The sequence below is a fragment of the Schistocerca nitens genome, chromosome 3 (genome assembly GCF_023898315.1).
Source record: "Schistocerca nitens isolate TAMUIC-IGC-003100 chromosome 3, iqSchNite1.1, whole genome shotgun sequence".
Classification (NCBI taxonomy): domain Eukaryota; kingdom Metazoa; phylum Arthropoda; class Insecta; order Orthoptera; family Acrididae; genus Schistocerca; species Schistocerca nitens.
Genome location: NC_064616.1, coordinates 256,445,379 through 256,733,736, shown reverse-complemented (window position 1 = coordinate 256,733,736; position 288,358 = coordinate 256,445,379). Strand labels below are relative to the sequence as shown.

The following is a 288,358-nucleotide window of genomic DNA, read 5'->3' as shown; positions in this document are numbered from 1 at the left end:
TATGAACTCTTCGGAGTTCAATTGAAAGCATCGTACTCCCGCTGAACAGCAAACTGTACGCGAACGTAGTGTATTAAATCCCAAATCTCTCCGCAGTTTCTTCTGAAGTGAACCAATTCTTTCGTCTACTTATGACATTAAGCTCTACGGTCCCGTCAAATCTTTTTATAAAGTGGGAGGTTACTTGCTGGAATGTATCGTGCCTTCTCCCTATATTTCTGTAATTACATCATATCACTACGTCACTCCTGAACGTTACCTACAATGCACAAACAATTGGTGAAATATACTGGGATGATACAAGTTTTCCGAAATGATGGATAGGGGCAAATTTATCAGTTTGAGATAGACTCCCGGTCCCGAAACGACTGATCGACTGGTATAACAGGAAGCGAGAGTATTTCACTTTATCCGTTGAGATGCTGACGATGATTAAATACAAGCTGAAACATACTGTAATCATTTCATTTATAAGCACAACTTACACAAGGTGCTACAGTACAAATATTTATCAAAACTTGCGTCTCCTCCGGCTTCAGTGCAGACATGACGTCCTCACAAAGAGAGCTCGAACTGGCGGTGTTCACACTGCAATGGCCATTCTGGCCGCCTTGCCTTTCAAAGTTAGCACATTTCTGGATTACTTTTGCGGAAACGGGGCCCACGAGAAAAGTGGGCTCCGCAACGAACTTGTGACGTCACACTAATCGCCTTGTCCGCCATACTTAGCAAACGCTCGGCCCACGGGAAATCAATATGCCAATGAAAAGGTACCCACTCAAGGTCTTAACTTTGTCATGCGCTATCGTCAGCTTGCAAGTACTTAAAGGCGCAGTTAAGAATTATTAAACTCGTTGAAACAGTTATACGCTCCCCCGGGAGACGGCTGCTGGTACTCGTAAGACCTGCAGTGTCACGTGCTGTGATGTGCGCGCAACGGTCAGTCATTCTAGGGTGGAGGGGAGGGGGGGGGGGTCGTGCAGAACGTTTCAACGTTAACATTAACAAGCATTACGTAGCCTTTCAAGAGCTTTCAGATGCCGTTAAATTATATCGTTACATTTAAACAACCATAGTTGCATCAACATCTTGGTTAATACAATATTAACAAGGATTAAACACTTTTAGTTTCTATCATTTGCTGGAAATCTGATTTCGATATCTTACAGCTGCTCACGAAATAATACCAGTTCTAGGTCTGACACGACTCATACTGTATAACCAGCGTACGGATCGTGAGAATAAAAAATATTAGGCTACGTACGGACGTACACAGAAGTCATTTCTCTCTTACTTCTTGTACAAGACAAAGTGACAGAAGTTCTCACTGTCCTTCATTTTAGTGTGGGTTTCGAAATAAATACGTAGATGCAGAAGTGGTGGGAGGGTAGTAACACGAAACTTACAAGAATGAAACTTGTGAAGAAACTTAAATCACTTAAAAAAGCAAGTCTTCTGGTCTAGAACGTATACCAGTTAAGTTTCTTTCAGAGTACGCTGATACAATAGCTCCACACTTAACATTCATATACAACCGCTCGCTCCGTTCCAAAAGACTGCAAAGTAGCACAGGTCACACCAACATTCAAGAAAGGTAGTAGGAGTAATCCATTAAATTACAGGCCAATATCATTAACGTCGATATGCCGCAGGATTTTGGAACATACAGGGCTATTACAAATTATTGAAGCGATTTCATAAATTCACTGTAGCTCCATTCATTGACATATGGTCACGACACACTACAGATACGTAGAAAAACTCATAAAGTTTTGTTCGGCTGAAGCCGCACTTCAGGTTTCTGCCGCCAGACCGCTCGAGAGCGCAGTGAGACAAAATGGCGACAGGAGCCGAGAAAGCGTATGTCGTGCTTGAAATGCACTCACATCAGTCAGTCATAAGAGTGCAACGACAATTCAGGACGAAGTTCAACGAAGATACACCAACTGCTAACTCCATTCGGCGATGGTATGCGCAGTTTAAAGCTTCTGGATGCCTCTGTAAGGGGAAATCAACGGGTCGGCCTGCAGTGAGCGAAGAAACGATTGAACGCGTGCATGCAAGTTTCACGCGTAGCCTGCGGACATGCTGGAAAATTGGCTCATGCCACAACCGGAGACCGACAGCGCCGACTTCATCTTTCAACAGGATGGTGCTCCACCGCACTTCCATCATGATGTTCGGCATGTCTTAAACAGGAGATTGGAAAACCGATGGATCGGTCGTGGTGGAGATCATGATCAGCAATTCATGTCATGGCCTCCACGCTCTCCCGACTTAACCCCATGCGATTTCTTTCTGTGGGGTTATGTGAAAGATTCAGTGTTTAAACCTCCTCTGCCAAGAAACGTGCCAGAACTGCGAGCACGCGTCAACGATGCTTTCGAACTCATTGATGGGGACATGCTGCGCCGAGTGTGGGAGGAACTTTATTATCGGCTTGATGTCTGCCGAATCACTAAAGGGGCACATATCGAACATTTGTGAATGCCTAAAAAAACTTTTTTGAGTTTTAGTAGTTGTGTGCAAAGCATTGTGAAAATATCTCAAATAATAAAGTTATTGTAGAGCTGTGAAATCGCTTCATTCATTTGTAATAACCCTGTATATTGTGTTGGAACATTATGAATTACCTCGAAGAGAACGGTCTATTGACACACAGTCAACTTGGATTTAGAAATCCTCTTTCCTGTGAAACACAACTAGCTCTTCACACACACACACACACACACACACACACACACACACACACACACACACACACAAAGTGTTGAGTGCTACTGACAAGTGACTTCAAACTGATTCCGTGTTTCTTCTTGAGTTCCAAAAGGCTTTTGGCACTACATCTCACAAGCGGCTTGTAATGAAATTGCGTGCTTACGGAATATCATCTCAAATACACTCCTGGAAATTGAAATAAGAACACCGTGAATTCATTGTCTCAGGAAGGGGAAACTTTATTGACACATTCCTGGGGTCAGACACATCACATGATCACACTGACAGAACCACAGGCACATAGACACAGGCAACAGAGCATGCACAATGTCGGCACTAGTACAGTGTATATCCACCTTTCGCAGCAATGCAGGCTGCTATTCTCCCATGGAGACGATCGTAGAGATGCTGGATGTAGTCCTGTGGAACGGCTTGCCATGCCATTTCCACCTGGCGCCTCAGTTGGACCAGCGTTCGTGCTGGACGTGCAGACCGCGTGAGACGACGCTTCATCCAGTCCCAAACATGCTCAATGGGGGACAGATCCGGAGATCTTGCTGGCCAGGGTAGTTGACTTACACCTTCTAGAGCACGTTGGGTGGCACGGGATACATGAGGACGTGCATTGTCCTGTTGGAACAGCACGTTCCCTTGCCGGTCTAGGAATGGTAGAACGATGGGTTCGATGACGGTTTTGATGTACCGTGCACTATTCAGTGTCCCCTCGACGATCACCAGTGGTGTACGGCCATGTAGGAGATCGCTCCCCACACCATGATGCCGGGTGTTGGCCCTGTGTGCCTCGGTCGTATGCAGTCCTGATTGTGGCGCTCACCTGCACGGCGCCAAACACGCATACGACCATCATTGGCACCAAGGCAGAAGCGACTCTCATCGCTGAAGACGACACGTCTCCATTCGTCCCTCCATTCACGCCTGTCGCGACACCACTGGAGGCGGGCTGCACGATGTTGGGGCGTGAGCGGAAGACGGCCTAACGGTGGGCGGGACCGTAGCCCAGCTTCATGGAAACGGTTGCGAATGGTCCTCGCCGATACCCCAGGAGCAACAGTGTCCCTAATTTGCTGGGAAGTGGCGGTGCGGTCCCCTACGGCACTGCGTAGGATCCTACGGTCTTGGCGTGCATCCGTGCGTCGCTGCGGTCTGGTCCCAGGTCGACGGGCATGTGCACCTTCCGCCGACCACTGGCGACAACATCGATGTACTGTGGAGACCTCACGCCCCACGTGTTGAGCAATTCGGCGGTACGTCCACCCGGCCTCCCGCATGCCCACTATACGCCCTCGCTCAAAGTCCGTCAACTGCACATACGGTTCACGTCCACGCTGTCGCGGCATGCTACCAGTGTTAAAGACTGCGATAGGGCTCCGTATGCCACGGCAAACTGGCTGACACTGACGGCGGCGGTGCACAAATGCTGCGCAGCTAGCGCCATTCGACGGCCAACTCCGCTGTTCCTGGTGTGTCCGTTGTGCCGTGCGTGTGATCATTGCTTGTACAGCCCTCTCGCAGTGTCCGGAGCAAGTATGGTGGGTCTGACACACCGGTGTCAATGTGTTCTTTTTTCCATTTCCAGGAGTGTATGTGACTGGAGCCGGTTGAGGTGGCCGAGCTGTTCTAGGTGCTACAGTCTGGAACAGCGCGACCGCTACGGTCGCAGGTTCGAATCCTGCCTCGGGCATGGATGTGTGTGATGTCCTTATAAGAGATATCTGAATGGTGCGTAAATTGGCATTTGACCCTAAATAATGAAAAGTGCGAGGTTATCCACATGAGTGCTAAAAGGAATCGGTTAAACTTCGGTTACACGATAAATCAGTCAAATCTAAAGGCATAAATCAAACTAAATGAATAGGAATTACAATTACGAACAATTTAAATCGGAGAGAACCTACAGAAAATGTTGTGGGAAAGGCAAACCTAAGACTGCGTTTTATTGGCCGACCACTTAGAAAATGTAACATATCTATTAAAGAGACTGCCTAACCTACTCTAGTCCGTTCTCTTTTGGAGTACTGCTGCGTGGTCTGCGATGCCTACTAGATAGGCTTAACGGAGTACATCGAGAAAGTTCAAAGAAGAGCAGCATGTTTTGTTAGAAAAAAAATGGTTCAAATGGCTCTGAGCACTATGGGACTTAACATCTGAGGTCATCAGTCCCCTAGAACTTAGAACTACCTAAACCTAACTACCCTAAGGACATCACACACATTCATGCCCGAGACAGGATTCGAACCTGCGACCGTAGCAGTCGCGCGGTCCCGGACTGAAGCGCCTAGAAGCGCTCGTCCACCGCGGCCGGCGCACGTTTTGTATTATCCTGAAATAGGGGAGAGAGTGTCACGGACATGATACACGATTTGGGGTGGACAACATTAAAAGAAAGGCGTCTTTCGTTGCGGCGGTATCTTCTAACAAAATTTCAATCACCTACTTTCTCCTTCGAATGCGAAAATATTTTGTAGGCGCCGATTTACACGGGGAGAAACGACCAGCATAATAATATAAGGGAAATCGGAGTACGCACGAAATGATATAGGTGTTCGTTTTTTCCGTGCGCTGTTCGTGATTGGAATAACACAGAAGTATTGTGAAGATGGTTCGATGAACCCTCTGCCAAGCACTTAATAGTGATTTGCAGAGTGTCGATGTAGATGTAGATGCCGGTTTCGCAGAAAATCTTTTCTGGCAGTGGTTTATCCGTGAAGCACTCACTGTAACTATTAGAACAGAGAAAGCCTAATTGTCAAGCGACATCCAGACGAGTTGTCAGAGCCAATATTAAACTAGAAACTCAGCCCATGTGGCTACGTCAGCTGAGAGCAGTTTTCTTGTGAAGCAGGCAGCGTTCCCGCCGCTCTTGCCTCATCCGCGCGAGATTTAACTATGACGCGCTTGCTCGCACACTCATCAAGCTCTGTTCCCCACTTCTGCTGGAAGACCGCGCCTCACATTAGTCTTCTACAACGATTATCGCATGCAACCTACCTCAGCAAAACAGTACCCCGCTTGTGGCAGCATTTAGCTGATAAGCTACGCTCAAACTTGTTACGGTGGGATAAAATACAACAGTATTAAGTCACGACTTTGATTCAGAATACTGTGTGACAGTAAATTAACGATGAGAATTTTGACGACGTCAAACTTTTGACAGCTTTGTACGAGACTCAACGGCTGTCTCTCGCGTGCTGAACACTATCCGACGCGCTCGCCATTTCTAAGTTTTATTTTATTTTTATTTTTTTTTTTTTGGTGGGGGGAGGAGGTTAGGAGTATTTATTTACATATTTACAATCATGTATGACGTATTTTTATTGCATATATATAAAAACTTGTTTACAGTTATGACATACTCATATATTCTCTCAGAACAGGACTAAAAGAGATTACTTATCCGCTCAAGTTGTTTATGGCACATTTTGAAGCACGGGAAAGCGGGAAGAGTTACACCGCATTCTATACAGCACAACTTAGTTTGTACCCGTACACTATTTTTTGCAACAGACTAGGCACGTCTTGTACTTTTCCCACTGATCTGGTAAATTTGTAGACGCGGCGAGTCCTGTAGGACCACTGCCTTTCTTTCGTTCGACGTGAAAGGTTTTGGTATGTTCTCTAACTACATTTAAATGAGAAATATTTTGTTCATTTATGGGTCCACAGCCACCAAGTTTTTGTGAAAGAAAATGTTATCGATAGTAGGCTCCATAGTTATCCCGCATTTGTTGTGCGACTGGCCAATTTCGACTCTAATTCGTTTTCCAGCACTTATTCGTAAGCAGTACGCTATATGTCCAACGTGATGTGGCGTACAATCGAAAAACCCATTCCATTGTTCATCCGTACGTGGGAAACTACATCTGCATTGCAGTCTGAGATCTGAAACATCGTACTAGAAACATCTCATATGCTAGGAAATGGCTTACAGTCGAAATTGGCAAATCGCGCAACAAATAAAGGATAACTTAACAATTGAGCTTGCTACGGACAATATTTTTTTTTAAATGAAACGTTTCGTATTTCACTTTCGTTACATATTTCCAGAATAAGCAAAATGTGTTGAACGTCGCCGTATCCAAAATACGGAGGAGTAATTTTCTGTACAGATCGTGAACGTTGCGAGTCAGTATCTGCGGATCATAAATCACTTGCAAAAGGAACTACTTCTTCTGCTCCGTTGATGACACCTATGATTCTCCAAAACAATGTTGCCTCAGCATCTAAACTATCGCGTAGGAGGTCAGTAGCTTTTTTCCCGTCATGACGATTCATAAGCCGCGTTGCCATCCATCGACCTACGTATTCCGCTTAGTTAATTGATACACATGCCAATGTATCAAAACTTCTACAGATACCGACCCCACCAAGCGTATGTTCGCCGCTGAACTACTGTGGAAATCGACCTGTGGTATCGATAGCTACGATGCCACAACGTAGGTGCGCTCTCGTAGGTTGGCACTACGAGAGCGGACGAACAACGGCGACCACAGCGCCCTCTAGCCGACGCTGCGGAGCTCGACGAGCGCCGCTCCACATTCAGCCCATTTGATCACGAGTAGACGACCAAGCAACATTGCTTCTACACTCCTGGAAATTGAAATAAGAACACCGTGAATTCATTGTCCCAGGAAGGGGAAACTTTATTGACACATTCCTGGGGTCAGACACATCACATGATCACACTGACAGAACCACAGGCACATAGACACAGGCAACAGAGCATGCACAATGTCGGCACTAGTACAGTGTATATCCACCTTTCGCAGCAATGCAGGCTGCTATTCTCCCATGGAGACGATCGTAGAGATGCTGGATGTAGTCCTGTGGAACGGCTTGCCATGCCATTTCCACCTGGCGCCTCAGTTGGACCAGCGTTCGTGCTGGACGTGCAGACCGCGTGAGACGACTCTTCATCCAGTCCCAAACATGCTCAATGGGGGACTGATCCGGAGATCTTGCTGGCCAGGGTAGTCGACTTACACCTTCTAGAGCACGTTGGGTGGCACGGGATACATGCGGACGTGCATTGTCCTGTTGGAACAGCAAGTTCCCTTGCCGGTCTAGGAATGGTAGAACGATGGGTTCGATGACGGTTTGGATGTACCGTGCACTATTCAGTGTCCCCTCGACGATCACCAGTGGTGTACGGCCAGTGTAGGAGATCGCTCCCCACACCATGATGCCGGGTGTTGGCCCTGTGTGCCTCGGTCGTATGCAGTCCTGATTGTGGCGCTCACCTGCACGGCGCCAAACACGCATACGACTATCATTGGCACCAAGGCAGAAGCGACTCTCATCGCTGAAGACGACACGTCTCCATTCGTCCCTCCATTCACGCCTGTCGCGACACCACTGGAGGCGGGCTGCACGATGTTGGGGCGTGAGCGGAAGACGGCCTAACGGTGTGCGGGACCGTAGCCCAGCTTCATGGAGACGGTTGCGAATGGTCCTCGCCGATACCCCAGGAGCAACAGTGTCCCTAATTTGCTGGGAAGTGGCGGTGCGGTCCCCTACGGCACTGCGTAGGATCCTACGGTCTTGGCGTGCATCCGTGCGTCGCTGCGGTCCGGTCCCAGGTCGACGGGCACGTGCACCTTCCGCCGACCACTGGCGACAACATCGATGTACTGTGGAGACCTCATGCCCCACGTGTTGAGCAATTCGGCGGTACGTCCACCCGGCCTCCCACATGCCCACTATACGCCCTCGCTCAAAGTCCGTCAACTGCACATACGGTTCACGTCCACGCTGTCGCGGCATGCTACCAGTGTTAAAGACTGCGATGGAGCTCCGTATGCCACGGCAAACTGGCTGACACTGACGGCGGCGGTGCACAAATGCTGCGCAGCTAGCGCCATTCGACGGCCAACACCGCGGTTCCTGGTGTGTCCGCTGTGCCGTGCGTGTGATCATTGCTTGTACAGCCCTCTCGCAGTGTCCGGAGCAAGTATGGTGGGTCTGACACACCGGTGTCAATGTGTTCTTTTTTCCATTTCAAGGAGTGTATTTCATAGTGGGCGAGCCACTACCGATTTTGCCTTTGTAACTTCTAGTAGCTGTTAGCTTTGATACCTGTACGGCTTCGCACCTACGTGCTCATCTCAGCCAAAGTTAAGAAACCATATATGTACTCAAATTTTTTTTAGTAAACTTCTAAAATCTACAGGCAGTACCGAAGAACTTGGCCCTTTCCTGCTCCTACTCGCGTTCTTCACTCTCGGCCTATTTTGCAGAAACGGTTCACAGGAGCAGATCCACGCGCCGCCTACCAGGAGGAATACAAAACAACCGCACTCAGGTCACGGCGCGTTCCGACTGCTGTGGCAGTTCTACATACTCATCTACAGGTTGATTTTTTCCACAGTGTACAAATTCTATGGACTGATCGATGAGCGGATACGGAACAAAAAAGGTCCAATTAACTTATGTCCGGAAATGCATGGTTTCCACGCTAGAGACCATTTATTCAGTCATACTTTGTTACAGAGACTGCGGTCTAATACTCGCTGTACCATGCAGCCACAGTTACAGTATGCATGGTTTCCTCGCAGACGTTGGTACTGCTCCTCATACGTCATGCCCTAGCGATCTCTCCTGCCATAGTAGTTGGTAACGTTGTGTCCGATTCAGTTCTCTTGCTGACCCATCTTGTAGTGGATGTGATACAGCGTTGTACACAGTGGTTCCGTATTCGAATCGAGAGCTTGCCGATATGTTGTTTAATAACGGAAAGGCAAATAGCAACGGGCGGCGGGCAGGAAAAGTTGTGTCAGGAGACCTATCCCCGCCGACAACAACCCCAGCATTCAATGTCTGCAACAGTGTTTCGCCGTTTGTCTGAGACAGGGTCGTTTCACGAAGCAGAAAATCATGAATGACGTACCCGAAATGTTCGGACACCAGACTTGGAGGAAAATGTAACACTGTGGAAGGCGACCGCCATGTCAGTACCAGCAGTTGGCCCGCAAGTACAGGGTAAGCCAGACGACCGTGCCGCGCGGGGTAGCCGCGAGGTCTAGGCGTCTTGACACGGTCCGCGCGGCTCCCCCGTCGGAAGTTCGAGTCCTCCCTCGTGTGTGTGTGTGTGTGTGTGTGTGTGTGTGTGTGTGTGTGTGTGTGTGTGTGTGTGTGTGTGTGTGTGTGTCGTCCTTAGCGGAAGTTAGTTTGAGTGTAAGCTTAGGGACCTATGACCTTAGCAGTTTGGTCCCGTAAGACCTTACCACAAATTTCCAAATGGCTCTGAGCACTATGGGACTTAACATCTCAGGTCATCAGTCCCGTAGAACTTAGAACTACTTAAACCTAACTAACCTAAGGACATCACACACACCCAGGCCCGAGACAGGATTCGAATCTGCGACCGTAGCAGTCGCGCGGTTTCGGACTGAAGCGCCAAATTTTCCAGACGACCGTGTGTAACATTCTCCATGACAACTGTTACTACCATTATCACTTACAATATATGCAGGGCTTACTAGCGACAGACTTTCCATATCAGTGGTAGTTTTTGTCAATGGTTTCTTCACCAGGTAACCACGAATCCGGGATTTGTGTCATCCTTCTTATTCGCAGATGAAGCCGCCTTTACGCGGAGTGGCATCTTCAATTTTTATAACGGTCATTTGTGGGATATTATGCAGAACCCCATGATTTGGTGACCGAATCATCAGCACCGGACCGGCCGGGGTGGCCGAGCGGTTCTAGGCGCTACAGTCTGGAACCACGCGACCGCTACGTCGCAGGTTCGAATCCTGCCTCGGGCATGGATGTGTGTGATGTCCTCAGGTTAGTTAGGCTTAAGTAGTTCTAAGTTCTAGGGGACTGATGACCACAGAAGTTGAGTCCCATAGTGCTCAGAGCCATTTGAACCATCAGCACCGGTGTAGCCTGGATGTGTGGACCGGGTTAACTGGCGAGTCTTCGTTCCACGTCGCCTAAAGTCCGGAACTATCCTCGTTTCTTGTAGGTGACTTTGCCTCCCGTGCTGGATGAAGTGCCACTGATGATTCAAAGGGCTATGTGGCTACAACATGGTGGTGCTCCAGCCCACTTCGCCGTTAACGTCCGGACGCATCTCAATTGTGTCTTCCCTGGTCGATGAATCGGACGAGGCGGTCCAGTTGCATGGCCTGCTCGTTAACCAGATCTCAACCTGTACGATTTCTGGTTACGTATCGTTTGGAACGTACCTGTGTAAGAGTTATTGCACAATACTCTTGAACTTTCTCCACTGATGCTCAACGTTTTAAGTCCTGGAGACGAATGTTTCACGGTTAATGCTCAGGTAATCTGAAAACTGTTTCTAGTACTTTTCTTTACATCCCTACCGCCTGTGATACAGCCACCTGCCATACGGTCGTGTACTGCGGGTTGCCGAAGCTCTGACCCAATAGCAACGCTTACAAACACTCTGACACCAACAAAAATACACAGTATTGTTTTCAGTTCTACCTACAGCAGCGGCCACAGCACGGCGCGGCGCCAGCCTCCAGCCAGCACCACTTCAAACAGCACTGCCATCACGAGCACTACCTCGGTTCACCGAGTTAAGTGCTCACCGACTGCCGAAATGGTATCCTTCTGCCGAGCAGGTATTTACGACGCGACCTGGGTGCTCTACAGTCAGTTCGCATGGCCAAGCGGAACGAGAATTCCAGAATGAGATTTTCACTCTGCAGCGGAGTGTGCGCTGATATGAAACTTCCTGGCAGATTAAAACTGTGTGCCCGACCGAGACTCGAACTCGGGACCTTTGCCTTTCGCGGGCAAGTGCTCTACCATCTGAGCTACCGAAGCACGACTCACGCCCGGTACTCACAGCTTTATTTCTGCCAGTATCTCGTCTCCTACCTTCCAAACTTTACAGAAGCTCTCCTGCGAACCTTGCAGAACTAGCACTCCTGAAAGAAAGGATATAGCGGACACATGGCTTAGCCACAGCCTGGGGGATGTTTCCAGAATGAGATTTTTACTCTGCAGAGGAGTGTGCGCTGATATGAGTCGTGCTTCGGTAGCTCAGATGGTAGAGCACTTGCCCGCGAAAGGCAAAGGTCCCGAGTTCGAGTCTCGGTCGGGCACACAGTTTTAATCTGCCAGGAAGTTTCATATCAGCGCACACTCCGCTGCAGAGTGAAAATCTCATTCTGGAAACATCCCCCAGGCTGTGGCTAAGCCATGTCTCCGCAATATCCCTTCTTTCAGGAGTGCTAGTTCTGCAAGGTTCGTAGGAGAGCTTCTGTAAAGTTTGGAAGGTAGGAGACGAGATACTGGCAGAAGTAAAGCAGTGAGTACCGGGCGAGAGTCGTGCTTCGGTAGCTCAGATGGTAGAGCACTTGCCCGCGAAAGGCAAAGGACCCGAGTTCGAGTCTCGGTCGGGCACACAGTTTTAATCTGCCAGGAAGTTTCAGAACGAGAATTACTTAGCTACAGTATCCGAGCATCCAAGCCATTAACAAGCGCATCGTCTGCTCACTGTCTCACTAGTCTTAATCTTCAACAGTCCACAAGCTCACACCTCTCTGAACTCTGTCTTCAACCCATCCTCGAGTTCATCACTTCATTTGACTCTTTCTTCAATACATCCTTGAGCACACCTCACGGACGTCGTCTAGGTAAGAATTGTCAAGTGCAACGTCGATGACTGACTTTCAGCCTGAAATAAGTACAGATTCATATTCCAAGAAACTGTGTTATAGTATTCTGTTCATTAGACTTAAAGTCCTTGTTACCTGGGCACATCAACTGTAGTTCGTTGCTCCCCTCAATCACGGACACTACAATGGCGATGCGGATAATTGGCTTAGGGATTACATCCCAACAATGACTAGCATCCAGACCGTCAGACATTTTGTGTTTTCACGCTTGCCCAGAGTAGCACTTCTATACACGTGCGCTACTTAGGACTGTTGATTTTTTCGCTGCATACGCGTGATCTAAATGTCCAATGTCGCTTTTCAGTATGGCATCACAGCCCTCTGACGTCTTGGCATAACACCTGCTTCACTTAAGCACCTGCTTCACTTAAGCACCTGCTACACGACTCCGAGCTTCTCTTACGGAAGTTAACCCATCCAGACACTCCGCTTACCCAGGCATCGACGACGCATCCACTGCTATTTCAGGAATTCAATGAAGAACTGGAGCCATAGCCCACCCTTCTCACACAGTTGGAACAGTACTTCGTGGCCTATGCGTATCAAGATGACTCTCGACAACTAACTTTCCTCCTTGCTTACTCTGGTGCTCATACCTATCACGTTCTTCAGTTCCATAACCTTGGGATAGACCTTGTTTCCTTGTCCTATGTTCACTTACAGAGCCAGTTCAATGCCTATTACACCAATCTTCTTGCTCCTATGCACACTCAGCATTGCGAGGTGCCTTCCTCGACACTACAGGACTTGTTGCAAGTCCTTCATGTCCTCAAATTCTCAGAGCACATGCGCACAATAAATAAAGTGCGTCATCCTCCACGCCACTCTTCACTTCCCTGGTAGTTCTTAATCCTCATCAACGCAATCACTGCCTTTGGTGCTTCAGCTACCTTCTGCCCCTTCTCTGTCCTCCAGGTGCAACCTCCTAAGTTCCCACCAATCCACACCCTCACAATGATTCCTTAACCTTTTCCGTTTCTCCTGTGGTGCCTTTTACCAGCGCCAGTCACTTTCAGGGCAGTCTTGCGTGCCCCATAACTGCCAGTCCCATCGTCATCATCAATGTTCAACATCTCCAGTGCCCTCACCACTCTCCTGGGACCCTACTCTTCCAGATGTGGGACACACATCATATGGGTGTAGAACATGTGGCACTCCTGCCCCCCTTCATTGAACACATTTCAGGACTTCACAATACAGATAGTGAGGATGAAGTACCTTTGACAGTGCTCCCCAGCCTTGTGGCTGCATTCATGGTAAAGGACGACATACCGTCCCCCACTCCACTGGTTTCCATCCCCAGCATCTCATGGCACACTTTGATTTTTTACTGCTCCACACCACGGTATCCACATTCTTCCAGTCTGGCCCTCACAGGCCATCCACCTCCAGTTACACATGCCGACAACCCAACTTTGCAGAGTCCCTTTCGCTCCATCTGCATAATCTCGCACATTTCTCCCATCTTTCCAATGTCCTCCTTTGTAGAATGGTCACATGCCTCATGCTCTTGCACTGTTTTCAGACAAGCGACTTCAAAAGCCACAACACGTCTCCCAACAGCCCCCGCCCTGTGCCACTCATGTCTGGTTGACTCTACAGGAAAACCCAAGTCGACGGTAATGTGTGTGGTTTGAAGAACTGTATGGTAGTCAATTTCTGTTAGACCTCTTTATTCTTGACACATTGCCGACATACACAACAAACGTGAACTATACCACACAACTCCATATATATTGGTAGCAACGTCCCATTTAGTCAAAACACGACCTTTATGGAAAGTATTTCCGCAGCCAATGTCACTAACGAACACTACTGCGGTGCCCCTCGATTCAGAAGTGGGGGTAGAGGAAATGTGCATCAGCAATATTTGGACGGCAATGGGAGGACATGTGGCGGCTGATATTTCGTGATCACAAAACTGTGCGGCAGTGTTCTGGGATGAAATGCAAGCTATTCACAGCATGTCACAGACACTTGATGTGATCTGTTGCTCGGAGGGGAACGTTGTCGCCCCTTTGGAGCCATTCGAGAGGAATGGGTTGAGTGGCAATAGCGTATTTTATTTTCTGCCTTTGACTACCGCAACCACTTATAACAAAACTAACATAGCACTCTATTGCATAGTCACTCTTCACAGTTGGTCACACGTCGCAAGTACATACGAGGGTTGGAACTTTAATAGCAGCAGCTATTTATTTGCAGCTCGTACAAAATAGATACGTTTCTCAAAGTTTTACTGACCTTAAAATCAGTCCCCAGCATTGTGTATAACCCGTTGCCAGCGATGTGGAAGTCGTAGGATACTCTTAGCAGTGCCAGTTGTGTTGACAGTTCGAGCAGCGCGGTCTATTGCCCGACGAATTTGTAGCAGTTCTGAAGTGAATGCCGTGAAGTGTTTCCTTCAGTTTAGAAATCGAGTTGAAGTCACGAGGACTTCAGTAAGGGGAGTGCAGTAGGTGGTATAGCACTTAGCAGCCCCATCAGTCAAACGTAGGTTGTGTTCCAAAAATGAACAGCATAGAGACAGAAGTGATGACACTTTCTGCAGGACCTGACCATCATTTTGCAGGACAATGTTCAAGCATGTACAGTGCAAGCTGTTACTGATTTGTTTGACTGATGGGGCTGCTAAGTGCTATACAACCTACTGCACTCCCCTGACTTAAGCCTTCGAGAGTTCAACTCAATTTCTAAACTGAAGGAAACACTTCACGGCATTCGCTTCAGAACTGCTACAAATTCGTCGGCCAATAGACCGCGCCGCTCGAACTGTCCACACAACTGGCACTGCTAAGAGTATCCTATGACTTCCACATAACTGGCAACGGGTTATACACAATGCTGGTGACTACTTTGAAGGGCAGTAAAACTTTGAAACACGTATCTATTTTGTACGAGCCGTAAATAAATAGTTGCCACTACTAAAGTTCCAACCCTCGTATTTCGCACGTTGCACGGAGGAAAATAGGGTTCGAGTAAGGCAGACGCTTACGGATATGCTCATGAAAATTAAAATCGCTGAAAGGAAGACAGTGTTCTCCTCACGTAAGCTTGCTAGATAAATTTAGACAATCAGTAATTAATATACGTTGTAAAAACACTGCATCGTAAATATCGGTAATAGACCGGTAGGATAGGATACGAAATTTCGGGCGCGCGCAGTGGCATAAGGCCACATATTTTTCCTACCACTAATCACAAATGTATGAAAGTATTTGTTTGGAATATAGCCTTGTACGGAAGTGAAAGGTGGACAATGAACAGTTCAGATGAAAAGAGACAAAGTTTTTGCCATGTGATGATACAGAAGAAAGTTGAAGATGGATGGGTTGATCGGGGAAATAATGAAGAGATACTGAATCGAACTGTAGAGAAAGGAAACTTATGACACAGCTTGACACAAAGAAGGGATCGATTGATAGGAAACATCTTGAGGCACCAAAGAATCGTCAGTTTGGTAACGGATGGAAGTGTGGGGAACAAAAATTGTGGAGGGTGACCAAGGTTGAAAGTAGGTTGGTTTTATTCAGGATTCCAATACACCGTATTAGTCCTCACTCTTTTGGTTACAGAACCTCTATTTTTCAACATAATCTCCGTTCAGTGCGACGGCCCTGGGCCACCTTACTGGGAGGGCCTGTATGACTGCATGCTACCACTCTTCTGGTCGACGTCGGAGCCAAAGTCTTGCTGCAGCAATAACCCAAGCGTCATCCAGATGCTGCTTCCCAAGGAGTGCACCTTTCATTGGGCCAAACAGATGGTAGTCGGAAGATGTGAGATCCGGGCTGTAGGGTGGATGAAGAAGAAAAGTTCCTGTCGGGTGCGCAGACATGTGTGAGGCCTTGTTTTGTCACGGTAAAGGAGAAATTCGTTTGCATTTTTGCGGCAGCGAACACGATGAAGTGGTTTCTTCAATTTCCTGAAGGTAGCACAATATACTTCAGAACTGATAGTTACACAATGACGGTGGACATGAAACAGAATAACCCCTTCAGCGTCCCAGAAGATAGTCGCCATGACTGACTTACACACACACACACACACACACACACACACACACACACACAGAGAGAGAGAGAGAGAGAGAGAGAGAGAGAGAGAGAGAGAGAGAGAGAGAGAGAGACGCCTCGCCCAACGACTCACCGTGATTTTGTTCACTGCCAGATCTCCGTATACATTCTGCAAGCGCCTATGAGTATCTGCAATGCTCTGATTTTTCGACGAAAGAAACTCAATAAGAGCTGTCTCCTTGGAACGTACCTACGTTACGGACGCCACTCTGAACTGAAGCAGGAATATTCCACGATAGCCCACAACACATTCCGCATTTTTTCAACCGCAATTGGCCGAGAAAAAAATGTGTTGCATTATTTCCTGAACGCCCTTTCTTGTTCACGAGTCCAAGTGGAAATTATAGTGCCGTTGTGCACACAATGTTTCACTTGATAGTGGAACTTAGCCCAGAGTATCTCATGGAAAGCAATTACTGTTAATAATCAACTCTCAGAGCTTTCAACTTGGCACAAGCGCTTACTTAATACTTCAAAATTCTAGCTTGAAGAATCCCATTTGTGACAGGATTAGGAGAACGTCTTCTCCACTAGAAACTGGCAGAGAACCCTTAATAAACGTAACAGTTGATTCTCAATAGACGTAGTATGGTAGGCAAGGATGAGCATAGATACAGCTATACAGGTTTCGTTAAGTTGTTCTAGACACAAGGGGCTTCATGCTGTCTCGAAACTCTAAAACTTCATTTATACTTATCACTCCGAACTGCTCGATTCGTAAGCTCCGATGCATTTCACTCAGAAGGATGCAAGACTTCTCAATATTCACTGTCTCTCCAGTTTCCAAGAATATACACTGAAGCGCCATAGAAACTGCTATAAGCAAGCATATTCACATATAGAGATATGTAAACAGGTAGAACACGGCGCTGCGGTCGGCAACGCCCGTATAAGACAACAAATGTCTGGAGCAGTTGTTATATCAGTTATTGCTGCTACAATGGCAAGCGATCAAGACTTAAGTGAGTTTCAACGTGGTGTTATAGTCGGCGCACGAGCGATGGGACACAGCATCTCCGAGGTAACGATGAAGGGGGGATTTTCCCCTACGACCATTTCACGAGTATACCGTGAATATCAGGAATCCGATAAAACATCAAATCCCCGACATCGCTGCGGCCGGAAAAAGATCCTGCATGAACGGGACCAAAGACGACTGAAGAGAATCGTTCAGCGTTACAGAAGTACACCCCCTCGCACATTGCTGCAGATTTCAATGCTGGGCCATCAATAATGTCAGCGTGCGAACCATTCAACGAAACATCGCCGATATGGAGTTTCGGAGGCGAAGGCCCACTCGTGTACCCTTGATGACTGCACGACACAAAGCTTTATGCCTCGCGTGGGTCCTATCGAAACCGACATTGGACTGTTCATGGTTGGAAACATGCTGCCTGGTCGGACGAGTCTCATGTCAAATTGTATCAAGCCGATGGACGTGTACGGGTATGGAGACAGCATCGTGAAGCAATGGATCCAGTATTTCAGCAAGGGACTTTTCAAGCTGGTAGAGTCTCTCTAATGGTTGGGGCGTGTGCAGTTGGAGTGATATGAGACCCCTGATACGTCTAGATACGACTTTGACAAGTGACACGTACGTAAGCATCCAGTCTGATCACCTGCAATCATTCACGTCCATTGTGCATTCCGACGGACGTGAGCAATTCTAGCAGGACAATGCGACACTCCACACATCCAAAACTGCTACAGAGTGGCTCCAGAAACACTCTTCTGAGTTTAAACACTTCCGCTGGCCACCAAACGCCCCAGACTCGAACATTATTGAGCATATCTGGGATGTCTTGAAATGTGAAGTCTGGTAAAATTAGAGAAACAGTATTCGAGGTAGACCGTGTAAGAGTTCTGTTGCCTTCCATAATAAATCTCATGCGGAGGCATCAGATTATTAATTTTTCTAGTTCCATTCGCAAATGCTGTAGTACGTGAAAGAAGAGATCTCCAACCCCTCGTACTCTTACGGATTTATGGACAGCCCTGCAGGATTCATAGTGTCAAGTCCCTCCAGTACTACTTCAGACATTAGTCGAGCCCATGCCACGTCGTGTTGTGGCGCTTCTGCGTGCTCGCGGGGCCCTACACGATATTAGGCAGCTGGACCAGTTTCTTTGGCTCTTCAGTGTACAGTGTATACACCTGCAAATGCACAACAAGATAATACAGCTATACGACAGCAAACCATTTACATCCTCTTATGCAACAAAATCTGTACCCCGCACGACACTATATACTCGTAGTGCAGGGCGAACAGCACCGGTAAATAGCCATTTCACGTACTAGAGCATTTGTGAATGGAACTAGACAAATTAATAATCTGATGCCTCCGCATGAGATTTATTATGGAAGGCAACAGAACTCTTACACGGTCTACCTCGAATACTGTTTCTCTAATTTTACCAAACACGGAATCGCGAGAAGAGCACCGTCCCTCAATGATTCCCATGTAAGTTCCCGTGCATACTTGTTATATTTTCCTATGAGCTATACCGACTTGTTACGAACCTAGCAGCGCGTCTCTGAATCTCTTCAACGTCTAACGTGGAGCTTCCTTGAGAACAACTTCAACACAGGAACAGTGCTCTTGAACAGGCGTCTAGGCGAGTACGACCGCTGACGCTCGCTTGCCGCCTGAGCGCTCGCGATGAAAGGTGGCTGTCAGACGTCATACTGTAGCGATGGGGAAGTGTAAACCGTGCTGTCTTCAGAGGAAAGACAACACGTGAAATTCCCGTAGTTCTAAACGCAGCGTATATACCGGGTGATCAAAAAGTCAGTATAAATTTGAAAACTGAATAAATCACGGAATAATGTAGATAGAGAGGTATAAATTGACACACATGCTTAGAATGACATGGGGTTTTATTAGAACCAAAAAAATACAAAAGTTCAAAAAAGTCCGACAGATGGCGCTTCATCTGATCAGAATAGCAATAATTATAATAGCTGTAGTCTAGGAATAATGTCGTGAACAGCACTGTAAAGCATGTCCAGAGTTATGGTGAGGCATTGGCGTCGGATGTTGTCTTTCAGTATCCCTAGAAATGTCGATCGATCACGATACACTTGCGACCTCAGATAACCCCAAAGCCAATAATCGCACGGACTGTCTGGGGACCTGGGAGGCCAAGCATGACGAAAGTGGTGGCTGAGCACACGATCATCACCAAACGACGCGCGCAAGTGATCTTTCACTCGTCTAGCAATATGAGGTGGAGCGCCATCCTGCATAAACATCGTACGTTCCAGCAGGTATTTATCAGCCAGGCTGGGGATGATGTAATTCTGTAACATATCGGCGTACCTCTCACCCGTCACGGTAGCAGTTACAAAACCAGAATCACGCATTTCCTCGAAGAAAAAAAGGCCCGATAACGGTAGATGTGGTAAATCCAACCCATACCGTGACTTTCTCGTCGTGCAATGGAGTTTCCACGACAGTTCTAGGATTTTCGGTAGCCCAAATTCTGCAGCTGTGGGCGTTGACAGACCCTCAGAGCGTGAAATGAGCTTCGTCGGTCCACAACACGTTACTCAACCAATCGTCATCTTCCGCCATCTTTTGAAACGCCCACATCGCAAATGCCCTCCGCTTCACTAAATCGCCAGGTAACAGTTCATGATACCGATGGATTTTGTACGGATAGCATCGGAGGGTACGCCTCAGTGCCAACCAAACAGTAGTGTATGGAATGCCGGTGCGACGTGCGACTGCACGAGAGCTGACTTCCCCGTGCATAGACGAACCCGCTACAGTCTCCATTTCTTCCTGAACTGTCTCAGCAGCATTACGCCTTGTGCTCGGTAGGCCACTACGGGGTCTATCGTCTAAACAACCCGTGGCTTCGAACTTCGAAATCATTCTCGCTGCATTTGGCAACGGACCTTTACCCGTTCGAATCCCCTTGCTATGGCGATAGGATCGTAACGCTGAACTAGCACATTCCCCATTCTGATAATACAGCTTCACTAAAAGCGCCTTTTCATGTAACGTCAACATGCTGCGACTGTTGGCGCATCTGATTCTCTCTCTCATTACAGCTCCTTTTATACACGATTGTCATGCGCAGTCACTGACGTTTCGCTGTCCAGCGCCATCTGTTGGACATTTTATGAACTTCGTTTTTTTTTGTTCTAATAAAACCCCATGTCATTCCAAGCATGTGTGTCAATTTTTACCTCTCTATCTACATTATTCCGTGGTATATTAAGTTTTCAAATTTATACTGACTTTTTGATCACCAGGTTCTTAATGGTGCAGTGCTTAAAGTAGGGAGTAGTTCTTTCAAAATGGATGAAAAGCAACATTTTAGACGAGTTAGGAACTTCAAAGTGAACAGACACACCAGTATCAACTCACATGTCAGTGCAGGACGCATTTCTACAGTAAGAACTTATAAAACTACAATGTGACAGGCAGTTGAGTGATAAGTCTCACAAAAAATGTATCTTTAGGACTCACATAAAAATTTTCTTCGACATAAACGTCATTATTATGTAAATTGATGGTGGAGGGGGGAGAAAAGAAAGGAAAGGAAAGGAACTAATGATATCAGCTGCATCGGCAGTTCATGTGGAATTAGCGGCGACTCGAACCCCGGATCTCCTGCTTACTATGCAGTTGCGTTAATCACTGTGCCACACGGACACGGTGTTTAATCGCAAATGTGCGGGCTATCTCGGTCAACTCCCCGTCTCACCCACACTCTCACCTGCACCTGGTGCTGCCTATCCGCAGTCCCACCCCTGTCTTCCATGCTCGCTAATTTTAGATGCTCGCTGGAAGTCGAACGTAAATGGGCACTCGCAATGAAGGTTGTGAATTAACTGCCCATTATAAACAAATTTCCTTACCTTGAAGTTTGTACCTACGATTATGTCGATGTCTGGACTCTTACATATTTGGGCGAGCAATTTTTTCGTAATGAAGAGAACGAAACCAGCCCCCAGAAGCTCAGTGACAGACTTCGATTTAGATATGTACTGCATCTTTTGTTTTTACGAAAGCATGAAAGCCGTCTGATGATTATTTGTGTAAATTCGAAACCGGCGAAGGAACTTTTAGAATAAAGTAACCTAGAACCAATTTGTGGCTGGTTTCTGCACACTCGCTGCTATCCATGTTGCATTCTGGCAAAGGTGATAGTATTTGTAGCTCTTCATTACCGACAGGTGCACGTGGCTCACTTTCAAATGTAATTTTAATATTTTTGAATCATGGCTCCGGTGTTCATTTAATTTGTCAGGAATAAATTCTTATGCTCACTTCCTAGCCGCCGCCGATTGTGCTGCACAAAGACGAATCAATAAAGAAATATGCACAATCAAGGTAAGCCTACCTTGTGTTTCCAGTAGACGACACATGAGCACACCATTGGTTCCTTACCATTGTGGAGGCTTATATACTGGTCGTCTTTTTGGCACGATAGCACCATCCTGTAGTGTCTCGCATTCACCCCAAAATCTTACATTTAGTGTAAAAGCGTTTTGTCAGAATTCTGAAAAACACATATCAGAATCTCGCTCGATTACAACCATGATGACCGCATTAATATTCCAGTGGCTAGTTACCTGGCGCAGCGATGCCACAATTGACTCGTTTACAAGTTACTTTGCAGGAAATGTTTCGGGACATGATCTCACGAAATAATCGCGGGCATTCACTTTATCTTCAATTACTATCTGATTTGCGCGTCCAGATTGCGCCTTTTACAACCCCCCTCCCCCCCCTGCCCCCAAGCTTTACGGTGCCGCAAGTGAAGCTACAGACGTAAAAAGAAATCGCAACACACAAAATTAATGTAGAGAAATGAAATTTCGGGAATACATTTGTCTAGGTAACATAATTAAGTGATTAACATTGCAAGATCACAGGCTAACGTACAAGCCATTGCAAATGTGAAATGCTGGTTAATTAATAACCGGTGTAACCATCAGAATGTTGAATTCAAGCATGCATTGTTTTTTAGTGGTGCCGGATGTCAGTTTGTGAAATGGAGTTCCTTGCCTGTTGTAATTGATCGGACAATACAGGGACGGTTAATGCTGTTTCTGGATGACGCTGGAGTTGTCGTCCGGTGATGTGCCACATGTGCTCGATTGGAGACAGATGTGACCAAGCAGACCGAGGCAACATGTCGACACTCATTAGAACATCACTGAAGTCGCAAATGGCTGTGGTTTGGGATCAGCGGAACGCACGCTACAGGGCGTCTGGCTCGGAGCTGTCCTTAAAGTAAGCGATTTGTAACAGTTCGTTGTGTCACCATGGTGCCAGCTGTTGCTCAAATTGCTGCTGCAGATCCTGTACGATGAGCCAGAGCCATTCGCCGAATACGATGGTCTTCCCTCTCGGCAGTGCCACGTGGCCGACCAGAGACGGGTCTTCTTGAGACCATACATTCTCGTGACCATCGCTGCCAGCAACCACATGCAGTGGCTAAATTTCTGCCAAATCTTTCTGCAGCATTGCAATGGTTCAAATGGCTCTGAACACTATGGGACTTAACATCTATGGTCATCAGTCCCTTAGAACTTAGAACTATTTAAACCTAACCAACCTAAGGACAGCACCCAACACCCATTCATCACGAGGCAGAGAAAATCCCTGACCCCGCCGGGAATCGAACCCGGGAACCTGCAGCATTGCAGAAGGACCGTCCACCTTCTCGTATGATGCCGTAATTCACTGTTTAACTTCCGGTAGTAAAATTTGTGTCATGGTCGTAAATAAGGTGGACTTACTTTCGCTAGTGTGCATAGTGTGCATTATATTCCTTTGAGAAGGTCGTGGTTATCCTTTCCTGCTTAGTCTTTTTTGTTGTTGTTTTTGTCGCCCGTGCCTTGTATCCAGTACTACGGAGTCTATAATGGTATGCACACAAGCGTGACTCTCTCCTGATGGAAATGATCGTATGGCGTCGGTGGCCGGGAGTTCCCAGGCGGGAAGTTCGGCCGCCAAGTGCAAGTCTTACTGAGTGCGACGCCACATTGAGCGACTTGCGCGTCGACAATGGGGATGAAATAATGATGAGGACAGCGCAACACCCAGTCCCTGAGGGGAGAAAACCCTCCCACCCCAGCCGGGAATCGAACCCGGGCCCCCGTGCGTGGCAATCCAACGCGCTGACCGTTCAGTTAGTGGGGCGGACTCTCTCCTGGTGCTGAGAGGTCATCAGCGATGGATTGTAGTACTGGACTTTTCTCACCTGTCTGATGATCTCTCACGCCTTGCAGTAAGAACATACATTCAGACTACGTTAATTTCAGCGCGTTTACATGTTTCCTAGTCTTTATATTCTCTTATGAGTAATACACCACGGAAAACGGTATTACCTGTGATTAACATATTTCTGTAAAAATTTTCCTGCTTTATGGACGGAAATGATTTGTTCTGGGACAGACTTTCAAACGCGCAGCTCCACGATGAACATTTCGAATTATCTTTCTATAGTAAAACGTACCACTCTACATTGATCTCATCATGTAAATAGTGTTCCAAACCATTTGATCATCATTGTCAAAGGAAAAATGAAAAGTAAGGAACGAAGACTAGCATTTAACGTCCCGTGGACAACTCGGTAATTAGAGATAGAACACAAGCTCAAATTAGGGAAGAATGGGCAAGGAAAACCGCCATGCCCATTCAAAGGAACCATTCCGGCATTTACCATATACGATCTAGTAAAATTACGGAAAATCTAAATCTGAATGGCCGGAAGAGAATTTGAACGTTCATTCTGCCGAATGAGAGTCCAGTGTGTAAACCACTCCGCCACTTGCTCCGTCAAAGGATTCAAACTGAGTACTTTGAGAAAAAGAACCAAAGACCAACAACGAATAGGTAGTTTTTTTCTGTTTTAATTGTCACAGGCCCCTTATACATCATAGTAGCATTTTAAAAACCTGCGAACTCTTCAAAGTGACGACCGCCAATCTCAATGCGTGCATTACAAAGGCGCAAAAAAAAAAAAAAAAAAAAAAAAAAAAATTACCATGCTTTTCCAAATACCCCAGTTGGCTGTACAGTGTCAAAGCAGCGAGGAGTTGACGACCAATTGCGCTTCAGTTTATATTGGTATTTAATACGTCAACGAATGCATGTAACTTCATAGCGGCGAGATACGGCGATTACGCAGGCCATGCGACAGGGCCTCACCTTCCGTTCCAGCGATGTGGGTATCAGTTGTTCATGGATATTGGGGTGATACACCTTCGTGTTGAAACTACATTTTCTTGCGGGCAACAATAGATACAGTCTCTTACAAATACGGCAGCACATCTCCAATGAAAAACAGGCAATGTGCATACTTCAAACAGAGTGGCAACAAATATGGTCTCAGATACGTGAGCTACTGGAAGACTTCAGTAATATAACCCACTGCGTTGTACTGGATGGCGAGTTGGCGAGTGTCCATCGGAGACGGAGGTATCGCCAGGAAGCCTCATAGGATCGCTTTTGTTCTCTATGTACATGATGGGTAGGGTGAGCACTAATCTGCGACTGTTTGTTGATGATGCTGTAGTGTCGACTGAGTGACTGCAGGAGAATACAGAATGACTCGGATTGAATTTCTATTTGGAGTGGAAAACGATCTTGTAATGTTAGAATATAGTATTAATTGTGTGCTGTTTGATTAAATATGTGGCCGGCCGAAGTGGCCGTGCGGTTAAAGGCGCTGCAGTCTGGAACCGCAAGACCGCTACGGTCGCAGGTTCGAATCCTGCCTCGGGCATGGATGTTTGTAATGTCCTTAGGTTAGTTAGGTTTAACTAGTTCTAAGTTCTAGGGGACTAATAACCTCAGCAGTTGAGTCCCATAGCGCTCAGAGCCATTTGAACCATTTTTGATTAAATATGTAGGCGTAAATTTGAAAAGCGACACGAAATGTACGGAGCACGTAAGGTCTGTTGTAGAGAAAGCGAATGGTTGACTTCCGGTTTAATGGGAGAAGAAAAGGAAGGTGAGGGTTGAACGTCGACAACAAGGCCATTACAGACGGAGCACAAGTTCAGACTGTTTCAAGGATGGGGTAGGAAATCGGGGGTGCCCTTTCAAAGAAGCTATCCCGGCATTTACCAGGAGCGATTTAGGGTAATCAGGGAAAATCAACGTCAGGGTGGTCGGATTTGAACCTTCGTCCTGCCGAATGCAAGTCCATTGGGCTAACCACTACGCCATCTTCCTAGGTGTTAATTGGAAGGGTTCTAGGAGAGCAGCTAATCCATAAAGGAGCCTGTGTAAACAACAGCGGTGCGGCCCTTTCTTGAGTACTGTTGCACTAGAGTACAGAGTTCTTGACTGCTTGGAATCCCCCCCCCCTCCTCCTCTCCAAGTCGGATTAAAAGAAGCTACGGAAACAGTTCAAAGATGTGCTGCTAGATTTGTTAACAGTTGGTTCGATTAACATACGAGGGTTACGGAAATGCTATGTGAATTCTAATACAAACACTAGAGGGAAAAGGGCGTTCTTTTCGCGAAAAACTATTGTGAAACGAGTTTTTTTGCGTGGCCATCCTCCGCAGCAAGCACAGAAATATTTGTTTTGTAAACGAAGCCCGCCTTCTTATTTGCTGCACAGTATTTTATGTCTCCCAAATGCGTTTCGCCTTTTTCACTTTAAGGTATCATCAGTAGGATCTAAAGTGATACAGTTTTGTTTTGACATACGTTATTTGTAGATTATGAACAGTTCACGTCTCGTTTTTTATGCAAGGAAGTGATTACTTACAGTTCTTCGAATTTTTAGTTGGCATCTTAAGTTTTCTCTCATTTGGCCACTTGCCGGAGGTCGCTCTACAGCTCTGTTTACGAAGCATAAGCATGCTTTTATGTTCCGAACAGTTTTCTTCCAACTTTTCATCTTGTTTGCTCTTATTCTTGTGATGCACTATTAACCTTCTGTCATATAAATATTTGATCGAAAACCGCGATTTCATGACGTAACTACTGTGAGTTCACTATGTGTGTGTCATCCTGCTCGGTTCGTTTACGTCTCACATGTCGCCATCCTAACGAAGTATATGCTGAAAACCAACGTCTATTCATTTCTGTTATGTTTATATCTGTGTGTTTGGGGAGGGGTCTCTCTCTCTCTCTCTCTCTCTCTCTCTCTCTCTCTCTCTCTCCGCTTGCACGCTAAGCGTGTGTGGATGCATTGATAACATGAGACTGGTCGCACCGTTCCTCTTGGATCACACCAAGGTGATTTAGTGACTACGACAGTAGTGAGCAGACTAGCAGTCATGAACAGCTGGGATCAGTTCCTTCTCCAGACACTCCGATTTAGGTCTTCCTTGCTTTTCCCAACTCATTAGAGGCGAAGGTCGGGATGTTTCATCCAACAAGGCCATGATAATTTGCCTTCTGCAACTTTCTCCACACTGAGTTAGCGCACCGCTACTAATGACTTCTAGTCGGCGTGGAAACTAAAACGTAACTTTCTTTCTATTGTGTGCTATAGGGCTCCCACTATGAAGAAAATAGTTCGCTGCTTCAAGCAGACAGCTATCATAAAAACAAAGGTACATTTACACCAAACCTAGGAAAATAACAAACATAAAAATTGTTAATTGATATTTCACAGCAACGGCGCTTCTTCGGAACCATATTTGTTATCTGACCGTGTATTCCCTCACATCTATCTTAATATACAACAATCACGTGTATAATCGTATGAATAGCGACGGAATATGATCCAAATACAACGATGACGTAACAATACAAGCAGGCAGACTCTAACAAGCATAAATGCCGTTTGTTACAAGCATACGGAGGTGGACTTCTTGAACTTCACAACTATTTCAGACACTGGTGATCGAGTCTTGACACAGCATGCACTAAGGTGAGGTAATCCCGTGGATAGGTTAAGCAGTCTCTAACTAGTTTCCGGAAATGGCAACGAATAAGAGTTGACGAAAATCTCTATAAGAAAGTAAGGTCGATACGACACGAGGACTGACATATGTATTGTTTATGCTGTTTTCCACCCCATTGTTATTGTTATTATTATTATTATTATTGGGAATATTTTGTAAATATTTCTTGATATGTATTTTTCCTGCTCTGGTCAACCCGAATAAACAAACTCTAGCGACCTCAAAATTCTGATTGTGTGTCCACGAAAACAGCGTCTTTCACGAAGACCATCAACACGATACAATCAAATTACAGACGCATGTTGAAACTAGCGAAATCGCAAAGCAGGCGCAGGATACATGGCACGGAACGCTTCTACAGAAAAGGAAAACGCAAACGTTGATACAATCCATTAAACGAGATACACTATCTGAACAAAATGCAGAATTGACCACTAGATGTCACGAGAGGCGAGCGCGCCACTATAAAACGACGCGGGGCGTACTGCGTTGTCAATAGAGGAGCAGTAACATCAAAATGAGTCGATCAGGAGAGCTAAGTGACTTCGAAGGAGCACTAGTCACAGGAGGTCACCTCAGTAAAAATTCCATCGGGGATGTTTCAACCCTTCTAGAGCTGCCCATGTCGACTGTTGGTGATGTGATTGTGAAGTGGAAACACGTAGGAACGACCGCAGATAAACAAAGACCAGGCAGACATACAGGGACTTTCGAACATTGCTGACAATGGGTGTTAAAAATAGCATGAAATCAGCGGAATGAATCACTCGTGAGTTCCAAATTGGTACCAGCAATCCACCTAGGGCAATGAATGTGCGTGTGGAGATAAAAAGTATGGGGTACAATGTTCGAGCAACTCCTCGTAAGCCAAGCATTTCTTGTAGTCAATGATAGCGACGTTTAAGGTGATGTAAAGAGAGTCATCACGGGACAGTGGACGACAGGAAACGAGTGTTTTGGAGTGGTGTTGTATCATCACCTTGTCATAAAGGAGAGGCAATGGTTTGTGGATAATAACATTCTTGAAATGGACTAACCTGACAAGAGTGCCGACTTGAACCTAGTGGAATACCTATGGGACGAGTTAGAACGTCGATTTCAGTTCAGGTGTCAGCGTCCAACATCACTACCTTTTCTTGTTTCGACTCTGAGGAAGAATGGACTGCCACTCCTCCACAGACATTCAGGTACCTCATTGAAAGTGTCCCCAGAGGAGTTCAAGCCGTCATAAAGGAGAAGGATACACGCCATATTAATATCCACTAACAGGTGTCCAGGTACTTTTGATTAGATATTGTACAGTAAATTTAAGAATGATTAAAGAGGTTCTGCACATTTTTTTTAAAAATCTAACCTCACTTTGCTTGTAATTTTCGTAACCTTCTGCTTCCTGCAAATTGTAGAAAAATATCGCTGCCGGTGCACTGTGAGTTCATTTTGCAAGGAGTGGAAACATTGTATGTGTCTTACCTTGAACTAGGATTTCTATCGAGTAATATTCAGTTAACGAGACTTGCTAAAACATTAACTGTACAAAAAGATAATTTAATGATGGTGATTTCTACTAAATGTGTGCCCCTAGCAATCACGGCTATGAAAATTAGCCTCGAACTCTGAAACTGTGGTACTGTATTTCCATTCTCTCTAGTTGGGTGATCTGGATACGACACAGTCATTATATACACCAGCTAAAAAGGACTAATTCCGTGTGTTCCTGTGATATGAATGGTATTGATGTTTACACGGATGATTTCTGATATGTCACTTTCGTTCCGGGAAAGAACATGGAAACAGCAGCATAAAAATATTTTGATGAAATTTTAATACACTGAAACGGTCATCGTGTAAAAGGGAAGGATTATTTGGGTAACATGTGTCCTTGTTAAGGAACAAGCGGTAAGACATGCGAAAGGTAGTCACTATTTTTTGTGTACATATAAGCTATTAATTTAATTAGCTGACAAACGGTGCAGAAGCTATCTGATGAAAACAATTGGTAAATGTCATCTAAGATCAGAATTAGTCTTCCATCAAAATATATATTGACCACTTTACAAACTCGCAGTACTAGTTTTTATTCAGAATTTTTTACTATAACTAGTACCTCGAAACAACAGGTAAAATATTTTAAGGGAGTTGCGGTACAAACTGCACGTTTTGCATATTGAGACTTCAGAAGCGTTTGCGAAACTGTCAAACGAGCGTGTGAGCCGCTGGAGAAAAAAAGTGTCACAGCATCCGGAGCAGAGTACTGGCCAAACGTGGAATCACACAAGAATCAAATGATCTGAACTCTCCTCAAGCTATTATTCCGATTGCTTTGGATGAATTCTCAACTGCAGGCATGAAACTTACTAAACAATGCACTGGTTGCCCGCATGCTACACTATTAAAAAAATAAAAAGACTGCAGTTTTAGCTTTTATATTTTCGGGCATCTTCTCACTGTATGAGTCACACATGAGACATACGAGGTGACTGCATTACCCTCTTACAGTTAAACTAATATTTCTTATATTTTTGATAACGATAACCAGTAGTACCATTACGAAGTTCATATTCGGAGTAACAAAGCTCAATTTAAGTTTACGGAAACCTAATATGCAGAAATGTTGTCTTCTTTTTGCAACATAAGTGATTAGTGATTACTGTACGGCATTTTCAGTGCGAAACTGATTAATGAGATCATCTGAAGAGAGATGTACGGTCCGACACATGGGCTCGATTAGCTGTAGACATATCTATCCATACCGGTCAGTATAATTATACTGCCCCTTAACTAAAGTTCGAATACATGGAAAGAAACACTGACAATTTTAAGTAATGATTAATACTTATCTCTCTAAACATTTTCCTTTCTGTTCACGATAACGGAAACATTTTTTACAGAAATTTGTGCAGACCTCTATCTTACCAGGCGAAGGTTAACGGCTTGCACGTTTCCACTAACATAAGCTCTACTGAACGCATAACGAGTATAGTGTAGCAGCAGAAACAATGCTAAATGAAGTAGGAGACGAGCTATTACTAATGTAATACCTCACTATCCTTTAAACTGGCAATTACAGATTACTAATTTTCCTTTCCGTTAGAAACAATAATCAGTGATAAAACACTTACCTCAAGTAGTCAATCACGCATCATTTCGTAGCATACACGTGCGAATACTACAACAAAGTTACCACCATGTACACAAAACACAACGAACAGAAGCGATGTAACTCGCTTACTGGGCTACCGTCATCTGTCTGCTGCGCTCGCAGTCTTTCTCCATGGTGCTGCCATCTGTTACGTGACTGGCGAAACTCTTCTACCGCGAGTTTTCGAAGAGGTTCGGCGCAGAAGGTTCTCTGACAGTTTGTCCGATAACAACTGGAGAGACCTCTCCTGTTTATTTGGCTTTCTTTTAAACAGCCAAAAGAAAAATGGTAAGCTGTTACGGTAACTATAATTTTCTCCCCCTTTGATTTTCGTCATGTAATTGTTTACGTAATACATTGGTATAAAACTAATTCAGGAAAGAAAACCTGTCATTTTCTTATTACGTGAAACTAGCAGAAGTGCTGTGTGATGGTAAACGAAGGGAAAAACTTAAAACGTTTTCATTTAGTACCGATGTTCACTGCAGCTTCTAAAACTACAGCAACATAGAAACAAGTGTCCTGTGTATTGCCGGGTTATTGCAATTTCCGCTGAAGTTGTGGAAGGAAAAGATGTTTAGTGGTGAATTTAGAAGAAGCAAGATGGTAGTGTCTGTCGTGAATGAGTATTGCAAACAAAGAAAAATCAAAAAGTTTATAGTGGCCCTTTAATAGAAATTTCATGTTTTCTGACGTCATCAAATCGAGACGCAGTATCGCATTCTCGTCGTATCCTCAATTTCTTCCGCAAAAGCAATTTAAAATGTTCCCCACCTGTATTTTAAAAGAGAATTTCTTGTAAACTGATCCTAGCAACAGGTAGGGTGATATGCTGCCACTATTTATACTGTTTGTCTTTAATACTGAACTGATATGATTTTTATCAGAGGAGTACGGATATCGAGCGATGTGGCGTCGTTGAAACACTAGAGTCGCATTTGAAGGAACGGAATTTAATTCTCCGTCTAGGCATCAAGATACTCGTTTTTCATGGTTACCTTAAATCATTTATAACGAGTACCAGATCACGGCCGATTCCCTGCGCCCATCATTATTCAGTCAGAGCTTGTTCCCGTGTCGAATTCGACGTGGACACGGTGTAAACCAGTAACTTCTTGTCTTTACGAGTAGGGCCTACAGGTACCCATTTTATAAATAAGATAAAATGGTGTCTACATATCAAAAATAAATGTATCGATGCACGCAATTATCATTCTGTTAGTGTACAGTTGTGGTTACTTATTTAATTCCTGCAGAAGGTTGGCGATAAATAGGTCTTTTTCGAACGTGACGATGAACAGTCATCCATGACGAGCGTCTCATCAACACATCATTGGAGCACTCCGAGGCTACTAAAGAAGATTAACAGCGGAGAAGAGTTGCTCTGCGTACTACAGAGTTCATGAGAGCTTTGACACTGATGTCAACTGTTAGTTATTGCTAGTTAGTTTCACGTTCCATGGATCATTTGCGGGACAAACCGTAATGCTGTGTTAAGAGTCATACGCTATTCACATGACAAATTCTTTCACAAATATGGCTACATACTGATAATTTACAAGGATTTTTTTAAAAAAAAGAAACATACAGAAGTGAGTTAGTAATCCTACCCACCACCTTTCACATATTACAATAACGGAAATTCTTTTACGGAATGACAGGAGCCGTCAGGGAGAAACTTTTTCAGTTTGTTTTAAGATTTTACTTTGGTGTCTGCCAGACATTTTGTATCACCGGATAAGTTATCAAAAATTAGGTTGCAGCATTGTGCACCCCTTTTTGTGCCAAAGGCAACCTTAATGCCGATTAATGAATGTCATTTGGTCTTCTGGTATTGTAATTATGCACGTCATTCTTGCTTTTGGCCGGCCGAAGTGGCCGAGCGGTTCTAGGCGCTACAGTCTGGAGCCGCGCGACCGCTACGGCCGCTGGTTCGAATCCTGCCTCGGGCATGGCTGGGTGTGATGTCCTTAGGTTAGTTAGGTTTAAGTAGTTCTATGTTCTAGGGGACTGATGACCTCAGAAGTTAAGTCCCATAGTGCTCGGAGCGACTTGAACCGTTCTTGCTTTTGAACTGCAGTGGAATATTTGCAACAAACTTCATGAGGTAATAAATATACTGTGAAGCAGTAGTCAAAACGCACAACTCCTAAAACAAAAAAGATGATCGAGGATGACCACCACATATTATTCGTACAGCACGTTTTTGAGCAATGAAGACTTTCTTTATTAATGATGAGTTACTCCGGAACATAATTCCATATGACTTCATTGAATGGAAATATGCAAAATACACTACTGGCCATTAAAATTGCTACACCACGCAGATGACGTGCTACAGACGCGATATTTAACCAACAGGAAGAGGATGCTGTGATATGCAAATGATTAGATTTTCAGAGCATTCACACAAGGTTGGCGCCGGTGGCGACACCTATAACGTGCTGACATGAGGAAAGTTTCCAACCGATTTCTCATACACAAACAGCAGTTGACCAGCGTTGCCTGGTGAAACATTGTTGTGATGCCTCGTGTACGGAGGAGAAATGCGTACCATCATGTTTCCGACTTTGATAAAGGTCGGATTGTAATCTATCGCGATTGCGGTTTATCGTATCGCGACATTGCTGCTCGCGTTGGTCGAGATGCAATGACTGTTAGCAGAATATGGAAACGGTTGGTTGAGGAGGGTAATACGGAACGCCGCGCTGGATCCCAAGGGCCCCGTATCACTAGCCGTCGAGATGACAGGCATCTTATCCGCATGGCTGTAACGGATCTTGCAGCCACGTCTCGGTCCCTGAGTCAACACGTGGGGACGTTTGCAAGACGACAACCATCTGCACGAACAGTCCGACGACGTTTGCAGCAGCATGGACTATCAGCTCGGAGACCATGGCTGCGTTTACCCTTGACGCTGCATCACAGAGAGGAGCGCCTACGATGGTGTAGTCAACGACGAACCTGGGTGCACGAATGGCAAAACGTCATTTTTTCGGATGAATCCAGGTTCTGTTTGCAGCATCATGATGGTCGCATCCGTGTTTGGCGACATCACGGTGAACGCACATTGGAAGCGTGTATTCGTCATCGCCATACTGGCATATCACCCGGCGTGATGGTTTAGGGTGCCATTGGTTACATGTCTCGGTCACCTCTTGTTCGCATTGACTGCTCTTTGAACAGTGGAAGTTACATTTCAGATGTGTTACGACCCGTGGCTGTCCCCTTCATTCGATCCGTGCGAAACCCTACATTTCAGCAGGATAATGCTCGACCGCATGTTGTAGGTCCTGTACGGGTCTTTCTGGATACAGAAAATGTTCGACTGTTGCCCTGGCCAGCACATTCTCCAGATCTCTCACCAACTGAAACCGTCTGGTTAATGGTGGCCGAGCAACTGGTTCGTCACAATACGCCAGTCACTACTCTCGATGAACTGTGGTATCGTGTTGAAGCTGCATGGGCAGCTGTACCTGAACACGCCATCCAAACTCTGTTTGACCCAATGCCCAGGCGTATCAAGGCCGTTATTACGGCCAGAGGTGGTTGTTCTGGGTACTGATTTCTCAGGATCTATGCACCCAAATTGCGTGAAAATGAAATCACATATCAGTTCTAGGATAATATATTTGTCCAATGAATACCCGTTTTTCAAAAAAAAAAAAAAAAAAAAATCAAATGGCTCTGAGCACTATGCGACTTAACTTCTGAGGTCATCAGTCGCCTAGAACTTAGAACTAATTAAACCTAACTAACCTAAGGACATCACACACATCCATGCCCGAGGCAGGATTCGAACCTGCGACAGTAGCGGTCGCTCGGCTCCGGACTGCAGCGCCTAGAACCGCACGTCCACTCCGGCCGGCCCCGTTTTTCATCTGCATTTCTTCTTGGTGTAGCAATTTTAATGGCCAGTAGTGTATATCAACTTTCAGATTTGTCTCTCCCCAAGATTTGAAACGATTGTAACTGCAATTGTGGCCTGACTGGGTTGTTTCAGGAGTTCCCAAATGTGCTTTTTCCAGTTTACATTCTCATCAATGGGGATACCTAAGAATTCAGATGTTTCCACCCTATTTATTAAGTCGTCACCATGCATTATAATTATCATTGGTGTAGTACTTCCTGTTATGCAAAACAGAATATGTTGTGTCTTTTTAAAACTGAGAGTAAGACCATTCACAGAAAACCAGTCAATCATACTTTTAAGGACGTTGTTTACCATTTCTTCTGCTTCTCTATGTATGCTTGGACTGATCTGCACTAAAATAAGTTGGTTTTCGTCACAAACTGATTGGTGACAAGTAATACTTATTCCTGATTTTTCCATTGTTACCTGTTACACTGCTTAGGAAACTCAAATGACGTTAAAATTAGCAAAGAGGAGTTACAAAGACAAATGTACATCTGCATCTACAAGCCTCAAGCCATTCTTTGGCGTGTATAAGATGGTACCTCTGCTACCATTATCATTCCTCCACCATTTCCATTCACGAATGGCGCGCGGGTATAAGGCCTGTCGATATGATCACTGTTGTCTCTGATTTTCTCATCGTAGTTATTTCGCGATGTGTATGTTCGACAAATTCTTAGAATTTTAACATATTCTCGACTGAGTTTAAATCCGGGGAGTTTGGTGGTCACGATAGTACGGCAAACGCATCCTGATGCTCTTCGAACCACACGTACACTGCGAGCGGTGTGACACGTTGCATTGTCCTGCTAGTAGATGCCATCGTGCCGACGAAAAATAAACTTAATTTGAGGGTGGACGTGGTCGCGAAGGATAGATGCATACTTGTGTCGATCCATTATGCTTTCCAGAATGACGAGATCACTCAGGGAATCCCACAAAAACATTCGCCAGATCATAACGCCCCCTCCTCGTTGCAGAGGGTTTGCTGTCAGATGTTTCACGTGTATACCAACAGTGATCTCTCCGATGGAGTATAAATCGTGATTCATCTGAAAATGCCACTTGTCGTCACTCGGTGGACGCCCAACTGCAGTACTGGAATCCAAGTTCCAGCCTTCGTCGCCCATTTACAGCAAGCAGCATGGGTGCATGTACCAGGTGCCTGCTGTGGAAGCTCATAAGCAGCAACGTTAGCTGAACAGTTAGTTAGTTTTGAAACCTTCCCGTCTCCTCTCTACCTCTTTTGTTATTGATAACCTTCCGTTTTACAACAAACTATGTAACCTTTTCTTAGGATTTCTATCTCTTGCTTCATAATAACAAATGAAATCTTCCCTTTGAAATGTATTCTCTTTCTCTATCTTCGCATACAAATTTAATTGCTGCTTATTAAAAGTGATTTTCTGATTATTTCGACGAAACATAGAAAGTGTCGTCGTCGTGGCCCTTAGTCGTTATCTGAAATAACCCAAAACTGTTCCTTACCTTTTTTACTGTTACTGGATCGCCATCTGACTGCTAAATCGAACTGCGACATGAATATACTTACTCTGTTTTACTATATTAGCTGCTGGTGGGCTTTCATAATAAGTGGCTGTATTTATTACCAAAGCTGACGTTATTCTTTAATAGCAAAGCTGACGTTATTCTATAATTAATTTGAGTGAAATTACGTAATTCATAGTTAAACTTTTTCTTGACAACAATAAAATTTTGTAAAGTGTTACGTTGATGGTTTTTGGGATGGATTATAATTAGAAATGCAATATTGCTGGCAAAAGTTAATTATATTCTGAATGAAATGATTTTACAAACGTTCAAATGGGACTTACTTTTTACAATAATCTTACAACTAGCAATGCACAAACATACCTTCAGTAGTCTTGAGTTTCTCAAAAAAAAAATAATTCAATAATATTAGTTCCTCTTATTATAATAGTTAGCTGATGTCTCTGTACATCCGTTTATAATCTCTTGTAAATCATAGCTAGTGGCTGGCAGGCACACCGCTCCTCTCAAACTCTCGCTTCAGACCTGCTACCGACTCGCTTCACTTCTCGCTTACTACTGACTTCCAACGAACGCTGAAGTGCGGTCTCTCCTGCCAACAATGCTTTCTGGTGCAGACAATCCCTGCTACCATTACAAAATGTATCAATGCGCGGTCTTCCCCGCTCTTTTCTTAAAATGTATCCATACGCGGTCCCTCCCGCCCTTTTTAAAATTGTATCAATTTGCAGTCTCTCTTGTCAACAATACTTTGGTGCAGACATTCCCTGCTACCACAATTATTTCCAACATGACAAATATTAATTATTCCTGCTTAATCCTATTAATAAAATATAAACATCTTTCATAAATTGTGATTTGACAATAAACAATAGAAATATACACGTCTTACAGTTTGATGTTCCATTGATCAATCTCGTGGTTATGATATGGAACGTGTCAAGTGCATAAGAAATGCACACATGAATCAAGGGTTTTTTTCTCTTTTTTAAGCTTAAAATTTCATTACACTGAAATGAATACCTCCAGCTACACACAGGCGTTGATATGAGTCAACGGGGAGAGATGAAAATGTGTGCCCCGACCGGGACTCGAACCCGGGATCTCCTGCTTACGTGGCAGACGCACTATCCATCTTTTCTTTTTTCATTTTGTTCGGTATTGTTCGTTGCGTTTGGACTGGGCGGACGTCACAAGATATCCGTTCAAGTTGATCGTTGATTCCTTTACTCAATTTTTTATTACGGCGGGCGAGCAGCCCTCTGACCGAACACGCTGAGCTACCGTGCAATCTCAGCCATCGAGGACACAGAGGACAATGCGACTGCAGGGAATTATCTCTAGCACGCCTGCCGTGAGACCCACATTCGCAACTTATTGTCCCGCACTATATTCATAGTGGACATGTCCTAATATATGTATAGTTAAGGCTCACCGGCCAGTGCCCTAACTCTTACGGGAATCGGCAGTAAAGCCGCGAGTAATGAGTATAATGGGCAGGGGCACTATGAATACAGTGCGGTACAATAAGTTGCGAATTTGGGTCTCACGGGAGGCGTGCCAGAGATAAGTCCCTGCAGTTGCACTATCAGAAAATGGTACAAATGGCTCTGAGCACTATGGGACTTAACTGCTGAGGTCATCAGTCCCCTAGAACTTAGAACTACTTAAACCTAACTAACCTAAGGACGTCACACACATCCATGCCCGACGCAGGATTCGAACCTGCGAGCGTAGCGGGCGCGCGGTTCCAGACTGTAGCGCCTAAACCGCTTGACCACCTCGGCCGGCAGTCGCACTATCCTCTGTGTCCTCGGTGGCTCAGATGGATGCCGGCACGGTAGCTCAGCGTGTTCGGTCAGAGGGCCGGTTGTCCTCTGTAATAAAAAAAACTGAGTAAAGGAATCAACGATCACCTTGAACCGATGTTATATGACGTCCGCCCAGACCAAACGAAAACGAACAATGCCGAACAATATCAAATAAAAAAGATGGATAGAGCGTCTTCCATGTAAGCAGGAGATCCTGTGTTCGAGTCTCGGTCGGGTCACACGTTTTCAATTGTCTCCGTTGACTTATATCAACGCCTATATGCAGCTAGGGATATTCATTTCATTATAATTTCATTCTAACGAGCTGCATGGTCACCGATGGTATGTGCTCTTTCGGACATGTCCGAAAGAACAGATACCATCTTCATATATTAAAATTTTCATTACCTACCGCATTCCCTTAAATGGCACAAAATGCAGATATTGTATCTATAGATTTATTTATTCCTATTCAAGAATTCATCTATGGTATAGATGGAGTTGTCAAGGAGATATGATTTCAATTTGCTTTTGAAATTATTACTGCTGTCTGTCAGACATTTTACTTCATCTGGCAAGTTACCGAAAAGTTTTACAGCAGCATATTTTACCCCTTTCTGTGCCAAAGATAAGTTAAGCACAGGATAGTGTAAGTATTTTTTTCTTCTGGTATTATAATCATGAATGTCTCTGTTATTTTTAAACTGGTCCATGTTGTTGAGAACAAATTTCATTTCTGAGTAAATGTACTGTGAGGCTGTTGTAAGAATTCATAACCTTTTAAACTGATGTCTACAAGGTGTGCTACTATGAGCCCCACACATTATTCTAACCACTTCCTTTTGAGCAATGAATACTTTTTGCCTAAGTGTTGAGTCACCCCAAAATATTATTTCGTATGACATCAGAGAGTGAAGGTACGCAAAGTATGTTAGCTTGCTAATTTCTATATCCTCAGAATTGGCAAGTATTCTGATTGCAAAGGTTGCTGAACCTAGTCGCTTTAGGACATCAAAAATGCGAATATTCCAATTAGTATTCCCATCTATATGTTCACCCAAAAACTTAGTATGATCTACCCTGGCTACTGACTTCTGTTGACGTGTTATATTTATTGAAGCAACTGTACTCCTTGCCGTAGAAATATGGATGTACTGAGTTTTTTCTTAGTTCAGAGCGAGCCCATTCGCAAAAAAACCAAGTCGTTGAGGAGACACTGTTGGTAGTCTCTTGGTTCATCTGGGCGGTTAGTTGCTCAATAGTTGCACGTCTATCCGTCCGTCCACATCTCTGCAGCCGTCGTTAGCCTCTGCGAACTAGCCAGCATCTGTAGCCGAGCGGTTCTAGATGCTTCAGTCCGGAACCGCGCTGCTGCTACGGTCGCGGATTCGAATCCTGCCTCGGGCATGGATGTGTGTGATGTCCTTAGGTTAGTTAGGTTTAAGTGGCTCTACGTCTAGGGGACTGATGACCTCAGATGTTAAGTCCCATAGTGCTTAGAGCCATTTGAACCATTTGAACTCTGCCAACTATGGCCTGTGATGCACCACAGTTGCCTAGACGCCGGTTTTGGATAGCGCCATTCGGCCATGCACGATATATTTTAACCACAGCGGCACGTGAATAGCTTACAGACTTAGCCATTTCGGAAATGTTTCCATTCTTGGCCCGAAAACCAATGCCTTTTGAACGTCAGACAAATAGCTCCGTTTCCGCATTACGACGACGACAGTACTGTTGTCTGCGTCCCCCGACACGCTTCATACACCCTCCACTGCTAGTGCTGCCACATGCCATCTTTGAGTGGTTATTGTACGTTGGCGTCGAACATAGGTGGTGGTCACAGTAACGTGACTGTACGGTGTAAACAAGTCTGTGTGTACTTTGTGCTTGCTTTTTTGCATCTAGCGACAAAATCATATGTAGGGGGTTTCACCAAAGTTTGAAACGTACTTTGGTATGGCCCAAAGGAAAAAAAGGTAGAGAAACGCGTCTCTAGCGCATACTACACGACACAGTGACGAACCTCATCGTCTTCTTAAAAATCTTCTTTATCTTCTCTATTAATTGTACCTAGTAAGGATTCCAGGCTGACGAAGAATACTCAAGAATCAGTCGAACGAATGTTTTCAAGCCACTTCTTTTTACGTTAATCACATTACCTTGGGATTCTTCCACTGTGCCGTCTGCTTCTTCTACAATCAGTTTTGTGTGATCGTTCTACTTTAGGTTGGCCCAGATGGTTACTCCCAGGTATTTTATGGTTACTAGTGTTTCTGGTGATTTATCGCCAACAAAGCAATCGAACGCCGGCCGCTGTGGTCGAGCGGTTCTAGGTGCTTCAGTCTGGATCCGCGCGACCACTACGTTCGCAGGTTCTAATCCTGCCTCGGGCATGGATGTGTGTGATGTCCTTAGGTTAGTTAGGTTTAAGTAGTTCTAAGTTCTGGGAGACTCATGACCTTAGATCTTAAGTGCTCAGAGCCATTTGAACCATTTTGAGCCAAAGCAATCGAACAGTAATGGATCTTTCCATCAGCTTATGCACAGTACGTTACGTCTATTTAGGTTGAGGGACAGCTGTCACTCCCTACACCAAGCGTCGATCCTATGCACGTCCCCCTGAATTTCGCTGCAATTTTCCTATATACAACTGCATCATCTGCGAACACCCTCATGAGACTTCCGATGTTGTCGACCACACAATTTATGTAGAATGTTTGTTTTAACTTGAGACAACTAAATATCTCGAAAACGACGTACCGTACGAAATAAATGCTCTAGGTGAAAAATTAATATTAGTAAACGGCACATCAGTCTGAGCTACAACAGGCCAGCTCGTAACCGCCTCTCCTACATGGACGGGTTGGTTGAAATGGCTCTGAGCACTATGGGACTCAACTGCTGTGGTCATAAGTCCCCTAGAACTTAGAACTTAGAACTACTTAAACCTAACTAACCTAAGGACAGCACACAACACCCAGCCATCACGAGGCAGAGAAAATCCCTGACCCCGCCGGGAATCGAACCCGGGAACCCGGGCGTGGGAAGCGAGAACGCTACCGCACAACCACGAGATGCGGGCCCTACATGGACGGGGCCAGCTTTATATTTTCAAATGGGAACCCACCCCGAATTTTCGTGCCTCTCACCAATGAGGTGCCTGATGTCGCAATAAATGCCCAAACTGGTGACGTTCGATTTCGATGCATTTATTTATTAATTCGGGCGTGGAAAGTATCTACATCTAGATAGATACTCCGCAAGCCACCGTACGGTGCGGTGCGGAGGGTACCCTGTGCCACTACTAGTTATTTTCTTTCCTGTTCCATTCGCAAACAGAGCGAGGGAAAAAGAACTATCTGCTGGGTGGTCCATTGACAGTGACAGGGCCAAATATCTCACGAAATAAGCGTAAAACGGAAAAACTACAAAGAACGAAACTCGTCTAGCTTGAAGGGGGAAACCAGATGGCGCTTTGGTTGGCCCGCTAGATGGCGCTGCCATAGGTCAAACGGATATCAACGGCGTTTTTTTTAACATAGGGATCCCCATTTATTATTACACATTCGTGTAGTACGTACAGAAATATGAATGTTTTAGTTGGACCACTTTTTTCGTTTTGTGATAGAAGGCACTGTAATAGTCACAAACGTATAAGTACGTGGTATCACGTAACATTACTCCAGTGCGGACGGTATTTGCTTCGTGATGCATTACCCGTGTTAAAATGGACCGTTTACCAATTGCGGAAAAGGTTGATATCGTGGTGATGTATGGCTATTATGCCCAACGAGCGTGTGCTATGTATGCTGCTAGGTATCCTGAACATCATCCAAGTGTCCGGCCCGTCGCCTGATAGTTATGTTATTTAAGGAAACAGGAAGTGTTCAGCCACCTGTGAAACGTCAACCACGACCAGAAACAAATGATGATGCCCAAGTAGGTGTCTTAGCTGCTGTCGCGGCTAATCCGCACGTCAGTAGCAGACAAATTGCGCGAGAATCGGGAATGTAAAAAACGTCGGAGTTGAGAATGCTACATCAACATCGATTGCACCCGTACCATATTTCTATGCACCAGGAATTGCATGGCGACGACTTTGAACGTCGTGTACTGTTCTGCCACTGGGCACAAGAGAAATTACGGGACGATGACAGATTTTTTGCACGCGTTCTATTTAGCGACAAAGCGTCATTCACCAACAGCTGTAACGTAAACCGGCATAATATGCTCTATTGGGCAACGGAAAATCCACGATGGCTGCGACAAGTGGAACATCAGCGACCTTGGCTGGTTAATGTATGGTGCGGCATTATTGGAGGTGGGATATTTGGCACCCATTTTATCGATGACAATCTAAATGGTGCAACGTATGCTGATTTCCTACGTAATGTTCTACCGATGTTACTACAAGACGTTTCACTGCATGACAGAATGGCGATGTACTTCCAGCATGATAGATGTCCGGCACATAGCTCGCGTGCGGTTTAAGCGGTATTGAATAGCATATTTCATGACAGGTGGATTGGTCGTCGAAGCACCATACCATGGCCCGCACGTTCACCGGATCTGACGTCCCCGGATTTCTTTCTGTGCGGAAAGTTGAAGGATATTTGCTATCGTGATCCACTGATAACGCCTGACAACATGCGTCAGCTCATTGTCAATGCATGTGCGAACATTACAGAAGGCGAACTACTCGCTGTTGAGAGGAATGTCGTTACACGTATTGCCAAATGCATTGAAGTTGACGGACATCATTTTGAGCATTTATTGCGTTAATGTGGTATTTACAGGTAATCACGCTGTAACAGCATGCGTTCTCAGAAATGACAAGTTCACAAAAGTACATGTATCACATTGGAACAACCGAAATAAAATGTTCAAACGTACCTACGTTCTGTATTTTAATTTAAAAACCTACCTGTTACCAACTGTTCGTCTAAAATAGTGAGCCATATGTTTGTGACTATTACAGCGCCATCTATCACAAAGCGAAAAAGTGGTCCACCTAAAACATTCATATTTCTTTACGTACTACACGAATATGTAATAAATAATGGGGGTTACTATTTAAAAAACGAAGTTGATATCCGTTTGACCTATGGCAGCGACTGATGACCATAGATGTTAAGTCCCATAGTGCTCAGAGCCATTTGAACCTATGGCAGCGCCATCTAGCGCGGGCCAACCATAGCGCCATCTGGTTTCCCCCTTCAAGCTAGACAAGTTTCGTTCTTTGTAGTTTTTTGTTTGACGATATTTGGCCCGGTCACGATCAATGGACCACCCTGTATATGCCTCCGTATGAACCCTAATTTCTCGAATCTTATCTTCGTGGTTCTTACGCGCAATGTATATTGGCAGCAGTAGAATAGTTCGGCGGTCAGCTTCAAATGCCAGTTCTTCAAATTTTCTCAATAGTGTTTCTCGAAAACGACGTAGCCTTCCCTGCTGGCACTCCCATTTGAGTGCATGTGCTCAACTTAAAAGCAATGTGAATTACAATTACGGTGAGAGGCAAGGGGATTCATCGAAACCAAGCAGCTGTAAAGGTCACAGGCTTGGACGCAGCAGCCACGTGCGGGTACGATTTCGAGCTGGCGTTGTTGTAGAATGCTGAGTATACGCCGGCCGCAGAGCGCCTCACATACACAGTAGTCGGGTCGAGTCGCTGGTCACGTACACAAGCGGAACAGTTTCCACCGCGCGTCGTTCCGACGTGGTATTATGTCTTTTTCGACTCACAGTGGGGTATTGACAAATCTGTACTTATATATATACTAAGATGGTATCTGTTCTTTCGGACATGTCCGAAGCAACAGATACCATCTTAGTAAATCTATAGTTAAGGCTCACCGGCCACATGACCAGCTTCTTCTTCTGTGCGAATGCACAAACAGTGCCCGAACTCTTACGGAAATCGGGAACGCGCCGCGAGTAATGAGTATAATGGGCGGGGGCACTACGAATGTAGTGCGGGACAATGCGTTGAGAATGCGGGTTTCGCGGGAGGTTCAAATGGCTCGGAGCACTATGCGACTTAACTTCTGAGGTCATCAGTCGCCTAGAACTTAGAACTAATTAAACCTAACTAACCTAAGGACATCACACACATCCATGCCCGAGGCAGGATTCGAACCTGCGACCGTAGCGGTCGCGCGGTTCCAGACTGTAGCGCCTAGAACCGCTCGGCCACTCCGGCCGGCTATAAATGTCTTCATAGAAATAAAGTGGTGATGGCTAATAACTCGTAGCTCGCGTATCTCTGCACCCCATGGACCCAATGCCCGCAATAATTCTGACAAATACCAAGGGAGACCCTCAGCCGAGGCTACAAACCTCATAAACGTCTTATACACCCCAGTGGTGAGAGGCAAGGGGACTCACCCATATCAAGCATTTCAATAGGAAAACTATTACAGTGTTCCTGGATCATGCTAAATGTAGTTCCTAACCAGACACTGAAACCGCTGACCATATTGTACAGTACAATCAAATTTGCAATACTTAACTAAATTTCGAACATAAATATCAACCGTTAGAACAAAATGGCTCTGAGCACTATGGGACTTAACTTCTGAGGTCATCAGTCCCCTAGAACTTAGAACTACTTAAACCTAACTATCCTAAGGACAACCGTTAAACACAAAGGTTTACATTTATATCGTAAACGAAATGTAGAATAGAATGCATCGGTTCTTAAATGCAAAAACAGGTGCAATTGATGTTTGTCGATTTCAGCGCAGTCTACCACTAATGGAAAACAATGGTTTGAGTAAACCGTGTGTATTTTTTGACATAGAATCCGAATATGCAATAAAATGGGAGGTTCCATTTGAGAGAACAAAGTTGATCCTGTCCACGCAGAAGGACTGATTAAGAGGTGGTCAGTTGTACCACAGACAGATGTACCCTTCATTAATATTAACTTTTCACTTCGAGTCCGCAGCTCGTGGTCTTGCGGTAGCGTTCTCGCTTTCTGAGCACGGGCGCCCGGGTTCGATTCGCGGCGGGGTTAGGGAATTTTCCCTGTCTCGAGACGACTGGGTGTTGTGTTGTCATCATCATCATTCGTCCCAATTACGGTCGGTAGAAGGCAATGGCAAACCACCTCCACTGCGACCTTGCCTAGTCGGCGCTGCGGGTGTCCCACATCGTTCCATATGCTCCTCAGAGTATGGGACCTCATCATTTCACGTCGAACTTTTTTTTCCCTATGAAGTGTCGTTTTCAAGATATTTAGTTGTCTCAAGTTAAAGCAAACACCCTGCATATATCGAGAACAATAATGGCCCTTAAACAATTGCTTATGTTACTCCCTCATTTACTTTCACATCTGACAGTACAGCCCTTTACGAACGACGTGTCGAGTGCAATTGATTATGACTCAAAATACACTACAGGAATTTCACCGAAAGCGATTTCAAATAATTTTCTCATTATTTACTTATTTTTTAAATTAATTCACGAGACGTACAGTTAGTAGACGAATAAAGACAACGGTAGTTCAATATACAGTGGGAAACGTTCGTGTAGTAATCTTCTATGAACATGGGAAGAAAAACGAAAAACAAAATTAACAACAGTAATCGGGTTTCGAACACGGAGCGCAAAAAGTGTGAAGCCGCGATGCTAGCCACCATACTACCTCTTTAGTTACATTGTTTCATCACTAAAACGCACATATAGTACCTCCAGAACTTTGACCGCCGTTTTCTCGGAAACGAAGGAGTATCTACGGATAAGCCAAGACACGTGTTCGCTTGTTTTGACACCTCTTCCACTGAGCGAAGTACTTGGGAAATCGGGTTATGAGACTTTCCGTATTCTGCCACAACAACAACAATGCAGATACCTTAAACCGGCATCTTAATCACATCACAGCACTGTACTGCCCTCACTACCAGGAGACACGTCGCTCGTCCAATCTACATTTTAAGACAAAAGAAAACAACACACCATGAAGGAGTTACGCAAATTGGTCACAAATTGATATTCATACAGGTATCACCGTAAAATGCAAAACTTTAAACTTGTAAAGTGGCTATAATTTCGCACATTACAAGCACCCTTCCACATACTTTGCCGTGACCTACAAACACAATTAGATATCATGTGATAGGTTGTACACCGTATATGTGAAGATATAAAGGAGACTGACATTGTCACGTACGCCTTGTAAATAATTGTTAACGCTTATTGCATGAAAGGTGACGGTGTGTCTTTAATATCGTACTAGTAGAGGTTGGGACGCCAGTGGAGATGAAACGGCAGGCAGAACTCAAGGTCTGGGTGGAAGGCCCGCACAGATGTTGGTCCTGCTAAAACACAGGAAGTAGCTACACGGACGTCGTGACATCTGAGCGCTGGGGCACAATTGCGTCGCTCCCGGCCGGTATTGTAGCCGGACGGGAAGGATTATACTTAGGAAACTACGAGAATCTTGGACGCAGCTGAGAGGAAGGAGGAAGAATCACCTCGGAAACCACGCAGGCTGGGTTATTTCCAAGGATTTTTATTCAGAAGCGTACCATTGTACGAGTATAGGTTTTTCCTCGCAAACTTTCCGCGATGGACGACAAAAGACTAAAATATGGTTCTACATCTACATCTACATCTACATCTACATCTATACTCCGCAAGCCGCCTGACGGTTTGTGGTGGAAGGTACCTTGAGTACCTCTATCGGTTCTCCCTTCTATTCCAGTCTCGTACTGTTCGTGGAAAGAAGGTTGGTCGGCGTTCGGAAGAATCTGTAAAGAGGGAGAGTATTCCGTGGTTTCGGGAATATGATTCGTTTTCGGAATTACGAGGGTGGGGAGCCAAGCCTTGCTGGGAGGCCAGCGGTGGAGAGACGAGGTCTTCCGTTGTGAGCAGCCGCTGTGACGGTCGCTCGATATCAGCTTTGTTGGTACAGACGGACTTGCTGTCTTTGCTCTCAGGAGAGTTCATAGTTAGAACAGTTAGGAACTGCACTGTTGCAAATCTATACGATTCTGGACTTCACCTCCGGGTTGGAAGTCGTCGTTGAGTACGCAGTGTTCACTAATTGAGAGCACTTCCTCTGCCTATATACTTACGTTGAGACGTTAACTGAACTCCGTCCTTGTGGCTGGGAGTTCGAGTTTCTCGTCTGTAGAACACAGAGAGGAGAAGACAGTATTAGAGTATATTAGTCACAGGACCGCCTTCTGCCGTCCTAGTGTTTGAAAGAGTTTATTTGTGGCTGGAGTTCTTCCATCGTCGCAGACGAGTACGAGAACCATCACTTCGACGCACAGGCGCAATACATATGGTGATATCGCAAATTGCTTGGGCTTATTAGGGCTATAAAAGCTAAACAGCTGTGATCACGTTAGTTTATTTCCACTGAGGTTCCACACCACCGTAGATTATCTTTGAAAGTAGTGTCTTCTACTGTTTGGTACGTAGATGATGTCAGTTTTTTTTTTTTTTTTTCCTTTATTGAGTTTCGATTCCCCCTGAAGGGGGCGGGCTGGCAGCAGCTTATTACGCCGCGCTTCAGCTTACAGAATTTGTTTTAAAAAGATGAAGATAATAAAAAATAACAGTTGACGATAAAATCGGTGACTTAAAGGTAAAATGGCAGAAAATTCTGGAACTTAAAACATAAAACACAGGGTTGATGATGCTAAGAAAATACACAGGGAGCAGAAAAATAATAGACAGACAATTAAAAACACGGCGATAGTCTGGTTTCTGTTCGCAAGAGATATAAAATGCATACCCAGCGACAGCATGATTTCTGTTCGCAACACTGTGGAAAGACGCACAACACTGAACACTCACTTAAACATTGCACTAAAAAGTTGGCACAAATATGACATACCACAGCCGAGTGCAGGTGGGGGGGAAACTGGACAGATGATGGGTAAATAAAAAAGAGGGGGGGGAGGCGAGGAAAAGTGAAGGGGGGAGGGGGGGAAGGAGCCAATGGAGAATGAGGACCCATAAGAGGTGTGGGGGGTGCTGAGCAGACGTGCCAGGGAGTGGGATGATGTCAGTCATTTCGCGTTATTGATATTAGATCACACAGTCATAATAAGGAGCAGAGTTGGGCAGTTGATCAGTACTTTTACTTAGGAAACGTAAACTTTGTAATATAAAGGTTTTTTTTTTCAATCTACAATAAATATGCAGGGTGGTCCATTGATAGTGACAGGGCCAAATATCTCACGAAATAAGCATCAAACGAAAAAACTACAATGAACTAAACTCGTCTAGCTTGAAGGAGGAAACCAGATGGCGCTATGTTTGACCCGCTAGATGGCGCTGCCATAGGTCAAACGGATATCAACTGCGTTTTTTAAAATAGGAACCCCCATTTTTTAGTACGTAAAGAAATATGAATGTTTTAGTTGGACCACTTTTTTCGCTTTATGATAGATGGCGCTGTAATAGTCACAAACGTATGGCTCACTATTTTAGACGAACAGTTGGTAACAGGTAGGTTTTTTAAATTAAAATACAGAACTTAGGTACGTTTGAACATATTATTTCGGTTGTTCCTATGTGATACATGTATCTCTGTGAACTTACCATTTCTGAGAACGCATGCCGTTATAGCGTGATTACCTGTAAATACCACACTAATGCAATAAATGCTCAAAATGATGTCCGTAAACCTCAATGCATTTGGCAATACGTGTAACAACATTCCTCTCAACAGCGAGTAGTTCGCCTTCCGTAATGTTCGCACATGGTGGATGACGCTTCGTCGTTAAATAGAACGCGTGCAAAAAATCATTCCGTGATTTCTCTTGCACCCGGTGGCAGAACTGTACACGAAGTTTAAAGTCGTCGCCATGCAATTCCTGGTGCATAGAAATATGGTACGGGTGCAATCGATGTTGATGTAGCATTCTCAACTCCGACGTTTTTTACATTCCCGATTGTCGCGCAATTTGTCTGCTACTGACGTGCGGATTAGCCGCGACAGCAGCTAAAACATCTACATGGGCATCATCATTTGTTTCAGGTCGTGGTTGACGTTTCACAGGTGGCTGAACACTTCCTGTTTCCTTAAATAACATAACTATCAGGCGACGGGCCGGACACTTGGATGATGTCTTCCAGGATACCGAGCAGCATACATAGCACACACCCGTTGGGCATATTGATCACGATAGCCATACATCAACACGATATCGACTTTTTACGCAATTGGTAAACGATCCATTTTAACACGGGTAGTGTATCACAAGGCAAATGCCGTCCGTACTGGCGGAATGTTACGTGATACCACGTACTTATACGTTTGTAACTATTACAGCGCCATCTATTACAAAGCGAAAAAAGTGGTCCAGCTAAAACATTCATATTTCTTTACGTACTACACGAATATGTAATAAAAAATGGGGGTTCCTATTTTAAACAACGCAGTTGATTTCCGTTTGACCTATGGCAGCGCCATCTAGCAGGCCAACCAATGCGCCATCTGGTTTCCCTCTTCAAGCTAGACGAGTTTCGTTGTTTGTAGTTTTTTCGTTTGACGCTTATTTCGTGAGATATTTGGCCCGGTCACGATCAATGGACCACCCTGTATGAGCTGGGACAACGTTTATCATTTAGTAGCATTAGTTGCCTTCATCATTCATCCTAAGATCTGCTTCAGAGGGTAGTCAGACAGCGCCAAATCTTCATTTTAGCGTTTATTCTTTTCCGTCGCGCACATTTATATTACACTCGCCTTGAGTAGCATCTTGGAAACTTCAGCGGACGATGGATGAGTCCGTCACGCTGCAGCGCAGTTTCACCGTACAGCTGCGCAGGATAGTAAACAGGGGACATGTCGATACCATGGCATAAGGTCTTAGCGAATTTCATTCTGTGTACTCAGGTGGACAGTAACGACGCCTCGCAGACAGACGCGTGAGCAGTATACACAGACGTCAGCACTTTGGAGACGACGTGTAGTTGAGCTCAAGAAAGCCGGCTGGAGTAATCGGTGTATCGCTCGACATTTCATTAGGAGAGATGGCACTATTAGACGATGTTGACAGGTGTGGATGAATCATGACCAAACACAGCGTAAAGAAGGAACCGATCTACCAAAGGAGACGACAGAGCTTGAGGACCCAGCAATCGTCAGAGACGAGCTGAGAATCGCAGATTCATGATTATCATCAGACCGACGTGCAAAGAACTTGTGTTTCAGTAACCACGAGGACCATTAATAGGCGGCTCACAGTAGGAGGGGAGGGGGGGGGGGGTGCGCTAACAGCGCCTCCAGTGACGACTATCATGACCACTGTTCACCGACAAGCCCGTCTGCAGTAGTGTCAGGCACATTCTCCCTTGGTTGTCATCCGTGACACCCTTACAGCAAAGCGGTACGTCGACGATATTATGCGCCCTTTTCGTTGCCGTTAATGGCAAGCCATCCTGGGCTTACATTTCAGCACGACAATGCCCGCGCGCACTCGACGAGTTTCTACTGCTTGTTTTCATGCCTGCCAAATCCTATTTTGGAGAGCAAGGTCGCCAGATCTCTCCTCAGTGGAGAACTTTTGGAGATTTATGGGCAGGATCATCCAACCAACTCGTGTTTTGACGATCTAACGCATCAGAGGACAGAATTTGCCACGATATCCCTCAGGCGGATACCTAACAACTATGTCAATCTGTGCAAAGCCGAATAACTTCCTGCATAATTTCTCTCCCATGCGGATAGTTCCTTCGTGGTGTGTCGTTTTTTTATTTTTATTTTTATTTATTTTTATTTATTTTAGAGTGTATATACGGGAACCAGTGTGTATTTCGTAGCACGGATAATTTCTTCGTGGTGCGTCGTTTTCTTTCTTCCTTCGGATGAATATACAGGAACCGTCCGCCCCCAGAGCTGAGTGGTCAGTGTGGCTGTCTGTCACGCCAAGGGGCCCGGAGTCGATTCCCGGCTGGATCGGAGATTCTCTCCGCTCAGGGACTGGGTGTTGTGTTGTCCTCATTATCATTTCATCATCATCAGTGGTAGGCAACGAGAAACCACCACTGGAATCACTTCCCTAGACGCTCATGCGGTGGACCTCTCCGACGAGTCTTCCCCCATGACAAGACCTGCCGTAAGGCAGAACACAGTAGCGAAGTTTCTTCGTATTTCAAAGGTCCGACTTTGTTCTTTGGTTAATGATGCCAGTTTGTCCAGTGACGTCAGATTGGCTGAAGTACTTCTGTGTGTACAGTGGATTATTGTTCCAAAAGCGAGGTGATAATTTTCGATGATATTATTGCTGACTTATTGGTGTAGTCCAGCGGGCACTTTGCAACAAATCTGCTTCAACTGCTGTTACAATCCAAGAGAACTGACAGAGATCCCTGTTATCTACAAGGCAGCTGACGCATGTGTGCATCTCAACGACCGATATAGCGCAGGGGGGCCGCGCGGGATTAGCCGAGCGGTCTGAGGCGCTGCAGTCATGGACTGTGCGGCTGGTCCCGGCGGAGGTTCGAGTCCTCCCTCGGGCATGGGTGTGTGTGTTTGTCCTTAGGATAATTTAGGTTAAGTAGTATGTAAGCTTGGGGACTGATGACCTCAGCAGTTAAGTCCCATAAGATTTCATACACATTTGAACATTTCTGAACATAGCGCAGGGGAAATATACTAGACTCATATTCTGGAGGATGGTGGTTCACATTCCATTCTGGCCATCCAGATTTAGGTTTCCCGTAGTTTCCATAAACTGTTTGAAGCAACTGTTGGAATGCTTCCTTCGTAAAAGGCATAGACGATTTATTCCCCATCCTTCTCCCAATCTCAGTTTGTGCCCCGTTTCTAATGACCTCATCGTGAACAGGACACAAAACTCCTACGTTCCTTCCTTCCATGAAGCAATCAATGGCAATCCCTTGTCAGATGGCCGGCCAGAGTGGCCGAGAGGTTCTAGGCGCTTCAGTCTGGAACCGCGCGACCGCTACAGTCGCAGGTTCGAATCCTGCCTCGGGCATGGATATGTGTATCGTCCTTACGTTAGTTAGGTTTAAGTAGTTAAGTTCTAGGGGACTGATGACCTCGGATGTTGAGTCTCATAGTGCTCAGAACCATTTGAACCTTGTCAGATGTCTTTTGTGTTACCATTCCTGAATGTGCTTATTACTCTGGTGGGCAATGCTAACAAGTAAGTCCAGACGCCTCCACAGCTAGTGTAGTTGCGCCTGACTCTGTCGTGACTAGTTTGAAACCTGGTGGCGCAATATTTTTCACCAATGTTTGGCCAGCAAGGAGAACACGGGAGGTGATGTGCGTGGAAGATCATTGCCGGCACAGGAACAGCAAACTCAGCTTTCCTGGAATCGCTGACGTCAGTATCAGCATTCCCAGAATTCCCTCCCCCGCATCGCGGTAGCACTCGACAATGTCATCACGCTATTTGCCTATGGAGTGCAAGCTAGCGCCCCCTCCCCGTCCCCCCCCCCCCCTCCACCAATCTTTCGAGCAATTTAATTTTTTTAATGATTCGATCGCGTGAGCGTCGCCATTTCTTCGATGTCTGTACATATGTATATTTGTCATGTGTTCAACTGACGAGATGCTTTCGTTGAGCAATGAAGACTTTAACAAGTCTATTTGTTGTAAACATCTACCAAAGGGGTGTACTCACAGCTTTCTGCATCAAGAATGGAGAGTCATGATAACGAAGGAGCATATGACTGTAGACAAGAGGAATATTGTTCAAATTGTTCAACAAATGATGGCAATGCAACAGAATGGCAAAAAGTTGCATTATCTGATTGGGTCAACCAACGCAACATGTTGCATTTACTGTAATTGTATGCCGTTTTTAAAATGTCTGTCCAGTCTCCTACAATGCAAGAGGCGGTTGTGAACTGTGCTGGAAATACCTGTCAGTAAGTATTTCGTCTATCTCTAAATATTATTATTATTACTATTATTGTTATTATTATTATATATGGTTATACTTAGGACTACTATTGCCTGAACTATCACAACAGCCGCAATAGTCCACTGTGCGACGTGCAACATGGAAATGTTCACAGCAGCAACCTTCTACATCAAGTTTATTTCGACCGTCAAGCAATCAGGAGGAATGTATCATGATAAATATTGGCTATTACTGTAATTGTTGCTTGTAAATAAAGGTATCGCAAAAATGTTATATTTTCAGCCCTGTTAACCAATAATAGCACACGCTTGCCGCTTATAAAGTGATGGCAGTTGAACTTGCAACAGCAGTCTTGTAACTGTCAGCTGTATCACAGGATGCACCCACCTACATAAACACACAGTGAAATGAGTTGCAATTTTGGAAGGTAAATGGATAGCACACACGCAATCGTTGTTGCTGTAGGCGATCTTCATACATTGAGATATAAAGGAACAATCAATGTGGTGTAACCACCCGAAGCAAGACAGTCATCATATGAGTATTACAATCGGTTTTCTGACAAACTTCAAACAGACCATGGAGGTGAATTTTACAATACACATTTGAAGACATGTGCAGAAAAGCGGGCTAACCTTCAAATGTGAAAAACAGAGATAAGTGCTGCCATCTGTTGCTGGGTACAGGAACTATCAAAACTGACAATGGTCTCACGCCTAAATATCACATTAGGATGTAATATAACGCAGAGATTTCTTGCGTGTTGCTAGATATGATTTCTGTAATGGCAAAAACGGTCTAAGCTTCCGCAACACACCGGCTTCCCTGCAACAGAAAGAAGCTGATTAGCAGGATACCCAATACTGTGCCAAACGATAAACAAACAGATAATTAACTGTAATTTGAAAATGTTTGAGGACTGAGGTTGATTATATTGGAAGCAATAAAAGTGTAAATATAATCCTTGCGCGATATGTAATATTAATCACTTTATGAAACTAGTTTAGAGTGTTTAAAATGTTCATTTGGCACATTCAGTTCAGAATACAACTAGTGAAAATGACGGATGTAGAAATGTTGACGAAAGTGTGAAGGATCAGTCGAAATTATCGACAGAAGAAGCGTAATCCACAGAACAGGTGCAAAGATGCCGAGAAGAAGAAGTGAAACAGTGGTGAAGATTACAGTAATTATACGGGTGTAATGAAGAAGGCAAAATCAAAAGGTTCAGATTGAATCTATGCGAAAAAATGCTTCGATATTGTACCTGCAGGTACACGCGAAAAGTTGTTTCGTGATTTCCGAAATTTAAGTACCAATTATCTTCAAATATCTTACATATCTGGATGTGTGATTATGAATCCTCTTAAGCGGAGGTATACTGGTGATTCAGAGAGGACTGGGTGGCAGACAACCAACATCTATAAGGTTACTGTAGGTGAAGTACACGTTCAGGTTTGTAAGAAAGCTTATCTAGCATCTTTGGTATGAGCAATGGACGCCTATCCCATGTGAAGCCCGCCCGGTTGGCCGTGAGGTGTAACGCACAGCTTTCCGGGCGGGAAGGAGAGCCTGATCCCCGGCACGAATCCGCCCAGCAGATTTGTGTCGAGGTCCGGTGAACCGGGTAGTCTGTAGATGGTTTTTAGGCGGTTTTCCATCTGCCTCGGCGAAAGCAGGCTGGTTCCCCTTATTCCGCCTCAGTTACGCTATGTCGGCGATTGCTGCGCAAACAAGTTCTCCACGTACGCGTACACCACAATTACTATACCACACAAACATAGGGGTTACACTCGTCTGGTGTGAGACGTTCCATGAGGGATCCACCGGGGGCCGAACCGCACAATAACCCTGGGTTGGGTGTGGGGCGGCAGAGGGGTGAAGTGGACTGCGATAGTCGTCGTGGGGTTGTGGACCACTGCGGCTGCGGCAGGGACGGAGCCTCTCTGTCGTTTCTAGGTCCCCGGTTAATATACAATACAATACATACAATCCCATGTGAATCAATACAAGGAAACATCTGGAGCTCCTGAAGTTAGTTTCTATGTTTCATTAAGCAACGAACGCTAGACGTACATTCACAATGATAGATTTATGTGTAACACGGCATTAAAAGATAGATGTTTTGTTTAAGGTGGATAAGCGGGGGAGACACAGAAATCGCTCAAATAAATGCAGCACGGAGGACCAGGAATTTGCATGGGCTCATGTACGAGTAAATAGTTTTCCTACGCAGTCACGTCACTACACCAGGTTCACAAATGGCTCTGAACACTATGGGGCTTAACTGCTGAGGTTATCAGTCCCCTAGAACTTAGAACTACTTAAACCTAACTAACATAAGGACATCACACACATCCATGCCCGAGGTAGGATTCGAACCTGCGACCGTAGCGGTCGCGCGGTTCCAGACTGTAGAGCCTAGAACCGTTCGGCCACACCGGCCGGCCGTCACTACTCCAGGAAAACGAATCCCAACATGACGTATCTGTGTGCAGATCTAAACATTTGAAAGATGGACAGTCTTTATCAGGATAAGTGTAAAGACAGCAACAAGCAACCCCTTAGCCTTGGCATGTATTGTAAAAATTTCATCAGTTTTTCAATATTGGCTTTGCTAAACCACATAGAGGCATCGGTCAAGTGTTGTCACCTTACGATGCAGTTTTCATGTGAGAAAATTAAACAGGCTTATACTGCCTGTGAAAATGTCAAAACGAACTTAGAATATTCAAGAACTTATAATTCTGTTATCGTCATATGCTTTCATCAATGGATGCACTGTTTTAGGAGATTAGACTATGATAGTGGCCATTGGCTCAATCTACTGGAGCCATACGTGATGTGTCATCGCCAGTTTTCCCTGTTACCGTAATTTTTACTAGAGTTTATGGTAATTTGTGGTTGTGTATGTTTGATAATGCACATATTCTTCTTCTTCTTTATTAATTATCATTTTTCATGTCATGTTCCACTATAAAGGGTATGACAGATCAGAAACAATAACTGGTCCATACTGTATGGATTTCCGTTAAAAAAATAAGAATAAAATAGTTTTATATATTTTTCCCAGCCTCATTTACACAACCCCATTTTTCTCCATTTCTAAATACTGTGGTTTAGCCCGTTTTTCCGCGTATGTCTTCAACTGCCTGTGAAATCTCAAAACTTTCTTAGAATATTCAAGCACTTATAATTCTGTTATCGTCATTGCTTTCATCAATGAACGCAACATGCGCCGAAAATCGCTGCAAATGCAGAAATAAGGAAATATTGTGTAAGTCCAAATGACATAAAAGTTTAACTTGTTGTAATAACTGAATACCGGTTCTATTAAAAAAGATTTAGAAGATGAATAGATTGCATAAGTTTACATTTTTTTTTATAAGCGAGATTGATAAAATAAATAGATTATAGCTTGAAATTATACATAATCATCACTCTTTATCTTCCGATTCTGGCCGATCTGTCTACGCTACTTCGCAAACTGACCAGCCAGATCCCGTACTTAAGGAAAGATCGGACATTGGCCGTCCAATTTAAAGCGACATTGCCCACTTCGCGATTTGACCGGCTAGTTCCCGCTTTGGCCGACTTCGGACTTTGGCCGTAACATATACTGTATATACCGTATAGAAGCAGGTGCCTCCCAAAGATTGGCTAAGACTGTTCATTGTACGGCCTCACAGGCTTATTCGATTGAAGTCTACAAGGAGAATCCGTGCGCCAAATAGTCTTTCGGTCGCGAGGCCATGAGGTGCATACTGCACCGTAACTGACAGCCGGTCTGGCGCGCCATGACGACAAACGCTTCACCTGTGGGGCTAGGATCTGGACGCTCCGTTCTCACATTATACGCTTGAGTTACAGAGTGTGCGTGCGTGCGTGTGTGTGTGTGTGTGTGTGTGTGTGTGTGTGGAACAGATAGATGAAACGTTTGTCATAGTTATTTGTATGTGTGCGACTGACTGTTCAGCATGTGTGTTTGCTAATTCCATTCATTGCCGGCCAGTGTGGCCGAGTGGTTCTAGGTGCTACAGTTTAGAACCGCTCTCGCGGTTCTAGGCGCGCAGTCCGGAACCGTGGGACTGCTACGGTCGCAGGTTCGAATCCTGCCTCGGGCATGGATGTGTGTGATGTCCTTAGGTTAGTTAGGTTTAAGTAGTTCTAAGTTCTAGGGGACTGATAACCACAGCAGTTGAGTCTCATAGTGCTCAGAGCCATTTGAGCCATTTAGAACCGCGCGATCGCTACGGTCGCAGGTTCGAATCCTGCCTCGGGCATGGATGTGTCTGTTGTCCTTATATTAATTAGGTTTAAGGAGTTCTAAGTTCTAGGTGACTGATGACCTCAGAAGTTACGTCACACAGTGCTCAGAGCCATTTGAACCAGCCAATTCCACTTCTTATTACTGTGTGTACTACGTACACATTTTTCTCCCACAGAGATATGTAAACAGAATACGGCGCTGCGGTCGGCAACGCCTATATAACACAGCAAGTGTCTGGCGCAGTTGTTAGGTCAGTTACTGCTGCTACAATGGCAGGTTATCAACATTTAAGTGAGTTTGAACGTGGTGTTACAGTCTCGCACGAGCAATGGGACACAGCATCTCCGAGGTAGCGATGAAGTGAGGATTTTCCCGTACGAACTATTCACGAGAGTACCGCGAATATCAGGACTCCAGTAAAACACTAAATTTCCGACATCGCTGTAGCCGGAAAATGATCCTGCAAAAACAGGACCAACGACAACTGAAGAGAATCGTTTAACATGACTGAAGAGAAACCATTCTGCAAATTGCAGCATATTTCAGTGCTGGGCCATCAACAAGTGTCAGCGTGCGAACCATTCAACGAAACATCATCGATATGAGCTTCCGGAGCCGAAGACCCACTCGTGTACCCTTGACGACTGCCCGACAAAAAGCTTTCCAGTGCCTGTCAACGCCGACATTGGACTGTTGATGACTGGAAACATGTTGCCTGGTCGGACGAGTCTCGTTTCAAATTGCATCAAGTGGATGGACGTGTACAGGTACGGATACAATTTCATGAATCCGCGGTCCCTGCATGTCAGCAGGTCAAGTTGGTGGAGGCTCCGTGATGGCGTGGGGCGTGTGCAATTGGAGTGATATGGGACCTCTGATACGTCTAGATACGATTCTGAGAGGTGACACGTACGTAAGCATCCTGTCTGATCAGCTGCATCCATTCATATCCACTGTGCATCCCGACAGACTTGGGTAATTCCAGCAGGACAATGCGACACCCCATACGCCGAGAATTGGTACAGAGTGGCTCCAGGAACACTGTTCTGAGTACGAACACTTCCGCTGTCCACCAAACTCCCCAGACATGAACATTATTGACCTCATATGGGATGCCTTGCAATATGCTGCTCAGAAGAGATCTCCACCCCTTCGTTCTCTAACGGATTTATGGACAGCTCTGCATGATTCATGGTGTCAGTTCCCTCCAGCACTACTTGAGACATTAGTGAAATACATGCCACGTCATGTTGCAGCACTTCTGCATGCTCGCGGGGGCCCTACACGCTACTTGGCAGGTCTACCAGTTTCATTGACTCTTCAGCGTATATGTGTGTGTGTTTGCATGCGTGCGCGCGCGCGCGTTTGTGTGTGTGTGTGTGTGTGTGTGTGTGTGAATGTATTTATGTGTGGTTCTTTCATCTTCACCTGAAGTCGCCATATAGTGTAATACTGCACATAGAAAATCCATAGAGTCGTAATATTAGTTTGATGTATCTCAGCAATCAGCTGCTGTTAGTTGTGTCAATGCTATATAAAAACAACAAGTTGCGTTAGTATGAAGTATCTGTGCATATAAGAAATCAGATGCTGTTAATAATGTATAAAACAATGAATTGTATATAAGATCATTATCCTCCTCTAGTAGTTTTAGTTAGACATATCTCTGCACACAAACAAATGGATTCTTCTATTCATGTATAAAAACAATGAATGGTATAAGTGTGATGTGTCTCTGCATATAAGCAATCTCTATTCGAAAAAAAAAGAGTAATTTAAAAATTGTAAATATCTTTGAAAAGATATATTGTTGATGACAATAAACCATAAATTAATTTGTCACATCAATGTTATTCTTTATTAAAGACCTTAATCCTTTCAACATAAAAGTTACTGTAGTTACAGACAGAAAAAAAATCGCAACATAAAGGAGTCGTGCGACATAAACGAAAGTTGCAGGCCTGTTTCTACACCTGAAACATGATGTCTATCCAATTTTCGCACCAATCTCATAGGAGTGGCGCTAGTAGTGCCTCTATGAAGATGCAGATCCGGTTTGCTTTAAATATATGCTGTAACGGTCTTGAGCGTTAGTTGCCTTTGAGATTGGACGTGGTGAGTTGATGTTAGTTAAGATTGCCTTTAAGGTGACAAAGACACCATTATCAGCACCTCACTGAGTTTGAACGAGGTCGTGTGATATGGCTACGAGAAGCTGGATGTTCCTTTCGCGATACTGCAGAAATACTTTTCAGGAACGTAGCCACTGCGCATGATTGCTTTCAGTGGAGGTCACGAGAATGTACAGTCGCAAGAAGACCTGGATCTAGACGGCCACATGGCACTACAGAGAGGGAAGACCATTGTGTTTGGCGTATAGCTCTGGCGCATCATCTGCATCTGAAGCAGCAATCTGAGTAGCAGTTTGCACCACAGTGACACAACGAATTTTTGATTCTAGCTGGTTCTGCCTCGGTGCCAGTGATGGCTCTGTGTTGGTTAGAAGCAACCCAACTGAAAGCCATCGAACTACGTATCTGTGTGCCCAACATATTGGCTACTCTTGCAGCTATGGTCTGGGGTGAAATTTCGTATGACAGTGGAAGCACTCTAGTGGTTATCCTATGCACACTGACAGCAAATTTGTCTGTGAGTCTGGTAATCCGACCTGTTGTACTGCCATTCATGAACAGCATTCCTGGGGGTGTTTTTCAACAGGATAACGCTCGCCCACATACCGTTGTTGTAACACAACGTGCTCTACAGAGTGTTGACATGTTTCCTTGGCCTGCTCGATCACCAGATCTTTCTCTAATGAAGCACTTATGGGACGTCATCAGATGACAACCCCAGTGTCATCAACAAACAGCATTAGCCATCCCTGTATTGACCAACCAAGTGCAACAAAGATGGAGCTCCATCCCAAAAACTGACATCCGGCACCTATACGACACAATGCATACATGATTGCATGCTTGCATTTAACGGGCTCTGAGCACTATGGGACTTAACATATATGGTCATCAGTCCCCTAGAACTTAGAACTACTTAAACCTAACTAACCTAAGGACAGCACACAACACCCAGCCATCACGAGGCAGAGAAAATCCCTGACCCCGCCGGGAATCGAACCCGGGAACCCGGGTGTGGGAAGCTAGAACGCTACCGCACGACCACGAGATGCGGGCTTGCATTTAACGTTCTACTGGTTACACAGTTATTAATGTACCAGCATTTCATATTTGCAATGGCTTGTCTCACACTTGCATTATCCTATGATTCTGCAGTGTTAATCACTTAAGTATGTTACCTAGAGAAATGTATTCCCAAAACTTCATCAGTCTATATTATTTATTTTTTGGTGTTGCAATTTCTTTCCAACAGCGTGTATACACATTTACAGTCACTCAGTTTTATAGCATTGTCCACATAATTCTTTTCTATATGGCTTGAATGCGGCCTCAACTGTAGTCTGGTCCATAGGTGCAATTACGTACATAGGCATTCCTTCAGTAAATTCAGCCTCCCTGGATTTTATGGTTATATATGCGTGTTTTGGTTTTGGATGAACACAGGCATTTATACACTGTTCTAATGCAAATAGTCAATAAAATCACAGTATTCAGCTCTAAAATAAGGGTGCCAGCTGCTCAGTTGCACTGCTGCAATCAGTAAACCATTGTACAGGTTGCTTAAGTTCCCCACACTTGGATGTTTATTGTATATGGCTGCACCTTCAGATTTTAACTCAACCATTGCCTCTCGAAACATACTGACGATAGATGTCTCACCCTTAAACGTATTAAAGTCAAGAGGCGTATGCTATGGGCTGTATCCAGTCATTATCTATCTCTCAATGAGCTATCATGCTACACAGATAGACCCATTCACACCATGCATCCTGCACTCTAGTACCAAGACACTGAACGCTCTCTATCTCAGTCACCACATCAAAGTTGCTCTTGGGTACCAGGCCTACATTCACATGCTTAGAGCCACTTACAGTCAAATTGAATGTATTGGTGAATAGCAATATTCTGCTAGCATTTATTGTCCAGTCAAATGGTGATTATTAGTGGAAGGTATTTTAGAAGGTTTTTGACAAGCTTTTTATATATTTTAAAGTGTGATGAACCCAAATTCTTAAAGTTCAAAATTTCGTCCCGTTAATGGGTCAAAAATGGAAAAAACCACAAAAAAATTGACGGTTTTGGGATTGTCGCCAATAACTCGGAAACGTCGCAATCTTCGACAAAGTTGACTATTTAGGGAAATAAAGAGGATAAAGTTTTCCACAAAATAGGGTTAAATGACTTTTTTCATCAGCACATGTTGAAATTAGCGTACTTTCAGGTTCCACGACCAAAACCCAACTCCTTATGTCCCAGTATGGCATGACGTCCTTTCAAACGGTAAAGTGAAAGCTTTCATCACGCTTACGGTTAAAGGTAGCTCAAATAACTTAAGTAAATGAAATAACAGTTTTTCTTCATTTTGCATTTGGAAACAATAATATCAGTTATCATAATGTTAGAGCATCAATATAATAATTTTAAAGAAATCTGAGAGAAGTTTCATCCTCTTCACATTTCGCGAACCACTGCCCTCGCCTATATTTGATTCATCTGCAAAATTAAAACATGTATGAGCACATTACAGCTAAGTAGTAGTCTCATGCCAGATAATAAATAAGTAATTAGTCTTGAAGCCAATGTTCAATATTTATTACAATAATGAGATCGTGAGATTTCACAACGAGAAATTATAACAACAATAATGTGAAATATGGCTTACCTTATCGAAGACAAATTGAAATGTCGTAGATGGATCAAATTCCAGTCCCCTTGCCATCATTGCTGACACCTTAAAACGTACTGTTTCTGTGTAGGAGACACCTTATCCTCAGGTAGACAGTACATCAACTAGTTTCTGAGAGCGACACATCTTGTAAATTAATGCAGCCAGATACTTGCAATGGTGGTAAGAAAGAGCTGGGTCTGGCAGCTGCCACCATGCTACGTGCTATGGCCACACTTCTTGTCTTCCATTTATTCAAGTTTCCTCGCTTCTTCATCACTAGTCGAATAACAAAATTTTGGAAAGCATTAGGGATGAAAACTTCGTTCTCTGCAAAATACTGGTCTGGTGAGGAATATTCCATTGTGTCATAAACCTCCGAGCGAATATCTTCAACAAGAATATCTGCTACTATTTCAACCACACATCGGCTCTCTTCCTCTATAGAAGGCCTTTTAGACTTATACCAACTACAAGTAAGAATTTTGTACCCAGAGTTTTTGAAACAAACAAGAGTTGATTTCTTCACAGATGAGGCAATCAATATACAGCATCTCTTCCATACTTATTCAGCAGTTGAGCTTTCACATTCTTTCATAAGGACTGTAATCCCTCTGGATCTGTTCTTCGAAGGGAAAATTGACGCTCCTCATATTTTCCGTTGAGGTAGTTGAAAATTTGCTTCATAGCACCACCAGTTTCATTGGCGCCATATGGACCTCGTTGTATTGTTTTTTCCTACCTGCTATGCATTGCTGTGCAACCTTCATGCATTTGATGTGGTACTGGACATCTGCTGCAACCAAGCCAGGAGCTGTCCCATTTTGAATTATTATTGAGCTTCCTAATTCACTGTTTTGTCTCTCAGCAAGATTCAGAACAGTCTCCCGCAGCCCCAGCTTATGCACACAGTACAAGTTTCATCGATTATCTGGCAGCCTGTTTTGTTGACACAGAAATCCTGGCGCAATAGCTGACCCACAAAAAAAAAAGTTCATTTTGAAATTAAACTCCGGTTGTGCAGATGAAGTTTCTATTCAGCTGCAAACAGTTGCAACCCTCTTAGCCTACAAAACAATTAATTTTTCGATAGTGTACTTTTTTCGACATGATTCATGAACTTTGCAACGGTTCACTATGAAAGGGTCACTATGAAACCCCATCAATGGGGACCAGCCACTAACTTGAAAAAGCAGAAGAAAACTGAAAGTATGTAATTGTCCATCAGTTATTAATTTTTTTACAGCAGTGCAATGGAACTCAGCTACAATGCAGCAACAGTCTACAGGCAGTTTTCCTAATTTGCCAGATTATTCTGTACCACCACCACAGCAGTAGATACTTCAGGAAATGCAGCTGGTGTATACAGGCCAGCAGCAGTATCACAGTCATACGCCATTTGATACACAGCAACTGTTCCCAGATATTGAATTCTCATTATCACCATCATCAGCACCACTCATCAGACTGCTACCATCGCACACCCCGCCTATTAGGGTGATGTTATTCTGTATAACATACATTCTAAGTGCTTGTGGTTGTAAACGAATGGTTATAAGTTTAGCCTCATTCATGGGTTCAACAAAGTGATAAAAACTGAAAATGTTACCGAGCGAGGTGGCGCAGTGGGTAGACACTGGACTCGCATTCGGGAGGACGACGGTTCAATCCCCCGTCCGGCCATCCTGATTTAGGTTTTCCGTGATTTCCCTAAATCGCTCCAGGCAAATGCCGGGATGGTTCCTTTGAAAGGGCACGGCCGACTTCCTTCCCCATCCTTCCCTAATCCAATGAGACCGATGACCTCGCTGTCTGGTCTCCTTCCCCAAACCAACCAACCAACCAACCAACTGAAAATGTTCAACATAATGGTTTGGATGTAATGCTCTCACACAACGAATGGCATGTATTATGTCAGAATTTCTCTGATATATATGCATTGTTCAATGGTCAAACGTCTCCTGTGTTTCTAGGTAACCACACAGTATGTGCTGACGACTACCTGAGGACAGTTAAGATACATAGCTGCTGTACTACTGAGGAGTGCATTCACATTCAGGAATCAACATTTAGGAACTTGTTGTGTGTTAGCTCGACCACTTGGAGTACTATGAATGGGCATCTTGGGTGGTGTGAGTGTACAGATTTTTACAAAATGTATCATATGCGCTTATGGAATTCACATGCCAGGACACAAAAAAGAAATTTTCAGTAGCCATTACAAAGCATGACATTGCTTTTAAATTCGGTTTGTAAGCTCCAACTTGTCAGGAGTTGTTGAGACGATGAAAAAAAAAAACCACACTCACATATTTCTCTCCCCTCCTCCTTACAATGTAGTCCCATACAGGTTGTGCTTTAAAAACGACCAGTAGGGACCATAATAAATTGGTAAAATGGCTGTAACATTGGTCACACAAACTGGCATGAAATCGATAGAACAGATCAAAATGCAGATGTTTGTAAATAATTAGCTGCCAGATTTTAAGATAACAAATTAATGCCATCACCTCTTTTTGAGAAATTGCAGCAGTCTAGTCACAGTATTGAGACGGGACGACCAATAAGAGTCATCCAACAACCATAATTAATGGCAAATTGGCTGTAAAAATTGGCAAACTGGTCGTAAAATAGGCAGAAAATTGACTGCAAAATTGGCAGATTGGTTGTAAAAATTGGCGTGAAATTGGTAGGACACACAAAAATGCAGATGTGTGTAAATGCAATTATTCTTGTAGAAACTGTAAATAATTAGCTGTTGTACAATAAGATAGCAAATTTATTCCAACTCCTCCTTTTAAGTAATTGCATTTATACGCTGTAGTGAAGGGATTGGGTTTTTCGTAAATAATAACAGTAATACATAAAAAATAAGACACTTTAGCATAGCATGTTGGTGTTGAAGAGCTGGGCGGTAATGTCACATCCAGTCTTTGCTGGTCAGCACAACGTCGATGACGCTGCTATCTCCACCATCGACTGGCCTCGAGTCCACCAATCAGTGTCTAGGTACTCAAGCAACTCAGCACTCTTGGAACTGTGTTGCAGGGGATCCTGCCATCCCCACCTCTGCTGAACTATCAATGAGGGACTTCCTCACCCTGTGACACTGGAGGCGAGATCAAGTCCAACATATTCACGATGGTCATCTTTGCCAGACCGACCACAGCAAGAGCTGGCAGTAACACAACACTTCTCTGACTCAGCGGCGCATGCTTATCACTATAATATACAAGGCCAGGGGCCCTATTCTGAACAAGGCCAGGGGGCCTATTCTGTATCTTTCCGTCATTTTGCCGATCGGTTCGGTACGCGAGGGCAGCGAACAGTCTTGTTTTCGAAGAAGAGCCCCAACATTATTCTGTAAGCATTTTGGAAACGATGCCGAACGGTCCTAGCGAACCGAAACGCTGTTGTCAGTTCTCCTCGCGCCAACCAGTCGAAAGCCATCTACCTCATATCCGCGCATACACACTGCAGCATCACAGTGGCACGAACTCGATGCAGCTAGCAGCCGGCACAGGCATGCTGTTATGCACAGTTCCGAAAAGAGTGATTAGAGTTCAAATTTCGCTGACCACTTGCTTCCATGAATGCATCACAACGATGAATTATATTGACTTTGTTATGGAAACTGTCATAAATGTCACATTATGTCATTCTATTCTCATTCGCATCGACGTCTTTTTTTGGATTTTACATTTTGGAATGTGAGTTAGGAATGGAGTGTAGTACCACATCTATAGAAACACCCGAAAAATTCGTCATTTCTTCTGTTTTCCATCGTTCCTTAGTTGCTTCAAAATTCATGGAGGTACGTTTCATCTATGCAACTAACTGAAGGCAGTTTGTTTATTGCCATACGTGTTTCGCTTCTTTTATTCATAAAGATGCTCCACAAATAAAAGAAGCGAAAGGTGTATAGCAATAAACAAACTGTGTTCAATTAGCTGCATAGACGGAATCCACAAACCCGAAAAATTGTTTAAGAGCGTGTCAAAGAATAAGAAGATGCATAGAATGTGGTTGTAACTCGCTCCTAGAGATCCAAATGATGAAGTAACCTACTTCCCTGTATCACACATCAACGATTTGGTTCATATAAAAAAAAATAAAAAAAAGTGTAAAAAAGCTTGTGGCGATTGCAGCTAGAGAAGTTCGTTGTAATTTGTAATAAGCATCTGATGAATCAAAATGTTTCATATATGATGGTATAGTCTGAAAATATCGTGGCGGGAATCTTTTATCTCTGTCTACTGTTGTTAAGGATTCGATTGCAGATAAATACTTGTGACAAGCTAGAGTATAAAGATGATTGCTGCTAGTTTCATTCGCTGTAATTTAACTTGTGCTCTTAGATTCCTATCTGACCACACTCTTGAAAACTGCTACATATTCATAGAAAAATGGTGAATTGTTTGTGACAAGAAAAAGTATAAATGGCACTGTCAGTTGTTTCATGCACAGCAATTTCATCTTTCATTTCTTGAACATATAGAAGTCACGAAATCGAGATACTCGTTATTGAGAAAGCGCGCTCTTACGTGTAAATAACAACGAATATTTCAGATAAATGCTGAATTTTGACGATTAACGAAGTTACAAACACGAATAGGAAAAAAATATCTTCCTACACAGCAGTCTGCGAATCTACGACCTCTCGCACGGCAGCTCATTACCTAACCAACTCGCATGCCTACACTACTTCATTCCATATAATTCCAGTACAGAGAGATGCAGGCTGTCTTCGTTGCTGAATGATGCAGGCGTAAGCCGTAAATGCATGAAATTTTGGAAGGTTTCCTCTATCAGGCTTCAAAAAATTCCTTTGCACTTTTACTTAAAAGCTTTAAATGCGTTTTGATAATTAATAAGTAAACCATATGTGGAAAAAAGTACGTGAAGTCACTAGTAATTTCAGCTAACACTCATGTGATATACGTAAGCAGAGCCGACCTTTGGAGATTTAATGATTTTTTAAACTCTTAATTACGTAAAAATAACAGGAATTTTGTGAGAATATTGACCAAAACTGGTTTTTTATGTTATAATCATTCACAGTAACAACAACACAAACCATATTTCTAACAAAGGAAAATAGTCTATTATGAACTTACTTTCCACCCAGACACGTTCTGGTGATTCTTCAGTAACACAGTCACTAAATCTGGAGCTGAAGCCGCTCAGTATGTTCAAAATAACAAATTCCAGGCGTAAATAAACCACACTGGACTAAACGAGAGTGCCATCCCGAAATCCAAAACCTCTCGGTACTCTTGTCGAAAAATCGGCAGGAGGACCGATCGATAACAGGTCTCACAAGCTTACTGAATGGGAACTTCGGTTAAAGAACCGAAAATGACGTCACTACAGAGGCTAACCTACTGCACTGTGAACGATACCGAATAGCGCCCCAGGACGGAGTTCAGTGTACTGAGAGACATTAAGACAGCAGGCCAAAGTCTAATAAACGTGAACAAACAGCAGTAAAGGGTTTCCTGTATCCATGAGTTGCCTACTCTGCTGTATCCACACTCATCTTCCAGTAGAGAGTCACCACCCTCACCTACCCATCCTTGATACATCGTTATAAGGAGGGCAGGACAGTGTCACCCCAAACGTGCGGGTAGCCTCTCCTTCAGCGGCAGTATGCGGGTGGCCTACCCTTAAGGGGCAGTGATGTCAGCTGATGACGCGAGTACCGTTATCCAAGATGGCGGCCATGACGTCAGCTGATGACACGAGTACCGTTATCCAAGATGGCTGCTTTTGGCGGGAATTTCGAATTTTGGAGGGAAGATAAGTCAGTCGGGCTACCTAAGAGCTTACTCCTGCAGCTGAGGGGAGTTAGTATGGTGTTGCCTCCACTAGAGGCTGCTCATGATGTCATTCAATTCGAATATAATTTGTTTAAATTTTTATAAATTTCTTTAAATTTGTTTAAATTTCTTGAAATTTTGTTTACATTTATTATCTACTTACAGCATTAGTGTCGTCATACCGCCACAAGAGGCTGAGATATCAGTTGTCGATGTGGAATGAGCATGATGCCGGACAGGAAGTGTTTTAAGGGGCTCCGGAACGCCCTATACTTGCAATGTTAAAATAACGCTTATAAATTACATCTTTCATCACAAAGTATTTGAGGTAGGAAGTTGAACTTTTTACAGATTATTTTTTGGAATATGGGCTACAACTTAACACAGGGATTTTACAAAATTTTAGTTCAGTTATTAAAGATGATTTTTTTTCAATTGTAATGAAAATTCACAACATTTTTTTGCAATTTTTTATTTATATATTCAAAAATATACAGTTTTTTGGAAAAAGGCTGTGTTAAATTATGCAGAAGGTACTGTGTAACATTTACTGAAAGTTTGAAACAAATATGTTTGGAAGATCCTTAGAAAACATGTAATTAGTATGAGAAAATAAAAGTTTTGGGAATCGAGCGACAAAGATTGGATTAACTTTTTAGTGCATTCCAGGTCCATGGGATGGATTATCTTCATCCTCTGCAAACTCTTCCTCCAGCTTCCTCTTCTTCCTCCTCCTGTTTACTCTTGCTTGTATTTCTAGACTCTTTACAGCCCTGTCTGCAGCCCGAAGGCGTTCCTTGTCTAAAGCAAGCATCGCTCGTACCATGTTAGAACCTATCTTCATTCCCATATTTCTAAATACCTTGCACCTTACAATGTTGCCATCATTGAAAGTCGCAACAGCATCATACACACCAAAGTGAAGTGTTTCTATTCCAACAAATACAGTCTTGGGGATTCTCGACCATATAACACTATTTACACTTTCATTGGTGTTTTGAGATTTTCCGTGAATACACTTTTTCAACAGTTCAGGTGCTGCTAAGTCTCTGAAAATAGGTTTTATCACCTCCATTATTGCATGAGGCAGACTATGCTTATGAGTGTACACTTCACCAGTTAGCAATCCTTTGTTATATTTACACCAACTGTCTTCTTCTTTGGGACACAAGCTATGTTGGGGATTTTCATCGTCTTTATTGTTTACAGTAATAACACATACCTTTGGCTTTCCAACATTTCTCCTCTTCTTAAAAGCCTTCAGAGGATTTCTAATAACTTTACTTTTACTCATTATTATACTTCAACAAAACAGAGACTCAAAAAACAGAATTAATTACGAATATTTCTGAGATAACGACGGAGTAAATAAACATGAAACAATCGACAATCACACCAGCGATATATATTGAACCATCACAGGTTAGCCACAACACATACTTTATCTCACATCACTAAAATGTACCTGATGAACACGGACGTTAATAATAACACCATTTGACAGCAGTTTAACAGCGCCACAGTGGGTCACGCCCATGTAGAACACATTTCAAAAAAAATTTAAAAATAGTTATAGTCTTCGGAATTGAATAAATTATATATCTATTAAAAGGTAATAGTCTGCAGATTCAGAAAACGCAAATAAGTAAAAATTGAACTTTTCATGATTTTGAGCCTTTCCGGAGCCCCTTAATAGCTGTATTACATGCACTCATTCAGCTGAGGAATGTAAGCGAGCATTAATGCTTGAACAAATGAAGAGGAAGAGTATGGTCCTGCAAATAAATGTTTCGCACAACGCATGGAAACATCTGCCACAGCTCCCGCCCCACAAGAGACAACTGCCTCCGATCCAGCATGCTGAGAACCTGTGCTAGAGGGTCCTGCATCGTACTGGCGTCCATCGTACGCACCTTCCATTGAGCAACACAGAAGAGACACTCCAGCATCAGTGCAAGAAGAGATGGCTAACTGCACTGGCGTGGATGTTGTTGATAAGAAGATACCAACCTCCAGTGCACCGCCACCTTTACTATTCGCCTCATGCTGTGTGTTAACGGTAAGCCGTTCAAAACGTCTTCATGTAGAAATTGAATTTTCACAAGACGGTAGCTTGTCAACTGTGGTAGTGCTCGAAAATATGCCGAAAAATATTAAAGTATGATTTTCAGACTACGAGTGGTACAAACTCTGTCGCACAAAAACATACATCATAAGCATATGACTACATACTATCCCACTCCTACCACGACATCTACTGCAGCAGTCTGATAGTGAGTATATTATCAATGTATGATGATGCCACACTAAGTGTAAAAAGTGCTGAGGTTCAGGGTATTTACATGCAGCACTTGACTGTTGATAACTTTTTCAATCTGGACTCGACGATAACTACTACAATGGAGAGACTAAATAGATTCCTCCCATATGTTCAAGCCATATACAGTGATCACCAACTGGCTTCACACATGCAGCATTCACATAGAAGATATAGATCATTGTTTTATTACCTGTATAAGTGCAGTGGTGAAGTCTTGTGCTATTTGCCGAACAGGTGTGGAAAATGTTGAACTCAAATTTACTGATGGAATACCACACTATTGCAATGCGCTAATAACATTGCGAGATTCACGTGCAGAAATGGAGGGATATAAGAATCAGCTATTTTCCAAATACTGTACTGCTGTTGCACCGATAAAAAAAGAAGCAAGTGATTTTTTCGAAGTTGATGATAATGGCATGTACAACTATAGATCGTGAATAAACAAATACGAGGGTAATCCGAAAAGTAAGGTCTCCTATTTTTTATAAGTACATAAACCTATTTATTTCTACAATGGTTTACATCAGTTTACAGCTTGAACATTTAGCTATTTTTCGACATAATCACCATTTCTGTCGATGCATTTTTGTAGATGCTGTGGCAGTTTTTGTATGCCCACCTCATACCAGCTCGCCGTCATGCTGTTCAGAATGTTATGAACCTCTTCTTTCACCTCGTCATCAGAGCTGAATCGCTTTCCGGACAAATGTTCTTTTAACCTAGGGAACAGGTGATAGATAGTCACTGGGCGCCAAGTCAGGCCTTTAGGGTGGGTGGATGATTGTGTTCCACTGAAACTGTTGCAGGAGAAAACGGTTTGCCCAGCGATGTATGGGCGAGTGTTGCCATAGAGAATGAGTACGCCCTTGCTCAGCATTCATCTTCTTCAGTTCTGAAGTGCCCGTTTGAGTTTTTTCAGTCTCACAGTACCTGTCAGCATTAATTGTGGTCCCAACGATTTAGCTCCGACGACAAGGTGAAAGAAGAGGTTCATCACTTTCTGAACAGCATGGCGCGCGAGCTGGTATGACATGGTCATACAAAAACTGCCACAGCGTTTACAAAAACGCATTGACAGAAATGGTGATTATGCCGAAAAATAGCTAAATGTCATGCTGTAAACTGAGGTAAACCATTGTAGAAAAAACCAGGTCTCTGTACTTATAAAAAATATGAGACCTTGCTTTGGGTATTACCCTCGTATATTCATAACATCAAATTTGTGTTTGTGTTATTTCTCTTGACAAAATGATCCTACATAGAAATGTCACACACGTTTTTTTTTCTAAACTGTATTGAATTACTGAATTGGTTTTTCTTTTTTAGAAGCAAGAAATGGTTAATAAACAATAGAAGACAGGACCTGCTGCAAAATGATGTCCTTTATTTGCACAATAACGTGACGTTTTGTGCGTTACATTTCGAGTCAAACCAGTTCATGAGCGCGGAAAAGAAGACGTTGGTATGGAATGCAGTTCCTACGTTATTTGACGTGCCGAATAAGCCACAACTAGTGACGATGATGAGAAAATTGCCATACAAACGTGAGAGTGTTACTGCAAAAACAATAAAACTGTTTCCTGACACAGAAGAAACAGCTACCACAAGTGTTACTACACGAGAGACACATATAAAATCACTAACAACGGAATCTGCAACACAGACATCATTTGATGATGAAATGCTTAGATTACGTGAAATTATTCGCGTGTTGGAAAATCGTGTGAAATGTAAAAACGTGCAAATCATTAGACTTCGTACAAAATTACTACGTGACAAGGAAAGTGCCCATCGTAAGAATAAACTGCAACCACAACGTCACAGGACACAAGTACAAAAGGACAAGCCCATTTCAAAAACTATTGGTTCCAAGTACTTGAAAAAAGATGCTCTCGATTTATGAATAAGCCAAATCAGTATACCATTGAATGGGAAACGTGGTGCGAGATGGAAAGATGAAACTAAATTATTTGCACTTAATTTGTCGTATTATAGTACTCAGGCATACATTTTTTTATCACACTGTTTCAGCCTTCCATCAGTACGTACCTTACAAAGGTGTGTGGAAGATATACAATTAAATTGTGGAATAAATAATAACATATTTCATCTTTTAAAGCAGAAAGTGTAGCAGTTACCAGAAACTGATATAATTGTTAATTTGTTTATGGACGAGATATATGACAGCTCTAGGTATCGTGTTATTGGATTTGAAGACATGGGTTTCATTCATACATATGTGGTTGCCAATACTGAATTAGTTATAATGATTAACGGCATCTTCTCAAATTTTAAGCAGCCATTAGTATATCATTTCTCCAAAGGACCAGTAGGAGCCACCCATCTGACAAGCACATTTTTTGAAGTTGTCAAAAAACTCACAGAGATTGGTTTGGTTGTAGAAACATGTGTGACTGACCAAGGCTAGAATTTTGTGGAGTGGAGGCACAGACTGGGTATCACACCAGTTAATCCATGCCTCGTACACGAAGGTAGTAAGATCTACTTTTTTTATGATACCCCACACTTGATAAAAAGCATACGTAATAATTTATTCAGATATAACATTATCCACACAACAGATGAAGGAGGGATTGGCACTGCTTCATGGAAGGACATTTGTCAGTTGTACTCAAGTGATTGTGAAAGAAAGTACAAGTTGGCCCCAAAGCTCACTAAAAGAGCTGTCCAACTGCCAGCATTTTCAAAAATGAAGGTAAGCACTGCAGTTCGTGTGTTGAGTCATACAGTAGCAGCAGGCATTGAGACTCTTGTTACTTGTGGCACCATATCATCATCTGCTACTACTACTGCATATTTTTACCAAAAAGTAAACGATATTTTGGACATATTTAATGCATATAGTGTTAAAGGGCCTGTATCCTTAAGGAACTACATTACAAGTGCCTCAAGACATTTGGAAATATTAAAGACACTGAAGCCATGGATACAGTCATGGAAATTTGTAGATGTTGATGGGAAAGATTTTTCGTCTAGGATTAAGTGTGTTAAAGGACTTCTGGGTAACATAAGCGCTTTGAACATGTTTGTTGATGGTGTTTTGGATGGAACCAAGTTATATTTGTTAACACGCAAAATTAATCAAGATCTACTGGAAAACTTTTTCTCAGTGATAAGGCATAAAGGTGGTTTTTGTAGCAACCCATCACCACGACAGTTTTGTGCTGCATTCAATAATTGTGCTTTAAGCAAATTAATGAACACACACAGTGTAGCTACCTCCAATTGTGAGGGAATCAAGTGGGCTCATATAATAGTGGATATGAAAGCAGCGCCCAAATTACTTGTTTCACCACTGTTGGACATCAGCGACACGAGTTCAGTGATCAGACTACCAAATGTGGAAGTCGAAACAGACCTCGGAGAGGCAAACAGCATGAGATACGTGTTTGGTTACGTATTAAAGAAACTGCTTACAATTCATGACTGTTATAAATGTAGGACAGTACTTGTAGATGGCAGCCAAGACTTAGATGCAAATGACAAAGTTTATTGTCATTTTAAAAGTTACGAAGGCAACTTTGGAAACCTATTTACTTGTACAGAAGATGTCAAAGAATTTTTAACTCATTGTGAGACTAAGATGACTTCTACTTTTGATGAATATGCTCACATAAGTAATTGTGGTGCTTTCTTTGTGAACATGTTGATGGACATTCCCAATTTTCCACCTGAGTCCTGTGCTGAAACCAAGTTGCTGTTAATAAGACTGTTTGTGAAAGTGAGGCTCTTTTACATTGTTAAATTCAGGAATCAAGACTTAGTCTGTAGGAGCAAGAGAAGAAATAAAAAAATGATGAAGCTGGCTCATTTGGGTTGCTAAAGTGTTAGGACTGACTGATTCATTTAATTTTATTTTCGTTAAATATATCAATGGGATATAATAAAGTTTTAAAACAGCCATGCTTTTTCTTGAGATAACCTGATACCACAAAGAATAAGATGGAAATTGTATTTTTGTAAGCAGGCTTCCTGCAAAGCAGAACGTAATGAAAAGTGATGTGTCGCTTCATTTTTTACATAAGGAAGAGTATCTATATACTTAATATGTGGGATACACAGTGTATATTCTCTTACTTTCAGTGGAATAAGTGCGATTGTATGCTACTTCTTAATTATTTCTTCAAGAATATGTTGCATCTTATGTCACTTCATTCAATAGTTCGTGCTCTGTTTAGTTATATTTCACGATCATCGATCGCTGTTCTCCTAACACTTGTGACGCAAAAATATACTAATTATTTTGTAAATTACGAACAAAACGAATTAAAAACAAACATTATTTTTACGTCGCATCTGCCGTCAGAGGAAGGCGAGCTTTCTGGCCGCTAGGGGCGCTAGTGTCACTTGAACTGTCAAATGGTAACAACTTTCACAGCAGTAAGAGTCGGGACTGAACTGTGGTACTGCTCTTTATGGGCGACCTAACGTTGAGGCGACCCGAAGGCTCAGAGCTTGCAGCCTAAGGGTGTCATACCAACCACCACACATTTTTCACGTTCCACTATCTATGTAATAAAGGAATGTAGAGTGGCCGAAACTTCGCTATCCAATCTCTGTCTCTGCACATCTATACTACGCTTCGATGCGTCATTAATCGACGTTTAGTATTATGGTTTTGATAATGTTTTACATAGTTGTTTTGTTTCTGCCATTGGCTATTTTATCCACATTTAGATTAAGTTTGCAAATATCCCGACAGAGTGCACTAGATTACAGTAACATAACGGTACTGCCATCTAGCGAGAGTTTCATAAGTGATTAGAGGACAAAGCGCGCGAAATTTGTCCCGTTACTTTACTTTCCTTGCTTGCTGATGCTGACTGCTTTTGTTGATACCGTGTGATATTTGCAAGTTTCTTTTTCGGAGCGTATTTTGCAAGATTTTAGTGAGTTTTACTTGCTTGTGAATATCTGCGACATACCGCGAGTGTGAAACCAGCGCAATATGAATTCAGTGTGCAATTTAATAGGTAAAAACTTGGAACACGGCCATAGGATGAAAGTGAAAGAACTTGGTGCACCCAGACGCGATCTAACGATCAATCAAGAACAGAAACAGTGCAAATCTAGGCAAGGATACAAACGCAGTTGTAATAGAGCAATGTACGATGCAGCTGGGTGGTTGTGTGGTTGTGAAGTGAAAAATGCATTTTTCTGTTTCACCTGTCTTCTTACAAATAGTATTGATAGTGCCTGGACTGAAACTGGTATCACTGACTTAAAGAATTTTTACGCAAAGGTGAAAAAACATAATTCCAGCGAAAAACATTTAAATGGTTTCATTGAGTTTTCAAAGCTGGGGAAAGTGGACATTATGTGCCAAGTAGACAGTGCTTACCGCCGTAATATAAAGATATATAATGGAAATGTATCAAAAAATCGGTCTGTTCTAGGTAAACTGATAGACTGTATTAAATTTTGCGGCAAATTCGAACTTGCCTTAAGGGGCCACGACGAAACAGAAGATTCCAAAAACCCAGGAATTTTTCGATGATTAGTCAGTCTTACGGCAGAACTGGACTGCGTCTTGAAGCAGCACATTGAGAAATCATAAAACCGTGTTTTCTTAGGCCTATCGAAGACAGTTCAAAATGAACTCCTGGAATCACTTAATGAGGTATGCTTCAATCTCATCAGGAGTGAGCTGTCGAAGGCAAACTTTCTCGCAACAGAAGTTGATGAAACAACTGACTGTGCAAATTTGTCACAACTGGTCCTAATAATTCGCTATGAACTACTGGGACAAATAAATGAAAGATTTATTTCCTTTGTACGCCCAAAAAGTCACAGTGCAGACGATGTAACTGCAGCTGTTCTCTGCGAGCTAGAGAAAATGATTTTATATGAAACACCCGAAAAACTGATAGCTCAGTGTTACGACGATGCTCCTGTTATGAGTGGCCATAAAAGTGGAGTTCAAACTAGAATTAGAGAAATTTACAGGAATGCTCACTTTATTCACTGTTACGCCCATCAGTTAAATTTAATTGTTGAACGTTGTGTGACGGGCAATAAACAAGTGCGGATCTTCTTTAGCAACTTGGAAGGAATTTCCACCTTTTTTTCCCTGTCTTCTAGCCATACAGCCATTCTTGACGAAGTAGTGAAGAAGCGAATTCCTACCCGTCCTCAGTCCATCAGATGGAATTTTAAATCACGGAGCGTAACCACTGTGTACAAATTCCAAAAGGAAATTGTTGAGCGCCTAGAAAGAATTATTGATGATGATGCCAGAGAAGTCAATAAACGAGGCCATGGGACTGAAGGGTTTCCTGCAAGACGAAGATTTCCTCTTCTGGTTAAATTTCTTTAATACAGTCATGCCTCATTGTGACATTCTCTTTAATCAACTGCAGCAGAGGAATATTGATGCAATGTGTGGCCGAGCGGTTCTAGGCGCTTCAGTCTGGAACCGCGCGACTGCTACGATCGCAGGTTCGAATCCTGCCTCGGGCATGGATGTGTGTCATGTCCTTAGGTTAGTTAGGTTTAAGTAGTTCTAAGTTCTAGGAGACTGATGACCTCAGATGTTAAGTCCTATCGTGCTCAGAGCCATTTGAACCATTTTTCTGATGCAGTGAAAACTGTTGAATATGTATCGCACTTTGCAGATTCTGTCTAGCAATTGAAACTGACGATCACTGGGAACAGGTAGAACCAACTGCAAAGCGGGGACGTTTCACAGAATCAAGAATAGTGTGTGCACGAAACGTTTGCGACCTCATCACAACTCAGATCAGAGAAGGATTCAGTTTCAATGATCACTTATCGATTGCACAGCTGTTTGATCCATCGTTGTTTGCAAAACATCAAACTATTTTTCCGGGAAAAGACCTTAAAATAGCTGTTAATTTGTTCAATTTACAGTCTTCAGATCTACGTCATGAGCTGAACGTGTTGTACAGCCGAAAAGATTTTATGAAGGCGTCAGGTGCTGTGATCTTGTTGAACTTTCTTTAAGATAACAATCTGGCTAAAGCTTTTCCTGAAAGTGTAAAACTTCTGCAAATAATAGTAACCTTCCCTATGACGACCGGAGAGGCAGAACGCTGCTTCTCTACGTTAAAGCGAGTGAAAACATTCATGCGCAACACTATGAATAAGGACAGACTTTGTGCGCTTGCAATGTGTTCCCTAGAAAAAGAATTATTGAATCGGCCAAATTTCAATGAAATGGTCATTGACCATTTTGCTGCGCAGAACGGGAGACGAGCTGACTTCGTCTATAAACAAATGAATTGAGGTAAGCAAAAGTGCATTCATAATTCATAAGATGTAATTTCTTTATATTAAGTCCTACTTAGCCTATTAAGTAAAGTGAGTAAAAAAGGGTAGTGTCATGTTTAGCCAGTCATAAACGTGATGACATTTTCCGAAACGAATCACTTTTGGTACCGGTACAGTGTGTTGCGCTACAGTGTCACATTTTGTTTACTTTATCACAACAAACCGTACTAAAAATGACGTATTTTTGAGAGATCTTTAGTGCGTTATTTCACATAAATGCATATGTTCATAATAAGCAATAAATACGAACTGTTCGCTTCTCAAACATGTGAATTAATATGGCAGTTGCACGGATTGCTCATGGCACCCAATCACAGCACAAGATTTGTGACGTCACCAGAACATCACAGTATCATCATGCGAACTCGTAAACTTCGAGCTTTGGAGGTAAACCACAATAAACGCCTTAAGTTTAGAATTGAAAACACTAAAAATATTAAGCAGCCGCAAAGTTAACAAAAAAATGGTTCAAATGGCTCTGAGCACTATGGGACTCAACATCTTAGGTCATAAGTCCCCTAGAACTTAGAACTACTTAAACCTAACTAACCTAAGGACATCACACACACCCATGCCCGAGGCAGGATTCGAACCTGCGACCGTAGCAGTCCCGCGGTTCCGGACTGCAAAGTTAACATTCATCGCATTAAAGATCTCTCCGAAACGCGTCTTTTCATATGATTTGCTGCAAAGTGTCAGAAAATGTAATGATTACGTATAAAAACACTAACCAAAGATTTTAACTCGAAATTAGCTTCTAATGATATGTAATAGCTGATTATAGAAGATACAGCACGTAAACTTATGAGTAGAGTGTGATCTGCCCAAACCCCTCCCCCTGAATTCTTAGTTGTTTATGTCAGACTAATCTGTAGCGTAACCTGAGTTCTATGTTGGCTCCGATCGATAAATGCCGCAGGCTTCCCCAGTATAGAAACCACGAGCCGCGCCTGGTCGCAAGAGACGCGCCCTGTGACCCTGTCTCGTTGTTTGAAACATTGTTTTTTTTCTGCTCTGACACGTTTTGTACACTGCCAAACATTTTGTTTTTCCACTATGACTTCGAGGTCTGAGTCAGGTTGTAAACTGACATTAACACGTTCTGATCCACAGCCTCTCACAGAAAAATAGACGTCGCACGGTGTTACTGCTGTTACCATAACACACCACACACACTGTATGATTTTAAATAAAAGTCAGTTACAACATGAGGAAATTGGAAGAGTTTTGCGGCGTTGTGGGGAGTTTCCAAACTACAGTCCGAAGGTGATTCACGAGCTCTGCACCTGCACTTTGGCCGTGCGGTTAAAGGCGCTGCAGTCTGGAACCGCAAGACCGCTACGGTCGCAGGTTCGAATCCTGCCTCGGGCATGGATGTTTGTGATGTCCTTAGGTTAGTTAGGTTTAACTAGTTCTAAGTTCTAGGGGACTAATGACCTCAGCAGTTGAGTTCCATAGTGCTCAGAGCCATTTTTTTGAACCTGCACTTTGGGTTGTGATTCAATTCGATTTTGTGTTGTTGTGTAAGAGATTTCTGGCATTGTTCATTTGTACTGATTTGGGCACACATTACTCGCAGTCACTGTCCACTCTCTGTGGCGTTTTTGGGCATTCCCTTTACGTTGGTTTTTGTTTCCAAGCGCTACATTGTTTTTGGTAGTAACATGCATACCTAGTGACAAACAACTACTACCAGCCAAAATTTTCGATCAACCATTTAAAACCTATATACTTTCATGATGTCAATGTACAAACACTTCATACAAAGTAAATAGACCAAAAAAGTAAATAGTTTCTCTCTGTGTCATTAGGTATGACACAATGTAGTTTAGATTTTAACATCTTCAAAGTATCCACCCTTTGCCCTCAGAAGAGCTGCACAAACTCTTGACGTTTTATGCTAAGATCGTAACACCTCTTATACTGAAGCTTTAATTCAGGCTAGTGCTATTAGGGAGTCTGATCCAAATGTAAGTGAAGTTCTTCACATATGACAGTCATCTGAAACTGTATCAGAGGCACAACGTGCATCTGATGTTGACTTGTCAGTGTAGAAAATGCATCCGACATTGACTCAAGTATGACAAAATAGCACACTAGACAATACCGTTCCTGATAATCAACTGACAACAGAACAATGCCGTCCCCTGAGGCACTCTGCGGAATCGTAAGACAAAGGTGGTAAAGGATGTTGCCCATAGTTCCCCCTCAGCACTGGCCTAAGCAAAGATACTCATGTGCGACAGTGGTTTGAAAAATACTCATATTCGGCTATAGATTGCAGCACTAGATAGCACTCAGATAGATATCAGTTTACTTTGATTATTTCCCAGTGTAATTAAGTATAACTGAACAACTTGGCGATATTCTGACTCAACAATTGGATAGGTTATTTAAAGAAATTGTGCTGTAGCGTTTTCTTTTACCGCCGAAATCACGACTTAAGCGGATTGTGGACAGACAGTTTTGTGGTGGTGTTTCCCCATCCCAGATGCTTCAGTCATATGTTCTGCTGACGGGAAAAGAATTATTGTCAGAACAGTCATTGAAGCTGTTTCGTCTCCATCCCCTCTCTAATAATGTGCAAGCTGTTCTCTCTACTTTCCCTGAACTCTCTGTGGATGAAATGGCACATAAGGCGGATGCTGTGGCGATTGCCTGTTTAAACAGTAATTCGTGCTCCGCGATGAGTAAGGTTATGGATGATGGCCCCCAATCATGCATGCAAGCAGTGACGACTGCAGTGGTCCCAGACTCGCTCATTTCACAATATGCGTTGAGTGATACAATGAAGGCTTTCACGACCGGATGGTACTGTTGTTGATAATTCTTCCGGGTCATATGGCCGTGATCCATGGAATACTTCTATTCCTAACGTTTCGTCCAATACTACGCTGGACATCCTCAGAGGTATGGCTGATCCTGTTGAGTCCTGAGTATTCCATGGAACACGGCCATATGACCCGGAAGAATTATCAACAACATGCGTTGAGTGGTTTGACAAACTGATCAACGAAATGGCCAGGCTTAATTCACGGCTTTCAAGGAAGGGAGGCTACGACGGTAGTGACAAAAGTGCCTCTCCGACACGCCACAGATGCCGGTGCTGGTACATCGAGCGTTTTGGCAAAGCTACGAGATATTGCACCCGTCCCTGTGTATACGCAAGAAGGCGCACGTGCTCTTCCAAATTTTACAGACCGCCAACCATTCAACAAGGCAGCTACAGTATGGGCAGCTGATGGCTCCGCAAGACTATTAATCACAGACAAAGCGTCAGGAGATCGTTTCCTAGTAGATACTGGTTCGGAAATTAGTGTGGTTCGCCGCGCGGGATTAGCCGAGCAGTCTCAGGCGCTGCAGTCATGGACTATGCAGCTGGTCCCGGCAGAGGTTCGAGTGCTCCCTTCGGCATGGGTGCGTGTGTTTGTCCTTAGGATAATTTAGGTTAAGTAGTGTGTAAGCTTAGGGACTGATGACCTTAGCAGTTAAGTCCCATAAGATTTCACACACATTTGAAAATTTTAGTGTGGTTCCAGAGAGAAAAGGTGAATTTTGCCGATCCACCGGCAACTGCTAACGATTCGTACATTGTGACGTTTCGGAAGAAGGCGCTGAGATTGGTATTTGATGACAGGTTTTATTCTACTTGGACGTTTGTGCTTGCTGACGTTTCAGGATCAATCGCGTGCGTAGATTTTCTCGAGCATTGTCCGATGGTACCTAATTTAGTGTACTGTTGTCTGATAAGAATACTTCTGTCTGTCAGGCTCTTGACCTACCGAGCCTGCGCTGCACAATGCTGCTCATATCGGCTGCGTAAAAATATCCAAGCTTTCCTTGCCTACCGCTCCAGACGATTTGCATCTGTCTCCTTTCTTGTCTGGGCAACGGCCTTGCCGCAGTGGATACACCGGTTCCCATGAGATCACTGAAGTTAAGCACTGTCGGGCGTGGTCGGCACTTGGACAGGTGACCATCCAGGCCGCGATGCGCTGTTGCCATTCTTCGGGGTGCACTCAGCCTCGTGATGCCAATTGAGGAGCTACTCGACCGAATAATAGCGGCTTCGGTCCAGAATATCATCTTACAACCGGGAGAGCGGTGTGCTGACCCCATGCCCCTCCTAACCGCATCGCCGGCCGTGGTGGTCTCGCGGTTCTAGGCGCGCAGTCCAGAACCGTGCGACTGCTACGGTCGCAGGTTCGAATCCTGCCTCAGGCATGGATGTGTGTGATATCCTTAGGTTAGTTAGGTTTAAGTAGTTCTAAGTTCTAGGGGACTGATAACCACAGCAGTTGAGTCCCATAGTGCTCAGAGCCATTTGAACCATTTTCCTAACCGCATCCTCCACTGAGGATGACACGGCGGTCGGATGGTCCCGGTAGGCCACTCGTGGCCTGAAGACAGAGTGGTCCTATCTTGCCTGAATGCGAAATGCACTTCTGTGCATTCATCTACATCTACATTCATACTCCGCAAGCCACCCAACGGTGTGTGGCGGAGGGCACCTTACGTGCCACTGTCATTACCTCCCTTTCCTGTTCCAGTCGCGTATGGTTCGCGGGAAGAACGACTGTCTGAAAGCCTCCGTGCGCGCTCTAATCTCTCTAATTTTACATTCGTGATCTCCTCGGGAGGTATAAGTAGGGGGAAGCAATATACTCGATACCTCATCCAGAAACGCACCCTCTCGAAACCTGGCGAGCAAGCTACACCGCGATGCAGAGCGCCTCTCTTGCAGAGTCTGCCACTTGAGTTTATTAAACATCTCCGTAACGCTATCACGGTTACCAAATAACCCTGTGACGAAACGCGCCGCTCTTCCTTGGATCTTCTCTATCTCCTCCGTCAACCCGACCTGGCACGGATCCCACACTGATGAGCAATACTCAAGTATAGGTCGAACGAGTGTTTTGTAAGCCACCTCCTTTGTTGCTGGACTACATTTTCTAAGCACTCTCCCAATGAATCTCAACCTCGTACCCGCCTTACCAACAATTAATTTTATATGATCATTCCACTTCAAATCGTTCCGCACGCATACTCCCAGATATTTTACAGAAGTAACTGCTACCAGTGTTTGTTCCGCTATCATATAATCATACAATAAAGGATCCTTCTTTCTATGTATTCGCAATACATTACATTTGTCTATGTTAAGGGACAGTTGCCACTCCCTGCACCAAGTGCCTATCCGCTGCAGATCTTCCTGCATTTCGCTACAATTTTCTAATGCTGCAACTTCTCTGTATACTACAGCATCATCCGCGCAAAGCCGCATGGAACTTCCGACACTATCTACTAGGTCATTTATGTATATTGTGAAGCTTACCGAGAAGCTTGCGATTCCTGATCACGTGACAGTCGTGAGCTTGCTGAGTTATGTGAAAAGCGCTTGATGCTTGACGCAAAAATTTGTGAGATAAACGTATTATATGCTAAGAAAGTCGTTGTCGTACTACATGAGAACAATGTTCATTTGAGACTGAATGTGGCAAGCACTGGAAAATGGTTGAAAGAAACAATCAATGTATTATGGCGCCTGCATGACACGGTGGCTGTCTTGGGGCTGAGCTCTTTCCTTTCCCCTTCGTCCCCCTCCAGGGGCACACCACTGACGGAGGACGGCCTTGGTCAGATGCTCCTGTAGGAGATCCCGGCGCTGACGGACTCCATTGTGTCTTAGGGTAAAGTGAGGTTTTCTACTACTCTTCACATAAGAACTATTCCTGAGCAACCTGTGTTTAGTCAGCGTAAAGGTTTGCGTCCCGAGAAACTGCACGCAACTGAAGTTGTATTTGATGAAATGGGGCGGTGTCAAGATCACATAATGCACGGGTATCGCCACTACAGATGGTGAAGAAAAAAGATAGATCATGGTGAATTTGTGTGGATTAAAGGGGTCTCAATGCTTGTACTGTCCCTTATACACATATATAAAAAAAAAACATTTGCATCACCCCAGTTCCCAGAACTCCTAAAGTGAAACGTTGACTGTGGATGTCGTATCACAGACACAGTCCCTTTGATTGTTCAGAGATGTCACTAAACTCGCCCAAAGATGTAAACAACCATGCATGAGCAGAGCCTATTAGACAGAGGGGGTCCGACAGCCGATCAGTTACAGTCATTCCACTAGGAATGAGGTACACGGCTTGTGTTGTAGAGGTGGCAAAAAATAACGTAACTGATAGAAATAACCGGTTACTGAGAAGTAACGCTTACTGCGATAACCGTTCCTCTGATTCTGGCAGTTATTTCAATAACTGTTTAGTGTCAACAGTGCCTCGCGCCATCTGTTGACCGAAGATCGTACTGCGCATTTGGAAGGCGTTCTATAGACCATGGGAATAACTGTGAGACTGCGCGCCATCTGTTGATAAGAACTGTGTACTATTTCGTGATCCTTCGTTACTTTTAGCATAAACAATTAAATAAAGTTAATGTCCGAGCCGTGGCTGATAGGAGCTGCAGTACAGGCATTAACAAGTACGGTCGTTCCCTTAAGCCACCGCCTTACGTGTTAATTTAGCTTGGACGGGTAGTACAAGGAAAGTTACTAAGGAATTCGTGCGACTATGGAAATAACTGTCAGAGACCTGTATTGTCCTCTGGCAGTTATCGTTATTGGCTCGTAGTTCTAGTTCTCTGGTAGTTATCGGGCTACCACCACAGATAACCTGGAAGCTGATAACGGAATAACTGTGTGTCTAGACGTTCCTGACTCAGTGACTCCAGTTAAAGGTCGTAGTTCCAGGTGATATTTCCAGAGAGGATAGTAACTGGAGCGAACAAATATTTTCGTACTGCTACGGAAATAGCCGCTGGCCATCGCGAATGACAAATAACATGTCAGAAAGTATAACATAATACAGTGGAATATAATAATTATTATCCTCATCATTTGTCAGGAGATTGTCAAAATATGTGAATATATCACAGTAACTGCTAATATTTACAGAATTGGTACACTGACAGAATAAAACACAGTTACGTACTTTAAATAAATTTATCGTACACACAATACCCGATCTTGACTGTTGCAACCAAGTGCTGTCAAAACTGAAATATAGCAGAATTTTTACCTAAGCTGGTCTATCAGTCTCTGTTACGATATTCATCTACAGAGTAGAAGGAGGTGTCAATGGAAGCGTCTGATTCCACCCGTCTGCTTCGACGTAAAGGTGTTGTGGTGTGTGAATGTCATTACGGCACGGTGTTTATGAGTTGGTTTTTGTGTGTGTGTGTGGGGGGGGGGGGCTGTCGATCTAGGTTGCAGTGCCGGAATTTGCTGGTGGTAATTAATTTTTTTTTCTAGCTGTGATGTTTTGTGTATTTATGAAGTATTGAATGTGATTTAATTTATGTAGGGATGATTGATTTGTGGACTTTTGGGATTGTGGTTTTATTTTTCGCAGTTGTAGGTGTTGATTTTTTGGCGTCAGTAGCTGTGGTGGACCTATATAGGTCACCGGAAATGACCGATTCCCATTTTCATAGTTGTGTGTGTTGATGTTTTAGTATCGTCATCTGAGGTTGATCTATGTAGGTCAAGGGAAATGTCTGATTCCAATTTTCGTACTTTTAGTTGTGGGTATTGGTGTTTTGGTATGGTCACCTATAGTTGACCTATATTGTTCAAGTGAAGTGTCCGATTCCTGCAGATTTTTGTTGGTGTAGCAGAATGCTGTATTTTTTTTCTTTTTGTTCTTCATTTTGTGTTTTGGGATCATGGTGTGTTTTTTTTACAAGCTTGTCCTCACCCTAAAACCCCCAACTTCCCGCAGTTGCCCCATTGGTTTGATTGTATTTTTGGTGGGAAATTTTATTGTATTATTTATATGTATCTTCGTGTTTGTTGCCATGTGTATGTAGTGACGTCATAGACACACTTAAAATAGCCATTTCCGGCATATTGATGACGGGTGGAATCAGGCACTTCTGTATCAAATAGTCTTTCAAACACACTGTAAACCGTGCCTTATCTGAAACCAAGTTTTTAATGGTTGCTGACTTGCTGGCAGTTTATTGAAAATGCATGTTCCTGAATATTGGACCCCTTTTGGACCAAGGTAAGTAATTTTAGGTCTTTATGTAGATTGCTGTTCCCATTTCTAGTACTGATATTATGTATTAAGCTATTGGTTGGAAATACTTGTAACAAATTTCATTAAGGAATAAATATACTAGGAAGCAGTGGTTAGAATACAAAGTTCCTTGAACAGGTTCCTACATGATGTTCTTGAATTGATACCACAAACGATTTTTATTACACGCTTTTACATGCGAAAAACTTTTGCTACGTTTGATATGTTACCACAGAATATGCTCCCTTATGAAATAATAGAATGAAAAAATGTGGTATGCCCTTCCCAACTGAATTTATTATCGAGTTATAGTCCCAGAAATGTAACACTGTCAACCTTTTCGATCTGCATGTCTTCATATGTTATAAACATGCTGTCGCTGGAGAAATCGAGCAGTTTGCAAATCTGACATAAAACTTGGATTAGCGTACTCACACTTTCCCCAATAGGACTAGCTTTTACAGCACAGGAGTAAACGAATCTGTCACATTACGTATATTTTTTGTTGTATTACAAGGCTGTACACTTTATTCTATTATGTGAGCAGCACAAGAAATTAAGCTTCGAATTTAACCTACAGTACTCAGTTTACATATTACTTCATACTTAAAAACGCACGTTGTTAACATTTTACTTAAACAGTGCTTTGGCGAAGTTCCGCGTACTTTCTGTCGCAGCTGCGGAGATAATATTTCTAATAGCGACCGATAACCTACAAACATATAATATGAAACACTAATAATCGTTCTAACATCAACTAAAATGTGCCCGGAGTTAATAAGCTAAGGTTATGACACGATTCATACGACATTCCAGCTATTTCACACTACTCGCAGCTATACTGATAACTAAACTGATGGATTCCAACTATGTCGTTATTTAACTGTGGGAGTATTCGGTATTCGCTAGCGAAAAATAACTTGGCAGTTATTAATAACGGTTAACGATAACGGTTATCAAAGAATAACTGGAACTGTGATAACGGTTACTCCAGAATAACCGTTTGGCCCACCTCTATTGTGTTGTTTGTAGTTCAACCATGCCTAAAGTGCGCGTCATTTATGTTGGCGGCCGAGTTTAGGTTCGTTCTGCGCATCTGACGTCACAAAACAGTCAGCCAATGAACAGAGAATGACGTTGCCAGATCTCGACTGCAGAACAGAGCACGGACGAGTGTCTTCAGTTTTAGAAACGTTCAGTCATAAATAAAGTAATAGAACAAAAGCAATGTCTTGATAGCAGACTTTCTTTTATAGAAAGTTTGGAAAAAGCATTCTTTATACCAATTGCTTCATATTCTATTAATTCATTAAACCAAACAAGCAATAAGACTCGTAATTCAGGCGATAGCAAGGAAAGGTGTTTGTATCACACGAACCGCTTTTTCACAATAAAGAACAGCGGTAACTGTTTCTTTCCTATTGTACTTCGACGAAGTGTGAGTAATTCATAGTCATACCAACAGTGTTTGTCAGTATTTTGCGTGACCTGTTATAGTTACTCATGGAGTAACATTGTTGGATGAGCTGCGTTAGCGTAACGGTTAAGGCGTTGGGGTAGTAAGTGTAAGGTGAGGAGTTCAAACCTTGTGCGGTACTGAATATTTTCTTTATTTAAAAACAATTTCGAAGTGTCTTACTTCACGAATTTTATTCGTTTGAATGCAATTTACAGCATTTATTTGCTAAAACACTGATCAGCCGACACAAACGTTGAATATTGTGTTACCGCAGCACAAAACTACGAAAGGTGACTTGGCAATGGAGGAGACAAAATACTGTCCACTGAAGATGCTTCAAAAGAGAGAAACGTGTCTGGTCTAAATAAGTCGCTTATTACAGTCGCAGAAGAGGAATATATTTCAATATCATTGGTAAAACTGCGACTGTGGAACAAAAACAAGAAAGAGAACATGAGTACCATTGATTGAAGTGCTTTGAAATAAAGCCAAACGCTCCCGGTGTAAATAAAACTTTTATTACAGTCGCGAAAGACGGAATATTTCTCAATATTACATACGACACCTATGTGGTACTTAAATTAAATGAGATATCGTTATACAGTAAATTTTATATGAAATTTAGGTATCTTGTCCACATTTCATTCTCAACATTGTGGCAACTAAAATCGACCATACGGAAAGTATACGCTATGGACTTTTACCTTTGCAAACTCTTCAAAATATCGTGCAATGGTTTACTACATTTAATGCTGCGCAATAACTGGGTTGAACAGCGAAACAAAAGTAAGTCATTTATGGGGGGAAGGTATCAGTCAAGAAGATGTGTAAAAGTCTAATTTTTGGGCCAAATTGTTTTTGTGAAATCGAATGATAAGAGTGTCAAAGCAGTCGGAATACCATGTGTCAGCACAGGCGAGCAGTGCAGTGACAAAATCGCGCACAGAGCGGAATGCGGGGAGCACGTGTCTGTAGCAGCGAAAGGGTTAATGCGGTCGTGGTGGCTTTACGTCATGAACTGCGCGCTCCCCCCTAAACGTAAGCTTGCGAACTATGCTATACTATGGCGCGAGCGTCGTGTGCAACTGGCAACGCAGCAATCTTCCGCGTCTGGGCGGGCATGCGCGACCCGCCAAGATAAAAGAATTGAACTATAGACGGTCAGTACCGCGGTTCGATCGCGTCCGCATTGTTACTTTGTACCAGGAAGGGCTCTCAACAAGGAAAGTGTCCAGGCGTCTCGGACTGAACCAAAACGATGGTATTCGGACATGGAGGAGATACAGAGAGACAGGAACTGTCGATGACATGCCTCGATCAGGCCGCCCAAGGGCTACTACTGCAGTGTATGACGGCTGCCTGTGGATTATGGCTTGGAGGAACCCTGACAGCAACGCTACCATGTTGAATAATGCTTTTTGTGCAGCCACAGGACATCGTGTTAACGACTCAGACTGTGCACAATAGGCTGCATGATGCGCAACGTCACTCCTGACGTCCATCTTTGCAACCATGACACCATGCAGCGCAGTGCAGAAGGGCCCAACAACATGCCAGATGGACCGCTCAGGATTAGCATCACGTTCTCCTCACCGATGAGTGTCGCCTATGTCTTCAACCAGACAATCGCTTGAGACGCCTTTGGAGGCAACCCGGTCAGGCTGAACGCCTTAGACACACTATCCAGCGAGTGCAGCAAGATGGAGGTTCCCTGTTGTTTTGTGGTCGCATTATGTGGAGCCGACTTATGCCACTGGTGGTCATGGAAGGCGCCGTAACGATTGTACGATAAGTGAACGCCATCCTCCGACCGATAGTGCAACCATATAGGCAGCATATTGGCGAGGCGTTCGCCCCCATCGTACACATCTTGCGAATGACTTCCTTCAGGATAACGACATCGCTCGACTAGAGTGGCCAGCATGTTCTCCAGACATGAACCCTATCGAACATTCCTGGGGTAGATTGAATTTTTTTTCTTTTTTTCCAGCTATTAGCTGAAAAAAAAGAAATTCTTTCATAAGCTTTTGATAATCACCTGGCTGTGGCATTTTTGGACGTGAAATAACCAGTGAATTAATCTCTAATGTCTTGGGCAGTCTGCATTGGATGCCGTCGAATGTTTCTTAATCCTGTAAACATTGCAGGAGGAGTGATCTCATTTCTCCAAGTTCCTGGCGCTAAGTGTTCGTACTCCTCATGATCCACTGCTCCTACAGTTACATAAATTTGTCAGTCAGCAAAAGTGAATGGCTCTGAGCACTATGGGACTCAACTGCTGAGGTCATTAGTCCCATAGAACTTAGAACTAGTTAAACCTAACTAACCTAAGGACATCACAAACATCCATGCCCGAGGCAGGATTCGAACCTGCGACCGTAGCGGTCTTGCGGTTCCAGACTGCAGCGCCTTTAAACGCACGGCCACTTCGGCCGGCTAGTCAGCAAAAGTGTTTCGCAGGAAATTGTGAAGGTGTATACAAGTCATACTACAATTTGGGCTTTCTCAGGCTGTAGTAATATAGGCCTTCTTAGTATCCAGAACATGGAAGAATGTATTTTGAAAGCATTTTCCACAATCCGTCGTGCTCTTGAAAGTCTGTCGTAAAAATTTTTCTTTATTGACCTCCAAGGTTGTTGTTCACAATATGATGCTTCATATGATTGTTGAGGGGAAACGCATCATCTCTGATAGTAATGTTCTCTACCCAGATAGAAATGACTGAAAAGGAAGCATAGCTCCGTTAATAATATCCTCTGTGGCTTTTGCAATACAGTATATAGATCTTACCACTTCATATAATTTTCATGTGGTAGAAACGAAAGTGTCTGCAGCTCGTGGTCTTGTGGTAGTGTTCTCGTTACCCACGCACAGGGTCCCGGTTTCGATTCCCAGTGGGGTCAGAGATTTTTTCTGCCTTGTGATGACTGGGTGTTGTTGTGTCGTCTTCATCAGCATCATTCATCCCCATTACGGTCGGAGGAAGGCAATGGCAAACCACCTCCGCTAGGACGTTGCCTAGTACAACGGTGTGGGCCTCCCACCTCCTCCTCGGAGTATGGGACCTCACCATCATCAGCAACAAAAGTGCATATATCATCACAAGTTTGAACTATAATCCCAATGTATTGTCTGTTGAGATCTAAAGTAACAATAATAAAATGATACTCACTATTTAATCAGTTAAACCCAACAATTTTAATACATGGAGACTTTAATGCTCATAATTCTTTATGGAGCTGCAAAATCAATAACATTTTGAGAGAAGTCATTTTGGAAGCAACGGTTGAATTTAATTTATTCATACTAAACGATGAGTCTCTGACACTGTTTACTATGCCACACAAGAGAAACTCGGCTGTTGTTGATTTATCTACTGGTTTAGCATTCCTGAAAGACACATTTGAGTGGAAAGTTAGCTCATATCCGATAGGTTCCAGTCACTTGCCAATTGAAATATCAGTATATAATTCCCCAAAGATGTTATCTACGAACCAAAATCGAGATGGAATGCAAGGAGAAGCAAACTTTAACATAGGATGTATTACATTTTACCTATACTTAATTTGTAAATGTGGTCAGTGCAGTAGTGTCAACCTCCATTCCTCAGACGAAGGCGGCAAGAAATCTGAAATTTCGAACTGTATTGTGGTGGAATAATGAGTGTTCACGTGTAAATGTAAATTAGCATTTACACAACACAAGCATAATAACGCGTGTGAACATTCTTGCAACTATGAGAAAGTAGGTGTGAAAGCTAAACGATTCCTTAAGCTCCAAAGGGCAGCTTCCTGAAAAAATATTGTGAAAGGTCTGCAAGAAACGCCCCTCTCTCAGAGGTCTAGGCAATGACAACAAGAATAAACAACAAACCTCTACTACCAAAACCTATAAAAAATTGGCTTTGAGACTTCGCAGATATTGTTACGCCTCCATCAGCAGAATGGGAACCATTACAGTTTAAAAAAGCATTTACAAAGAAGCACAGCCATCTGGTGAATCATTTACAAAACCTTTTACAATCCAAGAATTAGAAATGGTACTGGTACTTAAAAGTCCAAATAATACAGCACTGGGAATATTACCCTATGATATCCAAATTACCAGTAGCAGCAAAAGACATACCGTTGTAAGTCTTTAATAGAATATCGGTAGAAAGCGAAATTCCTCGAGAATGGACCACACAAATTATTGCATTTATACTAAAGCCCAGTAAAGATGCTTCAACTGCAGATTCGTATCATTCAATAGCACTGTCATCGTGCTTAGCAAAGATTTTTGAACACCTTCTCAAATCACATTTCGAGAAGTGGTTGCAACATAATAAAATTTTGCGTGTCACAGTATGGCTTTCGGAAAGGTGTTTGGTATCCTAACTGTTGTGTTTGCAGAAGAGCCAACACAGTGTTAAGAATGGAGGCCGAAATACACGCGTTTTAGCTCACGCAGGCTGGCGTGAGGAGGGAAGGACTCTACTGACGTGAGGTCTGGAACATGACAAGGAATTAGAATTCAGAAAGCGGACGTAATTAGTTTCATACTTAACTTTAATCCATTAATGATGAACGTCGCTCTTGACGGTACATGATTCACAATATTATCTGTTCAGAATAGTCACTGAATATGGCACCTTGCTAGGTCGTAGCAAATGACGTAGCTGAAGGCTATGCTAAACTGTCGTCTCGTCAAATGAGAGCGTATGTAGACAGTGAACCATCGTTAGCATAGTCGGCTGTCCAACTGGGGCGAGTGCTAGGGAGTCTCTCTAGACTAGACCTGCCGTGTGGCAGCGCTCGGTCTGCAATCACTGATATTGGTGACACGCGGGTCCGACGTATACTAACAGACCGCGGCCGATTTAAAGGCAACCACCTAGCAAGTGTGGTGTCTGGCGGTGACACCACACTCACAATGGAGACTGAAAAACTTTTCGATGAGAAAGATTACACTCCTGGAAATTGAAATAAGAACACCGTGAATTCATTGTCCCAGGAAGGGGAAACTTTATTGACACATTCCTGGGGTCAGATACATCACATGATCACACTGACAGAACCACAGGCACAGGCAACAGAGCATGCACAATGTCGGCACTAGTACAGTGTATATCCACCTTTCGCAGCAATGCAGGCTGCTATTCTCCCATGGAGACGATCGTAGAGATGCTGGATGTAGTCCTGTGGAACGGCTTGCCATGCCATTTCCACCTGGCGCCTCAGTTGGACCAGCGTTCGTGCTGGACGTGCAGACCGCGTGAGACGACACTTCATCCAGTCCCAAACATGCTCAATGGGGGACAGATCCGGAGATCTTACTGGCCAGGGTAGTTGACTTACACCTTCTAGAGCACGTTGGGTGGCACGGGATACATGCGGACGTGCATTGTCCTGTTGGAACAGCAAGTTCCCTTGCCGGTCTAGGAATGGTAGAACGATGGGTTCGATGACGGTTTGGATGTACCGTGCACTATTCAGTGTCCCCTCGACGATCACCAGTGGTGTACGGCCAGTGTAGGAGATCGCTCCCCACACCATGATGCCGGGTGTTGGCCCTGTGTGCCTCGGTCGTATGCAGTCCTGATTGTGGCGCTCACCTGCACGGCGCCAAACACGCATACGACCATCATTGGCACCAAGGCAGAAGCGACTCTCATCGCTGAAGACGACACGTCTCCATTCGTCCCTCCATTCACGCCTGTCGCGACACCACTGGAGGCGGGCTGCACGATGTTGGGGCGTGAGCGGAAGACGGCCTAACGGTGTGCGGGACCGTAGCCCAGCTTCATGGAGACGGTTGCGAATGGTCCTCGCCGATACCCCAGGAGCAACAGTGTCCCTAATTTGCTGGGAAGTGGCGGTGCGGTCCCCTGCGGCACTGCGTAGGATCCTACGGTCTTGGCGTGCATCCGTGCGTCGCTGCGGTCCGGTCCCAGGTCGACGGGCACGTGCACCTTCCGCCGACCACTGGCGACAACATCGATGTACTGTGGAGACCTCACGCCCCACGTGTTGAGCAATTCGGCGGTACGTCCACCCGGCCTCCCGCATGCCCACTATACGCCCTCGCTCAAAGTCCGTCAACTGCACATACGGTTCACGTCCACGCTGTCGCGGCATGCTACCAGTGTTAAAGACTGCGATGGAGCTGCGTATGCCACGGCAAACTGGCTGACACTGACGGCGGCGGTGCACAAATGCTGCGCAGCTAGCGCCATTCGACGGCCAACACCGCGGTTCCTGGTGTGTCCGCTGTGCCGTGCGTGTGATCATTGCTTGTACAGCCCTCTCGCAGTGTCCGGAGCAAGTATGGTGGGTCTGACACACCGGTGTCAATGTGTTCTTTTTTCCATTTCCAGGAGTGTATATTAAAACTTTATCCTTCGATATATCGAGAGAAAATCACTCTGTTGACCTTTACTTGCTCTTGTAGAAGTAAGACCACTTAGTTGTTCCATACATTTATCTTAATTTTCTTCAAACTTATTTACACCATAGAACCGTTTCTACATCTACATCTATGTATATACTCTGCAAAGTACCATGGTGTGCATGGTTGAGGGCATGTCCCAGTTGTACCAGTTATTAGGGTTTCTTGTTGATCCATCCACGTATGGAATGCAGGAAGAATTATTATTTGAATCCCTCTATGTGTGCAGTAATTATTCTAATATTCTCCATATGAACCCTATGTTAGCGATATGTGGGGGATTTTAGTATATTCTTAGAGTCATCATTTAAAGCTGGTTCTTCAAACTCTGTTAATAGAATTTCTCAGGATAGTTTACATGTATCGTCAAGAATCTTCCAGTTTAATTCCTTGAGTCTCTCTGTCACTCTCTAACACAGATCTAACAAACCTATGATCATTAATGCCGCCCTTCTCTCTTTACGTTCAATATCTCCTGTTAATGGTATTTGGTACAGGTCCCACACACTTCTGCAATATTCTAGAAATGCTCACATGTGTTATTTGTATGCAATCTCCTTTGTTGACTGATTCTACCAATACTACCCATTTTACTCACAAATGAGGCTATGTGATCATTCAGTTTCAGACCCCCACAGAGTGTTAAATCCAGGTATTTGGATGAGTTGGCCGATTCCAATGATTACTCATTGATATTATAGTCATAGGATACTTTGTTTTTCTGTTTTGTGATGTACCCAATTTTACATTGCTGAACGTTTAAAGGAAGTTCCCAATCTTTGCACCACTTCGAAATCTTGTCAAGACCTGACTGAATATTTATGCAGTTCCTGTCAGACAGTACTTCATTTCATATCACTGCGTCGTCTTTTAAAAGCCTGATATTACTATTAATAATGTCTGAAAGGCAATTAATATACAACATGAACAGCAACGGTTCCAAACACTTCCCTGGGGTACACCTGAAGTTACTTCTACTCTTGACAATGACCCTCCACCCAAGGTAACATGCTGTGTCCTCCTTACCAAAAAGTCCTCAATCCAGTCACAAATTTGACGTGATACACCATATGATCGTTCTTTTGACAATAAGCGTAGGTGTTGTACTGAGTCAAAAGCTTTTCACAAATCAAGAATTACCGCACATACCTGACTGCCTTGACCCAATATGTCATGTGAGAAAAGTGTGAGTTGGGTTTCACTGAGTGATGTTTTCGGAATCGATTCTTGTTGCCACTGAGGAGGTCATTCTATCCAAGATAGCTCATTATGTTCGAGCTCAGAATATGTTCCAAGATTCAACTAGAAAACAAAGTCAAGGATAAGGATGGTAGTTTTGTGGATCACTTCGACTACTCTTCTTGTAGACGAGCGTGACCTGTGCTTTTTTCCAAGAAGTAGGTACGGTTTTTTGTTCGAAGGATCTACCATAGATTATAATTAGAAGAGGGGCTTACTCAGCCCCAAATTCAGTATAGAATCTGATAGGGATTCCCTTGGCCTTGGAGCTTTGTTCAGTCTTAATGATTTCAGCTGTTTCTCAACACCACTGACATTAATACTTATTTTATTCACCTTTTCAGTGGTATGAGAATTAAACTGGGGCAATTCTCCTGTGTTTTCCTTTGTAAAGGAATATTTGAAAAAAGAGTTAAGCATTTCAGATTTTTCTTTGTTATCCTCAATTTCAGTTCCTGCCTCATTCGCTAGGGTCCGAACACTAACTTTGGTGCCACTAACAGCCTTTATGTAAGAGTAGAATTTCTTTGGGTTTTGTGAAATATAATTCGTCAATATCCTGCTACAGTAGTCACTGAAAGTATCACAAATTCCTCCCTAAACAGCAAAACGCGTTTCATTCAGCATCTCTCTACAATTTACATATAGCCCTACACTTTATTTTACACCTGTTATGCAGTAGGCTCTGTTTCTTTACATTAGAAAGGAAGACAAGAGTTTATATGCACCTTTCTTAGTTTGGAAAGGAGTACCTCAAGGAGCTATTCTAAGTCTCCTCTTACATGCCTTATTTATAGCAGATTTGGAAAACATATTTGGCCTCACTATTCATGTGCTACAATTGGCAGTGATGTCTGCTTTTTACAGCATCTATCAGTCTGGAATTGTGTTGCTCACGGATGAATAATGCTGCTGATCTACTATTTGTATGGTTGCTGAAGAAAGGTCTCAATTTGTCACCATCAAAATCTGTGTAGTTTTCTTTACATGAAAACACCAAACATACCCAACAAATTCGATAGGCCTGGGAACTTTTAAATTTCGTGTACGAACATCAGCAAAAGTGTTGGTGCTTTTTCTGGATAGCAGGCTGCACAGAACATGTTAATCATGTTGCAATTGTTAAATGTCTCCCCACTGTGGCGCCAATTTAGTTTTATTTGGATTCCTGGCTTCATTTTATAGAACTATTCGTTGACCAGCGTTCAGGTATTCATTTCGTGATCGAACAGTACTGATTCAATCACTGAATAATGATGTACTTTACTTTAGTAAAGTTCCTTATGCATAAACTACGTTGTACCAAAGCTGTTTCGCGTTAACGACAAAACACATACACCCCCATCAATAGTTTATCTTTGATCATATTAGTTGCGTTGCGCATGCTCTGTGTTGTGGCGGGGAATGCTATGAAATTGAAAGGAAATGTGTTTCGAAGAGTTCACATATTATGTTACTGATCATCATCATCGGAAAACGCGAATGTGAGTGGCTGTATATCTGTGCATCCCATTTTTGTTTTTGTTTATAAATCGGAGTTAAGTGTAATGTACGTTCCTCGTACAGACAGGCGAAAAATACGTTATTGAGTACAATACGGAGGCAAAGCATCTATATTTTCTTATAACTGTTCATGTAACTAACGATTTGCGTATTGCATTCTGTTTTACACCCCTATTGTTTCCTAACCAGTGGGATGTTTATGTAACGCCAGAAATGTATATTTACATATTTGGAGACGAACTACATTCCTGATGCACTGGTCTTGGAATACTACTATATTTTTTTATTGTTCGTTGTGGAAGCTATGGATCCTGATGAGCTGCGAGTAGATGAACACTGATGAGAGTCGGCTGTTCCATGTGGACGAATTAGTACAGTGTAGGGAGTCGAAATTTGAGCTGCAATAGTGCTGACGGGCACCATGCTTCGGGTGACACATCAAATGTATATCGCTCATTCAGTTATTTGCTGCGGTTTTGTTTCCTCATCCGAAGATACATATTATTGAGCGTCACTTCGGAAGTTGCTTGAAGTTTTATGGTGAAGGGCAAGGATATCTTTTTTTCTTCACTTGTTTCATCACAAATCTCACAAGTCAATGTTCGCAGTTTTTTTGCTATATGTTAAGGGGGATCTTTGTAGTTATATTGGAAGACATTTTTGCGATACCTTTACGATGGGCCGAGGCGTCTCCCTAATTATGTAAAGATACCAGTTATTTGCAGAAATATAGTTGTTTCAGGGGGATCGGGAGGACCTGTCAGATTATATTCCTACCACAATTCAGACGGGGCATCAGTGGATGCCTTTACAAACGTCTGAGTTTCTGTAGCGTACCCATATAAATTTAATATTCATGATTTGCGTTAGGTACCCATAACTGCTAGTAAAAAAATTACTCTCCTAGTATACTTGTATTAGAAATCAAAACATAGCATTAAACAAATTTTTGAAGGCGTATCAGTGAGACTAAGTAACATGGGGGTATGGGATTGGGAGAATATAGGGAAATGTGGGAATGTTAATCATATTGGTGTGAAAGCTCATGCTACATCTAATGGTTAAAATTTTTCCTAGACAAACAGTGGCACACACTCTCCAGTTTGCATGGTGAAGATTTTCTAAAACTAACTTTGTGGCATGATGTATGTTAGGAAAATTTGTATGCTAATACCACAGTGACACATTCTGGGAACATCTTTCAGCTAATAACCTGATGATGACTGAGCTTAGTGTTTAACACACATCACCACCTACCACCCCCATAATAATATTTATACACTTGCTAGTGTATATTTTAGTTAGTGTAATAGTGGATCACCTGTGACAACTTGGATATGGTGACAGGGAGCTCAGGAGCATAAAAAGACATCTGTCAGTTTGGAAACTGATAATGTGGTTGTGAGTTGGCAAAACTAATGAACGTAAAAGTGAAATAAAGATTGCGGTAACAGACTGATCAATAGCATCTCTTGATGTCTCTGTTTGTGCCATATTTAATACACTTTTTGCAATATAAACTAAAATTGTGAGGTAAATTTAGAAAACATGTTTGATAATGTTGAAGTCTTTGAGTATTTTGATACATATCATATACATAAACTATGAGAAAGTGCAACAGGATTTCACTACATAAATTCCACAAGTAGGCTTATATTTTTCCTTCTGTGAACCATTTGAATTTGGTACTTTGAAATTTTCACCAACCAGTAGTAATGCTATTTGTATCATTTTGATAGGGGACAAAATCTCCTTTTGTTAGGATATCAACATTTTTGCAGATGTGGTACTAAACAGCCTTCTTGAACTTACCACTATAATCTACCTTATTAGTTCCCTCAGACAAAACACCATGCCCAGTTTTTGGAAAAAGGCACAGGTCACACCTGTCTGCAGGAAGGGTAGTAGGAGTGATCTACAAATCTACTGTTAAATATCCTTTGACACTGATTTGTTGTAGAATCTTAGAACGTATTCTGAGCTCAAAGATAATGGGATATCTTGAACAGAATGATCTCCTCCATGCCAATTGGCAAGATTTTCGAAAACATCGCTCATGTGAAACCCAACTCACACTTTTCTCTCATGACATACTGAAAGCTTGGAATCAGGGCCACCAGGTAGATGCAGTGTTTCTTGATTTCCAAAAAGCATTTGACTCCATATTGTACGTATGTGTATTGTCAAAAGAACAATCATATGGCGTATCCGGTCAAATTTGTGACTGGATTTAGGATATTTTAGTAGGGAGGACACAGCATGTTATCTTGGATGGAGAGTTATCGTCAAATGTAGAAGTAACTTCAGGTGTAACCCAGGGAAGTGTTTGGAGCCCTTGCTGTTCATGTTGTATATTAATGGCCTTTCAGACAATATTAATAGTAATATCAGGCTTTTCAAAGATGATGCAGTGATATGAAATTAAGTACTGTCTGACAGGAGCAGCATAAATATTCAGTCAGGTCTTGGCAAGATTTCGAAGTGGTGCAAACATTGGGAACTTGCTTTAAACGTTCAACAGTGTAAAAGTGTGTACATCACAAAACAGAAAATGAAGTATTCTATGACTATAATATCAATAAGTCACTATTGGAATCGGCCAACTCATCCAAATACCTGGATGTAACACTCTGTAGGGATACAAAATAGAATGATCACATAGGCTTAGTCATGGGTAGAGCTGGTGGTAGACTTTGGTTTCTTGATAGAATACAGGGGAAGTGCAATCAGTCTACAAAGGAGATTGCTTACAAATCACTCATGCAACCCATGCGAGAATATTAAAGTGTGTGGGACCCATGCCAAATAGGACTAACAGGCAATATGGAACATGTACAGAGAAGGGCAGTACAAATGGTCACAGGTTTGTTTAATCCATGGGCGAGTGTCACAGAGACACTGAAGGAAATGAAGTGTCAGACTCATGAATTCTTGCAGACAGACATTAACTATCCCGAGACAGTCTATTAACAATGTTTCAAGAACCGGCTTTAAATGATTTCTGTAGGGATACACTACAACCCCCTACGTATCACTCACATGGATTGTGGGGATACAATTAGAGTAATTAGTGCACGCACAGAGGCATTCAATCAATTGTTCTTCCCGTGCTGCATATGTGAATGGAACAGGAAGAAACCCTAATAACTGGTACAGTGGGATGTACCATCTACTATGCACATCATGGTGGTTTGCAGAGTATAGATGTAGATATAGATATGTTATGGAACTTGTTATGCATTATTTTCGACAAATTCAGTACCAACTGAAGAAGAACCATCTAAGAACATTTTCAGGAGTGAAAGTATTCATATTCCCACTAACCCCCATTACCAAATTGGACCAAGGATCTTCATGGCATGGCTTCCGTGTATCAGTGGTAGAGAATGAATAAGTGCAACATTGTCAAGTGAGTATATATGAAAATACCATACTAACATATGCATCCTGAAGAGGAACAGCAACATTTTTAGTTGTTGACAAGCAACAATCTGGATGTTTTTCTGATCTGGCCCTATAACATTGACACGAGCTTGTCTTGCTGGTACTGGGAATGACTGAAAGTAGGGGAAAATGCAGCTTTTATGTTTCCCAAGGACATGCAGCTGTTCTGTATAGCTTCATGTTGATAATGTCCTCTTGGGTCAGATATCCTGGAGGTAAAATAATCCCCATCCACTTCTCTGTGTGGGACCTAATCAGGATGATGATATAAAAAAAAGCAAAACTGACATTCAATGAATAAGTATGTGGATCGCTTAATGGAGTAGATACAGCAGAGAATTTAGGAAGTGTAAGTGGCTGGGTTGAAGTTATTGTGGGAAATAGTGAAGTGCAGTTTCAGGGAGAACAGGACTTCTGGTCAGGTGAGTGCTGGGCTATAAACACTAAATCAGATAGGGATAATGCAGGAGTAGGTCTAATAATGAATAAGAGAATTGGAATTTAGGTAAGCTGTGACACCATACTAACATTATCATAGTCAGGTTACACATGAAGCAAATTCCCATCATAGCAGCGTGCTAACTATGCAGGTGAAGAAGAGATTGAAATACTGTGAAGTGAAAGTGAAGGGAGACAAAAATTTTTGATGGTTGATCGGAATTTGAAAGTAAGCCAATAAAGAAGAGTAAACATAGGGAAGCAACATGTGCTAGAGTGTAAGCAATGAAAGAGGCAGCTGGTAGAATTTTGTACAGAGCACAGTTTAGTTATTACTAATATTTGATTTAAGAATAACGAAAGAAGATTGTATACGTGGAAGAAACGTAGAGAACAGGAAGGTTTCTGATATATATTTATTAGGTTTGTAATATGAAACAACAGCTAGCTGCAAGTATGGTGTAAACAAGTTTATTTGAATCTCTAACAAATCCGTTTTCAAATGGCTCTTACAGACTCTTTTTGCTTTCCTATTGGGGCCTTGTTTTGTAATAATTATTTGTTTTATGCAGTAGTTTACATTTCTGTGTGGCAAATTTGTCATGTATTTGTTATAGACCTACATTTTAAAATTTCCATGTTTTGGTACTTGCAGTGTTTCAGTGCTGTTAAATTTTTGCAGAACTTGTCAATGCACTCTGTCCCAAGTTTTATGGCAGTGCACATGTTCAACATAAAAAAAGTGTGCCTGAGCTTCACATAGCTAACAAGAGCATTAGTTTCCAAGAAGCTTTAGTATTATTAGAACGTGTAACAGAAACACATGGCAAATGGACTGAACTGAAATATGCACCACTCCACACAAGCAATAAAGCCTACAAAACAAAGTTGCAGCAGGAAGGCAAGAAACTCTAACTGGTAATGATTAAATTTGAATAAACTTGTTTAAACTATATATGTGTGGGGTTACTGTTTCAGTGTACAAGAATTATAATGCAACTATGGCTCTCAGCTTTGTTCTCAACAAGACGGGTTTCTGAAATGTGTAGTGGTTAGACAGAGATTACAAAACATTTCTCTGGGGAAAGATGTGAACTGACCAAATCTATTAAATGGGTCGACCGAAGCGTCTGATCCCACCCGTCGGCTTTGACCCGTGACATAAGGCTGTTGTGGTGTGTGACGTCACGACGGCGCGGAATTTAGTTTGTGAGAGTGGTGTGTTTGTAGGTGTCGTTTTGATGCGATCGGTGGTGCTCTCTGGTGGTGTGTTAGGTGATGTTTTTGGTTTAGTTTGCAAGTGTGGCATTGTGTGTGAATTTTGGGACATTTCTTTTTTTATTTCTTTGGTAGGTATGGATATGACTGACAGGGTCAACAGTTTTCGGATGTTGGCTATGATGGGGGACAGTGCGTTGTCTCTAATAAAATTTCTTCAACTATTCGGATTTTTTGATGAAGTCGTGAAGTGTTCAGTATGTCGTGAAGAAATGAGGCTTACTTAAAGTTCCGGTGTCTCGGACCAGGGACAGCTGTATGTGGAAATGTCGTAAGGATAACAGGTCAAGGGAAGTGTTCGATCCCAATGTGTGGCTGTTGGTATTGGTATCTGGAGATGTTTTTGAGCTATATAGGTCAAGGGAAGATGGGTAGATCACATAACTAATGAGGAGGTATTGAACAGAATTGGGGAGGAGTTTGTGGCACAACTACCGGTTGGTAGGACATGTTCTGAGGCATCAAGGGATCACAAATTTAGCATTGGAGGGCAGCGTGGAGGTTAAAAATTGTAGAGGGAGACCAAGAGATGAATACACTATGCAGATTCAGAAGGATGTAGGTTGCAGTAAGTACTGGGAGATGAAGAAACTTGCACAGGATAGGGTAGCATGGAGAGCTGCATCAAACCAGTCTCAGGACTGAAGACCACAACAACAACAGGTCAAAGGAAGTGTTAGGTCCTAATTTATGGGATCGGAAGCTGCTGTTGAGCTATATAGGTCAAGGGAAGTGTTCGATCCCAATTTATGGGATCGGGAGCTGTGGTTGAGCTATATAGGTCAAGGGAAGTGTCCGATTCCAGATGATATTGTGTTTAGTGGTATTTGGGGAGTTTTGTGATGTCGGTTTTTTCGTCGTTTTGCGTGGTTTTGTATGGAGGTGGGTGTCTAAATTTGTTTATATTTAGTTTGTCCCCACTCAAAAACCGCCTATTTCCCACGCATGCCCCGTTAGTGTCATTAGGCTTTTTGTGGAACGTGTGTGTCTTTGTTTTTCGATGTATTTTCGTCCTCATAATGTGTACGTAACGACTTTATATGCGCCATATTGGAATCGTGGTTTATGGTCGTTTCCACCATATTTGTGACGTCATGGGTCAAAGCAGACGGGCGGAATCGGACATTTCCGTATTACCCTATTAAATTACATTAGAATAAAATAGAAGACAAACATGTAGCTTTTATAGATGATGTTGTTGTTGTTGTGGTCTTCAGTCCTGAGACTGGTTTGATGCAGCTCTCCATGCTACTCTATCCTGTGCAAGCTTCTTCATCTCCCAGTACCTACTGCAACCTACATCCTTCTGAATCTGCTTAGTGTATTCATCTCTTGGTCTCCCCCTACGATTTTTACCCTCCACGATGCCCTCCAATACTAAATTGGTGATCCCTTGATGCCTCAGAACATGTCCTACCAAATGATCCCCTCTTCTGGTCAAGTTGTGCCACAAACTCCTCTTCTCCCCAATCCTATTCAGTACCTCCTCATTAGTTATGTGATCTACCCATCTAATCTTCAGCATTCTTCTGTAGCACCACATTTCGAAAGCTTCTATTCTCTTCTTGTCCAAACTATTTACTGTCCATGTTTCACTTCCATACATGGCTACAATACATACAAATACTTTCACAAATGACTTCCTGACACTTAAATCTATACTCGATGTTAACAAATTTCTCTTCTTGAGAAACGCTTTCCTTCCCATTGCCAGTGTACATTTTATATTATCTCTACTTCGACCATCATCAGTTATTTTGCTCCCTAAATAGCAAAACTCCTTTACTACTTTAAGTGTCTCATTTCCTAATCTAATACCCTCAACATCACCCGACTTAATTTGACTACATTCCATTATCCTCGTTTTGCTTTTTTTGATGTTCATCTTATATCCTCCCTTCAAAACACCATCCATTCCGTTCAACTGCTCTTCCAAGTCCTTTGCTGTCTCTGACAGAATTACAATGTCATCGGCGAACCTCAAAGTTTTTATTTCTTCTCCATGGATTTTAATACCTACTCCGAATTTTTCTTTTGTTTCCTTTACTGCTTGCTCAATATACAGATTGAATAACATCGGGGAGAGGCTACAACCCTGTCTTACTCCCTTCCCAACCGCTGCTTCCCTTTCATGTCCCTCGACTCTTATAACTGCCATCTGGTTTCTGTACAAATTGTAAATAGCCTTTCGCTCCCAGTATTTTACCCCTGCCACCTTTAGAATTTGAAAGAGAGTATTCCAGTTAACATTGTCAAAAGCTCTCTCTAAGTCTACAAATGCTAGAAACGTAGGTTTGCCTTTCCTTAATCTTTCTTCTAAGGTAAGTCGTAAGGTCAGTATTGTTTCAAGTGTTCCAGTATTTCTACGGAATCCAAACTGATCTTCCCCGTGGTCGGCTTCTACTAGTTTTTTCCATATATAGATGATATAGTAAGGCAGTAGAGTTTCAAACAAGCAAAATGCCGGGGCCCAATATATTCTGTTCAGTTAGCACGAGTTCAGAATACAAAAATGAAAGAGGCAAAGGGCTGTGAAGAAGTCAAAATAATGAGATTGACAGAAAGTACAAAATAGAAAAGCAGGAATGGATAGAGGATAAATGTGAAGCTGTAAAAGCATGTATGACTGGGAAATGTAGAAGCTGTATGTAGGAAAATTTCACATTTTGGAGAAAGAAGAGGTACGTGTATGCTCAGGTGGCAAGCATGTACTAAGCAAAGGGGAAAAGGCTAAAAGATGGAAGGAATGTACAGACCGGCTGTACAAGGAAAACAAACATGAAGACAGTATTACAGAAAGGGAAGAGAAAGTAGATGAAGATCAGATGTGAGACGTGATACTGTGAGAATTCCTCAACATTTTTGAGATCCTTGGGAGACTAAGGTACGTAAGATGGAAAATATTTGATCAGGTGAACATATGTAGCTGAGGAATGTATTTATAGAATAAATAATAATTCAGTTGCTAGTGATTTTTCAAATTTATTCCAAGACTAATGGTGTAAAATACTTGTACATTTATAAATTGGGGCAAATGCCCAGGATAAATACCCAGGCATTTTAAAGATTAATTGATAAGGGGCACCTATAAAAAAATTTAAAGGTAATATTGTGTATTGGAAAAGGTTTTTTGCAACACTGCTTCTTTAGTTGTTGGGTAACCTTGTTGAAAAAGTTGCTAGAAAGTTAGGGGAGAGTTATTAGGGGAAATAAATTGTACTATAAATGTAACTTTTTACAGCTTCAATGAGGTCAAGTCTTGTGGTACTGCTTCATAAAAAAGAAAATAATATTCAGGTTTAAAATTAATTTAGCCTGTAGATAGTATTTCTACTTATACTGTACTACTGCAAAAAAAATTAAAAAATTGGTCTCAATCAGTATCTTGATCTTCACTCTGAATCATAGTCTCCTGTGTCTGATTTCTTGTGGACTACTGGGTTCCTTTCCATGTTGTCTTTCCTTTGGCTGTTCAGTGTTGCTTTTTTCTTGGGATCAACAGGCTTATGTTGTGTTCCTGCTCCCTTCATCAACTTCCAGTTCGGTTAGTTTTGCAACTCTCTCTGCTTTGAGTATGTTCCTTTTTTTTTACTGTGGATCCATCCAGAAGTAATGAAGGCTCACTCTTTAGCAGCAGATGTAACTGGTGTGCTCAGAATTTTTATGCCAACTTCTGCCAATTTCTTAAACATAAACACCACAAATGATTTACACAATGATTATCTTCATGTCGGGGAGGACTCGCCCTGTCCCACATACTGTGTCTGGACCAAATTCCTTGTTTGTCTATATAACCAACCAGGTTCTCTCTAACCTAAATACCATTTATTCCATTGTTCTTTGTTGTGCCACAAACAAAGCTTATTGCATCAAGCGTCTCAATAGGCTTCAGGTTACTACTTCATACTGTAGGGTCAAGATGGTTAGCTTCAAGGTGGGCATTGATTCTTTTTTGTTAAATCCTTTTTATGTTAGTGTTATCTTTACAGTAGTGCGGCCATAAGAAAATAAATAAAAGAAGGAGCAGAGTGGAAAACTATAGTTTGTCTCAAATGTTGCTACATCTGACAGTAAAGCATTTTTTTTACTGAAAATACTTTAACATTTAAGAATGAATTTATCATCAAATGACACATGCAAGCTGTTTAATACATTCAGTAATAATTTTGCCATCGATAATCATTCTTCAGTAATATTCAGAGATTTGACACGGATTATAAAGTGTTACATTAAAAAGTGGTGACTTATGGACGATGTTTTTTTATTTTTTTATTTATTTTTTTACCAGCTTATCAGTGCACAGCTGTTCAGTGTGCGTGCATGCGCGTGTACGTGCGTGCGATAGAGAACGACTGAGAGTGAAGAGTAGAACTGGTAACATTATAAATGACAAGCAACTCCCAACAACACATGGCCTTTCTCGGTACAAAACACATGCTTGCCCCCTCTCCCTCCCCCCTCTCCCTCCCCCCTCTCCCTCCCCCCTCTCCCTCCCCCCTCTCCCTCCCCCCTCTCCCTCCCCCCTCTCCCTCCCCCCTCTCCCTCCCCCCTCTCCCTCCCCCCTCTCCCTCCCCCCTCTCCCTCCCCCCTCTCCATCCCCCCTCTCCATCCCCCCTCTCCATCCCCCCTCTCCATCCCCCCTCTCCATCCCCCCTCTCCATCCCCCCTCTCCATCCCCCCTCTCCATCCCCCCTCTCCATCCCCCCTCTCCATCCCCCCTCCCCCTCCTCCCCTCCCCCCTCCCCCCTCCCTTCCCCTTTCCTTTTATTCTTAATAATGAAGTCAATGAATGATACATGTAAGTTTAAATGTAACACTTAGTAACTTTTAATTTTGGGAGTATCGTCTCGTCCCTTATTTTAATTGGTAAATTTAACATTCTTGCTGTAAAAATGTTAAAAAGTACTTTTATAAATGCCCAGATTTTGGGCATTTAAAACTGCTTTGGACAAATTCCCAGACAAGTGCCCATTTGTAAATGTCCTGCCCTCTGGGCATTTGCCCAGCCTACATCACTATCCAAGACTGGATTCGAAGCATAAAGCCTCATCCTCAGTTGCTACAAAAGAATTATGAAAACATAAATGTATAACTGACTTTCCCAACTGCTACGCATTTGTGTGTTCATAATTATTTAGTAGCTCCTGAAGAAGGAGCTTTGAGCTTCGAAACTGGTCTTGGAATAAATTTAAAAATTACTAGCAACTGAAGCAGATTTTTATTCTCTAAATACGTAAAATAGACTTAACATAAGAAGCGGTACTGACTATGACATTTTAGAATATTAGTTAAAGAAAGGCAAACCTTTGTTTTTAGGGTTGGTAGACTTAGAGGAGACGTTTTTGAGTGTGTTGAGCGATGCAATAATGTTTGAAATTCTGAAGGTAGCAGGGATAAAACTCAAGATGAAAAGGGTGTCTGCAACTTGTACAGAATATGGACAAGTGTTACAAGAACTGAAAGACAAGAAAGGGACACAATGGTTGAGAGGAAAGTGAGACATACTTGTAGCCTATCCCTGATGATATTTGATCTGCACATTGAGTGCGCTTGAGGAAACTAAGTAGAAAAGTAGAATGGCAATAACAAGGAAAGCTTATTTAATAAACACAGTTGTGATTGCATTTAAGTTGTTAAATTTTATTTCTTGGGTGTCTGGTATTGATCTTCTGAGAGACCATCATCAGATCTATACTCCTTGACCACCGTAGGAACCTGCAGTGTTCTCCATGCCTGTGCAGATGAACCCACTTGATGCCAGCAGTTCCTCCTGTCTTCAAGGAATATAGAGCTGATGGTCTCATAGAAGATCAAAGCCGGTCATCTAAAAAATAAAAATTAGCTGCTGAAATCCAATCACGACTTTGTTTATTAAGTCAGTCATAATATTAATAGATCACTGTTTGTCCTGAAACAATGCTCCAAGAAAAGCATCTCTGGATGTTCATTGTGTGACCTTGTATACTAGTGAAAGTGGATGATAAACAGACAAAAAGTGAACAGAAACTTTATAAGAAATGTGAAAATTAGGTGGGTAGATTGGATAACTAATGAAGAGTTGCTGGACTGAACAGAGAAGGAAACTTTTCTAAAAGAAGGAATTGGTTGCTCAAACACAACATGAAGCATAAAGGAATTTTGTGTGTGTGTGTGTGTGTGTGTGTGTGTGTGTGTGTGTGTGTGTGTTGGGGGAGGGGTCATGACCCCCTATAAATTCCCCCGCTATCCTCCCCATCCATCCACCTTGTATCCAATGTAAACATGTACTAAGCAAACTAGTGAAATTGTTATGATACTGGATTTTTACTTGGGAGCAATGTGACTCATAATGCTGTAAGGCAGTATTAATTTAGGCATTTCCCAGGAAGGAATAAATGGCTCGGGTGAACTTCTCTTGAATCATGCTGTAGGTCCTGTTCAGCAGCTGGGTACTGGATGTCCTTAAGGTGGACAGTTCTCTTGTTTCCATTTCTGTTTACTGCCAGTTTAACGGTAGGCACTTTTGCTCTTCATATTTCTTAATTACCTTATTCTTTTTATTTTCCATGTATCTTTTTTTTAAATGATGCTTCTTAGTAAGACCCTTCCATCATCTCTGAGCAGGAACTGCACAGTGTGTACCAATGCACGATCTTTGACCTATTCTGGCATATTCTCCCTCTTCACATCTCCTTCCTTGTTATTACAACAGGTGTGTCCATCCGAATCTTAGAGTGGTAATGACATGTCTCTGTCTCCTTCATTCTAATCTTCTCCAACTAACCCTGCTTTCTTCTGTGAAATTAAGGTTACTTTCTGCTTGTAGGACTGGGAATTGGGCCTCCTGGAGGTAAGCTTCTATCCCTCTGATGAGATTAGACCAGCTTAGATTAGATATACATTTTGTTCCAAAGGATCGATAGTGAAAAGAGTCTCCAAGATGTGGATGTCAGTAAAACAAGAATATGCAGTAAATATTAAAAAAAAAACAAATATTGTAATGTACATCCCACAGATCCCAAGTGAAATGATCCTCATGAATGTGGGAAAAAAATTGTAATCATATTGTTGTTTAAAAGGTAATAACTTGTCACTACAAAGGTAAATGCTCATTACATTGAGGTGCATACGATAATTCTTTTGCTTTTGTAGCCATGCATCATCAAATTGAAAAATCATTTTACAGCACTTATTTACAATGATCCCATTAATTCATTGAATTTGTGCAGAAGCCAAAATGCTATGGTCATTTGATATTATCAGTAAAATTCACACTAGTTTGTTTAACCAATAAATTCATCAAAGGAGTGAAAGGAGTTAGCCACCAATAAACCCTTTAATCTTGTCTTAAACTGAACTTGATTACTAGTTAAACTTCTTATGACTGCTGGCAAGTTTTTTAAAAATCTGTGTTCCTGAGTAATGGACACCTTTCTGGACCAAATTGGCTTTATCAAAGGTTTTTATTTCTAGTACTGATTCCATGAACTGAGCTGTTGGTTTGAGAAAGATATATCTGTAATGACAAATTTCATTAAGGAAGAAATATCTGGGAAAGCAGTAATTAGTATCCATAGTTGCCTAAACAGACATCTGCAGGATGTTCTTGAGTTCACGTTACAAATAATTGTTATTGCACATTTTTTTACCCGGAAAACTTGAGCTTGGCTTGATGAGTTACCCCAGAATATAATCCCTTATTGACATTCCTGTCAGAGGCAGGTGATTTGAACCATTTTGCTGCATACCCTGTTCCACCATAATGTCTAATTTACTTAAAAGGATAGTGTGATTTTTCATAGTCAAATGTCTTCGACTATTACAAAATACACCAGCAGCGTATAATTTATTGTCTAATGAAATGAGTAAATTCTTACTGTGTGTGTAAATAATCTTCTCAGTATCAGAAATCTTTAGCAATCCTAACTGTGACTTTGACAATATATTGTTTGCTGTCAGGTGCTAAGAAGCTTAGTGTATATTACCTTAACGAAATTTTTTGAGAATGTTGGCAAAAGTGAAACTGGTTGGCAATTTTGATGGTAGTTCTGTATTGTCTTTCTTAAACAAAGTTGTACCTTCAGCCTATTTCAGTCATTCAGGAAATGTTTGTGATAAATGACTGGTTGCACAGATAGCTCAATACGTTGTTAAACCCAGAAGAACAGTTTTTAATTAACTTTGTTGATGTGTTATAATAACCAGTAGATTTTTGATTTTGAAGATTTTTTTGGACATTTATTGTATTGGTTTTGTAAGGTTCACTTTTATTTTACTGAAGATATTTGTAAAGAATTGCCAGAGATATTCCATGGCAGCACCAATTGAATCTGATAACCCCAACTTTTCAGGAACAGTTATGAAATGCTCGTTAAAGTTTTGCAACAAAGCACACATCTGTTACAAATGTGTTGTTTACTGTAAATGCTTTCTGCTCCTCTTCACACCTGGTTCTGCCAGTCTCCTTCTTCACTATTCCCATATTATCTTTATTTTGCTTTCTGATCTGATTATCTTTCCCTCGTAATATTTTTGCTTTGATGTCTGTATTACTATCGTCAGTATTTGGCAGTGTAATGAGCTATAGCACCATCAGAGCTCTTTCTGACTGATGGAAATTGTTTCCTTTTTGGTTTACAAGATACCTTTATTCATTGAGTAATATGTGGTTTCTTTGTAGACTGTAGTCGAATCAGTGTTAGTTTTAGGGGAAAACCGTATTCTAGCAAAGGAAGGACATTATTACTAGTGTCATATTTTTCATTCATTCCATGAGCACTTTATACATCACTCTCGTTCATGTCTTCGAGGAGTGTCCTAAAGTAATAGCATTTTGGCTTACTAACTTCCCATTTGAATAAGAATTAGTATATTTTATATCATATTCAGTATTAACATTTAACAAAGGGAACTGCATGTCATGGTCTGAGATACCATTGACCATTACTTTCGTAATGTAATTTTGTTCATTAGACCTTTCCATAAAGATGTTATGGTTGTTTATGAGCAGTTGACAACCCTAGTTGGGAAGTTTGCAGTAGGAATTAAGTTGAATGGTTGTGTTCCTGACTAGTAAACTCTTCCAGTAAGAGTTGTTAAGAAAATGTACATTAAAATCTCCAGGAACCATGTCCGCAGCTCGTGGTACATCTACATCTACATCTATACACCGCAAGCCACCTGACGGTTTGTGGTGGAGGGTATATTGAGTACCTCTATTGGTTCTCCCTTCTATTCCAGTCTCGTATTGTTCGTGGAAAGAAAAATTGTCGGTATGCCTTTGTGTGGGCTCTGATGTGTCTAATTTTATCCTCATGGTCTGTTTGCGAGATATATGTAGGAGGGAGCAATATACTGATTGACTCCTCGGTGAAGGTACGTTCTCTTACTTCAACAAAAGCCTGTACCGAGCTACTGAGCATCTCTCTTGCAGAGTCTTCCACTGGAGTCTGTCGATCATCTCCGTAACGCTTTTGCGATTACTAAATGATCCTGTAATGAAGCGCGCTGCTCTCCGTTGGATCTTCTCTCTCTCTCTCTTCTATCAACCCTATCTGGTACGGATCCCACTTTGCTGAGCAGTATTCAAGCAGTGGGCGAACAAATGTACTGTAACCTACTTCCTTTGTTTTCGGACTGCATGTCCTTAGGATTCTTCCAATGAATCTCAGTCTGGCATCTGCTTTACCGATGATTAATTTTATATAGTAATTCCATTTTAAATCACTCCTAATGCCTACTCCCAGATAATTTATGGAATTAACTGCTTCCAGTTGCTGACCTGCTATATTATAGTTAAATGATAAAGGATCCTTCTTTCCATGTATTCACAGCACATTACACTTGTCTACATTGAGATTCAATTGCCATTCCCTGCACCATGCGTCAATTCGCTGCAGATCCTCCTGCATTTCAGTACAATTTTCGATTGTTACAACCTCTCGATATGTTACAGCATCATCCGCAAAAAGCCTCAGTGAACTTTCTGTGTTATCCACAAGGTCATTTATATATATTGTGAATAGCAACGTTCCTACGACACTCCCCTGTGGCACACCTGAAATCACTCTTACTTCGGAAGACTTCTCTCTATTCAGAATGACATGCTGCGTTCTGTTATCTAGGAACTCTTCAATCCAATCACACAATTGGTCTGATAGTCCATATTCTCTTACTTTGTTCATTAAACGACTGTGGGGAACTGTATCAAACAACTTGCGGAAGTCAAGAAACACGGCATCTACCTGAGAACCCAATGTCTATGGCCCTCTGAGTCTCGTGGATGAATAGCGCGAGCTGGGTTTCACAAGATCATCTTTTTCGAAACCCATGCTGATTTCTACAGAGTAGATTTTTAGCCTCCAGATAAGTCATTATACTTGAACGTAATAAGTGTTTCAAAATTCTACAACTGATTGACGTTAGAGATATAAGTCTATAGTTTTGCACATCTGTTCAATGTCCCTTCTTGAAAACGGGGATGACGTGTGCCCTTTTCCAATCTTTTGGAATGCTACGCTCTTCTAGAGACCTACAGTAGTGACTAGTGTTGCTGCCTCTAGATCACAGGGTCCTGGGGGCAATTACCGGCCGGGTTGGGGATTTTCTCTGCCCGGGGAATGGGTGTTTGTGTTATCATCATCATCATCATAATCATCATCATCATCATTTGTGACAGTGGCTAGATTGGATTGTGTAAAAATTGGACTGTGTAAACATTGGGACATTGTATGGGCGCCAATGGCTGCACAGTTGAGTGCCCCACAAACCAAATATCACCACCACCAGCAACCACAATTTCTTTGTATTTTTCTGTTAAATAGAATGGCATTGCACATTGACTGAAATAGAATTGGGTGTAAATAAAATTTCTACTAATTGCTGAAAATGTTCAACCAACAGATGTTTGTGCTGATGCAATATGCCAAAATTAAGTTGTTTGGTTTCTTTCTCTAACTGAAAGTTTGTTAATCCCTCTTAACTCTTGGTCCCTTTTTATTCATCGTACGCAGAAAAGTCGCATTTCTGAGCTTTGTAACGACTGGTGTTTTATTATTAGTAACAGTGCCTACTCCCCCTTAAGTTTTTTGCTATTAGCCCAGTCAGTTTACCCATCCCACTCCTGTTGAGGTGAAGGTCATATCTTTTATAATCCCATCTACTAGCAGAATCAATGGAAACATTTCAGTATGTGACTTTGTAACTGACATAAGCAGGCACACAGCTCCAGATTAACTCTCCTGGCCAAGGTCAGATGAGGTCGGTCATGGCATCAACAACAATGGCATGTCATGATGCTGATGCAGTTATCCAGGTCACATTCTATATTATACCCAGGACCTCTGTCAACCTATTACCTGGGCCATCCACTATAAGCATGGGTCTTCCTTGGTGAAGTCTTTGCCAAGTGATCCTAAATCCTCTTGTCACCTGCTCCAGACCAGCACTAGGTTTAAAAAGTTGGTGACCTGATATTGTGATTGTAGTTTATCCTGAAAAATTGTCCAACACCTCTAGCATGAGGACTACCTAACAACAAAACTTTTTTTTATTTACTGATTCCACCACATTCTTACTCCCCAATTTACTACTGAAAGTATGTTGTGCCCTGTCTTCACCTACCTCTGTCCAAGACTTGACAGTTTCTAACTGGTGTAACAGGTCAAACTTATTTATCACTTTCACCACAAAGCTGTCATTACCTTTTGCCTCTTCACAGCTCCTTTTACCCTTCTTCGTTCTTAACTCGACCGTATCTTTCCTTGCCTTCTTAATTTAGCCTGAAGAGCTGCATTTTCCCCTCCTGTTTCATCTTCCTGTGTCAGCTACATATCCTGCAAAACCACTGAAAAACCTCATTTACTTCTCCAATTCCCAAAGCACTACAGTCTCCACAGTGGAAAAGAAAACTACAGCACCCATCACACCAGACCCCGGAACAAACAGTTCTACAGCAAGTCGGGCACTTTTTGCTTGTAATAAAAATCATACTTCAGTAAGAATAAGCCAGTTAAATTACCAAAAAAAAAAAGAGAAAAAGGCCTATTTGTAAGTATATGTAAACTAACTACTGTTGCAAATATCTGACTCAACTTAAAATGTATTCTACTATGCTCTACTTAAATTGCTGGAAAGAAAAATTAATAGTTAAATGAGTTTAAGTTACTGTGCCAAAAATCATAATGGACTGAATGAGTCTTTCAAACTGAAATAAAATTTAAGATGTAATATGTTATAAAAAAAAAAAAAATCATATGATTAGGTTGAAGGAATTGACAGTGACACTCTGTACAATAGTAAGGTATTACTCATAACCAATTTAGAAAACTGTTGAAAATTTTAATTATTGTGGCCTGAGATTGGATCAGTTAACATCTTGAGAATGAATCTAAATTTGACTGCTGCACTGTTCCTTTCATAGATACAGGTCTCCATGATTGGCTATAAGCACAGGGAATGAGAGCAAAAGTGCCCACTGTGCTTCAGTAACTGACTAGAGCAGGTATTTCAGTATTAGCTTCCTGTAGCTTTTTTAATTAGTTCTGGTACTGAAATGAGAAATGGAATACACGCCACACTCTTACAAAGAGTGAATGCTACGCCTGAGCCATGTATGTGGTGCTGTATTTCAAAAGGTAAAGAATTACACATAATGGCTAAAATTATTCTGAATGCATTGACCCACACTGCTTGGAATTTTCACCAGTAAAGTTTTTTTGGTATTTGGGATGTTGCTCTAACTCAGTTTTAAAATGTGTGCGTCATTCTCTGTTGCAATGTTCCCACCACTCCTCCTTACAAGCTATAATGTTAGAATTTCTACGTAGTTTTAAGTTTCAGCATTGTCAATTGTGTTGAAAATACTTTCCAGTTTGAATGTAAAGCATGAAGTAAAGGATTAGTAGAACATACGTTTAAGTGATAAATATTAAAAGTTGAACAAAATAAAACTGAGGAAATAATTGGTGTTAGGTTGCAGAACTATACAGACAGACAAAAGGTGACCGAACTATTGTTTATTAGGGATTCCTTCATCCTGCAAATGAAAAGGCTGCAGGAAATGAAACTGTTCTTGGATTAACTATGAAAGTTAACAGTTAAGGGCAGGCACAGCAGAAATGATAAAAAAGGAAATTGGGCAAGAAATTAATAAAATTAGTTGGTGTATACCTGTATAGAAAAAAAGTCGCCATGTGTCCACTTTCTTTGTGTATGTGTGATGGTGTGAAAAATAAATGTTGGACTATTTATTCTTGGCATTATTCACTGATGGGCCAAAGCATGACTACTACCTGTTTAATAATGTGTTAGTCTACTTTCGAAATGTAATACAGGACTGATTCTGTGTGGCATGAATTTTACAAGTCCAGAGATATGTAGCAACAGATTGGTATACACAGGTCACAAAAATCCCATAAATTATCGGCTTCTTGTTTGTGTATGTGGAGTTCGTGCCTGATAGCATCCCCAATGTGTTCCATTGGGCTAAGATCAGATGAATTTGGTGGTAAAGACGTCAAAATGAGTTCACTATTGTGCTCCTCAAACCACTGTAGTATATTTCTGGCCCTGTGATGCAGACTTTTATCCTGCTGGAAAATGTCATTGTCATTGGAGAAGACGTCAAGCATGAAGCGATGCAGGTGTGCAGTAGTGTTCACTTATTCGCCAGCTGCCATGGTGCCTTTAATCAGTACCACAAGCCCATGGAAGCTTAAATAAATGTCCTCTATTGCATAAAACTATCTCTAATGACTGGTGTCCGTGTGGCTTTGTATGTTGAAACCAGTTGTACACTTGGATGATTGTGTACCTGGACATGATCATTGACATGGTGTAACAAGAAACATGTTGCACCTGATGAGGTAACAAGTTTCCATTACTCCACAGTTCATTCTCTAAGATCTCATGCCCACTGATATTGAAACTGATTATGCCATTGGGTCAACATGGGAACATGTAAGGGTTGTACTGTGGGCCTCATGTCCAACAGTGTGCACCGAATTGTATGCTCCAGAACATTTGTGCATGCACTGGCATTATACTGGCACCAGATCTGTCACAAATTGTCCCCTATCCTGCTTTACAGAATGAGCAAGACTCCACTTTCTGTGATGAGACTTGGACACCCAAAACCTTATCACCTATTTGTGGTTTCACCGTCCTTCACCCACTTTCCATAAACGCTTGAGATAGTAGCATGCGAACAGCTAACCAGTTCGCTGTTTCAGAGATAACTCATTCCCAAGTGCTGAGCCATAACAATCTGCCATTTATTGAAGTCACTTACATAATTGAATTCCCTTATTTGCATCCCATATCATTGGTAGAATGAATGCCCCAACCATCCCTGCTGCACTTACATACTTTCCTTACTATGTCATATGCCTGCAATGCTACCATGTGGCATTGAATCTTGTGGTGTACAGTGGTCATGATGTTTTGGCTCATCAGTGCCATTGAAAAATGATTATTGTTTCTTTATGTGTACTTTCAATATACTCAACAGTGCCAATTGAGTTAGTTGCAACTTGGTTGCTCAGGATGTAAGAATGTTGGGAGATAGGTTAATTGATGTGTAAAAGTAAAGCAAACCGATGAGCTTGTTTTAAAATAGTTGGGCTATGTGGTAATTTATGGTTGTTTTCCATTGTGTTTCTTTGATCTGGTTTTGAGGGGCTTATTATTGAAATGAAGATTTGTTTGAGATGGTATATTTAATGTGTGCATATTATTGCTGAATTTGAATGTTGGGTTAAAGTTAGATAAAAAATCTAGTAGTCTGGTGACTGAACCCAGAGCTAGTGGGTGACTGAGGTGATGTTTCAGTAAGGGAGTTACCAAGCCACTGTAAATAAAATGTCTTAGGATAATTAAAATGTTTGTGGCTTTTTTTAACTTTAAGCAGTGATTGTGAAAATTGAGAGACAAGCCTGTCACAAGATGATATTGCCTTAATTTGTTTCACATACTGCATTCTAGACCCAGTTTCCCCCCTGTGGGTCTGAGGGTTAGAATAGGTCCTAGGTATTCCTGCGTGTCATAAGAGGTGACTAAAAGAAGTCTCACATGTTTCGGCTTTTATGTGATGGTCCTCTGACGGGTTTGACCTCCATCTTTCTAAATTTTCCCGAAGAGTGAGCCAATTCGGGAAGGGTGCCTTACATGATGCAACATGTCCATCGTGCATTGAGATCTTTAGCCCACTTTCTCGTTGTCGCATTTCAGTCCCACTCATTCTCCATCTCTTGGGCAAGGACACCTTCCTGGGTGCGTTTTCCACCTTACACTATGCAGTGACACTTTCTGCACCGACAATGACCATGGACTTCTTAGCACCTCATATCCAGCATGGTAGCCAGTCCGTTGTGGGTTGTGGTGAGGCCGCCATGTACCCTGTTGGTTGTAGCCCCCTGAAAACACAGGGATCACTCTGCTGATGCCTGCACTGTTAACTTCCCATGTATGCCATGGAGTAGATGCCCTTCTTTCTGTTGCTGCCGCACCGCCTACTTAGGGGCAACACCGACCCCCCTTCCCCCCCCCTCCTTCCCTCCCCCTCCGCCCCCCCCTTCTCCCCAACTATCGGGGATATCAGTCCCCACTTCTGAGCCGGAGAAGCGTAGTCCCGGAAACTGAATCGGTGAAGTCCTCCCACCCAGGGAAACCCAAGGAGCAGCGAGAGAAATCAAAAAAGACCAAGGGAATTGCTGTGGCACCCACTCCACCACTACTTACAAGCTCTGCATCTGCGGATGAGGTGAAGATTCTGGCGTCCGCTGGGGACCTACATCTTGCCGGACCCTCAGCCAAATTGGATATAGACTGCTCAGGCAAAAAGCGTGTGGCAGCAGGTGACCCTGAGGCGTAAACTGCCTCATTGAATTTTACATGCCTTCCCAATCTCATGATGAGATCATCCTCCAGTGAAATTGCGGCGGTTTTTTCCACTGCCTGGCTGAGCTACAGTAACTGTTAAGCTTAACACCTGCTTTCTGCATTGCCTTCCAGGAAACCCGGTTCCCAGTAATGCGGACCCCTGCCCTCTGCGGCTATAAGGGATACTGCAGGAACCGTTGCGACGATAATCGAGTGTCAGGTGGAGTTTGCGTTTATGTCCTAAACTGTCTGTAGTGAACCTATGCCCCCCTTCAAACCCCTCTTGAACCTGTGGCTGTCAGAATAAGGACGACACAGAAAATAACTGTCTGCAAAGTATATCTTTCTCCAGATGGTGCAGTATCCCTGAATGTATTAGCTGCACTGATTGGTAAACTCCTTAAACCTTTCCTATTTTTTGGGAGATATTAGTGCCCATAACCCCTTGTGGGGTGGCACTGTGCTTACTGGCCAGGGCAGAGATGTCGAAACTTTACTGTCTCAGTTCAACCTTTACCTCTTAAATACTGTGGCTGCCACACATTTCATTGTGGCTCATGGTAGTTACTCGGCCATTGATTTATCAATTTACAGCCCAGGACTTCTTCCATCTATCCACTGGAGAGCACATGACAACCTGTGTGGTAGTGACGACTTCCCCATCTTCCTGTCACTGCCCCAGCGTTACTCCCCACAGGCGCTTGCCCAGGTGGGCTTTAGACAAGGTGGACTGGGAAACTTTCACATCTGCTGTCACCGTTGAATCTCCCCCACGCGATAACATTGATGTGATGATTGAGTAGGTGACAACAACAATCATTTCTGTGGCAGAAAACACGGATACCCTGCGAAAGGCAATCCCTTCATGGTCGCCGGAAGTCTATGAAGCAATTGAAGAGTGTTGGCAAGCTCTACAGTGGCACCCTTCCCTGGAGCACCTCATAGCCTTTAGACAGCTCTCTGCCCACGTTCGCTAACTTAACAAACGACGGAAGCAGGAGTGTTGGGAGAGAGATGTCTTGACTATTGGGTGCCATCCGTCACCTTCCCAAGTCTGGGCAAATGTCAAACGTGTTTTCGGGTACCAGGCCCCAACAGGTGTTCCCAGTCTTAACATAAATGGTGTGTTATCTACAGACACAAACACAATTGCCGAGCACTTTGCTGAGCACTGTGCTCGAGCCTCTGCGTGGGAGAATTATCCCCCAACCTTTTGCACTCTCAAACGGCGGCTTCAGGGGAAAGTCCTCTCATTCACTACATGCCACAGTGAATCCTATAACACCCCACTCCCCAGTGCCCTTGAACATTGTCCCAACACACCTCCTGGGCCAGATCGGATCCACAGTCAGATGTTTAAACATCTCTCATCTGACTACATGCGACATCTCCTCATCGTCTTCAACCGGATCAGATGCGATGGCATCTTTCCATTGCAATGGCGGTAGGGCACCATCATCCCGGTGCTCAAACGCTGTAAAAACCTGCTTGATGTGGATAGCTATCAGCCCATCAGCATCACCAACGTTCTTTGTTAGCTGATGGAACGTATGGTGTGTTGGCTGGTGGGTAGGGTCATGGAGTCACTTGGCCTACTGGCTCCATGTCAGGGCAGCTTCTGCCAGGGTCACTCTAACACTGGTAATCTTGTGTCCCTCGAGTCTGCCATCTGAACAGCCTTTTACAAATGCCAACACCTGGTTGCCGTCTCCTTTGATTTACGAAAAGAGTGTGACACCACCTGGCGACATCGTATCCTTGCAGCATTATAGGAGTGGGGTCTCAAAGGCCCGCTCCCGATTTTTATCCATAATTCCCTGTCCCTTCGTACTTCGCATATCCAAGATGATGCCTGCCGTAGTTCCCCTAATACCCAGGGGACTGGGGTTCCGCAGGGCTCTGTATTGAGTGTTGATTCATGCTCCATCGCCAGAGGGCGTCACGGTGCTTAGCGTGCGAACGCTGGCGGCTTTTGTAGAGAGGACATACTAGTGTTTGGGCAGTTGGTGGTAGGTGGCCTGCGTGGATGGCTGTTTTTCGCGATTGGGATTGTATCATTCGATGAGCTGTTTTGATGTGGGAAGCCATGCCTCGTCGCAGTTTGTTTTGCGACTCATCCAGAAGGGTGGTGAGGCGGTGTGTTTTGAGGCATGAGGCATGATGTTCTGCCATTTGTATTATCGAGTTCCCGGCTTCTTGTGTTAAGACTGCTCTTTCCTCATGCATTGTACCCCCCCCCCCCTCCCCCCCGCCCTGTTGAAGAGGATGTGGTGGTTTAACTGTGGCCTTTGGTCTGTGAAACTGTGGCCATTGGTGTTCGAAGCTGCCTCACGCAGACTAGACTCATGGTTGCTAGTATGTGCCAGTTGTTTGCTATTTATTTTGCTGTCCTCAAGGTTGCATCGGCGAGATTGCCTCCTGGTAGAGCGACACTCACTGTTGGACAATTTGACTCTGCCTGTGGTCGCATGTGTGTGTTCACCGTTAAATGGTAGATTGTCAGCTTGATCTGCAAGTTTGCATCTTGCAGATTAGTGTTGTTTCTTTCTGGTAGTGTTCCCCGATTTTCCTGTTGTCATTAATGTGCGCCGTTGAATGACAATTTGTTTAACGGCAAGCACTAAGAAGAGCCCTTCGACAGAATGCCGTTGAGTGTTCAGTGAGCTTACAGTCGAAATTACTGTTACAACCAAATACGTCATTGTTCTGTGATTATTAAATACTGTTGGTAAGATTACTACTTTTCAACAGAGTGCTGTTGATATTCCTGTTGTTGTTAATGTTTACTGTTGAATGGCAATTTGTTTAATGGCAAGCAACAAGAAGAGCCTTTCGACAGGGTGCCGTTGAGTGTTCAATCAGCATACAGTTGAAAATACTATTATTACCAAATGTTTTACAGCCACTAGCAGTTGTACTCTGGGTTTGTGACTTGGTTGATTACTTTTTTCTAGTTTTATGTACATACGTACTGTTTAAATATTTGTATAAAAGTCTGAGAATTAAGGTATCATTATTGAGAATTGTGCCCTGGTTGTTGGTGTGATTGCGTAGTGGCCATAATTTTGTTATATCCTATTATATACATTCTTCCGACTTAAGGTTTGAGAAGACAAGGAAAGTCTGTATTATGATCATTGCAGGGCCTACAGTGGTTTCCGATGTTCTGCACCCAACCGTGATCCTGTATCTTGGGGGCGTATTTGGGTTGAGAGAGTTCCCTATTCTGAAGCGCGCCACTCACTATCTCTGTCAGAGCCTGTATTGCTCGATCCCCCAGAACTGGGCCTAGCCCTCCCACTCCCACTCATACTTAATGATAAATCCAGACTCGAGTAGGACCTTATCAAGTGTCTATTTTTAGTTGTCATTAATGTTCTAGCAGCAGCTGTAGGGCTGTCCATTTCACCTTCTCCGTATGAAGATGACTTCTGCATTTCGTACTGTTCCACCAGTACTTATGTTGCTGAGCGGCGCCTACAGGGAGCCATCCACAAGGTGCAGTCATGGGCTCTAGCCCGCGGTTTCCTGTTTTCAGCCGCAAAGTAATGGGTTGTGCACTTTTGTCAGCATCGTACCGTTCATCCAGAACCAGAACTTTACCTTAATAACGATCCACTCATGGTAGTGGAGACATATCGATTCTTAGGACTGGTTTTCGACACCCGATTGACTTGGCTTCCTCACCTTTGTAAGCTTAAGTGGAAGTGCTGGCAGCACCTCAATGCCCACTGCAGCCTGAGTAACACCAATTGGGGTGCAGATCGGTCTATGCTGTTGCAGCTCTACAGAGCCCTTGTTCAATCACACCTTGAGTATGGGAGTCTGGTTTATGGTTCGGCGGCCCCATCAGCATTGCGTTCACTTGACCCAGTGCACCACTGTCGCGTTCGCCTAGCAACAGGAGCTTTTAGGACAAGTCAGGTGACCAGTGTCCTTGGGGAGGCTGGAGTCCCTCCATTGCAGGTTAGGCATCCACAAATTCTAGCCAGTTATGTTGCACATGTTCATAGTTTTCCTGCGCATCTGAATCACTGTCTCATTTTCCCACCCATGGTGGTTAATCTCCCGCATTGGCGGAGCAGGTCAGGGCTTCCAATTGCTGTTGGTGTCCTTGCCTTTACCACCTATACTTGAGGACATTCACCTACACCTCCAGGGTGTAGTCTTAGGCCGCGGCTTCATCTGGACCTTTTTCATGGCCCTAAGGACCCCGTTAACCCCACCGCTTTCCGCTTTCACTTCCTCTCGATTCTTGACGTGTTCCGGGGCTCTGAAGTGGTTTACACTGACGGCTCAGTTGCTGATGGTCACGTGGCTTTGCATATGTTCATGGAGAGGACATACTGAGCAGCACTCGTTGCTAGTTGGCTGCAGTGTTTTCACTGCAAAGCTGGTGGCCATATCTTGTGCCCTTGAGTACATCCACTCATGCATTGGTGAGTCATTTCTTCTGTGTTCTGACTCATTGAGCGGCCTACAAGCTATCGACCAGTGTTACCCTCGTCACCCTCTGGTAGCGTCCATTCAGGAGTCCATATATGCCCTGGACCAGTCCTTTAGTTTTACGTTTTATCTGTGAGAGTGGGTTTTATACTTGTATCTAAGTTTTAGCGCATGTCTTTGTCCCTCTGTGTCCTCCACCCTAGTGCTTTTAGGGTGGAGGTTTTATTGTACTGCAGAGTGGCTGGCTTTCCCTTTTTATCCTCGTGGTTGGCTAGCCACTCTAATCTGCTTTCATGTTTTACTCTCTTCTGTTGCTAGTGCCTTTCTGTTGTTTTCTTGTCCTCTTTTGTTGCTTTTAGTGTTTGTTGCCTTCCCTTCATTTTTGTGGCTTTTCCTTTCTTTCCGTTTTGTGTTATATGTTTCGTCTGTTTTATTCTCACACTTGTGGCATTGTTTTTTTAGGACGAAGGGACTGATGACCTCATAGTTTCGTCCCTTCTCCCGCCTCTAAACCAACCAACCAACCAACCAACCAACCAACCATCCATCCATCCTCTCGATTCTTGGCATGTACCAAGGCCACGAAGTGGTTTCCACCGATGGCTCGATGGCTGATGCTCGTGTTGGCTTCATGGATGTCCATGGAGGACATATTGAACAGCATTCCTTGCCCGATGGCTGCAGAGTTTTCACTGCTGAGCTGGAGGCTATATATCGTGTTGTTGAGCACATCCGTTCATGCCCTGGGGAGTCGTTTCTTCTGTGTACTGACTCCTTGAGCAGCCTACAAGCTATCGACCAGTGCTACCCTCATCGTTTGGTAGCGACCATCCAGGAGTCCATCTATGCCCTGGAATGGTCCAGTCATTCAGTGGTGTTTGTCTGGACCCCTGGTCACGTCGGAAGCCCAGGCAACGAACTTGCAGACAGGCTGGCCAAGCATGCTACGCGGAAACCGCTTATGGACATGGGGTGCTCTGCAACTGACCTGCGTTCAGTACCACGCCGTAAGGATTTGCGGATTTGGGAGATGAAATGGCATCACCTCAGCGCACACAACAAACTGCATGCCATTAAAGAGACGATTAATGTGTGGTAGTCCTCCATGCAGGCCTCTCGCAGGGACTCGGTGGTTTTCTGCCGGCTCTGCATAGGCCACGCTTGGGTGACACAAGACTACCTCCTGCGCCGTGATGAGCCACCTCAGTGTCAGTGTGGTGCCCGGCTGACAGTGGGCCATATCTTGTTGACCTGTCCTTTTGCTGCCCTGCGATGGACTCTTCAGTGCCATTAATTTTAGCTGACATCCTCTCATTGGCTAATTTAGTTCTATGTTTATACTTGCCGGTGGGTTTCTCGTCACTCTATATATATTTGCAGAGACCTTTGTTAGTATGGGATGCGAACATTGTTGCCCAGGTCTTTGCTGATGTATGTCGGCAGGTGAGCCATTCATTACATGAATGCTTAAGGTAGATGCTTGATGCGTCGGCCACTAACTCCACCTGCTGTTGTATCATTTCACCATATTGGAATTGATTCTTAAAGTTTTCTCAGCGTGACGGGTATTCCATGACGTTCTGGGATTACAGCCAGATGACGCGGACATTTTATTACTGTAACACGAATCTGGATGAATGGAGTGTGTGAATAGCTCACTGGTGACGAGTGGAGATGCCTGCACTGTTTGCAGCCAATTTGTTGTTAAAGCTTTTTACTTTCAATCACAAAAAAATAGTGCACCGTGTCTGCAATCCAAACCAGCCCAGTGGAAGACAGCTGAACTGTCCAGGTGGGTACTCTTGTGTTGGTAGTGGCAGAGCACTGGCCACCAGGTGGCAAGACTGTCAGGCAGTGGTTGTTGGTTAGCAGCTCAGCTACGTTGATGGTAACTGCGTAGGGAAAATTTCATCAACCCTGCAGCAAAGACTGACATGCAGTGGGTGTTGTGTATGGCCTTGTCACGCCAAAGACCTGATCTGCTAGCATGGAGTTATATGTATGGCGAGAGTGGATTTGTTAATGCGGAAGACAAGGGCTGCCGCATATTTTCAGTCCAACGAAGTCATTGCTAATGTGGGGGATGAGAGCTGCCATTTACTTAAAGTATATTGACACTTGCTGAAGTTTGGTCACTATCAGGAAAACTGGGTCGTTTTCCAGGAAGCAGCCAGTACAATCCTATGTTAAGAAAACACAAGTATAGAGATGTCATCTGTTTCATTTGTATTAAGCCCTGTTAGTCCTGAGGAGTAGGTTGCTTATGAAGACTTCCCATGTAATTGTCTTTAAAACAAACAAGGTGATTATGAAACCTCAGTGGGAGGCTCTAAATTTCGAGCATCGTAGTGGCGATGTGGATGTGTCAACATGACCAGAGTGGGAGAATTCTCAAATGCACCATACACAGTGGTACTTTGACAAGATTCAGGGCCAGAATTCAGTACTGAATTCAGAAAAATCTTCTGAAGCAGTAGGTTGCTATTTTTTCAGGAGGAACAATATACCACAGCTAGCGCTTCATCCAGCTTGATTTGGCAGTGTTCAAGTTCTAATTTGGGTTCTTATCTGTTTCCAGTATTTGTCATTTTATATTTATGCGCTCTGCAAGATTTTTGAACATTAACAGTGACAGACATTTGGTTGTTTGAGGAAATTCAGTTTTTCTCTTAAAAAGGAACAATCTTTGTGTATGTGGTAGTTTAGATCTGTTAATGAGCCTATCATATTTTGTGCACTAAACCTGCTTTCAGTATTGAGTGCTGGCATTCATTGACAACCATACTCTCCTGCTTGTTACATGATTCTGATGACTACATGACAATAATTGCTGGATTGTTAGCATATTTAAAGTAGTCTCAAGTAACATGAAATTGTGAATGAGTGGGCAGTGCTAATGTAACACTTGAAATACATCTAGGTAAATAATTTCTGGCAAAGAGTGTTGCGCATTTTGTGATTTATGCACTATATTGTTATAAATGAAGTGTAATAAATGTAATCATGATGGGTTTTTTGAATTGCTTATTTTGTTTAAATGATTTTTGTTTATTCCAGGTCCTTGGTGATGGTTCAGTGAAACATAATTCTTATTAGCAACAACCATATATTACATAAAGTAATGATAGTTTGCCACAAGGGAAATCTTCATTTGCTTGCATTTCTGAAGATAAGAAAGAAGCAAGGTAGTACAGTAGTTTTAGTATCTACTTGTTGAAAATTCATTACTACTTGTAAAGTTGAAAATGTGCTAAACTTAAAAATTCACAAACACAGTTGATGCTACATATTGAGACATTGACTTACAAACATGGTATGTCCTATTTTTACTGCCAAAGAAAGAAAAAGCTTATTGTAGATTAACAGTTTAAATTGAAAATCTGTCGTCGTCTGATGAGAAGTTTTGAATTGTTGCAGTAAAAATGGTTCATTACCATAACATGCAAAATATAATGAAATATTTAGCAGTTCTCAAATTGAATTATTAGATTTCTCAAGACGTTAAACAATTATTTCAGATCTCCTCCACAAATATTAATGGACATTTGTTACTGTTGTGTTTAATCTGTTTCTGCCTATGGTTTTTCATAAGATTTGTACTTGTAACATAACTGACTGATTGCAGAATCTGAAAAGTGTTTGATAGGCAGAGACTACACTGTTACCCCCTCTGCTTATTTGGCAGAAGGGTGCTTTTCAGGCTTTTGTGACATATTATTTGTTTGCAGAATACTATCCTCGAGCAGTTACATGAGCAGTGAAGACCAGATGATGAACAAACTTAATTTTGAATAAAAAATGGCAGCTCTTCTTCATGACTGCAAAATTGTAGGATGTTACTGAAGTTGCTAATTTAAGTCACTCAGTTTTTTGTGTCTTGCAGTTTTGGTGATTGTGAAGCAGTGGGCCTGACAAACAATATATTTATGTTTGTGCCTATGCTTTCATTTAAGTATGGTTTTATTTAGAAATTCCTCACCTCACACAGCTACATGCTCCATGTTGGGACCCTGATGATGGATGCCAAAGTGTACTCTTTGTTAGAGAATGGCACCCTCTGCATTTGAACAGTGTTTAAAAATGGCTGATGTTTTCCTTGTATTCCATTTGATTGGTAATACTACTATGTCAGTAGGTCTCACATTTCTTTGTGGTGTTTGACTGTGTTTGATAACACACTGTGTATATCACTCATTTCCCTCTCTTGTGATATGTCATACTAGAAGATGCTTTCGCTGGTACATCAACTTTTTATCTTTCACTAGTTAGTATTCCTCATCAGTGAATACTTCTGTAGTGTTTGTGTTGTGTGGGTTGTTTTATTGTGTGTGTGTGTGTGTAGCTTATTCAGGACAGAAACAAACTCCCTTTTGAAATAATTTAAATCAGAACTAATCTATAGTTGACATAAATGGACCTGAAACAAATTTGCCCATACATTATTTACTTCTATGGCTACGAGCGCTGTTTATTAATAATTCAGCTCCCAGGATAGGCACATAAATTAGTCACCCAGTGTCATCTCTCCCTGGTGCTACTTGGTCCTTTGACTCATTTGCGATTAAAATTGCACTGGGGCTCCAGGTTGCTAAAGTGCTGTAATAATACTCAAATACTAAATATTCAGAAGCTTGAATTTACTACTGGGTGTCTAACAAGAAAATTATCACATGTGCTTGATAGGTACACCTTACCATAAGCTCTTTCTTGTTGCTATTAATAACACCAAACATCAGGATTACTGTTCCATGTCGCTCCACATTAGAAGGAAGATAATGATTATGTGAAACTGAAGGAACATAAATGTGGTCCTTCTGTGGCCAGTCACTTAATGCTGTTGGATAACAGCAGTTCAATACCCGCTGTTTCTTTAATGACTCTAATGTAGATGTACCAAACACAAATTTGCCAGTTGGCACAGCAGACTTCTATGGTTGTGTGACATTAAGTATGAATAGCATTGAGTGCTGACCTTGCAAAATTTCTTGGAGTTAAGAGAAATATAGGTAGAATCTCTAATCCGTAATAAGCTACGGAGGTGTATACCATAAAAGCCAGATTTTCTCAAAGCTGTGTATAGTGGTGAAGTTGAACACAAATTTTATCTGGATGTATGTCATTTAGAGATACTTATCTTGACTTTCTGTGTTTCTTCTCAACTCTCATGTACTTGGTGCAATGTTTCACTATCTACATATACTGCTTTAACTTAGCCATCAACACACAACTGGTTTTCTCGATGACTACTATGACTTACATTTAACAGCAGATAGTTAGTTGATAATTTCATAAATCAGGAACTTAGTATTGCCTATGTTAATGTGGAGAGTTTTAACTTTGGATTCCAGAATTAGTTAACTTTTGAATATTGTTTAAATTAAAACATCAGTTAATCTAGTTAAAAGACGCCACTGCATTAAAAGATGCCACTGCTGAAGAGGTTGGGGGAACTTTACAGACTGCAGGATTAAATGAGTCTCTCACACTATACATTATACAGGGTGATTCAAAGAAACGTTTACAAACTGAGATGGCATGTCAAGCATACAACAAAAATCAGTTGTCACATAGGAACTGAATGTTGTAAAGGCCATCTGGGACTGCCAAATTACATTGCGGTTATTTTGTCACAGCCTTCAAATGGATGCCCATTACAGGAAATGCTAAAAAGTTTTGTCCAGATGCACAGACACTCGCCTGATGATGATGCTGCATTGAACAGTGCACCCTCTCAAAGATACGTGGTGTAGCCCGAAGACATCCTACTGCTGCAACAATCCTGCCCACTAGGTCCTCCAGCGATGTAAAAGGCTTTTCAAGCAAAGGTCCCTCAGATATCCTCACAAGAAAAAATATGTTGGGGACAGATAGAGTGATCGTAGTGGCCATGTGACAGACCCACTGCGACCAATCTAGTTGCCAGGAAAGGTTGTCTGCAGATGTGCCCTCACTTATTTGCTGAAATGCACTCGGGCTCTGTTGTGCTGAAATCAAATGCGGTAATGAATAGTAATGTGGACATCATTCAGTGTGTCCAGTGGAACCTCTCGCAGGAATAAGACATAGCCGTGACCATAAAGTCAATCTGGGAGAATGTACGGCCCTGTCAAACAGTCTGACTATGCCAGACCACACATTAAGGGTAAATTAGCATTGTGAGGCTTTTGTACATGTAGCGTCCGGTGAAGCTCTTGTTTGCAGTGGATTCCTGCAGAAACCATTGTGCAAACCCTCTGTGCTTGTCGTAGTCCCCCAGGCCCCCAGTTACATTGCCTGGGTGCACAGAAAATGAAACGGATGCTGTCCTTCGCTATGTACAGTGCACCAGATGAAGGGTTGGGGGATATTTGTAGCACAGGATACGTCTCGTGTCCTTATTGATGGATTATGCTGCACCCTTTAGAGAACGATACCTTCTGCTGCCAACGAGCATCCAGGTTTGCACATGGAATCAGCCGGTTTTGCACAGTCGGCGATGCACAATGGTGAATAATTGTGGCACGGCACCTTTCTGTTGAGACATTTTGCACGGTACAATTGCACAACTTCTAATCCATTGCACTTGGCTGCGCCATAAATTGAATGCATCTCAATCATTTCACAGTACATGTATGTAGCTATGTTACTCTACGGTGTGAACAGAATGGTCTCTGTGCACTCCGCCCATATTTATACAGGAGTGCCCTCATGTGACCATAGCGCCCCCTTGTGTGGCTTTTGCGATCCCCCCCCCCCCCTTTCCTGTGTGATCCTGGCTGTGTCCCTGATGTGCCATGTCAGTTCATCATCATCATCATCATTATCATCATCATCATCATCATCATCATTTAAGACTGATTATGCCTTTCAACGTTCAGTCTGGAGCATAGCCCCCCTTATAAAATTCCTCCATGATCACCTATTCAGTGCTAACATTGGTGCCTCTTCTGATGTTAAACCTATTACTTCAAAATCATTCTTAACCGAATCCAGGTACCATCTCCTTGGTCTGCCCCGATTCCTCCTACCCTCTACTGCTGAACCCATGAGTCTCTTGGGTAACCTTGCTTCTCCCATGCGTGTAACATGACCCCACCATCTAAGCCTGTTCGCCCTGACTGCTACATCTATAGAGTTCATTCCCAGTTTTTCTTTGATTTCCTCATTGTGGACACCCTCCTGCCATTGTTCCCATCTACTAGTACCTGCAATCCTCCTAGCTACTTTCATATCCGTAACCTCAACCTTGTTGATAAGGTAACCTGAATCAACCCAGCTTTCGCTCCCATACAACAAAGTTGGTCGAAAGATTGAACGGTGCACAGATAACTTAGTCTTGGTACTGACCTCCTTCTTGCAGAAGAGAGTAGATCGTAGCTGGGCGCTCACTGCATTAGGTTTGCTACACCTCGCTTCCAGTTCTTTCACTATGTTGCCATCCTGTGAGAATATGCATCCTAAGTACTTGAAACCGTCCACCTGTTCTAACTTTGTTCCTCCTATTTGGCACTCAATCCGTTTATATTTCTTTCCCACTGACATTACTTTCGTTTTGGAGATGCTAATCTTCATACCATAGTCCTTACATTTCTGATCTAGCTCTGAAATATTACTTTGCAAACTTTCAATCGAATCTGCCATCACAACTAAGTCATCTGCATATGCAAGACTGCTTATTTTGTGTTCACATATCTTAATCTCACCCAGCCAGTGTATTGTTTTCAACATATGATTCATAAATAATATAAACAACAGTGGAGACAGGTTGCAGCCTTGTCTTACCCCTGAAACTACTCTGAACCATGAATTCAATTTACCGTCAACTCTAACTGCTGCCTGACTATCCATGTAAAGACCTTTAATTGCTTGCAAAAGTTTGCCTCCTATTCCATAATCTCGTAGAACAGACAATAACTTCCTCCTAGGAACCCAGTCATATGCCTTTTCTAGATCTATAAAGCATAGATACAATTCCCTGTTCCACTCATAACACTTCTCCATTATTTGCCGTAAGCTAAAGATCTGTTCATGACAACCTCCAAGAGGCCTAAACCCACACTGATTTTCATCCAATTGGTCCTCAGCTAATACTCGCACTTTCCTTTCAACAATACCTGAGAAGATTTTGCCCACAACACTGATTAAAGAGATACCTCTGTAGTTGTTACAGTCTTTTCTGTTTCCATGTTTAAAGATTGGTGTGATTACTGCTTTTGTCCAGTCTGATGGAACCTGTCCCGACTCCCAGGCCATTTCAATTATCCTGTGTAGCCATTTAAGACCTGACATTCCACTGTATTTGATGAGTTCTGACTTAATTTCATCCAACCCAGCTGCTTTATTGCACTGCAATCTATTGACCATTTTCTCCACTTCCTCAAATGTGATCCTATTTCCATCATCATTCCTATCCCATTCTACCTCGAAATCTGAAACATTACTGATCGCATTTTCACTTACATTGAGCAACTCTTCAAAATATTCCCTCCATCTGCCCAAGGCATCCACAGGATTCACCATCAGTTTTCCTGACCTGTCCAAAATACTTGTCATTTCCTTCTTACCTCCCTTTCGAAGACTGCTAATTACACTCCAGAATGGTTTTCCAGCAGCTTGACCCATAGTCTCCAACCTGTTTCCGAAGTCGTCCCAAGATTTCTTCTTGGATGCTGCAATTATCTGTTTGGCTTTGTTTCTTTCTTCAACATAACTTTCTCTGTCTACCTGAGTTCTAGTATGTAGCCATTTTTGATAGGCTTTCTTTTTCCTTTTACAGGCTGCCTTGACTGTGTCATTCCACCAAGCTGTTTGCTTCATCCTACTTTTGCACACTACTGTTCCAAGACATTCTTTAGCCACTTCTAGTACTGTGTTCCTGTACCTTATGCATTCCTTTTCCAATGACTGTAATTGACTACATTCAACTAACTGGTACCTTTCTGAGATCGCTGTTATGTACTTGTGCCTGATTTCCTTATCCTGAAGTTTCTCCACTCTTATCCTCCTACATATGGACCTGACCTCCTGCACTTTCGGCCTCACAATCCCAATTTCACTGCAGATTAAATAATGATCAGTGTCATCAAAGAATCACCTGAATACACGTGTGTCCCTCACAGCCTTCCTGAATTCCTGATCTGTTTTTATATAGTCAATGACAGATCTGGTTCCCCTGCCTTCCCAAGTATACCGGTGAATGTTCTTATGTTTAAAAAAGGAGTTTGTGATTACTAAGCCCATACTGGCACAGAAATCCAAGAGTTGTTTCCTGTTCCTGTTGGCCTCCATATCCTCTCCAAATTTACCCATAACCTTTTCATACCCTTCTGTTTGATTTCCAATCCTGGCGTTAAAATCACCCATGAGCGGAACACTGTCCTTGTCCTTTACTCTAACAACTACATCACTGAGTGCCTCATAAAAACTATCCATCTTATCTTGATCTGTCCCTTCACAATGCGAATATACTGACACAATCCTAATTTTCTTGCTAGACACTGTCAAATCTATCCACATCAGTTGTTCGTTTACATACCTTATTGCAACTACGCTGGGTTCCATTTCTTTCCTGATGTAAATCCCTACACCCCATTGTGCTATTCCTGCTTTGATTCCTGACAGGTAGACCTTGTATTCTCCCACTTCCTCTTCTTTCTCACCCCTTACCCGAATGTCACTAACAGCTAAAACGTCCAGCCCCATCTTACTTGCAGCCTCTGCCAGCTCTACCTTCTTCCCAGAGTAGCCCCCATTGATATTAATAGCTCCCCATCTCCTTACCATTTGTTTGCCAAGTCGTATCTTAGGAGTCCCTGGTTTGTCAGTTAGAGGTGGGACTCCGTCACCTCCAAAGGTCCGAGGCATTTTGCTCTGATTGTTGCCAGCATCATATTTAATGTACCAGGGAAGCAGGTTGCTAGCCTTACTTGCCCCGAGTCCCTTTGGGTTTTACCCTTAACGGCTGAGGGACTAACCAGTGGATTTGGTAGTCTTTGCCGTATGAGCACAAAGGTGACGACAACTCAGAATATGTCTGAGATGCCCAGCCTTATTCCAAAGTAACTGGTATCCCGACTGTCGGGACCACTTACTTGGCCATTCATACGTTGCCCATGGTTCATGAACTTGGACATGACTACAGGAACCCACACCATGAACCACTGCCATGTCAGTTTCTAAATATTTTTTGAATTGCCCTGTATTTTATGTAAGTCGTCTTGGAAAAGTGTAAGCTAGATGTAGTGATGTAATTAAAATTGTGTGATGTAGTAATTGTGTGTACTTATGAAAGTCCTCGTATCAATTATTCTTTTTTAAGCAGCAGGTAGATTTCAGAATACATCGTGCATATGTTGGGAACAGTTGTGAGATTCGGCATCAGTGTAGTGCCCTTATTAGTCAATTTTATTGGAAGCTAATGTGGAAAGATTGTATTATGAGACAATGGATGTAATTTTTTTTCTTATTAGAATGACAGGAATTTTCTGAAAATAGATGCATATGGTGATGTAAATTGACTGTCAGTTTGTGAAACTGGAGGTGCTGATTTTTAAACATTTTACTAGTCCAAGGTTTGATGGCAGCCGTATAAAGGAGTGCAATACAAATGGGTGTCGTGACATCAGTGTAACTTTAAGAAATGTCTGTTACATTCCTACTTCATTCATCCATGTGAGTGGTCTGTGTGTGATATTGAATTGTTATTTATGTCCGATATTATATGCTCAAAGGGAATTACATTAATTAAAGGGCCTACTGCCTTTGTCAGTGTAATAAAGTGTGAACATATACATCAGGGAGAAAATCCAAAATGAATGGTCAGAACCACAGTCTTCATTGGTATTGCAGAATGTTGTATTTTTGGATTTGACTTTCACTTATCCAAGGAAAGAGTGCAATGAAGATGCAGGTGACTGTACTGAACTTCATTAAAAGTTACTGTTTCTATTCATTATAAATTGATAATGCCTAGTAGCACATCCTTGTGCATTGGTGCATGCCTGTATTCGTCGTGGCATACTATCTACGAGTTCATCAAGGCACTGTTGGTCCAGATTGTCCCACTCCTCAACGGCGATTTGGTGTAGATCCCTCCGAGTGGTAGGTGGGTCACGTCATCCATAAACAGCCCTTTCCAATCTATCCCAGGCATGTTCGATAGGGTTCATGTCTGGAGAACATGCTGACCATTCCAGTTGAGCAATGTCGTTATCCTGAAGGAAGTCATTCACAAGATGTGCACGATGGGGACGCAAATTGTCGTCCATGAAAACAATTGCCTCACCAATATGCTGCTGAAATGGTTGCACTATCAGTTGGAGGACAGCATTAACGTATCATACAGCTGTTAAAGCGCCTCCCATGACCACCAGTGGCATACGTCAGCCCCACATAATGCCACCCCAAAACATCAGATAATCTCCACCTTTCTGCACTCGCTGGACAGTTTGTCTAAGGCATTTAGCCTGACCAGGTGGCCTCCAAACACATCTCCGACTATTGTCTGGTTGAAGGCATATGCGACACTCATCTTTGAAGAGAACGTGATACTTTAAGTGTTGGAAATTCGGCCATATCTCCCCGCTGCACTTGCAGTGTCACAGGCCGAAATTGTGGAAGTCTATCACATCCCAATACTCCATGTGCCCCATCTCCCATCTGTGTCAACTGTGGAGAGCATCATTTGCCTTGCTCGCCAGACTGCAGGATTTTACAGAGAGGAAAATCATGGAATATAAGACCATGGACCGACTAACCTACACTGAGGCTAAGAGGAAATTTGAGCATCATGTGGCTATGACCTCCTTTACGCTGCCGCTACAAGAACAGTTGTCGCTCCATCAGTTCCTCGCATTCCTGTCACCTCTCAGAACCAGAAGACTACACCTGCCCCCTTGATGGTGAGGGGCACTTCTCTACCTGTCACTCCCGCACCACCTACTTCGGCAGCAACAGCCCCCCCAACCATTGGGGGTATCAATCCCCACTTCTGAGGCGGAGAAGTGCAAGTCGTAGTCTCCTCTCGCTAGGAAGGGGTCCGCTGGGTCACTCCCTTCCCAGGTTTTTGCTAGTGGGAAAGATGACACCCGCCAGTGGCTGAAGAGCCCAAAAGCAGCTGGTTGTAGGGCTTCATGCTCATCCTCAGTCCCGGAGACTGAATCAGTGAAGTCCTCCCACCCAGGGAAACCCAAGGAGCAGGGAGAGAAATTTAAAAAGAAGGTCCCCAAGACCAAGGGAATTGTGGTGGCACCCACACCACCGCTATCCACAAGCTCTGCATCAGCGGGTGAGGTGGAGATTCTGGCATCCACTGAGGACCTAGGTCTCGCCGAACCCTCAGCCAAAATGGGTATAGACTGGTCAGGGAAAAAGTTGGTGGCAGCAGGTGACCCTGAGGCGTAAACTGCCTCATTGAATTCTGCATGCCTTCCCAATCTCATGATGACATCGTCCAGTGAAATTGCGGCAGTTTTTTTCCACTGCCTGGCTGCGCTATGGTAACTGTTAAGCTTTACACCTGATTTCTGCATTGCCTTCCAGGAAACCTGGTTCCCAGCTCTGCCCTGCTCTCCCCAGCTATAAGGGATACTACAGGAACCATAGCGACTGTAATAGTGTGTCAGGTGGAGTTTGCGTTCATGTCTTAAACTTTCTGTAGTGAACCTGTGCCCCCTTCAAACTTATCTTGAACCTGTGGCTGTCAGAATAAGGGTGGCACAGGAAGTAACTGTCTGCAATGTATATCTTCCTCCAGATGGTGCAGTATCCCTGAATGTATTAGCTGCACTGGTTGATAAACTCCCTAAACCTTTCCTACTTTTGGGAGATATTAATGCCCATAACCCCTTGTGGGGTGGAGCTGTGCTTACTGGCCGAGGCAGAGATGTCGAAACTTTACTGTCTCAATTCAACTTCTGCCTCTTAAGTACTGTGGCCACCACACATTTCAGTGTGGCTCATGGTAGTTATTCAGCCGTTGATTTATCAATTTTTAGCCCAGGACTTCTTCCATCTATCCACTGGAGAGCACATGACAACCTGTGTGGTAGTCATCTTCCTGTCACTGCCCTAGTGTCAGGCCCAAGTATGCCTGCCCAGGTGGGCTTTAGACAAGGCCCACACAATGTTAACATAAATTGTGTGTTATCTACGGACGCAAACGCAATTGCCGAGCACTAAGCTCGAGTCTCTGCGTTCGAGAATTACCCGCCAGCCTTTCACACTCTCAAAGACCAGCTAGAAGGGAAAGTCCTCTCGTTCACTACATGCCACAGTGAATCCTATAACACCCCATTTACTGAGTGGGAACTCCTCAGTGCCTTGCATATTGCCCCGACACAGCTCCTGGACCAGATTGAATCCACAGTCAGATGATTAAACATATCTCATCTGACTACATGCGACATCTCCTTGTCATCTTCAACCGGATCTGGTGCGATGGCGTCCTTCCATCGCAATGGCAGGACAGCACCATCATTCCGGTGCTCAAACCCGGTGAAAACCTGCTTGATGTGGATAGCTGTTGGCCCATCAGCCTCACCGACGTTCTTTGTAAGCTGCTGGAAGATATGGTGTGTTGGCAGTTGGGTTGGGTCCTGGAGTCATTTGGCCCACTGGTTCCATGTCAGGGCGGCTTCCGCAAGGGTTGCTCTACCGCTGATAATCTTGTGTCGCTCGAGTTTGCCATCCAAACACCCTTTTCCCTACGCCAATCCGTGGTTGCCGTCTTTTTTGATTTAGAAAAAGCGTATGTCACCACCTGGCAACATCATATCCTTGCCACATTATAGGAGTGGGGTTTCCGAGGCCCATTCCCAATTTTTATCCAAAACTCCCTGTCGCTTCGTACTTTCTGTGTCCAAGTTGGTGCCTCCCTTAGTTCCCTCCATATCCAGGAGAATGGGGTCCCTCAGGGCTCTGTATTGAGTGTTTATTTTTAGTGGCCATTGACAGTCTAGCAACAGCTGTCAGGCCATCCATCTCATCTTCTCTTTATGCAGACAACTTCTGCATTTCGTATTTCTCCACCAGTACTGGTGTTGCTGAGCGGCGCCTACAGGGAGCCATCCACAAGGCGCAGTCATGGGCTCTAGCTCACGGGTTCCAGTTTTCGGCTGCAAAGACGTGTGTTACGCACTTCTGTCGGCGTCATACCACTCATCCAGAATCAGAATTTTGCCTTAATGACGGTCTACTCACTGTAGTGGAGACGTATCGATTCTTGCTACTGGTTTTTGACCCCCGATTGACTTGCCTTCCTCACCTTCGTCAGCTTAAGCAGAAGTGCTGGCAGCATCTCAATGCCCTCGCCTTTACTATGGGAGTCTGTTTGGTGGCGCCCTCAGTGTTGCGTTTACTCGACCCAGTGCACCACTGTAGCGTTTGCCTAGTCACAGGAGCTTTTAGGACGAGTCTGGTGACCAGCGTCCTTGTGGAGGTCGGAGTCCCTCCATTGCAGGGTTGGCAGCACAACTGCTGGCCACTTACTTTGCACACGTTCGTAGTTCTCCTGCACATCTGAATCACCATCTCATTTGCCCACCTACAGTGGTTCATCTCCCACATCGGCGGCCCAGGCCAGGGTTTCCAATTGGTGTCCGATCCCTTCTTTCCAAACTGGAGTCCTTTACCACCTATACCTGAGGTCCATTCATGTGCACCTCCATGGTGTACACCTTGGCTATTTGCTTTATGTGGACCTTTCACATGGCCCTAAGGACTCAGTTAAGGCCACGGTTCTCCGCTGCCACTTCCTCTCGATTCTTGAGATGTACTGAGGCACAAAGTGGTTTACACTGACGGCTCAATGGCTGATGCTCATGTCGGATTCGCATATGTCCATGGAGGACATATTGAACAGCATTCCTTGCCCAATGGCTGCAGTGTTTTCACTGCTGAGTTGGTGGCTGTATCTCGTGCTCTTGAGCACATCCGTTCATGCCCTGGGGAGTCGTTTCTTTTGTGTACTGACTCCTTGAGCAGCCTACAAGCTGTCTACCAGTGCTACCCTCGTCATCCATCGGTAGTGACCACCCAGGTGTTCATTCATGCCCTGGAATGGTCCAGTCATTCAGTGGTGTTTGTCTGGACCCCAGGTCACGTTGGAATCCCAGGCAACGAACTTGCTGACAAGCTGGGCAAACAGGCTATGCATAAACCGCTTACGGAGATTGGCTTCTCTGCAACTGAAGTGTGTCAGTACTATGCTGCAAGGTTTTGCAGTTTTGGGAGACGAAATGGTATCACCTCACCACGCACAACAAACCGCTTGCCATTAAGGAGACTACGAATGTATGATAGTCCTCCATGCAGGCCTCTCACAGGGACTCTGTGCTTCTTTGCAGGCTCTGCATTGACCACGCTTGGGTGACACACGGCTACCTCCTGTGCCATGATGACCCACCTCAGTGTTGGTGCTGCACCCAGCTGACAGTGGCCCGTATCTTGGTGAGCTGTCCTTCTTTGGCTGTCCTACGACAGACTCTTCAGTTACCGGACCAATTGCCATTAATTTTAGCTGACAAAGCCTCAGTGGCTAATTTAGTCTTATATTTTGTATGTGATGGTGGGTTTTATCATTCTGTATAAGTTTTGGCACATGTCCTTTATCTCTTTGTGTTCTCCATTCTAATGTTTTTAGGGCAGATGTTTTAATGTGTCGCAGAGTGGCTGGCATTTCCTTTTTATTCTCGTGGTCGGCCAGCCACGGTCGCTGCTATCTTGTTTTTACCCCTTGTACCTGTTTCTTGCTTCTCTGTGTTTTTTTCCCTGTTTTGTCCATAGTAGTGTTGGTTGTCCTTTTGTCGTTTTCTGGTTTTTCCTTTCTTCTGTTATTGTGCTGTGTGTCTCCTTTCTTTTCTTTTTTCCCTTGTGTAATTATTTTACTTTACCAAGGGACCCATGACCTCACTGTTTGGTCCCTTCCCTCCCCCCTTCTTTTAAACCAACCAACCTCTTCATGAGACGTGACCGCAGGCCCGGATTCCATTCACAACCAGATTATCGAACACTTTGACGTTCCCCAGAGGCAACTCCTCCTCAGGGTCTTCAACTGCATTTGGCTCAGGGGTGCTTTTCCGTCACAATGGTGAGACAGTATACTTATCCCCACCCTTAAGCCCAGGAAGAACCCAGTCTCTCGACAGCTACTGTCCAGTTATCCTATGTAAACTGCTCGAGAGAATGGCCAGCTTCAGATTATGTTGGATACTTGAATCTCGAGGCCTTTTGCCCCGTATCACTGTAGCTTCCAGTCAGGACAATCTCAAACTGACCATTTACTCAGATAGGAATCAGCTATCCGGCAGGCTTTTACTCACTGTTGGCACCTTGTCATGCTCTTTTTTCGACCTACATAAGGCGTACGACATGGCTTGGCGCCATCACATTTCACTTACTCGCCACGACTGGGGGTTCCTTGGTCCCCTTCCGACTTTTATCCGTGAGCTTCTATTTCACCGGCTCTTCCGGGTTCTAGTGGCACTATACTCAGCACCCCTAGGATTCAAGAGAACGGTATCCCACAGGGTTGTGTGCTAAGTGTCACTCTCCTCCTCATTGCCATCAATAGACTTGTGACCTCTGTTGGGCCTCTGGTTACCCGGCGTTGTACATCGACATTTTTGCATCTGGTGCAGCTCCCACTCAATAGCATCTGCTGTGCGCCGGATCAAGGTGCCATCCAATGGGCCTGTGTGTGGGCCACCTCCCATGGTTTCCAGTTTTCTCCCTCCAAAACGCAGGTTATGCATTTTTGTCGTCAACCCACCATACACCCCAATCCAGAACTTCATTTAGTCGACCAGCTCTTCTGTGTTATAGCAATCCAGTTTCTTGGGCCTTATTTTTGATAACAAGCTGACATGGGTGCCCAGCATTTGCCACCTAAAGACTGCATGTATGCGGAAGCTTAATGCTCTCTGCCTCCTGGCCCACACATCTTGGGGTGCAGACTGTTCCACTGTTCTCCATCTTTGCTGTGGTCTGGTCTTGTCCAGACTAGATTATGGTAGTCACGTTTATGGGTGCTAGTTTTGTTGATAGTCTCCTTACAGAAGAGGGGATTCCCCCCCCCTCCCCCCCTCCCCCCCTCCCTTCCCCATACAACGGAGCCAACTCCTGGTTTCTTAAGCAATCGCCGATCACCATTTCCCTGACCATCCTGTGTACCCTGTGCTCTTTGCGAACGAGGGATGTCTCCCTCCTGACACCCGCCAATGGGTAGGATTGCCGGTTGGCATGCGTCTCACTTCTCTCTGTTGGAATCTCCATCTCCACTCACTGTAATGCACTCCATGTCTTTCCTCCCATACACCCCCCCCCCCCTCCTCCCTCCCTCCTTGTTTGGTGCCTAGACCACGGATTAGGACTGTTCTCTGTTGCTTCTAGGGTTTTCCGGCGTCTTGTGTGTGCCATCCTTGCAGAGTTCCAGGATGCCATCATCTTTTACACTGATGGTTCTAAGACAATGGATAAGGTGGGATATGATTTCAAATTTCCTACTGGCTTAGAACACCATTTATTGCTGGGATCATGTAGTGTGTTCACAGTGGAGCTTCTAGCCATTTACAGAGCCCTCGTTTTTGTTTCTCAGGCCTCTTTCCACTGTGTTTTAATTTGTTCAGACTCAGTGAGAAGTCTGCAGGCTATCAACCGATGCTGCTCTCATCACTCTTTGGTATGTGCTATCCATGACCTCCTGTCTACCCTTGGCTATGCCGCCTGTTCTGTTGTCTTTCTGTGGATCCCAAGTCATGTGAGCATACCAGGCAATTAATTGGGTGACTGTTTGGCTAGAAGAGCAGGTACTTACCTCCCTCCTCCCCCCCCCCCCCCCCCCCATTTCTTTCATGATTTTCGCTGCAGATATGCGGATCTACATGAAATCTCTCTTTGCTCAAAAATATTATGACATCTGGTGCACTACTTCTTATAGTAATAAACTCCGCACAGTCAAGGAGTCTACTGCAATTTGGCGCTCTTCCTTCCACTCCTCTCTGAAGGAGTCCACTGTTTTATGCTGTTTATGCATTGGTCATACCACACTCACCCATTATTTCCTCCTGCATAACGACCCACCCCCACATTGTGTTTTTGGAACCAGACTGACGATATCTCGCATATTGATGGAATGTCCCCTTCTTTTGGCCCTTCGTGCTAAGTATAGTCTTCCTGATTCCTTAAATTTAATATTAGCAAATGATTCTCGGTTGACTGAACTGGTCCTCAGTTTCCTCCATGAAAGTGGCTTTTATTTCCACTTGTAAGTTTCTACTTTAGCCTTTGAGCAGAGGCAGGTTGATTGTGGTTGAGACTTCTTTTCCAGTCTTCTCTGTCTATGACCCTTTTAAATTTGGTCTCACCTTTTATACCTTTTACTGTGTGTGTTTAATCATGGTTGCCATAGGCTCTGGAAATCAGGGAATAGCAGGGAATTTCAAATGCATCAGGGGAATATAAGGGAAATTTGAAAAAAAAAAAGAACAATGGAAAAATCTCACTTTTGTTTCAGTAGGTGAAATGGTTGTTTACTGAGGTGTCATGCATTGTCACTGGCTGGGTGCTGCTGAGCACGTGTGCCACTTCCCTACTCCCTCATTACTACTGCTTCTCTCCTCCCTACCACTCCCTTCAGCTTGCAGTCAGTGCTGCCACCACTTCTTGCCGCTAGCTTAGCAGCTGCTGACGAGATGCAGGGGAGCATGAGTGGTGTTTGTTTGGATCTGATTCTCAGAGACTGTGGACACAGTGGCCGGAGATGGCGGTCACATGTGAATGAGTTGTCTGAGTGAATGTGTGAATGTGTGTGCGCTCTCATTTTCTGACTAAAGCCATGGCTGAAAATTTGGTTGTGAGATTGTGATTGTCTTTTCTACATGCCTATGTGCAGCTCAGCAATCATCTTTATAGTGAGTTGCTACCTATCCTCATTATTATTGATTCTCAGAGTATTTGAACGAGTTACATGTTGCATGATTGATCACCGTGGTCTCATTTCATCAACATGTCATCTGTGGCTCATGAATAGCTGGCCACTTGAATGGATTTCTGTGACAGGCCAAAACTACAGGCCGTTTCTGCAGGTATCTGTAATGGATCTGGTGTGCTGATCTGAAGCCATTCAGTTTCCATTAATGTGCAGGCCTTGCCCGCGGTGTCTAGTATCACCAACCTGCCCACAGGCCAGGTCTGTCTGTGTGTGGTGTAATGCAGCGGATGTTCATGATTTATCCTTGCAGCCAGGACTGCAGTGACCCTCAGCAGGCCAGAGGCCATGGGTGATGGATTTCAGGAATAGCGACTGTCTCACCACAAGTAAATTGTACAGTGTGGCATTCTTAGACAATTTATTTGTTCTAGTACCTTTTGGCACTTCAGAAGTCGTTCATATGTTAAAAAGTATGGACGATAACAAGAAGAAAATTGTCAGTCGCTGGTGGTTTGTACGCTATGTACTTATGTATTTCTCGATAGAAAAATCGCAAAATACATGTAAAATAATATATATACCACAGTGGGTAATAACCGACAGTAACGAGCATAGCAGAACCGACACTTTACAGGCAGTCACCTACAGTGTTGGTTTACACAATTCTTCCCTGCCTTATACTCTTGAAAGAAGAGACATACTTGTTCCTGAGGTTATTTCTGAAGTCAGTGAAGGTATTTTAAATCTGTCTTGCGACTCCAAGGAAATGCGTATTTTTGTCATCAAATGTGTTTTGTTTTATTGAAATAAAATAACATCATTGGTCTTAATGAAACACACATACCATTTGGCTTGCTTTCTCCATCTAAAAACAGTTCATTATGAAAGATATTGATGTTAGTACTGAAGATTATTGGTCGCATCAGGAAACGCCATGTACTTGCAAGTTTTTTAATTATTTCCTTGCTTGCACTATTGTTTCTTGTATCGTAGCTGTACAAGACAGATTGTCAACTTATGTCTTAACTTACCCTTGAGATCTCAAAGTTTGTCAGGGAAAAATGCTAAAACTTCTCTGGAAATCAGGGAATTTCACTTGGAGAAACTTGAGGCAACCCTGTTAATGTTTATTATGTTATAATTGATGCCCCTGACTGGATCCGTCCACTTTTGGCGGACCGTCTTTCTTCTGTGACTAACTTTGAAATCGCGGAACTGATGACCTCGCTGTTTGGTCCGATAACCTCTCACAATGAATCAGTCGAGCAAATTAATTCATTTGATACAGTACTGAATTTCTTCTCATTATTCAACATTCATACTGCGCTGCATCAAATTAAGTGAAACATTGTACCCAGTTTTAAAGAGTTTGGAGAGGTAGATACACACTGTGTAAACTTTGTGTATGGTTGATTGTAGCTCATACATTGCAGGGAATGAAATGTAGATAAGATATCAAAACTTAATTTTAAATTGAGAGCGAATGATATCTCGTTTTATTTTAAAGTTATTGGGTTTCATATCCAACGGATGGTCACTTGCAGTGCAGCCTTTCACGTCATTGCACATCACAGATCACATGGTAATAACAATCCTCATATCTCATAAATGATTCAAGATATCAAAACAAAGTTTTTTGCAAATGATAGCATCTAGTGAGGCACAGGTGTTGAATGATAAATACTCAAAACTTTTTTGTTCACAGATACATGGATGTCACTCATTCATAGCAGTGAGAGGTCAGTGGTTCAGGAAGCATACAGAAGTCCATAGCACTGTAGGAAAATCCAAGTGACAAATGTACACTAACCACAGCACATGGGGAAATGGCGTAGCAGTATGTGTATACACACCCACAACTGCAAAAGGGTTAATTCACTTTGTTGATGTTTTATCATAACCACTAGAATGCTCAAATTTTAAAGATTTTAGTATGGATGCTATTTCTTTTGGCGAAGAAAATGTAACTGAATTTATTAGTAAAGACTAATCTCAGGTATTGTAGGGCATTATTTACTGACCCTGCCAATCCTTTGCTTTTAGCATCAGAGATTTACTTGCTAAAGAGATTTGCCACACTACACACACCTGTTTGCAGTGTATGATCTATGCTTAAAGCTATTGGCTCCTGTTCCATTATAGTTTTACCCGTCTCCTCCTCCACTATATACCATACTGTTTTTATTTAGTTGCCTAATGTTGCTATCTTCTTCTCATAGTGCATTTGCTTAGATATCTGAATTACTTTGCTTATTATTCTGCAGTATTTCCTGTAATGAGCTACATCATAAACATTAGAGCTGTTTCTGGCTGAAATGTAGTGTTCCTTTTTTTTCGTACAAGATACAATTATTCTTTGGGTAATCCATGGTTTTATTGTAGACTTCTGTTAAAAATGTGTTACTTTCAGAGGAAAACTTTTTTCAAACATGGTTTTCATTGCTTGCCAAGTGGCTGGAGACATGTACACAATGTATGAAATAAGTGATAGTCCAACATGAAACTTAGTCTTGATTGTTTATTTTCATTTACTTATGACACATGGTATTGTATTCTGGGGTTACTCTTCCATTCACAAAAAGTATTTTTGTCTAAGAAATAGGTAGTTTGAGGAGTATGTAGTATAAGTTAACGAACCTCTTGTCGACTCCTGTTTCAGAATCTGGGCATTCTGACATTGATCTCCCAATAATATATCACTCCTTATAATCTGTCAGAGCTGTTGCAAAAATGAAGCCAATCCCTGTGTTGTACTGTTGATACGGTAGTATAGACATGCAGCTTGTCATATGTATATGATTTCTCTACGTTTCATTTTTTTATTTATTTTACACATCTAGTTCTGTAGGACCAAATTGAGGAGCAAATCTCAAAGGTCATGGAATGTGTCAGTACGTGAAATTACAACATAAAAGTAATAACAGATAAAATAAAATGTTTATGAACCCAAAAAAGACAAGCCATAAGTTTATGTAAATACAATCAACAATATAACACAGGAATCGGCTTAATTTTTTGAGAAACTCCTCGACAAAATAGGAGAAGTGACCCACGAGGAAACTCTTCAGTTAGGATTTGAAAGCGCGTGTATTACTTCTAAGACTTTTGAATTCTTGTGGTAGCTTATTGGAAATAGATGCAGCAGTATGCTGCGCACCTTTCTGCCCAAGAGTTGAGGGAGTGTGATTCAAATGCAGATTGGATTTCTGCTGTTTCTCAGCCAAAAATATTCTTTGAGAAGGGGAAGAGTTACCCCAAAAAATAATACTGTACGCCATAAGCAAATGAAAATAAGCAAAGTAGACTACTTCTTGTGTGAATCTATCACTTGCTTCAGATACCATTCGATTTGTAAAAATGGCAGCAGTAAGTCTTTGAACGAGATCCTGAATGTGGGCTTTCCATGACAGTTTGCTATCTGTCTGAACACCAAGGAATTTGAACTGTTCAGTTTCACTAATCATATGCCCATTCTGTGAAATTAAAACTTCGGGTTTTGTTGAATTATATATTAGAAACTGTAAAAACTGAGTCTTACTGTGATTTAGTGTTAGTTTATTTTCTACAAGCCATGAACTTGTGTCATGAACTGCACTATTTGAAACAGTGCCAGTGCTGCACACAACATCCTTCACTACCAAGCTAGTGTCGTCAACTAACAGAAACATTTTAGAATTACCTGTAAGACTAGAGGGCATATCATTTATTTAAATAAGGAATAGGAGTGGCACTAGCACTGATCCCTGGGGCATCCCCACCCCCAGTTGACTGTGCCCCACTCACAAGGGAACCTCCCCATCGCACCCCCCTCAGATTTAGTTGTAAGTTGGCACAGTGGATAGGCCTTGGAAAAACTGAATACAGATCAATCGAGAAAACAGGAAGAAGTTGTGTGGAACTATGAAAAAAATAAGCAAAATATATAAACAGAGTGGTCCATGCGCAGGGTAGGCAACATCAAGGATAATGTGAGCTCAGGAGTGCCGTGGTCCCGTGGTTAGCGTGAGCAGCTGCGGAACGAGAGGTCATTGGTTCAAGTCTTCCCTCGAGCGAAAATTTTAATTTCTTTATTTTCACAAAGTTATGATCTGTCCGTTTCGTTCATTGACGTCTCTGTCCACTGTAATAAGTTTAGTGTCTGTGTTTTGCGACCGCACCGCAAAACCGTGCGATTAGTAGACGAAAGGCCGTGCCTCTCCAATGGGAACCGAAAAGATTTAATTGCAAGGTCATAGGTCAACCGATTCCTCCACAGGAAAACATGTCTGATATATTCTATACGACACTGGTGACTGCATGTGCTTCACCTGACAGGAATATGTTGTCAACCCACCTAACTTGTACACTTGGCGAATGGGTAAAAAGATTCTTGTACCTTGACCGATTTAGGTTTTCTTGTGGATGTGATAATCACTCCCAAAAAAGTGATGAAAACATAAGAGTTTGTCACATAAACTGCAACAAATGAATACAACAGTTTCACAGTCACACATTTTTCCCTGTGCTCTGTCAAAACATTTGTTTTTAACGTTTTCAAATTTTTCCATGTGTAGACCGTCAAATCCTGCATATGTCCAAGCAAATCTGAACATGTCCTGGAATTTTGGAGAGCGAAGTTGATTATGTGTGAGTGCCTGAACTTTGATAATTGTCTGAAAACAAAAAATTAAACTTTTCACTCAAGGGTAGACTTGACCTCTCCTTCCGCAGGTGCTCACTCTAACCACGGGACCACGACACTCCTGAGCTCACATTATCCTTGATGTTGCTTATCCTGCGCATGGACTACTCAGTTTGTATATTTTGCTTATTTTTTTCATAGTTCCACACAACTTCTTCCTGTTTTCTCGATTTTCAAGGCCTATCCACTGTGCCAACTTATAACTCAATCTGAGGGGGGTGCGATGGGGAGGTTCCCTTGTCAGACCCCACATCATAGCCATTCTGAACTCTGTAGAGAATGACCTTTTGCTGTCTGTTGTTAAAGTAAGAGGTAAACTAATTGTGAACGATTCCTCGTATTTCATAATGGCCCAACTTCTGGAGCAATATTTTGTGATCAGCACAAACAAACACCTTAATTAAATAAAAAAAGGTGCCTAGCATTTGAAACGTTTTGTTTAATCCATCCAGTACCTCACAGAGAAAAGAGAATATAGCATTTTCAGTTGTTGAACTACTTCTAAATCAGAACTGTGTAGTTGATAGCAAATTACGTGAAATAAAATGATCAATTATCCTTACATACAGTCTTTTCGATAACTCTAGCAAACAATAATGGCGCAGAAATAGGTCTAAAATTGTCTGCATTATCCCTTTCTTCCTTTTTATGAAGCAGCTTTACTACTGAATACTTTAATCGTTAAGGAAACTGGCCATTATTAACCCAAATAGTTCTGAATTATTTGTTCTTCAAAATTGATGTATATCTTATCTACAATGATTCACAAGGTTGTAAGGAAGAAAGTACAAACAATTTTGAGTATTTATTTTTATTTAGTATTTCCAAAAATGGGTGTCCTTCCAGAAGGACGTCAGGACAATAAGGGAACATGTTTTAAAAGTATATGACATTGCACAATTAACTTGTTTTGGTTTTTATGCTTTCAAATAAACATAAATAAATTTGAATTATGGGCTAAAACAGCTAATAAATACAAAAAACAAAGAAAATAACCTATACACATATTTTATGCACTAGTATGATAAGACAAAAAGCAACAAACATGAAGTGGTTCGTCACATTTTACGCACATAGTAGTAGGTGTTTTTTTTTTTTTTTTTTTTTTTTTTTTTTTTTTTTTTTTTTTGTGGCAACTTCGACATTTCAGCTGCTTCTTCTTTTTTGTTATCTCGACCGTTGGTAATTCAGCAACCTAATGTTCTCTTCCATCAAATCTAGAATCTAGTTTTGCCCTCTTACTAGGACGTCCTCTGCTGGTAGTGACTCTTCTGTTACTTTCAAGAATTGCAGTGACAATTTGACGACAAAATGTCAGATGATCTATGGGTTCTTCGTTGTGCGTGTAAAGATCCCAGGCATTTTGCTCTGCAATAACTATAAAATGTGCAATGATCGGGAAATACCACTTTTTCCCTCTTATAGAGCATCTATATAGGGATACATTTTGGTCAGCTCGATCTATGCCTCCCATATGAATATTCTAGGAGTGTAATAAATTAGGTTGAGGCATGCTAATCCTTTTCTTTTGTTCTCTGGAAAATCTTGCTACAGAGCATAGTAGTTGCACTCTGTCAAAGTTGGTGGCTACAGTAACAACATTGTTGTCATTCCAACGTACAATGGAAATCCTGGATGCTGAGTCAGAACAAACTTCATATGATCCTCTATTTTCTTTTATCATTTTATCTACAAATGATAGAGTACAATTCTTAGCTCTGTTTCCTCTTATTGTTCCTGTTGCTTCCACGCCCCTCTCTTTTAGGTCATGTAGTAGTTCAACGCTGGTAAAGAGGTTATCAAAGCATATTTGATATAGAACATGTGGAAGTAACTAGTCAACATAAGTCATTACCACCCCATACCTTTCGTTTCATAATCCTTACTACACGTGCCAGCGTTAGGTATTTCCTCATCTTTTGATTCTAACATGTCCAAAAGTTCCATCAGTGTACATAATTTTCTGTGAATACAAAATGACAACATATTACCCTGATGTCCTTCTGGAAGGACAGTTGAAAACATTATTGAATTACAACTAACAAAAACTTTTAATCGTAATATGAACCCGAATATGAACCCGTAAATAATATAGGTTAATTCTTGAAGATATTATATGACAAGTTTCAGAATTATTGATGCAATATGAAAGAAAATATACATACACATCGATGACAAGGTTGGTCAGTTCTTCCATGGTAAAATAGGCTCTATTTTCAAGACACAGTTTCTCACTCAGTATGAACGACAGCATCAAACTGACTATCGCAGCGCGCAACTGACTCGGCCTACTTCATATAACAATGCGTCACAGTCTGTTGCAACAATGCGTTATTCGCAATAATAAATAATTTCAACAGTGAGTGACGCCGTCCTTCCAGAAGGACGTCAGGGTTATCTGGGTTAAAGGAAAAATTACAAATATGCCTAAGTACAGGGCTAACATGTGTAGCACAATACTTCAATATTCTTCTAGGTACGCCATCATATCCATGAGAGTCCTTACTCTTCAGTGATTTAATTATTGACTCAATCACACCCTTGTTAGTATCACAGAGGAGTATTTCAGACATCAGCCTCGGAAAGGCATTTTCCAAGAGGTATATGATTCCCTGTAGAAACTATGTTTTTATTTAATTCACCAGCAATTCTCAGAAAGTGAGTGTTAAATACTGTACATATATCTGATATACAGAAATAATTTTACTATGAACTGACTTTATATTGTTGACCTTGTGCTGTTGACCAGACACTTCCTTCACAACTGACCATATGGTTTTAATTTTATCCTGTGAATTAACTATTCTATTTGCCTACCACATACTCTTTGCCTTCCTGGTAACATTTTTTAAGCACCTTACTATGCTGTTTGTAATAGGCTGCTGTAGCTCGATTTTGACTACTTAAACATTTTGATATAATTCCCACTTTGTGCCACATGATATCATTATCCCAGTAGTCAGCCACCCCAGCTGCCTTTTACTGCTAGTACCCTGTTTAGAATGTTAAAATAGAAAGCAACTTTCAAAGAGCATGAGAAATGTGTAAGGAAAGCATTAAATTTGTCGTGTATGTTATCGGTGCTATAAACATCTGCTACTCTTGTCCCTTAAATAAGTTTAAAAACTCTGTTGCTATTGTATTAGCTTTTCTACATAGTTTGTAATTATATATAATATTTGTTTGTGTAAAAAAAAAAAAGTTTAGTGTTAAAATTTGTGTATCATGGTCTGAAAGGCCATTCACCCTTTTACTAACATAATGTGCATCTAGTAATGAAGAATGAATAAAAATATTGTCTGTGGCTGTGCTACTGTTCCCTGCACCCTGGTTGCAAAAACCACAGTGTGTGTCAGATCATATGAATTAAGGAGATCTTCCAGCATCCTTTTTCTTGCACAATCACATACAAAATTCATATGGAAGTCACCACACGTAACTAATTTTTTGTACTTCCTATAAAGTGAACCAAGAACCCTCTGTAGTATGAGCAGAAATGATCTGAAGTCAGAGTTAGCGGCCTATTAACAACAACAATTAGAAGTCCAGTTTCACTAAATTCAACTGCTCCTGCACAACATTAAAATATCTATTCAGTGCAGTGCCATGACACGTCTATGGACTGAAATGGAATACTGTTTTTTATGTACATGGACACTCCCTCACTCCTTGAAAAACAGCCAGCCAATATGTATTCTGGTAAAGGAAGCCTCTGAATTGTCAAATTATTTAAGTGGTGCTCCGATATACCAATATTGTCAAAGTCAACATCTATAAGCAGTTCACTAACTTTATCGCTAATACCTCTTATATTTCGATGAAATAAGCTAATTCCACCACTACCTGGCCCCCCTTTGAAGATGATTCGTTTGTTAGAGATACTTCCTTTAAACATAGATAACTATCAGCTGACTTCAGTCTAAAAAGGGTGCAGCTATAACACCAAACTACTGCAGGAATTTTCCCGTGAGTGATCCCACCACTGCCCATTACACTGTCACCTATAAGCTTTGCCAGCCTCCCTGTCTCATACCTATCGAGGTGCAGGCCATGCCTAGCAAAACTGATCTGTTAATAGACTCAGCTGGCACCACTGCAATGTGAGCCATTCCCTCTGCCATCAGTGCCTTCTCCAGCCCCATGTTAACATGCCTAACAGCAGCGTTAAGATGAGGCCGACCAGGACGCTGAAACAGTTGCACGAAGTGCAATTTCATGCATGGACTCATTCCATGATCACGAAGATTTGCCTCGACTCAGTTGGGTCCTATGGAACTAGACAGGTAAAATAAAAATAAATCTTCTTCTTCTTCTTAGCATTCATCCCGTGCTAGCAGGGTCCACTTGTTGACACACATGCCTCCATTTGGGTCTGCTAAGGCTATCTTCATAGGTGGCATTGATGAATTCCATATCCTTCTTGGGTCTGCCACGAGGTCATCGGTCATTTACAACCTGGGGCATAGCTGTTCTTGCCACAGAGTCTCCTTTACTGTGCGTGATATGTCCGTACCATCTTAACCTGCTTTCCTGTAGTTTGTCTGAGATGGGTGCAACTGCAAGTCACCAAAAGAACGTAGACGTTTGTTGCATTGTCAAATCGGGTAAGCCCAAGGGACCACTGAAGCATACGCGTTTCCATCACGTGGAGAGTGTGCTCATGCTTAGCTGTCATTGGCCAACACTCCGACCTGTAAAGTGTGATTGGGTGTAGTATAGCCCTATAAGCCTTTGACTTCAGAAAGGCATACGGCGATCCCACATGATGCCAGTCACACGTCGCCATTTCATCCAGGTTGTCTTAACATGGGCACAAACGTCTGGGAGACTTTTATCATCGCTGTGTATGAGTGAGCCAAGATATTTGAATTGCTCCTCTTTCTTCAGGTCGTCTCCACCGATTTTGATGGTCCCATCAGTTGAACACCATACTCCATATATTCTGTCTTCTTGATATTCAGCCGAAGACCAAATTTACCAATTCATTGATTCCATTGCTGCATCTGTTCCTGGAGGTCTTCATGGTGTTTGCTTGCCAGTAAAACCAAGGGTGGGGTGACTGTAGGTCATATGTCACAGTGTCCATACAAAAGCTAAGCAGTTGAGGTGACAGTGCTGAACCTTGATGTACTCAGACATTGATAGTAAAAGGGAGTGATGTTCCCACTGCACATCAGACGTTGCTGGAGACATTTTGATACAGCAATTGGACCCATCGGACATAAGCTTCAGAGACATGGAGATCTTAAAGCATGCTACATAAGGTGATATGGGACGTGGTCAAAAGCCTCTCCAGATCTAGGAATGCTGTATGAATATCTTCTCAAGGAGTTTCTCAATAAGTAACTGAGTGGCATTCATGGCATCTGTGGTTCCGCTTTGATAAATGTGCATTTATTTGGGGTCATAGAAACAATTGCCTGTAGCCTGGTGCCTGTAACTTGCTCAATGATCATCATGATGTCACAAAGCAGTTGAATTGGTCGATACTGTGAGCATTCTGTCACATCACCTTTTCTCTTCCAGATTGCTAGTTGTCCAGACTGCTGGGATTGTATCATCATCAATGATTCTGTTGAAGAAGGTAGTAATAATTGAGGCACATTTATGGCCAAGGATCTTCTATACTTTAGCTGGTATGTCATGAGGGCCAATAATCTTCCCATTCTTCATCTTCTTGACCACTTCCTTGACCTCCTGGATGGTGATTGGTAGTACAGATCCACCAAACGGTTCAGCACTTAGTATTGGAGGATGGTCAAATTCCTCATTGCTTAATTTGGAGAAGTGATCACTCCATCTGCAGAGAATGTTGAGATGGCCTTGAAGGAGTTAATGGTTTTCGTCCTTTGTGTTTGGCATGACCACTGTCCTGGGTTGCTTGGTGGCATGCTTTAACGAGGTAATAAATTTTATTTACTCCTTCAGGTTTATCTAGTTCATCGTGCACACGATAGTAGTAAGATGATTTGGCTGCTGCAACTGCTCTCTTGGCAGCCAGTTTTTGCATCTTGTAGCGTTGCAGATCTTCATTAGTGTGGGACTGGAACAGTACTTTAAAAGTCTTCTCCCTCACAGCTGTTCGCCCATCTTAATTCCACCACCAGACTTCTTTACTGATTGCATGTTTGCCTGGTTTCGTCCTGCTAAGAATGTTATTTACTGCACAGTGAGCTTGGCTGGTAATGCTGTCCCATGTGCCCGACACTGGCTGGTCTGTGTCTATGTTGATGGCCGTAAGAGCAGTGGTGAGGTGAGCTTTGATTCTCTGCACTCCAGTGATTTGAGGATGATTTTCGTTGCGGATATTCAACTTGAGGTCCATGGCAAGAGGCTGATGCTGCGGCAATTGATTCTAAGTCGATGACTTTTTATGTCATTTACTAGCTTCAGGTTGCATCTTGTAAGCAGATGGTCAAATTGAGTCTTGTGCACACCACTTGTATAGGTTATCAGATGTGTATGGTTCTTCTTGAAGAACGTGTTGGCCACCATAAGCTCATGTGCTTGAGCAAAATCCAGAATCTGTATCCCATCCTCATTGACAGTGCCATATCTGTTTCCACCATGGTATTGGTGGTTCCCTTTTCTTACTCATCCTACATGACCATTGAGGTTGCCTCCTATTATTATGTGGGGTTGTTCAGAAAATAAGTTCTGATTGGTCGCGAAATAGACACCACAGTGAAAACGTGATGAAGCTTTGCACAGATGTGTTGCGTAGTGCCTCTAGTATGACCGTTGATCGCATCAAGATGCTCTTTTTCTAGATTTGACCTTAATTTCCCAAATTTTTCTATAGTACGAACCAACTGCATAGGCTGTTATTTGCACCTCAAAGCCAACATGATAGCCAATCTGACATGTTAGGGGTCGTTATGTATCCTTTTGGTTTAGCCACCTGACAATACAGGGATCACACAGTTGATGCCTGATCTGGTAGGTTGCTACACATGTAAAGGAGTAAATGCCCGTCTTCCTGCAGAATCGGGACTTCCAGCAATGTGTATCATGCCAGATGGCCTTTGCTGTGGCTGGGTGGCACCCGCAGGAAGAGCCCTCGATAGGGATAGCATGAGGATGGATGTTTCACACATGAAACCTATCAAATTACAGCAGAACAATGAACATTCGGATCCATCCATATTTTCAGACAGGAATTGAAACTTTATGGTGGACAGTCACAACCCTGCTGCTTATCTTCCCCCCCCCCCCCCCCCCCCCGGCCCCCCCCAGCTACCACATGGAAAGAGAGCAAGAGCCAGACATCGAGGAGTGAAACAGTTCATCCAATACTTAGTATGTACTTGAACTGTTTGAGATATGTATGCTGTGACAAAGCCATTATTTTTGTGGAATGTGTTGAAGATAAATTTGGAGAAGTTGAGTCATTAAGAAAAGTTGAGTCATTAAGATAAGTGTGCAGTGGAGTACTATTGATTAAAGCCTCTTCTCCTACATGATCTACAGCTTTGAGCATGTGGACTGTGTACCCCGCACTGTGGTCCAAGAAATCATCTTCCACTGAGACCTTACGCTCCAAATAGATGAGGAGCTACCATGGACTGATCGTGAGTCGTAAGGTATACTTTTTGTCAAACGTCTCCAAGGCTAACAGAAAGGATATAGGTGCCTCTATCATAGCCTATGAATCAAAATGCAATAATGGCTCCTGATCATGCCACAGAGGTCTCATTCCAGCTGGGCTATGGTTGCCAGATTTATGGCTCGGTGGGGCCTTTGGCTTAGAAATTTTTGGGCCCAGTCCATCGTAATAGAGTTCGTCTGGCCACTGGCACCTTCTGGACTTGTTGACCACCAGAAACCCACCCTCGGGTGGGATTGCTTGTTGGAATGCGCCTCGCAGCCCATCTGCCAGAATCTTTGCCCATCCTTCCTGGCATGGGTTCCCCAAGTTTTGTGTGCAAATCCCCCCCCCCTCCCCCCACCCTCCCCTCTCCCCCTATTGGCTGGTGCCCAAACACTGAATTAAGACTGATCTGTTTCAAGGTCCTGAAATCTGTCGCCCCCATGACCTTTTGGCATCTGTTATTGAGTAGTTTCAGGGTGCTACCATCTTTTAGACTGATGGCTCTAAAATCATGGATAAGATGGGATACACTTGCACATCTCCTGCTGGTCAGGAACACCATTCATTGCCAAGAACATTTACTGTTTTTTACAGTGGAGCTGATAGTCATTAACAGAGCCCTTCATTTTATAAAACTGTCCTCCCATGACCGTGTTTTAATATATAGTGACTCAGTGAGCAGTCATCAGGCCATTGACCATTGTTACTCATGCACTCTGTGGTCTCTTGTTATCCACAGCATTCGTGAAGAACTTAGTCATACTGATTGCTCAGTTGTCCTTCTCTGAATCCCAAGTCTTGGGGGTACACCAGTGAATGAACTGGCAACTGTTTGGTTAGAGTAGCGATTACCCCCATCCATCCTTGTCTCCCACCCCGTTTCCCCTTCACTTTGCTAATCCCAGGTGAGAATTTGCAGGTGCAAGAAAAACCTTTGCTCACTTGGAGATGGAACGACGTCTGGTTGGCTACTGCCCTGCCTAATAAACTCTGCACAAACAAGGAGACTGCTGGTGCATGGTGCTCTTCCTCTCGGAAAGAATGTGCTGTCCTATGTCGCCTCTGTATTTGGTCGTACCAGGCCAAATCATAATTTTATTTTACATAATGAGCTGCCGCCGCCCCCCCCCCCCCCCCTTACATTCTAGTTGTGGAGCATGACAGACAGTAGCTGATATCCTGGTGGAGTGCTCCCTTCTTGTGGCCCTTCATGGTAAGCATGACCTTTTGTATTCTTTACCTCTAATATTGGCAGACGATTCATGGACAGTTGAGCTGGTCATCTGTTTTACCCATGAAAGTGGTTTTCATTTTCTAATGTAAGGTTTTAAACTACAAGCAGGGCAGGGGCTGGGTGGTTGGGGTTGGGATGTCTCCAGCTACATGCTGGGTCTGGGGCTCACAACCCTACCCTACCTTCTTGACCAGCTTACTTTTTCACCCCTCTTAGTCTGTTTTAATTGCTTTTAGATGTGGTTTGTCTCATCCTCTGCCACATCCTATTTTCAGTGTTAATGGTAGCATTCTTTGGAGCAGTGGATGCTCTTTAATGCCTTGACTACAGTGGAGCAGGTGTGGGACTGTTGTGGTTGGGGCGACACCTTTCGCATGCAGAGCCCTACGGACACCCACCTGCTGCCTTAGGTGTTTCTCTTCTCTTGTTTTTGTTACTGATGGTCCAACGTATTTTCATTACATATTTAGCCTTCTTTTGTTGTGTTCTGAATCTACTGACTAGAAGACATTGCACTTCAACTGTTCATCAGGCTTGTGGGGATTGGATGCGGGGTAGGGCATTTCTCACAATTGGATGAGCCCTGGAAGATCCCTCGTCTGCTCAGAGCTTTGTAACAGCCCTTTCCATACACTTCTCTGTGAATTCCTTTTTAGCTCTTGGCATCAGTATTACCTTCAGTGTCTCAGTCTGAGTGCTCAGACATACTTTCATAATCAGAACATGTACTTAGCAAGTGTCAGTAGTTCCTGATGAATTACCCCTGGATTGAGGTACACATGAACTTCCTATTGAGCCTCTTAACCCCCAATCAATCAACAAACCAGCCCAAATTAACTGTCCTGATGAAAGAGTTAAAGTAATGTTGATTGTTGTGTCCCAAAACAGACGCAAATTGCACTGTGTTATGCTTCATTGCTGACTCGAATTTAATCAGCTCACTCTCCATAGAGTAATTAAGAATCTCTGTCAATACTATTACATGGTTCTCCTGCAGTGACATGGTATCTTCCTTTGTAAAGTGTACATGTAATGGTCCTGTATCCTCTATCACTTGACAAGATCAGCACTAGGTTTAAAAACGTTTGTGGCCTGATACTTCGGACTTACAGCATCGTGTAACAGTTGGCCAACATCTGTACTAAGTAAACTATGTAACAACACTTTCTTTTGCTTTACAAATTTTTCTCCCTTTTTATATCTCAAATGCTTTATGGAAGTTCATTGTGCCCGTATGACAGCTTCATCTACGTGAGGCACCTGATATCCAGCACGGTAGCCAGTCCATTGAGGCGGGGCCACCATGTATCCTGTTGGTTGTAGCCCCCTGACCACACAGGGATTGCTCTGCTGATGCCTTCACCGTTAACTCCTAACATATGCCAATGGGTAGATGCCCATCCCCCTGGGGCATTGGGACTCTCGGCAATGGCCATCCTGCCACGTGGCCATTGCTGTGGCTGGGTAGCGCCTGTGGGGAGGGTCCCTGGTCGAAGTGGGTGGCATCAGGGTGGATGACAGGCAATGAAGTGTAGTCCATCATCTCTTGCTGGTGGTGCAACATCAGCAGTCTCTAAGTGATCACGAGCTCAATTCAATGCACAGAAGTAAAACCCCAAATCATTCGCTTCCCTGACCACACCATGGGAGGAACGTCAGGCTAAGTATGGCAGCAGATCTTATTCACCCCGTACCTTGTATGTTCGAGAGCTGATGGGAATCTTTCATGGTGATGAAGCCTCAGTTTTTTGTTGAGCATTTAGAGGACAAGTTCGGGGAGGTGGAGGGCTTGTCCAAAATGAGATCTTGATCAGTCTTGGTCGAAACAGCATCTTCTGCCCAGTCACAGGAGTTACTCGCTTGTGACAAGCTGGGGGATGTTTCTGTAACCATGACGCCCCATAAGAGCTTAAATATGGTCCAGGGTATCATATTACACAGAGACTTTCTTTTGCAGTCCAAGGATGAGCTGTGCGCCAATTTAGGGTGGCGAGGTGTACCTTTCATCCTGCACCTCCACCGGGGTGCAAAGGATAATCAGGTTGCCACTGGTGCTGTCATCTTGGCCTTTGAGGGTGATAGATTGCCCGAGAAGGTAAAAGTGATGGTCTACTGTTGTGATGTAAAGTCCTATATTGCTCCCTCGATGTGGTGCTTTAAGTGCTGGAAGTTTGGCCATATGTCTTCCCACTCTTCTTCCAGCGTCACATGCCGAGATTGCAGATGCCCATCACATCCCAATACTCCATGTGCCCTGCCTCCCATCTGTGTCAACTGTGGAGAGCACCATTCGCCTTGCTTGCCTGACTGCAGGATTCTTCAGAAAGAAAGGAAAATCATGAAGTACAAGATCCTGAACAGACTGACCTACACTGAGGCTAAGAGAAAAATTGAAAGCGTGTATCCTGTGTGTATGACATCATCTTGCACCGCTGCTACAACAGTTCTGGCACCATCAGCTCTGCCAACACAGGTCACCTCTCAGAGCCGGAGGACTACACCTGCCCCCCCCCCCTTCCCTCCCCCCCCCACCCAACCATGGCAGACGTCTGCCCCCACTTCTAAGCCGCAGAAGCATAAGTTTTCTTTGGCTTCTCTCGCTAGGAAGGAGTCCCTTGGGTTACTCCCTTTCCAGGTTTCTTCTAGTGGGAAAGACGACACCTGCCAGTTGCTGAAGAGCCCAAAAGCAGCTGGTCGTAGGGCTTCATGCTCATCCTCAGTCCCGGAGACTGAGCCAGTGAAGTCCTACCAGTCAGGGAAATCCAAGGAGCAGTGGGAGAGATCCAAAAAGAAAACCCCTAAGATCAGGGAAATTGCAGTGGCACCCACACCACCGCTACCTACAAGCTCTGCGGCTGAGGATAGGGTGGAGATTTTGGCGTCCTCTGAGGACCTAGATCTTGCCAAACCCCCACACACACTGGATGTAGACTGCTCAGGCAATAAAACGGTGGCAGCAGGTGACTCTGAGGCGTAAACTGCCTCACGTAATGTTCCATGCCTTCCCAGTCTCACGATTTCATCCTCCAGTGGAATTGCGACCGTTTTTTCCACCGCCTGGCTGAGCTATGGCAACTGTTAAGCTTTACACCTGCTATCTGAATTGCCCTCCAGGAAACTTGGTTCCCAGCAATGCGGACCCCTGCCCTCCGTGGCTGTAAGGGATATTACAGGAACCGTAGTGACTATAATTGAGTGTCAGGTGGAGTTTGCGTTCATGTCCTAAACTCGGTCTGTAGTGAACCTGTGCTCCTTCAAACCCCTCTTGAAGCTGTGGCTGTCAGAATAAGGGCAGCGCAGGAAATAACTATCTGCAATGTATATCTTCATCCAGAGGGTGCAATAACCCTGAATGTATTAGCTGCACTGATTGATCAGTTCCCTAAACCTTTTCTACTTTTGGGAGATATTAATGCCCATAACCCCTTGTGGGGGAGTACCATGCTTACTGGACGAGGCAGAGATGTCGAAACTTTACTGTCGCAATTCGACCTCTGTCTCTTGATTACTGGGGACGCCACATTGAATTATCAATTTGCAGCCCAGGACTTCCCCCATCTATCCAGTGGAGATGCACATGATGACCTGTGTGGTAGTGACGACTTCCGCATCTTCCTGTCACTGCCCCAGCGTCAGGCACATGGACGCATGCCCAGATGGGCTTTGAACAAGGCAGACTGGAGAACTTTCACCTCTGCTGTCACCGCTGAATCTCCCCAACACAGTGACATTGATGTGATGGTTAAGCAGGTGACAACAATTATTTCTGTGGCAGAAAACGCGATACCTCGCTCTTTAGGGTGCCAGAGGCGTAAGGCAGTCCCTTGGTGGTCGCCGGAAGTCGCTGAAGCAATTAAGGAGCGTCGGCGAGCTCTACAGTGGCATAAGCGGCAACCTTCCCTGGAGCACCTCATAGCATTTAAACGGCTCTGTGACCGTGTTCGCCACCTTATCAAACAATGGAAGGAGTGTTGGGAGAGATATGTCTCCACCATTGGGTGCCACATGCCACCTTCCCCAGACCCCAACAGCTGTCCCCGGTGTTACTATAAATGGCGAGTTATGTACCGACGCAAACGTGATTGCCGAGCAATTTGCTCGAGCCTCTGCATTGAAGAATTAACCTCCAGCCTTTCGCACACTCAAACGGCAGCTGGAAGGGAACATCCTTTCATTCACTACACGCTGCAGTGAATCCTATAACGCCCCATTTACAGAGTGGGAGCTGCTCAGTGCCCTTGCACATTGCCCCAACACAGCTCCTGGGCCTGACCACATCCACAGCCAGATGATTAAACATCTCTCATCTGACTACAAGTGACATCTTCTCATCATCTTTCCATCACAATGATGGAAGAACACCATCATTGCGGTGCTCAAACTTGGTAAAAACCTGCTTGATGTGGATAGCTATCGGCCCATCAGCCTCACCAATGTTCTTTAGAAGCTGCTGGAATGTATGGTATGTCGGCGGTTGGGTTGGGTCCTGGAGTCACGTGGCTTGTTGGCTCCATGTCAGGGCAGCTTCCGCCAGGGTCGCTCTACCACTTGTGTCCATCGATTCTGCCATCCGAACAGCCTTTTCCAGACGGCAACACCTGATTGCTGTCTTTTTTGGCTTATGTAAAGCATACGACACGACTTGGCGACGTCATATCCTTGCCCCATTGTATGAGTGGGGTCTCCGAGGACCATTCCCGATTTTTATCCAAAACTTCCTGTCGCTCCGTACTTTCTGTGTCCAAGTTGGTGACTCCCATAGTTCCATCCATACCCACGAGAATGGAGTCCTGCAGGGCTTTGTATTGAGTGTCTCTCTATTTTTAGTGGGCATTAACGGTCTAACAGCAGCTGCCGGGCCCTCCGTCTCACCTTTTCTATATGTAGATGACTTCTGCTTTTCGTACTGCTGCTCCAGTACTGTTGTTGCTGAGCGGCGCCTCCAGGGAGCCATCCACAAGGCGCAGTCATGGGCTGTAGCACACGGCTTCCAGTTTTCAGCCACAAAGTTGTGTGTCATGCACTTCTGCCGGCGTCGTACCATTCATCCGAAACCCACACTTTACCTTAATGACGATCCACTCACTGTAGTAGAGACATATCAATTCCTAGGACTGGTTTTCGTCACTTGATTGACTTGGTTCCCTCATCTTCATCAGCTTAAGCAGAGGTGCTGGCAGCATCTCAGTGCCCTCCGTTTCCTGAGCAACACCAATTGGGGTGCAGGTCGATGCACACTGCTGCAGCGCTACAGAGCCCTTGTCCGATCCCAAGTTGACTATGGGAGTCTGGTTTGTGTTTCGGCAGGGCCTTCAGCATTGCATTTACTCGACCCTGTGCACCACTGTGGGGTTAGATTAGAGTCCAGTGACCAGCGTATTGGTGGAGGCTGGTGTCCCTCCACTGCAGATCAGACATGCGCAACTGCTCACCAGTTATGCAGCACACATTCCTAGTTCCCCTGAGTATCTGAATTACCGTCTCTTTTTCCCGCCCGCAGCAGTCCATCTCCCTCATCGGCGGCCCAGCCGGGGCTAACGATTGCGGTTTGTGTGCGGTCCCTTCTCTCTTGTCTGGAGTCCTTCCCTTTACCACCTCTACTTGCGGTCTGTTCACATATGCTTCCATGGTGTACGCCTCAGCCGCAGCTTCGTCTGGACCTTTGCGTGGCCCTAAGGACTCCGTTAACCCCGCCACTCTCCACTATTACTTCCTCTTGATTCTTGACGTGTTCCGGGGCTCTGAAGCGGTTTACAGTGACAGCTCAATGGCTGATGGTCATGTAGGCTTCGCATATATTCGTGGAGGACATATTGAGCTGCACTCCTTGCCAGTTGGCTGAAGTGTTTTCACTCCAGAGCTGGTGGCCATACCTCGTGCTCTTGAGTACGTCCACTCATGCCCCGGCGAGTCATTTCTCCTGTGTACTGACTCATTGAGCAGCCTACAAGCTATCAACCAGTGCTACCCTCGACCCTCGCCACCCTCTGGTAGCGTCCATTCAGGAGTCCATCTATGCCCTGGAACAGTCCCGCCGTTCCGTGGTGTTTGTGTGGACCCCAGGACACGTCGGAATCCCCGGCAACGAACTTGCTGACAGGCATGGCCAAACAGGCAATGCAGAAACCGCTTCTGGAGATAGGCATCTCCAAAGCTGACCTGCATTCTGTCTTACACCGCAGGGTTTTCCGGCTTTGGGAGACGGAATGGCATAATAGCACACACAACAAACTGCGTGTCATTATGGAGACTGTGAATGTGTGGAAGTCTTCCATGCAGGCCTCTCGCAGGGAATAAGTTGTTCTCTGGCGACTCCGCATTGGCCATACGTGGCTAATGCATGGTTACGTACTCCATCGCGAGGTCCCACCTCAGTGTCGCTATAGCTCCCAAATGACAGTCATCCACCTCTTGCTGGACTGCCCACTTTTAGCCGCTCTGCGGCAGACTTTTAACTTTCTCAGCACCCTGCCTTCGGTGTTGGGCGACAGTGCCTCCACAGAAGCTTCAGTTTTACGTTTTATCCATGTGAGTAGGTTTTATACTTCTATGTAGGTTTTAGCACATGTCCTTTGTCCCTCTTTGTCCTCCACCTTACTGCTTTTAGGGTGGAGGTTTTAATGTGTTGCAGAGTGACTTGCTTTCCCTTTTTATTCTCGTGGTTGGCCAGCCACTGTAATCTGCTTTCATGTTTTACTCTCTTCTGTTTCTAGTGTCTCTCTTGTTTTCTTGGCCTCTTTCGTTCCTTGTAGTGTTTGTTGCCTTCCCTTCATTCTTGTGGCTTTTCCTTTCCTTCCGTTTTGTGTTATATGTTTCGTCCATTTTATTCTCACACTTGTAGCATTGTTTTATTAGGAACCAGGGACCAATGACCTCGTAGTTTGGTCCCTTCTCCCGCCTTTAAACCAACCAACCAACCAACCAGTCTTTTCAGTTCATTCCCTTTCAGCTACCTCCCCCCGCCCATTCCCCCCCCCCCCCCCGACCTCTCCCTCTCCCCTGCCCTCAGTCTAACCTGCAGCATTTTGCTGTCCACCGCGCCCACCGTACTATCCCTCCCCCTCCCTGCTGCAGCCTCCTCCTTACCGCCACTTAATTGCCACTTCCATAATGCACTGGTGCTGCTGCTCACAGCGTGGTTTCAGTTGCCTTAGACTGTAGTCGTGTGTGTGTGTGTGTGTGTGTGTGTGTGTGTGTGTGTGTGTGTGTGTTTTTGAAGGTCTTAATGGCCGAAAGCTATAATTGTGAGTGTCTTTTTGTTGTGCCTATCTGTGACTCAGTGTCTCCGCTATATGGTGAGTGGCAACTTTCCTTCTCATAATATTGGCAGAATTAAAGACTTGATAGTTCATATGACAACTTAATGAAGATGGATGCAGCAGAATGCTGCATGCGTTTCTACAAAAGACTCATGGAGGTGTGATCCAAATGCAGATTGCATTCCTGCCTAGTATTAACTGTGTGAAAGCTACTAATTCTTGGGAACAAGCTAATATTATTAACAACAAATGACATTAAAGAAAATACATATTGAGAGGCCAATGACAGAATTCCCAGACTTCTGAACAGTAGCCGACAAGAGGCCCACGAGCTTACACCACATATTGCTCAAACTACCTGTTTCTGAGCCAAAAATACCCTTTGTGAATGGAAGAGCTATCCCAGAATATAATACCATATGTCATAATCAAATGAAAACAAGCAAAGAGATTAATTTTTGTATTGGACTACCATTTATTTCAGACACAGTTCTAACAGTAAATATAGAGTAGCATTAAGTTATTGAATAATATTCTGAACTTTGGCTCTCTACAACAGCTTACTGTCTATTTGCAACATGGAAATTTGAGTTTTTCAGACTCACTGATCATATGCCCATTCTATGTAACCAAATTTCAGTTTTAGTTGAATTGTGTCTTAGAAACTGTAAAAACTGAGTCTTCGTGTGATGTAGTATAAGTTTATTTTCTATAAGTCACGAACTTGTGTCTTGAACTGTGGTATTTGATATGTTGCCTATGTTCCACACAACTGGTTCCTCCTGCCTTCTTAGCCTTTAATGAATATAATGACAGCAAATTTGGTGGCGTAAAAGCATACACGCTTGCCCACCCTCATACTTCGTTAACTATGACTCAGTAGGGAGGATCATTAGCTTGAAGAGCTGAAATAGAATTAAAATGATTAAGTATGTGGATGTATTTGTTGTACCATCCATCGTGTTCATATATCTGTAAAACCTGCCATTTGTGTACAGTAGATGTTTGTAAGTAAATGACTCTACGTACAACAGAGGCAGAAGTTGCAAGAACAACAAATGAGATATTAATTGGCCAGAACTGAACATTTGCTTGAAACAATGTATTAACGCATGTAATACTTACAAAGTCATACTTATCAAGATAGCTGTTGACATATTGTCATACATTTCCCTGGAAGTATCATTGTGGATACTGTTAAAAGCATCTTGCATTGAGTTTTGCGCTAAATTTTGTGCTTGATTTATTGAGTGGTTGCTTGAGGGTGGGGTTATGGGACATACATTTCCCTTATTCATCATTGCAGATGAAATGTAAAGTTTCTATGAAGTCATTAAAATGCAGTGGTATGGAACAGCTCATAGCAAAGCTCCAGATACTGTGATTATTGTCGCTTTTGGTTCTGGACTACTACTGTGCTGATACACTGAAAAGGATGCATATCCACATGTTACACATGGCAAGTGTGCATATTTTTCCATTCCACAATGTTTCAATCAGCTCATTGTGGTGCCACATTAATAATGAGGAAGGGAAGAGCGTAGCCCAAACCAGCAGTATCTGTTCTGGAAGGATGATTTTGTGGGTATTTAATGTACTAACATATTGTTTCAAGTAAATGTTTAGCTTTTGGTCAATTAATATCTCTTAAGACTTGTATGACATACGCTTTTATATTCCCTAGATTCATTAACCTTCAGACATTCACTGTACACATAAGCATGACTGTGGGTTCAAAAACATAAACTCTTTCTTTATCTTAAAATCAGTTACATTCAGTTTTAGCTGCTCGAGCTTGTTTGTTGTTTTTAAATGTAGATGAAATTACACTTCTTTTTTTGATAGGCTCTGCTCCTTCCCTGTATCAATGTGAAGTCCGATTGCTACCCCAACAATTATTTGCATATTATTATGAGATGTTTATATTTTCCCATCTCCGCGTTGCAAATGTTTTGAGTGAAATGCCCAGTCGATGCGCTGTTGTTTTCATGTCAATTCTACCAACATTAAGAGTTGTTTAGTTCTCGGGGTTTTGTAAAATTCCTGGATTCATGTCTCGTCACTGTGCAGCCTATGAAAAGGATTGCGGAAGACTCCCAAATAAATTCCAAAATACAGTGCAGTTTTAATACCAATATATTTCCAGGACTATGGTGTCCGGGCCTGGTGAACTGTACCGGTTACATCACATGAACCCAAAGTTGACATCAAACAACACAGAGTTCACAACAATCAACAAACGAGTGAGCCTACAATACATTTGCTCGCAACCCTAGCCAAAAAACGAGTACCCCAAGGCGCCTGTGTGACCTCTATTTATACTTTTGTTAACAATTACCTACAATGAAAATTACAATTTTATGTAAAATTACAATTAAAAGTTAAACCGAATATGAGCTACACATTGCTAAAAATTTACAATCTCAGTGCTGAACAAGGTGAACCTATTTTCAACTTAGTTAAGAGTTAATATAACATTTTCTGACTAATTATGTTACAGGTAACAATTACATTTCTAAATTTGTTTATAACAAATCAACTATTGCCTGAATTTTAGTGCTAACATATATCGGAGATTCAATTAACATGCTTTATTTATATGTTCTATTTAATTTGCTGTAGTAATTTTATACTGATAGGTTTACTGGTACATCCTGACCATGTGCTACAGTTATTTCGATTAGTTACAGTATTAATTTCACATTTACATTATGTTTCTCACATAAGAACAATGTTAATCAGCAAAGCATCGTTTTCGAACTATATGTATACTGAAATAGTGTTTATTTTTGTATGTAATTTGGAAACAGTTTCATTTATGACAGCTTGAATTTGATTGTGATAGATGAATTATGTCTTGCAGTCACTTACAAAGTATCAAAGATGCATTAGCTTAATATCAAATTTCGGTCTCTCTTTCATTCTTCTTACATTGAAAAATCTATCTTACTTATTCGTAAATCAATTGAAACTGTCTGTGAAGGCAAAGTATTGCCTTCCAGTATGAAATAAGGTATTTAGAATTTCTCATTGCCACTGTGATACGTGTGTGTAATGAAGCAAATGGTTATTGTGTCAGTGGCATCAGATATGCAATGTGTTGACATCTGCAGCTTCTTCATTATAAATAAGCATTTTATTGGCATCCCTTTCTCATATTGTTTTTCAAAGCTCCTGTTGTCCACATCCCGGTAAATAGTTTATTAGTAAATATGAAAAAATATGTATATCAAAGATATCACTTTGAATTTGTGTTTCCCAATTAAGAATGACAGTTATTCTTTTTATTTATTTTTATTTTGTTTTAGTGTATGTTGTCTTAACTGACAAGACTCCTGAAATATTATGGAATGTTATGAAGAATGCCAATGGTTGATTACTTTTAGGTTTGGCATGGTCCAAGAGATGAATAAATATTCACAAACTAAAGACCTGAGCAGTCCCTCAGAAGACAGTGGATGTGCAGAAGTTACTGGTTGTTCCTCAGAGGATTTTTCAAGAACCTCATTTGATCGTTCCATTAGAAACCCATTCTATATCAGCTATGTGGACAGACTGAGATATCCATTATGCAGTCCTTCTCTTTTCAAAAGCACTGTGAGTCATAGAATTCATATAGAGTAAGTTAATGAAAGCATACAAGAAAATTAGCTAACTAACTAAATTAACTTTTTCAGGGAAAAACGAGAGCTGATGTCAACAGAGAAACTGGTATATCATCATTGATATCCTGTGATTTTGATGAAAGTGAGAGCGTAATTTTTGATGAAACATTGGATCCTGAGACTGAAAAAGCAGCTCAAGAAGCCATTTCAAAGTATTAACTTCGTGTTTTGTCTTGCCTTATCAAAGTTTAATGGTTTCTTTCAAGAACCAGTTCTCCCTCCCGTCCTCTCCAGTCCCCTCCCATGCGTGTGAGAGAGAACAAGTAGCCATCTCTAGAAACAAAGAAGCTACTACACATACTGAAAGGCACTTCTAACATCTTTGACAGTGTGGTGGTAATGCAATGAAAAAGTAAAAATTGAACAGTACATAAATAACAATGGAATAGACAGGAAAACCTTTAATGCAAAATAGGAATAGCATGCCTACATACTAAGTGTAAATATTTAGTAGCCTGAGACTGAACCACTACTTCAAAATAGTCAGTGATGTTGCATAAATAGATAGGAATAACAGTGTAAGACAGGGCCAGCCACAGCTTGCCGAACTTAATGCGGACTGAATGTGCAGGCCTTGGGTGGGCCAGGGTCTGGCCTGCCACTTGGTTTTGCGCGGTCCTTCTTGGAAATACCCAGAACAGCGCGAAATTTCATGTAACATTGCAGTACGATAGTTTTTGGTCAGCAAAAATCTCAGTGTTTGGCAGAATCGAGGTCTCAGTGCTGTTTACCCTTCGCTATTGTTTGTGGTATGAGGACGTTCACACGTCCAGTGGCTGTTTGCACAAAAAGAGAGAGTCTAGTCATTTGTCATCACAGTCCTTTAAAAATGAATAACAGTGACAGAAGAGAGGGATGAGAATTCTCAATTTTCATAAGCGATGGATGTCGTAATAGACACTACATTACAATCAATATTGTGCAGAAAGAATTTAAAGATTTAGTTGACAATGAAACAACCAAAAATTGCAATGGTATTCATTGTTCTCTACATCAAGAAACACTTTGTGCTAAATTTGCAGGTATGAAGCACGTAAAGAAATTGGTGATACAAATAATAAAATTTCGGAATTCGCACATAGTATTCCATTGTCAGTTGCAGTCGTTTTAAGTGAAACTGAACAAAAAGCATGGAGGCTTCATATATCACTGCACTGTACATTTGTCAAGTCAAGAGGCATGTTTGGAATAATTTTTCAATTTAAAGCTTACTATTGTTGAATTTATGAATGACAAAAGAGTGCAGTAACGAAAATTAGAACATATGGAATGGATTGCAGACCTCGCATTTTAAGTCAGCTTGACTGAACACTGCTTACAGAAGACATGGCAAGGTAACTTCTTTCTGATTTGATGGGGATGCATTTAAAAAGAAAATACTTTTGTAGAAGAGATAAGATTTGACAAAGGCAGTCCAGTTCCCTAAGCTCACTGGCATTAAAGAAGATGCGAGGTTTGAATAATTTATTGCGGCCTTGAAAGAATTACAAAGATAGTTTCCTAAACGTTTTGAGGACACTGCCAATCTTACATTTTCAAACCGTTTGCGGGACCATTTACCATGTCATTTGAAAGTGGGGCTGTGCATGTGCAGAAGTAACTGTTTGATCTCAAAGGCAATTACTGTTTCAAAGACAAATACCTTTAATGTCAAAACAATTTAGGACATACAAATTGCTTTCCTAAGGTAGAGTTTCCACGTCTCCATGATGGGGTTCCAAAAGTGCTACAATATTTCAATCAACATCTGTATGGAAAGAAGTTTTTTCAATTACAAAACTAAATATGTCCTGATTATATGGCAACCTGAGTTCGAAAATCTGTGAAATTGTCTGCATCTGTCCATATACCTACAGTTTGAGCCAGATAAAAATTAGAACATGTCTTCAGTGCTTCAAAAACAATCAAGTAATTGTGAAGATTTGTTTTGTTTTTGGTCTGTGTTATTGAGAAGTATGAAATATAAAATTAAGTCGTATGTTGTGCAACTGCACTACCATTCAAATGCGGCATGTTTGCAGTTGCCCCTTCTTCCCCCTCCACACTGCCAGACAGCGTAGTGTGGTGGTGGGGGAAATATGCCAGCCTGGTTCAGCTCTGTGGCACTCGTGCCAGGGCATGGCTCGGGAGCCAAATCCTTGGCCACCCCTGATGTAAGATGAAATGAATTGAAACCATTACGTAGCTTCAGACATTTGTAAACGATGTGATGGGCTGAAGCCCTTTCCTAAAGTTACTAGGAAACTGTAGTTTGATTGTGGAGAGATTCCGTTCAAAATGGTAGTGACATGTATAGGAATTCTTGCTTGAATGTGTGGAAATGATGAGACACATCAGGGAACTGAAGCATACTCAATGATAAGAAATAGAAAGTCACCGCATAGAAACAATTCAGAGTTCAGTAAATAAATATCTCCCAGTTTCCTAGATAGTGCTGTATTAGAGAATGTATGAGAACAGGAGAACATATTATATTACTTACAGCTTCCACAGAGCCCTAAAAATAGTTCTCGGGCACCATCTGTGTATGAAATGGAGAGAAGACTTTATAGTGGTGTATTAAGAAGTACCATGTGCAATGTAGATTAAAACCTTATAAAGAAAATTAAATCTCTTTTTGTGAAAAATGCGTTGTTAAAATATGATTTCAGTGACAGTATCCATGTGAACGAAATCCTTCAAGCCTAAAACCTACATGCTGGAGACATAAGGGAGCTACTCGGAGGAAAAACAGAGTAACGAATGTGATTAATTTGTTAATTTCAGTACTAATTAAAGTGGGGTTGCTGAGTGTTTCAGGATAGTGTGCTGAAGTTGCGGTGATGTATAAGAAAAACTAATTCTGAAGGAAAGGTACAAGTAACTGTAATTTGTAATCCTCCCTTGGATTTGCAGTATTGGATTTTTGTGATTTCCGTAAATTGCCAGGCAAATGCTGTGATGGTTGCTTTGAAATGGAAGTAGATGATTTCTTCCCCCATCCTTCCCCAATTAAAACGTGTGCTCAGTCTCTATTGACTCTGTCAGTGGGCTGTTAAATCCTAATCTTCTTTCAAATGCCAATAGTTTTGCTTCTGCATTTGTTTTGTTTCAAAGGACATGACTGATTTCCTTCTCCATCCTTGCCCTATCTGAATTTATGCTTTGTGTTTAATAACCTCAGCAGGACGTTAAACCATAATTTTCAGTTTCTTTAGCTTAGCAGTAAAATCTTTAGTACAGAGATGGTACAGGTACCATCAGAAGATCTTTTTATAAATATAATTTGCACATATGTCAAAGTTGTTTCAACATAGTCATTATTGGAAATTTGTGGTAAGTTCCTATGGGACTAAACTGCTGAGGCCGTCGGTATAGTAATTATTATCCCATATTTTAAATACCAGTTGATACAAAAAAGATTTCAATTGTTTATTACAGACAAACTATAAAAGATAGAAATACATTGTGCATGTTACTGGATAGGGGAATGTTCAAAGTTTTGACACAGCTGTGCTGTTATTTTTTTGTAGCGACATGGTGAATACACCACAAGAAGAATCATTTTATGCATTTGAATTTGTATGAAGTCATGCCATATCCCAATTGCGACAAGCGTTCCGCCATCAATTCAGCAAGATGCCGCCTCTGTACAAGTAGATTTATGACTGGCATACAAAATTGTTAGAAGTTGGCTGCATCTGCAAAGGGAAGAGGACTGGTCGGCCACACATGTTTGGTGAAAATGCCCAGCGTATCTGAGATGTGTTTACACACAGCTGTCCACAAGGTATGCAAGCCAGGAGCTGCAACTCCCTCAAACAACGATGTGGTGTGAATTGAAATGATGCCTGCATATGAAGCCTTACAAGTTGCAGTTACTGCAGCAATTGGGTCCTGTTGACCTTAACAGAAAGTGCAAATTTTGAATTTCAGTTAGCCAGAATATGGCAGGGACACTTTTTCCGAATGACTCATCTTTATGTACAAATAGACTTTTCATCTAACGGGTAAAGTAAACTGTCATAATGTAAGAATTTGGAGGTCAGAAAATCCTGGCATCATCGCTGAAACTGAATGTGTTTTGTGTCATTTCTGTCCACAGAGTTTCTGAACTTCTTTCTTTTTGTGGAGGAAACTGTAACATTAATTTCATACCTGGACATATTGCAAAATTGGTACTTTCCACAACTTCATGAAGATTTCAGTGATACCATTTTTGTGTAAAACAATGCCCTCCCTCACTTTCACCTTGAGGTGCAGCAATATCTTAACACCACCACCCCACAATGTTGGATTGGAAGAGGTAGACAACAAGATCTTGTTCATTGCTTTTGGCTTCCCAGGTCAGTAGACTTCACACTTTCTGATATTATTTTATTTTTTTTCTGTAGGGTTTCATAAGTGTCTTTGTCCCACCCATGGCAGCTACTCTTAAGGAGCTGAGAAATTGAATTGTTGAAGTTAAGTTTTTAAACATGGACGTGTTGATTGGCATGTGGAATGAAATGGACTACCATTTCAATGTTTCTTGAGCAAGGCATGATGCTGATGTTGAGTGTACAATATATTGTCTGTGCAAACACAAAAGTTTGAACCTTCCTCTATCCAGTGACAGGTGCAATGTGTTTCTATCTTTCATAGTTTGTCAGGAATAAACAATTGAAATCTGTTCATTCTTTTTGAATCATCCAGTACAATAAATAGTGTTGTTACTGTAATCTCATTGCATACTACATAATAGTGAAATTAGCTTCTAAAAAATTAATCAAACAAAAAGCAGGGCATCTGTGGATAAACAAGGAGAAAAGTTATATAAAGTAAGACACATGTGAAACAAACAACTGCTAATCTTATATTTAACAGTAGCCAGTATGTGGATTGTAGTCGAAATAATTACATTATTTACTAGATTTTTAAGACGTGTAACACATATAGCAAGAAACTAATTCATTGAAATGCAAACAAAGTAAACAGAACACTGTATAACAAATAATAGAAGCTACAGAGAAATATATCTGATGTAGCAAGACTTCATACAAATGCAAAAATTGTGGTGGGCCATGATAGGAATAAGTTGTTAGAAATGGAATGTTAAAAAACAGTAAATTACCTCAAGATCAGCATAGGGAAGATATGAATAGGAAGCAGCAGCCAAGCAATAAGGCCTAAAGCAGATGGAAAGGCAATGTTTTAGTGACAATGCAAGCATATGGCTACATACACAAAAGTGAGGAATTCTTCAAAGAAAATAATATTACGTAGTTGGAAACCTTTTTCAGAAGATTTGAAGTGATATGCCCATGTATATTTTGTCTATTGGGAAGGAAGACACCTCTTCTACATGAATCACAAATGTGCATTGTTACAAAGTCGACAACAAAATCAAACTGAAGTTGGTTAAGCAAAAGGCTACCTCTGAAAGCACATCAGCAGACAAACTTTATCATAAGCTCAATGAAATATCCAGAAAGTCCCCATTTAGAGAAATTTAGTTTACAAAAGACAGTGTTCCATAGGTTAGAGACTTGAAGGGTATGCCCATTCTTTTCATTGCACATTTTGTATCTTTAAAAACAAGAAGCTTAAACTCCTGCATGTAATTAGTACAAGGTATATATGTCATTAAGAACAATTTGCTAAATATGAAAGACCCCTTCTACAATATTAAGAATTGCGCAGTCTAATTTTATGTTACTAATATTTCAAATTCAACAATGTGTTGTACATGTAGCTATATGTACTGGAATTGAACCACCTCTTATTTATACTGTTGCTGATACATACATAAACCATTATTGCTGATACCTCCAAGAACCACCATAAGCAGTAAATATTTCACAGCAGTGGACCATGCATGAAGAAATAATCTACCACAGATATGAAGATGACTGTTAATAAAAAGAGAAACAGGGTCACTGGAAAACCTAGATTTTTGGATAATTTATGGTACAAAATAAAACACACAATAGAACCCAAGGAAAAGTGTAATGTAAATTCCTGTGACCTGTGTATATAAAACCACAATTACAGACTCAGTGTTACAATTCACAGAAAGGAATCATCTCATTATTTCCCTGTATCTACGTATATTTTTATGGACCTGACTATTAGCATACAAACATATATGCCTTCTCTGTATATTTTTCTTTTTTCCAGCCTTGCACCAAATTTCAGCAAGACTTTGTCATTTCTCATAGCCTCAGGCCTTTGACAAGACTTCCCTTCGGCATCTTCCTCCCCACTCACTCCCACCACTCTACAGATGCCCAATTCATAGACACTTCCAAGATCTAGAAGATAAGCCATCCTGATTCTGCCTGATTACTATATCTCTACTGAATTAATCTCTGTTGTTCTAGATAAACAATGGATGAACACTGTAAACTTACTGCCCTCAGTCTACCCTCCCATGTCCAAGACACTAACCATTTCCCTCTTATGTCACCACCTCCCATGGGGGGGGGGGGGGGGAGGAGGTGGTACTGCATTATCATTGGCACCTTCAGTGCCAGATGGGAGTGTTTGTGCACCTCAGTGAAGCTAAGTGTTATGCCGGCAGTAGCATAGCTACTGGCAAGCTACCCAAGCCAGACAGATCTGAACAGAGGGGCCTGATACAGTGTGTCCCACAACATAGGGAAGAGAGGGCTGTGTGTTCCCAGGGAGCTCCACAAGCTGTGGTTGGATATGGGTATGGCGACGCTGGGGACTTGCCAGCAGTGCCAGGCGTCTTCTACTGAAAACTCTGGGCATATTTCGGGGACTGCTGTTAAGCACGATGATGGAATTTTGTGTGTTTCGGAGAGTTGGGCCCTTGGCTTCAGCACCTGAAGTGTGGGTAAGGTACACACTTCCATAAAAAACAAAAACCCTCAACCTCAAGGTGTGCAACGTGCTGATGAGATGAATGGCTCTTCAGGCAAGACAGTCTCTAGTGGGCAACTTCCCTTGAAGACACACATTTCGTATGGTGAAGCTATAAAAGCTTTCAGATGTATTCAGCCTCTGGTATTTGCTACTTCTTTTGCATTGGCACTTAGGAAACCAGTCACTCAGTGTGATGCCTCCACTCTGCCCAGACCACAGATTCAGTCACTTGTCATTGTATCTGTCATTTGTCATTGTACCTAGAGGGGATAAGCCACATTTTAAACCAAAATCATTCAGAAGCCGTCAACACCAGATGTGAGACCTCAGCCGCATGCAGCTGCACACCATCAGAAGCCCACTAAGCAGTCGTCTCTACCCATGCAAGAAACTTCTCCTATAAGTAGGGGGGGGGGGGGGGGATCACACAAAAAGTTCTTCGAAATCGAAGAAAGTAGCAGCTAAACTTTTGGATTGATGAGCACTCTCCCTATTTGATTGTGATTTTACTTTCGAGGATATTGATATCCAAATGGATGAACTGGAGAGCCGAGCACCATTTAATGTTCCCTCTGACCTCTTGGGACAACCATCGCTAGCCTTTGCGTCCATAGGGCCTTCTTTGTTGCAGTGGAACTTAAACTGATCGTTACTTGATTCACATTCTCCTTGAGTCACTAAAAAGCCTTAACTATACATACACTGTCATATGCAACCCAAACTGATCATTACACCCAGAAAATGTTGGCCATGATAGCCCACTGTTTTGGAAAAAAAAAAAGAAAGAAAGGAACATATCCATTGTATTTAAAGTCTGACTGTTCATTAAGCAAGTTATCGAGCCCCTTTATCTTGTTCTTATAAATCCCAAGTTCCTCTAAAATTTCAATCTTTAATGGCAACTTGCAGTATCTTCATCTTCTCTATGCTACTGTCGAAGTGACCCTCATTACCCAAATGTTGACTAAAAACCATCCTGTTAGCAGAATCAATATGCTCTTTGATCTTGGCTTTTGAAACATATACCCATCTGGCTGATGTAAATTTTATCGCAGATTCCACATTTCAATTAATAGAAGCGATAAATTGTAATCCAGCCAGACAGGTAGATACTTCACAGCCAGGTTCAAGGAGCATGTCAATTTTGCTAACAGGATTGCTTTTGTCCAGCATTTACATAATGAGAATAACGTAGCTGGTAGCATAAAGAAGACAATGAAGATATAGAATATTGCCCCTAAATGCTTAAAGTTTGAAATTTTAGAGGAACTTGACATGTATGAGAGCAAGAATAAGAGCCAGATAAGCTGCTTAATGAACAGTCGGACTTTAAAATATGATGGATATTTTGCTGGTTTCAAAAAAGGAGTCCAATATGGCCAAGGTCTTACGGGTCTAGTGATCAGTTTTAGTTTCAAGACTTCCATATGTGACAGTGTGTCAATAATAGCTTTTTAGTGACTTACTGATTAGACTGTGTGACTCAAATAAGAATAGTCAGCCATTGCACTTTTATATGTGAAAAAGAAAAGAAAATTTTATATTCATTTTCATTCGGTCAGTGTTGTGTGGCCACTGTTATTTGATACCAGACTAATTTTAAAAAAGTAGTAATGCTGTATAAAAGTGGTCGGAAGCTTTATCATTGTAATTTTATTCTGGGTTTTACATTTAGACAACGAAGTCATTTAAGGTATATAAATAAATCGACTGGCGATAGGGAATGTTCCGTCAATAATGTAAATTTGTACACATCAAAAACTGACACCTAATGCTGATGCCAGGTGTTATGCTACCGATGCGTCAGTTTTCAGTAGTAAACTATGAATGACAGTCAACTGTGATTTGACAATAGCTTTTAATCTGGATAAGAGGTTTCTTTTGGGAGTACAATTTATGTGGTAATGTGGCATTCCATAGTCACTGACTTTTTTTTACTACAGGAGACTTATTTGGTATGTTTTAAGCATTCTGTTACTTGATTACAGGTGCACAGTAGTATGGTTCTGTATATTTAATCTAGATATTGTTTTATGCCACTGTATGTGATGAGCATTTTATGCTCTATTCAACAATATTATGAAAAGGATAGTTGCTACTCACCATATAGTGAAGGTGTTGAGTTGCAGATAGGCACTACAGTTTTATGTTTTATTTGTAGACTGTAATTAGAGGTAGGTTTTAAGAACTAAATTGATTATTTGGTTAATGCTAGCTAACAATACCATTTTAAGGCAGCTTTCAGATCGTACCTTAGAGGGTGCATAGGTTCTCATCCTGTCATATATACTTCTAAGTTGCTGCAATGTCATGTATCAGTTGTACTAGTGCTGTTTGGCGAGAAGCACTGATAATATGTTGTAGGTAAGTTTGTACATGTTCATGATTGCAGATTGTGGCTATTTCCAAGTACAATGGTTGTTAATGTTCTTATAATGAAATTAGCTGTCTGTGTATAAAAGCAAGATATATGTTCTCCACATGTGAAATTGTTCATTATAAAAGTAGTTGGTCACAACTGCTGTAATTTGTTTATAAATGATGGTTTGATAATGGAAGTAATGTCTGAAACTAATCAGTGCAAATGAAGGATTGTTCTTGCCACAAAGTTGACAGAATTACTAATAATTGTTTCAATAAAAAAAAAGGTTGGTTACATGTTTCCTGCATCATACTATAGGTTCACAAACTCCTGCATTCCAGATGTTCTGTAGGACTGTGGGATAACGAGCCTTCACTACTTGTATAATGAGGTGGTTTAGAATTTTCCATTCTATACATGGGAATTGTAATCAGCTCTGCCAGTGCCCAGGGACACTGCTCCCATACATGATCAGATTCATTATCTCATGCTCCGTTATCTGTGCCCAGCTTCATGAGTGGGGACTACATGAATATCTGCCTCTTTTTATCCAATCCTTCCTGCAGGACTGGTGCCTTTGGTATCATGTTGGTGATGCCATGTCAGATTGCTGCGTTCGGGAGAATGGGGTCCTCAAAGGCAATGTACTCAGTCATATGGCTTGCAATTGCTATTAATGAAATATCCTCTGTTTTCAGAAGCCCTGTTAAATGCTGTTTGTTTGTGGATGACTTAGCAATCTTCTACCCTTCCTCCAGTCTTACGAAGACAATGAGGTAACTACAGACGACCATCAGGAGGCTGGAAGCTTGGGCAAATAAAACAGGTTTTAGATTTTCACCAGAGAAGTTAATTTTAACCACACTCGTTGAAGTTTTAAGCAACCAGAGCTCATAATATTTTACATTTTTAGGTAATTGTGTCCCGCCACCTGAAACACCTACTTCAAATCATTGAATATTTTGAAATGCCGTAGTGGAAAGGCAAAGTGAGCTGACAGGTCTTGTCTCCTGCAGCTTCATAGGGGATTTCTCAGATCACATTTTGGTTTTGGCAGTGTGGTCTGTGGGTCAGCCTGTGTTTCCTACCTCAAGATTTTAGACACTGTCCATCATGAGGCCATTCGAATATCGTGTGGACCCTATCGGACCAGCACAGTTCAGAGTCTGTGTGCAGAGGCAGGTGAACCACCGTTCTGGATTTCACCATGCCTCTATCTGACTCAACAGGCCCTGAAAATCTCAACATGGTCTGTCATTGGCATTCAGTGCATCAATCCAACACCTTTGAGTGGCTCTCTAGGAATCAGTCCCATGCAACCAAACACATTCACGATATGTGCTACTTGATAGTTTCAAGGAATTGCTTATATCAGTCCTCTGAATGCATTGCCAAGGATGGAACAAATTGGTGCCTTTAGAGGCCCAAAGTGATTTTGAGCTTGATGCTGTGGAAGAGAAATTGTACTCAATATTACGTTTTTACAACTCTTGTTTACTTCAATTTTAAGTACATACTTTGTCATTGTTTTTATGTATGGATCCCAGCAACAGAATGCCCTCAGTTGTTTTCGATGAGGTGTTTTCAAAGTGCACCTTCCAGAACAGTCTACATACTATGATGCTGGTATTATGGCGGCATTTGAATGGATTCACAGACATTACTATACAAGGCTTCTAGTCTATTCTGACTCGCTCAGTGCGCTACAAGTGGTCCACCAGATGTATCCGGTAGACCAGTTAATTCAGCTCGTCCATGACCCCTTACCTCATCTACAATACACTGACGAGGTGTTGGTCTTTTGCTGGGACCTAGACACATCAGGGTACAGAGAAATGACATATCCAACAAAGCAGCCAAAGAAGTATGTAGGGATGGTGTTGTCTGTCAATATGCCATACCCTTGCAGGCCATCATCTCATTATCTGACAGTTGATCATGCATCATTGGGAAACTGAATGTTTGGAGGTGGTGGAGAGCAAATTGCAGTCACTCAAATTGACCACGCAGGCATGACGACGGATGTCATGCCAATCTCACCAATGGAAGGAAGTGCTGCTCACCAGACTGCACATAGGACAAAGCCTTTTAACAGTTCCCTCCTCCAGCAGGATGATCCGCCACTCTGTGAAATTTGTGATGTGCCACTTTTGATTCAGCATATTTTGGCTACATGTGTGGTACATAAACAGCCATTGGTTTGGCTGGAGATCTGTCCACAGTCCTGTCTGACAATGATGCCAGTGTTAGATGGGTTCTGAAATTTTGTGTACTTTTTGGTCTTCTCTTTAAAGTGCTGTGGAGAGGAGGCAGACTTCAATGCATTGTAAACTATTCCATCTGTGGGTACAGCCTTCACCTTTCTTTCAAACTGTGTGGCCACCCATGGCAGACATATTGCAAAATAACCTGAAGAGCTGGGTCACAAGCAGTTGCTCCAACATTATGCTGAAAGTCGAGAGGAAAATTTTGAAGAATTTCAAAATTCTGAGTGTCAGTTTGCTAACATGACTCCTCAGGAGATGCAAATGCCATGTTGGTACCGACTAGTAATGAAGACGAGCAATCACTGTATGTTGTGCAGTGGGCATTTATAACAACTTGTATTGATAATTACACAGTAACAGAGCCCAATGTTGCAGTTTTTGTACTGTCTATGGTGGGAGAGGCTTGCAAGGATTGAACAAAGTTGTTAAAGGCTGATTATATGCAATCAGTTAGAACGTCTGTCCATACAAATATTGGTGAAACTTGGTAACAACATAAATAATGGAGAGAACCTCTTGTTCAAATTAACTATAATTTCACTATACTTTGTTGAGAGTTTTCGAGGCAAAAGCAATAGGTTTATCAGATGAACCAATTCTACGGGAGAGCACAGCTCCAGTCCTGTAAGGTGATGCATGCATAGCTAACACAACAGGCTTAACTAGATCAAAATGAATAAGACGACAATGATGACATAGACTTAACAATTCATCCTTTAACTGCTGAATGGGTCCCAAAGTTGTTGGGGCCACAAAAGAACACCTTTCCATTGCAGCCGGTTTAGCAAAGCTGCAATTTGCCCAGCATTTGCAATAAACTTAATGTAATATATAATCTTCTGTATAAAAGAGTGGAGCTCCTTCACATTACAGGGCACCGGGAGATCTTTATTCACAGACAAGTGTGAATTAGCAGGTGAATGCCATGTGCATTTATAACATGTTCTAAGTATTAAAGTTCTTCATTTCCTTGTTACACTTTTGCCAGCTACAGAAAGAACTTAAAACAAACAGTCTAAATTTGTGACATGTTCAGGAGGCATGTAATCTGGTGACAACAATGTTGTCCAGATAGTTTGTACATGAAGGGACTTTGGCTATTAATTGGTCTGTGAACCACTGAAATGCAGTAGCAGCTTGAGGTGCTTCCAAACAGTAGTCTTTCAAACTGGAACAAACTCAGGTGAGTGTTGATCACAAAATATTGCTTGGACTGCTTGTCTGTAAGTATGCCTCGCGTAAATCAGTCTTGAAAAAGAATCTAATCTGTCCATTGATTCCTCCAGTAGTGGAAGAGGAAGTGAATCCACAGCAGTTTGTGGGTTTTCTGTGGCTTTGAAATCAGTACACAGGTATAAATCTCATGATGGCTTTTTGAGAATGACCAATGGGGATGCCCATTGACTCGCAGAAACAGGTTATATCATCCCGTTGTCTTCCCATCATTGCAGTTTGTGAGAAGCCTGCTCACATATTGCATGGGAGACAGGTCTAGCATGAAGAAATCATGGCTGTGGAATGTTTTTTAACAGTAGTGTGTGCATCAAAATCCTTAACTCTTCCTAATCCTGGTTCAAACTGTTCACTGTACTTTCTACACAAGTCAGAAACAGTGTGAGGCACTGAAATATTGAGTTGTAACACAGTCTTGTACACACATATTGAACAAGTCAGACAAGTCTAAACAAAAAATGTTTGCACTGTTTCTAGAACATAGTACATGAAATGAAACATATTTTGTAACTTCACCGAAACTTATGGCGAACTACAAATGTCAAGTACTGGTATTTCATATCCGTTATATGCAGACAAAACAAAAGTCAGTTTCTGTAAATATGGGCTACCAATTATTTCATAAGTGTCCTTATTGATGAGGGAAACTGATGCCCCTGTGCCTTATTGAAACCTTATCTTTTGAGCCACCATTGACTGGAAAAACAACTTGTTCATCTGTCTGTGGACTACAGCAGGAGTCTTCTACAGAGCGGAAATATTCTGCCTGAGTAGGTGCCATCCATGGTTGTCTGGACTCAACGACATGTACTTGCTGAGAGCTACACTGTTGCCTCACGATAGACTGACACTGTGAATTGCAATGCAGTAAACATATGGCCTGTATATGATCACGCTTACCACTCTGGAGACACTTTGAATTATGACAAGAATGACGTCGTTTATCATGCCTAGAAAAACAGCGAGGACAAAATTTCCTCATATGGTTCTGATGTTTCTGATCCTTGTTTTTATTCACTTTTACATTCACTTTAGATTGTGTCACTTGTACACTCTGAACAAGAGAAATAGATGAAGACTCAGAATTAACTTCAGTTGTGTACACCAATCTTAGAAATTCTACAGTAGACAAAACTGTTTTCAGATCTGGATCTAGTAATTTGAGAATAGCAGCATGAATGTATGCGTGCAACACATTTTGCATGATTGTGCGGTATCAGCCATTGTCTGGTCGACTGCAATTTCAAATATGCCCTCCGCTAGTTATGCCGCAGTTTTTCCCACAGCTGCCACCATGGCACGAGGGCACTGCCATGAATGATTACACAGCTGTTAATGAGATGCAAGCATCCCTTCTGCAGAGTTCCAGCAGAGGGTGTACTAAAGTTCGGACATTCATGCACTGACCACATTTTGTGTGTTTACCAGTTGAATAACATTTACAGACTTTCATAGTGATCAGGGCTTGACATCTGAATAAACATTGTATTGAAAAGTGACAGATTTAAAATCCTTTGTATCTGTATGTATTTCTACGTTCAAATCTACTGTTAGCAACTGATACTGCAACAAGGTTATGTTCTTCCTTACTTTTTGATATTAGGTGTAGAATAACTTAATATCTGAATTCTCTGCTAATGAACAGCATCTGTTCCTGGTCCTGCATCCACTAAAGAACCACACAACAGACAAAGGAAGACGTAACAGATTGCACCATATAAAACCATCACTACAGCTTAATCCACAAGAACACTGGAACTTGCTATGTCTTGTTAGCCCTTTAAGTTAGCAATCCAATGTTTTAAAGATTGTTGCTTCTTTAGATGAAAGCACAATCTGTACACATCGGCTCCTGCCATTGACAGAAAAAAATCGATGTGTGCCATACCTTTAATGTTGTAAGCTGTGAAGTGGGCCTCCAGCTGTGTCCAATATTCAATCCAGTCCTACTCATTACTGTTAAAGTGGCATAACTTTGGAGCAACAACCGGTTGTGGAGCTGCTCGGTACGGCAGCAGTGTAATTAGTTGTTGGACTGAGCAGCAGGCATTCAGTCTGCTGCACCTAAAACTGAAGAACTTTATTTGGAGGTTAAACACTGTTACACTGAAAGAGAGAGAGAGAGAGAGAGAGAGAGAGAGTTGAAAATGTGCATGGCACCAGAATTAGCTATTCCTGATGAGCCACAAGGCAGGTGCAGGAAGTCTGTTCACTGAAGAAATGTGATCCCTTCAGTGTCACCATTATGCTGTATTGTAGCAATATAAATCTCTTCAGGAGGTGGTCCAGCAGATACACCACCACCACCACACAAATTATTAGTAATTTATTAAAACTTTGTCACGGTAAATACTTAACTTTGAAACAATTAGTGTCCATACAGATGACATACACTCCTGGAAATGGAAAAAAGAACACATTGACACCGGTGTGTCAGACCCACCATACTTGCTCCGGACACTGCGAGAGGGCTGTACAAGCAATGATCACACGCACGGCGCAGCGGACACACCAGGAACTACGGTGTTGGCCGTCGAATGGCGCTAGCTGCGCAGCATTTGTGCACCGCCGCCGTCAGTGTCAGCCAGTTTGCCGTGGCATACGGAGCTCCATCGCAGTATTTAACACTGGTAGCATGCCGCGACAGCGTGGACGTGAACCGTATGTGCAGTTGACAGACTTTGAGCGAGGGCGTATAGTGGGCATGCGGGAGGCCGGGTGGACGTACCGCCGAATTGCTCAACACGTGGGGCGTGAGGTCTCCACAGTACATCGATGTTGTTGCCGGTGGTCGGCGGAAGGTGCATGTGCCCGTCGACCTGGGACCGGACCGCAGCGACGCACGGATGCACGCCAAGACCGTAGGACCCTACGCAGTGCCGTAGGGGACCGCACCGCCACTTCCCAGCAAATTAGGGACACTGTTGCTCCTGGGGTATCGGCGAGGACCATTCGCAACCGTCTCCATGACGCTGGGCTACGGTCCCGCACACCGTTAGGCCGTCTTCCGCTCACGCCCCAACATCGTGCAGCCCGCCTCCAGTGGTGTCGCGACAGGCGTGAATGGAGGGACGAATGGAGACGTGTCGTCTTCAGCGATGAGAGTCGCTTCTGCCTTGGTGCCAATGATGGTCGTATGCGTGTTTGGCGCCGTGCAGGTGAGCGCCACAATCAGGACTGCATACGACCGAGGCACACAGGGCCAACACCCGGCATCATGGTGTGGGGAGCGATCTCCTACACTGGCCGTACACCACTGGTGATCGTCGAGGGGACACTGAATAGTGCACGGTACATCCAAACCGTCATCGAACCCATCGTTCTACCATTCCTAGACCGGCAAGGGAACGTGCTGTTCCAACAGGACAATGCACGTCCGCATGTATCCCGTGCCACCCAACGTGCTCTAGAAGGTGTACGTCAACTATCGTGGCCAGCAAGATCTCTGGATCTGTCCCCCGTTGAGCATGTTTGGGACTGGATGAAGCGTCGTCTCACGCGGTCTGCACGTCCAGCACGAACGCTGGCCCAACTGAGGCGCCAGGTGGAAATGGCATGGCAAGCCGTTCCACAGGACTACATCCAGCATCTCTACGATCGTCTCCATGGGAGAATAGCAGCCTGCATTGCTGCGAAAGGTGGATATACACTGTACTAGTGCTGACATTGTGCATGCTCTGTTGCCTGTATCTATGTGCCTGTGGTTCTGTCAGTGTGATCATGTGATGTACCTGACCCCAGGAATGTGTCAATAAAGTTTCCCCTTCCTGGGACAATGAATTCACGGTGTTCTTATTTCAATTTCCAGGAGTGTATATTAGATAATTTCACTGATACATATCACATTTAAAACTTTGTCATTGTAGAATGGAAGTGTCACATCAGGGTACAATTGTCTTTAACTGGACATAAATTCAAAATAAGTCTTATATTGGCACGGAGCGAGATCTATTCTCTGACAATACTGTCATTGTTAATGATGACTACAAGCAATTGCTGATTACATTGGTTACATAGAGACTGGAAGGAGTGGCACTTTGCTTGAACAAACTTTCTGACTGCAGTGGCATGAGGAAACAGTTGGGGGGGGGGGTGTCTGCACTGATGTCTCCAATCCATTGCTAAGTTTGTCAGTGAATGTCTTTACTTGTGGTGATGTCGTGAGGTACCAATTTTTGCATGAGACCTTGTTCTGCAGATAAAGCCACACTAAGCACCTAGCATTTTTAAGCCTCTCAATAGCCCAGGTTCATTCATGACATCCTTAAGGCATCGGTCCAAGGTTCAGACACTAACCTCATTCTTCCAGAACATCAACACTTTCTGTCCCACTAATTTCACCATGTCCTCCATGGTTCAGTGAGCTACTTTTGTGTGTGTTGCCTTCACTTCATTGATCTTCGTAAAACATATTGACGTTCAACCTACCAATAAACAACAGTATCTCTACTACAACTACTGTCGTCTAGTCCGCTCTAAAAAGTCCCTCATATCCAGCCTGGCCAAATGTGGGCGCGACATTTTTAGTCGGAAGCAGCCCGTGTCCCAGGAAGCTGCAAGTCTTGCCAAGGTTTTGCAGATGCTTGAGCTGCTTCACTTTACACAGAATCATATATGTTCTGTTCTTTATCTCCACATTCCTCACATACATGATCAGCCATGAAGGAATACCAGCCAGTAACATACAGGACTGTAACAGCAGTCTCGTTTGTTGCTCTGAAATGAGGTATACAGGATGACCGAGTCATCTAAGCAGTTCAAGTCAAGTTTATTTTTCCTTCTGGAAGAGAGAGTGGGTGCAGGGGTGCAGATACAGTGTGTGAAGATACAGATCATTCTTATAGTGAAACCATATTTTATGTGGATACGACATTTTAAATTGCATGAATGGCACAGGGCATGGTAAATTAAATGTGTTGTTGTTGTTGTATCATAGATAAAGATAATTTATAACTGATATCAAATTGCTGAGTCCACCACAGGCAGGTCCTTGTTACCTCACAAAGTTACTCAGTGCTCTCGGCTAAGCTGTCAGAAAATGTTTGCTGCAAAAAATATTTGCTCATTATTTACATTAAACAGCCCTAATGAAGACTAATTCGCTTTTCAGGTTTTTTGAAGATGAATCTAAAGATCTCTTTGTCACACCTGACAAAGTGGTAAATTCATTTTTATTAAATCCAGAAGAGGAGCGGAATGATGATGATATTTCTTTGCCATATACCTGTGACCCATCAACTCTTCAGCATGATATTAATCTTAGTACCAGTAAGCATATCTTCATTTCTTATTCACAGAACAAGCCTGTCTCAGTTTTTAAATGTTGTTTATCTGTTTATTGTGGATACCTTGAGAAAACAAAAATCTGAATAGGAAGAGAATTAGAAAAATTCATACATTACAATCAGCAATTTTAAAAAGTTTCAGTTTCAAGTAGAAATCGGGTAAGTGGTTCAGTGAGAGTTTTGAGCTAACATGTTTATTTTAGTATAATAATGAGTTTTATATTGGTGAGTATCAGAGATTCTTGTTTGTATGCCTAGTTGTTTAAACAGTTGTCTACAGGCTACATGAGCATGTGGACTGCATGTTACCGCTACTGCACATTTATATGCAGTTAATATTTTTTGCCCAAGTGTTTGTTTTCATTAATTATAGAGAATAATAGTCAACAATCTTACAGAAGAAGATAATGTGGACACTATCACCAAAATAAGAAAAATTACAGCAGCCTTGCATGTGTGCATTTTGCTTTTCCTCAACCTGCTCAACAGTTATTGATGAAGATGCATCATTTATTGTAATATCTTGAAAAGTGATCAGAAATTTTATTGCAAATTTAATTAGTTGTGCTTTTTATTGATGTGTCACTGGATTGTGATTGTGATCCATAGTAACAAAGTGACTAACCTTGTATTTCTTCAGATCAATATAATCAGATGCTTATTTGTACTTGTTCAGATCAATACAATCAGTTGCTTTTGCAAGGTCATATGAACTGTTTTATATCTCCCGTGCAGAGGGATTTACCTGAATGGTTCTGGAGCATCTCCAGCCAGGCTGCTTTGGTATGAATCCACAGTTCATAGATACTGAGAAAGGGGTCATCAGTGGGGCTTTTACTGTGTGACAGAATGCCTATATCTTACGGTGGGTAGGATGTCAAACGGGCCGACTTGGAGCAGGAGAGACACCACAGAACATTTTAAATTCCACTGTCTATACTTTTACAAATAAATTCATAAAACTGTGTCAGCATGACCAGGAAGGATTCAGGATTCAAACTCGTAGCAGTAAAAGCTCAAAAATATAAGGAAATAATTTTTTTTTTTTTTACATTTGAAATTTCATAATTTTTTCACTTACTATTCGCTTAATTTGTTGCTATAGGTACACTTTTCTTCATAAGTAAGAGAGATTCTTCCACGAATTTTGCACTGCTTGTTAAACACAAACTCCTTAATGCAAAACTCTAGAATTTTCCAAATATATTAAAATCTGTGGTAAAAGTTGAGATAAATAATTATAAAATTTGAATTTCTTCTAAACATGAAGTTAAAAATGTAACAGCTCATTCGTTTTTCCATAAATTAAATAAATTCTAGAGTTTCATACACCTGTAAGTATGGTTTGTTTGCTGTGCAAAATTCATCGAAGAATCTCTCTTACTTATGAAGAAAAGTGTACCTACAGCAACAAATGCAGCCAATAGTAAGTGAAAAAAATTATGAAATTTCACTTTTTTAAAAAATTATTTGATTATGTTTTTGAACTTTCATTGCTATGAATGTGAATCTTGAATCCTTCTTGGTCATGCTGACAAAGTTGTAAGAATTTATTTGTGAAAGGATACACAGTGGAAATTAAAATACCCTGTGGTGCCTCTCCTGCTCCAAGTCGACCTGTTTCACGTCCTGCCCCCTTAAATAAATCGGTATGCCTAGTAAATGTGCAATACTATGTGACATGTATAAACTAAAATAGTGAATTTTGTGGATGTGGTCAGGCATTGGTTTTTGGAGTATAATGGAAAGTGTGTGCCTTTGACTTCTGCAATTACCATGGCATAACCTTACATGCTGAGATTGCCCTAACTCAGTAGTTGCAAAACTCATTGAATCCACCTTGAGATCCAAAGGATTATTGATAGCTACCTTTTTGTAGTCCACTAAGTAAGTCTGTATCTGGTGTATAGTTCAGGTAGTACACAACAGTGTTTTACTAGGCTTTAGAGACCCCTCAGACGAACAATTTTAACAATGAAACTGAGTGAGACATATCTTCATTTGTGCCTGACTGTGAGTTGAACTGTAACATTCAGGTACGTAGAGAGAAGTTTAGGTACAAGTTCTTATCTGTGTGTAACACAGCATGCAAGAGTGACACCTGGAAGAGCCATATGTAAATGGTGCAACTCGCACCCAAGTATGTGCAACTGTGTGTAGTTCCATCACTTCCAAAATTGTGCATTGTGTATGGATTAGTTGCTGTCATTTTCCATGAACTGAACACACTTTATAACCACTACTGCAGCAGTAGGTACTGCAGTTACCAGTATGAACATAAATAAAAGATAATGTGGTTCTGTGGGTATAAGTACAGGTATTGTCACAATCTTATCCCTTTGATTAGTTATGAGACAGTTACCAAAGTAACTATTGAAACTATTAAAGAATGAACAATGTGATATGATATTGGATATCATCAAAGACTACCCCACCATCAGTTGTATATTCATTGACTTCATCAATTCCTTTTTGGTCAATACCATATTCATCATTCTCACTCAGCAAGAGATTTACCCTCACCCACAGAAGCATACATGTTACAATACCTCACACTGGCAGCTCTTGATCGATGGTAAAGAAAAGCAAATCGTAGTACAACAAAGATGGTACAAAAATATAAGAGAGAGACCTTCCACTTAACTTTCTGTCACAAATTTTCTTCAGTTTCTTTCTTAATCCAGCATTGGGAATCTCATGATCATGTCACATACTACAGGTTCCTGGCAAGAATCTGTGTGAGAGTGCACAACAATCATTTCATGTACTGTAGACAACTGAGAAGATCCTGTGTGAGAATGTCACATGCCATGCATTGCTGCATTTCTGTTGCATGCACGTTATCAAAATGTACTGGCATGCAGCTACAGGATGCATCTGACCAGCATCTTAAATACACATGTGTCTGGTTCATGAGATGGCATCTGCATGGACCCTAAATGGCATAGTTATGAGTGTCTGTGTGAGGGGCCCCTATTGGATGATCCGGGTCTTCCATCATGTGGAATTGAAACTAGGCAGCTAGTTAGCATTTTTCACATACACAATGCATTGTCAAAGGTGAAAGCAGTGACAGGAAAGGTGTAAGACTTGACATGGGATTGAACCCAAATCTTTGGATTTGTTGCCTGTACCATATCTACTCAGTCACAGAGCTACAGTCAATCCATAATGACAAAGCAAAATCTTGCTGTACACAGTGGTCTCCAGAATCCAGATCTCCAGATTACTAGATAAAAAAAAAATGCATCTCCTATCTCATGTTTATATCGTAGTCTGAAAGGTAGATGACTTTATTGGATGTCTTAGACAATATTGGCAACAGTGCTAAGGAACAGTGAAAGTGATGGCTGTAGTGCAAATAACTGTTCTCCCACTCTTTCCCTCTTCTATTACAGGTGGTGAGAAGCCTTTAGTTTAACTGATGACTTAATACTGTGCAGCCACAGTGTATTTTCTGCTGCAACCATTCTGAGTAGCATTGTAGGGAAGTGATGACTACCATATTCCTTTGTACATGGTGTGCAAGTGCCTGATTCACACACATGCCATCAGTACAACTGTGATGCTGTTGTGAATGATTGTCTTTTGTGTGTCTACTGTTTGGTACAGTTGATTTTTCTCATATTTGTTCACTGCATTCTGTTCAGTTTGTGTTTGGTTTAATATCGCCCATTTCCAAGATACTGGGACTCAAATGAAGGGTATTGTGTATAAAGTGTAAGAATTTTTGTTTGTGACAGAGAATCCCTGTTGAATCTGCAGAACTGTGACAGAAGCAGCATGCAGTATTGTACAGATTTGTCCCAGAGGGAAAATAGTGGAAGAAATGTTAGCATTCATTTGATGTCCATGAGGATGATACTAAAAATAGGAAGGTTCAACAGTAATTCTAAGACTGAAATTCTGCTACAGTATTGTCTGATGACTAAGATCAGTGGGTGTCGAATAACATGTATGTTACTGGAATGAAACGCGATTTGTTTGCTTTTCACCCATAAATAAAATATGCTACATATCTTGAAAGCCCATCTTCTTTCCATTGTTTGGATTACTGGACCCTTCTCATATGCAGGATTTGTGAAGTTTTAGCACAAGTAGGCCGGCTTTTTCCCAAGTTAGTTATTGGGTTTAGTATTCTGCATTGTAGACCCTTTTGTTCTGCTATCAACTTTAAATATGTAGTATTTCAACAGTAGCATTGGGCACTTATACAATGTATCTTATATGTCAGCTCGTAAGACTCTCGGGATTCATTCCTGTGGGCATAGGCTGCGTCTTGTGAAATGAGCACATGCCAGGAGGAAGCACACAGAAAAGACAGTGTGGAGATCTCAGTTATTTGACTCTACAGTTCTCACTTTCACTGCTCCCTTGTGTAAGAATTTTGAGTGCTTGTAACAGAAGGTAAAGAGGCTTAAATTATCCACTTTTTTCAGTATGTTCATGTTACTATATTATCAAAGCTGCTCCCCAAACATTTTATGTGGCATGTCCTAGCCTTTCTTGCAACACAGTGGATGTGCATTCTTCGTTGCCCATTCTGGTTACCAGGAATGTCTGGAACACTGCCAGCTAGGAAATGCTTCAGCATTGTTTTTCAGTTCTTATTATCTTTAAATTTTGAGTTTTGATCAAAGTAGCTTAGTTGGCAACACCCTGGAACATACTCAGCGAATCCTTGATTTGATTGCTTATAATGCAAAGTTTCATGGGTCCAGAATGAGTCATTCACTCTGCAGCGGAATGTGCTCTGTTTTGAAACATTCTGACAGATCAAAACTGAGCAGGACACTTCCTTGGCAGGCAGGGTTCCAGATTAGAAGTCTGGTTGGTACACAGCTTTTATGTTTCACGAAAGGTTTTTATTGCAACTGATGGTTCTTCATGAAATTCTGATTTTGGTACTTGTACTGTATTCGACTGAAACTTTGTAAAACCTGTATTTTATGTGAGATACATTTTGTCTTTTTATGGTTTGTTAATGGTACTGTGTTCTCTTGTTTTGAGGAACACTGAATGAAAAACTTCAAGGGGAAAACCTTAGCATAAGGCTACGATCGTATATTTTGGCTGTGTTGAATGTTGTGGATTGCTGATAGTGGAACGCTTTTATGTGGTAACAAAAATTAAGATTACAGAGCTATTCTTTGTGCTGAGTGAGGTGTCCTATTCTCATTACACACGTGTAAATTCGTATGTCTGTTCCTTGTATGAAGCTCCTGTGTCATTGTAAAATAATCCTTGGGGAAATAAATTACTGTACTGTTGAAGTCCCCAGACTCACAGATCGACCTTTCGTATGGAAGGACTGAAACTGAAATATCTATCTGACCATCCATATTGTTTCACATGGTTTGCCCAAATCACTTTAGGAAAATGCTAGAATGGTATATTTTAAAAGGGCACAGATAATATCCTGCTTCCCAATCCTATTCCTGCTTGTGCATTGGAAGACCTTGTTGTCAGTGGGGCATTAAGTCCCCAATCTTCCAGCTTTCCTTTTTGTTCTTCACTGAGAAATCAGTGAATGAAACAATATTACTGTAAAGAAAAACAAATGTCCAGACGTATTTTCTTCCTGTCTTCCCCTTGCAGTAATCCATGAGAGATGTTTTTGTAGAGCTGTTTTTGTAGAGCTGTTTTTTGGGAAGCAATTGTTTATGAAAGGGACATAATTTCTCTTAGTGCAGTGCTATGATATGTTTATCTGTCATTTTCTGATTTGAAGTTTTTATTGTGCTGTTACACATTGGATTTTGCACACTCGAAACTTCTGAATGTTTTTCAGGAGTTATAAAATAGAGCTGCAAGTGGAAAAAAATCGTAACATTTGATATATATTGTTTGCTCTGGGTGAAGACAGCAAGGCAGTTCGGAACACTTGCATCCGTGGTTGTTGTGGTCGGGCAGGGAGGGAGGGGTGTGAGTTATGGTGTGTTAGACTCTAACAGTTGTTTATCACTTCCAAACTGAGGTGACAGTCTACTGCAAAAGAAGGAAAAAAGAAAAAAAAGACACTGCCAGAAAGACACGGGCGTATGGCGTTTCACTGCAATGAACTAGTTTATTATGGGTCTGTGTTTTGTGTAGGTTACCAGGGTGTGGATGCTATTCACCCACTGCTGAGCAACTCTTTTATGAGCAGAAAATAAGCCTGAGCTACAGTTCGACGTAGTGGGAGTTTAGCATCGTGGATTAGCAGCATGTAGAGATAGTCTCTGCAAGTACTTCATCTGTGCTGTCATATTACAACCTGCTGATTCTCATCTGAGTACTGTGGCAAGATAGAGGCGTGTTTGCTTTTGAAGAGAGGGCTGCTTTGGGTCACGGTTCCAGTCTCGCTGAAGACGAGAATTTGTAGCCTTTTCGTTACAGAGCAAAGGCATTCAGATCCATAGTCAGTAAATAAATTATAACTATGAAATGCCAAATTTGTGTACTGTTTCTGTTTGACATATGACAGCAAACAAAAACATACTGTTTTGAAGTTAAGAATGAGTAATATCTTATTCATTCGTGCTGTTATGGACATGCTAGTGTTACAGTACTTTCTGTTCTGTAAAAATAGATTTTCGTCGTAAGGTTACCATGGTAAGCTGAATTACACTTAGTTGTTGGCAACAAACACCAGCTGCGATAGATGCGACCCGGGAGAGGGTTTTGTAGTGCATGACATCCTTATTGAGACACCTGCTGAAAAATGTTATGTCACACTGTCCTTTCCTCAAGGTGATTTCTTTTCTTATGGCCCAACCATCAATTTCACTTATGAAGTTAACATAAAGACATCATAACTAGACACCAGTAACAATACTGCTTAGGAATTCTCAATGAGGAAATGACGACGTTCGATCTAAAATGCATTAATAGTCCCACCTTTTATTTTTCCTGTTGTACTACAGTTAAATGGTCACGGTTCATCATGTATGTTTGTTAATGAGACTTCCTGAATGTAGAAAATGAGTCATGACAATGAACGACATTTCTTGAAGCAGTAAAATCCTTTGCTGACATGTTTTGCCCAAAAGCACAGGCTCCACCCACAGTGAAACTATACTTGAGCTGCCTTGCTGCCCTCACACCTCTGTTAAACCCAGAGCAAACTATGCGTTTCAGATGTTAAGACTTTTTCCACTTCGAACTCTATTTCACAACTCTTGAACAACGCGCTTGCAAAATCCAATATGTAACTGCAAGATGAAAGAACTTCAAATCAGAAAATGACAGATAAACACAATCATAGCACTGCATCCACCTGGTCGTACCACGTCTGATGATGTTGACAAGCGGAGTGCGGCTGGTCGCCAGCTACGGAGGGCTGCTGTAGGGTGAAGAAACTCCCACATGTAAACTTCGCTTTGAAACGTCTGTGACCTGTGTGGTGGAATTGTTGTGGAGATTTCTAGTATTGCATGTGAGTTAGAGTGTGAAGGGAATTACTTTTGAGCTCCATCAGACTGACTACTTCCGCAGACAATCAAAATGTGACTAACGCAAAAAAATGGAGTGGACTGGATTCGATCTCATGACTTCATAGCTACAGTGCACGACATTTACCACCATGAGCAGTTACAGCCTTTCAGCTTCTCAAGGAAAGGACAAGATTTCCTCCAGACACTTCCACATTCTACAGTGTTGTGAGATCATGCATATTGCTGTAATTAGAATTCTGAGGGGTGATTAACTGCATTGGCCACCTTAAGGGGCTCTAGAACGACTATACTTGCAATGTTAAAATAACGCTTATAAATTACATCTTTCCTCACAAAGTATTTGAGGTAGGAAGTTGAACTTTTTACAGATTATTTATTGGAATATGGGCTACAACTTAACACAGGGATTTTACCAAGTTTTAGTTCAGTTATTAAAGATGATTTTTTTTTCAATTGTAATGAAAATTCACAACATTTTTTTGCAATTTCTTATTTATATATTCAAAAATATACAGTTTTTTGGAAAAAGGCTGTGTTAAATTATGCAGAAGGTACTGTGTAACATTTACTGAAAGTTTGAAATAAATATGTTTGGAAGATCCTTAGAAAACATGTAATTAGTATGAGAAAATAAAAGTTTTGGGAATCGAGCGACAAAGATGGGATTAACTTTTTAGTGCATTCCAGGTCCATAGGATGGATTATCTTCATCCTCTGCAAACTCCTCCTCCAGCTTCCTCTTGTTCCTCCTCCTGTTTACTCTTGCTTGTATTTCTAGACTCTTTACAGCCCTGTCTGCAGCCAGAAGGCGTTCCTTGTCTAAAGCAAGCATCGCTCGTACCATGTTAGAACCTATCTTCATTCCCATATTTCTAAATACCTTTGGCTTTCCAACATTTCTCCTTTTCTTAAAAGCCTTCAGAGGATTTCTAATAACTTTACTTTTACTCATTATTATACTTCAACAAAACAGAGACTCAAGAAACAGAATTACTTACGAATATTTTCGAGATAACGACAGAGTAAATAAACATGAAACAATCGACAATCACACCAGCGATATATATTGAACCATCACAGGTTAGCCACAACACATACTTTATCTCACATCACTAAAATGTACCTGATGAACACGGACGTTAATAATAACACCATTTGACAGCAGTTTAACAGCGCCACAGTGGGTCACGCCCATGTAGAACACATTTCAAAAAAAATTTAAAAATAGTTGTAGTCTTCGGAATTGAATAAATTATATATCTACTGAAAGGTAATAGTCTGCAGATTCAGAAAATGCAAAAAAGTAAAAATTGAACTTTTCATGATTTTGAGCCTTTCCGGAGCCCCTTAAGTGAACGACTTGGACTTAGCCTCTGCAGCAGCTGGCCAGTTATCAGTTTTTTTGTCAAAGACTGTACGTGCTGACGATTAAATGATAACATTGACCAACAGTGAGAAACTTTATCAGTGAAAGGTGCTTATTATCGTAACTATGGCCTATTTCAAAAGGATTCATCTGATTTCCCCAAGACCATATCTTCAATGGAATGAAGGTCTTTGTCTCTGATGTGGTGAATATTTAGGTTATGCAGATATTTTATTCTTTGGACTCCTGTTATAAATTTATGTATACAAGAGCCTTTACCAGTGAGCAAATACATTTATGCATTTATTCTGACATAAGCTGAATGTAAGCTGGCTGCTGTTTTAATTCATGGCATGTGGGTTTTTTGACTTTTATATCACTTTTATATATGACAACAGCCGCTCAGCTTCAGCTAATGCAATTTACCACCATGTGATATAACAAGGCCCACTTGTTCTGAAGATATGTTTAGAAATATTGAAACCTAGGTCAAGGACTAAATAAACCTTTAGTTTGCAACTGATTGGCTGGTTTTTTCTTTTTCTTTTTCTTTTTTTTTCCAAATTTGTACAGTTCCTGAATGGCAGCCATGTTTAAGATTTTGAATTAAAACGACTAAGTGAGAGTGAAGCTACAAAGCTGTGATATTATTCAAGGATGGTGTTATTAAATTCTTCAGAAACAAAAAGGATGTAACCACCATGCTGGAAAAATTCAGCTAATTATGTTGCTTGACGAGCAGTCACCTCAGTTTTTTTCCCTTAAAATTTGGGCATTGTCAGTGGGGAATGAAATCAACACTTCAGAATCGTCAGACTAATGGAAAGAGAGTTCAGGGCTTATGAAATACCAGTATGATGGGACAGTCCTGTTGAGACAGTCCTGTTGATTGCTTCACCGACTCACACAACAGGCAGTTCTTGGTGAAAAAGCTAATTAGATGCTTTAATGAGAAGTAAGAAAGGGTATATAATCCAGTGGACGCAAAATTCCAGAGTAATAAGGTTGTGTAAAAACACTTAAATAAAATCCTGTTCGTGTTTAAAAGTTAAATTACCTTTTGTTTCAGATACACGTTTTGCTAATTTCCTGGTTCATTGAAGTCATGTTGCGACAAAACTGTATGTGATTTTTACGCCATGTAGATGCTTTCATATCTTCAATGAATAATGGATATTTTTTTGTCTTGCTTTAAGCTTGGGCACAAACAAACATCACATTCCCTCCAAATCTACCTGAGGAAGTTGAGGCAGCCTTAGCTTCATACAGAAAGCAAGATGAAAATGAGGTAGGTCTACACAGAAAACTGCTAACTTTCGTAATTTGTGGACAGTTTTTTGCTCCTCTATTATTTTGCTGCTGTAGTACATGTACAATGAATCTGCATGCAAGCATTGTGGTTATTTTTAAAATACATGTTCGAATTGGAATTAACTATGCCTTGATTGTAGATTTGCCTGGTCATATATATGTACAAAGGCAAATACACATAAAATAATACTGAAGACCTCTGTAAATGTAAGTGACAACTTAAATGATTTGTTTGTACTAGATGTGTATTACTAATAATACACTCCTATGTCATTTTTCTTTTTCTACTGGTGCATGTAACTAAACAGTGGTTAGATTCTGTAGCATAAAATGTAAATGTGGGGAAACAGTTATCCCTTGTGTATTAGGTTGGAACCAGACCGAACAACTGAGGTTGTGACAAAACCATTGCCTTGCTTATCACTTTTCACAGGGGTCCAATCATGAATTGGGCCTGAACAGTTTAGCAAGAGCATTGCCCACAAATCGCCAGTCTCTAGGTTAGAGTCTTAGTCTGGCAGACAGTTTTAATCTGTCAGGAAATTTGACCTGTATGAGAGATCCATAAGTAATAGGTGTTTGCAGCTGATTTCCCATTTTCATATGTTTCCTGTGCAAAAGTGTATTCTGATACACACTTGGTTAGGGGGTGTCGTCAAACGTGTAAGAAGACTGTGTCCTGCTTGTCTGTTTTTAGTAGGACTGTAATTGCAATTACCTTAGGACTGTATTTGCAATTATCTCTAAGTGATAAATTGTGTATGAGGAGGAACCCTGTAGAAAGACACTTCTTTGTGAAATGTGTTTGTATTTTACAACCCTTGTCTAGTAGTGTAAGTGAAATGTGTTATTTTGATTGACAGTGAATAGATTGGTTGTATTATTTAGAATCTTTCCTGCAGAAATCTCTGATTTTGATTATTAAATCTTTAATCTACCTGAATTTTGAATGATAAGTGTACTCAATTTGGAACAGTTAGTAAAATTTGTGGGTATCCCATTTGATAGTGAGATTACTGTTACAGGATTTCAAATGAATAACTTTAAAACTTCTAAAATTTTAGCCACAGAGTATGGAGATATGACAGAGTACATCTTTATCAGATTTGCATTGCTTTGAGTGATCTAGCTTGGCTATAGTTGCACTCTTGTGTGTTTCCAGAAGCTTATCCTACCTGAAAATAATGAGGGGAGGATGGTTTAGTCTGGAGAACGGCATTTTAACATGTTTTTGTTACATCATTTTCATGTATGTTGGTATGTTCAGAACAAATTTTGCAATTTATTTCTAACTAACTTCCTGATGACCTAGAGATTCCAAATGTTCTACACAGCTCAGAACTAGATGACAGTGTAATACTAAATCACTTTCCTGTCTGGTGCGTGGCAAAGGGTATTTTGTATTCCACTGCTATTTTCTCCTTTTTCTGTTCATTACAAATGGTTCATGGTAAGAATGAGCTCGATTGTCTAATTTTTTTACCTTCATGGTTTTCCTGTGAGATACACATAGGAAGAAGCAATATATTGGTTGGCTCAGCTGTCAGGAAACTGAAATAAACTTGAAGTTTCTCTCTCTCTTTTAATCTTGTGAAAATTTTTTAAATCAGTTGAAAAATTTCTCACACACAACAGTAAAAAGCAGAAAATAATTATTAAAATAAAAACTTTAATAAAGCATATTTTTAAAACAGACTGAAAAGTATAAAATGTTTTCTCTTGGCCCCAAACAGGTTGTTGTTGTTGTTGTTGTTGTTGTTGTGGTCTTCAGTCCTGAGACTGGTTTGATGCAGCTCTCCATGCTACTCTATCCTGTGCAAGCTTCTTCATCTCCCAGTACCTACTGCAACCTACATCCTTCTGAATCTGCTTAGTGTATTGATCTCTTGGTCTCCCTCTACGATTTTTACCCTCCACGCTGCCCTCCAATACTAAATTGGTGATCCCTTGATGCCTCAGAACATGTCCTACCAACCGATCCCTTCTTCTAGTCAAGTTGTGCCACGCACTTCTCTTCTTCCCAATCCTATTCAACACCTCCTCATTAGTTATGTGATCTACCCATCTAATCTTCAGCATTCTTCTGTAGCACCATATTTTGAAATCTTCTATTCTCTTCTTGTCTAAACTATTTATCGTCCATGTTTCACTTCCATACATGGCTACACTCCATACAAATACTTTCGGAAACGACTTCCTGACACTTAAATCTATACTCAATGTTAACAAATTTCTCTTCTTCAGAAACGCTTTCCTTCCCATTGCGAGTCTACATTTTATATTATCTCTACTTCGACCATCATCAGTTATTTTGCTCCCCAAATAGCAAAACTCCATTACTAATTTAAGTGTCTCATTTCCTAATCTAATACCCTCAGCATCACCTGACTTGATTCGACTACATTCCATTATCCTCGTTTTGCTTTTGTTGATGTTCATCTTATATCCTCCTTTCAAGACACTATCCATTCCTTTCAACTGCTCTTCCAAGTCATTTGCTGTGTCTGACAGAATTACAATGTCATCTGTGAACCTCAAAGTTTTTATTTCTTCTCCATGGATTTTAATACCTACTCCGAATTTTTCTTTTGTTTCCTTCACTGCTTGCTCAATATACAGATTGAATAACATCAGGGAGAGGCTACAACCCTGTCTTACTCCCTTCCCAACCACTGCTTCCCCTTCATGTCCTTCGACTGTTATAACTGCCATTTGGTTTCTATACAAATTGTAAATAGCCTTTTGCTCCCTGTGTTTTACCCCTGCCACCTTCAGAATTTGAAAGAGAGTATTCCAATCAACATTGTCAAAAGCTTTCTCTAAGTCTACAAATGCTAGAAACGTAGGTTTGCCTTTTCTTAATCTTTCTTCTAAGATAAGTCGTAAGGTTAGTATTGCCTCACGTGTTCCAACATTTCTACGAAATCCAAACTGATTTTTCCCTAGGTCAGCTTCTACCAGTTTTTCCATTCGTCTGTAAAGAATTCGCGTTAGTATTTTGCAGCCGTGACTTATTAAACTGATAGTTCGGTAATTTTCACATCTGTCAACACCTGCTTTCTTTGGGATTGGAATTATTACATTCTTCTTGAAGTCTGTGGGTATTTCGCCTGTCTCATACATCTTGCTCACCAGATGGTAGAGTTTTGTCATGACTGGCTCTCCCAAGGCCATCAGTAGTTCTAATGGAATGTTGTCTACTCCCGGGGCCTTGTTTCGACTCAGGTCTTTCAGTGCTCCGTCAAACTCTTCACGCAGTATCGTATCTCCCATTTCATCTTCATTACATCCTCTTCTATTTCCATAATATTGTCCTCAAGTACATCGCCCTTGTATAGACACTCTATATACTCTTTCCACCTTTCTGCTTTCCCTTCTTTGCTTAGAACTGGGTTTCCATCTGAGCTCTTGATATTCATACAAGTGGTTCTCTTCTCTCCAAAGGTCTCTTTAATTTTCCTGTAGGCAGTATCTGATAATTTTTGCTTCGATATTTTTGATAGCTTAGGCAATAGTTGTAAAGTTTAAAATGAAAAATGTGGTGCACATAAAATAGGTAATAATAAGAGTAGAGTAGCTGTTAAGAAAAACCACACATCAGTTCATGTCATTTGCAGTGGAATGAAATTGATTTTCAGTAATTAATAATATGTATCTACTATGAGTGATTAGTGCCTGCGGTTAAAGTGCGATAATCATGACAGTAGCTAATTTTGGTGGTCTTGTCAAGCCTCATTTGTGCTGATTGAGGTAAATTTTGAACTTTGTGAAGTGAATTCATGTTTAGGTTACATAACAGAACAGATTCCTGAAGAGAGTTCAATTTCTGAACTAGGGCTAAATATCATCTCCAGTCAGCAATGTTCATACAATTGACCGTAAGACTTTTTTATAGCATCATACATTGATGAGAGGTTAGTAACTGTAGCTGAAAGAAAGATGTGATTGTTGAAATATGTCACTGAATTGGGACATAAGTCTCAAAATTAATGAAATATTATTAACTTGTCTTCAAATAGATGATATATTTGTTTAAGAATATCAGTGGAAAAAATTCAAATATATTATCTTCTCTGTACAGTAATAAGGCATAACAGTTAGATTATTCAGAATGTGGGAACTATTTTAGATGGCAACTGAAGTTTCAGGTTTTCTATCGTGCCTGGAAGGCGGTGCGTGAGTCTGTTCCTGTGATCTGCAAAATAGGGCGAAAGAAGGAAGCAAGTAGGAGCAGCGAAACTGCTGGGGCGCGTTGCCCACCTGCATCTCCGAATTGCTCGCGAGGGCGGCGAGGAAAATTTTCCGTTCAAACCTGCCCGTGGCCCACACCGCCACTGGGTATGCTCGGATGAGGAGGCGGAGCAACAACCTCCATGGGTGGCGGTGGTGTGACGGCAGCCGTAGCGTCCTTTGGCTCCGGCGCTGCGGAGGAACACGGCAGTGACGGCGGTCAGAGGTGGGGCCGCGGCGGTGGCGAGAGGTGCCTGCCCGATGCTGCAGACTGGACTGGCGGCGCAGACAATGGTGCCCGCGCCACAGATGCCGTCAGTGGAGTCATGGGCTGTGGCAGTGGAAGCCGCAAAAGAACCAGCGGCAGAAAACCTAGGACGGCACAACGGATCTGGTTCCGTTGTTGCTTGACAGTTCCAGAGGGGCCAGAAATGACAAATGAGGCGCGGCCAAGCTGGCGAAGAATGCACCCTTGCTTCCAGTGTTGCCTGCCACAGAGAACGCGACAGAACACCAAAGCATGCGGTGTCAACCCAGAACGAGGCAGAGTAGTGGGAGTGCGCAGCAGCCGGTGGGCACGGCCATGTAGCAGTTCTGCTGGGGAACGGGCGCCGTGCGGCTGGGAGCAATAGGAAGCAAGGAAATCTCTTATGTGAGTGCGTGGCTTGCAACTTGCTCATCTGAGACTTAAACGTACGCACAAAGCGCCAGCCTCGCCATTCGACTGGGGGTGGAACGGGGCTTAGGTCAGATGGTGAATGCCATTAGCAGCACAGAACGCTTCAAAGGAGTACACGAATTGGCAGCCATTGTCGGAGACAATAACTTCAGGAAGGCCCTCAATACAAAACAGATATTTCAAAGCCCGAACAGTACTGGCAGATGTAGTAGAAGACATAGGTACAACAAAAGGGAAGTTGCTGTATGCATCAATAACTATCAACCAGCAGGTGTCCCAGAAAGGTCCCGCAAAATCAATATGAACGCGCTGCCAAGGCCCAGGAGGAGTCAGACACGCAAAGAAGTGCTGACGGGGAGCAGATTGATGCTCCGCGCAAGAGTAACAGTTAGCAAGCAAATTCTCAATTTGTTTATCAATGCCGACCCAAGTGCACTGACGACACGTTAATTGCTTTGTCCGCGCTATACCTCGATGACTAGCGTGCAGTAAGTGGAGGATTTCCAGCTGCAATGAATGAGGTACGAGAGTGAGTCAAATGAAAACCTAAAATATTTTTTAAATGTTATTTATTGTGCAGAAGTGGTACAAAGCTGTATCACTTATCAACATAATCTCCCCCACACTCAATGCAAGTTCTCCAGCGCTTACAAAGTGCATGAATTCCTTTAGAAAAAAATTCTTTTGGTAGACTGCGCAATCACTCGTGCATCGCGTCGTGTACCTCTTCATCACAACGGAACTTCTTTCCTCCCATTACGTGTTTGAGTGGTCCAAACATATGGAAATCACTTGGGGGGCAAGGTCTGGTGAGTATGGTAGATGAGGAAGACACTCAAAAAGCAGGTCTGTGATTGTTGCAACTGTTGTACGGGCAGTGTGGGGCCTTGCATTGTCATGTTGCAAAAGGACACCTGCTGACAGCAATCCACGTCGCTTTGATTTGATTGCAGACTGCAGATGATTTTTTAGGAGATCTGTGTATGATGCACTGGTGACAGTGGTCCCTCAAGGCATGTAATTCTCCAAAATGACGCCTTTTTCGTCCCAAAAGAGAGTCAGCATAACCTTCGCTGCTGATGGTTCTGTTCGAAACTACTTTGGTTTTGGTGATGAGGAATGGCGCCATTCTTTGCTCGCTCTTTTCGTTTCTGGTTGGTGGACGTGAACCCAGGTTTCGTCCCCAGTAACGATTCTTGCAAGAAAGCCATCACCTTCTCGTTCAAAGTGCTGAAGTTCCTCACAAGCATCAACACATCGTTCTGTCATTTCAGGAGTCAGCTGCCGTGGCACCCATCTTGCAGGCACTTTGTGAAACTGGAGCACGTCGTGCACAATGTGGTGTGCTGACCCATGACTAATGTGTAAACATGCTGCAATGTCATTCAGTGTCACTTGGTGGTTTTCCTTCACTATGGCTTCAACTGCTGCAATGTTCTGTGGAGTCACAACTCATTGTGCCTGACTTGGACAAGCAGCATCTTCCACTTACGTCACACCATTTGCGAACTTCCTACTTCATTCGTAGACTTGCTGCTGTGACAAACATGCATCACCGTACTGAACCTTCATTCGCAAAAACCAAATAACGGAACGCTGTTCTTCCCTAGTGCAAGCCGCAAGTGGGGCGGCCATCTTTATACTGATACTGCTACGGTATGTGTGCATCTGCATTATGCTGCCACCTACAGGTCATTTTGCACGCTGTTTGTAGCATGCTTAACAGCGTACAGGATAACTGCGCGAAATTTCGATTTGTTATTACAAGTTTAAGGTTTTGATTTGACACACCCTCGTACAACCACATGAGACTCATTATTGTCAGTTTGTAACAAAATAACACCATGGTGTACAGCAAAGTTGTGACTTTGCGCAAAGTAACATCAAACAAGGGGATCACTAATCTACATAGCAGATGGAGTCCATTGAGTACAAATATACTGCAAAAGAATCTGCAAAGAAGCATTGACAGCTGTCGCAGAAGCAATGCGACGAAAATCCACTGGAAAACAATCAATTAATTCCTTATCTTGCGAATCAATGAACGTGCATGACAGTTAGGAAGAATCAAACTCGTGAGGACAGATAGGGAGGCGAGACAAAGCATTGGCATTACCATGCTGGGCCTCAGGCCGAAACAAAATTTCATAATTGTAGTTAGACAAAAACAAAGACCAACATTGCAACTTTTTTGCAGTACGGGTTAGAACTGGCTTTGATGGGTGAAACGACGATGTCAGAGGATTATGGTTGGTGACCAAATAGAACTTACGACCGTACAAAAAATCATGAAAGTTTGTCACTCCATATACAATAGCTAAACCTTCTTTCTCGATTTGAGAATAGTTTTGCCGGGCAGAATTGAGCAACTTAGACCCAAAAGCGATCGAGAGAATTAATGCAGTGCGAGAGAACTGCTCCGATGCCATGAGAAGATGCATCGACAGCCAAAACAACTGATTTGGAGGGATGGAAAGGAATCGCACAGAGATCACTCAACAAAGAAGATTTGAGCTTGTGGAAAGCAGCATCACATTCCAAAGACCAAACAAAAGGAACATTCTTATGCCTAAGGCGATGCAAAGGCACTGCAATCTGCGCTGCATTTGGTATAAACCAAATGTAAACATAATATGTAATTTTGCCAAACACAGACTGAAGTTCTTTCAAGTTCCTGGGTGCTGGCAAGTCCCTAATCGCACAGAGATGTGATGGTGAGGGGTGGATACCCTGTCCGTTAATCATATGTCCTAAATACTGAATCTCAGTTGGAAAAAAATTGTACTTGTCTGTTACACTTGAGTCCTGCCTGCTAAAGTACAGTAAATAAGGCACGCCAATTCTGCAAGTGTTCGTCAGGGATTCAACCTGACATAACAACATCGTCCAGATAATTGGAACAACCAGGGACAGTGGCACACAACTGCTGCAAGTTAGCTTGAAAAGTAGCAGGAGCCGAAGGACTAGCAAACGGAAGTCGGTGAAACTTGAACAATCCAAGGTGGGTGTTGACCACAAAATAACGCTGCGACTGTTCGTTGAACAGAATTTGAAAGTATGCATCCCGCAAGTCAATCATGGAAAAGAATTTTCCCGCACCAAGCTTATCAAAAATGTCTTCAGGACACGGTAAGGAAAACATAGCGACCACTGTCTGGGGATTTACTGTAGACTTATTCAGCACAAATACGGAGACGACTGTTTGGTTTCATCACTCACACTATAGGTGAAGCCCATTGCGAAGCAGAAACAGGTTCAATGACACCACTGTCTTGCAAATGCTTAAGTTCAGCAGCAACGATGTCGCGCAGTGCGTGCGGTACTGGGCGTGCGTGCCGCAAAATAGGCATGGCATTGTCTTTAACTACAACATGTGCTGCAAAGTCTGTGCCACAACCAAGGCCATCAGAAAAGAGTTCAGCAAAATCATTGCATAGTGCGGCAACACTGTCTTCATGGTCACTAGCGTTGATGCAAAGTACATTGTCCTGGATTGCGAGGCCAAAAAGTTCAAACGCGTCCATGCCAAAAATGTTCGTAGCATCACTAGAGTGGATCTCATGGAAAGACACTGTTTTCATCATTGCACTATATGTGACTTGCAAACGACGAGGCCGAGCATTGAGATTTCCTGTCCAGTAAACGCAGTCAGTGTGGAATGTGAACGACAACGCGCGCGCGAACAAAGCAAGTCATATGTTGACCTGTTCAGTAAAGAAACAGACGCACTAGTGTCCATCTGCATCCGAACAGAACGTCCACAAATGTTCAAAGTCACAAAAAGTTTCCTCGCATCACGCTGAATGTGAGAGGAAGCATCTGGCAAAACTGGTTTATTCACACGACGAGCTGTAGAAGAACGTGAAGCAGAAGGCCTTGAAAAAATGTCATTAACATCCATAGGCTGATGATGTGAATCATTATCACGGCAGTTTCCATTGAGGTGACGACCACACAAATCACGTGTATGGGAAACAGGTAGTGAATTTGGTTATCTTACTACACACAGCTTGCATAAGTCCTTTCTTATCACAAAAATAACACTGTGCTTGACGAGATGGGCAACTGTCCTCTGGGTGGGCACGAAAACAGTTCGGACAAGATTTCAGTTTCTTAGTGGGTTCCTGGTTGGAAACTTGTTTACTTGCACGCGAGCAGCGCAGCGCGGTGTGACACTCTTGCCGGGGCCGGGTGGGAGGGCCATGCCGTGCTAACAGTACACACACCCCAGGTCACGTCGAACGCTTAAGTAGCCGTATCTAATGTATCTTGTCTGTCTAGCAAGTCCACTACTTCCTGCAAAGACGGGGTTTTAAATCGTAAGATTTGCTTGTGGATGTAGTGGTCCACCACATTCTGTGCAATAGCGCCTCTAATCATGATATCTGCATAAGAGTGTCGACTAACCAAGATTTATTAGACTGAGTAGGACCTTGCCAGAGATGAAAGAATTTGTAGCGTGCGGCTACCACATTTACACTGTCACGGAAGTGGGAGTTCAGTGCATCAGTCACTTCTGCGTAAGTTTTAGTCTCTGGGCGGATAAGTTTTATGAGCACACGGTATAACGCTATACCCGCGTTGGCAATGAAAAAGGCAAGCCGCTCTGTACCTGGTATGTTGTATGCGGCGAAGTGTGCCTCAAGCTGGGCAATGTATTCTGGCCAGTGTTCAACGTCAGGATTGAAGGCATTAAATGACGGCACCATAGGAGACGTCTGTGGTACAGGTGGGGGTGTCGGAGGCGCCATAGGAGCTGCAGTTTGTAGTGAGACCAATCCATTTACAGCAGCAAGCAGCTGCATCATTTGCTGAGCCTGAAACCGTACAAGATTGGACAGCGGAGGCTGTTCCTGTGGCGAAGCCATCGTTGACACAAAATAATGTCTTATAGCGAAGGGTGAAAGCAAACACTCACACAGTCACATGAGGATATCACAAAAAAGCTAATGCAGTACTGAGCAAAAAACATAGGTAAGAGGAGAAAAAATGATCCTCATTGCCAATTATTTTGTATACCGGCTGGAAGGCGACACGTGGGTCTGCTCCTGTGACCTGCAAAATAGGCCGAATGAAGGAAGCGAGTAGGAGCAGGAGAGGTAAAGCACTTCAGTACTGTGTTTAAAATTAAATATGTTTACTATAGGCAAAAAACAAGTAAATAAATGGTTACATAACTTTGCGATGATGAGCACGTAGGTTCGAAGCCGTATTCCAGTTGTAAGTAGTACAAAGTCTCAATAGCAAGCAAACACTCAGAAGTTGAAGTGATGTATCCAGGCTGTCTGCTTTTGATTAAATGGGGCAGAAAGCAGAGCGGTGCTTGTTGAGCTGCACAGCATCGGCTAGAGGGAGCTGTGGTTGGCGTAGGAGCTGTGGTTGGCGTAGTTCATCCGCTCTTGGTAGTGCCAACCTACGAGCATGCACCTACGCTGTGGCATCGGAAGTATCAATACCACAACAGGCTTTCCTTGACCACTCATTGTTTCTTCAGAATGGTAAATAGGGATGAAGGAATGCTTCCAATTTTTAGTAGTTAGTTACTATTTTGCTAATACGTGCTGTAGGCAATGTGGTTCAGAGAGACTCACAAAGGTAGTGTTTAAATGTGGCATGCACATTGAACAGTGGGAGCTTTGTAGGTTATCATAAACCACTCATTATAACAGTCTTTCATTTTAATCATGTTATTATGTAATTGGTCTTGAAAATCAGACAAATAAAAATGGAGCAGGTGGTAGGGCAGACAAGCTATTAGAAATAAATTTATGTAATAATAAGCTTCTGTAAGAAGTTAATGATTTTTGTAACATATTTGGAGTAACAGCAAACTAAATTTAATTATAATTGAAACAATCAGTCTTTATCACGAAATAGAACATAATTTATTAGTGTTGACCAGTTTGTCTGTACAGATTATCTTCAGAGCCTAAGGTATCTCAGAAAATTTAACGTAAATTTTCTTAGAGGGAGATCAGGAACAATTAAACATATGAGGGCAGTTTGTGTATTAAAGTCTGATCAGTTGCAAAATGGAAACCACAGTGAAAGTATGATGAAGCTTTGTACAGATCTGCTGGGCAGTGTCTCTAGTAGGTCTGCTGATTGCGTAACAATGCTCCTACGTCCTGAGTGCGCAGTGAGCGTGTAAAGATGCCTAGAAAATAGTCTCTTGCCAAGTATGAGTGCCTGCTGAGAGATTGTGCCTGATTTTATGCAGACCACATAATGTAACTGTGTCCTTGTTGTTGAGAAATTCTCAGCTGCAGATGCAGTGAAGACACTCCCGTAGCGTTTTGTCTCTGCTCACATGAGCTGCTGGTTGTGAAGACAACATTTTGACATAGATAATGAGCTGCAGACCAACATAGAAAATTTGTGAAAAGCGCAGGTGACCGCCTTGTATGACAAGGGTATTGGAAAGTTGGTACAACGCTATGTCAAATGTCTAACAAGGGAATGGTCCAATAAGACATGTCGAAACCTACCCTGAAATTTTTGATGCAGGAAGAAGACAACGAAAGAAATGCACCGTCAAAATTTTAGCTGCTAAGAGACACTCCAAGTATTAAAAAATACCTGAAAATTGCCAGATTTGTAGTGTGCCAGCCGGCGGTAGAATTGTAAACCTCTACTGGTGCTGTAGCAACTGAGCATGCACAACTAGGCACACAGATAGCCGAGGTAGGTGCTATGTTTGTAAACAGGAAACATGACACATCCCGATCGTAATTTGTAAAGGGCATTTCAGGTTACTTTTTGTTGATAGTTTCTCTGACATTACATCACACAGTTACTATTCTCTCGAATTAGCCACTCAAGTAACATCTATTACAATTTATCAGTTGCTTTTTGCGGTATTCATAAGTATTGACAATAGAGATAAAGCTGAATTAATATTTATTGTGCTTTCATAAGGCATGCCTGCTAATAGTACCTTTTTTTTCTTCTTTGTTTCACAGTAATGTGGAATTCAGGTGATGTTCTCAATTTAGCAATGATGGAATATGCAGGACGTGATTTCCAACCGAAATCACCTGTCTCTCCTGAGGATGTACATATGTGTCATTTTTTAGTTGATTTCCTAGACATTTATTCGAATGATATTGACAGTTCGTTCAAAATTGTGGATATGATAGAAGGAATAGGAAAGGACTGTGATGATTCTATGAATTGTGGTTCGGACAATGTCAGTTGTGCCAATAATAGTTCTGAAGAATAATACCTTCCACGTGTAAAAAAACACATGTACTGCAACAGCTTTCAGTGACAAATGAAAGGCAGTGAAATATTGGGTAAATGAAGGAGGGAAAAAACACGGAGTTATGCAGTGTGCAGAGGCATTTTCATTTCGTAAAATCATAGTGTGAACTGTACAAATGATAGAATGGATTACATAAAGTAAAAAATATGTGCCAACCAGAAACCCGAAACCATCTGAATGAAAAACTGTTTGAAAGATTTAGAACTGCTCATGGGAGGCTATGCACCATTGCCGATGGAGTTCTATGAGACTGAGCCCTCCAAATTGCATCTGACATGAACGTTGTAATTTCCACACTTCGTTGACCTGGCTATGCAGGTTCAAGAAGTTGTACAGAGTAAGAAGTCGCAAAATTACCAAGTTCACATTACATAAATGTGAAGAGCAGCTGCCAGTGATACCTAATGCTATAGAGAAATTCATGGCTGACGTAAAGATGAAACTTGCTTTATCCCCACAACTGCTGTTTATAGTGCTGATGAGTCAGATTTCCTGAAAGAACTGCATGCGTGCACACTGCACTTCATCATTTCGGGGGGGGGGGGGGTGGGGGGGGGGAAGGCCGAGTCGGTTGCCCAATCAACGAATGCAGTGACAAATTATATACGATAATGCCAGTGATAAGTATGAGTGGTTTACTGTTTCTACAGATGTATGTCTGTCTTCAAGAACCACAAGGCAAATTAGTACCAAAAATTACACTACACTGCTAGATTTATTCCAGAAAGTGACCAGAACTATTAACTAGACATATATAACCTTTAATGTAGGCATTACAAGGTATTGTAGTAAATAATACAATAATAAAACACAAGGACCAGTACATAAGTTCCTTAAAGGGTACTGAGGCAGATTATACGCGCAGAAGACGTGGACTGAAGGAGCGTTACACTGAACTACTGGCCATCAGACCTCTTTTTAGAACACACATCTTACAAGAACCAAGGGGCAAAAATCTTGTAATCGGCGTATCAAAATCTGGAAAAATTGGAAAGAAATATTTTCAACATTTCATTCGAAAGGTATTCCTACCAGCCACAGAAACTAATTCATTGGTTTTGTTGGATTCATGGTCTGGACAGAACAATGCCTCTGTTTTTGTGGATGACGACGAAAAGTCTGTAGATGTAATGTGGATTCTGCCTGGAACTACTAGTGTGATTTGACCTCTTGATAAAGAATTTTTTTGGCAGTGGAAAGCATTTTTCAGGAAATTATCAGACAGCATAATTTCTGATACCTCTCTCTCATTTCAGGTTTATCAGCAGAAGAGTATTCTTAAGTTTCAGTCATTTGTGCATTACCAGTTTTCTTCACCATGCTTTTCGAATTTGACAAAGTATGCCTGGTATGCAGCGCAATATGCAGAACAATGGCCAGGACCATTTCTGACACCATCCCAGTTCTATCTAAATAAAACTAGTGGTTACTGTGAAGTGCCTGGCTGCATCAATTTTTCCTTTGTCCGGTGTGCCTGGTGCAAGAAAAATGTTTGTTTCTGTCATTCAATAGACACTTTACATTTTTGTGACGACTACAGGCTATAAACAAAGAACTGTTTCACTGATAGTCAAATGTACAACATTCAAACATTATTGTAAGAATGGCCTACAGGAATTGTTATAAAATGTAGTACTGCATGACACATTTGATTTCGACAAATTACAAGTCCTCATTGATGGACATGAAAAACAGCCATAATTTTTTTTTCTCTACTAGCCACTTTTATTAGAATTACATGTGCAGGAATTGAACTGTGGATATTAAGTTATTCCAAAAGAATGTTTGTATAGTTTAAGCCAGGTTTTCACTGGAGCAAATAAGCTAACAAGCACGAGCAAGAGGATTCTGTCTGGTCTACCCGGTAGGCCTCTTGCAGGTTTTTCAACTGGATGCCACTGCAGTTACTTACATGTCCCTAAGCTTCCCCAGTTACCTAATCAGAAAATGGAGACCTGCAGGTAATGTGGAATTCGAACCACATGTCTTTCATGGCCACTACAACATCTGTGAAAAGTTAATGGTTGGTTCAAAATCATAGTGAAAAAGTTGTGGGCTGAATGGGATTTAATCCCGCGCTCTCTGCATCAGAAGCATGCAGTTTGCCACTAGACCATTTTTGTTTTAAGGAGGAATAAAAAAAAGAATATGACCATTAGACCTTACACGCATAGTGGAAACGTTAGCTGTGTCACCTCTTGAGATGATGCTCAACATCAGTAATTAGTGTTCTGTTTATAAATTTCCCCTCAATGGTAATGAGAAGCCAGGGAAAAATGGCAGCCTACATATGAGGAAAATTTTGGACCAGTGCTAAGGAGAGATGGAGATGCAATTCTGTGTAAAGTGCACACTCTCCACGCATGTCACGCTTTCATACAAATTGAGACATTTAAATTCTTGTTTCCCTGCGCCATTTTGCATACTCTGTCAAGAACACTATACTCGCCATACAAAATAATCCTCACTGAATAGCAACATTTCACATTGTGGCTCTTACAAGATAGAGTTGTATCCTGTATGCCGAATATTAGCTCCGTAAACTAAAAACTAATAACACAGCATTCATAGGCAATGTTCGCTACCTCGTGTTCTCTTCCATTTCCTGTAGTATAAACAATTTTACCCATATACAAGTGAATGGCAGTGAATTTTCTGCAAATGCTCATTCACTCGTGTTCCCTTCCATTTGCTCCATTGTAAACCAGGCTTTAGGTGCTTAAAATTGGTGTCTGTGAACTCTGGATAATTCTGCTATGCGGCGCTGTGTTAGTGATTCGCAGAGTCGCATGCTAGCTGGGCAGGGCTGTACAAACCGCTGTTATAAGTTGTTCTTCACCTGGCAAAAGTGTGTAACTTCAACATTTTTTACAAAATACTTGCAGTACCCCTTAGCAGTTAAAATTTTGGCAATGCATTTCTTTCATTGTCTTCTTCCTGGGTAAACAATTTCAGGGTAGGTTTCAACATGTCTTATTGGACCATTCACTTGTAAGTTGGAACGGTGACTTAGTGTAGGTGAGGAGCTGGAAGGTGTAGTTAACTGGTACAAATGAAACATTTTTGATTTTCAGTATGGTTTCCATTTTGCGACCAATCATACCGTACTTGTATAATAACCCTTGTACTAACAGTATACAGAAAAGGCAATATACATTAAAATAAAATTGAAGACATTTATACTCTTCCGTGATCTGCAGAGGTGCAGAGCAGAGCTGAACTGTATTCCAGGAGGCACATTTATCGACTGCTGAATAGAGTAAAAAGGTGAAGCTCCACCCACCATTTAGCCCATGATCACAGAAGATCCTAGTGAGAAGAAAATATGATGGTATCATACAGAATTACACTGATAAATAATAATGAGTAAATTAAAAGGCTGGGAAATATAATTGGGGTGAAACACATCACTATTCATTGTGTTATGCATTAAACACATTTAAATAATAAAGTGGAAGGAATAAATTGGACAACCAATAGAAAATGGTTACAGTGACCAGAACTGCCATGTGTGGGCAATATGTGAAAATAATAGACCGTAGCCTTGATCAGTGACTGTAGGAAACTGGAAATTAATGCAAAGATGTATCCAAACAATTCCACCAGTCATCGTGGAGATGAGTGGTTTCAACTTCAATGATGAAATGTGCCTGTGACAGTGCAGAAATCAGTCCAGAGATGCAGTGATAGGGACACCACCAGTCACCATGGAGGCGAAAGCATCGATGTATGCCGATACAGCAAACGTTGCCATGAAAATAGCCGGCTCGAAGTTAAACAAGAAATGTATGTCTTTGGGTATGATATTTTGGCACTAGATGCCATCTGTCACAATGGGGATCAAATTTTGGCACTAGATGCCATCTGTCGCAATGGGGATGAAAGATGTAAATTAATGACATATCGTACCTATGTGGGTCCATTTCTAGTAAAATATTATACCTTATGGCCAGCTGTAAGCTGGTAACATTTTATATTATTATTTAATAACTGATGAAAAAGGAAAATTAAATTTAAAAGTTAATTGACAAAAGCCAGTAATATAATTGACAAAAAGTGCAATAAAAAGAAGGATGAGACTTAAAAAATCTGTAACCTCGTAGCATAAAAGAGGAAATAATGAAATATTTTAGTTCCTATACTATGCTTTGAAATTGAATATTTTTTCTAGTCTTATATATCTTCTATTTTAAATTTTGCCAATTATATTACTGGCATTGCCAATGAATTTTTAAATTTAATTTTCCTTTCTCACGAGTTTTTAAACATTTATATGCAATATTGCTGTTTATAGCTGGCCCTTTGGTATGGTATTTCACTATAAATGGATCTATATTACCATGCCATGTCAATAATTTGATACCTTTCATCCCTATGGTGACCGATGTCATCTAGAGGCAAAATATCTTCTCTTGTTAAGCTTCAGGCTGGCCATCTCCGTGGCAATGGGCATTATATTGCCATATATTGATGCTTTGATCTCCTTGACAACTGACAGCTCCTGTTGTCACTGTGTATGTGGATGTGTGACTGCTCCGCCATAGACAGGTTTCATCGGTGGTCTGAGGCCATTTGTCTGGTGACTGCTGCCATTGTTTCGTTACATCTTTGTATTGATGTCTCGTTTCCTTTACAAAGACTCCAGTGTTCATTATTTTCATGCATTGGCCACAGGTGGTAGTTGTGGTTACAGTAACCTTTTTCTATTGGTTGTCCTTTTTGTTAATTATGTTATATTGTTAAAATGTGTTTAATGTATAACAACACAATTAGTATTGATGTGTTTTGTCTTACTTAAAAATGTTCAACTTTTTAATTTACTCAGTGTTATTTCTTGATGTAACTATATATGATACCATTGTAATTTATTCTCATTGGGGCCTTTTTTTAGTCATGTGTTAGGTGGTGGATGAATATTCTGTAGCACTTTTACAGTATTCAGTAGTTGATGAATGTGCCTTGCAGCATACAGTGCGGTTCTGTTCAGTGCCTCTAGTGCCTCTGTGGATCCCTGAAGGGTATAAGTACTTCGAATTTTATTGTAATGTATGTCTCTTTCCTGTATACCGTTGACATATGATCTCTCTCTAAGAAAACCAAAGCTAAATTTTCAGTTATGTTATGGTCTGCAACTCTGTATAGATTGAAACTTGTCACTGCTAATAAATTATATTATATTCTGTTTTACAATCAAGACTTGATTTTTTTATTATATAATAAGTTCGATACTTGATGGGCTTTTTGGTACCTACTGTTAATGGCATTCTAATTCTTGTTGACTACGTAATTTAGTGTCATATTTGTTGGCCGCCCTAACACAGTATTATTTTTTCCCCAGGAATTACTAACTGAATAGTCTTCAGATAAGTGCAACAGTTCTGACCCCTTTTTTCTGACTGATATGTCTATCAATTTAGAAGAAAAGAAGAAATGATTTAAAACTTGAGTGTTACTGTTTATATTTTGTGCATATTAACTGTATTGACCTGGTACTGACTTGAAGATCTGCACCAGTAGTGTAGTATTTTACTCTTTTTTTAGATGCATGTTTCTGCTCTGCAAATTATGCCGTTCAGGTAAGTTAACTCGTGTGCAACTTTGCAGTCAACTCCATTTTCACATTGTTGCAAAGTCTTACATAAACTATGAGCAATGTATGTAAAAAGTAATAGGGTAGTAACTGTAGAATGCACCATTCTTTACTGTTCTGTTAACAGTGGTGTTTGATTTTCAGCTTCTGAAGTTAGCTACATGCAGAGTATGTGATACAGAATGTGGGAGACACTCACAAGGTACTCAGACTGATGACCAGGAAATGAATCTCAGAAGTGTTAAAACACTTGAAAGTAAGTGAAGAAATGTCAAATTATTCCTACTGTAATGTATAAGATGCTTTTGTTTTAAAATTACAGTTAATTTTAGAAGTGTGAACTTCCTGTTGTCAGTTGTTTCTGCTGAAATCAGTTGTAGACATTTTGATAGAATATATTGTGCATTGCAATCTGATCAGACTGTAATGTACACAGGCTAGCACTAGAAACTACCATTTAGCTATAGAACTGTAACTACAAAAGAAGGAAAATCAGAAAGTGTAATTTTTCTCTTTTTGCACTTGTCAAAAGTGAACGTCACTGTAGCTTCTGTATTTGTCAATAAGACAGAATGCGGCTTTGCATGGTGGCCCATGGCATGGTTTTCTTTTAGTTTTATTAGAATAATTTTCCCCCCTATGAACCATGGACCTTGCCGTTGGTGGGGAGGCTTGCGTGCCTCAGCGATACAGATGGCCGTACCGTAGGTGCAACCACAACGGAGGGGTATCTGTTGAGAGGCCAGACAAACATGTGGTTCCTGAAGAGGGGCAGCAGCCTTTTCAGTAGTTGAAGGGGCAACAGTCTGGATGATTGACTGATCTGGCCTTGCAACATTAACCAAAACGGCCTTGCTGTGCTGGTACTGCGAACGGCTGAAAGCAAGGGGAAACTACAGCCGTAATTTTTCCCGAGGACATGCAGCTCTACTGTATGATAAAATGATGATGGCGTCCTCTTGGGTAAAATATTCCGGAGGTAAAATAGTCCCCCATTCGGATCTCCGGGCGGGGACTACTCAAGAGGACGTCGTTATCAGGAGAAAGAAAACTGGCGTTCTACGGATCGGAGCGTGGAATGTCAGATCACTTAATCGGGCAGGTAGGTTAGAAAATTTAAAAAGGGAAATGGATAGGTTAAAGTTAGATATAGTGGGAATTAGTGAAGTTCGGTGGCAGGAGGAACAAGACTTTTGGTCAGGTGATTACAGGGTTATAAGTACAAAATCAAATAGGGGTAATGCAGGAATAGGTTTAATAATGAATAAAAAAAATAGGAGTGCGGGTTAGCTACTACAAACAGCATAGTGAACGCATTATTGTGGCCAAGATAGACACAAAGCCCATGCCTACTACAGTAGTACAAGTTTATATGCCAACTAGCTCTGCAGATGATGAAGAAATTGATGAAATGTATGACGAGATAAAAGAAATTATTCAGGTAGTGAAGGGAGACGAAAATTTAATAGTCATGGGTGACTGGAATTCGTCAGTAGGAAAAGGGAGAGAAGGAAACATAGTAGGTGAATATGGATTGGGGGGAAGGAATGAAAGAGGAAGCCGCCTTGTAGAATTTTGCACAGAGCATAACTTAATCATAGCTAACACTTGGTTCAAGAATCATGAAAGGAGGCTGTATACATGGAAGAAGCCAGGAGATACTGACAGGTCTCAGATAGATTATATAATGGTAAGACAGAGATTTAGGAACCAGGTTTTAAATTGTAAGACATTTCCAGGGGCAGATGTGGATTCTGACCACAATCTATTGGTTATGAACTGCAGATTGAAACTGAAGAAACTGCAAAAAGGTGGGAATTTAAGGAGATGGGACCTGGATAAACTGAAAGAACCAGAGGTTGTAGAGAGTTTCAGGGAGAGCATAAGGGAACAATTGACAGGAATGGGGGAAAGAAATACAGTAGAAGAAGAATGGGTAGCTCTGAGGGATGAAGTGGTGAAGGCAGCAGACGATCAAGTAGGTAAAAAGACGAGGGCTAATAGAAATCCTTGGGTAACAGAAGAAATATTGAATTTAATTGATGAAAGGAGAAAATATAAAAATGCAGTAAATGAAGCAGGCAAAAAGGAATACAAACGTCTCAAAAATGAGATCGACAGGAAGTGCAAAATGGCTAAGCAGGGATGGCTAGAGGACAAATGTAAGGATGTAGAGGCTTGTCTCACTAGGGGTAAGATAGATACTGCCTACAGGAAAATTAAAGAGACCTTTGGAGAGAAGAGAACCACTTCTATGAATATCAAGAGCTCAGATGGAAACCCAGTTCTAAGCAAAGAAGGGAAGGTAGAAAGGTGGAAGGAGTATATAGAGGGTTTATACAAGGGAGATGTACTTGAGGACAATATTATGGAAATGGAAGAGGATGTAGATGAAGACGAAATGGGAGATAAGATACTGCGTGAAGAGTTTGACAGAGCACTGAAAGACCTGAGTCGAAACAAGGCCCCGGGAGTAGACAACATTCCATTAGAACTACTGATGGCCTCGGGAGAGCCAGTCGTGACAAAACTCTACCATCTGGTGAGCACGATGTATGAGACAGGCGAAATACCCACAGACTTCAAGAAGAATATAATAATTCCAATCCCAAAGAAAGCAGGTGTTGACAGATGTGAAAATTACCGAACTATCAGTTTAATAAGTCACAGCTGCAAAATACTAACGCGAATTCTTTACAGACGAATGGAAAAACTGGTAGAAGCTGACCTCGGGGAAGATCAGTTTGGATTTCGTAGGAATGTTGGAACACGTGAGGCAATACTGACCTTACGACTTATCTTGGAAGAAAGATTAAGAAAAGGCAAACCTACGTTTCTAGCATTTGTAGACTTAGAGAAAGCTTTTGACAATGTTGACTGGAATACTCTTTCAAATTCTGAAGGTGGCAGGGGTAAAATACAGGGAGCGAAAGGCTATTTACAATTTGTACAGAAACCAGATGGCAGTTATAAGAGTCGAGGGGCATGAAAGGGAAGCAGTGGTTGGGAAAGGAGTGAGACAGGGTTGTAGCCTCTCCCCGATGTTATTCAATCTGTATATTGAGCAAGCAGTAAAGGAAACAAAAGAAAAATTCGGAGTAGGTATTAAAATTCATGGAGAAGAAGTAAAAACTTCGAGGTTCGCCGATGACATTGTAATTCTGTCAGAGACAGCAAAGGACTTGGAAGAGCAGTTGAACGGAATGGACAGTGTCTTGAAAGGAGGATATAAGATGAACATCAACAAAAGCAAAATGAGGATAATGGAATGTAGTCAAATTAAGTCGGGTGATGCTGAGGGAATTAGATTAGGAAATGAGACACTTAAAGTAGTAAAGGAGTTTTGCTATTTAGGGAGTAAAATAACCGATGATGGTCGAAGTAGAGAGGATATAAAATGTAGACTGGCAATGGCAAGGAAAGCGTTTCTGAAGAAGAGAAATTTGTTAACATCGAGTATAGATTTAGGTGTCAGGAAGTCGTTTCTGAAAGTATTTGTATGGAGTGTAGCCATGTATGGAAGTGAGACATGGACGATAACTAGTTTGGACAAGAAGAGAATAGAAGCTTTCGAAATGTGGTGCTACAGAAGAATGCTGAAGATAAGGTGGGTAGATCACGTAACTAATGAGGAGATATTGAATAGGATTGGAGAGAAGAGAAGTTTGTGGCACAACTTGACTAGAAGAAGGGATCGGTTGGTAGGACATGTTTTGAGGCATCAAGGGATCACAAATTTAGCATTGGAGGGCAGCGTGGAGGGTAAAAATCGTAGAGGGAGACCAAGAGATCAATACACTAAGCAGATTCAGAAGGATGTAGGTTGCAGTAGGTACTGGGAGATGAAGAAGCTTGCACAGGATAGAGTAGCATGGAGAGCTGCATCAAACCAGTCTCAGGACTGAAGACCACAACAACAACAACAACAGAATAATTTTATGTTTTTTTTCCAGGTGGCAGTCACAAGACAATAGTTTTTCTTATTGATTTGTACGTTGGAATCTCTCTGAAATTGTGAAACAAATAGGCTTGGCAATTTTTAATGTTCTACAGCCAAAGCCTTTATCCACTCTTATAACAGAAGTGAACAACTCCTCTTAAGAGTTTCAGAGTGTTGAGGATATCTGAACTGTCTCGTATATATAGGAGGAAAACACTTCATCATAGTACCGTAATAAAACTGATTTGCTTTCTATTTTTTCCCCCTGCTCATTCTTATAAGGGTAGTTGGTATAGGATGTTATTTGCATCCCAGTTAAAGTGCTATTTTTTGTGAGTTCATCATTTTATTAATGAATTCATTGATGTAAAAGTAATCTGCATTTGAAGCCATTGCCTAGTACAGGCATCCCTGTTTCATATTTTGGTAGATGAGACAAGGTTTGTGCTGCAAACTTACTTAAATGAGGCATTACCCAGAACTTGAAATAGTCAGCAATGCAAAAAGAAACAATTCAGTGCACAGCTTTGTTGAGCATATTATTTAGTTGATAATGCATTCCACATACTGGTTATGATATGGTATGTATTCTTCAGGATCAGTGAAACAGATGTTGAGATTACTGAATGTATTGCAGAAGCAATTTAATGTTTGCACTGTTTATGTACTAGTGCACAGTAAAATCAAAAGAACCCACAGCTGCTGAAACTAAAAGACAGTCAGCCCATACATGCATTCGTGGTAACTGGATTAACCAATCAAAGGTTTTTTGATGCTGCAATTCAAATTCATGAACATTTTGCACATTACTGTTGCAGAAGATGAACTGCACAACAAAAACATAAACTGAGTCACTTCCAGTTCTAATTTTACATTGTCTAAATCTAAACCATTTCCTTATAGTGGAGATGCTGAGTCGCGGAAAGGCAGAAGAAAAAAGACTGTCGTAAGGTTAGCTTTTGGCCAACAAGGCCTTTGTCAAAAATAGACAACATACACACAAGCACACGCACACGAACGCACTCCCGCATACGCAATTTGCACATACGTGACCACAGTGGCAAAGGTCTTGTTGGCAGAAAGATAATTCTCTGACAGTCTTTTTGTTATGCCTTTCTGTGACTCAGCCTCTTCACTATATGGTGAATAGCAACTATCCTTTTCATTATATTGTTACATTCCATCCTGGATTTTCCATTGTTTGATTTAAACTATTTGCGTGGTAGTAATAAAAGTATATTTATCTCTAATCTTGAGGTCTGTTGTTTTCTCATTTCGTCCATGAGATTTGACGTTTTTTCAGTATATATATTAAACCCAAAAATGAAACAATCTTCACTTTGAACCTGGAATATAGGTAATGGTTTTATCCATATTTTTGCATAACAAGTTGCTCCAGAAAGGCACAGTTTCGGAAGTTCATTAATGTGGTGCATCAGTTAAACTGCACATTTTTGTAGGGTGCAATATACATCAGAAACTCATCAAATACGGCACTTAAACTTTAAAAGTACGGACATTAATATGACACCTCTTAGTTTGCATCTATGCCAATCAGAGCACAGAACACGTGACGTCATGCAAACGTGTTTCTGGTGTAGAAACTGAGAATGTTTATTTCAGTATTTATTAAATATTAGTTTTTCTATTTTATGACTGATGCTTGTGGTGATGGTGACCGATTGCGTACACTGGGATCTGGGTTAGGTTGAAAGGCAATCAGACACTGTTGATTTATGTGTTTACATGACTAAAGGGCTGTGTTTGATACTTCTCATAAATATGCTTTTGTGCTACAAAAATATGTAGGTTGAGGCACTGCATTAAATGTTTTTTACCATACGTTGTGCGAAAGTGTCAGAAAATAAGTCGGTGACAAATTGTTACTGGAACAGAGATCACTGCAAGTAGGGTATTCTCATTTGATGTTGCATTTAGAGCCATAGTTCTTTGTGCAAGAAACCAATCCAGATTCTACAAAGTTGAGAAGAATAGTCAGTCAAATGTTGTTGTTGTTGTTGTTGTTGTTGTTGTGGTGGTCTTCAGTCCTGAGACTGGTTTGATGCAGCTCTCCATGCTACTCTATCCTGTGCAAGCTTCTTCATCTCCCAGTACCTACTGCAACCTACATCCTTCTGAATCTGCTTAGTGTATTGATCTCTTGGTCTCCCTCTACGATTTTTACCCTCCACGCTGCCCTCCAATGCTAAATTTGTGATCCCTTGATGCCTCAAAACATGTCCTACCAACCGATCCCTTCTTCTAGTCAAGTTGTGCCACAAACTTCTCTTCTCCCCAATCCTATTCAATACCTCCTCATTAGTTATGTGATCTACCCACCTTATCTTCAGCATTCTTCTGTAGCACCACATTTCGAAAGCTTCTATTCTCTTCTTGTCCAAACTGGTTATCGTCCATGTTTCACTTCCATACATGGCTACACTCCATACAAATACTTTCAGAAACGACTTCCTGACACTTAAATCTATAGCCGATGTTAACAAACTTCTCTTCTTCAGAAACGATTTCCTAGCCATTGCCAGTCTACATTTTATATCCTCTCTACTTCGACCATCATCAGTTATTTTGCTCCCTAAATAGCAAAACTCCTTTACTACTTTAAGTGTCTCATTTCCTAAACTAATCCCCTCAGCATCACCCGATTTAATTTGACTACATTCCATTATCCTCGTTTTGCTTTTGTTGATGTTCATCTTATATCCTCCTATCAAGACACTGTCCATTCCGTTCAACTGCTCTTCCAAGTCCTTTGCTGTCTCTGACAGAATTACAATGTCATCGGCGAACCTCAAAGTTTTTACTTCTTCTCCATGAATTTTAATACCTACTCCGAATTTTTCTTTTGTTTCCTTTACTGCTTGCTCAATATACAGATTGAATAACATCGGGGAGAGGCTACAACCCTCTCTCACTCCTTTCCCAACCACTGCTTCCCTTTCATGCCCCTCGACTCTTATAACTGCCATCTGGTTTCTGTACAAATTGTAAATAGCCTTTCGCTCCCTGTATTTTACCCCTGCCACCTTCAGAATTTGAAAGAGAGTATTCCAGTTAACATTGTCAAAAGCTTTCTCTAAGTCTACAAATGCTAGAAACGTAGGTTTGCCTTTTCTTAATCTTTCTTCTAAGATAAGTCGTAAGGTTAGTATTGCCTCACGTGTTCCAACATTTCTACGGAATCCAAACTGATCTTCCCCGAGGTCCGCTTCTACCAGTTTTTCCATTCGTCTGTAAAGAATTCGCGTTAGTATTTTGCAGCTGTGACTTATTAAACTGATAGTTCGGTAATTTTCACATCTGTCAACACCTGCTTTCTTTGGGTATTTCGCCTGTCTCATACATCTTGCTCACCAGATGGTAGAGTTTTGTCATGACTGGCTCTCCCAAGGCCATCAGTAGTTCTAATGGAATGTTGTCTACTCCGAGGGCCTTGTTTTGACTCAGGTCTTTCAGTGCTCTGTCAAACTCTTCACGCAGTATCTTATCTCCCATTTCATCTTCATCTACATCCTCTTCCATTTCCATAATATTGTCCTCAAGCACATCGCCCTTGTATAAACCCTCTATATACTCCTTCCACCTTTCTGCCTTCCCTTCTTTGCTTAGAACTGGGTTGCCATCTGAGCTCTTGATATTCATACAAGTGGTTCTCTTCTCTCCAAAGGTCTCTTTAATTTTCCTGTAGGCAGTATCTATCTTAACCCTAGTGAGACAAGCCTCTACATCCTTACATTTGTGCTCTAGCCATCCCTGCTTAGCCATTTTGCACTTTCTGTCGATCTCATTTCTGAGACGTTTGTATTCCCTTTTGCCTGCTTCATTTACTGCATTTTTATATTTTCTCCTTTCATCAATTAAATTCAATATTTCTTCTGTCACCCAAGGATTTCTATTAGCCCTCGTCTTTTTACCTACTTGATCCTCTGCTGCCTTCACTACTTCATCCCTCAGAGCTAACCATTCTTCTTCTACTGTATTTCTTTCCCCCATTCCTGTCAATTGTTCCCTTATGCTCTCCCTGAAACTCTCTACAACCTCTGGTTCTTTCAGTTTATCCAGGTCCCATCTCCTTAAATTCCCACCTTTTTGCAGTTTCTTCAGTTTCAATCTGCAGTTCATAACCAATAGATTGTGGTCAGAATCCACATCTGCCCCTGGAAATGTCTTACAATTTAAAACCTGGTTCCTAAATCTCTGTCTTACCATTTTATAATCTATCTGATACCTTTTAGTATCTCCAGGATTCTTCCAGGTATACAACCTTCTTTTATGATTCTTGAACCAAGTGTTAGCTATGATTAAGTTATGCTCTGTGCAAAATTCTACAAGGCGGCTTCCTCTTTCATTTCTTCCCCCCAATCCATATTCACCTACTATGTTTTCTTCTCTCCCTTTTCCTACTGACGAATTCCAGTCACCCATGACTATTAAATTTTCGTCTCCCTTCACTACCTGAATAATTTCTTTTATCTCGTCATACATTTCATCAATTTCTTCATCATCTGCAGAGCTAGTGGGCATATAAACTTGTACTACTGTAGTAGGCATGGGCTTTGTGTCTATCTTGGCCACAATAATGCGTTCACTATGCTGTTTGTAGTAGCTAACCCGCACTCCTATTTTTTTATTCATTATTAAACCTACTCCTGCATTACCCCTATTTGATTTTGTATTTATAACCCTGTAATCACCTGACCAAAAGTCTTGTTCCTCCTGCCACCGAACTTCACTAATTCCCACTATATCTAACTTTAACCTATCCATTTCCCTTTTTAAATTTTCTAACCTACCTGCCCGATTAAGGGATCTGACATTCCACGCTCCGATCTGTAGAATGCCAGTTTTCTTTCTCCTGATAACGACGTCCTCTTGAGTAGAGTCTGCCCGGAGATCCGAATGGGGGACTATTTTACCTCCGGAATATTTTACCCAAGAGGACGCCATCATCATTTAATCATACAGTAAAGCTGCATGTCCTCGGGAAAAATTACGGCTGTAGTTTCCCCTTGCTTTCAGCCGTTCGCAGTACCAGCACAGCAAGGCCGTTTTGGTTAATGTTACAAGGCCAGATCAGTCAATCATCCAGACTGTTGCCCCTGCAACTACTGAAAAGGCTGCTGCCCCTCTTCAGGAACCACATGTTTGTCTGGCCTCTCAACAGATACCCCTCCGTTGTGGTAGCACCTACGGTACGGCCATCTGTATCGCTGAGGCACGCAAGCCTCCCCACCAACGGCAAGGTCCATGGTTCATGGGGGAAGGTCAGTCAAATATGAGTATAAAAAAACTATCAGTTACCAATATTAATAAACTGTGCCCCCTCCCCCCATCCCATCCCCACCCCCTTCCAGTTTTACCATATTTTTACACAGGTACAGGGAAATATGCAAAATTTTGTGACACTTCATAAAAATACTGCTTTCACATTATGTAGGTAAATATCACAGATTACATGTTATTTTTTACTTCATCATTTGTGCAGAATTTTCCTGTCCCGTCCCAAGTTAACAGTTTTGATGGCATTGTTGTGTAGGCACTTGCGGCATATGTTACTTTCATCCTAACACTTTGTATCTTCTTGATAGTTTGTTGTAATACCCATTAGTTCAGTACCATATGCCACATAACATTTTGATGTGCTGCCTATAATGCAGTTAGACTTAAAAAAGTCAACATTTTGCAACTACAGGCACTACAGTTGCTTGAATTTGTCTCATTCTTCACAAAATGTAAAGACAGAAGCTACATAAGAATACAGCTGGGTTCATGAGCATGTCGGGGTGAATATACTGTGGTGACTAGCTCTTCTCCGCAATAAAATAAAAAATAAATAAAAAAAGCAGAATTCATTGCTTCAGGATCCTACAATGAGAGTTTGTTGTGCATTGCTGCAACAAACATGATATCACCTTGATACAATGCCACTTGCCTCGCCAAAAAATAAAAAAAAATCAATTGTTAGTTCTGCAAAGGTTGCATGTTATTTTGTTCTGCTTGCCACTTCCACACAGCCATCTCATCCCTTTCCAGGTGTTACATTTTTATGATGTTCAATTTGAAGTTATGACCAATTTCATATAGAAAGGAAATGTAAAGACATGGTCCTGCCACATTAACGTGACCACCGCGTATGTTCGACATCAACTTGTAATAATCATTTACTGGTGGCGGGCGGCAGCGCTAGCAGTGTACGATATGTAGTGTGTGTAGGGGGATGCAAAAACGAGTGCAGTTGTAGTCGTAATGCCGAAACATTGTGATTTATCTGCCATCCAAAAGGGCATGATCATAGGCTTTCAGACCAAGGGTGGAAGCATTTCTGAAATGACTAGTTGTGAATTGTTCACATGCTGCCATGGTTAAAAGGATACCGCAAATGGCAAAATGGCGCTATCCAAATCTGGCAGTGAGGTAGCTGTGGTGCACCATAGACCATAAGTGATATGGGTGAATGATTGTTGCAGAGATGTGTACAGGCGAATAGAGGGGCAACTGTTGAGCAACTGACCACCCAGATGATCTGACGGGCTACCGACTGTGTGTCCTAAACGACTGTTCAGCGAAATGACTATTCAGTGATTGTTACTGTGTGTGGGCCTCTGCAGCAGGCACCTGGTTCATGCACCTGTGCTGGCTACTGTTCATTGGCGACAAATTCTGGAGTTTGCTCGCCAATACCAACTGGATGTCCCCTCAGTGACAACAGGTGCCTTCTCAGATGAATCACAATCTATGCTGTATTGGACAGATGCCGTTGCTGTGTATGGTGTGAAATGTTGAAAGCAAACACCCTGATATCCGGAGGGAGCTTAATGGCCTGGACAATGTTTTTGTAGCATTCCATGGTTGAGCTCATCATTCTGGAAGGCACAGTGGATCAGCAGAATATGCATCTATCCTTATTGACAATGTTCACCCCCTACATGCAGTTTGTGATCCCCATGATGACCTTTACCAGCAGGACAATGTAATGTGTCACACAGCTCACAGTGAACATGCATGGTTCAAAGAGCATCAGGATGAGTTTACTGTACTCCCCTGGCCACCAAACTCTCCGGATTTAAACCAATTCAAGAATCTGTGGGACTGCCTCGATCAGGTTGTTTGCATCTTGGATCCTCAACCGAGAAACCTAGTGCAGCTGGCCACAGCACTGGAGTTGGTGTGGCTTGACATGCCTGTTGGTAACTCTCTCCCTACATGTCTCGCGGCAGTCAGCTCTGCAAAAGGGGGTTATTCTGTCTTTTGACAGGTAGTCACATTAATGTGACTGGACAGTGTAGACTTAGTGATTTCACAAACAGCTGATCCCGAGGTGGGATATGGAGTGCAGCTGCCGTTCCATGTAATGTCACACCCTGTCTGGCTCCTTCACTTGTACAGTTGCTCGCCACATCATTGTCCCCATACAATAAAAGACAATACAACCACAGTCCACCATTGAGAGGTGGTGCCCCACGGGCAGGTGGGTGCTCCCAAGCTCATATTCGAACAGACAGGCTGGACCAGGCTGAATTTGGGGGGAAAAAAAAAACCACTCCTCCATGAGCTCTGGTCTGCGAACAGAGTGTGAACCCCGTAATATTAAAGCTGAAAAAATGCAGGAAGCTGACAGTGGTCACTTACTTCATTCTTCAAGGCTTAAAATTGAAGCATTGCAATATGCTTATCAAGTGCAATGAATATGAGCAACAGCGAGGGTACAGCAGCATCATAATAAAATTTCTTGAGAGGCAGACTCTTTTCTGCATAGAACTGCATCAACACCTACTTACGCTTCATCAATGTACTATTTTTACATCTAAGGAGTTAAAAAATTATTTTGCTGTTGAGAAACAGTATTACAAATATATTTATCTATAAAGTTCAGTATAACAAGATATTATCCTCTTTGTATAATATCATTCGCCAAAGACGTTGTTTTGACTTTCCTTGCTATATTGTGCATGGTACAAGAATATTTTCAGGCTCTGCAGAAGACTGGACGTCGTGACATTATGCTGCAAAAATTGTGGCCTCTGCATCAATTTTATCTTGAAAATACATCTGGCTGCTCACTGCAGAAGCATGCAGCTGGCTGTGTATATAATGTGCATCTTGTGCCACTGACAAAATACAGTCCTCTGCATTTAACACCCACAGCCTGGCACAAGAGTACTTAGCTGTGATGGCAGGCTGCACAGTCTCTGGCTAGATCTTCAATCCTCGGAGACCTGCTGAACGTTGTTCATTTGTTATAGTTCATCTTATAACTGCTGCAGTATGTACAAAAAATGTTTTATGGTGGATGGCATGGTGTAGTCACATCTGGTAAAAAGATAACCAATCTGAATGCAATGATACTACACAGATACTGCAGAGTTTTATTATCTTGCACAATTTTGATGAGAACCACCAGTACCAGCTAATATTCTTTATTAGTCATCTTAAAAATATCTTGTGCTTTTCATATAAGTAGGTTTGGATGCTAATCCATAAAAATTTTGATACTTTCCTTCTGTCCAACTTCTGTGTTACACTTTTACTATTACACAATCTGTGGGTTTCATTGCAGTGAACATTGCGTACCAATGCTGTAGAGGGTTTTTGAGATGTAATGTATGATAGACTTTGATATGTAGACCTTACATGAAATAAAAGCTGTGGATTGAGCTTCGTTAGATTAAATTACTGGATTGTTGGACTTGACTTGACCAGTCAAAATTTGGAGAAATGATTTTGGTGTGTAAAATCAGAAATTCTGAGTCTAACTTAAAATGTGTGCTTTTACATAAATTGTACATCTTTGTGTAACACTTACCAGTCCTATCAACTGCTAATTTTTTTGAAATTCCAGAATTTGCAGTGTTTTCCATCCATTAGTGTGGAGTTGTTTAGAAGCAGCTATCCTCTTAGTACAGCATTTCCTCTAATACGTTTCTCATTTTTGTTTTCGTTTATCAAGGTTTTTGTGATATTAAATCACAATAAGGACTTGTATAAGTGTTGTAGGAAGGTTCTAGTAGATTGTAAATACTCTTGGATTAAAGGAGACATCTCACCAAGAAGCATAAGAGCAGAGTTGTCAACAGGCATTTACAAAAACAAAGAAAAACTCCATAGCTTCTGGAGTAATCGTTTCTTGAGCTAGAGTTAAATACAGACATGAAGGCTTGTAAAGGAGAGAACCACAGTGCACTTTGACATGTGAAAGGTAACAGGTCAAAGGTCTTGGATGTACCATACTTTAATGGATATTATTTTTAACAGTTAATAAAGTCTTGAATATCTTTTATTTTATAGTGTTGTTCTTATCGAAGCATAAGACATGAGTCTGCTAATATTCCATTTATTGTGCATGCATATTTCTACTCTTTCTGTTCCTTGTTAGATAAGTTTTATTCAACAAGGAATATGGAGAAACAGATATTGATGAGTTTCATGAATTTGTATACAGATTAGCCCAAAGGTCATGGGTTCATTTTGCACTCACTCTTAGGATTTTACTCTGTCCCTTATCACTTTTTTACCTTTGGCACTGTTTGTCAGTGTGAAAAATGCTGAGTTGACCAGTGGTTTGGAGTTACTCTTAAACTGTAGGTGCTCCTGTCACTGGCTGGGTGAGCCAGTTCAAAGGTTGGAGGAAGGCAACGGCATCCCACCTCAAAAAGGACCGTGCCTTGTAAAGCAGCGTAGCATTCAAACCAACCTTCAGATTCATGTTTACTTTTTCATACAAATTAATAACTGTTGTATGGCTCTAGAACAATTTCATTTTATGGCGTAAACATGATTTTCATACAATTATCAGAAAGATAAACTTCAGTCGTGAAGCAAATTGCCTCTTTCTACTTGTAACATACTCGCAGCACTATGTTGTTTGATGTTTCAATGGGTACAAGTTGTGAATTGTGCCTCTGGTCTACTAGCATCCCTCTTCAAACAATACAATGTGCTTGAGGTATTTAAATTCTGTGTGAATGATCAGTTTCATTTAAGATTTCCTGGCCGAACAAAATGTTAAGTTTTAAAGAAAATGTTTCACACAGATGGTTTACTGAGGAAACAGCTGTTTAAATGGGGGACTAAAAGTAAAGATACCAATTCATCGCACGGTGAAGGCATGGAGTAGTAGCAATGGTTGTGGTTATAATATGGATTCAGAGCCAAGACACACGTTCTTCTTTCTTCTTCGCCTCAAATGAGCCACCACCCTTGGCATTGATATCTGCTTCAGTTAGATATGTATATATCAAACCCACCAGCAACCAACAATACCATATCTTCAATAACTACCATTACTTCCACATCAAAAGATGTATTCTGTACAGTCCTGCGAACTTAGAATGATGCATCTGCTGTGATGAACAGTCCCTCACATAGTGCGCTGAAAGCCTTCCCATATCTTTCACAGAATTACTACACCCTGTTGTAACTTTCTTTGTGTGCTGTGTGGTTCTTTAATGGATACAGGAGTGAGGCTATTTGTGAACAGATAAGCCAGATATTAATTTGTTCTATATCTGATATCAAATAGTAAAAATAATACATAACTTCATTGCTGTAATGGCAGCATCAGCTGCTAACAGGAGATTTGTATGTAGAAATCTATAGAGATGCAAAAGATTCATAAATCTGTCGCTCTTCAATAGAATGTCTATTCAGATGATGTTGAATCCTGGCCACTTTGAAAGTTTGTAAATGGTGTTCAGCTGGCAAACACACACAGTGGGGTCAGTGCATGAATGTTCAAACTAGAGTATACCTGCTGCTGGAGCTTTGGAGAGGGATGCTTGCATCTCATTGGCAGCAGCATTCATTTGTGACAGTGACTTCGTGCCACAGCGGCAGCTGTAGGCAACGGGGTGGCACAACTGGCATCGTGTGTATTCGATAGCGTGGTTGTCGAGATAGTGGCTGGTACCACACACCCAAAAAGATAGTGTGTGCTGTATTCTGCCATGTGATTATGGAATCAGAGGGTTCAGTAGAGGAATACTTAGTGTCATGCAGGGTCTCATCTGCCCCACACGACTAGTGCCATAAAGTACAAACATACTGTTCATTCGATTGTGTAGAATCATACAGGCATGTCTTACATCTTGAGTCAGGTAATCGCTTGTTTGCAGCAAGACAGGTATCCACAGGGACAGTGTAATAGCATCTGGAGCATCACAAACTGTCTGCACAGTGACTATTATTGTGGCTTCCTTTGATGCAGCAACAAAGAGAGACAGGCCATTGCTGGTGCGTCCAATGACAACACTGAACACAGGAGTGGCACAATATATTTTCAAATGAGTCCCAGGTCTACGTACAGCAGGAGAATGAATGTTGCCAGCACGCAATCATTATCATAATATTGGCCCAGCACCTGGGGTGATGGTACAGGGTGCCATTAGGTAGGCAACATTGTCATCTTTTGTTTGCAAACCTGTTAATTTGGACAGTAACCAAAAAATCTATGATCTGTTGAGGCAGGGATTGTGATTTAGCTTTGAAGTCTCCATGATCTTTCACCAAGATAACATAAGACCACATGTTGCTGGTGCTGCCCTGATATGAGGGTGAAGTTTGACTTGATGCACAGCTGGATTAGAGCAATATTATTGCTGCAGGTCGTCTCAGCTCTGTGTACTGAATTTCACACCCTGTTAACCCCCAAATCACTTACAGACTAAATTATGTGTTCTCCCTACTATACTGCGCGCACACACACACACACACACACACACACACACACACACACACAAGTAAAATTTCATTATTTGGTATTCTTCATTGTTTCACAATTTTATTGCTCCGCAATATAAATAGTACTTCTATGCATGATGAACTATCATATTAATGGCAATAATTTTCGATTCATTGTATGTTTAAATTCATTCTTGTTATGTATACTTTGTTTTCTCTGATTTTTCTGAAACATTCCTGTAACACACTGTAGTATAAACATTTATTCTGAGTATTGTTTTTCACAGGTAGTTCTCAGACAGTTCTGAGCCTCTCGAAAAGACTGCCAGAAGCAATGGAAGCCCTATTATCTACGTATGAAACGTTCATTGAGGTAAGTTGTTTTAACAGTTACAAGCCCCTTGGTTTCTGTTTGACTGCTTTCATAAAACATCTGTGTAGAATGCTCAGCGAAACCCAAGGTTGCATGATATAAATAATAATTGTTGTAAGACAAAGTATGTAATCCACATGAGTAATTTTCTAACATACAGGAGCAGCAGAAGGGTCCAGACCCCTGCTGTTCATGTTGTATATTATTGACCATGCAGACTGTGTTAATCGTAACATCAGGCTTTTTGCAGATTATACAGTTATTTATGATGAAGTACTATCTGAAAGAAGCGGCATCAGTATTTAATCAGATCTTAATACCATTTCAAAATGGTGGGTTGGAAACTTGCTTTAAATGTTCATAAATGTAAAATTTTGCAGTTCACAAAACAAAAAAAGAGTAAAAAAACATAGTATCATATGACTATGATACTACTGAGTCATGAATATAATAAGTCTCTATAAGAATTGACCAATTGGTAGTAACACTTCGAAGGGATATGAAATCAATGATCACATATGCTAAGTCGTGGGTAAAGCAGGTGGTAGACTTAGGTTTACTGGTAGAATACTGGGAAAATGCAATATGTCTGCAAAGGAAATGGCTTACAAATCACTCATGTAATAGTTCAGAGCCTATTGCTCAAATGTGTGGGAGACCTGTACCAAATACAAGTAACAGGGGATAGTGAATGTATACAGAGAAGCCACAACAAATGGCCATAGGTTTGTTTGATCCATGGGAGAGTGTCACAGAGATTCTCAAGGAACTGAACTGGAAGACTCTTCAAAATAGACGAAAACTACCCAGAGAAAATTTATTAAAGTTTCAGGAACCGGCTTTAAATGATAACTCTAGTGATATACTACGATCCCGTACGTATCACTCACATAGGGTTTTGAGGATAAGATTAGAATAATTACTGCAGTCACAGAAGCATTCAATCAATCATTCTTCCAGTGCTCCACATGGGAATGGAACGGGAAGAAATCCTAATAATTTGTATAATGGGATGTACCCTCTGCCATGCACCTCGAAAAAGGTGGTCTGCAGAATATAGCTTTAGATGGAGATAAATTCCTTAAGAGTTTAATTTGGAATGAGTTTAAAAGTGTCACTGCTAAATGAAGTGTTTAAGCAGGTGTCGATAATGGTATTGAAGAAAATGAGTGCTATAAGAAAATAGTGTTATTCATCTGTAAGTCTAATGGAAAAGATTATCATCTGTGGTGGTAATGTGGCCATAAATGAGAGGCATTAATTAGGATACATTCCTGACAGTCTGCCAGAATGGTGATGATCAGCAGTGTAATAAACTCAGAATAAAAACTTCAAAAAGCCAAGATCACTAGTAAATGATTTATTTGATTAATTAGGATTTCATTTATAGGTAGTTCATGAAATATATCATGTGATAAACTGATAGGCAAAGAAATAAAATGTCACTAGGTTTCTGAAGAAAGAGCTAGCACACATCTACCAGAATAGTTGTAGATGGTGTATGGGACTTTGGCTTCACCCTCACATTAACATTCTCAAAAAGTCTTTCAGAGGATAACTTGGGGGAATTATGAGAAGGGCATTATGAAAGATGAATGAGTTTTAGAACACGTTGAGCATGAATTTATTACTGAATTTACATTATGGCAGCAGAAATTGTTATTTTAGAGCAACTAAATCAGTCATAAAATAAAAGCTTTAATGTGTATATCGGGATTGTGCTTTTTTAAAAAAATCTGAATGTCACTAAAAATTAGTGTAAATAACCTGGTTTATTATAGTATTTTAACTTACATCTCACCTCTTTAAACTATCAAAGCCTTCTAATTGTATCGCACATTTCATGTGTGTTGCAAACTTTGAGTGCATATTATTCCCAGTCCCAGCTTGAAAACTTTCTAATTAGGCTGTTAAGCCACTAGACCTTATGCTCTTAAATTATGACTAACATTAAATAAAGTGAAATTATTGTCAACCAAAGATTCATGCAACCATCACAGTCCTTTACAAGGCATGGTCCTGTTGGAGGTGGTATGCCTTTGCCTTTCTTGATCTTTGAATTGAATTACTCAGCCAGTCATAGAGGGAGTTACAATTTAATATTGATACAATGGTGCAACTCGGTATTTTCCACATCAACAATCATTGCTTGAGGTGAAAAAAGTGATAAGTGACGGATTAAAATTGTAGGAATGGCCAGGGATCCAAATTGTGATGATGCAATTTGTAGTTTGACACTTTCCCAACAAGCCACTGAGATCCACTAAGCGTATTACAAATACTTCATCTCTAATCTTAAAAGTAACATGAGTTATATCCTGGCTTCAGTGAACTATGATTAGGAGTGTTCACCCAGTTACTGTCTTCATTTTATGGTTGCTTAATGGATGAATGTAAAAACTGCAAATCCAATAATTTTGAATTTTTTAACAAACTTTGACTCCAGCCAGTGGTTTTTATACATAAAAAAATGACAAATTGTTGTCTAGTTATGTTCCACATTAAGCTCTAAAAATCCTCATCCTGGCATATGGAAATTGTTCTTGGGTTTTAGGAAGTCAAAGGCATACAATTAATTCCATTGGACAATGCCTTCTAAATCACTTTCATGTGACGGAAACAAGTAAGAATCGCCCCCGCCCCCTGCACTACTTACGTAAAATAGAATTAGAAACTGATTTTATTCTCTTCTTTCTTCGGGAATCTGTTAAATGTTGTAATTACATCCATGAAATCATGTTTAAAGGTAGTAGATTTAATACATCACTATTATTGTTAATCAGATAAATTTGATAGGAACTGACAGTTAATGTGAGGTTTATTAATTAATGATTTTAATTTCAGTTGCTAGTGAACAGGGCTTGTGTTATTCAAACCTGTACAGTGCTCTTTTTTTTATCAAGATGTCTGCTGACTGTAGATATAAAAACATAAATTTTTATTCCAGATGTTGTTGTTTTTAAGCTTACAACCTTGTATTTGAAACCCAGAGTACTTGTGTGCCTCACATGGCATAGACAATGTATTTTAATGCCATTCAGAGGTCTAACATGTTTTAACTATAAAAATAAAGATGTTAAATCTGTCATATGTAGAGAGATGCCATATTTAAGACAGATCTTTTTATGTTATGGACACCATAACAGGGTAGGGGAACAAGAGAGGCAGTTCTGGCACTGAGACTTCTTATCAAAAAGGAAATAGGGAGAACTAAACCAACTTATTCTTTGTAGACATGGAAAAGTAAATTGATAATGTTATGGAGCCGTGCGCGACGGGTCCTGACGTTTCATCTCGGTGTGGCCTGTTCATTCCATCTGCCGCCACCAACCTGCCTCCATCATTGTGCTCGTCTCATTCTTGATAATGTTGTGTTCCACGCCCTGCTGAGTTGGAAGCCACTATCCCAATTGACCAGGTTATCACTGTGACCCGTATCTCCACTGCCGAAACTCAAATTAGATGTGCTCTCAAGATGGGAAAGAAGAAGAAGAAGAAGAAGAAGAAGAAGAGGAGAAGGACCGTCAGGAAGAAGAGAACAACAAAGGTCTGCTGTTCCTCCCATATGCAGGGCCGCCCACGGCCAAGATTGCCAGGATACTGGAGAAGAACAAGATAAAAACCATCATCCATCCTCCAGCAAAAATTGGAAATATGCTGGGCTCAATGAAGGACAAATTGGGTCTAAGAACACCGGGTGTTTACAGTATTTCCTGTGAATGTGGGAAACAATATATCGGACAGACACAGTGTTGCATAACACAATGCATCTCAGAACATCTGAGAAGCATCCGCCTCGGACAAACAGAAAAATCCGTGGTAGCGGAGCACAGTCTCAGTGAAGAACACACGTTTCAGTTTGAAGAAACCAAGAGACTGTGTAGAGTGAAAGGTTTCTGGGACTCTATTATTAAAGAGGCAGTGGAGATAAGAGTCAATGATAACATGGTCAATCGAGATAGTGGCTTCCAACTCAGCAGTGCATGGAACACATTATCAAGAATGAGCCGAGAGCGCACCGATGGAGGCAGGTTGGTGGCGGCGGATGGAATAAACAGGCTGCACTGAGACAAAATGTCAGAACCCGTCACGCGCGGCTGCTCCCCACCACGTGCCACTGCGCCAATTGGCCCGACCGGCACCGAGGATGCAGAGATGCCCGTGGTCCAGCGGCTATAAAGATCCGGACAAGACATGAACCTGACACTTTGCCTGAAGATGGCAAGTAAGAAACTTCCTGAAATGTTGCTGCAAAACAACACATTGACTCGGCTGTCAACCCGAGAAGATTTTATCATCAAAGCAGAACTTAGGTCACCGGAGGTTAGTGTATTCGTGTTGGGGAAAGCATTGTCACCCTCCAACAGTGCTTCCATCAAAGACCCTTGTCGTGTGGTTTTGTGTAAGCAGAACTGACACAGGGCCCTTGGGGGTGACAATTGCTTCTGTATTTGTGCAAGTCACAATTGAGCTTGTGATGCACCAGAAGTACTCTATTCATTTCAGAATAAGAAAACAAACAGTGCAAAGCATATTGGAGTACCAAACCATTTGGTAATGGCTACTGCCCAGTTTCTTGCTGAGGATTGGTAGTGTCATAAAGCTGCTAATTGAAGCCCAACTTCTACTAGTATTTTATGCAACCATAGTTCAAAGCACATCACGTAAAACTGCCATGTTCCCGCATAAAATGACATGCTCAGTAACAAGTTTTGCAGCACAAGTTTTTTCTTTGTTTCTACCTTGTAATATAATGAGTGTTTATCCTCAAAAGGTTTATTCTTGCAGCAAATATAGCTGTGTATAACAACTGCTATCACAAGGGACCATTAGTTGAATCGTTACTCATAAAATGCCATCACGAAGGTGAAGGCTCTATTAATAAATGTGTGTGTGTGTGTGTGTGTGTGTGTGTGTGTGTGTGTGTGTGTGTGTAGCTGAAAACATAAATCTAATCTGAGAGGAAGGAGAAAACTCTTTAATGTTGAAAAGGTGACTTTTCCAGAATTGTTCTCTTCTTAGGACATGGTTTTTCTTCTAAATGATAAATTCTCAAAGTTACATTGGGGATCCTGTTGACTAGTTAATATTGTGACTGGGAACAGTGCACATAAAAAGAAAAAGCTCCCAAGTAGGCAAGTAACACACCCTTTATTAGGAATAGTGGAAATAAAGATACTGCGATAGCCACATGGGTTGTCATTGAATTGGTCATAGAACAACACAAAAAGCAACTTCTGAATGTAATTTGCTGTACTACAGTCTGATGATAGTTTTGTTAATTGATGACTATTTCTAAGTATGCATCTGCTATGAGAGTCATAGTCTAATGCCTACGTGCTGTCAGGCTACAGGCTGGGCTGCTATCAGATGTTCACAGTAATAAAGTTTACAATAATTCGATTCCACGTCCGAAGCTCTGAGTCATCAGAGACCATGGTTGATGAGGCTAAGGCTTGAGTAGAGTGGCTGGTAGCTCAGGAGAATGGTGCAGGTGAAGACTGAGAAAAAGTCCAAGGCCAGAGTCCCCAGAGGCCCAGCTCAATAAGGTGAAGGCTCGTGGTTGACTAGGTGGCTGCTCTAGAGGATGGTGCAGGTGAAGTGGTCCTAGATTGGCAGCTGGACTCAGTCCAGAGTTGGCAGCTGCACTGTCTGGGACCTGTTGCTGAATACAACTGTTTCAGTGGCTGTGACTGATCTGGCTGGCTGTGGACATGCATTGTCATAAATACTGTAGCAGTGGAGTTAAATGGCACAGCCTACTTACAGACATGACCTTGCAGATGCGGGTAGTGCTGCGATTGTCATGCCTTCTCCTGGTGCTGAAAAGCATGCCTGTTGATGACACAGAGACAGCTGGTCACTACAGCATCTGCCATAGTTTCTCATGATGACTACCTGTTGCCACTGATGTTTTCATCCTGGACTGTTGTTTGGTTCTCAATGATGTGATCCCAGGAGGCCTGCGTTGTTGCTGTTGCCATCTGGACTGTTGTGATCATTCATTCCTCAATGATGCATCACCAACAGGCATGTGATTCAGCAACCTACAAAAATGGTCTGTATTGCTGGCAGACGACCTCTCTGTATTCAGCAGTTAGCACATTACAAATTTGTTACAAATTCTATCGTTCATATAATTGCAACTTTTTTCATTCTTAAGTGTTAATCTTTGTAGTTTTAGAATTTATTGTTAATAGTGATCACTTTTTACTACTGTAAGATTAGAAAATAAAATTTAGTAAGAGTGCCTTCTAAACCATTGTGAGATAAATAGCTGCACTGTCTTTGATTCCTCTGTCTTCTTGTTCTTTGAAGTATTAACATGAAACTGGAAATTTCTGCATAATACAGAGATAACCACACAGTAATGCTGCAGCCTGACTGAGTTGAAAGCTTAGTTTGAAATTTGAAAGTTTAGTGTAGTATATGTTTCGTGCTGTTTAATACCTCAACTATATGGTGAGAATACATTCCATACCTGTGAGTAATAGGTTATATTTACAGTTTATGCTGTGTAATAACCACACACTGCTTCATGTGCATAAAAACCATCAGTCCTGCTCCAGTCCATGGCTGATTTAGGCAATGTTAAAAGGGTGCATGTCATTTAATCCTTCGTAAGTCAGCTGTTGGTTGTAGCATGACTGAAACACTTACTCTACAAATGAAGCAGTATGTTTATATGACAAATACAGTCAAAACTGCGGTAACTGGACTTCCCTTTTTGCCTCTTTGGCTACAGCAGTGTTTCATTCTTTCAAGAATGATTGTGTAATTTCCCTTTGACAATCATTTCTGGATCAGATCTATGCAAGCATGTGACCAAGCTCTATTTCATGATAAACAAGACCCTTTTCGTAGTAAATTATTTCTAGAAATGTTTTATCTATTAAAGTCATTTTTATATTAAATTAGAATTACATACTTATGAATTATTTGCACACATTAGAGTACAATGAAGGAAGAGACATGTGTCCAAAACACATCTGAAAATAAATTTTGACAGTGACTAGTAGCTTATTCATTTTACAATAGGTTGCAATGTTGCTGAATACAGGTAATGTAATGCAGTTGTTGTCGCTGTTAATTTATCTTTGTTACTTTTCCTGTCATTAATACCAGAAGCCCTTCAGTGGTACCACCAAGATTTGAAAAAATAATTTTAAAATTCTGTACCATTTACCATTACATTTCTGATGTGCCCTTCATTCTGTTTGTCAGCTTGCTAATTAAATTTTTATCAGTTAATTTATTAGCACTCAGTTTGTGTTTCGAAAAGTTTGGTGAAGGAGCAGAATTAGGTAGTTGACATGAATTACCGTTGTGTAATGTTTCCATCCCTTGAAAAGAAATGTGACTGAATATTTAATATACTGCGAGAGTAAATTCACAATTATGATATAAACATAAATTTTCATATTTTTCCCCACAGGAAATCTGCACTGATATAAGGATGTCTATGATGAAACGTCAACTGTTCAGTGAACATTGTGCTTCATCTCCGCAGTTACATAGTAGCAGTCCTCTGTCAATGTTAAATGATACTAGTCCTCCACAGAGTGGGTCATCATTTACACCTCAGGTTGGTATCTTATTGAAGTGTAAGAATAATTTCATTTTGTTACAAATAAGACACTCCAACTTTACCAAAACTAAGCATTGAGAATTAGGTCAAAATTGCAGTAGTGTAATAAAAACTTATAACAGTCACTGACGTAAAGATGATGTCCTAAAAAGGTTGGCTTAGAGTTCAAAAGATTTCTAAAGGAATTTGGACCACATTCATGTGCTCAGTTCACAGCTCACATGAAACTCGAGTTTGGAAAAGGGGGAGGGAGTGTGTAGCTGGAAGATCAGAAAGCGGTCAGATCCAGTGAATGGTGCGCGCAGAGAGAGAGAGAGAGAGAGAGAGAGAGAGAGAGAGAGAGAGAGAGAGAGAGAGATCTACATCTACATCTACATGGATACTTTGCAAATCACACTTCAGTGGATGGCAGAGGGTCTGTCCGTGTGTGCTCCGATTTTCCTTATTTTATTATGGTGATAGTTTCTCCCTATGTAGGTTGGTGTCAACAAAATATTTTTGTATTTGGAGGAGAAAGATGGTGACTGAAATTTCATGAGAAGATTCTGCCTCAACGAAAAGCACCTTTGTTTTAATGACGCCCACCACAAATCCTGTATCATGTCAGTGACACAGTCTCCCCTATTTCACGATAATACAAAATGTGCTGCTCTTCTTTGAACTTCCTCGATGCACTCTGTTAATCCTATTTGATAAGGATCCCAGACCGCATAGCAGCACTTCAAAAGAGTATGGATAAGTGTAACATTGGCAATCTCTAGTAGATCTAAGTATTCTGCCAATAACACGCAGTATTTATGTGTGTTCTTTCCAATTTAAGATGTTTGTAATTGTAATTCGTAGGTATTTAGTTGAATTTATGGCCTTTAGATTTGACTGATTTACTGTGCAAGGATTCCTTTTAGCACACATGTGGATGACCTCAAACTTTGCATTATTTAGGGTCATTTCCCCATTTTTTCACCATTCAGATATCTTTTCTGAATAGTTCAGTGATTTGTATTGATTTTCTGATGACTTTACTAGATGATAAACGACAGCATCATCTGCAAACAACCTAAGGCAGCTGGTCAGATTGTTTCTGGTCAGATTGTTTCTAAATCGTTTATATAGATAAGGAACGGCTGAGTGCCCCTAACACTACCTTGTGGAACACCAGAAATCACTTGCATTTTACCGAATGACTTTCTATCAGTTACTACAGTGTGTGACCCTTGTGACAGGAAATCGTGGATCCAGTCACATATCTGAGACGATATTAGGATTCAATTTTACTACAAGCCGCTTGTGTGGTGCAGTGTCAAAAGCCTTCTGGAAACATAGAAATATGGAATCAATTTCAAATACCTTGTCAGTAGCACTCAACACTTCATGATAGAAAAGAGCTAGCTGTGTTACACAAGAACATTTTTTTTCTAAATGCGTGTTAACTGTATGTCAATAGAGCATTCTCTTCAGGATGATTCATAATGTTCAAACACAATATATGTTCCGAAATTATGCCGCATGTCAATATTAATGATATTGGCCAGTAATTTAGTGGATTATTTCAAGAAAGGCATTGAATATTGGTTTGTAATTGTAATTCCTAGGTATTTAGTTGAATTTATGGCCTTTAGATTTGACTGATTTACTGTGCAAGGATTCCAGTCTTTGGGTACAGATCTTTTGTCTAGTGAGCAGTTGTATATGATTAGTAAGTATGGAGCTACTGTAACAGCATCCTCTGAAAGGAACCTAATTGGTATACAGTATGGACTGGAAGACTTGGTTTTATTAAGTGATATAATTTGCTTCACTACTCCGAGCGTGTCTGCTTTTGAGTTACTCATGGTTGCAGCTGTTCTTGATTCGATATATGGGGAGCTTTTGTGTGACACTCTGTATTTTACCTTATTTGATCTTCCTGTGTGGTACACGTAGGAGGATGCAGTATATTGAGTGACTCTTCGGGGAATGTACGCTCCAGAAATTTTAACAGTAAATCACATCATGATTCATAATGCATCTCTAGTTGCATCTGTCACAGGAATTGGATGAGCATCTCTGTGACTATCTCACATTTACTTGACAAATGTATGATGAAATGCACTGCTATCCTTTGGATGTTCTTTATTTGTTGTGGATCCCAGATTGATTAGCAATATTAAAGTATTCATTGAACAAGGATTTTGTAAATTATCACCTTTGTGGGTAGACCAAACTTCTTGAGAATTCTTCCAGTGAATCTGTCTTGCATTTGCCTTCACTGTGTTTAATTTTATGTCATGATTCCATTTGAGAATTGCTCTATACTCAAAAGTCCCAAATATTGAATGGATGTAACTTCTTCCAGAGATTGTTCAGCCATCATGTAACCATACAAGAAAGGATCTTTTTGCCTATTTATGTGCAATACATTACATTCATGTTGAGGGTCAACTACTGATCTCTGCAGTAACTGTTGAGCCTAAGGAGGTATTCCTACATTTTGTTATAGTTTCATAGAGGTGTAACTTACCTGCATACAACAGAATCATCTGTGAACAGTAATGGTGCTATATCATTCCCATGATGTATATTTGAATCTACTTTCAGGTCTGTAGGTTTCTCTTTGTTAAAAATGACATGCTGTGCTATATTTAACAGGAGCACTTCAATCCAATCACAAAGCAGTTCTGATATTCCATATGCTTGTATTTTGTTCATTAGGTGACAGTGTGGAATTGTATCGGACACCTTCTGGAAGTCAAGGACCATGTTGTCCTGGAGGCAAATATTTTACTGCTTTCTGGATCTCTTGGATGAACAGGATGAGCTGGACTTCACATAATTGATTGTAGGATCCATGTTTATTGCTACAGAGGACACTTCGGTCTACAGAAAGGTCATAACATGTGAGCGTAAAATCTGTTCCAAATTATGTAACTGACTGACATCAGTGATACAGACTTGTAGATGTTGGTTCAATGGCCCTTCTAGAAAATGTGAATGTTTTCCACATTTTTCCAATCACTAGTAACATTTTGTTTCTGAAGCAACCTATTATATATTCCTTCTAGAAGAGGAAAAAGGCCTTTCCCATACTCTGTGCAGAATGGTGTAGGTGTCCCATCAGATCCAGTCCTCTTTCCTCTTTTGAGTGAGTGATTTTAGTTGATTTCTGGGTGAAGATTGTTTGCAATGTCTACAAATAAGATCATTTTGCATGAGAGAATAATTCAAAATGCTACCCAAGTGAGTTGAATATTGCATATGGGTGAGTGTCCATTGCAAAACAAATCCAATATAGCTGTAGCTGAATATAAAATCTATTTGGATGTAAGTAGGGAGAGTGGAGCAGTAGTGTATTCATATAATTTAAGTTGGTGAACTTCACTCATGAACCATGGACCTTTCCGTTGGTGGGGAGGCTTGCATGCCTCAGCGATGCAGATAGCCGTACTGTAGGTGCAACCACAACGGAGGGGTATCTGTTGAGAGGCCAGACAAACGTGTTGTTCCTGAAGAGGGGCAGCAGCCTTTTCAGTAGTTGCAGGAGCAACAGTCTGGATGATTGACTCATCTGGCCTTGTAACACTAACCAAAACAGCCTTGTTGTGCTGGTACTGCGAACAGCTGAAAACAAGGGGAAGCTACAGCCGTAATTTTTCCCGAGGCCATGCAGCTTTACTGTATGGTTAAATGATGATAGCGTCCTCTTGGATAAAATATCTTTGAGGTAAAATAGTCCCCCATTCGGATCTCCGGGCAGGGACTACTCAGGAGGACGTTGTTATCAGGAGAAAGAAAACTGGCGTTCTACGGATCGGAGCATGGAATGTCAGATCCCTTAATCCAGCAGGTAGGTTAGAAAATCTAAAAAGGGAAATGGGTAGGTTAAAGTTAGATATATTGGGAATTATAAATACAAAATCAAATAGGGGTAATGCAGGAGTAGGTTTAATAATGAATAGGAAAGTAGGAATGCGGGTAAGCTACTACAAACAGCATGGTGAATGCATTATTGTGGCAAAGATACATACGAAGCCCACGCCTACCACAGTAGTGCAAGTTTATATGCCAACTAGCTCTGCAGATGACAAAGAGATTGATGAAATGTATGAGGAGATGAAATAAATTATTCAGATATTAAAGGGCCCCCTGGTAGAATTTTTCACAGAGCATAACTTAATCATAGCTAACACTTGGTTCAACAATCATAAAAGAAGGTTGTATACATGGAAGAAGTGTGGAGATACTGGAAGGTCTCAGATAGATTATATAATGGTAAGACAGAGATTCAGGAACCAGATTTTAAATTGTAAGACATTTCCAGGGGTCGTATGTGTGGACTCTGACCACAATCTGTTGGTTATGAACTGTAGGTTAAAACTGAAGAAACTGCAAAAAGGTGGGAATTTGAGGAGATGGGACCTGGATAAACTGAAAGAACCAGAGGTTATAGAGAGCTTCAGGGAGAGCATTAGGGATCAAGTAGGTAAAAAGATGAGGGCTAGTAGAAATCCATGGGTAGCAGAAGAGATATTGAATTTAATTGATGAAAGGAGAAAATATAAAAATGCAGTATATGAAGCAGGCGAAAAGGAATACAAACGTCTCAAAAATGAGATCGACAGGAAGTGCAGAATGGCTAAGCAGGGATGGCTAGAGGACAAATGTACGGATGTAGAGGCGCATATCACTAGGGTCAAGATAGATATTGCCTACAGGAATATTAAAGAGACCTTTTGGAGGAAAGAGAACCACTTGCATGAATATCAAGAGCTCAGATGAAAACCCAGTTCTGAGCAAAGAAGGGAAAGCAGAAAGGTGGAAGGAGTATATAGAGGGTCTATACACGGGCGATGTTCTTGAGGACAATATTATAGAAATGGAAGAGGATGTAGATGAAGATGAAATGGGAGATATGATACTGCGTGAAGGGTTTGACAGAGCACTGAAAGACCTGAGTCGAAACAAGGCCCCGGGAGTAGACAACATTCCATTAGAACTACTGACAGCCTTGGGAGAGCCAGGCCTAACAAAACTCTACCATCTAGTGAGCAAGATGTATGAGACAGGTGAAATACCCTCAGACTTCAAGAAGAATGTAATAATTCCAATCCCAAAGAAAGCAGGTGTTGACAGATGTGAAAATTACCGAACTATCAGTTTAATAAGTCACAGCTGCAAAATACTAACGCGAATTCTTTACAGACAAATGGAAAAACTGGTAGAAGCTGACCTAGGGAAAGATCAGTTTCGATTTCGTAGAAATGTTGGAACACGTGAGGCAATACTAACCTTACGACTTATCTTAGAAGAAAGATTAAGAAAAGGCAAACCTACGTTTCTAGCATTTGTAGACTTAGAGAAAGCTTTTGACAATGTTAACTGGAATACTCTCTTTCAAATTCTGAAGGTGGCAGGGGTAAAATACAGGAAGCGAAAGGCTATTTACAATTTGTACGGAAACCAGATGGCAGTTATAAGAGTTGAGGGGCATGAAAGGGAGGCAGTGGTTGGGAGGGGAGTGAGACAAGGTTGTAGCCTATCCCTGATGTTGTTCAATTTGTATATTTAGCAAGCAGTAAAGGAAACAAAAGAAAAATTCGGAATAGAAATTAAAATCCATGGAGAAGAAATAAAAATTTTGAGGTTCGCCGATGACGTAATTCTGTCAGAGACAGCAAAGGACCTGGAAGAGCAGCTGAATGGAATGTACAGTGTCTTGAAAGGAGGATAGAAGATGAACATCAACAAAAGCAAAACGAGGATAATGGAATGTAGTCGAATCAAGTCAGGTGATGCTGAGGGTATTAGATTAGGAAATGAGACACTTAAATTAGTAATGGAGTTTTGCTATTTGGGGAGCAAAATAACTGATGATGGTCGAAGTAGAGATGATATAAAATGTAGACTGGCAATGGCAAGGAAATCGTTTCTGAAGAAGAGAAATTTGATAACATCGAGTATAGATTTGAGTGTCAGGAAGTCGTTTCTGAAAGTATATGTATGGAGTGTAGCCATTTATGGAAGTGAAACGTGGACGATAAATAGTTTAGACAAGAAGATAATAGAAGCTTTCGAAGTGTGGTGCTACAGAAGAATACTGAAGATTAGATGGGTAGATCACGTAACTAATGAGGAGGTATTGAATAGAATTAGAGAAAAGAGAAATTTATGGCTCAACTTGACTAAAGAAGGGATCGGTTGGTAGGACCTATTTTGAGGCATCAAGGGATCACGGATTTAGTATTGGAGGGCATCGTGGAGGGTAAAAATTGTAGAGGGAGACCAAGAGATGAATACACTAAACAGATTCAGAAGGATGTAGGCTGCAGTAGGTACTGGGAGATGAAGAATCTTGCACATAATAGAGTAGCACGGAGAGCTACAACAAACCAGTCTCTGGACTGAAGACCATAACAACAACAACAACAACAACAAGAAGTTGATGAATGCTGATTCTCTTGTTGAATTTTACGCATCGCATTGGTTTATATTAGGTCTGTTTAGGAGGTGTTCAGGCAATCGAGAGTGCTCACACACTCTGCCTGAGAAGTGCAGTTAAACGGGGCTGTTGGATGACATTACTTAGTGCAGGGGAACTGCAAATAATACCCTGTGTTCAAAGCGGTGCCCATTGTTATGTTCCTGGACTTGCATACTTACGGCGCAGTGCATAAAGTAAAGAGTAGCACATTTCAAATTGATGAAATGTAGCATGATGGCTGGGTGAGGAATTTCAAAGTGATAGTCAGACATACCAACATTGTGTGAAGATGGACTTTGCCACCGAGCAATGTAGCTGGACTCCTCGCATTTGGGAGGATGACGGTTCAAACCTTCATCTGTTCATCCTGATGTAGAGTTTCTGTGATTTCCTCAAATTGCTTCGGACAAGTGCTGGGATGGTTTCTTTGAAAGGGCACAGCCAATTTCCTTCCCCATCCTTTCCTCATCTGATGAGACCGATGACCTCGCTGTTTGGTTCCCTCCCTCACAAATCAGCTAACCAACCATAAACTTTGCTAGAAGATGACGAGTATGACACTCTTTGAAACATCATGATATTGTAACACTGCTATCTGGCTGGAAACTTCAGATACTTTCCTCAACACAAGCACTAATTTACAACATGTTAATGCAGGATACTTATACATTTAAGCTTCGCAAGACACCATTGCATACCATAGTGTGTTTCAAAGCTCTGAGCGCAATGACAAAAATTTAATGTACAATGACATTACAATACATTGTATGCAAAAGATTATAGACACTTGGAAGGCAAAGAGCGAGAAGGGGAAATGCAAAAATTAAAGCACTGTTCAACAATGTGACTAAAGTAACTATTCATCATGTGCGAGCAGAGGAATTAGTGATTTTTTTCCCCGTAATATTTCCACTATGAAAATGCACCTCAGTTGTAGCAGTTTGAGCAAGTTACCATACTGCTGTTTATATTGTCCAAGCACTGATCAGTTTCACTGAAGGAGAATTTACAGAGACATGTTTAGGACCTCCAGGTGGACAAATAGCTCGTGAGAGACTTGGAAGAGTTCAGACTCATTCAACCATTTGATGCAGACTCAAGAAATAGCTGATAATGTTTCAGATAACTAATTAGTTTTTGCAAAAAAATATTATCACCTTTTATTAGTGCTCGATGAGTGCGTAGGTGTTTCTGATGCTACTCAGTTGACAGTTTGCATTCATGGAGTAGATTGCATTATCATTGACACAGAACAGCTGATGGACTTAGTTCCAGTGCAAGACACAAGAACAAAGGCAGATATTCTTGAGTGTGCAAGAGAGTGATCGAGTATGGGTCTGCAGTGGAAGAATCTCTTTTCTGTGGCTACAGACGACTCAGTGGCTGTGGTTGTGTGAAATTCTAGTTTCCTGTCATATATATATATATATATATATATATATATATATATATATATATATATATATATGAGAGATGCTAAAATTTACCCGTTCCACATGAGATTTTTGCAGTACATAACATTCTCCATCAAGAGAATTTATATACAGAATTAATGGTGATGTGCCGTATCACTGTGAAATGTGTGGGCTGAGTTGAGAAACATTTTTTATTGAGATTTTTTTAATTTGAGTGAAATATATATTTTTATCAGGGTGTATACGACCCGGGACAACCGGGAGATCCGGGAAAAACCCGGGAGTTTTTTCATCCAGGAGAAAAACGGGAATTTTTTATTGTTTTAGTTTTCAGTTAAATTTTTGTAATTTTGACTGGTAAGAACCGATACTCTAACAAAGGCTATTACTGTATCCCCCTACTGCAGAATAATACTTCAACAATAAAACATAAACGAGAGAAAAAAAATGAAAATAACTTAAATTGCAAAGGAAATGCGCCAAACACAACAATGACACACAGTGCTTACGTTACATTCATTTTAGCAGTTCGAACTCGTGCGCATGCGCAGTTGAGTCACGTTTGAGTAGTAGGTTCTCCCGCTTCTGACTACAGGAATGTGGCTGTTAGCTGTGCAGGCAGACGCAGCAAGCAGCTAGATGCTACCGGGAAAAGGGTGCGCTGAATTCATTTCTTGAGGGGAAAAAAAACTTGTTTCACAAAGAGCCTAGCATCCAGCGCACTCTTGTCTATCAATTATTCATATGATTTTGAAACGGTTCCCTGTTGGTTTTTGAACATTTTTGAACACATTTTAAGTTTCACTCTGCAGCGGAGTGTGCGCTGATATGAAACTTCCTGGCTAATTAAAACTGTGTGCCCGACCGAGACTCGAACTCGGGACCTTTGCCTTTCGCGGGCAAGTGCTCTACCATCTGAGCTACCGAAGCACGACTCACGCCCGGTACTCACAGCTTTACTTTCATATCAGCGGCCACTCCGCTGCAGAGTGAAAATCTCATTCTGGAAACATCCCCCAGGCTGTGGCTAAGCCATGTCTCCGCTACATCCTTTCTTTCAGGAGTGCTAGTTCTGCAAGGTTCGCAGGAGAGCTTCTGTAAAGTTTGGAAGGTAGGAGACGAGATACTGGCAGAAGTAAAGCTGTGAGTACCGGGCGTGAGTCGTGCTTCGGTAGCTCAGATGGTAGAGCACTTGCCCGTGAAAGGCAAAGGTCCCGAGTTCGAGTCTCGGTCGGGCACACAGTTTTAATCTGCCAGGAAGTTTCACATTTTAAGTTTATTTCTGAATTAATCATAAGATGATTTTTGAAAGCGTATGTGATGTCTATGTCAGGAGAATCCTTGTCACATCTAGAAATAAACTTTCCGCAGACGAAAGGGGACAGGGCTATACGAGCTGAGCGGACTAAAGCCGAACAGATGAATGCCAATCGCTGTTTGATTATGTGGTTGATTGGGTTTGCGAATGATCAGTGTTGTTATAATTACTAGCGATATCCATAGATTCAAACTACTAGAACAGAAATAAACGACTGACAGGAATAACAGGTGAGAAAGATTACGTACTATCTTCTTGGTGTACCCAAGAAAATGAAATTTTGACACAAAATTTTTGGCACAAAATTTTTGGCCAGGTCGCTACACTAGTAAGGACCAGTTGTACAGTCCCCGGCTAGCAGCTGCTTAAGTTCTGTTCTGGAAGTAACGCGGAAAATGTGTTGTACAAACACGTAATAACGCCTAACCAGAAAACAACTGTGGGATAACTAAACTTGTGATTCTGGCAGGGTTAGTGAAATTAATCGGTGAACAAATTTTGACAATGGCAGGAATAGCTGCAGAATTGGTGATGACAAGATTGTTTGTTAGAACGAGGAAGGAGAAGAAACGGGGACATCACACAAATTATGGAAGAATAAGACAATTCCAAATTTATATAAAAATTTCTTAATACTACTTTTCCATCTAATGCTTGAGAAGCTGGTGCGTATGAATGAAATGTGAAACTGTTTCCTAACATAAAGCTTTTTGCTTGTAGTAGGCCTAATAGGCATTTGATATTGGCACTTCGTAAATTATATTCTGTCGTGTTATAAATATGGCCATTTGTGCCGAAACAGTCTCGTTTGTTTGGTGTGTCTTACAAAATCGCTCCAATATGACAAAGGCCTTTTTTGTTTTATCTAGCAGATAGTGTCAAAATAGACGTAATCAGATTGAGAAACCACACCAGTCTTGGGTATTATTTGTGTTAACAGCTTTTTCAGTATTAGATAACGACATTTAGATTTTTCATGTAGCAAATCGTTTGACGAGCTTTGATGAGGTAATAGATTCTTTTGCAGAAAGGGAAGCATGTCATGTAAAGCTGTAGCAAGATTGGAGAGAACAAAAAAAATGCTAGGAACTAAAGATTGAAGAAATGTGTACTTTCTTGCTTGTCTCTTTTCTTTATTGGTTTTATGTATCCTATATTTAATTTTATGTCACACAAAGCAGCAAGTTATTAGCTAATAGGCAATAAAGAGTGCAAATCTTCTGGAGAGTTCTTGTTCTCCCGATTACAAATAATCCCATCCGCTATTGCAGGCTGTCAAATTGGCCAACTGGGAGTAGGAGAGGCACCACAGGACATCTCAATTTCCACTGTCCTGAATATAGTTTGATGGCATCCAGTACAAAATATAAACGTTTCAATTCCGCAGAGTGAACTTCAGTGACCTGTGATAGAAGAATGCTTAATGGAGAGGCGTGGCACTGCACTTTGGCACACTTAAGACCAAATAATGTATTACATTTCCTCGAAAACATATGTTTTATGTTTCAGACTGTTCAGAAAGTTGTTCGCTACAAGATGAACATATTTTTGAAAATTCAATTTTTTTTGTAGTATTTACCCGGTTCGCAATTATCGTAGATCCGAGGCTGATGTGCAGAGCAGTCTGTTATAGGGGGTAGTCTCCACGTGACCCATGTTTACATTTAGTGATTTTGCAGTTTCCCCTTCGTTTACTCTCACGTCAAATGAAAACAAAACGGATGTCTGTGGCCGGGAGCTATCAAGTGAATTAAAATACATTCTCGTAATTACGGAAGGCTAAAATATGTCACTAGTTTCAGACTTTATTTTATTTCCACCTTTATGTCAAGCATTAATCGCCATGCAGTGCATGAAGTTATTTTTGTCTGTTTGCTAAAGAAATTTGACTTTTATTAACATTTTCCGTAGAGGCAGTCAATGTATTTGAAACTAAATGTATTTGAAACAAAATGTTTAATTCCACAGTAATGGCTAGTTTCAACTGTTCGCTGCGTTTCAGGTGCACGTTTTCATCTTCTAGCACGTATGGCATTATGCCATAATAAAGAACCAAACATGATATAATACAGTACTGGTGCTCCAAGAAAATTTACATCCTGAAAACCACTCTGAAAAGTTTAATATGAGGTCGAGGTCTTCTTCATTGGGAATCTGGACATATGAATGTGCACTTTTAAGTATGCACTTTAAGTGTGCACATTTTAGCATGGTTCACGAAATTCCGATGCTCTTGGAGTATCCTCTGATGTCTTGTTTCTTTTATGACATAATGTATGATCTTTTAATGTTTTACACATACGCTCTTCCTACGTCATGGTAGCTGCACAAGCGCGGTGACGCCTGTTATCTGCGCTCTCTGGCAACTGCTGAAACGAACCTATTTCTAATAGCTCGCGGGAAAATATTGCGAATGGTAGTTTCAAAAGCGTTACTTTCAAAGTAAATATCCTTTTACGTAAGTTGAACTATGTGCAAGAATGTACCGTGAATTTATTAACTCACAGAGTGTTTGCCTCTCATTTAAGTGTCAACTCTTCAATGACGAGCCAGTTAGAAGAATTTTGAACCCTGAAGTGATATATCTTAAAGTGTAACACACGCAAAAAAGATCAACATTATATTCGAAAGCTTAACTTCTCTTGCTGCTTATTAACCTTAGAGACCAATATTATATGTAAAAGCTTTGCTTTTGTTGTAGCAACGCTATGTATATCAATTTAAACTATTAACTTTCCCTGTTTATGTGTTCCTGCTACATAGCAGTGATGTTGCTGTTGGCTGACTGCATCATGTGTCCTATGCTCTGAACATCCGCTGTAATCGGCTGCTGAGATCACATGACATGCGCTATGACTGGCTTACAGAAACGCACCGCAATATTGATTTTCAATGATTCGGGAAGTAACATACGGTGTTTGGTGGAATACCAATGTATACTTTCGTAATATGAAAATACGCAACGTACATGTTGCTGCACATAAAAGGTATTTCCAAAACGTGTCTTTTTCTCTGAGTTTCGTTTTCTGAAGTGCCGGGAAATTCTATGCCCATGTATAAACCCTTAACCATTCAAAGCATTGATAAGGGAAAATATACTGTCACTTAACACGGATAAAGCGTGTTTTCACCCCGGAGAAAGTGTATTTGGAAATTTTTCTTCCTTGTCCACATATACACCCTGATTTATGGACATGAGTGGTAAGCCTATTGCAGAACCAAATACTGAACAGTGGATATCCGATTTGGCCATCTAATATATCGTCATACTTAGGAATGATCGAATGCATGTCTGAAAGAATAACTTTATTAACAAAACCAAAACTCAGTTATAATGTCCTTGGATGATTATGCGCACAACACAGTTCAACAGAAATGTGTCTTATGATGTTGTCTGTGATGATGTGCCTATACGGCGAACCTTAGAGTTATGGTAGATGGCGGCATCAAGACCTGGGATGTTACTGGGCCTGTTTTGCCAGCATGTTATGGCTGATGTGCTGCTAGTGCAGACCTGGATGAAGTGGGCTGGATCTGTCAGCATGGGGCACTGAAATGAAAATGCTGGTACTGCTGACTGGTTGCACTGGGACTGAACTGCTGATTCGGCTGGACGGAACTGCTGGTACTGCCAACTTGAGGAGTACCGTGTGACTGACATCGCAGGGGCCAGCAGTGGTCTAAGTAGTAGGGAACAGGTGGAGGTCCACATGGTGCCACAATGGAATGTGACCTGGTGTAGCAAAGTAGTGCCCTCCTAATGGTGCTCTCTACTGGACAGGCATGGTGCTGCCTGTCAGTGAGGTTGGCACCCCCAGATGCTGTTGAGGTGGTGCGTAACTATCTGGTAAGCAGTCCAGTCCATATAAGGAAAACATCTTGGTGTTCATGAGAGCTGTTTATGTACATCCTCCTGGCAGGGCGGCTATGTGCACCGCCTGCCTTGGGTGTGGAGGAAATGAGTGCCAGGCGGATACAGCACTATCCTCTGTGACTTTATTTACCATCTGAATGTTCTGAATTTAGCATTCCAGGGTTGAAAAAAGTTTCAGAAACAGATGACTGCATTCAGGGGTTCAAAATAAAACACTCTTTGTGGAATAGACAGGTAGGAAATAGGCACACTGTTCATTTATCCAAATTGTTACGTTTAACAATGGGAGCAGAGTGGAATTTTGAGTTGTCCTTGAATTTGAGACTTATTTCCAGGATTTTGAAAAGTTTAATGTCTTTTCACTTACTTTTTCATTTGACTAGCTCTACAGCTATTGGTGAGCATTGGAATTTGGAAATGTGTGTGCAGTATGTTGGCATTACCAGCAGTTCCATCCAGCCACATCAACAGTTCAGTTCCAGAAAAACCAGTCGATAGTACCAGCAGTTTCATTTTAGCAGTCCATACCGACAGACCCATCTCAGTTCATCCTTGTCTGCACTATATTCAAAAGTGGGCCCAAGATGTGTTCCATGAATGTTCATGGCAGACCACAGTATTCAAAGAAAAAACTATTTTATCAGAACTGTGGGAGCAGTTTGAGACATGGAGACGCCTTTCTGTCACGGATTGTGATGACTGACAAAACTTGGGTACATTACTTTGAACTGGAAACAAAAAGGCAGGCACTGGACTGGCATCACCTGCAGTCATCAATAAAGAATAATTTGAAAGCAGCTCCATCTGCTGTCAAAGTCACATTGACAGTCATTTGGAGTCATTGGATTGGATCATTCGTGTCAGCATGTGCCCAAAAGGGTTGGCCATTATTGAGAGGCATATGGGAAGACGCTGAACTAACTCAAGAACTGTTTGCAATGTGTTCCGTCTTACAAGAACATAAAAGAAATGTTGCTTCAATGTGAAAATGCATGCTCACGTACAGTTCTCAGTACGTGGTAACACACAACCAAATTTTGTTGGATTTATTGAGTCATATACTCCATAGCCCAGACCTGGTGCCATAGGACTTTCACCTGTCTGGGCCACTTACGGACTCTCTGTGTGTTATTTATTTTGAAGATGATCAAAGCATAATTAATGCAGTGAAAACATGGCTATGCACTGGTCAACAGCTTCTACAACGGGGAATACATGCTCTTACACAATGCTAGAATAAGGCCATAAATGTGATGGAGACTATGTAGAAAAATAATACATGTAAAAGAAATTTTAATTGATGTTATCACCAAATTCTAACTGTTAAGACTAAATATGTTCAGAGAAAAAAATTTGGTGTTATTTATTGATTGACCTTTGTATATCAGAATATAAAGTGCAAAAGTTAATGTGTAAGCTTTCAGGTCCATGTTCTGTAATAATTCCTTAACAAAGCCTTGGTTAATTTTTCTAAAAGTTTTGTCATAGCTGAGGCAGTGCTCTGCCTGAGGTCTTCTCATTGATAACTTTGATCACTAACAAAAGAACTAAATATGGTTTTAGGCTTTTCAATGTCACTGTTTTGAAATTCAAATAAATTACTGTGACACAATGTCCACTAATGGAGAAAGACAAGATTTTTTGTGAAGAATTATGACACAATGTTCCTTTGGACATGCGTTGTGCTTCTTCACAACACAGGCACTGCAATTTCATATTTATCTTCCGATTGTGGGCCTACAGCTTACAAATAAAATGTCTCCCCTCTACTGGATTAACTTTAATGGGATGTTTGAGTACAGATATGACACATGGACGATGATATATGGAAGTATGGGTCTGGCTGTGGGTCATGTCTGGATAGCAAGAGTGATTAATGCAGCCGCTTGCATAAAATGGGGAAATCCGTGTTCAGTTCCCAGTCCAGCACAAATTTTCATAGTTGTTACTCCAATATACAGCTGGAGGTGGTTTGTATTCACAACTGCAAATACATTTCAAGATTTTTGGGAGATTGAAAATTGTATTTATTACATGTTCAGAAGGTTTTTCTTTTATTCTTGTTCCCTTATGTTAGTTGTACACACAAATGAATGAGAACTTTTTATGAGTCTGTTACTAATAAGCCCTACTTTTAGTGGCATCTGGATAATAGAATGTGAAGAAACAGTCCATTGACTGATAGTGGCAGAGTTCGCTAAACCACTACTTATTTGGTAGCAAACTCTCTTGGTATGTGCTGAAATGATTTCACCCAATTAGTACAGTTTTCAGTGGTCTGACATCGTACTGTAGTCAAATGACTATTGTTTTATGTTTGTAAACAATGAAATAAAAGTTCTGTACTTAAAATACTCATACTGTTTGTTTTGGAGAGTGCTTTTTTTCTTTGTGCTGTTTTTATCTACTACTATAAATTTCCACTGAAAAGACGTCAGTATGTTTATTCTGTTGTTATGCACATTGTGTGTCTTGAACATAATTTCAATTTCAAGTGTTAGTGTTTATGGTATTGGGAGTTGTGCCTCTTAAAGGATGTCTTTCTGCCGCTCTGTAATTTTAACTATGCAGATTAGTATGTTAATTGTGGTGCGCGTACTGTAAGACCTTCGGTAATCACACCATCAGATTATTTGACTTGTCGCTGTAACGAAGTAGGCGAGTGTCAGCAATATGTCTCGTGGTCTTATCGTGGAGTGTTTATCTTCTGCTGTTAGGTCAGATGATAGAAATGCCACTTGCACGCTTAGAGTAGCAGATTGACGGTGACCAACTTTAAACAGAACTTGATTAATTTTCACACACATGTATTTAAATTATAATAAACATAGACATTACGTAACTTGATTCTGGATGCTGTTTACAATTGACAGTCTGAAGTTCCTTTGGTCTTGGTACGTTAATCTTATTCTCACATATCTCTGATACTTGACAAAGTGTCTATACATTTCTCTTCATGGCTATGTACAGGAATATGATAATCTTATTAGGTGCAGACTGAAACTTGACTATAGACTAATGCAGACTGACTAATTGGAGGTCTGTACACTCGTTATAATACTCGAGCGTTCAGGTATCACTGCGCGAGTGTGATCCGCGAGGTGAAAAGGTTCTACGTTAGCAGCAGTCTCACTGGCTGCGTTGCGTATTAATACGCGGATCGGTGGAAGCAGAATTTGGTCCGTCTCTAAGACAGCGCCATCTCGTGGTGCGGAGATGGACGAGCGCTGCGCCTGCGCTGTTGTGCTTAGCGGGGCGCGCTCTAGTGGGAAAGTTGTGCACGCGCTGACTACGCGGAACTATGCACACAACATTAATACAACTGATCCTCCTGCTTGTGTTGACTGTTCAGTCATTTCCCAAAATTGTATTTCATGGTAGGGATGGCTCCATATTTATAAATGTTAATCTCTGAACATTCATGGGCACCTATAGGCATTTCAGTGTACTTAGCAAATGCAGTCATTGCCTTCAGGGTACACAGTGACCATTGAGAAATAATATGAAGTTAAACCACACAGTTTGCATATTATTTGCTGTATTACTAGGAGAGCATCTCCCCTATTGATTGCCCTGATAACAACATGTTGAGCTTCACTTATCGTCATCATCATCATCATCATCATCATCATCCTCAACACATGATGCAAAGTGGAAATTTGAACCTGCACAGTGATACCATCAGGCAAATGATGTTCTTTCTTTGACCCAGAAGGCATTGATTTAAATCAATGCCCATTCACAGCTCTAGTGTTCTTAGTTTCTTCGTGTCTTAACATTAAATGGTTTTATGTGAACATTATTGGATTCTTTGTTAAGATAAAGAACTAGGCATTTTTTCCTTACCAGAGTTTGAACAAATACAAAATGTTTAGCATTAAGTGAGTCACTTTTCCCAAAAAATTATGTAAAGCAATGTAATGTTTACTATATGATATGGTGTTAATTCTGTTAACAGTGTGCTGCTGTCAGGTTAAGACACCATGGGTCCCCAATGGGTGACATTTTATCACCCACAGGTGTGTCACCTATTGCAAGACCTTCAAGGGCAAACAGATTTCTATCAAAATTGGATTTTGTTAATTGTCAGTTTGAGAGAGCATCGTCAATGTCTCCTCCAGCATTCTTGCGACTGAAAGGTAAGGTGTGTGTGTGTGTGTGTGTGTGTGTGTGTGTGTGTCCTATAGAGCATAAGACTTATCTGATGCATACCATTACTTTATAAGGAATTGAGTAGTTGGCTCAAACAGCTATTAAATTTATTTGAACTGTTGTTCTGTGTCCTAGTACAAATAAGATATGCTTATGCTGTTCCTTTGCTGGCTCATTTGTTGATTTGTTGTTATTACATAGATAATTCGCAGAGGGCTCATTATTATTGTTGTTGTGCTGTAATTTAACAATTGCAACTCACTAATTCAGCAGCCGAGTTGTGTGTGTTTGATACTTTAACTCTTCCTTGCACTCTGTTACAGTTAATTGATTCTAAAGGGTATATTTCTTTATTGTTGAAAAGTAGTCAGTTTCCTTTCAAATGTTTTCCACTAACCAAGGATTTTAGTGCTGACTTAACTGTGGGTCAGTCTAAGTTTTAAAGTAGTTAACAGTTTGGGGTTGCCATTAGGTGCGTGCTATTCACTATTCAAAGTGTGTGCTTTGCATTGTGTATGTAATCTGCAATCATCTGCATCTACATACATATTCCACAAGCCACCATGAGGTACATCATTAGTGGTCATTTCCTTTCAGAACTGCTTTGATGTCTTCCTTTAATCTGACCTGGTCAAGATCTCAAACACTTGAGCATTACTCAAGAAAAGATCACGTTAGTGTTCTGTGTGCGTTCTCCCTAATAAACTAGTAATAAATAAAGCCTACTATTCGCCTTCGTTACTACTAATCTGACTAGCTCGTTCCATTTCTGTTCACTTGGTACTGTTGCACTGAGATATCTGTATGAGATTTATGTGACAGTGTTAACCAGCACTCTACCAATACTGCACTTGTACATTATGGAACTGTTTTTCCTACTCATCTCCATTAACTTACATTTTTCTACATTTAGAACACACAACCTAGAAATTTTTAGTAAGTCATCTTGTATCCTCTGAAAGTCCCTTAATGACAACAACTTCCTGTACATCCACTTGTTGCTGTTCACACTGTTCATCAGATCGTTTATGTAGGGCTGTATAGAGAATAAGGGTGGTTTTAGCACACTTCCCTAGTGTACTACTCATGAAACCCTTGTCTCCCATGAGACAAGGGTGTTCACGAGGACAGTGTATTGTGTTCTGTTACTCATGAACTCTTAAAGCTTATTCCATATGATTGGACCTTCATTAAGTCTACGGTGGGGCACCATTAAAATGCTTTCCAGAAATGTAGGAATATGGAATATGCCTGTTGTCCTTAATTCATGGTTTGGAGGATATTGTGAAAAAAAGGGCAAGCTGTTTCACTTGAGTAATGCTTTCTAAATAAATGCTGATTTGTGGACATAAAATTTCCCATCTCAAGGAAATTTATTATATTCAAACTGAGGATATGTTCAAGAATTCTGCAGCAAACTCATGTTAAGGATATTGGTCTGTAATTATGTGGGTTCATTCTTTTACCCTTATTGTACAGGGTGTATCGGAAAGAATCATCCGATTAAATAAAAAAAAATGTATATCATAGCTATTATGTTGTTGGAAATATGTGCGTGAACAACGTACTGTTGAAAAGACCAAACTATCAAGTTTCACATAGTTCCCACTAGGTAGCAGCAGTGTGCGCCCACTTCAGTTCTTGTAAAAATGGTGTTGGGACAACAAAAGGTTTTTTGGGTTCTACGTTTTGCGCAGTGCGGGTCATAGTAACTGTTCAGCATGACTTTTGTACTACGAGGGTTGCCCAGTAAATAATGCCCCATATTTTTTTTCTCCGAAATAAAAAATATTAGAAATGTGAAACTTTAGGTGCGAGTTATTTGAAGTTTCCCGCGTGTGTACGCAAAGTTTCACTTTCCTCCGACAGAGAGCGGTGGTGTAGGAATGTTCTAAAATGGCGTCTGCAAGTGACATCCGTCAGAAACAACGTGCAGTGATTGAATTTCTCGTAGCAGAGGAAGAAACCGTGGGCAATATCCATAAACGCTTGTGCAACGTCTACGGAACATCTGCAGTCGATAGGAGTACTGTTGGTCGCTGGGCACAGAGGGTGAAAGCATCAGAGGGCGGTGCTGCGGAGCTCCGAGATTTGCCGCGGTCGGGAAGGCCTCCCACGGCTGTCACGCCTGACATGTTGCAGCGGGCTGATGTTCTCATTCGACGGGATCGACGCATTACGACTCGACAATTGGCACTGGAGTTTTCAGTAAGCAAAGGAAGTGTGGATGTGATTATCAATCAGCTTGGATACTCAAAAGTGTGTGCAAGATGGGTTCCTCGGTGTCTTACTGTCGATCACAAATCCCAAAGAAAAGACATTTCTTTCGATTTGTTGCGACGCTTTCACGTTGACGGGGAGGCCTTTTTGTCACGGATTGTGACAGGTGATGAAACTTGGGTGCATCATTTTGAGCCCGAAACAAAAAGACAATCGATGGAATGGCGTCATGCTTATTCTCCACAGAAGAAAAAATTCAAAACAGGTCCTTCAGCCGGAAAAGTCATGATGACTGTGTTTTGGGATTGCGAGGGCGTAATTCTCATTGATGTGATGCCAAAAGGCAGTACCATTAATTCAGAGGCTTATGTCAAAACATTAGACAAACTTAAGCAGCGCTTCCGGCGCCTTGGGCGTCATGTTAACCCACAGGATGTTTTGATTCAGCATGATAACGCTCGTCCTCACACAAGTTTGAGGACTTGTGAACACATCGCGAAACTGGGTTGGATAGTGTTACCCCATCCACCCTACAGCCCCGATTTGGCTCCTTCAGACTTTCACTTGTTTGGGCCAATGAAGAATTTCATTCGTGGAAGACGTTTTGCCGATGACGAAGAAGTGATTCACGAAGTGACAACCTGGCTCCGTAGGCAGAGTAAAGATTTTTACCGGCAGGGAATACACGCTCTTGTGTCTCGCTGGAAAAAGGCCGTCCAACTTGAAGGAGATTATGTGGAAAAATAAAGCAAGTAGACAAAACATCAGTCTTTCACATATGTAAATTTGATTGTTGTGGAATAAATACTTCTGGAGAAAAAAATATGGGGCATTATTTACTGGGCAACCCTCGTAGGTATGGTGTGGATCCTCCTACAGGACAGAGCATTAGATGATGGGATGAACAATTGCAAGAAACAGGTTGTATGTGTAACAGCAAATCGCTGGGACATCCCTGAGTGTCCGACACAGACGTTGAATACTTCTGCCATAGTTTCACAAGGACTCCGCAGAAATCCGTTCACCGTGTGGCTTAACATGCCTCCAATGTCAGTCGGGCATGTGTTGCGTCGATGTTTACACATGAAACCATACAAAATTCAGCTACTGTGAGCTCTTCATGAAGGTGACAAACATCATGTGCAGTTCTGTAATTTCGTTCTTGGCAAAGATGGAGGATGACAGTTATCTTCGACGCTTAGTGTTTAATGACGAGGCAACATTCCATTTAAGTGGAAAGGTGAAGTTTCATAATGCAAGAATGTGGGGTACAGAACAACCACATGAAGTTGTACAACATGAGAGGGACTTTCCAAAATTCAATGTTTTTTGTGCAGTTTCATGGGAAAAGGTGTACGGTCCATTTTTCTTTACCAAAAGCACTGTTACAGGAAGCACTTACCTTGAAATGCGTGAGAAGTTTCTTTTCCCACAGTTGGAGACTGATTCAAATGACTTCATTTACCAACAGGATGGGGCACCGTCACACTGGTATCTGGAAGTGCGGGAATTTTTAAATCAAAGGATACTAAACGGTGGATCAGTCGCACTGGACCAAATGATTCAGCCTTATATTACTGGCCTCTAAGAGCATCAGACCTAGGTGTATGTGATTATTTCTTGTGGGGGTTTATAAAAGACTTTGTGCCTCCATTACCAACAACAATGAGTGAACTGAGACATCGCATAACAGCAGCTGTGGAAGCTGTAACTCAAGACATGCTTGCTGCAGTGTGGGAACAGTTTGAATACTGCATTGACATATGCTGTGTATCTCAAGGGGGGCATATTGAACACACATGAAAAGGTATGGGGGGAAAAAATTAAGTTTCCCATTCATCAAAAACCAAAATTTGTTGTACATGCTTATTAGTTTCAGAAATAGATACTTGCCAAATCGGATGATTCGTTTTGATACACCCTATACACTGCTCGACACTTGCAAAGGAACAACTGACACTTGCTAAGGAAAAATTGCTAATTGCTACGAAACAAGTGACAGTTGCTCTGGAACACCTGACCAATCATAGTAAAATGAAATCTAGAGGGCGGGATGTGTTAACTGCATCAAAGTCTGGGCATGAACACTCTGTATGCATTGGACAGTTCACGCAGTAAGGTGTTTGACAAAGGTGGTTGTGGAAAAGATCAGCTGGATGACTTGAAGACGGTAAGAATGTCACTACTGTTCCCAAAGCAGTGGGTGTGTCCAAAAGTGTCATCTTGTGATTAAAAAATGCTGCTGAAGGTGGAAATGCTATGCGCAAGTATGCCGGTGGTCGTATACAGACCATCACACTGCAAGAGGATTGACATATACCCTAGTGGGGAAAAGGAACACACATTTCACTCCTGGGCAGATCACTGCAGGACTGGAACCAGTAGACAAGTGTTTGCCAGAACCATATTGTGGTGATTAAATCAGGCTGGTTGATATGCTCGGAAGCCTGCTAAATGTGTCTCATTTCAGCCACGTCATTGTCGAGAAAGAGTTCATTGGCATAGGAAGCATGTTGGTTGGGGTCAGCAGCAATAATCCAGAGTGAAGTTCTCCAACAAATTCCGTTTCACTGTTGCTAATGACTCTGGCCATCAGTTAATGTGGAGAGAGGTGGGAACACATTACACACCACAGAATGCTCATGAACATGATCGGTATGACCTAGGCTTTATATTGTGGGCAGGCATTATGCATAACAGCCGAACATTTCGGCATATCATTGTGCGAGGTACCATTACAGCACAGTGGTATTGCAGGGAGATTATTCTGGATCATGTGCATCTCTTTAGGGTGTGGTAAGTCTCATCTTTGTTTATGGATGACAATGCCTGCCCACACAGGACCACTGTGGTGTCAAACACATCGGAAAGTGAGGATATTGAATATATGGAATGGCCCCTGTAGAACATGTCTGGGATGTTCTTGGCAGACACATTCCTCAATGGACATCCCCTCCCTGAACAGTGTAAGAACTGAAAACTGCCTTGAGAGTGGAGTGGGACAATATCCCCAATGATGTCTCAGCTGTTTGGTAGTCAGTGTGCAAAATGTACATTAGTGCCAGAGGAGGTCATATTCCTTACTGAGAAATCAGTATCAACCTTCATGTTGGGAATCTGACCTGTGTCAAAAATGAACATTATTTATGCCTTTTATCCTGCTTTCCCCTGTTGTGAAATAAGTACCCATTTTTTATAGTAAATGTACCACTCCAACTCTGTTATATACTTACTGTGTTCACTGCCATCTGTCATTGCCTGTGATTATTCCTATACAACAATGTCTCTGTTCCATAGCAGTTGTCAAGCATTGTGTACAGCAGTCATCTGCACTTTTTTCCCGTTAGCTTGGGTCATTGCAGTGGGCAAGAAATTGGCAATAAGTAAGGGGTCGTAGCCATAGGGTGCCCTCTCTAAAACCAAATTGGGATTCAGTTTGGACCTAGTGACTTAGTTGTCTTGTAGTTACTTCTCTGCACCGGGAATACCTATTACTGTGTCCTCCATAAGGAAGTCTGTGCGATGGTCAAACAATAGTATGTTTGTATTATCTACTTGTGTGAATGATTTCTTAAATGCAAAATTTAAAACCTTAGCTTACCATTTGCTGTCATCTGTTGGGGCACCAGACTGGATAGAAGCCTTCAACCTACTTAGTGATTTTACGTAGAACCAGAATTTGCTTAGGTTCTTGGCAATATTTTTTGCTAAGATATGATAGTGGATGTTGCTGTATGCTTCACGCATTGTTGTTTTACAGATGCACTTAATTTCCATTAAGTTTTGCCTGTTTTCATTAGTGTGTTCTTTCAGAACAAAGTTTGCAATAGTCTGCTGCTGCATCAGCATTTTCTGAATTCTGTTACTAACCCTTCCAGTACCACAGAGGTCAATGTGATCCCATAAGCACATTCATAATATATGTCTCCCTTGTTTCCAAAACTATTGTTTTCAAGATATGACAGTCTTCCTCCGAGTCAGTTGTATCCAATGATTTTATGTCCAGTTTTATATTTACAACTGATAAAAATGTATTTATTTTTTCCGCTGAATTATGTGACCCCAATCTAATTTCTTTTTGTTTCTTAAATGTAACTGTTATAACCTTTAATCACCAATAATTGCGTGGATATTCAAACATACTCACTTAGAAACAATAGCTGGTTACATGATAACAACGCAGTATCTCTTATTCGACTGCCGTGCCGTGACGTGCGGCCGGCGCCGTTCGTAGCTAGGTGGCGCTCCCGCGCTCAGCCGAGTTGCGGAGCACCTCTATCGCCGTTTGCGCGTACTGTCGTGGCGGCACTGTAAATGTTGTGGCACTGTCACAACAGTAACATTTATGAAATCAGAATTATGACTGTTACATAGAAGAGCTGTAATAATGTTTTTATGTTAGTTGATTAAAATACTGCCAATTTCTCCCATGTAAACTGCTTGGAGTCTTTACGACACCAGTGGTACTCTGTGAAACAAAAACCTGGTAATATCAGGATTAAACCACAGTAGGTCTTTAGTCATCCTTAATCCACTTGCTCGACACATACTTCTTCAGAATGCAATTTAAAATCAGTTCAAACTTCGTCCATAATTCCTCTACATTCATCGTACTGGAACTAAATGATGTCCACTCATTGTCCTAGTGGTGTGCTGACAACTTCCTAACTGCTGTTTCTAGGAGAAATACTCACATAGCCTTCTTGACGGTTTTATTAACTTCAGTACTGATAATAAGATATCATAATCACATGATCTTTGTACTAACTGTTGATGAGCTTCAGGCCTGTTTGTAGCTACATGGTTTAAAATATTTCCATCGCGTGTGGACTGCCCAACCAGCTACTCAAAACAGTTTTTGGAAAACATCTTCAAAATGACTTTACAAAATTGTCTCTACCACCTGCAATGAATCCATAGAGGTCCCAGTCTATACGTGGTAGGTTAAAGTTGTCTCCAACAAATATTGCACGCGCTAGGTATTTCTGCACTGCTGAGTGTAGACTTCCTTTGAATGATTCTAAAACTGGTGGAATTGAGTGGCTAGTAAAAGCATTCAATAATTAACTTAAGTTCATGTAGGCCTGTTACTTGCATTCAGATAGCTGCACAGTTAGACTCAGCTTCGACCTCAATAGACAATGTTTTTTGTCAACTGCAATGAACACTGCTCTTCCTGTGGTGTCTGTTTGTATGTTATATGTTCAATGCCTTACTAAACGTTTTGGAGCTTTTTACTTTGGGTTTCAACCAGCTCTCTGTTCCGAGAATAATTTGAGTGTAACTTCCTGGAGGGCAGTAAATTCAAGAACTGCGTTACGAATACTTAGACAGTGTACTATTAAAATTTTGGTAATCAATGTGTCTTTACTGTGTTGCTATCTGATTTCACTCACTGCGTACTGAGTGGCAAGGGTTCATCAGAAGACTTCAAAATATCACCTAGCTGAAAAAACCCCCATGTGCACTCCACAAGTACTCTGTACCTGAGTAGCCGCTTCCTTTGTGTTGTGTACCCCTGAGTTATCAATTATCCACCCCATAACACAGGTCCAGAAATCTGCACCTGAGATCATCATAGAATCGACAAAGCCTTTGGTTTGATACTCCACTCTGTTCCAACCCAGAGGACCACAATCAACTGTGGTAATGTTGCTGCAGATTGTGCACTCAGTTTGCACCCTGTGTGTGAGGCTAGCAATCTTCACCACTTTCATGTCAAGTATCTGAAATATGGTAGCCTCCTGACCATGCAGTGATCACATTGTTGGTGCGTGCACTACATACTCCCCATGTGTGCCAAGGAGTATGTGCCTATTGTGAGTGCAGCATGGAGACTCCTGGCTATGGCTTACTGGCCAGGTTACTGTTACTGTTGCTGGGTGCTGCCCATGGGGAGAGCCCCCTGTTTGGAGTGGGTGCCACCGTAGCGGATAGTTTGCATGTGAATTGACTGAAACTTTCTCCCACTGGTGGTCACATGGCCCCAGCAGCCTCTTCATATGGAAAGGTCTAATGTGTTCCCTTCCCTGGCCACATTGTGGGAGGAATTTAGGACTAAACAATAAGGAGCAAAATCCTCCCCCAAATACCTGGTCTGTACTGGGACCAACAGGGACACGTTTTTGGGCTAAAGCCTATATTTTTTGTTTGAACACACTGAGGACAAATATGGGGAAGTTGCAGCTATCTCTAAGATGCAGAGTGGTTCCCTCCTGATAAAAAGTCATCTCCTGACTAGTTACAGACGCTGCTGTCTTGTGAAAATGTGAGTGACATAGCTTTGACTGTCACTCCCCACGTGAGTCTCAGTATGGTCCAGGATGTTATCTTTCACCATGATCATCTTTCACAATCTAACGATGAGCTGCGGGGCAACTTACGGCAAAGGGGTGTGCACTTCATATGTCGTGTCCGTAGGGGACCAAGGGAAAACAGAGTTGCTACTGGGGCCTTCATCGTGGCTTTCTAGGGTGATACAGTGCTTGATAAGGTCAAGGTGATGGTCTGCCACTGTGACATGAAACCCTATGTTCCTCCTCCTCCTATGAGATGCTTCAGGTATATGTCTTATGTCTTCCTGTTGCACTGCTTCCCCATTTCTGCAGGGATTGTGGATGTCCTCTGCACGTGAACATCCTTGTGCCCCTCTCCCCACTTGTGTAAACTGTGGCAACTTCCACTCTCCCTGCTCACCAGATGGCTCCATTTTCAAGTGTGACAAGAAAATCCAGGAGTATAAGACCCTGGACAAGTTCACATTTCATGAGGCAAGAAGAAAGTATAAGCTTCATAATCACGTACAAATGACGCAACATTATGCTACAGCCGCAACGTCGTCCCCATCTTTGTTGACGTGAGCTCTGAGTCCCCCGCTAACATCAACCCCCCCCCCTCCCCCCTCCCCCGCCTGTTGGTGTTCCTTCTGGTGCTTCACTGCACCCACTTCAGGGAGCATTGGCTCCCCATCTGCCGAGTACAGTGGTCTACATCTCCCAGTCGTAGGTGCCTCCTCATCCTCCTCTCTTTTATAGCTAGGAAGAGGTCCCTCGGGACTCTTCCTTCCTTGGTTCTTGCTGATCCACTGCCAGATGCCAACAAGTGGCTGAAGGAGCCACAGGCTGCTGGCTGTCAGACTCCTTGTTCTTCCTCTTCTCCTGAAACCAATTCAGGGAAACCTTCTCAGTCCTCATCTTCTAAGGAGGAGGACAACAAGAAGGATAAAAAAAAGTCTTCTAAGATGAAGGAAACTCCAGTGGTCCCCACACCACTGGACTCTACATGTACTCTGCACAAGTTGGAGATCCCGGTGGCCTCTGAGGCACTGGATCTCCCCAGGCAGTTTGTTGCAGAACCTGTGTCAGTGGATCCCCTGATGGCTCAACTGGTGCAGCACATGACCGTGGGTCATAATCTGCCTCCCTGTCTCCCACAGGGCTCTGTACTGAGAGTCCCCATCTTCCTGGCTGTCATCAATGATCTTGCACCGACTGTGGGGTCTTTGGTATTGCCCTCCTTGTATGTCTATGATGTTTGCTTTTATAATTGCTCCTCTAGTATGGGTGTCACTGATCATTGCCTTCAGGGTGCTATACAAATGGTGCAGTCATGAGCTGTCACCCATGGCTTTCAATTTTCAGCTATCAAGACTCGTGTCATGCACACACCCAGAGCTTTACTTAGACGATCAATTACTACTTTTAGTTTATATGCACCACTTTCTGTGACTGGTCTTAGATTCCTGGCTGACGTCGCTTCCCCACCTTTGCCAACATAAGTGAAAGAGCTGGCGACACCTCAATTCCCTTCGCTGTCTCAGTAATACTGACTGGAGTGCAGATCGCTCTACCCCTTTGTGGCTCTACAAAGCCCTGATTCTGCCCCATATTGACTGTGGGAGTCTTCCATATGGTTCAGCATCATCCTTGGTACTGTGGATACTGGACATCATTCGTCATAATGGAGTCCAACTTGTGACAGGAGCCTTGCAAACTAGCCCTGTGAACAGCCTACTAATCGAGGCCAGAGTCTCTCCAGGTGCCAACAACAGCTGCTGAATTACACTACACATGTTCATAGCTTCCCTGAACATCCCAGTTACTGTTTCCTTTTCCATGGAAGGGAGTTCCACCTCCCAGAACAGCGACCCAGAACTGGGTTTACAATTGCTGTGCACGCCTCCAGTGTCTATGTTTAGAACTGCAACTTCCTCCATTGTCGCCTCTGGTCAGGGAGACATCACATCTACCCCCCTAGTGTGTACCATGATCTCGGATTTGCCTCAAAGTCATCTTTGGTGCTGAAGATTCCGTTGACACCACATTTTTTTGCTGCCTGTTCTTGGCTGTCCTTGGGACACATCTGGTTTCAGAAGAGGTATTCAGCGACAAATAGGCCAGACGTCTGCAGTGTGTTCACTGCTGAATTGATCGCCATTAAATTAGCCCTCAGCCATTTTGTCCTTGCATCGGCAAGAGTATCCCAGTCTGTACTGACTTCCTCAGTAACCTTCAGGCTATAGCCCAATGCTACTCTACTCACCTACTGGTTATGGATATCCAGGATCTTGTCTCTGGCCTCCATCAAGCTGTGGGACCAGTTGTTTTTGTTTGGACCAATGGTCATGTTGGGATTTCGGGGCAAATGAACAAGCTGACTGGTTGGCCAAGCTGGACACCAGGATACTGATTCTGGAAATGGGGCTCGCAGAACCGGACCTTCAGTCATTTATACGTCATCAATTGCTGGAAGTCTGGATCTCGGAATGGTCAACTCTGATCTTTCCAAACTGAGGGCAATTACAGAGACCATGACCATATGGCAGTCTTCCCTTTGTGCTTCTTGGACGGAATCCACTGTCCTCAGTTGACTCTGCATTAGCCACACTTAACCGACCCATGGCCACATTCACAGATATGTGGACCCCCCCCAATGCCGATGTGAAGCCCACCTGACCATGGCCCACTTACTCATCGGCTGCCCTAATTTGGCTGCTTTGAGGCAGCATCTTAATGTTCCTGACACGCTCCCTCTGTTACTAACAGATGACCACCCACTGATCTGGTGGTTTCTGTTCCTCCCTGTAAGGTAGGGCTTTTTGGCCTCATTTACCACCTGAGGGGTTGGTGGGGCAAACCACATACCCCCCGCCGCCCTCCAGGGTTCCCTTGGCAACCCTGTCTCACTTTTTGGTTTTAATGCCTTGTCTTGACAGATTTTTTAATAACTTGTCTGCACTGTTGTTTCCTGGGCTTTTATCTCTGTTTTTTATTGTGTTAGTTACACTTTGGCATTCCAGAATTTGCTTTACGCCTCCTTCCTTCGACAACCACTTCCGATTTGCCACTTAAAGGGTTAAGGGGCTCATGACCTTGCAGTTCAGTCCCTTGCATTCCAAACCAGCTATCCCACTGGCGCCCTCCTAATTGAGACATGACCATCACTGGCACTGAGGCAAAACCAGTTTCTTTCAGAAAACACAGCAATCCTCCACCCTGCCATCCAATGAGCTCTCGCTGGTCACCGCTGGAGTTGTCCTTGAAGTAAATGATTTGAAGCAGATTATCGAGTCTCTGGGGTGCCAGCTGTTACTCAAACTGCTGCTGCAGATGCAGTACAATGTGCCAGAGCCATACACAACACAATGATCTCTCTTGGTAGTGCCCAGTGGCCTTCTGGAGCCTGGTCTTCTTGCAATCGTACATTCTCAAGACCATCAACTCAGTCATGTACAGTGGCTACATTCTTGCCAAGTCTTCCTACAGCAGGCTGTTCCAGCTTGTCGGCTCCGTTGTAAGCCGCGGAGCGCTCCCTGCTCCAGGGAGCCGTGTCACTCGCTGTGACCATTCAAGTGGGCCGGCACACCGACAAGTGGCACAGCTGGCTGAGGCAGGCGGCAAGGCAAGTGTATTGATGTGCCAGCTGCGTCTTACAAGATCGACAACCTCATAATCTTAGCTGCTAAGACGTGGTGACATGCTACACCAGGAAATACGATATTCAGGAAATAAATAAGAAACAACTGTTTTACAAGAAATTGCATACTAAATTTACTGGGCCTCTGTAGCTTGACATTTTCTTTTCATTACAAGATCGGAAATATCAGGCGTCAAAGTGTTCGCAGCGTTAATGCGGAGGATGCCCTTCATTGTTGCATCCTGAAGAAATGATCGTTCCTTACTTTTTACTCTTTTCATTGCTGAGAAAAGCTGCTCACAACAATACGTAGATCCAAACATGCACATGATCCGAGCGGCATTGTTCTGAAGCCTGGGAAATGATTTTTGCTGTAATGAACGATACCATCGTGACAAATCCAACGTGTTGTAGTACCTCTCTTTCAACAAAGTTGAATTTTGCAGATCAATAATCTCCAATTGAAGTGACGATGGCAAGTCATCGCAGGAAACTGAAAAAAGAGTGCTGAACACCTTAAGTTCCATTTCCAAACTAGTGAGGTCTCGGAATCGTGTTTCAAAGCACGTGATGAGCTGCTTTAACTTTGCTTGGTAAACGCCGAAAGTAGTACCTTCAGGTAGTTTTAAAGAAGCAAGAGAATTGAAGAACGTTAGATGTCCATTACTCATATGCTTCTCAAATAAACATTACTTTTCCATGAATGCTTTGATCTGGTCGTGCATGTCAACAATTAGCTGCCCTTTGCCCTGCAATGACAGATTTATATTATTCAGATGCATAGTTATGTCAGCTAGGAACGCAACAAAGCTCTCCGGCTTTTTCCTGAGCTGTGTCTCTAAATCCGCTGCCATGTCCAGGATTCGACGAGACATTGTGTGCTTAGACAGGCAAACCCCTTCAATTGCCTGCACTCCCCTTGGAAACAAACATTCTGCAACTGCTACCACGCACGATTTTACGAGTGGTCCAACCGGAAACGGCTTGCCACTCATCGCAATGATGTGAGCGACCCTGTAGCTTACTCGAACTGCAGATTCAGTAGTGTTTTCTCCCCTCTCATTCACCTGAAAATTATAAACGCATTACAGAACACAAACTATGTTGCATGTTTTGATACTCTCTGTATTACGAAACCGTTTTTAAATTTTCGTCTCCTCGTACCTATGTAGTTCTTAAGCCTGGCTACTAGTTCTCTGCATGCAACGCCTTCTACCTGATCGTAGTGCGCTGCATGAAGATGAGTATAATGTCGTTGTATACTGTACCTCTTCGCAGAATTAGATACTTTATGACATACAAGACGCTGCGGACGACCATCCCTCTCAATGAATAGAAAGGTATCCTTCAATAGAGGTACAGGGCTCCCGCGGCTAGTCATAGCTGTCATTGAACACGGATTATTGCGTCAGTTGCGGCTGCATGCAGCCAGGGGGCAGTGAGTTCGCTTTCCCTCACCACGCGGGCTCCGAGCTGCCGGCTCCCTGGAGCTCGGTTGGAACAGCCTGTCCTACAGTATCGCAGAAGGAACACCAAGCTTCTTGCAGCCGTACTACAGGACCTTGTTCAAACTGAGTGAGGTGTTGCTAGTGATATCTTTGTCATCTTGAAGACATTCTTGACTAACATCAACTCGGCACGTCCAATCTTGGCGGTAACTAATGCTTATGACTGTTGCAGTGTATGGTTAGAGCAAACCTGATTGCAACCTCATAGTGGCACTACTAACACCACTCTTATGTGATTGGCACAAATTTGAACAGACATCATCTTCCAGATGTAGAAATATGCATACCACATTTTGTTCATATCTCTCAACTCCTTTTTGGTTTGTGATTTTTTTTTTTTTTTTTTTTTTATACGTGCATATTCTCAGTTAGTTTTCATAATGGACGGCTCCAGTAATGTGAAATATTAATGAAACATTTTTTTCCCCATCAGTGTATTTTGAATTCATCAAAGCTACATGTACTTACAGAATTGATGTTCTTTGCTCTATATTTACTGTAACTTTTTGTGATATAGTTCAATAAAGCAATAATGTTTTAGCAAGTTGTTGATGTTCCTTTTTCAGGTTCAGTTTTTCCTATGTCAGAAGAAGATGAAAACTCACAAAGGAACTAAGAAGCCACTTGTAATGCATGTTGTGAAAATAGGAATTGATCTATTTTTGCTGTTCATTGTAATGCATTTTTAATCATGTGCCATCTTTGTGGAGTGTTTATGGAATTAGTATTTAATGGTGTACACTAGTTTTAAAATTTTAAACTTGCCTAACAATTGGGTTGTAATAGAAAATGGCATTGAAACTGTTATATGTGGGGTACTCTGCAGCTTGTAAGTATTTGTTAAAAGGTATCATGCTGTGCACTATGAGCTCCATAAAAAAAAGCCAGACCAGTATTAATGCACCATCACCAGTGGCATCCACCCAAATTCCAGTCTGACAATTAAGTATTTGTAAATGCAGTTGATGATGCACAGCAAAATGTCTTTTAACAGAAACTTACAGTATATTACAATCGGCAATTATTTTTAAATCAAGTTATACAAGAAATTCTAGAATGACTGATACATGAATTTCAAAGGAAATGTGGTGAATATTGTGAAATGACTATTTCCATTTATTGGAACTGCTACTGTGCATTGAGTTGGAATATCAAGAAGTTCTAGCTATATTTGATATTTGGAACTGAAACAATGCTTGTTGAATATTGGCACTATTTATATTTGCGAGAATTGTTGTAATAATATAGTTCACAGTTCAGTGTCGGAAGCATTTTACACTTTGGATGCAGTGCCAGTTTATATTTTAAAGTTCTGATTTAGTAAATCATGTAATGAATTTTATAGTACTGAAAATGAATGTGGAGCTATGTTTATATTTTTTTAAATAAAAATGTTTTTCAGCATTGATTTAATGTTAGTGACAGTGTTTATTGTTTTATTACGTGTCATTATAGATCTATGTCCAGTAAAGTGAATTAAAGGTAGTATTCAAACAATCCAGGCATCATACCCAGAAGATGTGCATATGATGTATGTGACCATCTAAGTGTACTGCAAATGTACTGAAGACGTCAGGATATATGTTTACCTTTTTGAAATAGGAATAAGATGGAATCCAGTTATTGTAGAGTCCTCTGGAAGGGAAAATACAAGGGTTAGTGTTAATTTTGGGTGGGGAGGGCAGCTTCCATCAGTTCAGAGTTACAGCAGGTTTCACTGACTTCACCAGCTTGTTAACTAGAGCCGTTTGGCCCCAGTGTGTTCATGACACTACCTCCAACAACACAGTAGTGCTTACTAATGAAATTAGTGTCAGTAGACAGGGGGCATTTGCATATGATAATGAAATGAAAAGGGTTGTCAGCATTTATACTAAACCTTATCATGCAACTACTATGTTAATTTCAAAATGTTTCTGAACATTGTATAGTAACTTAATTGTACAGTTAACTATATAACAGAAAGGGTATTCTAACTTGCAATGATCTTATGCACCTGAGAAAGAATGGACAAATAGCAAGGAAACAGAGGGAAAAAGTGCTATAACTCGGTATGTAATACTTGGATACACACAGCAGCATTAGGCCACTGGCACACTACACTTCAAATATTCTGCCAACAGCATCTGTGCATGCTGTCCACCAGAAGCTGTCTGTAGTGAGCCACATGACATGTGCACGCAGCATGGCATGGCATCCACCTTGATGTCTACCAAAGCCCTTCTTTATAAGTGCAATGCAGCAGGCACTTGCCTTCATATTGTGTTCATACTTATTGTCAGCAACTGCTTGTGTCAGTACCTGTATTGTTCCTGTGTTGGAGTTTTCAACCTGGTTTGCTTGTACATGCAAAAATAATAAACTTTAGTTCATGGTGACCGTGCTGGTGTTTGTGTCCTACAATATGATACAAATGGTGACAAGTGTTGTGTTCACTTCTGTGTACTCAGTCGATTTGGTTGTTCCTTCAGTCCTCTTGTCCATGGGGGCAGTGCTCCAATCTCTCCTCGAGCAGTGCAAGCTCGTGCAGTTGTTATCGTAAACTTGTCACCTGCATTGACTATGCAGGCTTCCATGCTGTTGTCGTACCCACTGCCCTTTCCCCCATAAGGCAATGTGGTTGAAGACTGGGAACTGACTTTGGCAACACTTCCCACTTCCTCACTTGTGGTGTCACTGCTGCAATCATGTTTAGGGCTTTGTTCCTTTATTGAACTTCTCCTCAGATCTACTAGTTGTTGTGCTAGTTAGCCCCACTCCAGGAACCCGCACTGCTTTTGTTCAGCAAAATGTGTAAGTTGTTGTCCAGTTATCACAGTAAATGCATGCATGTCACTGCAATGCGTGTAGAGTGCTATCATTGTCATTAACAGCCCCACCAGTGCTACCAGGCTTGAGAAGCTGAACTTCACAAACTCGGTCATCATGGTGTCTGTGCTAAATCTATGGTCTGTGATACCATAATTTGGTTGGCTCCTGACTAGGTATATCAACATGCGCTACAGTATGAGAGTCCCTCTTTGTCTGAAGTATTAAATATTGTTCAATCTTTCGATGTATCTCGTGCTATTAGTGATCAGTTTTAGGCTTAGTGTGACATCGTCGCATTGTGTTCTGTTTCTGGTGGTCGGGTGTTAGTCAGTTTTGGGGAGTCGGCGATGTGGCAGTCATAAATGCAGCCTCCCCACAGCTGTGTGTCAAACCACCACCACCACCACCACCACCACCACCACCATAGCAACAGCAGCGCTCCATGCTCCCAACTTTGCCCATTCCGTTCCGTGCAACTTGACAGGACTGTGTGCCATAAGTGCTGGGCGACTAGCAACAACTGTAGGAAAAAGAGCATATGGCATCTGTGTCTCTTCCCAGTCACCTCTTGCAGATGTGGACATGGATGTTAATTTTTTGTTTCCAGTGCTTACGAATCATAACAAACTGTTTATCAATATGTGAATGACGGACAAAGTGGTCATATTACAAATGGTTGTGGCTGCAGCTGCAACTTCACTGAACTCACAAACTTATGGGGAGTTGGGATATCAGGTGTTGTCTCCAGGTGGTGAGGTACAACAAGCAACATTGTCCAATTGTGGGGAAAATGATGGCTCCCAATATGTATAAATGTGTGGTTCGTACCTTGGCTTTTTTGGTCATGGATGATGCAGGTACCGCGAATTTGTTCGGTCATGATGCATTCAGTGCTTTTGGTTTTTCCGTTTCGGATACTGTGCCCCTCATTTCTGACCAGGCCACTTACTAGCAGTTAGATTCTGTGTGTTCTGAGTTCTCGTCTCTCTTCTTGGATGACTATATGCATGCGCAAGTGCAATGCCCTCCACCTCCTGGTCCACGTATCTTTGGGTGCAGACAATGCTACTCTTCTGCAACTTTACCGCACTCTGGTCTTGTCCAGACTAGATTATGTTAGTTTAGGTTTATGGCTCAGCAGCTCCTTCCACTCGGAAAATACTGACCCTGTTCACCATTGTGGAGTGTGTATGGCTGTTAGTGCCTTTCGCACTAGTCCTGTTGACAGTCTCTTCGCAGAAGTGGGGATTCCCCTTCTACAAATACCACGGAGCCAACTCCTAGTTTCTTAGGCAATATCACCATTCGCTGATTCCCTGACCATCCTGTGTACCCTCTCCTCTTTGCAAACAAGGCATGTCTCCCTCCTGATAACCACCCACAAGTAGGATTGGCAACTGGAATGTGTCTTACTTCCCCCTATCAGGATTTCCAACTCCACTCACTGGAATGCGTCCTTTGTATTTCCTCCCACATCCCCCTCCCCCCCTCTTGGATGGTGCCTAGACCACAGGTTAGGGTGGATCTATTCCCGAGGCCTAAGGTCTCTGTAACCCTTATGGTCTTCGGGCATCTTGTATGTTTCAGGGTGCCACCATTTTCTACACTGATGGTTCTAAGACGATAGATAAGACGGGATATGCTTTCATGTCTCCTACTGGTTTAGAATACCATTTATTGCCAGGATCATGTAGTGTATTCACAGCAGAGCTGCTAGCCATTCACAGGAGCCTCCTTTTTGCTACTAAGGGCGATCCACAGTGATTTAATATCTACTGACTCAGTGAGCAGCATGCAGGCTATCAACCAATGCTACTCTTGCCACCCTTTGGTCTCTACTACCATGACCACCTCTCTGCCCATGGTCATGCCGCCTGCTCAGTTGTTTTTCTCTGGGTCCCACATCATGTGGGTGTCCCAGTGAATGAATTGGCTGACCGTTTAGCTAGAGAAGCAGATACTTACCCCATTGCCTTTCTTGATTCCAGCTGTGGATATGTGGATCTACATCAAATCTCTCTCTTCGCCCAAAAGTGGAACGACATCAGGTGCACTATTGCCCTCAGTAATAAACAATGCACAATCAAGGTGCCTACTGTGGTTTGGCACTCTTCCTTCCGCTCCTCTCGGAAGGAGTCCTCTGTCTTATGCCATCTACATATTGGCCATACGAGGTTCACTCATTGTTTCCTCTTGCCTAACAAACCACCCCCACAATGTGGTTGTGGAGAAGGGCTGACGGTATCTCCTATATTGGCCCTTTGTACGTAGTATAGTCTTCCAGGTTCCCTAATTTTAATGTTAGCAGACAATTCATGGATGGGTGAAGTGGTCCTCAGTTTCCTCCATGAAAGTGGTTTTTTGTTTACAGATCTAAGGTTTTGCCTTACTCCTGGAGCAGGGGCAGGGTGGTTGTGGTTAGGGCCTCCCTTTGTGTTTCCTTGGTCTGGGACCCATGACCACTTCCCCATGCAAAGACTGCTCTTTTATCCCACTGTTTTCTCAGTTTTAAATTTGGGCTATCCCTTTTATATCTTCTACTGTGTGTGGTTTAACTTCCTCATTTTATAGTTTGACTATTCTAACTGCACCCATCCACTTTTAGTAGACCCTCTCTCTTCTGCATGTAACTTTGGAATCAAGGGACTGATGACCTTGCTGTTTAGTCACATAATCCCCATCAATCAGTCAATCAATCACTCAGTCACTTCTTGGATGATTTAGTTTGTGCCATTATATTTACGGCCCACATTACCCTGAAACCTACAGTGTGTCCATGCTTTTTCCGTGTGCGCCCTGTTGCAGTCGCTTTGCATGATCAAGTGAAATCAAAATTGGACAGGTTGATATCATTGGGGGTCATACAGCCTACTAAATCGAGCAAGTGGTCTACCCATCTCTTGATTAAAAAAACGACTGTTCAGTTTTGCCTCTGTGGAGACTTTAAAGTTTCAGTTAATGCTCAGTCTATCATTGTCACCAACCCTTCATCCCGTGTGGACAAGTTATTGGCTAAACTCATTGGGGGCAAGTTTTTCTCCAGAACTCATTTATTTGAAGCCTGATTACAGGTTCTGTTCAATGAGGATTCTAAATGGCTCCTTATGATTAACATGCTCTTTGGGTTGTACCCATATCAGTGCCTCCTGTTTGGTGTGGCAAGTGCTCTGGCAATTTCTCAGCATTTTTTGGAACAATTAAAAATGTCCATTCCAGGGTACATCAACTATGCCGATGACCTTGTCTTTACAGGTGCATCCACAGAAGAGCGTTTACATAACTTAAGCCCCTTGTTCATGCTCTTACATACCGCAGGGTTGAAATGCAGCTCGGTCAACTCTCACTTTTTTCAGCCATCAATTGTGTGTTTGGAGTTAGAGGTTTCTTGGGATGGTGTTAAGTTTTTATGTCATCATGTCACTGCTGTAACAACTATGCCTCACCTTACAAAAGTCAAAGAACTCAAAGCATTTTTAGGTAAAATTGCTTACTATCACAGATTTATTCTGGGTGTGGCCATGTTGGCCCATCCCCTCCATGAGTTACACTACATGAAGGTTCCTTTTCAGTGGACTTGGTCCTGCAAGTGCACGTTCATGCTTTTGAAATCTAAATTACATTCTGCTTCTTGTTTGGCTACTTCGTTCCTAGCCGCTGCCTGGTTTTAGGCTATGGACACATCTCAGTATGGACTTGGAGCTGTTCTCACACATGGATATGAGGATGGTTCTGAACTAACCTAACCTAACGATAGTTTATGCAACTCTGCTCAGTAGCACTACTCTCAAGTTGAAAAGGAAGTGCTTGCTATCGTTTATGCCCTCAAAACGTTGAGTGTTTTTTGGTATCTCTCTTACGTTCCACCACATTATTTACCAAAAGCACTTGATTTTGTTGTTTAATTCTTCTGCTTTGTTGCTCAATAAGGCACCACATCCACTCAAATGTTGGCCGTTGTTTCTGTCTCACTAAAACTGTGAAATACATTTTCAGCTTCCCACGCAATGTGCCAATGCCGATGTGTTGTCCTGGCTTCCAATGGGGACAGATCCTACTTTTAATCAGAATGAACTCCTTTGTTTTCACTTGACATTCAATATACAGTGGAAGCATTTCCTATTACAGGATTCTGGATCACAGCTGCTGTCGCTGCCAATCCAGTTTTGTGTCAAGCTGGTCACCTCATTCTGCATGGTTGACCAGGCAGGCCTCTGAGCAGGGCTTCTGACCTTTGCGTAAGTATTTTTCACTCTGTCACCGCCTTTCTGTGTCTGGTGGTGGTCTCCTAGCTACGCATGAGCTGTCTCCTAAGGTTGTGATCCCAACTGCCGTACGATGGGGCATTCCTTAGCTCCTACATCAGGGATATTAGGGGTCTCACATACCAAATTACTGGCCCGTCAGCATGTGTTCTGGCCTGGCACTGATGGTGACATTGTACATCTTGTCACAGCCTGCTCTGTCTGCTACCAAACGAGTGATGTTGTGGGCAAAGCCCTTTCCGTGGTCTGCACCACGGGGTCTTGCACAAAGCATCCATGTTGATTTAATGGGTCCTTTCTGAAATTATTCTTGGTTGTAGATGTTCTCTCTAAATTACCATACGATATCTGCTGTCCTCGATTTTCAATTGTGGTTATGAGTCAGGCCCTCTCCAAAATATTTCTGTTGGATTATGTAATGAGCTTGTGATAGCTAACAGTCCACACTTGGTGTCTCAGGTTTTCCACTGTTTTTGTGCTTGTAAAGGCATTTGCCATTTGACCGCTCTTCCATATCACCCCCAATGTAAGGGCAGGGTGGAACATCTCATCTGCACATTTAAGGTTCAAATGAAGTAGTATGTCATGGAATCTTCTGTGGGTGATGCCTTACCATGCTTCTTGAGTTTACAGGTTTATGCCAGTGGACAATTGGAGTCGGGCCCAGATGCTCCATGGTCACCGTTCACAAACCCTCCTGAATCTGTTCTGCTCATGTTGCCCCACCAACGCCCATCGGCATGGCCCTCATTGCAGTTCACTCCCAGCTGCCGTCCAAAGTGGATTCCGGCCAAGGTTCACAGCTGCTGAGGCCACCACCTCTGTATGATGTGCACCAGTGATGAGTCGGTGGTGCGCCACTATGCCTAGCTGCGTCCTCATGCTACAATGATGGCTGTGGGTCAGGCACTGCTGCCTTTACCTCCTCCCTCAGTGCCTGCCTCTCTCTGTTGGGGCATCTCTTCTGTGGGGATGGATCCGCCCACCTTGTGCATGTTGTCATCTCCTACCTCTGTTGTGGAGGTGCCGCCCTGCCCGGCACCTGTTGCCGGGCCTTCCTGTGATGCTTTGCTGCCACTGGCGATTCAGCTGCCAGCTGGGCCAGTGCCTTCGGGCCCTTCAACCTCAGCACTCCTGACGAGTGGTTGTGTAAAGATATTTTACTACTTTGTGATGCAATATTTGGGCAACATAGAGGAAATTTTATTCAGGTGCACAAGAACCAAAAATAGAATTATTGAACTCACATGTTTAAATATATTAACAGTTCAATCATTTAATTCTTTGTTTCCCCCAACCTTAATAATTGTTAGAAAAGTCAGTGTAGCAGCATTCAGAACAAATTTGTGCACTTGTCTGTGGAAATAGTTTTCCCTAAGCATGTAAAGGTGAATAAATAATGAAACATATCAGTGTCAACTGGAAACAACTACTCAACATTTACCCTTTCCAGTGGACCCTTCAACATAAATGGAGAAGGGATTAAAGAATCAACAAAGTAAGAAAAGAAGAAGAGAGGGTATCAGATGCACAACCACAGTAACTTAAAATAGCTAAGGCTTTGGCATGATGTGTGGATTGGTGTAAGGAACATTGGAATATCCTGTTAACTTCTCCTGTCAGTACAAAAGTTTTCTGTGTGGAATGGAACAGTGGTAGGGGTAAGTTAGGCAATACAAGTGTCCCATACTCATTTTAAATATGACTGGATTCAGGAGCCATTTGGAGGAATAGAATTTCTGAACAACACATAATTATGCACATGTATGCAAGAAAAGCATTTTGAAGAAAGTGGGTCTCGTGAACTAAATGGTTACTTTATCGAAGAAAGGACACTCTCTCTGTGGTAACACTACTGATGGTAGCGTGACAGTAACTGTGAAGAGACTATTACCACTCTGTACTTCATCTAACCTGTGATCTCCAAGCAACGTGGGATTTCTCTTTGCTTGGTCCATCGGCCTTCAGTCCTGAGCAAGGAACTGTACGATCAATTTCTCCTCCTAGCAGACTTATGGAGCACATTTGCTCTAATTTTATTGTAACATCTGGTCCAGCTGTTGAATCAGAAGGAAGTAAGATTAGAGTTTAATTTCCTGTTGACAGTGCAGTCATTAGAATGGAGCACAAGCTCAGATTATGAAAGGATGGGGAAGGAAATTCGCTGTGCATTTTCCAGAGGAACTATTCTGCTGTTTGCCTGCCTGGAGTGAGAGAGAGAGGGAGAGAGAGAGAGAGAGAGAGAGAGAGAGAGAGAGAGAGAGATTGCTGTTGTATTGGAAGACATATTTAGTTATTGAAGTCCAATCAACACTCTACAACATGACAGCTGGACGGTCATCCACAATTGATATCCGGTTTCTAGTCGTTGCAGATACTTCTGATTGAAAGCAGACTCCAACAGCCATTACACGTATAATGTTCTGGAGGCAGACTCATCCAAATGAATGCTCAGCAAAACTGAGAGAATATATAGGGTATAGTCGGTCTTACAACCTGTAATAGCAATTGAACTGCCGAAGCATCCGTCCTCAAATCTTCTGATAACACACTAGAACCACCTGTCTGAATGTGCAGTAGTTATTATAGTTCTGTATATGGGCGCAGAACTGCAGCACTGTACAATCTATTCACATTAGGTTCTTTTACTATTGTAAGGGTGAAACGGATGTGGAAAAGAGGCAACAGGCAGTCATAGAAAGATTCTATTACTCTCATATCCTTAAGTTGTGAGATATTAGACAACCATGAAGAAACTTGTCCACAGTAATGCTATGGGAACCATGATGGAGAAATTCTTAGAATAAATGTCATGCTAGTAGGAGACTGGTTAGTGTGCCTGCAACAGTATGTATGGGTAGACATCTTGAGTACAGTGGTTTTTATTGGTTGTGTTGTGCACAAATTTAAGAATTAGGGGAGCAAGTTTTCACATAAAACGCATTTGGATGTCATTACATGTGGTCGAATAAGTGATAGATTTGAAGTAGGCTTCAATCAGTGCAGGGTTGAGTGAGAGTTGAAATTCACCTGAGTTGTCAGTTCGCAGGCTCATATAAGATTCCAGGAGGCATAAGGTTGACTATGTGCTAGTACACAACACCAGGCTCAATAATTTACCATAACTGAATGAGGTCGACAACCTCTATCGCACCTACCCTCGCTAGAAATGTAGTGGTAGCTATGGGGTCATATGTCCTGTCAAACACTACATTGCCAGCTTCAGAATGCTCCAGATACTTGGCCTCTGCACTTGCAGTTTGCTGCATGGAATTTTCTCTACAGAAATATAGGAAAAGTGTCTAGAAGATAGGCTTAAAGGGGTATGCAGGTAGACATTGTCCTCGTCCTTACTTAAAATTAAAACTTTTGCTATTTTTCCCACATTATAAAAACTGACCACACTATGGACAACGCCACTACCAAAGTACTTGGGCACTCTTCCTCCTCTTAGGATTGCATGATTGAAGAGACCTTTGAAATCAAGGTACAAGATGGTCTAATTAATAAAGATTTCAGCCTACAGTTGAGCTGTGTGGAACCATGCACTGAGCCTAGAGGAAGAACCCGACAGTGATAGTGCAGTGACTGGAGACCAAATTTCAGAGCTGGGCACTGCTAGCCCCACCACCGCCACCATCCACCACAGCAGCTGCACAGATAGCAATAGGAGTGGGTGTGGTGGTGTAGTGGTAATGGCCAGCACATATAGGATGCTGACAGGAGTGGATCAGCAGTCGTCAGTGACCACATGAGAGTGGCAACAAGTCTTTTTACCAAAATATTGTGGAGTAATTATGACGTGATCTGGCCGGACACCCAAGAATTCTACAAGTTAGAAATATGCTAGGAAAAAATCTGATCATAAAGTGTGCTTTTATGGGGTTTCCACATTTTTGCTTGCATCCTTGTATATCACACTGCACATTTGGGTTACTGCAAATCATTGTTTAGTCAGTTGCAGCAGTCAGCCAATCCCTGTTAAAAACCAGTTCATGATTGACAGTGAGTATCTGCATGTCATGAAGGCGATTACATTTTTGGCTTTCGACAGTGCAACTTCGGAAAACATTTTCGGTTTCGACACATTCACAGTTTTTTTGGTTTCGGATGTTGGATGCTGTGCATCTTGTTTCTGACTCCATCCTGTTCCAGACTTGGATATTTTCTCCCATGAATTGGGATATGTTTTTGTCTGGATTGGCTGCTACAAAAACTGTGGGGGCTCACATTACCCTTAAAGCTATGGCCGTTCCAAGATTTTGTCATGCTCGGCCTATTTCTTTTGCTCTGTGACTTGCTGTCAAGGACATACTGGACAGGCTGCACAGTATGGACATCAGTGAACATGATCATTCCAGCTAGTGGGCTACAGCTCTGGTGGGTATTCTTAAGCCTACTTAAGCTTTGTTTGTACAGGGATTTTAAATCTACAATTAATGTCCATTTGACAGCGGTCTTGTTACACTGTTCCTCACCCAATGAAATACCCGCAAAGCTGTTTGGTGGTGAGTGTTTTTCGAAAACCTCATGACATTTCTACATCAACTACGAAGGACTGAAGAAAATCACGAAAATAAATGTCTAACCATTGCTGTGCATTATTGACACACTAGATTGCTTGAAATGAACAAAGTATTTCTTGTCAGTGAAGATAAAGATAAGCTCCTGGCAAATTAAGGCTGATGAAGCTGACTGGCAAAAGACTGCATTCATAACACTTGATGACCTCTGAACTCAAACTTGTGACATTTGGACCTTGTAACATTCCAGACACCTTAGTGTGTTTGATAGACAACCTGTCTTTGCAATCTATGTGACTTTGTTTTTCCAAAGACATCAGAACAACATTTAAGTCACTTGCAAACAATGTTGAAGTGTGTTAAAACTGCACTCTTTTACCTGAATCTGAAAAGGTGCCTCTTTGTCAGCCAGGAAATAAATCTCTAGGGGCATGTAGTTAATGACGACGGAGGCCGTCCTGATCCAGAGAACGTAAGAGCAGCTACAGATTTTTCTACTCCTTTTCACAATGTGATATGATAAGTGTGTGAACGCCCCGGGACAACCGGGAAAGACCCTGGAATTGTTTCATCCGCGAGAAAATCGGAAAAACCCTGGGAATGTTTTAGAATTCCGGGAATTTTTCATTGTATTTGTTTTATGTTAAATTCTTATAATTCTGACTGGTAAAAACGGGTACTCTAATAATAATGATACTGCAGCAATAAAACATAAGCGAGAGACAAAAAAAACCTTACGTTGCACAGGAAATGCGCCATTTACAGCAATAAAGCATAGTGCACCTAAGTGTCTGCCAACAGCAAAATGTGTAGAAGGCTTTAAGACGAAGACTATACAATACGTCATAACAAGAAGCTCCTTCCCAATATTGTGACGTTCCAACTGCATTCGGTTCGTTTGAGCTGGTTATGTTAGGTTAGGTTAGGTTGCCAATGGGCTCATGGGTATGCGCAGTTGAGCTACATATGAGCATTACCTTTTCCCGCTTCTGGCTACAAGAAGTGTCGCTGTTAGCTGCATCAGCAGTAGCAACAAGCAGCCGGATGATACCTCGAAAAATTTTTCTGTCGCGCCCGTACTAGCAGATTCCCGCATGCGCAGAGCAGTCTGAGTTGTAGTGGGGGAGGGGGGGGGGTAGTATCCACGTTACCCGCGTTTTTGTTTACAGCTCTCTTGTCAAATGAAAATAAAACTGATTTCTGTGGCCGGGACCTGTAAGGTGAATTAAAACACATTCGCGCAATTACGGAAGGCTAAAATATTTTATTAGTTTGTTTTCTGACCTTATTTCATTTCAATGATTTTGGCAGTCAACCCTTAATTGCCTTGCATAACAATGAAATTATTTTTGGCGATTTTGTAAAGAAATTTGGCTTTTATTAATCCCTCCCGCAGAGGGTCAATTTATTTGTAACGAAGTGTTTCGTTCCACTCTATTGGCTGGTTTCAACTGTTTGCTAAATTTCAAGTCCACGCTTTCACCATCTGACAAATATGACTGTGGCAGAATAAAGAACGAGTATCGGTGCTCCAAAACAAATTTGCATCCCGAAAACTACACTGAAAAGCTTAATATCATGTTGGGGCCCACTTTGTGAACCTGGACATATGAATGTGCACTTTAAGCAGAATCATGCATTTTGGTATGGTTTACGAAATTCCGATGCTTTCAGGGTATCCTCTGATAGCCTGTTTCGTTTATGAGCTAATGTAAGATCTCGTAACGCTGTATATGTGCGAACATACGGGCTTCCTACGTCATCGTAGCTGTGCATCTGTTTTCTGACGCGCTCGGACAACTGCTGAAACGAATTCTAACAGGTCGCGTGAAAATATTGCGAATGGTGGTTTGAAAAGCGTTACTAAGTAAATTTCATTTTACGCAAGACGAATTATGTTACGTGTGAGAATGTGCCTTGAATTTCTTGAATCACAGAGCGTTTTATTCTCATTTAAAGCTTAACACTTTGAGGATCAGCCGCTTGGAAGAATTTCGAGCCCAGAAGACCAGACATTTATGTCGTAATTCAGAATTTTACTGGCACTTTTGTGTGATGTATCTTAAAGTGTCACACACGCAAGAAGATCAAAATTATATATGAAAGCTTAGCTTTTCTTGTAGCTACACTTTCTGTTTTAATTTAAACTGTTAACTTTTTTTTTGTATGTATCTGCCCTGCTACCCCCTGGAGTTCGCTTTCGTCGCCTCCTTCAGCGCCTTGATTTTCCACTCCCTGCAACCTTTAGAGTGGGCGAGAAACAAACGCCACCTTGGCTCCAGGCTCAGGTTCGCGTTCACCTTGACCTGAGCTTGTTCCCAAAGGAGGTTACCCCAGCTTCGGTATACCGCTCGCGGTTTGTCGAACTTCGTTCGAAGTTCATTAATACTATCTTCATTTATACAGATGGCTCTAAGACCAATGACGGTGTCGGGTGTTCTTTTATTGTCAGGGCACACAGTTTCAAATACCGGCTCCATGGCCATTGTTTGGTCTTCACAGCTGAGCTAGTTGCCCTCTATCAGGCTGTTGTTTACATCCGCCGCCACCGACATTCTGCTTATGTCATCTGCTCTGATTCCCTGAGCGCCATCCAGAGCCTCCGTGATCCGTATCCGGTTCACCCTTTCGGGCACCGGATCCAACGCTCTCTTCAGCAGCTGGCGGACGACGGTTCTCCGGTTACCTTTATGTGGGTTCCTGGCCATGTCGGTATCCCTGGGAACGAAGCTACAGATGCCGCGGCCAAGGCTGCGGTCCTCCAGCCTCGGACAGCCTCTTGTGTACCGTCATCTGATTTTAGCAGGGTCATTTGTCAGCGCATTTTATCGCTGTGGCATGCCGATTGGTCTACACTTACTGATAACAAGCTTCGGGCCTTGAAACCTCTCCCCACGGCTTGGACGACCTCTTCACGCCCTTATCGGCGGGAGGAGGTCGTTTTGGCCCGGTTACGGATTGGACACTGCCGGTTCAGCCACCGCCATCTGCTGACGGCTGCGCCGGCGCCGTTCTGCCCATGTGGGCAATTGCTGACGTACGCCACATTCTAACGTCCTGTCCGAATTTTAATACACTGCACGTTGATCTTGGCCTGCCATGTACTCTGGATGCAATTTTAGCGGATGACCCAGGAGCAGCTGCTTGCGTTCTTCGGTTTATCCACTTGACGAACCTGTCTAAGGACATTTGATTATGCTGTTCTTTTAATCCCTTGCCTGTTCATGTGCCTTTTATAGTTTTATCCTTTTTAGTTGCTGTTTTAACATTGTGTCGCGCAGTGCTTTCATAATTTAGTCTGGGCGCTAATGACCACTGTAGTTGTGCGCCATAAAACAAAAAAAAAAATCACGTGCCCTATGCTCTGAATATCTGCTGTCACCGGCTGGCGAGATCACGTGACATGAGCTACGATTGATTTACAAAAGCGCATCGCAATCTCGATTTCAGTGCCTCGGAGATTAGCGTGCTGTGCTTGGTGAAATTCAAATATATACTGTCGTAATACGAAAATATGCAGCGTACATGTTGCCGCACATCTAAGATATTTCCAGTGTATTTTCATCCGGGAAAAAAGTATACTTTTAACCGGGAAGAGTCCAGGAAATTATCTTTCTTGTCCGCGTATACACTCTGGATAAGTTTTTTCTGAATGTGCTTATACTACCGGCGCCTCATGAAGGTCATCTGTAGCTAATGCATGCCCTTTGCCAAATTGTCCTGGAACAAGCTGCAAGAAAGATCATTGGTTGTCTGCAAGGAGGTGCTACCGTCTTCTCAAGTCCTAGCAATGTATGACGAGAATGCTGAGTCAGAACTTCACACCGAAGCTAGTGGGTATGATATACGGGCGTTTCCAGTGAAAATTCAGGAAGGTGATGAAAGGGTGATAGCTTATGCTTCCACAGTACTCTCAAAGTCCGAAATGAACTACTCTACAAGCGAGAAAAAAAATGCCTTGCAGTTGTTTGGACCATAAACAAGTTCTGCCCGTATTTATTTGGCAAACCATTTACTGTCGCAGAGTACCACCATTCTTTATATTGCCTGAAGGATCCATGGGATCGACTGGTGGTTGATACCGAGACTTCAGGAGTACCATGTCAGTGGTGTATATAAACCGACGCCAACACAAGGATAGTGGAACACAGCATTGTGGAAGTAGCTTCAACCATTGCTGCTGAACAGAGGAAAATTTAACACTGCTGAAATCCATACAGGCCTTGGAGGAAGAATCGACCAATGGAGAATTCCAATTAATGAAAGAAACAATGATCCAAAGGGACACAAATGGTTGTGTCATGCAAGCTCATCTATGGCCAGCTATCCTGCAGTTTTTTCCACGTTGCTCTAACAGCTGATCATCTGGGATTCGTGAAGATGACACTTATCATTAGTCAGAACTCAACTGATCCGTTAGATACAGTGTGCATCTGCAAGGAATATCAATGACAGAAGTTGTGCAGCAAGTGCCACTGGGGCATCTGAGACTAATTCCTCATGCAACAACGCCATTCTACCGGATTGGAATCGACTTCTTGGGAAGGTTCCTGAAAACAACAAATGGGAATCAGTGGACAATAGTCTGCATTGACTATGGCACCCACTGTAGTGGACTGACAAGGCAGCCAGTCCACAGAGACGGGTAGCCGAAAGGGCACACGTACACACACGCCGACTGGCGCGAAGTCTGGAACAGGATACGTGATGAATGTGATAAAGAAAAGAACGTAGCTACTAGAACACTTAACTTTTATATCGTCCTTTGGTATACAGCATTCTTGATGATACAAGTGAGACTCTTTAGATTCATGAAGTAACTAATGGCGCCTTGCTAGGTCGTAGCCATGGACTTAGCTGAAGGCTATTCTAACTGTCTCTCGGCAAATGAGAGAAAGGCTTCGTCAGTGAAGTCGCTAGCAACGTCGTCGTACAACTGGGGCGAGTGCCAGTACGTCTCTCGAGACCTGCCTTGTGGTGGCGCTCGGTCTGCGATCCTGACAGTGGCGACACGCGGGTCCGACATGTACTAATGGACCGCGGCCGATTTAAGCTACCACCTAGCAAGTGTGGTGTCTGGCGGTGACACCACACCCACAACAATACTTCACATCTATGGCGCTCTGCAAGTAGATTGGGAGCACAGGGCTGCGAGCAGTGCCATACTCCCTCCCCTCCACTGTCGCAGCAGAGCACAACACAGGGAAGGAAGGAATAGTTTTGTGGAGTCTTGAGAGGAGACACCGCATATTTCTCAGGCTAATTAATTTTGCAACCAAAAGTGTGTAAGTGAAAACGAGGTTTTTACTGCTATACCTTAACCAAATAAACTAAAAACGTAATGCTGTCACATTTCATGCTTCAGTGGGTTCATATTTCTTAATCAGGCATTAACATGTAAAGATTTTTAGTGAGCTCTCGAGCTTCTTGCTCGTTTTCACTTTTACAGAGTGTGTGTGCGCGCGCGCACGCCTGTGTGCGTGTGCCTGCATTTTAGATGCAGCATGCACTTGAGGGTACAATCTGAAAACGAATTTCTCAAACATCTGTTATTGTTACTCTTGTTGAAAACAGTTGTTCACAGAGGTACGTGAACTGCAACATTAATATGACGCCTGCAGACATTTAGTGTAATGTTGGTTCAAAATGGCGCTGAGAACTATGGGACTTAACATCTGAGGTCATCAGTCCCCTAGAACTTAGAACTACTTAAACCTAACTAACCTAAGGACATCACACATATCCATGCCCGAGTCAAGATCCGAACCCGCGACCGTAGCGGTCGCGCGGGTCCTGACTGAAGCGCCTAGAACCGTTCGGCCACACCGGCCGGCGTGTAATGTTGGAAATCAACCCTGAAGAAGATGCTTGTAGAAATAAACTGATTCGTCCTGAGACATAATTTCATTTTGAATGCTTGTATGATTGAATTTTTAAGATGTGTGGATAGTTGATTGTATCGTTCAGTAATGCAAGGTCACTTTTCCATAAATCCTTTATAAGTACAGGAACACACATACACCTATTTCTATAAACAAATCTATCTCATAAAAAATGGTGTAACAACCAGCCCATATTAAACAAGTGCACCTTACTGTAATAAGGCAGACTTCTTTGCTAGCTGTCGACTTCTTCAAGAAAGTTCTCAAACTGGATTGCTGAAGTTCGTGATGTTGTATAATATTAATTGTACAATCTATAGTCATTAAATTTTTCAAAGTGACATTCTTCGCACATACATCCTACTGGTGAGTCATGCAGAGAATTCCTCCGATTTCCTTGGGCACTGGAAGTTTTTCCTTTTTCTCATTCAGTTGCGTTAAGAGTCCTGATTTAGTTACAACGTGGATGGTGAGCTGTCTATAGACAAACAAACTAGTAACCTTTATTTTCTACACGTTCGTCTGTGCTGCTAAGTGTGTTCTTTCTTACTATTAACCCGTCCGGAAGATCTTAGCCTGAAGTCCACTGTTTACCAATATGATAAAAATGGCCAACTGCGCCTCTTTACAAAGATTTATAAGCTGATTATGAATGACGTCTGCCGTATCATGTATGTGATGCACGATTGCTGTGTTTTATAAAAGCACCTTGTGAAACTGAAAATTCCTTCCACTGCAGAATGAAATGTGAAGTCTCTGCCAGTGTTACACAACGGTGACTAGCCATCGCTGCTTGGCTGCTCCGCTGACCCTCCCCCCATTTCACAGTCGGCGCGTGTCATGTGCTATCTCGTCCACAGTTGCGTGCACATTTCACTTCAATCCCCACCATGCTGCAACTGCCCTGCTCACGAGCCAGAGCTTGACGAGGCGTGAATGCTCGCACTCAAAATCGATGAGTTGTTAAGCCTGTGCTATGCTGTCACCAAAGCTATGCCAACTGCTGAATATCCAGAAATTGCAAGGTTCCTTGATGAAGACATTATTTTGAAACATGGGACAGTCCTGGTTGTTATCTCTAATCGTGGAAATTCTGATGTCCTGCCCACTCGTCTCTCATAGGGTGCCTAAAGAATGCTGCTTTCTTGGATAGCTGTACAACAATTCAAGTAAATCATATTAATGGTTATTAATACAATAAATTAGATTGACACTACTTAAGTTTGTGTCACAAGCAATTTGCGACATGCAAATAATCAATGTCTCTCGCTATATACAATGTCCATACGAGTAATTCACACAAGTTCATATGGATCACTAATCACGGGGCATGTAGTGCCTCTCTTCTAGAGTGTAGTTTCTAGTCCAGGTCTGCTAGTGCGCGTCTTCTACTGTCCGGCCGACGCTGGCAGGAGCGGCGCCTATATTCTCTTTGGATAGAGTCCACCCCTCTCGTGGTGTGGTCCTAGTTAGTGTACTATTGGCGGACGTTGTCTCATAGCCTTCTCTGCAGTTACATTCTTGATCTTCATGTCGGCGCTTGTCGTTACGTCGGAACATTCCCCCCCCCCCCCCCCCCTCCCAACCACACCAAAGCGACGGACTATCGTCGTATAGGGCGTGTGAAAGGGGGGGGGGGGGTAGGAGGCAGGAGAGTGGGCGCATCGCTGGACCAGAAGCTGTGGCTGCAGGGGACGTCAAGGTTCCAGTCGTACCCCACCATCCGGCCTTCGCTCTGGCGGAAACGTCCCCCGGGAAACGACCAGATGGGTATGTGTCCACTTCCAGATGCCATGAACCAGATGAAGGTGGCGACTGCTGCGGTGTGGGCGGGTCCAGTTCCTTCGGTAGGACGAGTGGAGGCGGATGAGGCGAAGGCTCCGTCTCCATGGGGTCGTCCTGCGGTGTCATGGCAACACCCTCTGGCGGCTGCTGTGGCCATGCTGTCCGGATCAGTGAATTTGGGGGAAGAGACGCTGAAAGATCATCGTGCACATGACAGTGGCGAAGTTCATTTGGCGGCGCTGCAAGCCATCTGGACTTGAAATAAGGTACATGCAAACGCCAAGTCGATGGACGATCTCGCCTCGCGCCCACCGACTGCTGCTGCTAAAAAACCTGTAAAAGACAATATCATGTGTCGCGAAGCAATACTTGCAGCCTTCTGTTGGCGCCGGATGCTGAGGAGAGTGGAGCAGTGTCCGATGGCGGCGGCCGTGAAGCAATTCCACTGGCGATGGTCCATCTCGTGGGTGCGAACGATAGGAGGCGAGAAACAGATGCAATGCTTGATCCCTGATGTGTGTGGAGCGGATAGGAGGCGAGAAACAGTTGCAATGCTTGATCCCTGATGTGTGTGGAGCGGGTAGGAGACGAGAAACAGTTGCAATACTTGATCCCTGATGTGTGTGGAGCGGATAGGAGGCGAGAAACAGTTGCAATGCTTGATCCCTGATGTGTGTGGAGCGAAGTTTGGCATCAGCTGCTTGAAGATTCTGACAAAACGTTCCGTTTCGCCGTTCGCCTTTGGATGGAACGGTGCACTAGTTAGATGCTGTATGCCACTGCGTTCACAGAACGTTTCAACTTCATTTGACGTGAACTGAGGACCGTTGTCTGTCACTATGACTTCAGGTAAACCTTCGAGGCAAAAACATCGATGACAACACCTGAATTGAGCAACGTGACGTTGCCGATTGCATTGGCACAGCAAAAGGAAACCTGTTATACGAGTCAACCACAATCAACCAACGAGTGTTCCAAAAAGGTCCCGCAAAGTCACACGTTGGTATGGTGATTGCGAGTTAGGCCAAGCAGAGAATTTTTGAGGTGGAGCGGACTGATTTTCCACACATGCGTGACACTGTGAGGTCATCTGTTCTGTTTGGGTGTCCATACCCTGCCAAGTACAGTGTCGACGCGCTAACTATTTCGTATGAACAATCTCCCAGTGTCCCTGGTGTAGTAACTGCAACACTTCTTTTTGCAAAGCTCTAGGGATCAACACTCGTCACTGTCCACTGTCATTCTCAACAAGAATCACATCTTTCAGTACAGCGAGGCTATTCCGACGTGCAAAGCAAAATTTTTAAATCTGAATCAACTTCAGTGGCCTATACAGTTTTCCTATAGTTCAGAGGAAAAGATTGAAGCAATTCAGAATCCTGAGCATCGATGTGACAACAAGATGCAGCAGAAGCGTCAAAGTTTGTATCATGGCCAATCAGAAGACGTGAAAGTGCGTCCGAATTACCATGTTAAGCTGTCGGACGATATAAATCTCGTACGGGTATTGAGACAACAAAGCCCATCCTTCCAATTTTTGGCCAGTTCGTACAGGAACCGGTTTCGTCGGTTGAAACAAGGACTGCAAAGGCTTGTGATCCGTTACTAAGTAGAATTTTCTGCCGTACAAATAGTGGTGGAATTTGGTGACACCATACACAATAGCCAAAGCCTCTTTCTCAATTTGTGAATAGTTACACTAAGCTTTGGGCAACACTTTTGATGCGAAAGCGATAGGCCTGTCTTTATCACCAATTCTGTCCGAAAGCACTGCACAGATTTCGTAAGAGGAAGCGTCAACTTACAGTACAACTGGCTTGTTAGTATCAAAGGGAACTAAGCATCGATCACTGAGCAATACATCTTTAAGTTTTTGAAAAGCTACTTGTTACTCACCTGTCCAAACAAAAGGAACATTCTTACGATGCAATGAAGCCGCTATTTGTGCAGCATTTGGTATAAACCGAATATAATAGTTCATTTTCCCTAAAACTGACTGCAATTCTGTGACATTGCGAGGAACTGGCAAATTGTGTATGGCTAAAAATGCAGCTGAAGAGGATGTACACCTTGACTGTTCGACATGATCAAGATACTGCAAATCAGGTTTAAAAAAGAAAAAAATTGAAAGAATCACACTTGTCCAGTCTACACTTTAGTCTTGCCTCAGATAATACACGAAACAAAGGACGTACATTCTTCAAGTGTACGACCTGCTACGACAAAATCGTCCAAATAGTTTGAACAGTTTGGCACTTGTGTAGTCAGCCGTTCCAAATACCATTGGAAAATGGCGGGTGCAGAAGCACTACCAAAAGGCAAACGCAAATATTTAAAGAAGCCCAAATGAGTATTTACGACACACACTTCTTGAGATTCTTCATTGAGCGGTATTTGAAGATACGTGTCGCGCAAATCAATTTTTGAAAATTAGCGTCCAGCACCTAATGTGTCCATGAGATCCTCTGGCATGGCAATGGATAAGTATCAATTACAGTTTGTGGGTTGACTGTAGACTTAGTCAACACAGAGGCGAATGCGACCTGAAGGCTTGGGGAGCAAAACCAGTGGACCTGCCCACTGACTAGCTGATATGGGCGCAGTAACTCCGCTATCTTGGAATTTTTTAAGTCCAGCCACGACTTTGTCCCATAATGCAATGGGAACAGTTCTGGCCCGGCAAAATTTTTGCTGACCATTGTCTTTCAGAGTAATACGTGCAACAAAATTGTTACCCTTGCCTAAACCTTCAGAAAAAGAGTTCCGGGAAATATTTTAGCAAAGTAGCTACACTGTCTTTTGCATTGAATGCAGAGACAGACAACACATTGTCCTGAATGTTAAAGGCAAACAATCAAATGAATCAAGACCAAATATGTTCCCACACTCGCATAATTGTAACACCATAAAAGTCACTGTTCGCGTACGCAGGCGATACATGGCAGGCGATGTACATTTTCCGAGAACGGGAATGTCTAGTCCATTATAAGCTGTCAGTTGCGTGGCAGTTTTAAACAGGCTTGGGGAGTCGAACAGTTATATGTGTGACGATTTAGCAATGTGATGGAGGCATCCGTGTCCAACTGAAATTTCACACGTTTCCCACAAAGAAGTAAATGAACAAAAAGTTTGCTCTACCTGTATTTCACTGAAGATACTGCTCGCGTGCCAGTTTTGTGATCGCCTGTTGCAGACTTCGAGTATATTGTGTGAATGACGTGGGTCTTGTGACTAGATTTTAGTGAGTGGACTGGATTCTTATGTTTGTTCCATTGCAAACATAAGGATTTCCTACCACAAGCATAACACAGCTTGTCAGGAGGGCAGTCTTGGCGTTTGTGCCGTGAATAACACCTAGGGCAAGATTTAATTCTGGTCGCCTGTGTAGCTTCCTGTTTAGCAAAGTGGTTCTGCGGCGTGGAGGGTTGTTTACTCAGCGTGGCGAGCACAAGCTGGTGCCACCGCCGATTGGGCCGATCGCAAACAAGAGACTCAACCCAACAAATTGATGGCTGCTCAAATTTATTGTTGGCTTGTTTTTAGCCAGTCAGTCATCAGTGAACCAGAGGTGATCGCGTTGTGTACGTAAAGACACCGCATACTATCACATCAGATTTTGGAAAAATGCAATCTGGTAACGTTCGTTCTCTTTAGACCCTCCTCAGATGGATACTTACATCGTTATGCTGTACCTGGAACTGGAATTCGTCTGAAAAAAAAAAGACGCATAGTGCCAGTGCCACTCTTGTGTGCATTGCTGTTCAGCACCCTGTTGTCACCACATCTCTCTCTCTGGTGGTGTGCCAACGGAAGCTACAATAATTCTCGCCTTGCTGGCACCATCTGCTACTAAAGACCTCACACTGTTTGTGTGGATACTTGTCTTGCTGTAAACAATCCCATTTTCTGACTCAAGGTAGGTGTAATGGCTGTACTATCTAGCACAGCTGAGTGAATCATATGTCTGTCCTCTCAGGTGCTAGTCGCATTGCCTCCTGAAATCGAGCATGGTGTTCAGTAGGGCCCTTCAGAACTCATCGATTCGGTATTCGCATGACACTCGTAGAATTCTGACCAATGTGAACAGCAATATTGTGGAATGATAAACAGTTGTCTCAGTAGGCC

General features: G+C 42.1%; 1 protein-coding gene across 5 annotated transcripts; it reads left to right on the top strand.

Annotated features, from left to right (window-relative positions):
- Window positions 1-95,697: 95,697 nt before the first annotated feature.
- On the top strand, window positions 95,698-266,329 carry LOC126248226 (uncharacterized). Of its 5 annotated transcripts, XM_049949049.1 has the most exons (14): window positions 95,698-95,824; window positions 100,408-100,643; window positions 124,365-124,492; window positions 136,631-136,733; window positions 141,920-142,083; window positions 164,366-164,576; window positions 164,657-164,796; window positions 182,466-182,623; window positions 192,639-192,730; window positions 210,661-210,772; window positions 226,438-226,523; window positions 233,959-234,108; window positions 251,134-251,314; window positions 265,537-266,329. In XM_049949049.1, the coding sequence occupies exons 5-14, from the start codon at window positions 142,013-142,015 to the stop codon at window positions 265,584-265,586; spliced, it is 1,251 nt and encodes a 416-aa protein (XP_049805006.1). In that variant the 5' UTR covers window positions 95,698-95,824; window positions 100,408-100,643; window positions 124,365-124,492; window positions 136,631-136,733; window positions 141,920-142,012; the 3' UTR covers window positions 265,587-266,329. The 5 variants fall into 5 exon arrangements, with proteins under 5 accessions (XP_049805006.1, XP_049805008.1, XP_049805010.1 ...); XM_049949051.1 differs by lacking the exon at window positions 136,631-136,733; XM_049949053.1 differs by lacking the exon at window positions 141,920-142,083.
- The last annotated feature ends 22,029 nt before the right edge of the window (window positions 266,330-288,358 follow it).

What these genes read in the sequence shown, in the direction of transcription:
- LOC126248226 (XM_049949051.1), top strand. Translation starts at nt 142,013, where the DNA reads ATGTACACTAACCACAGCACATGGGGAAATGGCGTAGCAGTATGTGTA. An exon ending in GAAAGCAAGATGAAAATGAG is followed by an intron (nt 192,731 to 210,660) that starts GTAGGTCTACAC and finishes TTTGATTTTCAG; the next exon opens with CTTCTGAAGTTAGCTACATG. An exon ending in AAGTGTTAAAACACTTGAAA is followed by an intron (nt 210,773 to 226,437) that starts GTAAGTGAAGAA and finishes TGTTTTTCACAG; the next exon opens with GTAGTTCTCAGACAGTTCTG.